The sequence below is a fragment of the Sparus aurata genome, chromosome 6, assembly GCF_900880675.1.
Source record: "Sparus aurata chromosome 6, fSpaAur1.1, whole genome shotgun sequence".
Classification (NCBI taxonomy): Eukaryota; Metazoa; Chordata; class Actinopteri; order Spariformes; family Sparidae; genus Sparus; species Sparus aurata.
The window spans coordinates 10,089,775-10,295,952 of record NC_044192.1 but is presented as its reverse complement, the minus strand read 5'-3'; the positions used below and the strand labels follow the sequence as shown (position 1 = coordinate 10,295,952).

The 206,178-nt window shown below is 41.2% G+C and overlaps 11 protein-coding genes and 3 long non-coding RNA genes across 40 annotated transcripts; 6 read left to right on the top strand and 8 right to left on the bottom strand.

Annotated features, from left to right (window-relative positions):
• Positions 1-33,313: 33,313 nt before the first annotated feature.
• On the bottom strand, positions 33,314-34,655 carry ora2 (olfactory receptor class A related 2). Its single transcript, XM_030420954.1, has 2 exons — positions 34,455-34,655; positions 33,314-34,369 (listed from the first exon to the last, which is right to left on the bottom strand). The coding sequence occupies exon 2, from the start codon at positions 34,365-34,367 to the stop codon at positions 33,408-33,410; it is 960 nt and encodes a 319-aa protein (XP_030276814.1). The 5' UTR covers positions 34,368-34,369; positions 34,455-34,655; the 3' UTR covers positions 33,314-33,407.
• Positions 34,656-40,505: 5,850 nt separating this feature from the next.
• Positions 40,506-41,803, top strand: ora1 (olfactory receptor class A related 1). The gene has a single exon (XM_030419723.1). The coding sequence runs from the start codon at positions 40,527-40,529 to the stop codon at positions 41,466-41,468; it is 942 nt and encodes a 313-aa protein (XP_030275583.1). The 5' UTR covers positions 40,506-40,526; the 3' UTR covers positions 41,469-41,803.
• A 1,157-nt stretch (positions 41,804-42,960) lies between these two features.
• phtf1 (putative homeodomain transcription factor 1) lies at positions 42,961-55,755 on the top strand. The gene is made up of 17 exons (XM_030419718.1): positions 42,961-43,332; positions 43,571-43,696; positions 45,303-45,359; positions 45,457-45,526; positions 45,793-45,951; positions 47,589-47,769; positions 47,977-48,097; positions 48,978-49,175; positions 49,265-49,507; positions 49,765-49,893; positions 50,128-50,397; positions 51,694-51,825; positions 51,938-52,024; positions 52,255-52,410; positions 52,572-52,667; positions 52,961-53,086; positions 53,892-55,755. Exons 2-17 carry the CDS (start codon positions 43,667-43,669, stop codon positions 53,910-53,912), a joined length of 2,076 nt encoding a protein of 691 aa, XP_030275578.1. The 5' UTR covers positions 42,961-43,332; positions 43,571-43,666; the 3' UTR covers positions 53,913-55,755.
• LOC115583187 (uncharacterized) lies at positions 45,874-53,087 on the bottom strand. 2 transcript variants are annotated; one of them, XR_003984316.1, is made up of 5 exons: positions 52,952-53,087; positions 52,156-52,418; positions 51,539-52,054; positions 50,158-50,377; positions 45,874-45,991 (listed from the first exon to the last, which is right to left on the bottom strand). It is a non-coding gene; the product is annotated as an uncharacterized LOC115583187 (long non-coding RNA). The 2 variants fall into 2 exon arrangements; XR_003984315.1 differs by lacking the exon at positions 45,874-45,991 and adding an exon at positions 47,618-47,753.
• A 406-nt stretch (positions 55,756-56,161) lies between the features above and the next one.
• LOC115583188 (uncharacterized) lies at positions 56,162-57,645 on the bottom strand. Its single transcript, XR_003984317.1, has 2 exons — positions 57,532-57,645; positions 56,162-57,358 (listed from the first exon to the last, which is right to left on the bottom strand). It is a non-coding gene; the product is annotated as an uncharacterized LOC115583188 (long non-coding RNA).
• On the top strand, positions 56,338-72,415 carry pfkfb2b (6-phosphofructo-2-kinase/fructose-2,6-biphosphatase 2b). 4 transcript variants are annotated; one of them, XM_030419722.1, is made up of 17 exons: positions 56,338-56,538; positions 56,872-57,000; positions 57,618-57,743; positions 60,035-60,131; positions 61,722-61,788; positions 61,962-62,036; positions 62,962-63,018; positions 63,168-63,292; positions 63,514-63,721; positions 63,979-64,125; positions 65,207-65,311; positions 66,388-66,517; positions 66,609-66,671; positions 66,761-66,825; positions 67,578-67,745; positions 69,637-69,659; positions 70,284-72,415. In XM_030419722.1, the coding sequence occupies exons 2-17, from the start codon at positions 56,916-56,918 to the stop codon at positions 70,351-70,353; spliced, it is 1,611 nt and encodes a 536-aa protein (XP_030275582.1). In that variant the 5' UTR covers positions 56,338-56,538; positions 56,872-56,915; the 3' UTR covers positions 70,354-72,415. The 4 variants fall into 4 exon arrangements, with proteins under 4 accessions (XP_030275582.1, XP_030275579.1, XP_030275580.1 ...); XM_030419719.1 differs by lacking the exon at positions 69,637-69,659; XM_030419720.1 differs by lacking the exon at positions 67,578-67,745 and having other exon boundaries at positions 56,339-56,538.
• A 1,041-nt stretch (positions 72,416-73,456) lies between these two features.
• Positions 73,457-78,662, top strand: yod1 (YOD1 deubiquitinase). Its single transcript, XM_030421268.1, has 3 exons — positions 73,457-73,565; positions 75,070-75,282; positions 75,659-78,662. The coding sequence occupies exons 2-3, from the start codon at positions 75,075-75,077 to the stop codon at positions 76,354-76,356; spliced, it is 906 nt and encodes a 301-aa protein (XP_030277128.1). The 5' UTR covers positions 73,457-73,565; positions 75,070-75,074; the 3' UTR covers positions 76,357-78,662.
• A 1,679-nt stretch (positions 78,663-80,341) lies between these two features.
• On the top strand, positions 80,342-87,747 carry LOC115582621 (specifically androgen-regulated gene protein). The gene is made up of 4 exons (XM_030418681.1): positions 80,342-80,464; positions 84,551-84,697; positions 84,966-85,161; positions 85,272-87,747. Exons 2-4 carry the CDS (start codon positions 84,593-84,595, stop codon positions 86,345-86,347), a joined length of 1,377 nt encoding a protein of 458 aa, XP_030274541.1. The 5' UTR covers positions 80,342-80,464; positions 84,551-84,592; the 3' UTR covers positions 86,348-87,747.
• Positions 87,748-88,898: 1,151 nt separating this feature from the next.
• kif17 (kinesin family member 17) lies at positions 88,899-97,313 on the bottom strand. Of its 4 annotated transcripts, XM_030418941.1 has the most exons (15): positions 97,066-97,313; positions 96,695-96,932; positions 96,297-96,443; positions 95,951-96,052; positions 95,517-95,706; positions 93,870-94,322; positions 93,673-93,767; positions 93,369-93,570; positions 93,153-93,250; positions 92,926-93,041; positions 91,204-91,432; positions 90,592-90,850; positions 90,437-90,498; positions 90,227-90,350; positions 88,899-89,423 (listed from the first exon to the last, which is right to left on the bottom strand). In XM_030418941.1, exons 2-15 carry the CDS (start codon positions 96,923-96,925, stop codon positions 89,248-89,250), a joined length of 2,484 nt encoding a protein of 827 aa, XP_030274801.1. In that variant the 5' UTR covers positions 96,926-96,932; positions 97,066-97,313; the 3' UTR covers positions 88,899-89,247. The 4 variants fall into 4 exon arrangements, with proteins under 4 accessions (XP_030274801.1, XP_030274800.1, XP_030274802.1 ...); XM_030418940.1 differs by having other exon boundaries at positions 96,695-97,313; XM_030418942.1 differs by having other exon boundaries at positions 90,227-90,347; positions 96,695-97,313.
• Positions 97,314-98,580: 1,267 nt separating this feature from the next.
• On the bottom strand, positions 98,581-105,575 carry sh2d5 (SH2 domain containing 5). 2 transcript variants are annotated; one of them, XM_030418714.1, is made up of 10 exons: positions 105,377-105,575; positions 104,746-104,811; positions 104,585-104,665; positions 104,423-104,497; positions 104,189-104,335; positions 101,762-101,962; positions 101,347-101,533; positions 100,835-100,943; positions 100,584-100,743; positions 98,581-99,691 (listed from the first exon to the last, which is right to left on the bottom strand). In XM_030418714.1, exons 2-10 carry the CDS (start codon positions 104,794-104,796, stop codon positions 99,485-99,487), a joined length of 1,218 nt encoding a protein of 405 aa, XP_030274574.1. In that variant the 5' UTR covers positions 104,797-104,811; positions 105,377-105,575; the 3' UTR covers positions 98,581-99,484. The 2 variants fall into 2 exon arrangements, with proteins under 2 accessions (XP_030274574.1, XP_030274575.1); XM_030418715.1 differs by having other exon boundaries at positions 105,245-105,510.
• A 1,880-nt stretch (positions 105,576-107,455) lies between these two features.
• hp1bp3 (heterochromatin protein 1, binding protein 3) lies at positions 107,456-116,428 on the bottom strand. 2 transcript variants are annotated; one of them, XM_030418542.1, is made up of 13 exons: positions 116,276-116,428; positions 115,723-115,803; positions 114,314-114,491; positions 113,528-113,590; positions 113,266-113,422; positions 113,029-113,172; positions 112,535-112,594; positions 112,005-112,144; positions 111,448-111,538; positions 110,844-111,003; positions 110,618-110,729; positions 110,300-110,467; positions 107,456-109,004 (listed from the first exon to the last, which is right to left on the bottom strand). In XM_030418542.1, the coding sequence occupies exons 2-13, from the start codon at positions 115,787-115,789 to the stop codon at positions 108,428-108,430; spliced, it is 1,917 nt and encodes a 638-aa protein (XP_030274402.1). In that variant the 5' UTR covers positions 115,790-115,803; positions 116,276-116,428; the 3' UTR covers positions 107,456-108,427. The 2 variants fall into 2 exon arrangements, with proteins under 2 accessions (XP_030274402.1, XP_030274403.1); XM_030418543.1 differs by lacking the exon at positions 113,528-113,590.
• Positions 116,429-118,097: 1,669 nt separating this feature from the next.
• eif4g3a (eukaryotic translation initiation factor 4 gamma, 3a) lies at positions 118,098-177,113 on the bottom strand. 18 transcript variants are annotated; one of them, XM_030418523.1, is made up of 36 exons: positions 176,471-177,113; positions 166,151-166,223; positions 162,128-162,295; positions 159,102-159,194; positions 157,358-157,390; positions 153,815-153,835; positions 149,646-149,825; positions 148,606-148,717; positions 148,296-148,456; positions 147,202-147,336; positions 145,732-145,966; positions 142,778-143,554; positions 140,666-140,754; positions 138,557-138,845; positions 138,310-138,434; positions 136,753-136,872; positions 136,090-136,116; positions 135,416-135,571; positions 134,733-134,930; positions 133,582-133,728; positions 133,243-133,479; positions 131,015-131,119; positions 128,923-129,061; positions 128,497-128,636; positions 126,671-126,761; positions 125,852-125,972; positions 125,528-125,754; positions 124,829-124,941; positions 124,247-124,419; positions 122,778-122,903; positions 122,233-122,314; positions 121,871-121,969; positions 121,625-121,771; positions 121,030-121,111; positions 120,743-120,889; positions 118,098-119,134 (listed from the first exon to the last, which is right to left on the bottom strand). In XM_030418523.1, exons 1-36 carry the CDS (start codon positions 176,632-176,634, stop codon positions 118,953-118,955), a joined length of 5,514 nt encoding a protein of 1,837 aa, XP_030274383.1. In that variant the 5' UTR covers positions 176,635-177,113; the 3' UTR covers positions 118,098-118,952. The 18 variants fall into 18 exon arrangements, with proteins under 18 accessions (XP_030274383.1, XP_030274384.1, XP_030274389.1 ...); XM_030418524.1 differs by having other exon boundaries at positions 125,528-125,751; XM_030418529.1 differs by having other exon boundaries at positions 145,732-145,912.
• Positions 177,114-178,265: 1,152 nt separating this feature from the next.
• Positions 178,266-196,307, bottom strand: ece1 (endothelin converting enzyme 1). Its single transcript, XM_030419178.1, has 18 exons — positions 196,179-196,307; positions 193,736-193,874; positions 189,972-190,184; positions 189,706-189,830; positions 189,438-189,584; positions 188,768-188,833; positions 188,234-188,422; positions 187,889-188,031; positions 187,657-187,771; positions 183,416-183,526; positions 183,219-183,317; positions 182,977-183,054; positions 182,775-182,878; positions 182,332-182,442; positions 181,414-181,481; positions 181,075-181,265; positions 180,418-180,513; positions 178,266-179,305 (listed from the first exon to the last, which is right to left on the bottom strand). Exons 1-18 carry the CDS (start codon positions 196,305-196,307, stop codon positions 179,129-179,131), a joined length of 2,301 nt encoding a protein of 766 aa, XP_030275038.1. The 3' UTR covers positions 178,266-179,128.
• Positions 196,308-201,371: 5,064 nt separating this feature from the next.
• On the top strand, positions 201,372-204,548 carry LOC115582939 (uncharacterized). Its single transcript, XR_003984279.1, has 3 exons — positions 201,372-201,630; positions 203,628-203,741; positions 204,453-204,548. It is a non-coding gene; the product is annotated as an uncharacterized LOC115582939 (long non-coding RNA).
• Positions 204,549-206,178: the final 1,630 nt, after the last annotated feature.

Below are 206,178 nucleotides of genomic sequence, written 5' to 3'. Positions count from 1 at the left end.
CATTCCCCTTAACAACTGAAGTAGTTGGGGACTTCTGAAACTGAAAAAAGGAACCAGCATGAAATGCAGCTCGTCTGGAAGCCCAGAGATCCCAAATTGATTTGAAAAAGATGTTATTCAAACCGTCGGTGCATGTTCTCCGGGCCCGGCTGCTACCGGTGCAGATTACAGCTTTAAAAAGCTATTTGAAAGTGTCGTGGTTGATCGCTCAGGCTGAGAGCCTCACTTCACCCTCAAAAATCAGAGTAATTTGGTTGCGCAAGTACTTTCAGGATAAATAATGTCAATTGCTACCTGTTTTGCGGCTTCACGCTGAACGGGGTACAGGATGTCACCTGCTTCAGGTGTTCTCTGTAATCGTGCTTATGACCAATTATCCCAAAAAGAACATAAGTGCTTGTACAGGATGCTCCCGATGTGGCACTTGGTTTTACATGACGTCCATTTAACAACTCTGCTAACCTCAGACCCACACTTCCACAGAGACGCTACTGTGGAAAAAATATGTTTTTTTCGCGCCCAGCTTGATTTTGAGGGTTGATAAATTAGGCACCTTCATATAAAAAGAAACGTCAGAAAACTTGTAATAGCCTACAAACATTTTCTCCTGTTCACCTGCAGTTTCTCAGAAAGAAAGAAAGAAAGAAAGAAAGAAAGAAAGAAAGAAAGAAAGAAAGAAAGAGGTGATAATCCTGAACTTAGGTTATGAAAAGTAAAATCACACGCTTCATTTTGCTGTAATGTCACACCGGGGAGGCTCTCCAGCCGGCCGGCGGGGGCACCTGACGGGTTAAAACGCCGCCATCGTTGAGCTCGAGTGCGCCCCTGAAACGAACCCTCAACCTGAGTGACACCCTAACTGTAACCTTGTACGCGGCAGAGATGTGTTCATTATGATTATTGTGCCGTCGCTCCGGGCCTCTCCCACAGACAGGACCCAAGTGGAGCAGCCGGCTAGATGCGATCTACTTCATGAGAATTAGCATAACAACACAACGGCGTGGAAGCAGGCAGAGGGAGGTGCATGCAAATGGAACGGCAATGAAAGAAGACCGCAGGCCCAATCAAGCTGTCATAACACGCAGAATAATAACAACTGAAAGCCATTAAAACCTTTCACTCCGAACCGTTACACCTCACTGTGCAAAGAATAGGATTGAGAGGCCCTCATATCCCTCATTTTTGCCTAAACAGTCACATATCACACACACACACACACTCCGGGTTTTCATCCAACACACATCCATCATCTCCAGATTGTAATGAGACATTCATCAAAAGGAGACTTGCGCTGGAAAACAATTATCTGTCCCTTTGTCATTTGTTCCTGTTGAGACTTTTTTTATAGACATTATTTTCTCCTTCTCAGACGTCAATGGAAATGTTTTCAGATGTTTTCCACCCAAACAGAATAGAAAAAAAAAAAAAAAAACAGGTGTGTTTTTCAAGTTAGGCAGACAGTCCGTGGTCGGGTTAATAACGTCCTTGGTGGCTGTTACGAAAGCCTGATAAAGTCTGTTTCCTGCTTTATTGTCAGCAAACACAACGTTGTGCCACAGAACTGCACTTGATGACATTTTTCTTTTATCTCCATAGAAATGGCCACTGCAGCTCATTTTGATGCCTGGTAACCCACCTTGCTGACGTAAACAGTCTAATTTCGTAAAATGGTGCGTTCCATAAGACGCAGAATTTTGATAAAAACGACCTCTGACATGGAAAAGTGCCCTGAAATGGTCACCCAAGTCGGAAGCCCAGTCAAGATTGGTGGCACATGTAGGGAATAATTACTTCTCACCTCTCCATCACTATTAACTTTACAGGGTGTTTGTTTGTGAAACGTTGTCATTTTCACTTTCATTCACCTGATCCGTGCTCAACAGAAGTCTTTGAGAGTGTGTTAGGAGACTGTAAAATGTTAAATGTTGAATCAGCTACAGTAGTGTCTTGTGAAGTTCCTCTTCTTTCCATTCAAACACCCGTTTGCAGCGAGCGTCCAGTGTTTTTCCAGCAGTTGCTCTAGGACTTTTAGATTCGAAGGCGGGAATGCCAACTCGGAAATCCGACATTCGACTTGCAAGGGGATGCAAAATTTCTCCAGCCTGTAAAAAAAGTTAGAACAATGTTTGCTAATAACTACAGTGAGCAGCTGTCGGAGGAAGTTATTCGGTTCTTGACCTGTTTTGTAAGATTTCTGTCTTCTGTGAGAAACGTGCTCGGGGCTCCAGTGCCACAGCAGCCCACTCACCACGATACAATGTGTCTGCAAACCGCTGATGTGTTCACATTTTGTATGTGTCATCGGCTACGTACCATAATGACATTTCTACAAAACGTATCATGTCACCATCACTTTGCATGTCTATGACCCGACTTTCACAGGATAATGAAGCGACCGGGTCGGAGTTAGAGGGCAGAGCCAAGTCCAAGACTTGGAGTTCCACTGTATTTATAGAAGGAGACCTCAATACATCTCCAGCCTTTATTCTTGCAACCAAAACAGGACACTGAAGCCAAAACGTGATACTCTCCTTAACCTAACCAAGTGGGGTTTGTGCATAAACCTAACTTGATCACAAGTCCAGTGTTGTCACAGGAAACAATTTTAAAATTGAACCTAGAAACATATCTGAAAAAACAAAACAAAAAAAAAACCTAGAAACATATCGGTGGTTTCCCAAACTATATTATGGTTATGTGGTCAACCACTGACAGACTCAGGAAACTCAAAGTATTGAGAGACGGGAACACATTATTCGGTTTGGTCTTTCAAGAGATCTGTTGACGATAACAAAGATTAAAAAAAATATGCCAGCCTTCTCCTTTAGGTGACAAAACTGTTGCTGAACAGATAGATGTTTGAAAGACATTTGTGATCAGAATCGTTCGGCTCGGAAGCAAAACTGCATCACAGCCGAAGCTTTTTCACCTCTGTCTGACTGCACAAACAATATGAATATACGTGTAACATCCATGTAAAACAGACAAAAGGTCCAGGACTCTATTTAAAATGTGCAACTATCGCTGCGTTTTAAAAGCACAATGAGACAACTAACAGTGGCTGAAAAGCTGTAAGCTGAGCTGCAGACGAATGAGCTGCAGAGCCTGCTGTGCTGTATGATGCAACAAGGTAACCTGTCATGATATCTGCCAAACAAGCCCAGCAGTCAAAATCCAACACTCACCAGCAGTCCGAGAAAAGACAGCTAGATGCTGAAGACCCCAAAGGTCCAGAGCCTCAACCTCTCACCTGTCAATACAACACTTCTACGACATGAGTTTCACAAAAAAGCCAGCTACCCGTTTGTAAGCTGCGATTTTTTTGGTACAGCTCATCATTACAAACGGTGTAGAGACTTTTTTTTTCATGATATCATGTTTGTACTTTACAACATTCTTGTTTCACAAAATCAAGAGAACATGTTTGCAGTTAAACCACTGACGCGTCCACAATCTCACCGCTTACGCGCGTTCACCATGTTGAGATTTCTACACGTTTGATGGGATCTTCAGACGTGTTTGAGAGGACCAGCCGGGTGTTTTTAGGCGTAGCAGCAGTCACTCATGGGAGCAGTGCTTGAAATATACATTCAGAGAGAGCCAAGAGATGCCTTTAAACACGGAAAGTGTGTTTAACACTTTAAACTGAGGATCAGTGATGAGCCAGAGCAGTCATGTTGTGTAGGGGGTGGGTCACTGACTCAGATGATCGTGTTGTCGCGGTTTAGTAGGAAGGCAACACTTGGCACTGAGAGCTGCCAACATCTCATGACGCTCCCAAGCTCCAAGATGATGATGTCCTTGTTTACATAAATCTGTAACAGGGAGGTTGTTACCTTGTCATTTATTTCCCACGTGCATTTTGCACTCATTGTTTGAAAATGTTCCCCTGAAACAAACACACACCAGAAATTTGAAAAGTGTGTCCTATACTTGCTAATGAAGCAATTAGTTTAAATCACCGGCTCAGTAATAACTCACATTGAAGATAGAATCATCTGTATTGTAAAATAATTAGTGCTGATTCTACAAATGAAACACTTCGACTTTCATTTATAAGTCTGCGTACCTTGTTTTGTTATTTCCCGTGGGAAATTTGACCCCGAGAATACGAGCCCTGATGCCTCCACTCTGTCTCATCACATCAATTAATTTCCATGTTCAACAACAACGGCTTGATGCGTTCGGATGAACAAATTAATTATTTTAGTCATGCACATTCCTCTGGATTCACTCTCCAGCCATGTGCAAAAAACACACAAGCATCACCTGATTTACACAAATAACAAAAAACGTTTCAAACACACATCAGACTATTAGGATTTTGGCTGGTTTCTTATTTTAAATGTATCTCCGCGCTCACCTCTGTGGTCCGTTGCCAGTGGAAAATGTTCGCAGTTAACATTTCTGCAAAACACAGATATTTGATATTTTGTACGTGTCATAGGAAACCTACCATATTTACATCTCTTCAAAAAGTGTCCACAATTCCATGATGTATTTCAACACCATTGGATATTTATGATGAGATTTGTGTTGAGAAAAACATATCTATTTTGAAGGCTACTGCAGCTGTTTGTGGTGACAAAAACGAGTATTTTAGGCCAAAAATATGATCTGTTTTTAACCGAACAGGTGGTTTTGTGCCTGAACCTAACCAAAGTACAAAAACAGCATAATGAGAAATAAGAAATGTGAAAATTTCAACCTAGTCACAACATAAAGACGTGTTAAGTTTGAACTTATCAGTGGTTTTGCAGAAATGTACATTACCAACATTCTGTAGATGACACTCGTTTCTGTCTTTGTTCAGGATGGTGGCTGTCGCTGCTTTCTTCACGATACGCATATGTGAAATAACTTTTTTTGAAGAATTGCAAAGCGGGAATATTATTTTTACATGTCATTTATTTCACAAATTTTCTGATCTTATATGTGGCTTGTTTTGTCAATCAGTGTACTTTAAATTGTTGTTTGTTACCTTCACCATGAGATGTTGGTTGGTTGGTTGGTTGGTTGGTTGGTTTGTCAGCAGGAGTACACGAAAACTACTGACTGGATTTTGTATAAAACTTGGATGGAGGCTCGGTCTCACCCCAGAACAGATCCCACTAACTTTTGGTCCAGCCGAATCATTTTTTCTCACTTTTATTTAAAATTGGGAGATGCAGTTTTTTGACATTTTGGTTTATTTCTCAGGGGATAATGCATGGATCTTGATGAAAAACATCTGGCGTATTTTTGTGGCTTGTATCGGGTACAAAAGAGGACTGTTAGGCCTTGGCAGAGGCGTCTCTACTGAGTGCCTTTCTAGTTTTCTGGTATTGTTTTATATGTAGACGTGAGGCAACTTTGTGGAGGCTAATGGGGATTCAAATAAAGAATAAATACTTTGCTAAATAATTACACTTTGATATGAGAGCCAGACCTTTTCAACTGGCAGTCCGTGGGCTACATCCCTTTAAAACCCTCGCTCTGGCTCTCTGATCATTTTGTTTTCTGGATAATTAGCCCATTCATTAGTTTTGTCTGTGGCTAATGACAAAATTGCTTTTATTTCATTTAAAAGGTTTTAACCCAGGCTGTGTAGGCAGAGGCAAAAGAAGGCTGACGATCTCCTTCTTTTTGTTTTTCTATGTACTTTTGTAAATATATTTCTTTTCCGCTCTGAAGACTAATAAACAAAGGAGAGAAAAAATTAAAATGGTGTGTTGTCTTAATATGTTTGGATACCAAGCTTTAAATCTGGCCCTTAAAGAGTAGTTGAATCGGCTGTAAAGCATAAGCTACATTAAAGGGTAAGTTCACCCAAAAATAATTCAGTCATCATCCACCCACCACTTCGGCACGATGGAAAGTCAGGAGAAGTTTTTGTGGTAAGCAAAACATTTCTGGGGCTTCACAGCAAAACAGTGTCACGGCATTCACCCAAACAACTGAGGCAGCTGGGGACTTGTTTTAAAGTGTAAAAGAACAACTAAAAGGAAACTAAAATGGCTCCATGCAGCTCGCCCGACATAACCCAAGTTTCCCAAAGCCCATAGGTCCAAAACTGATTCGACAAGATTTATTTACACCCTTTTTTAAAGAACCATTAAAGTGCTCTGCTTATAAAGTGGGAACACAAAGCTCGATGGCGTGTCGAGGGTGTAAACAAAGTATTTTCCAATCCATTTGGGTACTCTGGGCTCCCTGAGGCTTAATAACGCCTGACTACCTGTATGTGTCAGGTGTCAGGCATCCTTTAAGGCATCATGAAAAACAAAACAAAAAAAATAAAAAATGTTGTCGTAACCTTGCAGATTATATCAGACAATAAAAGCATTATTAGGATTGCTGTTAAATATGTGAACCACTTAACTTGTGAAAGCTCTTCTACGGCGAATAAGAAGCGTGAGTCATCGTGTCATTGAAGGCGAAACTAAGCCGTAAAAATCAAAAAGCAAAGTTTCGATCCTCGGAGTCAATTTAAGAGGATGTGTCACGTCCAAGCAGCTCAGGCATCGCACACACTGTTCACATCCAGCTCGCTCGACTCACAAATTGAATTAAGCCGCAAATCATAACCCTACTAACAGAGAGCTCGTTCACAACTTCTTGACAGACCTGAAAAAGATTTCCGCCTCTTTGAGTCTTACAAACAATCCACCTCCCCCGCTGATTGAATTTCGAGTAAATTGACCCTTTCCTCGGCGAAATGAAGTCCCCTGATCTGTTTACGTGAGCACAGTGTTTATCATCAGTTTATTACCCTCGCTGACTCTGGAGGTGTTTTTTTTTTCTTTTCTTTTTTTGCAGGATGCAGCATCCCGTGGCAGGAAGGAGGAGGTGGTGGGGGGAGGCAGACGGTGGGAGCCAATTGTGTGTGAATGCGATATGGAAACACACAGTCCGCCCATCAGTCATGCATTTTCATCAGCTGACATTTGCTGACATTTTGTGTCCTCCTATTTATTCGAGCACTTATAATGCAACAAATCAATACTGTAAATATTGACGATACCGCGCAGACGTGGAATAATGACAGAGTTTTGTCGTGATGATGAGCTGATGTTAATCTAATCCAAACTTCTTGTGCATTCATGTCGAATTAAACGCCTCGAGCCGCATCCATGTTTTCTGATTCCTTTCCAGGCCCCAAAAATGCAATTGATTCGCTTCCTCTCCGATGTATAGCCTCCAATATGCTTCAAATATGGATGAATTGCACATTTTCCTTTTTCAGAATAACCGCAGCTTTTTGAAAGGGAGGAATTGTTTGATGTGAATAATTGCATTCAAGATCAAAACCTTTTATTTATCCGAGGGAAACTGAGAGCCGAGTGCTGAGTGCTCGGTGCCTCGTTTACAGTGATACAACAGGGACAAGCAAGAGTTACACGATTTATAACCCACTGTCACAAAGAGTAAAAAAGAATCAGAATAAATATTTATGTGAAATGGAACATTCACACAAAAACATTAATAGCAATACATATAAAAGATGTTTGTGTCCACTTATCATTGTGTCTAATCACAAAGGCGAACACTGTCTTTTTAAATCGTGATGTATTTTGAGGCACATATAGTAGTTAGAACAGCATCTAAACCAATAGAAATACACAGATTGCAACAAAAAACTGTAACTCAAGTTAAACTATGGCACCAACCTTTCCGACTAATATGGGACAGGATGGACGATAGAAGCATCATAACAAGTAAATAATCCCTTAAAACAGCCTCTTTCCACATTAAAGCCTTGCTGTTAGATAAGATAAGACTTAAAACAAATGTAAGTGCACAGGATACATACTTTGCTGCATCTGTCAAGCTTCCCCTGTTTCCACAGCACATGCAGTTCTGTACATAGTCCACAATAATCATGCTGCCACTGGAGAGTAGCAAAAGATTTTGAACAATGGGTGTTTGATTTCAGACACACTTGGGCAAAAGCAGACTTCTCATTTTTAGCTGTCGACTGTAGACTTAATAGGCTGAATAAAGAGCTGTCGCCGGCAGATTTTATTAGCTCGGGCTCGCTAATGGTAACACTAAAACTCAGCGGGTTGATTGAAAACTCCTCCAGCTCACGTTTTAAACATTTTCCAGAAGACTTGTTTTACATCTAGGAACTCTTGCAGGAGGGTTTTAAACAGGTACAGGAGGTCAACACACGTGATGTCATCCTAAAAGCTGTAATAGCGGCATGGCTCAGGCAGAAAGTCTGCATCCTCAACGACCGAGGATGAGGTGCAGCAGTTAGTATTACATTGTATTACAGCACAATGTTGTCCTTAAAATGTTATTTGTTTCTTATAAAATCATTGAGTGGTTTGTAAAGTGGCCCTGAGGGTAAAAAAAAACAGCATTACAGGAAACACACAATGTGTTCATGTTGCCATAAAAAAAACATACTTGCACAAGCGACACAGTTTTCTCTGTCACTTTAAGAAGAGAAAAGCGTTTAGGGATAAGGACAACCTTGAAACACAAGCATCTTCCCTTCCATGCAGGGAATGTTCCAGTCCTCGACGATATAATCTGTACAAAACAATGATGTGCTTGGATAGAATGATGTTTAATATGACCTCTGTTCATATCAGCCAATCCTGACATGCCTTTTCCTGTTCTCGCTCTATTTCATAGAATATTCAGTTTTGCCCAAAAACACCAGATGGCACCTTGTCTTTCCAACGTTTCGGGGTGTTTTCTCTCCAGCTCACTTCCTGACACGCCTCTGCCTCCAAACTACAGTTTTTGGGTTTGGGTTCGCTCCCCACTTCCACACTGACATTATGGCTTCATCACTCCACTGTGCATTGCCTGCCTGCCTGCCTGCTTGGCTTGAGCATGAACTTACCCTGCTGCGATGTCTACCTGTTTCCTGGAGGTCATTCCCTCTGCGAACAGGTGGACAGAACTTGATCAGCGAGCTCAGCATTTCCCCGCCACATGTACCCCGTGGAGCAGGATGCTCTCTTTACGCCAAATCGCTCTGGTAGCCTGCCCACTGCACACATTTGAGTCCTGCGCATGGCATGACAGGAAATGTCAAGCCAGTTTTTTTTTTTTTCTGAAGTTGATTAGACTGTTTTATCGATTTTAAAGAGAACTTAAGAGATGCTGTATTTTGTTGTCGAGGAGGAACGTCGAAGGCTATTAGGAATGTTTTACAAGCCGGCACTCAGAGCTGCGTGCATCATGTTTTAAAAAAGCACTTCCATATTTAGACCAACATCAGACCTCTTTTTATTAAAGAGGGCTCAGACAATCTTGAATACGTTTGACCTTCTTTACTGGAATTCATTTGCATCTGGCTTATTGGATGAAAGCAAATGTGTGTGTGCCCCGTAAATTGGCATTTTCTTGTCAGAGGAAGATACTGCATGTGTAAATATTCAGCAGGAATAGACTGAAACCTTCCCTGGGGCTGCAAATTAATGTGGTGAAATATGAAATTGGGTTCTTAAGTGTAAGCTGGAGCGAGTCGGTGTGGTCAGAAAGGGGGCAGGGGGGTGCACGGTCGCCGGGCGGAAATAGGAAAAATGAAGAAGTGATGAAAAAAAAATGTCTATCACTGCCATTTAACCACCAGCTCAGCCAGATTTCAGAAGCGCCCCTCTGCAGATGTTCTGGGGGGGGGGGGGTCGCCTAATAAAAACCTCAGCACAAACGACGGAGCTGATTTCGGTTTAATTTGTGCTGTAAGAAATGTATCACAGACCTTGAGTGATGATAATTCTTAAATTGGCTTCTGAAAATGGCCGCTGATGAGCCTGGCTCCGGCATACATTGGACACTGGCTCAGTACAATGTGTGGCTCTGATTAGATCTCGGCAGGGTTTCTCTCACTTTCAGCCTTATTATTGGATTCTTTCACAATACACGGGGAGGATGGAGCCTGCGCTCAGAATAGAGTTTTAATGTGCGGTGCCTCCACCTTGGCACAGGAAATCATTGCACAGTGGTTGAGCAAATAAAAGGAAGCGAGGCAGAGGAAGAGAGTGTGCTTCAGCATCAATCCTCGGGTTTTTGGAGGGGATTTGAGGAATCATGTCGGTTTCGTCGTCAGAATTATTATCTGAAAATGAAGCAGAGCAAAGGTTTCAGGTCTAAACTTCAAATTACCTCATATTTTATCGCGCAGCCAGACTGCAGATTTTATACTGTTTTTGAGAGGCGGAGCTGAGTTTGAAACCTGAAGCCTATTGTTACTGGAGGAAGGAGATCGGAGTCAGCTCAAGATTCAAACAAGGTTTTACTCTTGTACAAGAGGAGCATTCACAGAGCAACACGCAGGACTGTTACAAAGTGAAGACTCAATATCTGAAGAGAAAACCATGGTATATATCCGTCTTTGTGGGTGTGTTTTCACTCAATTAGTTCCTAATTTATGACCTGCTCCACAGAGAAGGAAGTGATAAGGAAGAGTTAAGCTTCAGTGGTCACTCAATACCAGACATAGGTAATAAAATGGCCTAAAACAAGATCACAGGTTACAGGTCATGTTAAACAGTTACATTGAACATTCCTGTGTAAGACTTCAAGACTTCACACCTATTATCTTCCACGCTACGTGCACAACTACCATGTGTTGGGCTCTGAACACAGGCGACCTACACTCAGCACTGTGCCTGAATTCATCCGGTGTAGACACAGATGGAGGACTGAAGCTGCTGCTGACTGAAGAGGCTGCTCACGTTGCACCTCCTGTGTACAAAGGGTGTAAGAGTCCACAACCACGTAAGAAGCTCAGGAGAGCATCTATAAAAAGGGCCTTTCTGTCTGCACAATGAGTGCCTTTACTTTCGATACCATTTTGCATGAAATGTTTTCATATCCGTGCTTCATTAAAATTAATGTTTTATTGTTTTGTTTTGTTTTTTTGCACCAACAGCAACCAATGCCGATATTCAGTCTTTAATATGAAATCCAGTTTTACCGCACGAGCTCGAGATGAAATGAGGTCTAATGAACTTGTTATCTCCGCGCTCGCTTAATCATAATAACAATAAAAGGCTGCGATGTGAGGAAGGCATCACGTCAGATGAATGGAATTTTAATTAGCATCGGGAGCAAAAAAAAAAAAAAAAAAAAACGCAGCACATGATACGAGCAAATGCACCCGAATAACCTGTCGTACAATTCATCAATCTCGCCCCGTCTCCCGCAGGTGAGAGAAGGCATTAGAGAGAAAACAACACTCGAGAAAATTGTGGGAGAAAAAAAATGTCTCATCTTGTGTGCGACTGCACTCAAAAGGCATCTCTGGCTGCTGATGAATCTGAAATGAAAAATGGTTTTATGATAAAAGTAATAAAAGTACATCAAAAGCATGATAGCGGGTGGTTTTTCATCCGCCGTCTGCATGCCTTTAAAAGATGCAGCACTTTTGCCACAAATGCTCTTCAATTTAAAACCCCTCTGATGGAAAACTCTGTTGATCAGGCTTTTATTGGGCTAAATCACCCCTGAATAATTACTTTATTCGATATAATTTAGAGTCTGTCAGTGTCAAACATATAGACAGGGGGGGAAGCAAACACACAAGACTTTTTTGTGTCAATTTCAGCACCACGGACAGCTGCACTCAGTCATCTTCCTTCGCGCTGCGCTTTGAAATTGCCAGTCCAAAGCAATCACAAAAGTTTTGATGAGTATATATCTCCCTCCGCAAAGTTCTGAGGTGACACGTTCACCCGCAGAAACAAGAAAACGCACACCTGAGGCAAAATCCATATTTCCAGTCGGAGTAAAATAATTACCGCTCTGACAGGCGAGTCCAGCCTTCATATCATACTATCATCCCTGCAGTTCCTTATCTGGTTTGACATTTGAATTAGGTGGTGCGATGTGCACATCTTTTCCGAGGTGAGGCGAGCTTGTGTTTGCTGTCACACAGAGTCACCACGGGAGAGATGATGACCCGCTCACCATGCTCCACTGAAAGCCCTAATAAGCGCAGCCCGGCACCCGCACCGGGGAAGATCTGCAATATCAACCAACTGATCAGCGGGTCAGCTGGGATTTGTATCCTGGGCCTTGTCTGATGAATGAATCATTTCCTCTCATCTCTCTCTCAAAACACACTGTGTCCAAAGGCTGGGTTGTGGAGGACATCAAATACAGACAGGGATGTGAAGGGAGGAGAAAATACAGACTCGGTGCTGTCATGAATACAAGAAAACCCTCTTCGGGGAGAAACATGTTGAGAGGAAGAAAATGTATTTGTGTTGGACGTCTTCAAAGATTTTTTTTATCGGGGATGGAAGCGTGTCCACAGGCATTATTCAAGAAAAATGACAATTTAACTTTGTAGCACTGTTCCCTCTTTGTCTCTCCCTCTGTGTCTTTCCCCCTATCACACATTTCGCTTAATTTATTTTAATTAGGACCTTGAGGTAATTGCACCTCGTTCCTTGCGAGCTGAGTGATTTTATTTCTGCGTGTGACGGTGGCTCCCTGTGAGCACGCTGGCTGCAGCTCAATCTGGTTAAGTTGTAGCTCTGCTCAGTGGGACGTATTATTAGACGAGGCCCCCCTCCACTCCCCCACTCCAGCCTGGTTCCTCATTGCTTTAAAATAGTCATGAATGTTCAGGATTTGTTGTTATTGTGGGTGGATTTGAATTTTATGTACTGTTACAACCCAATCACCAGAATTCATTGTCGGCGGAGTGACTTTCTGCAAACCAAGGAAGTCTTGAAACTTTACATTTCTTTATGTTGCAACTTTCTCTTTCTTTATGTTCAGTTCTCTTTATTATGTTGTGACAGTGCTGTGCTTATGGTCTGGTTAGGTTCAGGTACAAAAACACTTGGTTAGGGTTAGGAAAATATCTGGCTTTGGCTTAAAAAACCTGGTTACCTAGCGATGTCCCGACTTCCTGTCAATGATATCTGTTTTTTGTTGAAACATTTTACGCTGGTGACCGAGCTAACTCTTAATATAATACAAATACAACATCTTATTATGATACATATACATCTGCATTCTGCATTTTACTTATTTTCTTGCAAAGGATTAAAATTATAGTTTGATAAGCAATCACACTCATGTCTGTAGAGTAAATATGTAGCTGGAGCACTCAACTGATTATCCTAGCCTAGCACAAAGACTAAAGTAGTAAAAAAGCTAGCCTGACTTTGCCAAAGACAAAGACAGAACTTTTTTTTTTTTTTAATGATTAAACGTAAGAGATATAACATCTTAACAATCTTCACATTAATCATAAAAGCATGAGTGTATGCAACCCTCGTACCCAACAGCCTGAATAAAATGGTGGCAGTAAACATTACCAAGCCTGTGACAGCGGTCCCAGACTGTGTTTCAACTTTTGTAAGTGTGACACCAATTTCCAGCGACAAATGGTGGTGATTGTGATGAGACCTCAGAACATCACAACATGTTTTTGGCAACCAAAACAGTTTTGTTTAACCAAAAGATTGGTCTTTTTCTGACCCTAACCAAGTGTTTTTGGTGTTTTTTTTTGCCGAAACCTAACCAGACTATAAGCACAGAGTTGTAACAACATAACATTGCAACATAAAGAAACGTAAAGCTGTGACATATTTGTGGTTTGCAGAAACCTACATGAACAACATTTTTTCTGACAATTGGGTTGTTACGTAAATTACTGAATAGCCAGTGGATCCCAAAACGTCATGTTCCACGTTTCCAAAACGATATGACCATGTATCAGACCTTCATTCACAGTTTGGTAAGGTTTTGGAAAAAAAATAGCAGTTTGGGTTAAAATAAGAAAGACTAACTTTCTTAGGTATGTACGTTACGTAAGTGACACCCGATGTCAGTTAGATAAAATAACTCAACGTTGACATTTGGTTTGATACGGATCATGAACTGTGTTCTTCTGGGTGGGTTTACCCAACAACTGCACCACCCCCTCCTCCATTTGCAGACTTTGTTGTTCTTTCTGCTACATCACCTGATTTTCTCCTTTCCTGTCTCAAATGGGCAGTTTGTAAGATAGCTGATTGTTGAGTCTCATGCCCAGGTTGTCAAATACTGTCGCTTTGGGTTGGTAGCCGGCACAACCTACCCACCCACAGCATCAACAATACATGTAAATATGGGTCATTATAAGCTTCTTCAACAGTCGACCTCTTTAGTCTTTTTTTCTGCTGAGGACGAACTGAACTCCCTGTGAGAAACCAAATGGGCTTATTCCACAAAATGTTGACCATTACTGCAAAGAAGAAGGTCGCCGTAATTCTGAATTTTTCTTATCTTCATTAAATTCCAATAAAAGACCAAAAATCGACAATCAGTCAATCCAATTAGCGCGAGTATTGTCCTCACAGAAAAAGTCTGAATTAGCTGTAAGTAGGAGTTATTAATCATTTTCCAAAAACAGTTGAATTTCAGCCACTCTGTCGGCATTTTGCTTTTATTTCATTGAACATGGGCACTCTTCCTCACTCTCCTGCTGCCTTAAATACACACCCTAGCAGTAAATAAGTGTTAATCTGCAGCTGAAAATTGGCCCCTAAAAATGCACCATTTAATCCAGTTTGAGGGACCGACAGGCGTGAGTGCCTCACACACGATAAGTTGGTCGTATTTATAATTTCGCTGCTTTCATGCCATTTGTTGACTAAAAGAAAAATATAGAATGTCACCAGACTCATGCTTTAAAGCAAATTTGATATGCCTGGTTGGGAATAGCACGCATGTTCCAGTGAGTGATTCTACAATTAACATAGGATTACATGTCTTAATCACGGGATTTCAAGCTCCGACTGCCTGTATCTTGGGTGAATCCACATTCATATTCCCCCACCTAAACGACGATCAACTTCTGATGCTGCTTTTTCTCCCACAATAGCTTCCACAAGTCGACTAATCCCGGGTTTTCTCTGCTAAGACCTGCCGACATATTATCAAAGGTTAAGCTAGCTCGCAGACACAGAGGGAGCCTGTAGAATTCAAATTTGAGTTCAAGTTCTGTGAGGGAGCTAATGAGAAGTTAGGGATTATTCGAGTTATTGGCCGCGATCGGGTCAATTGGAAGGTAGTCGGGCGGCAGGAGGAGCCGGACCGCGATGTCTGTCCGAGGAAGGATGAGGAGAGAAACGGCAACAGAATCCCCGGACCGTCTCGGTGACAAGCAGGCGTGCTCTGGGTCATGCACGGTGGTAATTCCCAGAAAGGTCACACAAGATGACACCTAGCTGCATTAAACCCAGCTCCTGCTATCTCTCCTTTCTCTCCTCAGACCCATAATCTGTCTGATTCGTCTTCCTAGCACCACTTGTGTCATCTCTCACGCTGCTCTCAGCTCCACTAATGCCACCTCTGACAACGAGAGGGCAAAAGGGCAATCTCTGACACATATCTCAGATGTAATGTCTCTCCAGCCGCACTGACTTAAAGGCACAATCTCCTGCTGTGTGTGTGTGTGTGTGTGTGTGTGTGTGTGTGTGACACGCCGGGGAAATCAATGACAAAAAAGGCGTGTGTTACTTTCTATTATTTTTTTTTTCCATTACCTGAGGAGGAACAGTACGTCAGAGGATTTATTACGGTGTTAGCATCACAATGCTAAGGCAATTTGGTCAACTCCGGCAGTAAATTGGCTTGTCACGTAAGATAGCATTAACGAGATGAACGGAAAATGCCACGGTGCGCGTTAAATTATGAACGATGGGAATTATATTAACATTTAAATGAGACAGTCATGGTCCGGCGGGATTACAAGTTTTCAGTGTTTATGGTGTGGAATGATGTATCGCGCGGGAATCAGAAAATGAATTTTAGTGTGTTATTACATGCCCACGGTTGTTCCTTACACAACGGCGGTTTACTTCTAAATAGCATCCTGATGAAACTGATGTGATAACTAATCATCATGATAGGCCCATTAAGAACCCGGGCCTATCACTGGTGAGGTGAATAAATAAGAGGAGGGCAGCAGCAGCAGCAGAGAGAGAGAAACTCAATAAGTTTACATTTCTGTTTACTCCATATATCTGCTCCTCGTATGAGAAATGTTGTCATCGCATGAGTATTGCCCTCAAATCACAGCTCCTGATTCCCCCCCTGGCTGCAGCTCCAGCAGGCTATAAGCAATCACAGCAAAACATGTCCAGAGGGGACGGGAGAGGAAAATGAAAGCAGCAAGTACAGCCGATGACCTTTGCAGACTCCTAGCATGATAAATGTCAAAGGTTTTCTGTTTTTAATTTGTCAGAGTTTCCAGAGAAGCCTGACCTATGCCTACTTCCAGCCACAGCGTTCCCATCACAGCAGTCGCTGAAGCGGCACCTCAAAACCTATTACTGCCCGCCCTTGCTGAGGCTGGCGCTGTCAAAGCTGCAAATTAGCCCATTTGCAACCTTTCATAATGCACTGTAGCAAGGAACAGCTTGTTTTTCTCCGGGAGGGCTGACGCCGAACAATGTAATGTATTGCAAATGTGACATATTGCAGACAAACCAGAGCATATACATTCAAATTTGGCAGGTGTCACTTTTGTGCTGCTCTGCAATCCATTATGCTTTCTTAGCAGATTTTGACCCGAGGAGCAGCCCCAGTATAGAATCAGGCCGTGGTTTTGGTGTTCTTGAAAGTGCACACATCTTTGAAATTCCTCCGCGCTACATCATCATCGATATGACTTTTAACTCTGATGTGTGACAGGACCCCTGCAATCTCCTCAAATCCGTGCAAAATATCAGTAAGTGCACCTACAAATGTGTTTTCTCCCGGTGTGTCCTTACCTTGATCTTACTCCCGGGAGGAAAATAGCTAAGTAATGTCAATTTTGCAGGTTATTTTCTTGCTTTTTTCGCTTTTTCTTTTTAAAACTGTGAATCATTATTTTCAGAAAAAGAGGCTTGCTAGCAGAACAACAACAAATCCAGAGGTCAAAAATAAGGACACACTGGCAGATAAACACATGGGGAAACATATTTTGGCGCCAGACCTAACAAGACTCCAGCAGACTCATATGTTCCAATCAATAGCTGTCGTGCTTGTGCTGCAGCCTGCATGAGTAAATCTTTGTGAGAGACTTATAGTTATGGCATCCTTGGAAAAATTTGTTTTTCCTTGATGGACTGACGACGTCTGAGATGAGCTTTTTATCCGTACACCCGCCGCTCATAATGTCGAGACAATAACATAATTAAACTTTCAATAAAGTTTTTTGTTTTGTTTTTGTTCTGGAGGGTTAATTAGTAAGTTCGTCATTTACGTTTGTTTATTACTCTTTCGGTCGTTCGCTTTCTGTCTGTGATAGTTACAACCACAACGAGAGACATCACAGTTTAAGAGATATTTCACAGCTGAGTGCTCCTCAAAATTACCATCAATCAAGAACTAAGTACAATAAAATGCAAGCGACGTGCTTATCATAACACAAAGATTTGCTGAACATAGCCACGCTGGAAGATATGAAAGATCTCTGTGCACAGGCAGTCGACAAGGGTGGGGCCCTGTACCTCCGTCCTGATGGAAACAGCTCGTAGGAGAGCCCAGATCAACATTATCTTTAATTTGGAGCTGATGAAGTTGAATTTTGATGGCTTTTAGCTCTGTTTTTGTCTCCACCAACTCCCAACAAAATTATCTGCCTCTAGTCTTTAGCTGTAAAATCCTGCACTATGTTCACCAGCTCGTTGCCGTTTGTATAAAGTCGTTTTTCAACTGCTGCTTCGGACAGAGCTGAGATGAACGGCAGAATCCAGCCAACGTAAACACCTGACAATGAAGTGTCACCTTATCGGATAGCTGCTGCAGTCAGGTTGATAAACGGGAGTGAAGATGAATCCACTTTTTAATCGTAAAAGTTAAAAAAGTAATCTCTGAGCTCTCTCACCATCGGTAAATGGCTCCGGATCAGAGCAGATTCTGATGTGACTCAGGTGTTTATTCCTCCAGAGGGTCCGGCTCTGCAGCTACGCCCACCTCCGCCCACACAAAACACTCTGCAAACGTCTTTTGTTTTGTTTTGACAGAAAGCCCCCTGGCGTCAAAAGTTACATAGGCTATTGTGCGATTAACAGGCAGCCGACATGAATGGTTAAAAAATCATATTCAAATTTAGGAGAAATTGACTACGATTGTGCGGCCGTGCTATCAGCTCTGTGAGGCTGTAGTAAAGTCCAGCGGTGCCTGATTGAATTGTAGTTAGTATAATGTTTATCATGTTAACCATCTTCGTCTAACATGCTTTGTGTCATGCCTACTGATATCTGCTAATTATCATTAAACCCATGGTGCTGATGAATGTTGGGGGATCAGCAAATTCAGCAAGGTTCGTCCTCTGGAGAACATGACCACGTGCTCCTCGTGACATTGAACCTGTTAGTTGCTGGGATATTTCAATCTGGACCAAAAGGCTGACCAACATTACCATCCCAACAGCAACCGCAGTAGAATAAATGACACAATAAATGTCCAATGTACAAACAGTTAAATGCTTTTGGAGATTTTGGAAAAGGACAAGGTAGTGAATCCAGCGTTCGTGGCGGATTATCACATTAAAATTCTACAATATCATTGGCCAAACATTCATACAGCATTATTGATGAGACCTTTGCTTTTTTTTAAAAACCAACAATAGACATCAGAGTCTCAAAGGCTCGATTACTGATGTGTGAAGCAGAGGCAGAGAGTTGGTCCCCCTCAAAGCTCTCTTTGTTCCTTGTCTTGGAGTGCTTGATCAATGAACGGCTAGTAATCATTAAAAGACCCTCTGGTCGATTCCACATTAGACTCCATCTGCCTTATTAATGGACTTTTCTTTTTCTGCCTCCGCCTACTCCGTGTTTCAAGAGAGCAGAAGGATCGTATATCAGATGAAAGCCTCGGTGAATGGTGGTCTTGCTTTATGATCTAAATGTGGGCGCATCTCGAGGGAAAACAATGTCAACGTCCCATTGATGATATCTCATTAACAGGTCGTCAATTACGAACCTGGGCTTGAACCGAAGTCTGAAGATCCGAATGTAAAACATTTGACCTGTCAGTCAGTGTGGATCTGTCCTCAGAGGTCACCTTTCTCTGCCAAAGATGGAGAGAGAGAAAACATTTTTAAAAAAACAAAAACGCATCCTGTCTCAAAAGCAGCAGAGCTCTTCAGCATGCAGCGGGGCTGCAACATGCTGACCTTCATCTCATAACCTGAACCTCTCTCCCCTCCTGAGGACCGACGGGCTGCTGGCTTGGACGTTTTCCAAGGTCAGGTGGAGGGCCTCGGTCCTGTGGGGAGGTGATGAGGTGATGTGTCCAATGCCCTCTACTGTTAATGAGAGTATCTTGAAGGACCGTGGGGGGGTAAGAGGTTCCACGGAGAGCTCGAGGTGAAAGGGTCTCACACCATCCACCGAATATGGGCCAGATGTGTGTGTTTTTATTTTGTGTTTGCGCTGAAGGCTAAAGGGAGGCTGGTGGTGTGGGGGAGGCAGAGGTGGAGGGGTTTTGTATTTTGATCGACTAGAAACATGTCAGCTTACATGAGCATTAGTGTCAAAGATCTCTGCCTTGTAATCATTTGCAGCAAACGATTCCTCGGTTTATTGATTTAAGCTAAGCGGGATGGAGAGGTTCTGTTCTCCTCTGACACCTGTCTCAGCTCCCAGCTATCAACACCGCTATCAATAAAAAGTGAAAGTGGACGGATACAGTGTGGAAAAGTGTGCCAAAAGAACAGGAGTAAGACTCGGCCAAAACAAAAAACTTTTATTTGTTTTTTGTTTTTCCATGTTATCGTACAGTGTTATGGTTACAGGCCTAGTGAGCAGGGTTCAAATTATGGGGATGGTTGTTGGCGTCTGACCCTCCCAATTAAAACTTGGACCCCCCAAAAGAAGTAAAATCAACAGGATGGTTTGGGTTAAATCATTTAGGCGCCATACCCTTCTTCCATGTAATCTTCTACATTTCCTAAATTCAGGCCTTTTAGAATCTTTTAATGCAATTTCAGAAACCCCTAAATTGGACCATACTATATTAATAAACTTTCTTACCTTTATTTAATGTCCTTAAATACCTTGTTGGTGACCCCTGACGACAAAAGTCTTTGTGTGCTACATGTCCCGTGAGCTGGTTTAATGGATTAGATTTGTCATAATCTAAATAAATTAAGAAATTAAGATACTGTAAAGGATTGTCAATGTATAATTTGAACTGTGCCCGTGGGTCTGGAAGGCTTCGGGTCGGGTACCAGCACTCTAAATTCAGACAGCAATTTAGTATTGACATCTGGGTTCAGGTTGGGTTCATTCACATGAATTGACAGCAGTAGTTACTGCCTTGATGTAACTCGAGTTCCATATGATTAGATGGCCGGTGTAAACAGAGGAATAAAAAACTGATACATGTACAGATTTTTTATTTCATGTGCAGAGAACACATGAGTCTCGCCTATTTTCATTTTATTTGTCAGCAACAATAGACCTGAAAGCGCCCTGTAGACTGTAATCAGCTGTAGTACAGCACTGGTATGGTGTTAATATGAATAATCAACATTAAACCACATTTTTATTCCAGTTTTATTGTCTGTATAATTTGTTTCCGGCGCACTCTCTTTCTCTCGCCTTCCCTTTCTTTCCCCCTTCCCTTTTTCTCACTCTTTCAACAGGAGTGAAGAAAAATCATGTCATCATATCTATTGAAATTTTCAAAGGCATACTCCATGTGAACACACACACAGTGAGCAGCAGCAGCTCAGCAACACGGCTACCACGCACCACACGAGCAGCCAGCCCGCAACACCAATCTGTTCGCTACCGGCACAAACCTTAACAACCTAGTAGCTGATTTGAGAAGTTAACGGCAGAAACGCAACAAACTCTTCTGTGTTTGGGAAAACAGTTTGCAACCTCTGCATGGCTCGAGGGATCGTACATCGGCATGGTTAGTTAGTAACGCTGTCCTTCAGACTTTGGTGTACTGGTGTGAACAGACTCCGGGCTGTTTGGAAGAAAAGATACCGACCTTGTCTATTATTCGAAGTGACACAAACACACACACACACACACATTGTCTCCTGTCTAGTTCTGTGATGACGCAGGATATACTGTATAAAGCTGAGCAAATGTAACGTTGCAGATGACTCAATGTTTATGTGTCCATGAAGCTGAGCCAAGGTCTTCTCTGATCTCTGAAGTCAGATTTGTGTTGAAGTTCAACAAGATGTACAAGGTTTTTTTTACATCACATCACATTTATTTTCTAAACATTCATTGGTTTGTTTAGGACCAAATACTTCAGCTCAGCTTTTAGCATTTAGTGCTAATTAGCAAATGTTTTACAAGCTAACTGTGGCAAACGTGTAAGAATTGAGCTGTACCTACTAAACATCAGCGTGTTTACAGTGTCATTGGGTGAAAGTAAGCATGCTAATTTTAGCATTTAGCTCAAAGTACTATTGTATTGTGGTAATTAGTGAGAACAGTATAACAGCATGGCCGTAAATCTTTCAATTTTACCAAATTTCAAAAAGACCTCTCCTTTCCCTTTCTTCAGCTCATATTTGTTTGAGAAATAATTATCATGCCACATTTTGAGATTCCATTTTCATTATCAGATATTTTGCATTGATGCAGTAAATTAAAAAAAACATCTGTGTAGTGTTTTTTTAGATGTTGCTAACCAACTCAACCGCCAGAAAATAAATGTTGACTATATGTATTTCTGCAAACCACAGATATGTTGACACTTTACATTTCTTTGCGTTACAGCCTTTGCAACCTAATATGCGTGAATATTAGGTTAAATTCTGTATTTCATGGTGTGAAAATGCTGTGCTCGGGTAGGTTCAGCCACAAAAACCAGGAAAACGTGTCACAGCAAACACAGCAAGATATTTCCCAACTTTATATCAGAAATAGAATTTTTTGTCAGCACGAAAACAACTGGAAATTGTCTTAATGACACCTTTCAAATATCCGGTGGTTTCACTCTCACATTTGTTGAAACACCGTCTTGAACTTCGGCCACTGGAATCACAGCCCTCTCATCTGTAACTCTTCTACAACTACCGTTACGAAAGTCTTAAACGTGCAATGTGAACGTGTAATGACAGGTATTATACAAACATCAATATGGTAGTGAGCCTGTCATGTACAAATGTGAATGTATCCATGGTTTGCATTTTATCCAAGCAACTGGGCTGCACTAACCTGCAGTGACAGTAAAGCAGTGCACTGTTGTGTTTATCTGGCTGCACTGTGTTCCTGCAGATATAAAGCAGACGTGCCTTTGTGCTGTTAGAAACTGAGAGGGACACCGTCGCTGACCAGCACCTGCCTGCCCATCAACACTCCCTGTAGGCATGAATTCAGAAATTATCATCAGAATAGCCTTCTAATGCTACAACAGACAAGACTGCGCCTGAAATGAAAAAAGAAAACTGGCAGTTCTATAAAGGCTAATTTGGCACTGCTGCTGCGCCATTGATCGCCCAGCTTACTGTGGCGCTCCTCCAGACAAATGAGTCAATACATTATTCAGTGCATTGAGACTTTCCACAAAACCTGTGTCACTACTGGAGAATAGTGGCCTCTGCTGCCTACTTGCCAAAAATATCTTCATTATCACGAGCGCATCCAGAAATCTGCAATCTGCTCTCCTCTTACTTGTATTGATTTTAAAATGGCTTCGGATTCACAGGCGTGTTAGGGTGCAGGAACGGTCTTTAACTATTTATATGTAAGACACCACCGCACTGCAAGCCGGTGTATGCGCATGATTTCAGCACAATCCTGTTTGTGTAGATACAATAATAAAAACAGTATTTTAACATGAGTGTACACTGCTGATTGAGAAGGCAGGGATTATTTGTTCAAATGTGTGGCATAAACATGACTGAGTGATTGTCGTAAAAATGCTCAAACAGCTCTCACATTCCTCAGTCTTATTAATATAAACTTGTTTTTGACTTGACAAGACTGTTACTCAGTCGCCACTGAAGTGTGTCGGTGACACGGCTAAAAAGAAAAAGAACCTTGATTTTGAAGTATTTTAGCATTTGTTTGGTGAGGGAGACCAATTAGGAGTCCAGTCGTGACCGGTTTTAGTCAGCCTGTCAGAAAATGTGGATTTGTGACAAGTGCAACAGCTTAATATGTAAGAATTCTACAAAAGCCTTAACAACTTTGAAGATGTACAATATATTATGGAGAAGAAAAAGTTCTGTCAGGAGGACTTTAACAAGCCGTGAAACTTTTTCTTCAAAATGACAAGAATCCAAGAAATGAATCTTTTTCTTTCGAGCTGCTTTATCCTGCTGGACGTTATTATGAATATATGTAGGTGAAGGCAGAGACAGTTATGTGCAAATCAAACCAATAGTCGACACTAAGGTGAGACTGTTTTATCAAACGGGTGGAACGGGGAACTGCCCCCAGACCTCCAGGGGTCTCCAAAGTCCCAGGTACGCTGTGTGACAGTCGCTTTTTAGGTAGTCTCATCTCTTGATTTTTTTAATATCGGCCCATAACGCAGAATAAATGTTGGCAAAGTGTTTTTTGCAAACAACAGCTACGTTCATACTGCCTTTATTTTGCAATTTTACGTTACTTTAGGTCCAGATCTCATTTTACGACTTAACGCTGTGCTTAAGCTCTGGATAGGTTAAGTCACATAAACCACTTGGATGGTAAAAGATCATGTTCTGGTCACCACCGCAGCAAATTGTCCAGAGGTCTTCTTAAAAGTATCCAGTGGTTTCTTGCTTACAAATGTTAAAACACAGTCCTGAACTGTGGTCACTGGCTTGGCAGCCTCCATTGCCCAACATAAAAGCCCGGTCATCAAGGTGTAATGTGAACAAATGTGAATGCATCAGTGGTTTTCAGGAGCAGTAAATGTAGGAGGATTTCATTCTGGCAGTTGGGCTGTTGTAAAACTAATCTTGCAGACCCTGTAGTCCTAAAACTTTGTCGTTAATATTCTCCTCACATCGTTCATATTACTGTATTAAAATGTGTTTCATCAAATCCCAACAAACCAGCCCACAGAAAACCAGGATGTAGTCCAGTACACGAGCGCTGCCATTCTCGAGATGCAAAATATAATAAAGCTGCCATCTATAGTGTGTTGTGTGCAGTGTACTTGATGGGAACTTGGAGGTCACAGGGGATCAACAGCAATTTCCCCCCCAAATCAAGTTAATTCAAGCATCTGGTGATATCATTTGCTAAAATCGGTGATACAAAGTTCTTGTACAACAAAGTCTTTCGGAGTGTAGCGGATCAAGGACTCCAGATATTCTGCAATATTCTGTTAAATTGCTTGTACTCACTTGGACTAATGGATTAAGATCAGTGAGATTCTGCTTTATTCCATGGTGATAGTAGAGAGAGACAGAAAAGGGTAGTGGAGAGAGAGAGAGGATGACATGTAGCACAGAGCTTTGCACCAGATTTGAACCCCGGCTCCTGCTGTAAGGACGCAGCTTCGATGCTTTTTGTACGAGCATTCTTGCCAACCCCTCACAATTTTCCTGGGAGACTTCCGTCTTTCATTGCGCTCTCTCAGTTTTCTCCCATGGTTACAATTGTCCTGTTTTTTGACAAATGTTCACATCTTTTAGCTGTAACAACCTGTTTTCTGGCACTCTACAGCATGTTTTTCTGCTGTTCTGTTGCACCTGGAGATGGACGGAGAAATGGAAAAGAGAAAGAAATACTCAAATTTCAGACGTCATGGAAAAATTACTGTTTCTTTCAGAAAGTTTCATAGGAAAGGATTGTGCATTTCGTAAAATCTTCCGCGCTGATTTCCTGTCGATCACGGCGGTCGCACCGGTGATCATCGAGAGGCTGATGACACCAAACATCAGACATGGGGTGGCTGACTGCTGATGATTTGAAGGGCAGGGGGGAATTATTTATCATTCCTTCCTGAGAAATAAAAGTCAAATTTAAAGTATTCAACATAAAAATGATGCAGAAGTGCATTCATATTGTTATTCCGTTCCTTAAAGTAATTTTTTGCAGGGGACAAAATCTCTAAAACTCAAATGTGTCCTGACGGCGACCCTGAGACGTGCTTTGGTTTCAAAAATCCTCCCTATTTTTAGAGCCTCAATGTTGGCAAGTACCGTTCTCTACCAGGTGACAAAGCCTTGTGACTAGACTCAAAGTAAGTAACGGAGCGCAGAATTGTTTGGACATTATGGAAACCTCACAAGATGTTTCTGTTTTGCATGTATGAACTTAAGTGTCCTCCCATGAAATGCACAAAATAAAAAGCATCAGTTTAACTTCATGCCTTTGTGACAGTGTGACAGACTACGCGCTGAGGAATCTGCTCTTCAACAACTGCACGGCATTATTTAAAATTGCCCCGTCATTGTAGTAAGATAAAGAACCAACAGGTGGCACTCTCTCCTCCCCCATTTCCAAACACCTAAAGGTTACTTCTGGCACCCAACAGTCACCCAAACTCCCAAAATGTCCTCCCAAAAAAACAGAACAAAACTCCAAACTGAGCTGGCTGGACGTTTTTTCACTTTGAGGCAGCTTCAACCAAACCAGTGAGCTCGTCTTTAATTCCTGCGGCGGTCCAACTCAGCAGACTGTGGAAAGCAAACCGGTGACTGATATAAACTCTGATTTGGCAGCGTGAGTTCTCCACTCTTGTCTTTTGTAATTACTCCGACGGCAGCAGTATGATACGCAGAGGATCCATCAGATCTATTATTCAGCTTTAAGTGGGTGGAGTGACACCACTTATTCTGGGGAAGAAAAAAAAAAAGGCACAAGGAGGCTCATTTTTTCATAGTATGTTGTAACGCTCCTTACTCCAGCATCACTATGCCAACAACTCCCCACCTCCCGGGCAATTTGTCAACTTGTATACATCCCATTAATAGTGTAGGACTGTGCCGTACATGTGCGCAAGTGCTCTGTGAGGCACTGTAACTCTGACTCCGACGAGGCGAGGTGTTCTTGTCGTGTTTCTCCAGGTATTGTTCTGCACCTCCTTCACCTGTGTGAGCGGCGGTGGAGGCAAGATGAAATATGTATGGCTGTTATGTCAGCACATGCCCACGTTGTATAACTTTACAAGGTCTGTTGCTCTGAGGCACAGATAGCAATCTACGATTGTTTAATAGAGCGGTCGTAAATGTCTCCAACAGCTCTGGATTTAGGGGGTTTGTGTGAAAACATCCTGCTGCTTTGAGGGCTTTTTTTTGTGAGCGTTTTTCTTACTGTGGGTGCACGAACATCATCGAGTGATGCGTCGAAGCTACCCAATGCAGCAAAATGCTTAAGCGGAATAAATGATAACGTCTATATAAACTAGTCACTGGAAGAAAAAAAAAAAAATCAGAGGATGTCCTAGGCTGTGTGTCAACTCCCAACACTACGGGACACGGCTACACTTTGAGTAAAAGCTTAACAAACCCCCCGAAGGCAGAGTTAAGGAGGTGGACGTGTTGTGCACAAGGCTAAACACCTCAACATACTGTTACTGCTGAGATCTACAGACTTGCTCCATCTTGCCTGCATTCCGCAGCGCACACAGGGAAGTGGCTCGTGGAAAATTCCAGCTTTGTGGCATTTAGGGGGGTGGGATGATGGGAAAGATAAAGGGCAGGATCCTTGTTACAGCTACAGTGCGGATTTGACACGAAGAAGGTTATGTTACTTGTTGATTAAAGGTCGTCGTTGGGTCCGCTGCCTGATTTATAACCAATTTAAAATCAGTGAGGGATGGAAATGCTCAGGAAGTAAAGGAATGGATTCAAGAAATGTGCCCTATTGCTTTGCTGAGAGCAAAGAGAAAAAGAGCAACGCCTCCCTCGTAGCTTAGCCGACACATGGTAACGGGGGGAAACAGCTTGTCAGGCTCAGTCCAGCCATTACACACATTTTTGTTTTGGGTCCATAATTACAGATGTTTCTTTACAGATGTATAGAAACTCAACATGAGATAGAATCTCATGTCCTCTGTTTTTATATGCACTTGGAGCATTGGCGTTACCCTGCCAGATGTGAAGCCAGCTTCATGAAATCTTGTGTTTAAAGACATTTGGACACTAACATTATGCATGCACTCTATTACCACTTTTACACCAAAATAAGCGTGTGCATGCAGGTTTTTTAAATGCGGGCAGGTCGGCTAAAGAATGGGTGATTGACTCCTTTCCCATCGCCAGGAGTCAAGGTTGCTGTTCGCTGATGAAGTCCAGAACTGATAAAGGGAGCAACAAAGGAGCGAGACATCTCGCCGCTGTCTCATCTCTCCTGAGAGTTGCACGTGTCCGATGTACCGATCAGGACGTCGGCTAGGCTGCCTTAAGTGATACAGAAGCACCCGACGCGAGAGAGCTGGTTACTTTTTTAACATCTTTTACTTCAGTCTCTCCTCAAATTCAGCACTGACTCAGTGATGTGATCCAGTGCTGCTCGAAAAGAGACGGATGGAAAATGATGAATAAACCAGCAGCCTTGACTTCAACAGCCTCCATAGCATCGCACCTGAGAAAGGCGGAATATGAGTGTATTTTCAACACACATGCCCGACTGGAGCCCAGAAGAACTGCAGAACTCCCAAGTTATCATAATTGATCTGTTTTGTTTAATAAATTTAAAAACCAGGGTGTAAAAAAATTTAAAATAAGTCACTTACATTTGATTTTTTTTGAAGAGTAAGGCTAGCTAATGCGTCATATTTACTGTACAGACATGAGAGTAGTTTCGATCCTCCCATGCAACTCTTGGTAAAACAGCAAATACTGGAATCTCCAACTTTAACTGTTGACTTTATTCCAAAGATATTTTACAGGTACAGTTTGTGTGTTATTTCCCTTCAGGTGAGAAGATACGCTCTATATCTGTAACACATGCAGTATTCAACTGAGAGCCAATAACCTCCACAAATATAAAATGCAAAAACAGGAATCTCATATATACGGTACAACTCAAAACCTCAATAATTCAACGTTATTCGTACACATGTTGTAAATATCCCGATCATGTATGTAGAGACCTGGCTGATGTCACAGTGTCAGAGTGTTGCATGATGTTTGAGGATGTCTTTGGGTGAAAACACAGTGAGTTTTGCCCTTTTTTTCTTTTATTTTCAGGCATTCTATTCAAAAATAAAGAAACAAACTGAGCCGGCAGTTGCCAGACACAGCTTCACTATTATTCCTGGAGTTTAATGCAACTTCCAAACCCCCTGTTTGAGCCCCGATGCGTCGGCTGCCTTTTAACTGCTATCATTTAAAGAGATTAAAATCTGGGTCCTGGGTTTATGCATTCACACAGCATTCAGCATGAATCAGTGTCCCTGAGGGACGCTGGATTGGCTCATCAAAGGATAAATCTCTGCAAACTGACGTGCCAATGAAGCCCTTTCCTCCCTGATATACATTTATTTCTCTCTTAAAATGTATCTTTCTCCTTCAAATAAGAGATCTTGATCTCAGCGAGACAACCTGAATAAAGATAAAACAAAAACTCATTCACCCCGGAGTAATAAATTATAAACCACATATTTAGAGTACTGACGAAGCACATACTGATACTTGTTCAGGTCAGGGCAGGTTTCTGGTTTCACATCAGCCAATTCAAGCTGTGGCTCCCATCTTTTTGGTGAAGTATTAATATTCACTTGTTTCTTAGAGGTTCACATGACAACATTTCCATGCCTGTTTATGGAGTTTTTTTTTTTTCTCCCAACTCGGCAGCCTAACCTTGTCTTCTCCACTCCCTCCTCTCTTTTTCCTTTTTTTCTTTTGCTTATGCTGTGATTCACTGCTGGATAGGGAGCAGTGCATCTTGAATGTCTTTCAAGTCTCAGCACAGCAATGCATATCTTACCTGAGAGTGGTGGAGTTGCAGCAGGCTGCTGCCCCGGGGCCTCAGAGCCTTAAACCCCACCCCACCTCCATCCCCCTTCATTGTGTACCATGTCCTCACTGGTACACTGGAAATGGGTGTAAATGGCTAAACAGCCTCGCTGTCATAGATTTATGCAGCCACTGCCATAGTAGATTAGCTTCACCGCTCCTATTTATCTGGACTGTGACCTGCATTTAATATTTTCTCTCCTTGTCTTGTAACCTTTCTATAAACCAAACTGGATCTAGATTACATTTAAAGGAAAAGGTCACAAGCGTATTGGCTTTCTAGCACATATCAACCTTAGCTTAGCTTAGCATAGTTACTGTCAACAGGAGGAAAGAGCTAACCTGGCTCTATCCGAACTAAACTTTCTGTTAACCCCCATCACACATAAATTATCACACTACAGTTTGTTGTACAGATCAAACAAACAAGATACTTTGATTAGTGAAAGGATTTGTTGTTACCCTTTGAACAGAGCAAAGCTAACTCCTTTTGCCACCCGACTCTAGCTTGGGAGTGGTATCGATTTAGTCATCGCATGTCAATCAATATGCTGTATTTCCCAAAATGTCAGATATTTCCTTGTGTTGTAAAATCAGGCTGACAATAAACAGCTTAACCTGCAGATTTATGCAGATATTAAAGTGGCATCTCAGGATTTTCTTCAAAATTTATACGTTGACTGATCACCCAGCAGGTTGCGTCTTCGCTCATGTCCTGTCAGCCACGAAACTTAGATGGAGGACTAAGATAAAGGGACAGGTCTAAGATTTTTTCTCACGTTCTTTAAGATCGTGACATGGGGCATTCTTCGTCATTCTCGTTAACTGTATCTACTCTGGCGTATATTTGATTTAGACCTGATTGAATTAACAGGAACTGTTTGGCTTTGGCGTAGGTGTGCACTCTACCGTGGGCCATTCTGGTTTTGTCTATCTTATCACTGTTTGAGGCACCACATGTTCCACTTATCTCAATAAGATTCTCATAATCCGAGAGACATTTCCTCCTCTTTTCAGAAAATACAAACTTCAGTCATTTCTTTGTGTGGACATTTTTGCCAGACTTGTGTGTTCATGTCTAATTTTGTTCGCCTAACTCGTGATTTGTCTCGTACTTTCCCAGAAGTTTTCCTGAGTCGTTCATTCATATTTCACAAGACTTTCTTCTTGGATGGTGTCTTTAATCAATATTCGCTGTAATGAAGTGGATCATCTCTTTAAAAAACTCTTTCATCACTACAAGTAACATCTACGTTATCTTTATCCAAAAGACATCTGAAAATGACTCTAATCAGAAAAGACTTACACTTTAACAATTCATGGATTTCATTTTAATGCATCTCAACTTGAAAGGATACTAACCTCAAGTGTAAATTGTTCCTTTCAGTCTTGTTTTACTGCTTTATCGTCACTTTTCTTTCTTTTCAGTGTGATTATTGGTATTTATATAAGGAGTTTCCTCATAAGAATTGTATTGCTTCCGACCTCTCCTGCACTCTGTTCTAACGTTTTATATTTGTTCAACTAAACCGAACTATTTATCAAGACAGAACAGGCCAAACTTTCACCTCAATTCTGTGAGACTCCTTCTCACCATCTTGAACTGGGAGCTCCTTGCTGCCGTGCAGCGCAGCATTCCAGGCAAGCTGAGACACGACTGTGTTTGTTCTCTGTCTGAGGGAATCAGTTAAACTGGGTGGATGCATGGAAATGGGTCACACACACACAACCCTGTAACTTAAGAGTGCAAAAAAATGACAAAAAAATCATGTTAGACTTGTGTCACCTCTCGGCAGGTTTTCTGAGGTAGAGTTCAGAACACGTCTCTTTACATAATTCAGGTATTTTCTTTATTTCCGTCCAGTGGAACGCCATAGATGTGAGTTAAACCCACTTCTGGCACTTGTTTTTTACAATCAGTCCTGCACTTAAAAAAAAAAAATATATATATATATATATATATTGAATGAGCTTTACTTAAGAGTACAGTTCTTCTATGGCATTCTCCATCAGTAGCTTCACTCAAACAGGGAATAAATCCTCTAAACAACATGCCTAGAGAAACATCCCTTTGAAGGAAAGGCAAAGACGGTATCAGCAAACATAAAAAAGGGCTTATTACGTCCATCATTTCCATAAAACTGGGGTTTTGAAAGTACCGCAGGATGTGTTTATTACATTTTCACCAAAATAATAAGCCCCAAAGTTTCCACTGGCTATAGTCAGCCAGAACTCTTCTTAACTGGGAAAAAAAACATCAGAGAGAATGTTTATGGAATTAATAACAAGAATAACTTAAGATTTGATAGAAGATTTAGATGCAAACAGGTTAATGACACTTTAAAAGTGATTTTATGTGTCATTATCAGATTATTGAGGGTTGATTCTGAGAGGTTGAATCATGCTTGTTGACACTCTTTGCATGTCGGTTGTCCGTTTGCCCCGTGCATCGCACATTTCTGCACGTTTCACACACAGTGATTGCAGTGATTCAGTTCCTGGTGTTTGTGTAATTGTGTAAAAGTTTTGTGCGGGGGAGGAGAGGGTTAGCATGCAAGCCCCTGAGTGAAAAAGGACGTGATGAGGGTGTGGACTGGCTTCAAGGCAGAAAAAAGGGGCGAGGTTTAACAGTGTTGCTGCGTCGCCATTGGTGGACACGGGGGACAAAAATGCCCGTACCTGGTGCAGGTAAACACACTGACATCAGGAACAGCAGGGGCTGATCGGCTGATCGGCTGGCGGCTGGCGGGATTTACTGCAACCCTTCGACTTCTTTAGCCGACCATTCAGGACAAGTTGACAGCTTTTCTGTGTTTGACTTCTGTGCAGGTTTGTGTCGTGTTCTTTTGTCTAACTCTGGATAAAAAAACAAAACACATCAGCATTTGCAGCTTTATTTCTTTGGTAAACAATGCTTTGTTGTGTTATTTTTCTCCTGAGCAGGTGAGCTGCAGTTGGAGGTTTTAACAGATCACAACAAGGTACATTCATCAGCTTTTGCAAGTTTCTTCTTCTGGCTGCAGATTTATGGTGCGAGCTGAAGGTGATTTGAGAATGAGTCAGTAATAGATGGTTACATCTGCGAGGGTTTGGTCTCTACGTGTTTAACAGCACCCTGCGCTCGCTGGGCTCAAAAGCTTCTAGAGGGACGGAAAGCAGTAAAAACAGGTCCTGTCTTGTGCAGGCGGAGGCCTGCCTGGCACACCCTTCTCTCACACACAGCTCAGAGACGTGAAGATACACACAGATGGAACCTGTTTTTCATGTGTTCGTTCCTTTTAACTAATCAGCCGCTTCTCTTTTTCTCCCGACAGAAAGAAGAAAGGATGACATCACCGAGAGCGTTGAGGGGAATCAGTCGTGTCAACTGTTTTTCGTTCCCAGTGTCTCCTCACCGGGGGCGCCTGCACTCTCGCCGCTCTAATGAAACCATCCATGTATTCTATCCTTCATTCCACCGGAGTCTGTGTAAAGTGCCAATCAGATTTCAGTGGCGTGAAGAGTAAGACACATGGAATTAGTCGTCTGGAGAGAGCTTTCCAAACAACGCGGAGGGTTTTTAATGCAATCATTCTTTACAATAAAAATGCATGTTTGCTTATTGTCAAAACCTGATTGAATGCCCTTTAATATGCATTGATGTTGAATGTAACAGTTCTGCACAAGCACAGACGGAAAGAGGACTTCTCCTCCTCCTCCTCCTCCTCCTCCTCCACACCTGCATTGCGACAGCAGTTGAATAGCGTCACATTGATTGCACTTTAAAGTTATTGCAGGATCACGGAGTGCTGGCAGCCCCACTTTTATGTCTTTTGGACTGTCACTCACAGAGGTTGTTATGTCCTCGCCCTGTCTTCCCGCCCTTGCTTCTCCAAGACATGGCAATTACATAATGACTCCTAAATTCCCACATTGCCACATCTACAGCAAACCTTTTCAGGGCTTGTGCCAAAAAATCTGAGCCTTTGTGTCCCCAAAGTCCCCCGCAGAACTATTACGCACACATAGTCGGCATTGTATTGAGTGATTCAGTATTGAGTAATAGCTTCTTTTTCATCTTTTTTTTTTTTTTCCCTCTGAAGAATATAGTTTTCCCATCAGGTTTTTTAACCAATTCTCTCCGGGACAATTAACCTGCCTCATTAGCACGGGACATTTCCCAGATCCTATTCAAAGCCTTAATTATAGTTAAATGGGCAGCTGGAAGTCATTTGACAGCCACGGAGTCATCCCCGGCTATAATTCTTCCGTCCAATTAAGATGGAGAGAACATAACGAATAAACAAACAAAGCAACAATGGCGGCAGATCGGCCGGGATTTTGTGCAGACCTGTGTCGAGGAACAGGGTTGTTATGACAGTTTTCTTCCTTAATTATGAGAAAAGAGTCATCCTGAGCTGCAGGTGCTAAACCCCTCATCAGTAATTTCACAACATGCATGTCTCATAAATTTTAATAAATATTTGATTATCATGAATTAACATCTGCATCTCCCACCCCGATACGCACAAACACAAGTGGACCCATACATGACCCGGTCCTCGTCATCCTCCTCTGCTGCCCTGTTAATAACCAGCCAGCCCACCAGGCCTCACATAGTCGAGAGGCTCGTGGCTCTCTCCTGAACCGGCTTCTCCTGCACCGTGCACCTCAGCCTGCCGTTCACCTTCCTGTTGGACACGATGATGACCACGGGGCTGAGTGCTGCGTAGAGCGAGGAGAAGAATATGCGCAGGTCAGAGATCAGCGAAGACCTCATGGTCTTCCTCACAGTGAGGGTGTACACCCACAGGCCGTTGTCGACCCCGTAGAGGATCACATACAGGGTCACAAGCGCCACCACGGCCTTGGCAGCTCGTTGCTCCGCCCCTCCGCTTCCCGCGCCACTGCTGCTGCGGAGCCCCTTTACCTGCTGGCTGTGCTTGTAAAGGAAGACCAGGATGATCAGACTGGCGAGAGTCATGAGGGCCATGGGCACCACGTCTCTGCCCACCTGACCTGCCCCGTTTGCATCTCTTGACAGCTTTGACGGAAAGTTAACAAAGCAGAATTGTACATTGATGGCATGGTTTATAAGGGTTGAGTTAGTCTGTGTGCCGAAGGAGAAGAGGACGGCCGCCGAGCTCATGCAGGTGTTGATGAGCCAGAGGAGGAGGAACACAAAGCCCAGATAGTGGGCAACCAGGGCGCGGAAGGAGGCCCAGCGTGAGCCAGGAGGGGCGATGCTCAGGCACTGGTAGGCACTCAGGACAAAGGTGAGCCAGATGGAGAGGGAACGAGACGTTCTGTAGACGAAGATCACAGCCTTGCAGCCCAAGTCTCCGAAAATGCTGGCCAGGCGGAAGGAAGCCAGGGTCTCCAGCAGACAGCGAACGGCCACCACCAGCAGGTTGACGCAGGCCAGGTGCAGGACGATGGCGTCAGCTGGGAGGAGGCGGCTCTCGTGGTAGATCAGGAGGAGGAACGCCAGGATGACCGCAGCGTTACCCGGGACTCCCACAATGGTGAGGGACAGATAGAGCATCCCGCGGATAACCTCGTCGGATGCCATCCCTGCAGAAATAGAACGTTTAAAAAACTAAGTTTTGTTTGTCTCTGCCATTCAAAATGATATCAGGACAGACGTTCACACCCCTACCTGACAAGAGTGAAAACTATCAAGGTCTGAAGTGGACCCTCTCCCTGATCCCTCTCTCCTGAAGCAGTCAGGTTGTTTGTGTTCTTATACTTGCAAGCAGGTAGCAGTTGTTGGATCTGTTTTTCATGGTCCATTGACTTCTCTTCCCATCGGCCTCCAATTACTTGAGATCAATCCAGATGACTGCTTCTGTCCCCTCGCTGGATTTCGACAGGATAACACGGAGAAGGCTGTGTTTGGATTAAGATCCAACAAGCAGATGGAGAAAGTGGAGTTAATGAGTAGATAATATCTATTATACTCGTGTTTATACAAAAAGATTAAAACACTTTCTCAGTGTCATTTTTTGGAGACCGTTGAATACCTTTTTATAATTACCTCTCCTAAATTTAGATTTCCTTATAATACCCATGACATTATTTTTGTATTTTTCATTTCTGCAATCAATTCTGATAAGCCACTACCTATTAAAGAGACCTGTCTCATGTTGGTTAGTCAAACACCAACACCACAGTGTCCTCCAGTGGAGAGAGTTGAAACAAAGTGAGAGCCAGAGGACGTTCCACTCAGCCAGCATGATGGATCACCCCCAGTTCCGTTCGTAGAGGGTGACTTAGCATCCAATTTATGATTGTGTAATTCATGCAATGCAATAAAAAGTTCTTAAAATGGAATTAAACCAAAACTGTGAGGATGTTGTAAGGGCACATCAGTGCAGGCGGGCCGCGTGATTTAACTGTCCGACAGCAGGGACTTGGTAATGAATATTAAGCCTGAGTACATGATGAGACACATCCTCCAGTGAGAAGAGAAAATGCATCAGTATGGCCATTAACGGCATTAGTTACATGTGAAATAACCTCATTAGATTTATATTCAAGGGTGTCAGGTTTTGAAAGTTGGATTATTAATACTTAATTCAGCCATGGATCGCATTAATCACGGTGCAAATTTGAGGTACTTGTTCTCGACTGGAGAGTTTCGATTTTATGCTGATTTATACTTCAACTCTACAACATTTCAGAGGAAATGGTTGTAGTTTCCACTCCACCGCAATTATTTTATGACTTGTCAAATGGTTATAGTTTCTTTACAAAAACGTGTGATTGTATAAGATATGACACTTTGTAGCCAAATTTTATATAAAGCAGTTAGAATTAGCTACACCTTAAAGAAGCAGTGATAACTGAAAATGCTGTCACTATCTACTCACCTGCAGAAGGAAAGATAGGGGAAGATTTGTATTTCACAATAGCAACAACAGAAGTAGACTAGGACTTTTTTTAAAAAATCTGAGTCCCCATCTTATTTGAAAAGACATTATTTACACGCAGTCGAGCTTGTGCAACCACTTCAGACGGATGCACGCTAACACTTTTAACTGAGAGATTTTGTATAAATAATCATCTTAATCAATTTGGGATCTCAGGGCTTCCATTTTATCCTTTGACATTTTAAAACAAGTCTCCATCTACTTGAGTTTTATAGCAGAGTGCTGCAACCCTGTCTTGCTGTGACGCTCCAGAAATGTTCTGTGGACCATGAAACTTCATCCGAGTAGATAACAACTGAATTTTCAGTTTTGTGTGAACTTATCCTTTAAACAGCTGCAACAGTACAATGATACTAACACATTCCAATTATATGATATACACAGTTATAATGTACAAAGTCAATTTTTTAAGCTATGTACATATTTTTACTTTTTTATTGCAGGACATGTACTCATAATGGAATATTTTACCTGGTGATATTGCTAATTTGACTCCAGTATAGACAAGCAAACTCCTTCCTCCACAACTGTACTTTGCCTTCACAGTTTATATCACCTCAAACTGAGCTTAATTGTCCTCGAAGGGAAATTTTGTGAAACGGATGGTAAACAGTCTTGAGGGTAGTCCTGCTTTAAATAAAACAATGAAAAACAACAGTAAAACATGCACTATTAAAAGAGGAAACTGATGGCAGATATCTAAACTGATGAGTGATCTGGTGTGATGGGGAAGGCACAAGTTTGAGTTTTTCAACCGAGCATTATAGACAAACGTAGAAAAAGTAAGTGTGCATCCTGTAGAAATGGAGTGAAAATCTAAGGTGATCCAAGGTCAGATCCACTCCCCTCCCCTTCAATACAAATATAGAGTCGGAGGCCCGTCAATATCAGACAGGAGACTGCTAAGCCAAAAGCCTCTTAAACCACATTTTGCTGTGGGACAGATTAACCGACGCAGTCAGGGGTGCGCTGAATATTCCCTCTTCACCAACCAAAGCTGTTGCCCTCACCAGCATACTTAGAGGTTAAAAGCAAAAGGTTAAAAAGTGACATATCTCTGAACTAACTCAAGTTTATATGCAAGCAGCGAACCTAAACACTTGAGAAATGATCTGATTTCAGATGATACTGCACATTATGTTGCAAGAAAGGCTGGCGGCAGATCAGTCATGTAGCAAACAGAATTGTTTTTGCAAAATCATGAACTGCTGTCAGGCTTCTTTCAATATGACGTGTCACATCTATTCTTGCATGTGCAGAAAAAAAACTCCAAAACACAGTGCATTTAGAACCTAAGTGCGATTTTGATGTATTGATACTTTACTTGAATATTTGAATGTTCTGCCACCTTATATTTCCACTCTATTAAATTTTGGAGGCCAATAATTTACTTTTTATTCCACTCGTTTTATTTGATTACATGCTGTGTGAGAAATATTAAATTCAGTAATCAGCCAGGCTGCTAATCGGTTGACCAGTAGAGTATATACGTATATTTACCCCTAAGAATGCATTCAATATTAAAATACATTTATCATCAGATACCCAAAGGCTTTAACACTTGAGCTTTTTGTGCACTATAGTGACTCTCACTTTTAGAAAAAGACTACTATTATCTTTACCCTTACGATACGATTTGATACGATAAGACACAACACAATACGATACGATACAATGATACGATACGATATGATACGCGGCTCTGATGAAATAGGAAATAATAGGATATGAAAGGATGAGATACCAATCGATACGATATACTTAATTGCCCTGTATGGAAATTCTCTTGGACTCAAACTCTGTACGCAGATTGCCTCCGCAGTGGAGATAAAGGCAGAGGAATCTGAACATTTAAAAACATTAACAGAGCAATAATCTTAACTGGTGTAGGCACAGATTACTTTTGTAAAAGTTATTGAACTTAAGCAAGACTTTGGGGTATTTTACAACACTGCTATTATGGCATATAGATGTAAACTTCAATGATAATTGATTAATGAAATTATTGTAATGGAATTAGTTAATGTAAAAATTAGACTGAATTAATGCAAAAGGGGAAAACAATTTACATCAGCCATAAACAAAAAACTCAATTCTCATGTCAGGGGGAAAAAAAACAGGATTTTTAAACTTGGTATGCAGCACACAGTATATGATGCAGTCCCCAGAGAAGGACGTGCTTGAACTTGCCGTTTTAATTAGCTCTCTGAACATGTAAACATGTAACACACACAGGAAAATAACACATCTGATGATGCTTTATTCCAAAGCCCACTCCCAGGAGAAAACAATCTTCTCCTACAGCTCTGTTTCCAAATGCAGTGTGAATTTTGTAACCCAGAGCAAAAAGGTTAAAGCACTGTTAATTCTAAGTTCACGTGGATACTGTCGAAAAGCGAGTTAAACTCCTGTTGTAGCATATGTCGGTGCTTAGAGTTTAAGAACATAAATGAATATTGGCTGATTGTCCCTCTGCCCCCAATTAGTACAAACATGCATTGTTATACGGCTAATTGTCTTGCTCCTCTGTGTCTTTTAACACGCTCCCAGGACATGAAGGAGGAGAAGAGTGCAGGCGAAAGCACCAGCTGTGCATGTAAAAGCCTCTTGATGGCTCATTCAAGGCATCATCAGGCTTCTTCTGCATCAACAATAACCGCACACTGTTGTCTCCGGGGGGGTTGTTCAACTCTATTTTTTTAACTCCGCCGGGGGAAAAGCATTATAATATTTCAGAAGATTGACTTTCAGTCTTTCTGTCTAAAGAAACTGACAAATGACATGTAGGAATTAGAAAGCCCCTCAAGTTGAGAATCCACAAAAGGTTTCACATGTGTTATTGATGTGAGCTGAGGCGAGCTCGATTACTTTTTATGATGTTGAGCACCATTAAAGCGTAAAAATTTATCCGGAGTGCCGTGTTGATGTTCAGCCTGGAGCACCTTCATTCATATCAAAAGAGAGGGGTTATTTGCAGGCTCATGCCACAAGTGTTTAAAGTTTGATCGCCATGCTTCTGCCTCTGTATCTGACTACAAACCAGAAAGGGTTCTCTAATTCCAAACTGCTCTCACATGTCCTTCTGTCTTTGGCCTTTTTTAATATCCTGTAACTTGCATCTTGGCCAAGTCTCCCTCGGAAAAGAGATTTCAAAAAATAAATGTCTTATTATGACAGATATAAGGATTTCACATTAAAACTTGAAGGACAGACTCACATTTCTAAAGTCTGCCTTTAAACAATAGTCATGATTATGGAGAGAGAATTCACTCCACTATCCAGCCTACTTCTTCATCAGTATAATGTGCTAAATTGCCACTATCACAATCTGTGTCTTCAGAACAAATTTGATTGTTAAGCGCACTGGGTGTCATTTCAAACCCCATGCTCATCCCCTCTGTGGTTGATGTGACATATGACATAAAAAATTTGCCATTCCTATTGCATACCTGTACGGATATTTGCAGCTCAGAAGCTTTACAGCATTTCATTCTGGCTGTTTCCTCTGCTGGCCTACGGTAAAAATCTATGAATTACTTAGGCTGCCTTACCGCGCAGCTTTGGTCTCTTAAAAACAGAAATGGAAAGAAGATATTGGAGAAGAGATATCATTTCTGGGGGTTTTATATGAAACACCTTTTCAAAAATATTTGTATGGTGTGTTGCTCCGTCTATGTCCATGGCGATATTTGGATAAACTCTTCCGGATGTTGACCTAAGCAGAGCCCAGACTGATATTGTTTTAAATTTGCTCGCACCTTGCCAGAAGGGTCATCTTGTGTTTCAGGTATGTCGTTTTGGGGAAGCATGGTTTAAGGCTATTATGTGTTGACAATTGAAGAAGATCCCCTGTTTCATCAAGAGATCATCGTTGGATTCGTTCGCCACCTGGAAACCATTTGACCTTGTAGTGAATTACACTCTGCTTCTCTCCTCGTGTCACGCATGTCAATGAATTCATTTGTATTCTTTAATTATCTCCCTGTCTTTATGTGGTCTTGTATAGTGAGGGGTGGGTGGGGTTGTTAGTACTGGATCTTGGTGCATTGATTACTGCTATGTTAGGGCTTTTCTGCATTGTTAATAAAAAAAAATACCTTCTTCAACAAAAAAAAGCAATATTCAAAGTAATTCCAGTAATCAGCAATTCCCTCTTTGAGTTGTGAACCCTCTGCTGCGGCACAGTAAGGAAAAACATTCCGGGAAACACAAAGAGAATTTCACACTCAAAAGTCTTGAAACTTTAAAGGCCGCATATCTTCAGAATAACTTTGGAATACATCTCTGTACAGAACCGGACTCTGGACTTCTTCGTCCACCTCTTCCCTCGAAAACATTGTGGGAGGTTTATCTCCTCACAGTCAGTCTGGACGTTAAGATGATTACGGCAAGAAAAAGGGATTTTAACGATCAGAAGTGTGCCTGACTGTTGTTTTTAATAGGAACTTGAAAATTTGAGTGTATTCTTCCGAGGTTCTGTGTTTCCTTTGCAGTGCTGCCCTCAGAGACCATCTGAGTCGGATTTAGTTTGTTGCTTTAATTTGCCAAACTGAACTGTGGGCTGAGCGCTGCAGCGTTGGCCAGTGATCTCGAGGGGCATTAAAGACTATAAATTGCAATTACACAGGCTGTTAAACAGCTAATGCACAACGGACTTGTAACTTCAGGTGAGCTTTATATACACTGTTAGGCTGTCTGGTCAAAAGGTTTCACACTTGATGTTTCTTGTGTGCAGTGTTTTTATAACATTTGATTCTCTGTGTTGTTTGAACGTCATCCCAGGTGCGGGCCTCGGTGTCATGGATCTGTGTGTGACCATCAAAGGGGTCTCCTTCCTCTTGCAAACAGGTATGGGCATCTTGGGGAACACCGTGGTGCTGCTGGCGTACGCCCACATCATTTACACCGAGCCAAAGCTCCTTCCTGTGGACATGATCCTGTGCCACCTGGCCTTCGCCAACCTGATGCTGCTTCTGACCCGCTGCGTCCCCCAGACGATGACTGTGTTTGGGCTGAAGGACCTGCTGAACGACCCCGGCTGTAAGGTGGTGATCTACGCCTACCGCATCGGCCGCGCTCTGTCAGTCTGCATCACCTGCATGCTCAGCGTGTTTCAGGCAGTGACCATCGCGCCCGCTGGGCCTCGTTTGTCGAGGTTGAAGCCTGCTCTTCCCTCCCTGGTCCTCCCCACATTTGCAGGGCTGTGGCTTCTCAACATGGCCATATGCATCGCAGCTCCTTTCTTCTCCATGGCTCCAAGAAATGGCACCGTCCCTGCTTTTACTCTCAACCTGGGCTTCTGTCATGTAGACTTCAGAGACAACCTGTCCTATGTGATCAATGGGGTGGCTGTGTCTGGAAGGGACTTTGCTTTCGTGGCTCTGATGTTGGGCTCGAGCGGTTACATCCTGCTGCTTCTCCACCGCCACAGCCGCCAGGTGAGAGGGATCCGTCGCTCTCAGGGCGCCGGGGCCGAGACCAGGGCGGCCAAAACAGTCGTCACCTTGGTGGTTCTGTACGTGGTCTTCTTCGGGATTGATAACGTGATCTGGATCTACATGCTGACGGTGGCGAAGGTGTCACCGGTGGTGGCTGATATGAGGGTGTTCTTCTCCTCCTGCTACGCCTCCCTCAGCCCCTATTTCATCATCTCCTCCAACAAGAAGGTCAAGGCAAAGATCGTGTGTGCAGCCGAGCAAGACCAACCGTCAGCAGACAATCAGGAGTCGAGTGACAAATGAGTCCTTTTCTATCCTGACAGGCTGTCAACTGACCTGCAAGACAGCAGAGTCGTATGAGACTTCATTATTTTGAGCACTGGTGCACAAATCTCTGTCATTTAGCTACGCAATGGACCCTGTAGAAAGTAGTCAGAGACTGTAGAGCCTTGCAATGATGTAACAGGTTTTTCTCTGTATATATTTTATAATATCATGAATGTACATGCATCTGCCATGGGGTTATGGTCATTTGGTATGCAGGCAAAAAATAAAAATCAATCAGTAAATTATCTGAATCTGAATTTTAGAAGTAATATAAGTAATTTTTCCAAACATCTCATCTTTCCAGCTTCTCCATTGTGATAATTTGCTGCTTTTCTAGATCTTTTGTGATCATAAACTGATTATCTTTGGGTTATGGGCTCTTGGAGGCCATGCGAATGCTATTTGAAAAAGGCTGTTGTCATCTTTAAGACCATGAAGGTCATGACCTCAATACTATTTCAGGGAATTTGAAGGTTTATTGTACTGAGAAGATGTTTTTACTGTGCAGTGTTTTCTTTTTTTAAAGACTGGTTCAGATCTTTTCTTAGAGTAAAACTCATTAGATTTGACTGTTTAAGGTCAGAAACATACATTAAAATAATGAGATTTAGATATTTTCTTTAGGGAGCAGTAGCTCCTTGGCTTGTTCTAGTCCCGCGCAGACCAGTCAGAGTGCGGACAGTGAGCTGGAGATGTGCCCTTGAGCAAGGCACATAATCCATAACTGGTGCCTGACTATCTTGCATAACTTTGATATCTCTTTAAAACAACAACATGTCTGTGGGTCATGTGTGTATATTGAAACTGAAACTGTGCGTATATAAAAAAAAATAAAAACGTTGTATTCAAAAAACTGTGATAATTTTTTCTTTTTTCTTCCATCGACCAGAATTGTATTCTTTGCATGGTGGGAGTGCAGCTGTTCAGGAAGCTATACAGGAATATATTTTAGAAGTTTGATTATTATATTAACAGTGCAAAATTAAAAATTAAAAAAAGATTAGAAATAATTTTTAAAAAGATAAAACGTTAATTATGGCACATGGTCAAACATAATGTTGCTTGAGGCTGAAAAAGACGTGTCTAAAACCTTGAGTACAGTCCCAGATTCCAACAGTTAATTGTGAATAATTAATAATTAAAATTATTATTATTTCTAGCCCTAAATCTGAACTGCTTCTCTCGGCCTCTATTGCTGCGCTCTGATTGGCTGAAATGTTGGGAATAACTTCAGGAAAACGTCTTTGGGAATTTTTTGTCCTCATACTTGCCTCTCAGGTAGCGCTTTCTCTTTAACAGTATGTGGCAAGCTCCATCAGTCAAATATTTAAAAAATGTAGATGCAAGTAATGCAAGAATTATCGATTTAAGATACAAGATATTGGTAGTGGTTTATTGTGTGTCAGTTTTACCTCCGGGAAATGACTCTGAACGCAGCCTGAATGAGCGCATCTTCCGCCTGAGAGACAGTGCGTAGGGGAAAAAAACACCCATAACAGCCACAACAAATCCCGGAAAAGGGAAGCGGAAGACTGAGCCAAATGTTAAACAACAGTGAAGTTAGAGGAGTTTAAACCACTTCAATTAAAAGTATCGGCAACTAGACATTAGGGTGAGAAGGTTAAGTTTATAAATGTGGCGTTTAAATGCCGTTAAGCGCTTCGAAAAGCAGCCGTTGACGTAAAGCGCGTAGCTAACGTCTGTTGGGAACTCCGATCAATCTGACAACAAGACGCTGCTGCAACGCCCCTGAAAGTGATGACCGAGTATTTAACGAACAATTTGTGATGATTAATAAAGGTGTCCTGCAGTTTGTGCCAAATCGACTGTTTTATTTCAGGTAAGTTATATTATCCTCTTGCTAACAGGCGGCTATTGTTAGCTAGCCTGTACTCGGCTACATCGGTTTGGTTTACCCGTCAACAGATTTTGTTTAGCATTAGTTGTTTCATGGCTAAATCAGTCCGTAATAATTCGTGTAAAGTCGACTTTATGCTCAGTTAATATTTGTTAATCGTTGTTCTAGTTGTGTGGTTTCTCTGTCAGAGTCAATTTGTCCGTGTCCCTTGTTGTTTTAGTGAACAAATCTGGATTTGTGCCCAGTCCTCTCTCTGCCCTGAGCTCTGTGTGAAATGACCTGAGTCCCACTTCACTGGTTCCAGCATCGGATCACAATGGCCAGAATAGCCTGGTACCAAGAGAAGGTGAGACAAAAATACACACTTGTTTTTATTAGTTTCTAAAGAGATATATTGTGATATTTACACAGGAACAACTAGACGTGTGAAATGCTAAGGGATTGATGTGCCTGTATTCTGAAGGACTGAAGTTAATTCACAGAAAAAACATGTTTAATTTAGTTATAAAAGATACTGATGATGGTCATGTTTTTATTGTTATCGTCATGTTTTAAAATGCGACGTTTCGTAAAGATAAATGCAAATGTGTCAGAGAACAGAAAACATACACCTGTTCAAGATTGAGACGTAATAGTTTACTTTCTTATGCACTTGACCTGCGGAAACCTCCTCCCTGTCATCCTGCAGCCTTTTCCCCTTTTTCCCCTGTTTACCTTTCTTTGATTTGCAAGACTGTGTACAGAGCAAATGAAGTTGGTGAAAACAAAAACGTCCTAACCTGTTCAGAGGGTTAACCAGATGTGTAAACATGCAGCCGGGTATTTAAAAGCCTGTCAGGGCTCAAGACTGTCATTAGAGCGAAACTGTGATTCACCGGCAGTTTTTAATTCATCTTATGAGCCCTGAGGCGTTTCATCTGATTCGCATTTAAGTCATGTGTCGACACGTCTGAAAAGCAGCGTAGCACAAAAGAAGGTGTATCCTGCTGCTGAACTATTACACTACTTAGTCTAATCTTTTGTCAGTTTTGAATACATTCATTTTAATTACCCAGTTTATTTGAAGCAGGTTTTACTGCCATAAAGCTCAATGTAGTGGTCATTGAATACTTGAGATTGTATACTTTATTATCTTATTTTATTGTCTACTTTATTATTTGATTTGATTTGATTTGATTTGATTGTCTACTTTACTTTTTATTTATATCCTTATCTTTATTTCTTATTTCAATTCATGCTGTATTCCTATTTCTACTTTGCACAAAGCATATGGAACAAAAACAATTTCCCCCCGGTGATTAATAAAGTATTCTGATTCTGATTCTGATTCTGATTTATTGAGACACTGGGATAAACAACTTCAGGTTGACTGAGTTTGACCCCCCAAAGTGGTACAGATAGTTGTATTATATTCTTTATGATAAGGTTGGGTGGTCTTCCCTAACAAATATTGATAAAGAAAATAACACGTGATATTCACTGGTATCTTGTTTTTATCTTTAAAGACCTTACTTAGCTGCCACATTATCTGTCAGACATGCTTCATCTCTCAGATGGGCTTTATCAGAACCGCTCTACTGTGTGGCTTATGCTATATGTTCCACAAGTTTGGTCGGAACTTGGAAGGACTGCTTTTGATTTTAGTGCCTCTGGTTCCTTGAACACCATACAGCACATAATTAAAATCAATACTCTTATACCATTGGGTCATTTGACCTATATTTGATCTAAAACTAATAAACCTCCAGCTATAACTGCTAGAAATAACTATTTTATTTGCATTCAGTGATTTAATTGAGACTGTTTGACTATTTTGACTGTATTTTGAATGTTATTTCACATAATTTGAATTGTCAGCATTTTCTACTTGTTATTGTTTTTCCTTTGCTCTGTTAAGTTCAACTCAATGTCATTGTTATTGAGGGTAATTGATTGATTGTGTTTTGTCACAGATCGGGGCCTATGATCAACAAGTCTGGGAGAAATCTCTGGTGCAGACGGATCTAAATGTAAGACACCTACAAACCTCTGTAAAGAAATTAATATTAACTAATTTTTGTTTTGCATCACCGTTCAGTCGAACAATACTACTTTCCATTCATCTAGGGTTTGGACAGCAAACCAAAGAGAACAGGTCACATCAAACCAGACCTCATCGATGTCGACTTAGTAAGAGGTGAGGGCCGATGAAGCGTAGTTTCTCCACCTGTTGTTAGTTTGTTTTCAGAACTATCACATTTACTACACTTGTATACAAACGGTTAGACAATAACAAATACAGAACATACCACACCAGTTTATGTAATTTCTGTCTGTCTTCGGCTTGTGTCCCTGTTTGTATGATCAGTTTCTGTAACTTCTGTTACAAACAGTAGTTATAGATTCATATTTCTATTGATTTTAATGGAGCTGTGTAAGAGACTTTCTCATTCCTCCCCTCAGGATCAACGTTCAGCAAGGCCAAACCACAGAGTCCCTGGACGGCTCTGACTCGGAAGGGTCTGGTCAGGGTGCTGCTGTTCCCCTTCTTCTTCCAGTGGTGGATCCAGGTGACCTCCAAGTCCGTCTCCTCGTGTATCCTCATGCTGTACTTCATGCAAGGTTAGCTTCTGTTCACACTGGGGTTTAGTTTCTCTCTGCCCTTAAAATGAAAATGTAAACATTTGCATAATGACAAGAACCAGGGTACAAGTTACAGGCTGCACGTTGTAAACCAGCCCTTCTTGCGTTGTCTTGAGATCATTCATATTCATGGAAGATTTAGCTCTGCTTATTGTTTGAGCTTTGATAGAATCGGTTCATGAGCTTCTTCTATGTTAGCTGTACCAATCAATCATGTGTTTTTAAATCCACAAAGATGGAGCTGTTATCAGTCTCGAAATCAAACTCAGTGGAAACAGAGCTTCATATATGGTTTTCTTAAGATTAGTGAAAGTAGACTGATCTCAAAATCGCAATTGTCAAGATCGCATATAGGAAGATCTACTGAATTCAAGTTGGCATCTGGCTTGACGTCAATTTACATGTAAATTCCACATCAGTAATCTAGTTGTACATTTTGACAAACAAATACATTTTTCTGTTCTGTTCATGTTCTATAGGAAGAAGTTGTTGAATAATTTTTCTGGCTATTTTGGTTTATGGTGATATAATTTCCAGACATTCAGTCAGATTCTGTCTACAGCTCAGTCCTGAGATGTATTACTGGTGACAGCTACAATACTCAGCACTGCCTCCTCACTGATAAGGTCAGTTAGCCTTCTCGGTCTGAGAGATGTAATAATCACTACTATCCGTTCATCTTTAAAGCCCTGATCGGAAGATTACCCTCTTTTATTACATCTATGTTACAATGGAACCCTGGCCAGTTTTTAATCTCCAGTGACTGGCTGATTTTTCAGGTGCTTCCTTCCAGGATTGATCTCAGAAAGATTGCTTTTACTATTAGTCCTGCTAAACTTACGTACTGTGCTGGCAGCCGGTCGTTATGTTAATGTTGGAGGAGAGTGAGGCACTGAGACAAGGCACTGGAAAAAGTGCATATAGTAACATCCTTTGGACTGTAGTAGAAAATCTGACCCCTCATCTGGTCAACAAATCGTTTACAGGCTTGTGTAGACAACCGATAGACAGGGAAGGTCTCATTTTTCACATTACATTACAATCTGCTCATATATGGTCATTAAAAAAGTGTTGCTACATATTGTTACAAAGATCCCTGTTACATAGGTCCTCAAACAAAGGTTGCATGAATGAATATGGTGCTATAATATATTAACAAACAGGACACGCACACAAAGTCATGGTCTTAAAGCTAACTTGCAAAGTACAAAGAGGGTCTGCACACTTTAAGCACTATGGCTCCTGTTTAAAAGACTTTTATTGCACAGTTATACTCTGAGTGTTTTCTATTAAAACATTACTGCATTCCCAGTAAAAATCCCTCAGATGTATGCTGAAGGGATTTTCTCTTTTGACTTTGCTAACTATTGGAAACAAAATGAAAAAACTCATTAAAAGTCATTAAAATTAATTAACACAGTACATGGTTGTTGATATGTTGTAAATGTAGCATCACTATTGTCACAGTGTACATTCAATTATGTGCAACAATAAACATATAACCAATCACACCTGCTCACCACAGAAAAACCTCATTAGTTAGCATGAATTCTGTTATAATGGCTCCCCTAAGAGACCGTTTTGTTTGCTGTTGGCAAATGTTTTGCTCCCCTCAGTGGCAGCAGTGGTGCTGTACTTGGAGGTCCCTGGGGCGAGTGCCAGCGAGGTGTTTGGACCCATGTGTCTGATGCTGCTGCTGGGTACCGTTCACTGCCAGATTGTGTCGACCGAGTCCAGCCGGTGGCCCTCAGGCAGTCCAGCTGCCAGCTGCACCACCAGCCCTGCGCGCAGGAGGAGGTGGTTGTCTCATTGTTAGGCACTGCACACTCATTTGCCTTCACCAACACACTCTCACCTCTTGGCACATTACATTACAAACACAGATAGACCTTTAATCAACCTATAGTTATTCTCCACACTACAGCCTCTCTGATACTTTCATTTTATAATGCTGTATCTACAGTCTCTCATTATTGAATGTTATTTTTACTCTGTCTCCTTCAGGCCGAGGAAGGGCAGAGGGCTGAAAAAATCCGAAGAAAAGAATGACAGCGGGGACACAGAGCAGCAGGGGTCCTGGCAGTTTGAAGAAAGCCAGCGATTATACAGGAACGAAGAGAGGAGGGTACAGTCACTCAAACTTGTCACTATCAGAATTGTGGTATGAAGCAAAATGGGAACTGTCAGTGAAGACAGTTTGGCTGTTTTGGACAAGTAGTTTAATTTCCATATCAAAAATTTGAGCATTATTTGTCCTAATCTGTTATGTCTTTAAATGTTTTGTTTTGTTTATGTGCTCTTGATATCCGTAGAAAGGCAGATTTATTCTAACTTGAATCAGTGTGAATACAGGAGACAAATGACACCAACATCAATAAAAGCACTTTGTGCATATTGTTGAATACAAAATATTCTGGTTTTTGCCCATATTCTGAAAAAGACAATTTTCCTATAATAAAGCTGTTTACGTGGCTAATGAAAATTAAAAGTCTATTGATATTTTGTATTAATGTGCCCTAACATGTTGTTAATCACAGCAAAATGTAGATGAGTAAAAATAAGTTAATTTTAAGTATTCCGCCACATTCTTTGATTCTTTCAACAACCTGTTTGGAAAGGTCGGCATTGTGATATTTGCTCTTATTCACAAACCTGTTGATTTCCAAGTATTTCATAAATGTTTAAAGGAAACTCACAGAGCAGATCGCTAATAATCAAGAGGCTGTGTGTCGCAAACTGCTGTAAAAACCCAAACTGAGGCACTTATTACATGTACAGAGAATGCTCCTAAAACAAGAATAATCCCATCTTATCCCACATGTCTTAATCGGAAAATTCTACATTCAGAATAAGGACTAATTCGGAATGTCCAAATGCCATATGGGGTTTACATGACCCGCATCAAATTCTGAATATTGTCATATTGTGAATAATATTGGAGAATTCCTGTGCAGGTAAACGTAGCCATTGTTAAGATGTATGTGTGTCTTTATGTTCTCTCACAGAACAAAAGGAAGTCAGGATTTGGGGCATCTGACGAGCTCTCCAGTGAGGAAGAGGAAGGGGTACAACTAGTTGAAGTAACTCATCCGATACCTCATCAGGAGAGACACCCTGCTGCAACCAGGCCAACGACTGGCCCAGTGTCCTCTGTAAGGAAGAGAAACCTTAAGTCTAACCCCAAACCCACAGTAAGACTTCAGGTAAAAAAAATGTTGCAGAGCTGAAATTTACAGTACAGTAATTAAGCTGGAGTTAGATATGTGCTACATAAGTTATTTGATGGAAACAGGAAGGGAGTGGGCCATCCATCAAGGCGAAGCCTCGAGAGGTGGAGCGCCTCAGGCCGAACGTCAACCCTCGTTCTTCCGACACTGACGACACAATGTGGGAGGAGCTTCTCCAAGGGCCTGACACCGCCTCGACGGGGAGCAGCGACAGTGAGGGGAACGGGAGGTACAACGCTGGTATGGCAATCCCACAAACCACCACTCTGAGCAGTGACGATGACAGTCTACAGCAGGGAATCACCGGAGTAAGAAAATCTTAAATGGTCTTTCTCGACTGTTCTTATCTTATGTTGTACTTAAGGATATCCAGAGTCAACATATCAGTAAACTATATTGATCCATTGCCAGTCAGCCTTCATTTTTCCTGTGAGATTTCTGTTCTTGGTGGCAGACAGCAAAAACAGCTGTTGCCAGTTTAAGCCCATTGCAGAAGTCAACGCTGCATTTATTGCACACTGGAAACGACCAGTTAACTGGATGGTATTTATTGTGTCTGTTTCAGAACCAGATGTCTTGGCTTCAGGCATGTCACCCATCCAGGGACCGTGTCAGTGCTATAATATGGGAGCAGGGCGAGTGTAAGAAAGCAGACATGTCAGTATTGGAGATCAGTGGGATCATCCTCACACGGGTACACATTATCCTCTTTATATTGGTCTTATTCTTGTGGGTAAGATTGCTTGGAGTAAGATAACACAGGAGATTAAAGCCAAACTATTGTAGTACTTAGTATAAGTGTCGTATTTACACTTACTTACTCATTTTCTTACATCTTACTATCACTGTATTTCTGCTGTAGCTTTTATCAGCATTAAAATGGTGCATCATAATAACATGTCTCGTGTCTCGTGTGTCTTATTCTCAGGTGAAGTTGGTGGAGCAGGGTATGGGTTACCTTGTGCTTAGTGGGCTGATGACAGCCACCCTGGCGCTGCTTCCCTTTGGTTTCCGCCTGGCTCAGCATCTGGACGTGTTGAGCCTCGGCTCCTTGTCTCTCGCAGAGCTCTTAGAGATGGCGATGGGGCCTCCTGATGCCAGGGCCTATGCCTTTTTCCTCATCACAACGGTGCAAAGAGTCTGCCTCACTGGACTGTTCTTCTTCATGATGTGTGTGGCTGAGAGAACGTACAAACAGGTGAGCTTTGAAATCGTGTTGTACGAATCATTGTCTCGCTCTCTATGTCCTTCCACGCGTGCAGTAAAGTAGGAACAACAAAAAATCTCTTTAACCCATTGAACTTGACTGTTGAACTTTGCGTCAAACAGAGCAGTTTTTCTCCAGAGCCGTAACTTGATACATACTTATAGAGTCATCTTAATTTACAACCCTGATTATTACGAAAAGGTTGGGACACTGTGTAAAACATAAATGAAGCAGAATGTGATGTTGTTTATCCCTTTTCCACAAATACTAATTTGAAATCAGTTCAGTTGAGCAGTTAAAAAGACAGAACCTAACTAAACTAGTAAGTCATATTAGGATTTTTTAGTGTTTGACCTGATTATTCATTCTGTGACATCCAAATTTATATTGTGTGTTTTGTGAATATTTTAGTTGCATATCCATGCACACGCAGATATGCGTCCATATCCCAATATCTCTAACTAACCTCATTAACTTTATTGATTCTTGTAAATATACGCTTTTTCTGAATTTGATGTTAGAAGCATATTTCAAACAAGTTGGGACAAGAGCAACAAAAGACTGGGAAAGTTGTTGAATGCTCCACAAATGCTTGTTTGTTAAATTCCCCAGGTAAACAGGCTCATTTGTATCAGGTGATAGTATCATGATTGTCTATAAAATGTGCTTCTCTGCTTCATAAGCAAGGATGGGGCAAGGTTTACCACTTTGTGAAACAAATGATTGTGTAAAGGATATTACTACATGTGCTCAGAAACACTGTCTGGAAACAGTGAGTTTGCAGGTGATTGCACTCGGGCATTTATGTTTTTTGGAATTGGAGATGCACACCTTCAAATAAAGTCCCTCCTAGAAATTGGCAAAAACGATATATACATTTTCCTCATAACTTCAGCTCTTGACAAAGTTTAATTCACTATAATCTTGGCTTGGTTAATACAGAAAATTTGTGGACATAGTGTCAAAAAAACGTAAACCACTTTTTCTGAAATGAAAAGGACAGTACAGTACAGTTTGGCATGCCTGGCCAGACACAACAAGAACATCTAACATCTAGGGTTAAAGAACATGAATCATTAATTGTAGGGTGTTTTGTTTTTTTTCTGTAAGATGCAGCTTCATCCACACTCACCATTCAGTCACTCAAGCTGGTCTTCCCTCTAGTGGCAGTTGAGAGGTGTTGTCTACAATCTGTACGCGAATCACCCACAAGACACTTTGCAGGACTGTAAAATTCTGTCGTGCTTTGTATCTCTGACAGTGTACGTCCATGTCTCCTCCCCACAGAGACTCTTATTTGCCAAGTTCTTCAGCCACATCACTTCAGCACGCAAGGCTAAGAAATCAGAGATCCCTCATTTCAGGCTGAAGAAAGTCCAGAACATAAAGATGTGGTTGTCACTACGCTCTTTCCTCAGGGTTTGTATTCTACTGCTGTTCTTCAATTACATTGTTTCTCCACTTGGGGGGGTCGTCATTGGCATGTTTTTGTTTGCAGTGGTGCGTCATTAACTTGCTTATTTCTCTGCAGAGACGAGGACCACAGCGCTCCGTTGACGTCATCGTCTCCACTATCTTCCTGTTGGCGCTTTCCTTTTCATTCATCATTTGTGCCCAGGTCAGTCATATCCGCTGGACCAGATCTGATCTGCTTATAGAGCACAAATTTAATATCCTTGTTCAAATAGTGTGAGTGTTGAATAGAGATGAAATAACAGCAGCAAACATGTTAGCATGTAATCATATTACCTGTGCAAGGATAAGCCTGAGAGGTCAGATGAAATATATTTTATCCTCATTTTCAGAGCAACAGAGACTATAAATAGAGTTGCTTGTGCCCTTCCTCAGCTTCTGCACAACCACAAGACATTCCTAGAGCCTCTGATAAACTGGGAGATGATGGTGTGGGCCTCCTCCCTCATTCTCTTTCTGCTGCGGCTGGCTACACTGGGCTCAGAGACCAACTCCAAATACAGCAACTCCTCAGTGCTGCTCACTGAGCAGGTAACCGTCTGCAAAACATGGAGCCGCTGGTTATTTCTCAGTGGGTTCAGCACTGCAGGAAACACCACCAGCTGTTTCATAATCAGTATCATCATTTAATGCAGGTTGAAATGAATTACTGTGTCCTGATTTACAAAGTGTGAAACTGTTCTTTGTTGCAGATTAATTTGTATCTCAAGATGGAGAAAAAGCCCAATAAGAAAGAGGAACTCAACATAGTGAACAACGTTTTGAAACTTGCAACAAAACTGATGAAGGTAAGCCTAAAATGTTGCTTACATTTTAGAGCTACAGCTATTAATTATCCGTCGATTGTTTCCTTGATAAAGCAATTAGTTGTTAAAATTAATTGATTGAATTTGAATTATTTTAATCCAGTCAAAGTACGATACCGGCAGAGTTGTTATGATAATTTTAATTATCTTTTAGTAATGAGAATTCATTGATGCTGTGTCTCAAACCGCTGTTTATACTTGGGTTCATACTCCAGCTACACACAGCATTTAACCAAATGTCATCATAACATTATCTTCTCTCTGACCTCCCACAGGAGCTGGATACTCCATTCAGACTGCTGGGTCTGACTGTGAACCCTCTGATCTACAACATCACCAGGGTGGTCATCCTGTCCGCTGTGTCTGCTGTGGTCAGCGACCTGTTGGGCTTCAACATCAGAGTGAGAGTCTTTCCGCTAAATGTCAAAAGTACAACCCCTTGGTGCAAGAAGACAGAACAACATAGATGAAAAGGACACGTCACTTAATATAAAGCACTGTGAGAGCAGTTGTTTAATGTCATCTGCTGAGCTATAAGTTCTAAAGTTAGATTTAGCTTAGACCTTTTCTATATATTGTTGCATTTTCGGCTCAGCATTTAGCTGTTTGGTTATAAGAACCTGCAGTAATATCTTATAGAATGCTTCTTGCTTTGAGATGGCATTGCGCAAAAAATCCAGGATGTGACTGATGAAGACACTGATCTGAAGAGAGCCTTTAATTACATTTACTTTACACTGGCAAACGTCGAAGTGCCCTTAATTAAGGCAGGAATTGTTTTAAATATTAGTTGGACATTTTGAGAAATGGCCTCATTTGCCTTCTAGATGAGAGTTAGAATATAAGATCTACTTCATGTCTGAAAGAATGTATGTGGCTGGAACGAGGGCGCTGTTAGCCTAGCTTAGCATAAAGACTGGAAGCAGGGGTAAACGGCCGGCGTGGCTGTCTCAAAAGCTCACATACACGCCTACAAGCACCTCTTATTAACCCCGACTTATAGGTTTTTACTTCTCTATTGGGGAATGGATTAAACAAATGAGAAACATTGTTAGTAAGTGGTCATTAGAGCTACTTCTAAGAGTCTCCTGACTCTCGCTCCATATTCACAGACATTAGATTGATATCGATGTGTTTGTGTTGTTCTGCAAGATGACGGTGCAATGAGGGTAAATCTGTTTCTTTTCTCTTTTTCTTAAATTCCAGCTGTGGAAAATCAAGTCTTAATGTGAAAAAAGCAAACCACTAACAGTCGGACACTGGAGACCGGATGCTCCCCTCGTCTGCTGCAGAAAGCCTCCCATCTACAAAAAAAGTGCAAACCTACTGACAGATTAGTCGTTGTCCGTGCCTTCAGACGGAAACTTGTGTTTCTTAAGTTTCAACAGTCATTCACAAGCCTGAGATGCTCTGACAATCGCTCACACAACATTACTGGCCCCTCTGCAGGTGCCCAGTGCCTAACCTTTGACCCCAGAATGTTCCTCGGTATGTGGTTAAATATAGCGGTGAGTTCAGGCCTGAGATCATTTCAGGCTTCTGTGGCATCCAGATTTCCTCATGTGACTTGTACAGATGTGTGGACACAAAGTGAAAGATGTAAATGAGTTAAATGCAGACAATGGTGTAGATAGTTTTTCTTTTAGTTTTATTGGCTGATGTTCCTCATCAGTGCATTAGTACAATTAACTGTAAAACAGGTGATGGGCTATCTGAAGCCAGGAAACAAAGCTCAGTCAAATCAAATGAGCGTCCAGCTGTGTTAAAGGGGCAGTTTGTAAGATATGACCAACATTTTAGATTAAAATGTTCAAAGACTAATATACAAAACTAATATTTCACCCGAATGTGAAGAAACAACAGTGTTAGGTTACTTTAAAGATGTCTTTGGATTGTGTTTCAGAAATGTCAACTGATGTTAGCATGCTAACCTGCTAGCCTTGGACCATCCTGTTAGACGATAATCTAATAGCCCCCCCTAGTTTCAGCTAGGGGTTGTATGCAGAGGAGAGTTCACTACTAATGAGTAAAGAATATAAAATCACAAATTGTTTAGAAAGGACAAGTTTTAACACATTTTCTTTTTTTCAACTTGACAGAAAAATTCAACCGTACACCGTCTGAATGAAGTGCTTCTGCCATACTAAGACTCTTAATCGCCTCGTTAACTCGTCAAACACTTTTCATACAAACTCAACATAAACTGAATGAAAATCACCTAAAATATCTCGGTCCGTCTTCCCACAATCACCTCATGTTTGGTTGAAATGAATTCTCAATTGACTTTGAAGCTGTGAAAATATTTAAGCTCTAGCTGAACACAGTTATCAGCAGTGAACAACTCCCACTATCTGAGGTAGCAGTGCAGGAAGACTCCCGTCAGCGAGGGCGACTTGGCTCTGTGGCTAACTGAGCTACTTGCTAATGACATGCTTATGATACGTACATATTTTGTTCAGCTAGACGATCTTAACATATGAACACCAGTTTTATTAAGTAAAAAATCTAACGTTAGGCTGTACATCAATGTCGTATGACTACAGCATCACCACCACTAAACGTTTTACTATTCCTTCAATACATACTTTTACTATTCAACTATTAATGAATCAGTCAGGTGTTAAGTTAGAGTTACAATAATTTGCAATGAGCCTCAACCTGTACAGACGGACTAGTGATTACATGTGTCTCATTTAGCCACTTGTTAGCACCCGCCTTGTCTGAGACACAACCGCTTTGAAATTCAAACTGTGGTATTCACTGACGCATTTTATGTCGGAGAACAAAACATTAAAAATTCCTAATCATGAAGGAATGCTGACTTCTTACTCAGCGGGCATCAGTTAGCAGTTCTGGTCATTTCTTACAAACTACACCTTTTAAATAAATTGTCGTAAGACTTTGAACCTTTTGTACCGTTTAAGGAGAAAATATTGTGATTGTAAGTGGGCTTTATTTATTTGGGGTTCTGTTTTAGCGCTTCATTTTGTAATGGTACCTGTATGTCATGACCACTATCTGCCTTTTGTATTGAGGACCATATTGTGAATAAAGAAAATATTATGCAAAATGAGTATTGTTGTGCTTAAAGGGACACTATGTAGTTTTCTGGAGAAGAAATTAAAACTCAGAATTGTAATATTTACCATATTTAACACACTCTGAAATATTTGTTTTTTTCCATAAGCAAAAAGATAAAGAAGCTGTTCTTGCACTGTTTAATGTTAGAAAGGTGGCATGGTCCACCAAGTATTAACCAAGTAAAGCAGTATGAAACTGTTTAAGGTCAGTTAATAAACAAACTGACCTTAAAGGACAACAGTTTCATACTGCAGTTAAGTAGAAAAAAGGGGGCTACTTTTTTTATTATTATTATTTTTATTTTTTTAAACTGTTAATAATCCCACAAGGGGAAATTATTTTTTCCACTCACATTACACATTTAGTTTGGTTAAGTGTACATAAATACAAATCAGTCAATGCACATCGTTCTCTTCTGGTGAAAACATAATGCACTTTTCAAAGAAAATAAATGTTTATCATGGATGGCATCAATTTTGCCTCTGTTTTTTTTTGGGGTTTTTTTTTTTACATTCTCCTGATTTTTTAATTAGTGATCTATTCTCAGCATTACGGTAAGTGGGGGTGGACTATGACGTACAGGCACACCTCCAGCTTGGAAGGACACCAGCCGGCCGAGGAGGCACCTCAGCTGCACCAAGGACAGGCCGACCAGACTGGCTCCTCCGCCGGGCGCAGACTCTCGGTCCGGCTGAGCTCCGTGGACCCGACGGTGCGTCCGGAGTAGCTGCTGGTGACTGACTCATCATTTCCCCTCCCGCAAATCGAGCAGGTAATTTTTAATCCATAACCAAGTGAGTGTGATGCTGTCGGGGTAATAACATGCTATAGATGATGTAGTGTCGCATGAACCCAGTCACCCCGGTTGGAGGAGGAAACCGCCGCCTGATCGTCCTATGCGGCTTTTATAAACACAGTGCCGCTCAGCCAACAGATGATGTGGCAGCGCCTTTCATCTCCGTCCTTCCCTCTTGTGGTTGCATCTTGCATGCTGTCACCACGGATACAGAAAAAAAAGCTGCATTCTTAACATAGTGCAAGAAGAAAAAACAAAAAAAAAAGCCATATACTGAAGCTGCAATGTGCCTGATTCCTCTGTTTTCAGACCAGCCTGGACGCCGGTGAGGGAGAGAGAGCACACATTTCAACATGTCAAGCACTCAGATAGACAATGGCTCTGCAAACTCAGCAGAAGCAAAGAAAACAGACGTGAGAATGAATGAGAAGAAATGCTGTAAGTAGAGTCCCAAGTTCCCATCACACTCATTACATTTGGAGCGAGTTAGTTCTTCTGCGTGACTGCTTCAGTTAAGAGTCCACAGGTGCACTTGGAACACAACACCTTGCATTGTTCACTCTGGAACAGTCGTTTTTTTTTCTAAATCATCTCCCTGAAATGGGAAATTGGAAGTATACAGGCATAAAACAGTGGAGAAGAGTGTGTGTGACTCCTTCTGTGGCTTCAAATTAACTTTTTTCACTCTCCCAGGATGTTTCTTCTTCTATTTTCTTCACATCCAGCCTTTGACCCCAGTCCACAGATGACATCTGTGTCTGAAGAGACACTTATTTTTGTCCGGTGCACACATGCCCTAGATTTTAGATTATGAGAGAGTCAAAATAGCATCAAAAAGCAATTTAAGATGCAGTCTCTTCATTCGGTAGCTGTCAGTTATGTAGAGATGAAGCCTCATTCTCGTTCTCATCATCATTTAACTTATTCTCTCTGCCTGATATGCAGAATTGTTTCTTATATTTTTATCACCTTTTATCACAGATGATCAAACGCTATTTCCACACAGCTGTGATTCATATCTATTTGTGCTTCACCAATGTATGTCTGTCCTCTAGCGTGGGCGTCCTACATGACTAACTCTCCAACCGTGATCGTGATGATCGGCCTGCCTGCAAGAGGGAAGACCTACATGTCAAAGAAACTCACACGTTACCTCAACTGGATCGGAGTACCAACCAAAGGTAGCACACGACTGGAGAAACTGTCAACTCTTTTGGTATTCAATCAGACAAACAATCGGACAAACTCCTCAGATTGTTATCTTGACTTTTATTAAACATTAATGAAGTTTAATCTTTCTGATAGATAGCTGAACTCCTGACATCACTGTCCAGTGTGTGTTCCACTCACTTATAAAACATTTATGTTTAATATAAATGGGTCACCTCTTTTCAAAGCAGATTGTGTGTTAAACATCTTTGATGATATTTCTTCCTGCCTGGTTGTCAGATTGAAAACAGCCCTGCAGTTAAAGCAAAACTCTCCCCAAAATGGAACCTAGGCTTTTTTTGTGAATGTATATGAGTTAAACCTTTATGTAAAAGCATGATTATGAGAAAGAGGCGCTTTTAAGGTTTACCGTAGTTTGGTTTTGGGTCAAACTCATTTTCAATGGAGTGCTGGGGCAATCTTAAGCTAGCATCAAAATCACTGTTTTCAAAAAACTAAGAAGGCTCGACACAACATGAAACTTTGCTCGTAGCATCACCAGGGTCTCTACACATGAACACGAGCATTGAGAACATTGTTTTTGTGCACAGAGTTTGCTAAAAAGAAAGTTTTTGAACAACTCACTTTAGCAGTAGCTTGTTGTGCTCCCAGTCGTCATGGCAGCCGAGAAGTATCGATCTCAGAATGCGACATAACATGGAGGAGAGTTAAAGTGAAACTCTCGCCATAAAGCAACTAAGGCTTTATCTGTGATTGAATATGAGTCAAACCTTCATGTAAATGCATAATTACGACGAAAGAGGCCCTTTTAAGATTTACCATAGTTTCGTTTTCGATGATATTTCTTCCTGCCTGGTTGTCAGATTGAAAACAGCCCTGCAGTTAAAGCAAAACTCTCCCCAAAATGGAACCTAGGCTTTTTAGGTGAATGTATATGAGTCAAACCTTCATGTAAATGCATAATTACGACGAAAGAGGCCCTTTTAAGATTTACCATAGTTTCGTTTTCGGGTCAAACTCATTTTTAATGGAGTGCTGGGGCACTCGCACGCTAGCATAAAAATCGCTATTTTTAAACTTCTTGGCTGCCATGACGACTGGGAGCGGAACAAGCTACTGCTAACGTGACCTGTTCAAAAACGTTCTTTTTAGTAAACTCTGTGTACACAAACAACGTTCCCAATGCTCGTGTTCAAATGTAGAGACCCTGGTGATGCTACGAGCAAAGTTTCATGTTGTGTCGAGCCTTCTTTGTGTTTCAAAAATAGCAATTTTGATGCTAGCGTAAGAGTGCCCCAAAAATGGTAACTACAGTAAATCTTAAAAGTGCCTCTTTCGTCGTAATTATGCTTTTACACAAAGGTTTGACTCATATACATTCACAAAAAAAGCCTAGGTTGCATTTTGGCGAGAGTTTTGCTTTAAAGTGATAAAACTTTTTTCCTTTTTCCTAAATGTGAATATTTTCTGGTTTCTTTATTCGTTTGTGACAGTAACTGAATGTTACTGAATTTGGGTTTTGGACAGAAGTAGATTTTTTCAACTTATCCCAACTTTCAAAGAGCACATTTTAACATTTTTATGCAGACAAATCTTTCAATTCAATCATTTAAAAAAATCTGCAGAGCTTGTAGAAAGGAGCAGAATGAACATTATGATTCTGAATTAATAATTTTTAAAAAGTTTGTCAGGTTCAAAATGATCGCGTAACACTGTGGAAAGTTTGTTGAAAAGAAAAGTAAAATTGGCTTTCGCTAACATTAACGATGCTAACAGTAGCAGCTTTAACATTAGCTAGCAAAGATAACATTAGCTAAATGAGTTGGTGCACAAACTGGCAACCACTTGAGGGGACAAATTATTCAAACAACAGCAGCAGCTTGCCTACATTACCCATAATGCAATTTTTCCACAAGTGACATCACTTAAGGCAAATTATCAGATTAGATCTCTGCACAAATTCAAATTTATTATAAATCACTTTCTTATCTTGAACTTATCTTTACCGTACGTGTGCCACATTTAACTTAAATGTTCAGTACGTTTCGGATACAAACTGTAGTCCATGTTATAAAGTTTAAATCAAAATTACAATTTTTATTGTCGTGTGCAGCAGCCACCACCTCCTCACCCTGACTGACCTCTACATTTAAATGTATGTCAGAGAATGAATCTCAGAATAGGAGGCTAAATTTAGCATCAGTTCAACTGCAATAGTTGTAATTGCGTCCAAAACGACCTCCTGGTGGCTTTAAGCAAACACAGCGATGACAGACTGTTAATATCTTTGTTCCATTTGCAGTGTTCAACCTGGGCGTGTACCGCAGAGAGGCCGTCAGAGCTTATAAGTCCTATGATTTCTTCCGCCACGACAATGAAGAGGCCATGAAAATAAGGAAGTGAGTTCCACTTTTACAAATGTTCTCATCATCCTCATTTATTCAGTCATCGCGCAGGACATTCACAGAGCTATCTCACTTTAATGGAAGCTCGAGCATCTCTCCTTCCTGAGTGTAGCATTTCCTCCGGTCAACATGACTCTGTTTGGTATTCTGCAGCCTCCACTGCTGCATCAGTGACTAAGCTGTTTCTGTTTCCGAGCCAGCAGTCGATACACAGACGGGGTCAGCACAGAGTTCGACCTGCCTTCAACTGGCAGTGACCTGAACTCGATGTGCACACTCTAACCACCACAATCTCTGTTAGTTACCATCAGATTTCACCTCGCAGCCTGAAAAAACGAATAATATCACTGTCTCCTCATGGTCTTATCCAGCAGCAGTCACTGAACTGGTTCTTTGCGGCTCACGGCGTTCCTGAAAATGCGACAGGCTGCTGACGGCGTCCCAGCGCTGAATTGTGACCTAGATATTAAACAAGCTGCCGCTGTCACTCTGAAACCGACTTAAGCTCTCCGCGCTGTGTTTCAACCTCGGTCAAACACCAGCTGTAAATAATTCAGAGAGTTTGTCTTTTTTTGCTATTGGAAGTATCAGCTGGGTGGAGGTTAAAGGAACAGACAGGTTCTTTTTTTAATTAAATAAAAAATTAAATAACAATTTCAAAAACATGTCGTGCTAGATCCATTCATGCCACACGAGCAGTAAATGGTCCCCAGACTTTTGCAAACATATCCTGTTTCCCTTTTCATATAAGCATCACTCTTTCTAAATGAAAAGGTATTCGTGTTTACAGAACCCACTGTGGCGAAGCTTAGAGTGAGTCTACTTTGTTCCAGGCTGGATTTTCTTTTCAAGGGAACAAATTAGCGCATGTCCCAAAATGTCAGTCTGCTTCTGTAACTCGATGAGGCAATTTAGTCTTGCTCTGCTGAGTAAATACCATCCACCTGCAGCCCAAGGTGGAATAAATCAACCCCAAATATATGACTTTTATGTCAAAAGAATTATGAAATAATGAAAACTGTGCACAGTGAAGTCTGCGGATTATCAAAGACGTTACCAAGATATTGTTTGTGAAAAATTGCTTTTCAAGGTTTTTCCTCTGTGCTTTGAGGTGCACAGATTGTTTTATAGATATTGTTTGATATACTTTAGTTTTATTGGGTCGCCAGCAGAAATCTCAGAGGTGGATATCTCACAGCCTCGGCACGCAAAACCTAAACTGTCTCAGTGGTTAAAGGACACGAGGGGGAGATGGGAAAATTACTTTTGTCATGTGGGATTGACTCTTAACCAGATACCACGGGCATCTCTTACGCAAAAATGCAACAATTAAGACATTAATCTTTGGGTTTACTGGTCTGTTTGACAGGAAAAGGGTGAGAGTTTTTTTTTTTTTTTAAATGAGAAAAAGCACTCAGATTCACATCCGACATGATATCTACAATATAATACTAATAATAGTTCCTGTTTTCTGACATCTTCCATGTCATTTACACTTCACACATTCCATGTAAACTTGAGTAATTGTGGATTTTAATGTATGGGGCTCTAAACGTGGACATGCTTCCCCGTTCTCCTCGGCAGGCAGTGCGCTCTGGTGGCTCTGCAGGATGTGAAGGCCTACCTGTCGAGGGAGGGAGGTCAGATTGCGGTGAGGCCTCTCTAACCTTTTAATCCATCTGTCTCTGTGTCTGCTGTCTCACTGTTGGATCATTTCAAAAACAGAAATTAATCCCAAACTGTCCTACAAACATTTCAACACAGGGAACCCGAATTAAACATGAGAGATGTTGACTCTTTCCTCCCTCGTGTCGATTTAATCAGGTGTTTGATGCGACGAACACGACAAGAGAACGGCGAGACCTCATTCTAGCTTTTGTGAAGGAAAACGCTTTCAAGGTGAGATCGGCTGAACACCACGGAGCAGTTTATGGAACTTGAAGCAAAACTATGTACTGTGACTTGTGCTGACCAGCGTCCACTGTGGCCACGAGTAGTTACAAGACACTGACACACAAGGCTTCACCTTCAGCTTCCTAGTATATTAAGTGTCTAGACCTGTGAGGATTAGTCGATTAATGGATTAGTCTAATGTCTAGTCTAATGACAAATGTCCAACTATTTCGATTTTCCATCAACATTTTTAGTTATTTTTCAAGCAAAAATGTCAAATATTTGTTGGCTCTAGCTTCTTAAAGGAGCAGTATGTGAGAATTTAAGTTCAAAACATTCAACATTTCAAAGTTTGCTGCTGTGACGCTGAAATATCTTCTGAACCTTTTAAATGTAGCTGCTTGTAATATATGATAGTGAACGAAGAGTCTTTATGTTTTGGACTGTTAGTTGAACAAAAGATGCAATTTGAAGACGTCACTTTGAACTCTCGGAAATTGCAATGAACTGAAAATAATAAGCAGAATCATCAATAATGAAAAATCATTAGAGTCAGATGCTTTTAAGACATCAGCGCTGTAAGAGGAGCAGGAGGAGAAAAGTGCTCACAAGCATCGATCGATTTAGTTTATGAAAGCTTTCGAGCATTAGTGGCACTATGATTTGACTGTATTTCCTCCTCGTTATCACAGATGTTAAACAATATAATGCACCAGGAAATACAGAGAAGAAGACTATCAGCTGGCAAACATGAGCAAAAACAACAGAGGTCTCAAAATATTGTAAAAGTTTCAGTTTTGCACATTTGAACATCATTTTGAACAACATTTGGTGTCAAGATACTGGACACTTTGTAACGTCGCTGTTTCAGTGGAACAGCTTCAAGAAGCTTTTGCGTGTCGACGCTCTGAGCCCGTCCTCTTTCCAACAGGTGTTCTTCGTGGAGTCCGTGTGTGACGACCCAGAGGTCATCGCTGCTAATATTCTGGTATGATCTCACGCCACCAGCCAGACCGTGACTTCTCTTGCCTGGGTCAAACTCGTAATCTATTAATATTCACACTATCTACAGTGTTACGTAAGGGGACTAACGTAGTTCTGCTCACACTGTTTGAATGTGCTGCAAACCTGTGACAGGAAGTGAAAGTGTCCAGTCCCGACTACCCTGAGCGACACAGAGAGAGAGTCATGGATGACTTCCTCAAACGGATCGAGTGCTACAAGGTCACGTACCAACCGTTAGATCCGGATGATTACGACAGGTAAGAGCTGATCAAATCCTCGTGATTGTATTTGCGGAGTTAATACTGTTAAAAAATTATAGATTTTCCCTGTTAAACTAACTTTGGAGTGTTTTTTTATCAAAGCATTTGCATGTTATACATAATTGTGTGGAATTAAAGTTGCAGTTCAGAGAATCGGCACTAGATGGCGACAATTAACAACCGTTTGATTCACCTGCATGACTCTCCGGCACACGCAGGGACCTTTCTTTCATCAAGGTGATGAATGTGGGCCGGCGTTTCCTGGTGAACCGGGTGCAGGACTACATCCAGAGTAAGATCGTCTACTACCTCATGAACATCCACGTGCACTCGCACTCCATCTACCTGTGCCGGCACGGAGAGAGCAACCACAACGTCGAGGGCCGCATCGGAGGAGACGCAGAACTCTCTCCCCGAGGGAAACAGGTGCTGTCGCCTTCGTAATCCTCCTTTTATGAACTGTAAAGCCAGAGTCTCCTGAAAAAACCCAATTACAAGCCTCTCTCAAGGAGCTGGATCAGGTGTACTTAGCTGCAATATTATGAACACCTGAGTCATGACCTTTATCCCACTTAATCCTATCCATCTTCAATTTTATTGTCTCTGTCAGCTGAACATGAATCTAATGAAGCAGAGATGAAAAAAATAAAAAAAAGTCTCTGCACCTTTCTCTCACATCACAGTTCGCCCACGCCCTGCAAAATTTCATCGAGGAGCACAAACTGTCAGATTTGAAGGTGTGGACGAGCCAGCTGAGGAGAACCATCCAGACCGCAGAGGAGCTCGGGGTTCCCTACGAACAATGGAAGATACTCAACGAGATTGACGCTGTCAGTACGACTGTCATCTAACCTCTCACATTTTTTTAACAGATTCAGGGAGCTCCAGTTCAGAGAGACAGAAGCTGTATTGTTCTGAGACACTTTAGATCAGCAGGAGCAAAAAAAGCAAAGAAAAAGAAACAAAAGGCGTGAAGAAAACTAAAGTTTCACTCGATACTGGTTACTGAAAAGAGGAAACAGAGGCGAAGTTATACTGAAGCTTTCTTTTTTATGATCAGGGGTTATTTTATTGTTTTTCTTTGCGAACAGACCAAAACAACACATTAGACACATCATATGGAAATGCAAAACTTGAGAGACAAGAAACAAGGTGACACAGTTATACATCTGGAGGCAAATATTGTAATTTTACTTCACTACATTTGTTTTTAAATAACTTAACTCACTAGTTACTTTGCAGATTACATGCTGCATCGAATTCACAGCAGTGCCTTTATAAATTATTTTTATCAGCAATCAGCAGAAAGAAAAATGCTGAATATCACATCAGATAATCGACCGGACTGATATTTAGTCAACCTAAATAGATTCAGTATTTCCTTAAACTTTCCAAAATCTTTCATAAATAGAACAATTCTATGTGAACGTGGGTCCGAGGCAATGCAGTATGAATTAATAATCCACCCACATACACGGAACAGTTTGTAAACGTTAATATCTTTAAGCTATCTTTATGATAATACATGCAGGTACAATTCCTCGTCAGAGACACGATAAGATACGTTTCAATGTCCAAATAAAAATAGGTCAGATAAATGAATAACATGTATTTAGACTTTATTAACCTTGTTTTTAACTGTACAGAGCAAATGTTTTTATTCAATCATAAATATTTTTGCCATAATTTCATACTAAAAAAAATTGGAAATAAAACTATTTTATCTTTTTTAATGTAAATGACTTCCCACTGCCCACCTGCAGTACCTCTACTGCCCACCAGTGGGCCTCGGTTGCAACTTTGAGTTTATTTATTTCCAGAAATGTACTTTTCTTCAGTGCAGTAAAAGTTTGTCCTGTCACCTGTTTGTGCCTTTGACATAAAGACTATTGTTCTGCTGTCCTTGTCCAGGGTGTGTGTGAGGAGATGACCTATGAGCTGATCCAGAAGACATTCCCAGAGGAGTTTGCTTTGAGGGACCAGGACAAGTACCACTACCGCTACCCAGGAGGAGAGGTGACCCGACACACTGCTTCCACAACACAGTCTAGTTGTGTTTCAGTAAACCGAATGAATCTTAAAAGGTCCTTTTCACGACACGTAGACATGTGGGACAGCACAGGTGTAGATAATCAAATGAATGATGGCTGAGTTCTTATGAGCTGCGTTGGTTTCAGGCTTCTGATCCAGGTGGCAGGTTTTAAAAAGGAAAGGCAATGTCTCTGGTTCTGCTGTATCAAGTTTGGTCATTTTTGTTTTTAAACGGTCCATAATGAGTCCAACAGTGGACTGTATTGCAACATCTTGTGACTACACTACCCAGAATGCAACTTAGCCACTGAGTGTCAAGACAGCCAAAGCCACGCCCCTTCCAGTCAAACTCCATTGGACCTTTTTTTTTGGAAAAACGTTCTATGATAGTGAGCGGAGAGAGGCAAATATTTTCTTGATCCCACTTGAGTTGTGTCATAAATCACACATCTGATGTTTATTCATTTATAAGATAATTTTCCAAGTCAAGAAAGTCGCCGTTTGTCATAAAGAAAGTAAAATATCATCTAGTTTTGTGTCAAACCGCTCAGTTAACTACATGGTCTCACTCAACACACGTCACCTACACCAACATGGCCGCCAACTCGGCACAGAAAAGGTACTAAAAAGAGGAAAATCACAATAAATCTGTCTGCAATATGTGATAGGATGGTTCATAAGTTCTGTGAGCTGCTGATTTACAGGACCGGCTCTACAACGTTTAAGTTACGGGTTTCGGTGACTGTTCAACAAGACGATGTCACTTATGCAACTGTTGACTGTGATATTTTTATAATAACTTGTTTGCACAGACTTATATTTTATTAGTTTTATGATAAACTGCAACTTTCTCAAGATGAGAACTTTCCCTTTTAAACTGAAGAACATCATATGTGTCATGCAGTTTCCTTTGGAACCACAACAAGGCTTGACACTGCTTCTTCACATATGCAACAGTACTCCTCAAAACCTGTGAACACAATTTCATGTGTTAAGTTGATGGAGGTACCCTTTAACCAGACGGTGAGGTTAACACAGCTTCTCCTCTCCTCTTCCTCCAGTCCTACCAGGACCTCGTTCAGCGTCTGGAGCCCGTCATCATGGAGTTAGAGCGACAGGGCAACGTGCTGGTCATCTGTCACCAGGCTGTGATGCGCTGTCTGCTCGCTTACTTCCTGGACAAGAGTGCAGGTCAGATAAACGCAAGCTCCCGACACTTACACACCAACTAGATCACACCGAGCTGATAAGATGTCGTCTACTCTCTCCTTCGATCCTGCAGAGGATCTACCGTACATGAAGTGTCCGCTCCACACAATCCTCAAGCTGACCCCTGTCGCATACGGTAGGTCGGATCTCTCTCAACCATAAGACTGAATTAAGTCTCATGATGTCGTGATTTATGTAAACGTATTTCTATCTATTATCTTCTAGGTTGTAAAGTGGAAATGTTTTATCTTAACGTGGAGGCAGTAAACACGCACCGAGACCGGCCTCTTGTAAGTCGCCCTGAAACCAGCTGAAAAAAAAATAAAATCACGTCTTTGCATAAATGTGCATTCAGCATTGTCGCATTAAAGCCTCAGATGTGATCAGACACCCTGAAAAGAAATATGTGTTCCTGATAATAATTCTACACATATCAGTGAGTCTCAAACGTTTAATCCAAATCTAACGGGCTCCTCGTCTTTGTTGTGTCTGCTAGCTGAATGCAATCCCTCTTCATCCCCTGTGTGTGAGGCTTCGCTCCCTCGACTCCTTCTTCTTCTTACATCCCTGTTTTGTTACGTCCCTCTTACCCTTAATCCTTAATTAATCAGCCTGGCCTGAGCTGCGAGCTGATGAATGTGAAGTCAGTCGTTGATTTGTTATTTTTAGAGGCAATGGCTGATCATGCTCCCTCACTTGGCTGATCTAATCATTACCGTTTGCTCTGGTTGCATCCTGATATATCCTGATTGTGAAAACCTGCTGCTCCCTTGTTTCTGTCTTAATCGAAGCAGTTGTTTGTCGTCATTAACGTCTCGTGTTGTGTGGTGGAATGACATGGTTGAAACATTTCCTGTCACTAAACCAAAAAAAAAAAACGCCTTCAGTCGCCTTCCCTGTTGCTGTGGATCCATTTTGGAGACGACGTCTTGTTTGCTTTGGCAGCGTCTGGTCAGGTGTTCTTCCTCCCCCACCCCGTGGGTGTTTGTGTGTTCCCTCATCTTTTTTTCCTTAACACTTGCGGTGTTTCATCTCCTACCAGGGTAAAATCCCGAAGGACTCTACTCTCATACACCGGCGGAATAGTTACACTCCCTTGTCCAGTCACGACCAGGTCAAGCGTCCCAGGCTCTACAGCGCGGGCAACCAGCCCTGGCTACCGCTCGCCCCCACCCCATCAGCTCTGATGCCCGAGGGACGGCAAAGCCAAGTTAGTGCCAGAGTCACAGGCTCCCCCTCTAAATCAGTCACCGTCAACTGTAATCAGTCACCTCCCACCACAGTTGTAACCCTGTGTTTGGCATCCCCTCGGATCCTCCTCCCGATGATTTAGTGTGTGTGTGTTGAAAATGACGATCATGGAATCCATCTCTCTGTCTGTCTTTCTTTCTATCTCAGGGCATGTTGTGGAACTTGACTGCGTTGCTCCCCTTCTCTTAACACTGTGCCTGTTTCCAAAAGTCAGACGTTTTGTCTTGCATGACCTCCCGCTGCAACACTGGGCTGTTCCCGGCTTGAATATGCAGAACAGCATGACTCAGGAGTTTATAAGATACAAGAGACACACAAACACCAAAGAAACCTTTTAATCTCATGGCTGCAACAAACAGTTAATTTGGTTGTTGATTTATCTGTCAGATCAGTGTTTGCTAAAAACCAAAGATGATGTCCTCAAATGTCTTGTTCCAACCACAACCCAAAGATATTCAGTTTACTGTCTTAAAGGAGGAAAAGTCCAGTGTGTAGGATTTAAGGGGATTTCAGGACTGAAAACTGGTAGAAAGTGGAATATGATTTTGATTATTTCTCATTTTGATTCATGCCGTGTTGCACTGCCCTGTTACTACAGTAGCCCAGAGTGGACAAACCAAACACTGACTCTGGAGAGGGCCTGTCCTGTTTTTTGCAGCTACCAATCAGACCACTAGATGCTGCAAAATCCTACACACTAGACCTTTCTTCAAAAATAAGTCACAAAAATGATTATCTACAGAAGAAGTTAAGATATTGTTTTTAATGGTGAGCAAGTCTTATCTAAATTGTCTTCTGTCCTATGACTTGAGATCTGGTGGAAAAATAGAAAAAAAGTTTTGCTAGGATAATTTGCAGGTTCCTTAATTGGTTTTTTTTTTACATCTGTGAAAATAACATTTTCTTGAGAATTTTTTTTTTTTCACACATAGTAAAATAATTCTCCTTTTTACACGAAAAACAAAAAAATCACTTGGTTTTACACATAAATTTTGAAAATAATTTTAGTTTTACACATGGAAAAAAATATCTTGAATTTTTTTTTTTTTACAGTTTCACACTGTTAATGAGATCACTTGGTTTCACACATGAATTTTTTTTTTCTTCACTTGTTTGAAAAAAATGTTTGCACTCGATTTAGAACATGGATAACACGAAGAAAATCCACTCAGTTTCACAAATTGTATTTAAAAAATCGTTATATATAATAGTATATACATGAAAAAAAGACATTCTCACAGTTTCACACATGGAAAAAATTATCCTGGAATGTTTTTATTTATTTTTTTACAGTTTCACATTGGGCAATAGAATCACTTGGTTAAAAAAGGTTCTGCTGAAAAAAAGATTTTGCACTCCATTTAGCACACGGAAATAACAAAAACAAATCGCTCATTTCCAAAAAAAACATTCTCCTGGAAAGTTTGAAAACAAATGTTTACTGATTTCTTTTCTCTTTTAAAAAAAAATCAAAATACAAAAAAAATGATAAATTTATTTATTTATTAGTTGACAGCTAATCTTTAAATCACTGCAGCCCTGTTTACTATTTTTTGTCACGATGAATAATGATCACAGTATTAGTTAAACATAACCTTTATACATCCACACTGATGATGATTATTATTATTTTTTTAACAGAATCCTATTTAAGAAATTGAAATAACACAAAATGACGAATTTCAAACTTTAAAAAAAACAAACAGTTTAAGTTGAAAAATGCATATTCATATTTGTGGGTGTTGTGTATTTGTTGGCCTTGCCTTGTTGTGGGTTCAGTGCTTCAGTCCTTCTCCACATTTCTATCTCTCTCTCTCTCTTTCTCCACTGTCTTTAACTCTGTCTTACAGCCTCGGATAGGAAGCGGCTGTCTGTGAGTATTTTGGAGACTCGGTACATTTAACCAGCCCCTTCATTTTCTTTCCCATAGTTCAACTCATGTCATTGTAACCCATGTCATTATGTTGTCACGGTGGTGTATTTTTATGGTTTCCAGTCTTTGGGTTCCTCTAACCTTCCATTGCCTTTGCACTTTATTAGAACGACCTTATGTGCTTATCTAGAACACAGTCAGACACTGATTATTTGGTAGTTTAATAAATGCTTCAATAAAACTCTTATAGACGGTATTTGTTGGACAACTCGGTATATATCAAACGGGAAAATATTGAAGCTACCGTACATAAATTAACCTCAGAGAGCTCAGGTTTAGGAGAATGTGTGCTCTTGTTGTTGCATAATATGAAGTGTACTTGATTTTGATTTTATAGCCAGGTGTCAGAATGTGTTTCATTATTATTACTTCTTGAGAGTGTGATAAGATAAGTTTCCAGCTAATGTGGCGGTTTTACCACACTTCACATGATGACCTATATCTTTCAAGTAGGAACTTAAAGACTCCTCTTCTCCCTGGGAGGCTATTAGTACTCAAATAGGATTTTGCTGCTGTGAGGCATTCATTTGTGAAAGTCGTTGACATTTTCTTTTTTCCTTGAAGGAGTCCCTGTGCGAAGGAATCGACTTTGACAGCCCCGAAGAAACTAGTGGCTGTGTCCGCTTCTGAGTGAGGGCGGGCGCGTCTTCCGTTCTTCATGGCACAAAACACATTCTGATGGAAATGAGGGTCAAATTAAATGTCGGATGAAGTCAAATAACAGTCGGTTCATTTTCGTGTTTTGGTCTGTTTTAACTTTACTCTGCATGTTGAGGCTGTGAACTGGAAGCCTTATCATTAAACACGTCTGCATGTGCGCCAAAATCAATCAACCAAAAGAACAAACTGGCAACTAATCCTCAGTGTAAAATGCTGTGATGCCTTACTGAACTTTCAATCTAGCGGTAGATTTAGCTCTGTATGCTCCACTGAATGTAACCACCACAGGTTATACACTATGATTCATTTACACTATTACAAATACAATATGTCATCAAGTAGATGTTCTTAAAATATTTTTATAATACAAGCCAGCTAACGCTTTTTATTTTTATTTTACAAGTCCAGAAAGTTCACAGTAAGAAGGTGATACTTACCAAGTAACATGTTTAAAATGTCTTCAGAATTACCTCAAAATGTGTTAAAATGTATCTCGATAATATTCTGTTATTTTCAGATAAGAAGTTGACAAGTAGCTGGTAATTTCTTCAATACATTTCCAGGAAACTTCTGCTTAAAACTGCTTTACTTCTGCTGATCATGTCATTTTGATTTCAGACTAGTTTCCATCTAACTTCCCCTCAGAGTTAAAAAATTACTTAAGGTAAAAAAAAAAATTTTTTAAAAGTTCTTCAATTTACTGATTTGCACAAGTTGGGCTGAAACTTGTTGGAAATTAAGCTGCAGCAACTCACTTCAGTGAGGGAAAGTTTACAGAAGACCCTGAAAGAATGTTTTTTCTGGTGATCCATTTTCTAAGTCTGTTCTTAAGTGTTTTCTCGCCTGGGTTTATTACTTATGAACTGGTTGAAAAAACATTTTGCCAGAATAATCTTTTAGTCAAAGTAATTTTTTTTTCTTCTGAATGTATTTTTTTTCCACTCGGTTTCACACATGAAAATAATAACTTCTCGAGTTGTTAATATAGGAAATGCCATGAGCAGCAGACGTTAAGCAGAAAGTAGTTAAATAGCAGAATATTATTATTAGATTATGAAAGGGTGATTTTCACAACATATTTTATGTAATTATTTTGGTGATTCGGGGGTAATTTTAAAACAAATTTTTAATGCGTTACTATGTATTTACCACCTTATTACCATGAAAATGACAGGCCTGTGAAATGAAATGTTACCTGAACCCATATCCACAGCACAACTAAGCTACAGTTGTTCACATTAAATAAGCCATTATCTGTTACATCTTATGTTACTGATTTGTTTTGGATTCGAGAGAACGTGTAAATCTTCTGAAGGGAATTAAAATACTGTCTTGAGTTTCTTCCCTCTGTTTTTGAAATGTTATATGTTTTATGTGTTGTTAGAAAAATACACCACATAGCTGGACGTACTTGTAAACCTGCAGCAGATAAAAAAATAAAGATTTTATTTTCTGTGACAAGCTGCCGTTCACATGCCTGCTGTATTAAACCGGTGTAATCTGTCACAACGAGAACAAAATCCTGAATGTTCATCTTTTAGTCCATTTTTCTTCTTGCTTGTGTGTTCTGGAAAGGGATATTGTGCAAAAACAAACAAAAACAAAACATGTTGATAGTATTTGACCTATCTTATTGATTTTCCGTGTTCATGATGTTATTCTGGCCCTGCAAACGTATCTTAACTGCTGAGACTCTCTCTTACATCAGCCATTTTTGACTCGGAAAATCCTTTGATTTAATTTGATAATAAACGGTGGCACAGGTTTCTATGACTATGTACTCTTTGACTGTCGGTATGTTATTGCCCTGCTCAAAGCAGCCTATTGTGCCTTTTTAGCAGACAATAAAGGTGAATTTTGAAGCGAGATCATTTTTGATGACGTAGGAGACGCACAAGGATCTCTGTTGCACATGACGTCTTTTGAACTGAGTGCTCCAAATCTGTTACAAGTTATTTTATTATGTGACCTTCATTGAATTGTTCCTTGTTTAATGCGACATTGTCTCAAACTTATTAAAGAAGTCAATGGAAAAACTCTTTTCGCTTTTCTTGATAGATATTAGGCCTCAGATCAGGAAGACAGATAAGTTCATAGATATTACAGTTTATGATTATGGATGGGTTGGGTGGTCTGGGAACATCCTCCTTTTCACACTTCACCATAGCATAGTCAAACACTAAACACCAAATCAGTATTACTGTTCAAAGAAAATATTTTGATTTTATAATGTGAAAATGCAAAAAAAAAAAAAAAAAAAAAAGACATCTGGAACGTTGTTTTTCAATGTTTACACCTACTGAATTTCTTTTTTTCCAGGAGAATTTTTTTTTTTAAAGGAAAAAAATTATTGATTTTTTTTTTTAAAAAATTTTAAAAGACCGAAAACGACCCAAAAAAAGGAGGGTTTTTTCTCCATGCTTGGAACCAGGATCAAAAAGAAAAAAAATGCAAAAAAACAAGTGATTTTTGGAAAGTGGAAACAAGTGAAAATTATTTTGTGTGAAAATTTGTGGGGGGGTTTTTTATTATTTTTTTTTCTATCCATTTGCTGAATCGAGTACAATAAGCTTTTTTCAGGAGAATTTTTTAAAATTGAAAAGAAAATGTGATTTTATTTGCCAAATGTCATACTGTAAAAGTAAATACAACATCATAGGATGTGTTTTCCATTTGTGAAACTGCGAAAGAAAAATTAAACTAAACTAAAAAAAAGTGTGTGAAACCAAGTGATTTTTTTTTAATCCATATGCTGAATTGCGTGCAAAACGTTTTTTTTTTTGGGAGAATTTATTTAAACAACTGAAAAAAAAAACAGAATAAACAACAAAAAAACAGGAGGTTTTCCATGTGTGAAACTGCCAAAAAAAAAAAAAAAACGTTGTATTCTTTTTTCCCCATGTGTGGAACTAAGTGAATATTTTTCCAGGATAAAAAATAGATAATGATTTGAGAAACCCTGTGATTTTTCTATCGGTGAAAATAAAACTTTATATAAAGACTGTACATATGTTTATACATACTATCTATTAGGGGATATTATCTATTTACTATCTATTAGTGAATGTACGGTACAAGCCGACGGGCAGAGAGCGTGATGCCGTCATATAGACGTAAAGTGACGTTCTACACATCAGTCTCTCACTGGATGTTTATTGTTTGAGGTAGGGCTGCAGTCAACAGCAGGTAAGAAAGCAAAATAACTCCTCGTCATGTCAATAAATGAAACCCTGTCGTGTATAGATATGTTAGCTAACATGTAACAGAATTTATCGAAGTTTAACTACAGTTGAAATGCCCTGAGAAACTGTCCAGTTAACGCCAAGTCAGTGGCCAGGTTAGCATGCTAAAGTTAGCAGATGATAACGTTACATGGTACAGCTAACGCAGCTAACATGAACGTTTGTTGTTGTTTGTTTGTTTGTTCGTTCGGGGAAGTAGCTGTGTTGAATGTACACACTTTAAGGATAACTGTTTGTCGAGAGATATGACAAGTGGCTCCACGTAATGCTGCTTTTTTCTTGTTTGGCAAGGAGTTTCTGGTTAGCTTAGCCTCACTATCTGTCACTATCGTCAACGTTAACTGAAAGAACAAAGACAATAAAACAAAGCATTGTCGCTGTCATGCGCCTCACTCTCGTCCTGCTGATCATCAGCACTTTCATTGTTATGCCGGGTCCATAACAACCAGCATCGTCCTGGTGCTTTCTGTGTTCCATTGGCTAACAAACACATTTAGCCAGTGCTAGCTATTATAGATGAGGAAGCAGCAGGCTAATTTGCGAGCTAACCTAGCTAGCTAAGTTAAATGACCATGACATGAAGGTGCTAATGAAGTAGATTTCATAACCAACTCGAGCAGGCAGTAATCAGGGCTACACGAATACAATTAATTAATGTTCGAGTGATTCCAGAGCCCCTCAGCGATTTGCTAGTGTTTCAGTCAAGGTTACTAGGCAACTTAACTTTTCAAATTGTTTGTACGTCAGAGTTGGCACTTTAACTCTTTGAATGAAAGAGTTATTTCATTTCATTTATTAGGTGGACTATGTAGTTTTGAGGACGAAATTGCAATCAGAAGAGAGATCTTCGTTGACTGAAGAAATGGATGATGCCATGTTCTTGATCAAGTTCATTTGCATTGACTTTAAACTGTAAACAAAACTAAAATAGTTGTTGAATATATTTGAATAACATTAATCTTAACTTTTAATTAAGAAACAAATGTTTTTATTCCATCCACAGATAGGATACTCATCTTTTGAAGTCAAAAACAATTATGAACTTTAAATAAGTAATCATAAATCATAGGAGTCATGTACAAATTAAGGATAAATACATGGTGGCAACCTCATCTCTTCGTTTAATTTGGAATCTGCAGTAATTACACACATCCTATTCAACTTGTTTCAGTGTGTAAGCCATATCTTCAGCCATGCAGACAGGCTCAGGCAATTTGAAATAAATCAGGAAACTAATATAGAACTGTACATCAGTGAATATGTGAGGATATTCACCATTATCTCGATTCATGATTATCTCGTTTGTGAAAATTCACCATGATCAACTTATTGTGTTTTCTATTGTGATATGCATAAATCGTCCCATCCTTACTCCTGATAACAGATACCACGATGCATTTGCAAAGCTCAAAAGAAATACTTACTGTGTTATTAACATGTTGTTGCAGGCAGGATGTTGCGGCTTCGCTGTAAGACCAAAAACGGGAGCCACATAATGCAGGGCTTGACTCATCAGTCATGTGTGCAAGAGCTGAAGACCAAGGTGGAGGAGCTCACTGGTATCCCTTGTGATGTGCAGAAAATCATGGTTGGTTATCCACCTTCCAGTCTTGATCTACGAAATGGAGATGCTCACCTTAAAGACTATCCCATCAAATCAGGTATGTTGTCAAACGTACATACAGATGACATGAACTGAAATCCCTCCATTTATGGTTTGTGAGCGGCCAACTTGTTGAAGTTGGCCACTCAATAAAATGGCTTACAACATATTGATAAGATAAGATAAAGTGTGATGTACTGCAATTCATTTTCAATTCTCTGCCAAGTTACAGAGCACTTTATTTTGAGAGTTATTTAAGTGAGGGTGACAGAAGGTCTTTCTTAAAAGTCAGCGTTTAATGTTGTAGTTCTCGGCCAAGAAACCTGGAATCGTTGCATCTCAATTCACGTATATGCAAAACTCTTTTTATTTCAAAAATTCTTGTTACCAAAGTCTGACCAGGCTGATCTGTGGTGTATTGTCATCCTCTGCAGGAGACACACTCATTGTTGAGGAAGAGAAAAACAAGCCAAAGCCTCAGGCTCATCCCACTGTGACTAAGGTACCACGCCTGGAAGCCTCACCCATGCTGGCGCGTCGAGTGGTCCCAGCTGATAACTCCTGCCTCTTCACCAGTGTGTATTATGTGGTGGAAGGTGGTGTGTACGACCCCGCTTGTGCCCCAGAGATGCGAGGCCTCATCGCCCAGATTGTGTCAAGTGACCCTGCAGCATACTCGGAAGCGGTGCTGGGAAAGACCAACGAGGAGTACTGCACTTGGATAAGACGTGACGACACCTGGGGAGGCGCCATCGAGGTGTCTATCCTGTCCAAGTTTTACCAGTGTGAGATCTGTGTGGTGGACACTCAGACTGTCCGAGTGGATCGCTTTGGGGAGGACGCCGGCTACCACAAACGTGTGCTGCTCATCTACGACGGCATCCACTATGACCCGCTGCAGAAAGAAACACCTGGCTCCGACACCCCGCCCCAGACTATCTTCTCCACAACAGACGACGTAATCCTGGCCCAGGCCCTCGAGTTGGCAGATGAAGCCCGCCGCAAGCGGCAGTTCACAGACGTTAACCGCTTTGCATTGCGCTGCATGGTGTGCCAGACGGGCCTGGTGGGACAAAAGGAAGCTCGTGAGCATGCCAAGGAGACAGGCCACACCAATTTTGGAGAAGTGTGAGCGTCGTTTTGTCTTTCCTCCCTCTCACAAATAAAACCACCACCAACCCTGTGCCCCATGTCTGGCAACTGTTGGTCTATCTGTCAATCTGCTTGTGTGATCCTCTACCTCACATTGTCCAGCGACATCTAAGGAGAATCTGCAGACACTGTGTTCAGCCTCTAACCAGTTCAGTATTACTCTTTAACTGCTGTGAGTTCTCAAAGTCAGAAACACTACTGCAGTGCTCCGATGTCATTAAACCATCGTTTAGTATGTTTGGGATGGTTTCAAATCTGGTTAACTGGGTCAAGTTAAATAAGCAAATTATTCTTAGATTTTGTTTTATTCTGTTTGGAGTACTCGATGGCTGGATTGTACTGATAATAAAACTAATAGTGCAACAAATGCACCAAATTGCCAACACTTTCCTGTGACTGACTTAATTTTTATTTTTTTAAATCCGCCATCTGGCTCTGGACAGAATTTAAAACAACTACTAAGAATTTCTTGCACTACGTATGATGTGATCTGATTCACTGTTGTCTTAAGCGCAGCACACAAAGTTTGACTGTTATTCATCATGTTGGTTATGTAGCATGTTTTTTTTATTTCCCTTGTTGACAGGTGTCAGAAGCTAAATACTAAGAACTGATCATTTGGTTAACATTAGATGTCAGAATTGTTCAGCACAGTTGTTCTGTGTCAATGCTAAGCTGGATTTATCTTGTTACAAACATGCTATTTGTGACATTTTTGAAATTACTGGGTAGTGGCCGTTGAGATTGGGGTTTGAGATTGACGTTATGCATTTGGAAATGCAAATTTAAAAACACAAAATTAGCTTAATTACTTAGACTTCATCCTTCATTTATTTTTTCCTTTTTTGATGTTGCAACATGGTTTACCAGTGAGGCTGTTTTAAAGTAGATTAAAATATGGTGCTGAAAACAACACTTTACAAAATCTGTAGCTCTTTGTTTTTCTTCATGGGTACGTTTTTCAAGAGTGTAATTTTTAATTCTTGTGTGATTTTTCAATTGTCCTCATGCTGTAGGAACTAATCTTTTTTTAAAATACAGTGTTTTTGTTTTATATTGCTGCATATTTTTGATTTTCATTTTAAGATTGATGGGGTGTCGGATGACAGAACACAAATCATGGTGAGAAGGTGGCGTAATGACTAGAAATCTAAAGTGGAAGAAATACTGTATGTCAGAGATCAATCCTCTTCACATAATGCATTTACTGTTCAGGTATAGTCCTTACACTATGTGCTTTGCTAATCAGTATAGGGCTGCAATTAACAGTTATTTTCAGCATTGATTTTATATGCACATCTTTTTTTTGTTATGATTAATCGTTAAGTCTGACATGTTACAACATGAAAAAATGCTATTTGCAATTTCCCAGCCGTCTTAAATTTGCTTCAGCAGGTCAAAATCCAAAGATTCTTCATTTACCATCATAAATGACAAAGAAAAGCAGAAATTCGAACATTTAAGAAGCTATAAAGCAGCAAATATTTAAACTTTTTAAACTCATGAAAATAGATGACGATTAATTTTCTTTCAACCAATTAATTGCGCAGCTGTAATGCATATTAGCCATTTAGCTTTGCAATTTCAGTACTCCTTCTCACATTTGCGGTTGTTAAGTAACTTTTGGAAACTACGAGTAAACTTTGTCCACTTTGGTTTAATATTTAATGCACAATGTTTTCGCACAATTGGAGCATGTTCTCACATTTTCAGCTAAAGTCAGGCATTATCTCTTTTGCTAATTGCTTTGATATTCACTGCGTACAAGGATTAAACACGCACGTAAAAACACAGCTCAGAAATGTTAAATTGGAGGAGGCATAAAGATATTTATTGGATTACTCTTTTTATCTTGTAGCCTGGATTATTGTGTCCTGGTGTTGTTCAGAACCAGTATATGTGAGGGTTATATGGGTACTGAGTTGTTGCCAAAAAGAATAGGATTGAGAGTGATGTCACATTGTTATGGGTTCAGACTCAGAGATAATGTTGGGAACAAATGAAAGGCAAAGCAAAAATGTCAAATTATGTCTGTGTGAATGTGAATTAGTGTTTTTGTTTTCATTTTCAGATACTTTAGGTAGTTTATTTTATCAGTGATTATGGATTTAATAGGCTTGCATAAAAGTGAAACTATGAAATGGCTTTGTTGTATTTTGTATTTACCAAGTTCTCATGACTCTTCAAGGACAATAACCATGAATGTTGCACACAGAGCACTACAGAATAACTGGATTTACTTGATTTTTTTCAATGTGGTGTCACAATTAAAAGTTATAGCCAACATTGTTGTGTATGAGTCGTTTTGTGCCAATTATTCTTTTTTTTTAATGTCTGTAGTCATTGTTATAATTTTTCTCAAACTACTTTTTGAGTCATTACATTTATGTCTATTTCTAACCCCTATTGACAATCTGTTGCCACTGGAAATAAACCCTTGTTGGCTAAACAACACTGATCCTGTGCCATCGTAGTGGGATTACACTACCCACATGTTATTTTAAGAAACATCTAACCAGTCTTAATAGGATCTAACATTTGTTCACGAGCTGGTTGACCAACTGTAGCAGCTACCTGTAGAAAGTCGTACATGATAAGACTTGCAGAGGGGTAATTAATAACTTTAATAACAGCTGTATTCCACCTATGGGTACTAGTTTCAAGGCCCTCTTGGCTGAGTTGGATGTAATTGGTTACGCAAGCGTTTTTTTTCCTATGTTAGCCAATAGTGTCCCAAGCTCAAAGATTTTTTTATGGTCCTCATTTTATCTATTTACTGACTTGTCAAGGTCTCCATTAAACGGTATGACCCGTCAATAGATAATAGATCAACAGTTTTGACAATCAATTCATCATTTTCTCTCCAGTCGTTATGACCTGAGAAGTGGTGGGTTAAAAAAAAATCAAATATTGGTGAAACCAATAAAAAAAATGTTTCACACATGAATACAAAAAATTACCCTCAGAATTACCAAGTAAAGTAGACTATAAAAATAAAGTTGTGCAAGCTCAAATGTTTAAGAAAAGAAAGTATAAAGTAATCAGTTTACTCCATTTTTTTTAAGTGAAGTCAATTTGTCAGATTCTACAGCGCAAGAAATCCACAATCCAGCAGTTTTAAACAACTTAAAGGTGCAATAAGTAAGAATGTCAGTTGAGAATTTTCAAAAATTAAATAAAATTGTCAACATAATGTGAAGAAATAACAATACTGATGTTATTATGTGTACGTATTGTGTTGCAGAGATATCAACTGAAGAACATGGAACATTGTTTCACTCGCGGAACTGGACCCATTCGGTCCTATAAAATTTGGAAAGTCTAGAAGAGCCACAGGATTCAATTATTTGATCCTATTTAAAGTTAGCCGGGTGCTTAACTGGAAGTTAGCCAGCTTGGTCGGTCGAACTTTCTGGTACGCATGCTGTATGAGCCTCGCAACACAGAAATCAAGATTTTTTGGCTTCAAAATGCCACTGAGCAGCTTTTACTGGAGCGAATTGGGCTCCAGATGTGTCCAGATGTAACATAACGACTGCTAGCTCTATGGCTAACTAAGCTAACTAGCCAGAGTGAATTTTACAGGTGGGGAAATTCTTACATAATTAAGAATTTATTGCACCTTTATCTACATTTATTATCAGAAAATGACTTTTGGTACTTGAGTAAAAGTATTTTTCATTAAATTTACTCGAGTACTAATCATGTGGGTGACTCACACACACAAATTTAATTTTCTTACTCAAGTCTATTTGGCAACACTACGGCTAATATGGAAGTAATTATCTCATCCGGAATAAAGTGTACTCAGTAATGTAGGTGTTAGTTACATGTCCCTGTGTGAGCAGAGAGGAGTCTAATACTCGGATACTCATCAGCAGATTACTGCAAGTTGTAGGTACCATGACAACGGGGCTCGTGCGTCTTAAGCAGAACGCTGCCCTCTGATTGGCTGAAGGCTTAGAGCACAAAGTCCTTCCTGCAGGTATCACAGAGCCGCTCACTCACTCTCACACTCACTGACCGCGTCTTCACATGAAGAAGAGGCAGATGATGGATAACTGACCAATGTACGAAGCTTCAAACAGGTATGTGGTTATTTTTTAACCGAAAACTTTCACTTTATGCACAGTTGAATCGATTCAAAGTGAGTTTAAACAACCGTTTGTGTTAGAAAAGTTGAGTTAACGTCGTGTTTGTCTCGTGAATCCATAAAGTTAGCTTACAGAGAGTCAGTGGTGTCAACTTAAGTTTTGGCGGTTTTATCTATTTTTATGTACTGATGAAAGTTTATTTTGCCACAAGATGATGGTCTCCTACTTCTCTGTTTATCTAACGTTAATGTGTAATATAGCCTAGCTGATGTAATTTACGAAATGTTTTAAATGCATATGTGTTTGCAGATTTTAAGCTAGTTTATGTATGTGCACAAGCTGGACCTAACATCCAAAGTTAAATACTGCCTTTTAAAATCTGTTTGGGATCTTTGGGCTTCTGAAGACTTGTTCAGGAGTATCTGTAACAGTATAAAGGTGCTATATGTAAGAAATTTAGTGTCAAGCAAACAATTTTACATTATGCCACATGTATCTCATCAACTAATTACACCACCTGTCAACCTGTATCACTGATAATCGAAAGTTTCTCATAAAAGTTAACTAATTTTATAAACATTTTAAATGTATATGTGTTTGCAGATTTTAAGCTAGTTTATTTATATTTTGCAGGCTAATTTTAGCTGTTTTGGGGAAGCAAAAGTGTAAAACATACCTAACACCTTCTGATCAGTACATGTTTCATAGGCTATATATTTTGTAGAGACTATATTGGGATATGTAATCTTTATTATATGTACCTGAGGTACCTGGAGGTAGAGGGTTGAAGGCCAGGTATTGAGGATTAAAAAAGAACGTGGGAAAAACTGTGATAATTAAAACCAAGTTACATAAGTAAGTATAATAAAACCTTGGCTTGATGCTCTTTTATAGCCACAATCAAAACAAAACTAGAACCAGAGGTTATTGTTTCAAGGAATGTCAAATGGCAGTTAGTTTTATTGCCCCAACCTCTGCGTGATACTGTCTTTTGTGTCTGTTGCCCCTGTGTTGATAGATGTATCTATATGGAGATAACATTAATGATTTTTTTTCACTGGTGACGAAGATGTCCTTTCACTTCAAATGGTCTATGAGGGTTAATGACTAACCACAGTGTAATTCGTCTAAAGTTTTGTTATGACAAAGGAAAAAATCACAAGTGTCACTACAGACCTGACAGTGCAAGAATTATATGATCATTTTGATGAATGTTCTGCAAAGTGTTTTCTTTTTCAGTTGCCTCCAGGCAACGCCAGCTCCTCTTTTTATTTGCATGTGATCAACCCAGATTGTGTCGGGTTAAAACACAATAAACTTTATCTCAGACTTTCCACTGTTTTACAGATTCATATCCTGACCTGCAGACAGCGGGACAGATGGGGGTATTTACATAATGGGATGGTGATAGGGGCTCTAAAATTTTACAGGAATGGGATGACATGGCAAGGCATGAACAGTGAACAGGACTGCTTTTGTGCCTCTCTTGGCCTATCTAGAAGTCCTTCCCTCTCGGGTGATGAAACTTATCCAAAAAGTACATTTCTTTTCACTAGGATCAGACAGAGGTGCCTTTATACTAAACTTCTAACTCTATTTCTAGAATTTCAATAGGAAAGTTCAAGTATTTATTCTCTAAAATGTATTAAATTGATGTTAGACAACTACTGCAATTTCTAGGACGATGCTTTTTTCTAAAGTATGTCACATTGACAGAATAGTGCCTACATTTTAGCATCCACAGGAAACCAAACCCTAATCATTTACATTCTCTTTAATTTTCACCAGCTAAAACTAATACACTCCAAATTAATAGTCTAGACTGTTACAGTAAGACAACGTGGTCAAACTGGATATCATATAGCTTGCAGGAGATCATTGCTGCTGCCCTGCACTCCCTCTGAAACTGATCCGGTTGAGGAAGATTAGGAGTGGCATGTGTGCTGTAATCTGAGTCACATGCAGTAAGAGGACTAGTTCGATATCTGTCAGAAACACACTCCAAGCTATGATACCCTGTCATTCTCTCTCATCAGAAGGCCAGTGTTCGTGTAAAACACACCACAGGGTTGTGTGCTGATGAGATGATATTCAGACAGGTCTGTGTGTGACACTGAGCAATTTAGAAAACTAGAAAAGTATCCTGACAAATCATACATGTCCGTCTTAACACATGCAGCCTCTAAGGATCATTGAGGTTGTTTTGTATGTGTACTTTACATTCTCATTAATCATTTGCCAAGCATACTGTAGTTTTTTAGATGGATTTCAAGGCAGCCACTAAAATAATGCACAAGCAAAGTGTTAAACGTTCATTAAATCCATCATGGTTTAACATTTAGCCACCTCACTAGCCAACCCACTGTTTTCCTCTTTCTCAAAAGGTACGTTACAGCAGTGTAGTTTTGAGCATAATTTGTTTTTATCTCGAAGAATTACGCATAAAAAATTATCAAAAGGTAAAATGTTTCACATCACACTGGAATAAATGAAGCATTATGGCGCTACAGAGATGGCCAGGCCTACAAGTTGTTTGAAAACAGACACCAACAAAAATAATATGATCAATATTTAGATTCTTTCAGTGACAATGAAATACAAAATGTAGCATTCCACTAAACATTATCAGACAATCAGACCTAGAAGAACAATAAAAAAAAGTTTGGTGTAGTTTTGGTTCTAGTTTTCTAAATTGCTCAGTGTCACACACAGACCTGTCCGAATTAAATGCATCAATAACAATACTTTTCTACATCTTTCTTTGAGCAAAGACATTTTTTACTTGTAAGTTCAAGGTACAGCAAGCGAATCTGGAAAAAGATAGACAATCATTGAGTCTCATCAACTGGTCGCCAGATACTGATGACTGAGTTGTTGGCTCCAGCTGGGACAAAACCAGACAGTCGTTATTTGACAACCTGGGGATGATAATCAATCTTTCTCTGTAATGAGTTTCTTGAGTACCTGCATATGATAATCCTGTGCCAACCATTGGACCCATTTGTGGTCATTTAATGGCATGATTAAGTACGAAGTCTACTGTTGTGCACTCTCGTCCAAGTCATGCCGCAGTATTATAAATGTGTTACGAAAGACAGATTATTGGGCAACATGTTATAACTCTGGATATATCTATATAATATATCCAACCACAGTGTTTACTGTAAAGACTTATGACATTAAAGTAACCCATGTCTAATTTGAGTCCTGGGTTGACATAACTCAGGGTTATGTTTAGCCCTACATGTTTGACTGTTTTACATTTAATCCTGATGGTAAACACAGGTCAACCTCAACCGGAGCTGTCCAGTTCTAAGTGGTGCTGATTACAGTTCACACATGCGGCATTTTCCGTCCTCCACTGGAAACAACTTGACTGGAAGCCAGATATTATTAATCAGAGTCGGTGCACATTTTACTGCTATCTGTCTGTTAATTATATAATCAAAGATCAAGCCAAAGTCTAAATTTCTTTACAGCTGTTGTCAATAAATCAGATGTGGTTTAAGTTCTTAAAGTGCCAATTTTGGTTGATACTTTTACAGACAGCGCAGTTTTCTTTACTTGGACATTTTATTTGTTTTTGTAACAGAGATCTGACGTGATGAGTATATCTAGTATGTTTTTGTTGCAAACCTTCATACAGCTCTGAACGTTATAGGAACTAATGTATTGGTGTAGTTCTGTGTACTTGTAAATGCTATTAGCTTCCAACTGTCATCGATGTGTCCAATTAACTCTAAAAAACATTTGGGGTGCAATTTCTAATTCTCTGCACTTTTATGCCGATTACAAAGTGCTACATAAGTTTAGCACTCTGTAACAGAAAAGCTATCATCATAGCGATTCAGTCTATAGGAAAGTATTTTAAAGAAAATTCCCAATGCAGTCCTTTAGACTCTGTACTGCACAAGAAAGAATGCAAACTAATGGCTTCAATAATGTGGTTAAATTATACAAAACAGCAAAAATAACCCCTGAATTCTGTCTTTTATTTTTTAGAATAATGTTGCTCTGTCAAGTTTGTTGATAAACAATTTAAACTGTTATTCAAACGCAACATGTATTCTCTTTCCACAGAGTGAAACACGACAATCTTTAACACTAAAGTAGCACCAAAAGATGCCCAAAAGCGATACCTGGCCAGGTGGCATTGGATTGGAGGCGATGACCAGCATGGACAGCGCTGGCAGCTGTGACAGTGTTGTCAGTGCCAATTCTGGCTATGTAAGTTCCTGACTTTACCCTCTTGAACCTAAAAACATTATTAAATCTGCTTAAAGTCATGATACAAAAACATGAAACATCAAGACAAAACAATCTAGGTAACTGATAGTTGAAACATATTAGCTGAAGGATGGGTGTAAGGCTTAAATATGTCCATCTAAAAAGTCACAGCAATTGTTCTACTGATGTCTGAGAGTTTATGTCACTATTGGAATATCTTACTGTGAAAGGTTTGTCAAAATGAAAGCCCTTCTTCTGTGTATTACAGAGTGACGATAGTCTGGAGCACCTGTCTGCTGAAGAGAAGGCCTGTCTCATGTTTCTGGAGGAGACTATTGAGTCTTTGGACACCGAGGAGGACAGTGGCCTGTCCAATGACGAACCTGACCAACTGCCCTGCCCTGGCAACATTGCTAACAAACTTGCTGACCTGTCAGCCTCCATGTGCAAAAGCAAGCTCAACAGTGAGTTAATCTCTGTGCACAGATGCCTAATTAGTGAGTAGTCAGTGAAAGACTTGTAAGAGAGTTGTTTTGAATCTCTAGTCACGAACATGTGCTTGTTTGTCTTGCAGGTCCAAAGAAACATGCCTCCAAGGAACCCACGAAGGAAAATGTTGACAACAAACTTATGCAGAGCTACCTGATTCCTACACCTCTTGTTGTGGCAAACGGCTCTCCGTGTTCTGTGCCCAGTGCTAAGCCGGGGGTCCCTTCAGACAAAAACCTCAGCTCTCAGCCTCAGAAACCAGCTCATCCTCGAGTACCTATAGAGGTTAATGTTGTGATACCTCCTTCCATCAAACCCAGGGATTACTCAAATAGGTCCCCTGAAGGTCTTCTACCTAGAGGACCTCTATCCTATGATGCACTTGTTCACCTGCGGAGAAGTGCCTCTTCAAAGAAAACACCTCTATGTCCCAAAATTGATCATACTATAGACTCAGACAATCACCGTCCCATTGCAGTCAAAGGCCCAAACCTCAGCAATCCGCCAAGATCTGACAGATACAACTCAGAGGCTCCTCCAGCTGTGGCCCCCAAACCCAAAAGGATTCCTGCCAACATATCTGTGACAGCACAAACCAAAGCATCCATAACCTCAGATCCTTCATACAGTGTCAAGAATGCAAAAGATCCCAAGGTTGTTAGACTGGAAGCTTTGAATAAGCTGGGCCTTCTGACAGACCGGGAGCCAGAAAATGATACAGTAGCCCCACTGGCTCCCCCTAAATCTCACTCCTCTTTGGATCCAACACCAAACAGATATACAAGAGGTCCAACGAATGTTAATCCATCAAGAAGCCCATCATTTTGCTATTCTCAGGTGCCCTCGGAGCCCAAGAACAAGCCTCTGCAGAGCAGTGCCAGTTTCCATCACTACTCCAGACGTGACCAACACCCTGTGTCTGCATCACATCCCGCTCAATCCAGTGGGTTGAAGCCAGCTGGTCTGGAGCGATCTGCTACCCTGGACAGCCACATAAACGGTGGACACATCGCAACCTCCAAGCCAGCGAAAACCACCACTGCCGCTCAACCTGCAGCCAACAAATCCTCAAACTCAGTCGGATACACTGTGATGGTGGTGCCCGGGATGGGAGCCGATCGAAAGGAAGCACTCAGAAAGCTTGGACTGCTCAAAGACTGAAACAGATGAACAGCAGAAGTCTGGCTGCGTGAACGCAGAGCTCGGAAAGAGTTCAAGAGTACCATCAGCTTAGAGACAGTCAGAGCATTAAGCGGGGACTTGGCACTCGGCACTTTGGCAAACACAAGCAGAGGAGGAAGGAAAAAAAACAGAAGAAGGGCTATTCCAGCACTTTTAATGTAGGTCGCAGTTACTTACTTACATGAGGGCAGTTTTTCTTCACCTATTGTTCTACTGTAGGTTTCACGAGTATCTGAAAGGCACCTTACAAACCCCTGAGGCTCTATTGTGTGGTAATTATATGAAATCTAATCAGAATCTCTGTTTGCTCAAACAAATTACAGTCAGATATGACTTGATAGGACACCAGATCAGCCCAAGAGTTTCATATGAAATAAAGAAGCACTTAAAATATCAATATAATCAGTAAGAAGCCTCAGTGTGCACGAAACAAGACATGCTCTGGGTTTCTACTAATCCTGTTCCTTCCTCATTATACTGTACAGAACACGCTGCTCCTCTGTACTCCTACTTAAAGGAAACATCAACACAAATCAGCAGAGTTTTGACGATACTGATCATTTCATAATTCACAGATGTGCCTGTAAGTGGATTGTTGAGTACAGTCCTTGGAGCAATCAGTTAATGCAGCTTGTAATTATTGTAAAACAAAATTCTGAAAGTGTTTTGGGGTGATTTTTCAGTGTTTTCTAATCATTAGTAGCTACCAGCAGTTCATTAGGTAACACTTTATATTGTTGTTCTTGTAATATGCATTAGTTAATGGGTAATATGGCCATAATACATCCTTATACATTTGCTTATTAACATTAATGAGCCTATTTAAGTGTTATTAATAGCATAATAAACACGTTTATATAACATATATAAGCCTAATTAAGGATTCATGAAGGCATTGTTCTTGCTTTAGATCTGGCAGCTGCAGGAAACATCCAGAAACAACAGATAACAGTTAATAAATGTGTAATAAAGTATACATTCAGAAACTAAAATTTGGTTCTAAGCATTCTATAATCAGTTTTTTTTTTATGTTTTTATGAGGGCTTATGATTGTAATTGTATAATCTAACAATGTGTTTATGATGTTATTAGTCCAAGTACTTAAAAGGGCCTGATCACCTGTTAAGTATAATTCTTCACTACAAGGATCTCAATATAAATTGTTTACGCCCATGATTATCGAGATTGGATGTTTCGTTAGCTCACTGATTTGTTTCTACTATTTTATACAGCACATGTAGTTCAGGTGGTTTTGAAAATGTTTGACAAATATGTGGCTGCCTTCACTGTCTAAAACCTGGAGATGTTCATACTGTAATGTGACTATTTTTTCACCCACTCTTTCCCGTTTCTGTGAAAATAAAGACGTTCACATCTGACATACTGCATTCTGTTATATTTTTCCTCAAACCTTTAAATATATTATTAGAACTTACATAATTTTAAGAAGTTTAAATAGAGCCACCATTTTCTATTTAAGACACTCAGTTTCTGAAACAGTTTCAGCTCCATGTAAACGGTTTGACTTGTGATTTGAAATGAAATTCAAGTGAGCTCTTCATGGTTTGCCTTTTCATACAGAGCTGGAAAAAGTGAGGTCGCTCAGTCAAAGCTTCCTGCCTGTTGACCTGCTCCATCCAACACTCCACTCACAGAATAGACTATCAGTCATACTGCTCATCTTACACGCCACTCGAGCAACGAGAAAGCCCGCTCAGCTGTTCTTCCATTATCCGATTATCTTGAGCCCCGCCTCGGTGTGAACTTAGCGGACCGCTCTTTTCCTTTTCTCCCTGTTGTCTCAATATCCCTTCACATGTAAGACTTTTAATTCCCGCCACTGCCTTGTGAGAATGGCTCGGCTTCTGTTACGCAACAGTCTTGAAGCTATTGAATGAGTGTGTAAGAAAGCGATTACAGTTTCCCTCTATTGCGTTATCTCTCAGCGAGGCAAGGGGCTCGCCTAATGGGGCCGGTATCTGTGTCTAGTGTGTCGGCGCGGCGGGCGAATAAAGGGTGTCAAATTTTGAAACTGACACGGCTCTCTGCCGGTCAAGTAATATTAAACAATGGGTGAAGAAATCAGGCCGGAGCCAAAGTTAGACATGTGATACACAGGCAGAGGAGTGAGCTGCAGAAAGGATTGAGGTCATTGTGGAGATACAGATGCAGCATTTTGTGCTTCTGTTGGAACGCCTACACTAGAGATACGGATCGCATCGAGACATTTTCATGAACCACAGATTCCCAAGCAGAAGTTAAGGGTTGTCTTATCTTTATTAGTCTTCTGTAAAGTCACACAAAAAGTCCACTCTGCTGACCCTGGAGGTCAGAGGTAACATGAGATACCTGTGGCTGCTGACTCGACAACAGCTCCCCTGACCCACATGTGAGCCATCAATTTTGTATAACACTACAAACTGGTCTGACATGTTGGTGACCTGGATCCTATTCCTTATAACTGCTCATAAAACTCCACCTAAGCCAAGTTTAAATGGATGTTATAAAGTAGACGACAGTAGCCATGAAGTGTATTTATTATTTTATTGGATATATTCAGAAGCACCGAGAGAGTTTTACATGTTAGGTCAGGAACAGGTTAAAGTTCAGGATTACAAGCAGCAGCATTAAAACACACGAGAGGTTAGATATTAGAGTCTCAGTGCACGAATCACAAGTTTTAAGGTACAGTGCAGGAATTGGAGGGTAGTATCAAACTGTAGGTAGCATTATTTTTTCAGAGCAAGCGTTCAAGTTTCAACTGTACATTTCTAGTCAGCAGTGGTTATCAAAAAAATGTTATTTCATGGTTTACTTTGCACTGTAAGTGATGGATCACAGCGTACACAAACTGTATGTCAGTGATTCACAGTCTTTTTTTAAATCCCCTCAGTGTGGCTGTGAGACTTGCTCTTCCTGCGCTTCACCTTACCGTTGGACACCGGGACGTCCAACGACTCCAGGCGGAAGGGCCGAGAGCTGACGGGCGGGTTCACGGCAGAGGCGCTCACTGTGAGGTGAGCCGGCCCGTTCACCAAGGGAGGAGAGTGGACGTCTGCGGGAGGAGAGCTCCGTCAGGTGGGTCAGATCAGGTGTGACATTGTGATGGCTGCAGGAAGTCGACTCAGCTGTTGCCGTCAGAATTTTTACTTTTAATAAGTTGCATCTTTTGGATAAAATGTGAATATGGATGTTGAGCGAGCGATACATTACTGACTCTTTCAACGTTTTTTCTCTTTTTACTTTCTCCGATCTGAACATGATCGCTTTTGTAACTTTTTTTTTTCATATGAACCCAGTTTGATGAATTGCTCCTTCATCAAAGCCACTTCCTCACCAGTGGCGGTTCTATTCCAGTTTTAATAAGGGGGCCAGTTTGGGGCAGGCTTTTTTGTTAGAGGGGCGCATACAACCCGGGAAAAAAAGACTAATGCCTCATTCACATTCGCCTTTCCCTTCAGTACAAAATCATAGCAAAAAATCTGTCATTTTATTATTGATGCAGACTCTACGTTCGGGGGGCAACAGGGCGGTCTGGACTCAGAGTTACGGGGGCACTGGCCCCTGTTGCCCCCCCCCCCCAGAACCGCCACTGTTCCTCACCAAAGACACCTCAGAATATAAAGTTTGTAAGGTTATTTAACTGTTAATGTAAATGTTTTTATTTTTTGGCAAGTCAGTAGAATCCAGGGAGTTATTAAAAAATATATATATATTTCTCCTGTCAAAAAAAGAGCTTTTTTTAAAGGGTGATTCATGAGTTTGTGTGATCGAAAGTACACTCTTTCAATGATTTGTGGTCTCTAATGTGTTGTGATTGTTGAGTCACTGGTCAGTGGGGACGTGTGCTGGTCTTACTGTATCCCTTGGTGGCGTCACGTCCCAGCAGTTGGCTCGCCCTCTTCGACTTGAAGTAGGTGTTGGCGATGTTCTCGCTGTCGCTGCGGTCCAGCATTTCCTTGTACCTGTCCTCCTCCACCTGCTGAAAAACACACAGGAGTGAGGCTGTGTGATGGTGTTTCGGTGTTTGTGAGGAAAGATGATGCGAGGATGAGTCATAAAACACACCATGGACGGTTCACCAGCGTCAGCTGTGGAACCTCTGCGAGCTGAAAGTTTTGGAGCCACTGCTGTGAGAGAGGAAGACAGCGAGATAATATTTAAAGACAAGCAACATCATTGCTATAAACTGCTTTTATTGTAACTCTGTTTTCCTCTTTGACCTGATGGCAGTGTCGTTTTCTGCACTGTCACGTCGGGCAGCCTCCAGGTGGCGCTGTCCTCGTCCCACACGGCCTCTTTCTTCAGGCGGTCCAGGTTGCTGTAGTTGCAGTCGCGGCGCACCAGGGGCACCATGCGCTCCAGCAGACTGTTCAGCAGCTGACCCTCCCTCTCCAGCCGCCGGATCGTTGCCAGGTAGTCGTTCCTCTCCACCTCAAACTCTGCCTGCAGGTCACGGATCTCCAGTCGGGCTGCTTTCAGCTGTCGCAAACAGGTGGATGAGGTTTAACAGTCGGAGGGCAGAGGGAATACTTCAGCGCTGAGAGCTTTGACAATTTTGATTCCACAGTATGCAGCAGGGATTTCTGTTGTATTTTACACTGCACAGCCTGAACGTTGGTTGTTGAATATGCATCATATTCAGGCATTTTTGTGCAGAAAGCAACAGTCGAACCTCTTAAATCTGTTATTCCAGAAGAAGACAGGTGCTTTCTTATTCTCTACATAAAAGCTGATGACTTTCTTTGAATTTTGGGCCCATTAGGACTGATCAGATGAATAGACTTTAATTCCACAGTGGACAATGACTTCAGCAACACAACACTTTGACCTACCTTTCCCTGGACCTTGACCAGTACTTGGTTTTTGGCGTGGACCTCCTCCTGGATGGAGTTGTAGACGTTCAGCAGCACATTCTCGCTGTCCTCGCCGTTCTCCGACAGAGCGCGGATGAGGTGGACTTTCCTCTGGTCGGCGAGGTTCTTCCTCTGCCGGTGCCTCTGCTGTAACTCTTTGTTCCTGGCCTGCTCTCCTCCCACCACCTCCTGCTCCAGCTGCTGCAGTCTGGGGGAGAGACAGGTGGATGGTTAGGAGCGCTGCACGTGGATCTCAAACTATATGAGAAAAGGCCTTCGAGCCGCCTGCTGAAAACAGATGCTGTCATGTTCATATCATCAGATTACGGAGGCTATCGGAACAAAACTATCACTGGGTTTCTGAGGCTGAAACTGATATAAATATCTAGTGGAAAAGTATCAGCCTTAGTTATTTTGTGTTGTTGTTAAAGGTGGAATATGTAAGAATTGGCCACATGTCGGATTCATACTCCAAACAAATAGCTGCTCTTAGCCAGCTCAGTTATCGTGTTGGTAAACAAGCTGAATTTTATGGGAAAGTTTGGATTATCAGTGATACAGGTTGACAAGCAGTGTAATTAGTTGATGAGATAAATGTGGCATGATGTAAAATTGTTTGTTTGACACTAAGATTCTTACATATCGCACCTTTAAACTGTTCTAGATACTCCCAAACAACTAAAGTAGTGAAAAAGACAACCCAAAGAAACTTATAGTTCTTGCTCTGTCAGGTCTGTAGTGAGACTTGTGATTTTTTCCTTTGTCATAACAAAACCTCAGACGAATTACACTGTGGTTAGTCATTAACCCTCACAGACCATTTGAAGTGAAAGGACATCTTCGTCACCAGTGAAAACAATCATTCATGTTATCTCCATATAGATACATCTATCAACACAGGGGCAACAGACACAAAAGACAGTATGACGCAGAGGTTGTGATGATAAAACTAACTGCCATTTGTCATTCCTTGAAACAATAACCTCTGGTTCCAGTTTTGTTTTGATTGTGGCTATAAAAGAGCATCAAGCCAAGGTTTTATAATAGTTACTTTTGTAACTTGGTTTAATTATCACAGTTTTTTTCCCACATTCCTTCAGGTTCCTCGGGTCATATAATAAATATTACCTATCCTAATATAGTCTCTACAAAACATATAGCCTATAAAACATGCACTGATCAGAAGGTGTTAGGTATGCTTTACACTTTTGCCTCCCTAAAAACATCTAAAATTAGCCTGCAAAATATATATAAACTATCTTAAAATCTGCAAACACATGTAAAATTAAAATGTTTATAAAATTAGGTGAATTTTCTGGGAAAGTTTGGATTATCAGTGATACAGGTTGACAGGTGGTGTAATTAGTTGATTACATGTGGCATGATGTAAAAATGTTTGCTTGACACTAAATTGTTTACATGTCGCACCTTAAAACTATTTAGATACTACCGAACCACTAGGTAGGAGGGGACAACCTAAAACATTTTTTAATTGCTTCTCATTCAAGTCTACAAGAGCCCAGAGATCCCAAATAGATTTTAAAAGGCAATATTTAAACTTTGGATGTTAGGTCCAGCTTATGCACCTGATTCAGAAGAAGTGTGAACTTTCAGCTTAACAGATTTTAGCTTTAAATGGGTGTAAAAAAAAAATCAATTCAGGATCTCAGGGCTTTTGGGGACTTGTGACTTCACACACACCTTTCCAAGACGTGCTGCTGATCCAGAGACCCTGCAGAGTTGATATCAGGTGAGTCTACGAGCCCGCGTCCATCTGGATCTTCATGGACATTGGCTGCTGCACACGTAACCGCAGGCTGGTTCACCAGCATGAGGAGATAAAACCAAATAATGATCCTTCATTGCAGCAAATGTAACATGTTCTGAATGATCAGTGGTTGACGGCGACAGATGTGAGTGAACAGTACCTCAGTCAGGGAAGCGTCTCCACTGAGGCACATGGGATCAGTGTTGTGGTGGAGCTCTTCCTCAGCGACCTGTTTCATGCAGCTGGAGCTCACCGGTGCTGAGAAGCAACACGAGCAGTGTCAGTATAAAGGGGTTGAATTACAAGAACATGAGTGTTTTGTTTTTTGTTTTTTGACAGAATGATGAGCTCCAGAATCACTTTGTATTCCACCTACACGGCTCTTTGTTTTGTGCAGATGGTTTTCTGCTGCTGTTCTTTAGGACGGAGCTCCCCCTGCTGGATCGAGCCTTCTCCAGGTTGGACAGCTTGGATTCGTAGGAGGATCGCAGGGCGGCGATGTCCTCCTGCAGCTTTGCTTTGGACTCCTGCTCTGCATTGTACTCAGCCTGCAGCTTGGCCAGCCTCTCTTCGTACTCCTGTGGAGGGAGCCGAACACAGACACATAAATCACCTGGTTCTTATTCAGTTTGTGTAGAGATGTGAGGTGATGTATTGGTATGGGGAGGGCCTGGAGTTGCCTCTTTAATCTTCTCCTTCTCTGCTTCTGTGGTGCTGGACTGTGGCCTTGAAGGAGCTGCAGGGGGAGCTTCAAACGCCCGAGCAGCCAGCAGAGCTGCAGCACAAACAAAAATACCAACAAAAGGTGTTTCTTTCAAACAAAACTGGTAGTAAAAATCATTCAACGAAGAAGCAAATTAAAGATTTCTAAACTTACAGGCTATGTCAGCAGATCCGAGCTGGCCTGAGATGAGGGCCTTCAAGTTCTTGATCTCCTCCTGATACTCTCGGAGCAGAGCATCCTTGGGGTCCTCGTTGATGCGGGGCCTGTTCTGGATGCTCTTGGCCCGGTTGGCGTAGCGCAGAGTGCTCAGGGTTTCCTCATAGTTGTTGTCAGCAGGGGAGAGACAGGCGATCATCAATGTACGCGTGTTTCCTCCCAGAGAGTCCTGCAGCAGCCTGGTGAGCTTGGAGTCCCGGTAGGGGATGTACTTGGAGCGTCCGTCCACCAGAGCGGAGATGACGTTCCCCAGGGCCGACAGGGAGAGGTTGATCTTCGTGGCCTCACGGAGTCGCTCCCCTGTAGCGCCGGTTTTGGACTGACGCTCACTTCCTGCCAGGTCGACGAGGTTGAGCTTACCTGCTCGTAGGTGATCCTGACCAGCTGCATCTGAGAGATTGAGGTGACAAACGCAAAGGAAGAGAAAATATAAGTTATTATGAGTGTGTTCCATTAAACCCTGTTCCTCAACCATTTAGAAACACGATATAAACTTTTGTTATTATTATTTTTCTGATTTCGTTCCTGTTCTTGTCACGATGATATGGCTCGGCTGTATTGTGATTAATATATTAAGTCATGAATGAACCATGAGATGGTCATTTATTTTTTATTTAGCATTAATGTCTGTTTATTGTTGCAAATTTTGTATTGTTTGTTTACCTGTCTATTAGAGCCTTGATATTCCGTTATGCTATAGTATTGACAGGTAACTTTTTACCTGCAAATCATACAGAAAAAAAAATGATGTTCGGAACAAAAGTATGTTCCATTAAAGGTCCCTTGTGTAGGATTCTTGGGGTTACCAGCAAAAATAAATATAAAAATTATGAATATGTTTAAATCAGTGTGAAATCAACTGAAACTAAGAATCATTGTTTTTTTGTTACCTTCGAAAGAGTCTTATATATCTACAGTCCTCCATGTTGCACCGTCATGTTTCTACAGTAGCCTAGAATGGACAAATTGTACACTTACTCTAAAAAGAGCGTCTTCAGTGTTTTGTTGTGCTTTTTGGGCGACAGTAGGGGAGCGTGAGGCGAGAGGTATTCAGTTGGTTGCAATTTGCACTGCTAAATTAAATTGGAATACAAAAACTGGTCTCTTTGTTAGTATTTAAAAGGTCTTATATACAAACATTTATTTTTGAGTTTCATTCCCAACTCGTCAAATACTGGCGCTTTGAGATTGTAGGTTGAGAGGGCCGCCATCCTAAAGCATCAGCGTGTGACGAATTGTGAATAAGACTTAAAAAAAAATCATCTTTCTGAAAAATGACAGCTTTAATACGGACGATAATTTACAACTCGTGTCCCTAGTTGGACCTTTAAGTTAGTTTTGTTTCTACATTAGTTCCATAATCTTTAATCCTCCCTCTTTTCTTTATTTATTTTGCTTTTTTATCAGATTAGATTAGTAACTTCTCTGTAAAAGGATCAGATCACAAGCTCCTACAAGCACTGTTTATCAAACAGATTACAGATCAGTTTCAACCTGTTGCAGCCGCTCTTATGTCACTTGTGTGTGTGTGTGTGTGTGTGTGTGTGTGTGTGTGTGTGTGTGTGTGTGTGTGTGTTTGTCCACCTGTGCTGCAGATCTCCAGGTGGATGGTGAAGATGGAGTGTGAGCGGGAGGAGTCTTTGTTCATCAGCGTGTAGCCCACTGCCCGGTTCCTCCAGCCCTGCTCTATGATCCTCTCGCACTCGCCGACGCTGTGCACAGTGTGCATGGAGAGGTCCCGCACATACACCCCTCGCTCCGGATGCTCTTTCAGCTGAACATTCATCAGCCGCACAAAGAAACGCAGCATCATCCAAATCTGTCTGCCTGTTCAAACATCTTGACCTTCAGGGAAGTCACGTAAGTACAGTGCTTTAAAGTCACCACGGCAACTTGATGTGCGTAACCACTGAGAGAATAGTCTGAGAAACAGGTTTCGTGAAGAACAATGATCCTGTCGGCTCCTAATGTTTCACAGTGAAGCCTCGATTTGTTTATTTGAAACAACAACAACTCACCTCCAATCTCTGCTTGGTGTCGCTGCCCAAAAGGTCTCGGATTTCTTCGTTGTAAATCTCCAAGTAGGAGGCCCTCACCAGGAATTTTGTATTTTCTGCACACTGGCTTGCACACAGACACACACACACACACACACACACACACACACACACATAAAAAAAAACACACACACCCCACTTGTAAAAATAGTTCTCTGGAAATACAACAAAGCTTCAGCAAGCTCAGACAGAGGCCAGAACCACCAGACTGAAGTGAAGCAAGTTTTAATATTACTGAGTTATGCACACATGTGGTTGTGGCACATGTTGCACATGTTGCACAATTAAAAGCAGGTGTTGAACGTACCTGAATGCTCTCAAAGACGTGCTCAAAGGCTCGCGGGATGACTCCCCTCTGGGCTGCAGGCTCGGGCACTCCCTGCATGGTGAAAGACTTCCCACTTCCAGTTTGTCCGTATGCAAAAATCGTGCCGTTGTATCCCTCAGTGACACCCTGTGGGAAACACAAAAAAATGTGGCATTGATGACATTTTTGCATTCAAGCTTCTTTAAATGATGGACATCCTGCTGACCTCTGTGAGTGACTGACAGCAGACTGTTAAGTAAATAATGAGGTCTACAGTCATTAGCAATAAGATATAGCCTGCTGTTGGCCTGAGGGTGTCCAGTGACCAGTGTGCTGCTTCTGTAATGCACAGATCTCCAACCCAAACACAGAATCACAAGTGTTTTCGAGTAGCCTACCTCCACCAGCGGATAGGCGATCTCATTGTACATCTGCTCGGTGGTCTGATCGATGAAGTAGGTCCCATCGAAGGTGAACTGTTTGGGCGGCTCATCCGCTGCTCCGGGCTTCTCTATGAAGCACTGGCAGCGCTGCAGGTCCATGGACAGCACCATCTTTGAGCTGAGAGCCTTCTCCCTGTCGTTCAGGGGCCTGCACCTGACCACCACCTTCACAGCCTCGGAGCCCATGACTCAGCTTTCACTCCACACAAGTTGGATGAGACACAAAAGCCAATAAAAATTCAATCCAGTTTAGATTTATAAATGCATGTCTACAGCGCTGAGCAGCAGCAGGATCCTCATTAGCTCTGCCGGCTGTGCTCACTCACAGCTCACATCCTGGTTGAGGTCCGCTGAGAGAAGCTGTGAGAGGAAGAAATCAAACAAGAGGACAGAAAATACGCAGAGATTTGTTAGGAATCAGGTTCAGGAGGCGGACGCACTCCCCCGACACGGTGGCGATCGTCCTCGTCAGGTGTCGTTACGGGTCCTCCTGCCATTCAGCTGCTCCTGCCACCGCATTGTGAAGTTGCCTAGCAACCATAAACAACCGCTGAGGGAGAAGAGGCCCCACACCAGCGGCCATTTTGATGAGGAGGGAGTGAGGTCAGAGCTGGCAGGCTCACACAGTAAGTGGAATAGAATACAAACATTTGCTATCTTTACATACGAGTACATGATTTGTATATATAGTTTTGTACTGCTGTTCAAATGTATAGTGAGATTTATTTTACCCTATATAGTCAAAGTATCCCACAATGCACCATGAAATGTAGTGTTCATCTGATGGGTCACTGATCAGGCATTGCATAACATCATGCATTGTGCTGAGGGGAATAAAATAGACCCCAGTGTTTTTTATTTGTTATAATTTGACCAATGAGAACTACATATAAACACTATATAGAGGATTATCTATATAGGACAAAGTCTCCAGAAGCCGTGAGAACCCAAACTGATTTAAAAAAGACATTTACACCTTCAAGGCGCGATTGAGTTTGTGCACCCACTTCAGACGGGGTGCACACTAACACCCTTAGTTTACCAGCTTATGTGAAGATTTCAGCTTTAACAAGGGTGGGAATAGTCTCTCTTCTAATCTATTTTGGATCTCAAGGCTTCTTCAGAGATGGATGAGGTCAGATGAGCTCTATGGAACCACTTGTTTTTTTTATTTTTTTTAGCATTTTACATTTTAAAACAAGTCCTCAACTCTCTCAGTTGTTTAGGAGAATGCTGCAATGATTCGCTGTGACGCTCCAGAAATGTTTTGTATAAAGACTGAATCTTCATTTTGGGTGAACTTCTCTTTTAAACATACACTCAGTTACTTATTTTGTATTCCATGGTAGTCTAGAGTTCTTGCCAACGCATATGTTGTCAGTAGTGTCATTAAACACTTCAATAGTGTAATGATTTACAGCGAGGAGTGGACTATACCCAGTCACAAGTTCATTAGGTGCATCTAACTAAAACTAAAAGAGTCTAACAACGCAGTCCTGCAATAAGTCCTCCAGGAAGGTTACACTTTCGTTTTGGTTGAAACAGGTTTGGAAAGATTTTGAAGCTGACATTTGTAGTGTGGTAGAATAATGACGAGTGATCAACCTCATTTATATCAGTGACGAAAGCCACGTACATGAACTCTGCAGATCAGTTTCAACAGGAACGGAACAATACAACCGCCATGAAAAGGTTGAATTCATTGCCACACTCCTGTTTTAGAATTATTTTTTTTATATCATTAGGTGCACCTAATAAACCTGCAAAAGTCCTGAATATCAAAGCTGCAGGTGACGCTGTGCCACACAGTCATACGTGAAGGAAGACAAAACTTTTGAAGGTCGTGCGTTGAAAACAGAACACCTGTCATTTAATCTCAAACTGAGGCGAACGATATAAAACTTGTTTGTCGGTCTAATGTGGAAAAAAAGACGGTACAAAGTGCCAAAGAACAAATACGTAACACAGCCTCTTAGACCGGAAAACAAATCTTATAAAAAACAAAAAAAATCACAGGGCAGATGTATGTTCATATCACTGTTGAAATCAGTGTGCAAGGAATATATTAATCTGTGCACAACATTACCTGTTACAATTACCAGTAGGACAATCATAACCAGTCCGACTGCACACACAGCCGACCTTTTATCCATTAGTGGCCATGATAGAAGCACACTTGGTGGCAAGATGTAGGCAATCTTTGATTCTAGATTAGATTATCTTTACCGCTTACGTCTCCTTCCAGGTCTTAAGCCCAAACATACAAGGAGTAACGTGTAAACAGGATTAAAATGTTATTAATAACAACAAAATAGGTGCAACAACTTTAGAATGCATGAAAAAAAAAAAAAAAAAAAAGCTTTGCCATCAGGAGACAAGAAGCTACACAAGTGTCAGGTTGTTTGTTTCACGTCTTAAAAACACTAATAAACTCAACTGATATCTTAAAAGGAACACATAAAATATTATTTAAAAGTTATATTGAAAAACATATAAGCAACAGGCACAAAATATTAAAACTTTGACAGAGAAGTACCCTTTGAAGAAATGACTCGTGTACCATAAGTGCCAACATCGTTAATAGGTGCATTGTGTTATATAATTTGTAAAAAACGTCCCCACAACACCTGATGTGATTTAAAGGTAAAAGATACACCGATGTGCAAAAAAGACATAGAGAGAGAAAACGTCATTCATTCTGGATCCTCTGAAGTTGGCAGTCCACAAGTTGCAGCGTCCAGGGGTTTAAACCCATTCCTTTCTGTGGGTACTTTTGGTTTTGGTTTTGGTCGGGCTCTTGCGAGGCTTCACAGCGAGCTGTGTGCTGGTGTGTTCCTCCCACTCGTAACAGTGGTTGACCCGGGCGCAGCTCAGGGAACACGGCAGCTCCTCCTGCGTCTCTGTGTAGTGTTCAATCAGCTCGGCGAGAGAACCGAATTCAGTCTTGCATTTCTGCCACAACGACAAACCAAAGGAAAAGAAATCGGGGTTATACAGAGTCATCAGTTTGTTTTTAAGCAGTTTTAGACTTAATATGATTGCCGCAGTGCTGTTTTATAGGACTTTGTGTGCTAAAGAAGTCCAAATAGTTGTAATATTTTAGCATGAAAAGTGACAATTATTTATCAGCACTGACCATCACACTTGATTTTGGAGATCAACAGACTTTTAAATACTATCCTGGATCCCACAGCTTCTAAATAATTAGTGTTTTCTCTACATTCAGGAAGGAGGGGTGGACACCCAACGTAAGAACACAACCACCACAGCTCGATAAAATTAGAAATTTAACATTATCTAGCCAACAAAACAAAAAAACCCACCAACAAGCCTTGTGCCTAGCGTGTAAGTAGCCCTTTAACCATGATTAATTAACAGTATCAGAGCTTCAAAAAACTTAAAAAGCACTGGATACAAAAGCAAGAGACTTTGAAAACATTGATATTCTAAATAACACTTGAAATGCAGAGAAATTGGAATCCACAAGAGACTTTAACTCCTTAAATGAATATGATTATGCAGCCCTGAAAAAACTGCTTCTTATCGTTTTGATGTTTTACTTGAAAGCAAAGAAAATATTGTGTATACGTATGTTACTGTGCGGAAGACTTTTAATCCAACCAGGATGAAGACTTGAAGGGGTTAATATTCATCTGAAATATAACATACTTTATAAAATAAAATGAAGCAACTAGTTGAAAAGAGGAATAAGTCAAACATACATTTCTGGAGAGTCAACAACTTCCTCTGCAGGTCCGTTTTTTACACTAATCTAAGCAAATACAACCAGGAAGTCCTCACTGTTTGCTGTTAATTATTTATGAAAACTCAACAAAACAGTCACCTCCAGCAGGAACTTCCCTTTACGAGTGTTTTCTATGAGGTGAGTGATCAGGCCGGAGGGGAAGCGGACGATCAGAGAGCCACACTTGGGTTTTTTCGGATGTGGACACAAGAGGTACGATCCTAGAACATCGTCGGCTAGCAGGGAATAGCTGCTGTCACTGAAACAAAGAAGATACGCTATTAGGAAACCACTGACACACTCAAGACATAACGGTCCAAAGGTATGTTAAATACATAAGTCACACTCACGTTGCGATACCGGCCCAGCACCACACTGCCTGAGCAAGTGCTTCTTCGGTTTCGGCCAAACTTGGAGCACGAGATCTCCTCCCCTGCGTCTTGTCTTGGTCCTTTCCAGCTGCACATGTTAGAAGAGAAGTCACTGGGAATGTGGGGACACTTACATTGAAAAGTTTAAAAGGAAGAGAAGAATTGAAGGGAAACATCCAAATGTAATCCCCACCCAGTGAAGGGAATGTAAAGTGGTAATGAAATAACCCATTAAACCAAAACTTGAGTTTCACTGTGTTAAAGCTGATTGTCAAATAAACAACAGTGGGAGAAGTTCAACAATGAAATACTGAGAACATAAATGACCCACGTGAGACAATAAAACAATATCCATCACCTTATCAAATGTGAATCTACCTTCTGACACCACAACAGACAGTGAGTGACTGCCCATCACCCAACACTGAGGGGTTTGCTTTACCTAATCAACTCTTTGACTCTTGAAAGTGCTCTGTGAACACTCGGCCCACCTTGTGACGCACTCAGTCGCTCCTGAACATTTCGCTGTTTGAGTGGTGTGAAAGTGAAGGAGCGGTAGGCCCCGGAGCGCAGCGCTTTGGTGCGGATGGCTTTCTTGCGCACCAGCGAGGGCGAGGATGTGGGGAAGACTTCGTCTTGGCTGCTGGGCGGGTCATCTGAAGACTTTTGACTCTTCTTCTACAGATGGGGGGGGGGGGGGGGGGAGAAAATGCTGTTTAAGTATCAAAAACTGGCCCGGAGGAAGTTCAATCAGCAGGACAGTTTGTCTTCAAACTCAATGACCCTCATGGAAAATTAACTTCGAAGCTACTTAAGAGTAGGCTGCAAACTAAAAGGCCAACTCTGAGGTTGAAGCCATAATATTAGGCTGTAAGAGTGAACAGAAGAAAAGATTCCAGTCCAAACCTTAGTCCCTGGCAACAACCCTCGGAAAGGGGCTCTTCTGAAGGACACCAGGGCACTGACACTGAGAGGGAAGCCGTGGTTCAGCAGGGAGGGGTTGCGACGAGGCAGCGAGCCAACAGAGTCTTCCTGGGCCTCTTCTGGGTGTTTCTCTAAGTAATACAGCTGGAAACAGCGGCAAAGCAGCAGGTTCAGGAACTGAGCCTGCAAGAGAGAAGGTGGGAATAGATAACCTAACAGTTACAACGACAACATCCACAGAGAGCTGTGAGCAACACCTGTAAAGAGTTGATGAAGTCCACCTTAGTCGTTTCTAGCAATGATGCAGTGACTGAATGATGCGACTCTACAGTGGCTGTCGTGCCCATGGAAGAGAAAATCCATTCTTCAAAAGGCTAACAGGTTGATCCAACCTTGAACCAGTACTAAAACCAGCCCAGAACCAGCACTTAGTTTGCTTTGGTCAAAAGGGGTACTTAAAGCTCCTGTTTGTAAGATGGTAAAACTGACGCTTTGGGTTTCCAAACTCGTCAGATACTGACGCTTTAGGATGTAGGTCGGGTCGGCCACCATCTGAAAGCGTCAGTATCTGACGAGTTGGGAAACCCAAAGCATCAGTTTTACCATCTTACAAACAGGAGCTTTAAGCTCCCTGAGGACATTTAAGGGTTTTACTCTTCTACTGGTAAACCAGACTCTTCGCTAAATGATCTGGTAGCCTTATTTGACAGGACTGTCGTTCAGTTTAAAGCTAACAATCTGGCGTGGCTCGTGGCATGGCCCAGGACGAGAGGGCTATACAGCGGATGATTAAAACCGGCCAGAACATCATTGGTACCATCTACCGAGCATCAGTGATGTTGGTGAAGTGCGTCGTCGGCACGGAGCCCGAAGGACACTAAAGGCAGGAACACACTGGCCCAAACGTTGGACATCTGAAACCTTTGGGGAGACTCGGACGAGCTCTGGAACAGATCTGTTTGGTGTGTTCAGATGCGTTGGAAACTTTTGGAACTGCGCAGACGGCGTCTGGTCAGATTCAACTTGCAAAGTCTGAGAGTGTTGGTGGTCGGAGGATTAGACGGCAATCGATACCCTGATTAGTTGTGTGCTAGCTGTTCAATGACCATTCTGATTGGCGGTGTGCTAGCAAATCAGTGCGGTGTGTGGGAGGGGCGGAAGTGACGATGGTCTGCACTCCTTTCCGTCATTTCCTGTTTTCATGTTTTGGATTACTGGACGAGACTAGTGCCACCCGATGTTAACGGAGGCTTATTGCATCGTGCGCAGAGTGTACACACTACTGTGTAGTTGGCAGCCTGTCAAAGCAGTATGTTTCAATGCAACTTTTCTGCCGAACGGGTCAGACGAGAGGCAACGGATTGGTCGGATAAAGGCGGTTGGCCGTTGGTTTGAGTCTGGGCGGTGTGTGTGGCCTTAAAAGACAACAAGCCACAGTGTGTTCACCCTGCTTCCATCTGGCAAAAGATACAGAAGTATCCGATCCTTTCAGCTCCTTTCCTTTACGCTACACTTTTTTTGTGTAGTACAAGTTGTGTAACTTGTGTTTCATCGCACAGCCCTCTGTTGTAAAACGACAATTAAATGAAATCTGAATCTTGAATAACATATAATGCCAAAGCCCTCGCAGCAGGCAGAAACAGTGAAGAGGAAATATCTCAGAGCAGAGCAACTTTATATAGTCATCTGTCATCCCTCAAACTGTCTGTAACAAGTCTCACTTACACTCAAAATGACTGAATGTTGTTTTGGTCACAGAGGCAAACGCTGAAGTATCTGCGCCAAGCAGCCAGTTTCTGATGTTTAAATGTTTAATTTAAGATTAGACGCGGTTGGGGTTGGATCAGAGTTTGAAATGGTTAAGTTTTGGGCTTCTGTCTCTGCCTCTAATTACAAGAGATCGGAGCATATTTACAAGCATGTCACTGCTCCTGAAAGTGTGTGGTCTTACGAGGGTTTCTCTCTTGTGTTAATTGTAGGGTGTCGTGATTGTTGCATTAAAGTCTCTACACACACACACAGTCCACCCAGGCATGTGTTTTCACTCACGATGTTTAAACAGACCTCTTCTGAAAGACTGACATGCTCTTGTTGTACCTGTTAGGGTGTGACAGCTTAACCTAGTAATTTTGAACACCTGTGTGGGAGTGGCTTTTTTAAAATTATAACAATATACCGTAATCATTTCTGTGTGTATTGTGGACGATCTCAGCAGTTTCGTACAAGTTTCAGCGGCTGGGACAAATTCCTGCAGAGGAAAAGTTCAACCAGGTGCAAATTTGTTTTAAATTTCGCCCTTAAAATACGAAACATGTCCTCCATTCTCACTGATGCATCTTGGATGTAGGACTACAGACCTTTTTATTCCCTTTCTTGTCATAAAAGAACAACATTAGCTGTATATCTTACCGCTCTGGCGTGCCTCGCTTGAAAGACATGGCAGTACAGCTGGGCGTCAACGCTGCCGGGGTTGTGGGAGACGAAGGCAAACTGGGCATCGACAGGCCGGGCGGTGGAGAGGGAGACCCTGCGCAGAGCGTGAGCCATCAGGAGCGTCTGCAGACAAAGAGGCGCAAGATCAGTGATCTGAAAACACACTCAAGACAATCAGACGGAGCCGAGAGCATCGACTACCCGACTCACAGTTTCATCCTCATCGTACAGTTTCACCCCCTTGATGGAGAACTTGATGGACACGGGCCTCCTCCTCCTGCACGTCTGATTGAAGACAACATACAGTGAACAGCTTTTTTCCCCTTAGGATAACAGATCATTTTGACTTCCATCATGATGCTCTGGACTCACTTTGAGAGACTTGAGCTGAGTGTGCAGTTGCTCTATCTGGTCGTCCAAACAGCTGTCATCAACAGGAAATGAGCCCACATACTTCACAGAAAGAGAGAGCACAAACATTAAAAAAAAAAGACACTAAAGTAAATAATACACATGGCTTGTTTTGGAGTTACCTCTGCTGATCGTGTCACTGTACCATCCTCTCTGACCGGTGCCTCACCCATGCTGCCTGCTGATCTCTGTAAAAACCAATGAAAAATGTCACATCAGAGCAAAAAGGAAACTAATTAATCTGGAGGAAACACTGCCAAAACATGCACACATGTAGGAAAATGAGTTTGAAGTCATAATAGTATTGATACAGCGGGTTCAATAAAGTTAAATGCACTGTTGAATCAGAGTTTGTGTCGGTGTTGAGCCCACAGGAGCATGATTCACTAACGTGGGGTTTATTCTGGCTTCAGTGGAAGTAGTTTTGTCAGTAAATGCAACATTTTTCAGCGCCGTGAACGCGTCACAGTCAAAGTTAATCCCCGGGGAAACTTGTCCACGTCCAGACTGACAACCGCCGGAGGGACACAACTTTTTCAGGACATTTCCGCAGTTCAACTCAAGTTTCAGCCTGGAGTCACAACATGAGAACATCTTTGAAACTAAATCACAGAAACTCACTTTTCACAGTCGCAGAGCCTCCACACACACACACACAAACAACACCTCCTCCGCCCAGGCGTCGTCTCCTTCTCCTACTCCTTCTTCTTCTACGACTTGACGCCCCGTAATTGACGCCGAGGACCTCCTCACCTTTACCTGCTGCCGCTCCGTGGTCCAGGTGTGCCGCTGCTGCAGCTCGTGGTGGCTCGAGGCGGGGCTCGAGGGAGCGGATTCCTGAGAGGAAGAGGAGGAGGAAGAAGAAGAAGAGCGATATGAACTCTTCTCTTCCTCAGATGTGAAAGTCAGCGGAAGATAAAGCGGTGAATCAGTCCACCCTCCCCCTGCTGTCGTCTCTGTACACACACACACTTTCCTCCAGATCCGCACATTCCTGCTCATTGCGCAATTCATCCCGCTGTGACGTCACGCGTCCAGCGGTGTGGGAAAGGCATTTACGCAAAGTGTCAAAACAACAATGTGATCAGGTGAGGGTTGTCAGTGAAGTATTCATTAGGTTGAAATATCTCCTGTATGTAAATGTTAAAATAAAGATATTGTGTTGAAATATTACTCTGATTAAAGTGAAAGACACACTTACAAGTTGTGCTTTAATAAAAGTCTGAAAGTATCTGATATTAAATGTATTCAAGTATCAAACAAGTAAAAGTAAATCATACATATATTTAGATGTATGTAATGTATAAACGAGGAAAGATGTCAGCAAACTTTTACTGGCTTAAGAGACATTTTTGCCCCCATCCCTTGTAAAAAAAAATAAAATAAAATAAATAAATCTGTCCAGAGCTGCAAAACATATTTGTGTCTTATAATGAAGGTAAAGCAGCCTAAAAAGTCTAAATCAGCCTATCAAGATTATTAATAGGCCTAAATGAACATTCATTAATATTTTCACATGATGCGGCAACTGTGCAAGTCAGCTACTTAACTTTGTAGTTCCATTTCAGTGATGTTGTGTTTTGGTGCATTTATGATATAATAAGAAGTAGCCTTCAATAAACAGAAATAAAGCAGCAATACAGAACTATATATGTACAAATTAAAAAGTAGCCTCTTTTGATAATAAATAAAACTTATCGTGGCAGCCTAGCTTTTGAAACAGTAAAAGTAAAAAATAAATAAATAAAAAACAAAACTTCCAAGTGTGTTAATCCTTCTTTCATCCGCAGCCACATGCAGCAGTCAATCCTCAATCCTGGAGCTTTGAGCATAAAACACACTGATATCAGCTCAGGATCACTCAGTTAATCACAACTTGATGGAACAGAAACCAGTGTGTGTGTGTGTGTAGGGTGCACATGTTTACTGACGGAGAATGAAAGAATCACTGTCGGCTGAACACAGTGACGACATCCATGTAAAATCTCAGAGCCACAGGGAGCCAATGCAGGTCGTCTGACCCTGTACAGGGGGACCACATGTCTACGTTATCCAGGAGCAGTCCCTGTTTTTATCTAACTTTCTACATCGACTCCTAACATATGTTAAACTTTTTACTACAACACATTAACCTGACAGCTTTAGTCACCAGCTACCTTTCAGATTTCACATTTTTTTTTGCCTTCAGGTGTTGAGAGCTTCTTAAACTGAATAAACTCTCGCCTGTTGGATTAGCTGGAAAATGCATCGTCACAAAGCTGAAATCAGGACGTTTTTCTGAGACCATGAAATGTTGACTTTAGGAGGACAGCCACACGTATGATGATCTTATATAAAAAGATGCATTCATGTAGATTAAACTGCCCAACAGCATATTAAGTGATTCAAATGAGCTTAACTTTAAACATGCACCATAGTTTATCACAAAATAATAAAATAGTTATTAGAATTCATCACAGAATGTCTGCGATTGTAAACTTGACTTACTCAAGAAATGAAACAAAGCGTTTTCAGGAAAACATCTCCTTGGTTTTCATTAGTGTTAATAATGAAACTTTAGAGACGTTTAACAATTAAAATCAGGTGAATCATCTATATCGCTCAGTCAATCATTTAAACACCCGGGACCCCTGCCTGTCCCAGAAACCCTGTTAGAAAGCACCGACCCAAAACCTCCATGTACCAAACTAATCACGTATGACTGATAAACACGTCTAAATGAAAAACCTGACACTACTTTAAGTTCTGGAATAAAAAAACCAAATGCGTCATTACGTTTTTTTTCCCAATGCTCTCCCTGTACACAATTAAGAATAATTTAACGAACAAGAGTTTACAAATATAGCCATTTTATTAATGACTTGAAAAAAACAGCTTAACAACACAAGGAATACATGCATGCAGGGTATGTATGAGCTAGTATCCTCCTTTGTCTTATTCACAACACACATTTCTTACAGTTTGGTACTGAATTACAGTTGTGAAGCAATTAAATCGATTTATGTATATGCTTTTTTTTTTCCTTTTACACACACATATCAAAAAGAGACACTTTTTTTTCCCCCTAACGTTTTTAAAATCGATACTGACATAGTGTTTTTATCCTCTGTTAAGTTGTCAACCCGTCACCTGCAGGCCTAATCTTATTCTCAGGGCCTTTTTAAACGTTTTAAATAAACAAAATATCAAATCAGCGTTAATTAATGAGGACACACATGGATATAAATTCAAATTCTGGTGCAGTGCTGCGTGGCCAAAACATTGTAATAACCTTAAAATCTGCATTTTATAAAACATTAATATCATTAGTAACGGTTCAACCTTTTCAACCCATAATTGAACTTAAAAAAAAAAAAGGGGACGTTTTCATTTTTAACCCCCCGGAACACTGATACTTTGCTTCATGTGATATTAGGAACGTGTGCTTCCAACACCTAAAAGATCTGATGAGGAACAGATATAAAAAACGGAAGTCACTACATGGCTCTAGTTACAGTTTGTTGGATCTTGCTATGCTTTCCTGATCTGGCAGCAGGACTCACATCTGTTTTTAAACGGCAACGCTAACTGAGCTTTTCTACACATGGTGAATAAAGAGGTTCAGAAACTCTCAACGTACAGTAAACTTAACCGGTAAGGATAACGTTCTTATTCTACAATAGAAATAAAAAATAAAAATAAACTACTGCCCCGTTAAAAAAGGGAGAAAACAAGGATATAAAGAGAGAGAGAGAGCACTGAAACAAAAGCGGCAGACTGCTGCATATTCAGAGCGGCCCAGTCCGTGGCAGCCGCTCTCTGGGCTCAGTTTTTCCCTCTGTTGGACTTCCGAGTGGACTTCTTGTTGCTCTTTGCCCCCTTTTTGACTACGGCTTCATCACTGGATGACTCTTCACGTTTTGCCTGCCTGGACCTACTTTTGGGCGCTGGCTTTTTAGGTGCAGGCTCGTCCTCATTGGACGACTCTGCAGACTTGGATCGCTTGGACCCCCTCTTTATCGTCTCCTTTGCATCCTTAGACTTCTCCTCCTTCTCCTCCTCCTCCTCCTCCTCCTCGTCGTCCTCCTCCTCCTCCCCCGACGACTCCCTGTACACCGGTCGCTTGGCCCCTCTTTTGGTCATCTTTTTCACTGCCGGCGTTTTGGGCTTTTTTGCAGGAGCTCCTCTCTTGACAGGTGTGGATTTAGATGGCGTTTGTGCGGATTCCTTCTTAGACGCCGTCTTTTTCCTCGCCGACATAATGGCTGAAGTGACTGCTTTCTTGGCCGGAGACTTCTTTGTTGGGCGTCCCCTTCCTCTAGCTTTCGACTGACTGGCGCTCCGAGACTTCTTGGCTGGTGGAGGGCGACGTGCTTTGGGTGGAGGCCTCTTCTGAGATTTCCTAGAAGTAAATAAAACAGGCAGCTGTTACTAAGTGGAAGAAGAATATAATTACATACAAATCATAAATAGGTGCAAGGCTATTTGAAAAACAGCAAAGATGTATTTAGTAACGCCTGCACATGGACTCCAAAGCACAGATTAATTTGAACAGACAACATTACATAACTAATCTTCTTCTCCAAAGACAAGTTGTTTTTTTTTTTTTTTAAAGGAGTCATCACCTGGTTTTTTACATATCCAGTCCCTCTTGGATCAATTCTTAAAACTTATTAGAAATTATTATTTTTTTTTTTTAAAATCAAACATAGAGCTTGTTCTGGCCCTTTTTCATACCGCGACTTTCTCACGTGAGATTATGCGCGAGGTTTTGACTGGTTCGGATGTGCATTGTATTAATATGTAATGAGGCGCGCGTTGATTGGCCGCAGGAAGGACAGAGCCGGAATGGGGGGCGAGCCTGCATGCACACAGACTCCAAAACATAAACAGCCCCGTCATGGCGCACACACTAAATGACGAACCTTACGGAATTCAGGCATTTATGTACGAGCCAGAATCAGGAACCGAGAGTGAAGAGGCAGAGACGGTGGAAGAGACACGTTTACAGCAGGACGTCTCTGAATGGTAAATTCTTTTTTTTCCCCGTCTTACTTTTCACACTCGTGTTTTACATGTAAGACCTGAGTTTTAATGCTGGTGGTGACGATGTATGGCGTGAAAATGAAAGAGAAATAAGCAGATTCGGCGTGCTCACTCTGGCTGAGGACGGCTGTGAGCCGATGCATATGCAAGTAGCCTCCTGTGGTAACGTCACCACAGGAGAAGAGTCAAAATCTCGTGCTTTAGGAACGCGCACTATTGTGCGCTATTCCTGTTCGGAAAAAGAGCCAAAGCGGAAAAAATAACCCACTTTCAAACTCCAGCTTTTCAGGCAAGTTTCAACAGAGGTCCAACACCAATATGCATGATTTAACGAGAGAAATTGCGATTTCCGGGTGATGACTCCTTTAATATCTTTACTCCAAGAGGATTGAAGAAAGAATATATGGTGCAACTTAACTGGCTCTCGATCCAGATTTTTACTTGGGTCCTCATCAAATTAAATTCACTCATAAATACCAGTCACCTCAACAATCATGCATTATTTCCTGGAGAAAAGAAAAAAAAAAAAGAAAGCTAAAAATGATCGATCTAGGTCTACTGTGGGCCGAGACCCTCCACCCAATACTCTTCATCATTTATAACACTTAAGCGACTATAACTGTGGAGAAACTTTAGGCTAAGCACACCCACCTCCTACGTGAGGGTGCATCATCTTCAGACTCCTCTTCCTCCTCCTCTTCTTCCTCTTCCTCCTCTTCTTCCTCATCAGAAGAGTCGGCCGCCCGCCTCCGCTTGGTTGGAGGCGCAGTGGTTTTGTTCTGAAGCTTTTTGAACTTGTCTGGGTACAGGGTGGTAGGGCTGAGGAGAACAACACAAACAAAAAGACGTTTACAAGCTGTGAGTTTGTGAATTAAAAATTAAATTAAAGCCTGGCTTAAAACTGAAATAATATTTAAAAGGTATGAAACAGTTAAATAATTGAACTCTATCCAAAAGCTGTTGTTGTACCTGGGGTAGAAAGGGAACGAGAGCTGGTAGGTGCCTGTGAAGCCGTGACCGGTGATCTGATCCATCCAGCCGAGTACTTTACACTTCGTCAGGGTCCTCCTCAGATTGGCCACTGAAGAAGAGAGTTAAGCTTTCAGTATCGCCATTTTGGGGCGAATAAACCTTGTTGTTCAAAAGGTCATCGTGTATGTGTTCAGAAACTAGCAGCAGAGAGAGGGAATCTTACCTAACTGGTACTCCTTTCTATCCTTGTTGGCGTCTACTAGGTATCTGCGTAGAGTTGTGAAGCTGCAGGTTTTAGGTTCATTCATGGCTGTGATGGCGGCTGTGATGGCGTCCTCCAGGTCGCCGCCCTTCAGCAGGATCTGGTTACCAGTTCGCTTCAGCTGTGAGGGACAGATATTAACATTTTCAGGATATTGGGTCATCTTTTCACAAGACTGAAACTGTAGCTTCTCAACATGAAATCAGTTTTTTAATGCTGCCAATATGACAATAAGACAGTAGACCCAACATAGGCACTTGACAAACATTAATTCCTCCCCGGGTTTAATGTTTTACAGAGAGTATTACCTGGAATCTTTATCTCACAATATCTAATTCTACTGAAGTAGTGTAACACAACAATGATGGCCGAGCTGGCAGTGTGGATCTTTGTCAGGGCTGGAAACAAAGCAGATCCTCACACAAATGCACAGATAATGAAGAGGAGAGTGAGGGTTGCAAATTTCTCTTCCCCAGAGTTGGACATTATGTGCAACCAGGTGAGTCTAAAGACGTGATTCAATCTGGAAGAAAAACGAAAAGGGCAGTGTTACAAAGAGCTTTACCTGAAAAGTCCCTGTGGCTCCTTTCCCGGTGATTTGTCCCAGTTGTCCTCTCTCCACTGCCCTCGCCAGGGCTGACTTCAGGACTTCTGGCCTGAGGACCAACCAGAGTTAATAAATTATTCATATATTCAATGGAGACAACTTTAGACAGCTCTTTTTTGTAAGTCTCTGAGCCACAGACACCCGAGGAACTCATAAAACTATGTGTGACTGTGTCATCTTTGAGGTTACCTTTCTGAAAACTCACTTTAAAACACATTATTGCTGCAGTTTTTACCTTTTTAAAATTGGTTGATACATTTTGAATGATTGCTATTACTGTAGTGATGAAAAACATGTTATACTTCTATTTTATTCCAGTTTTGACCAGGAATTGATTAGTCTGCTATTATCAAGGAAATCTGCCATTTCAGCTTCATTTCATAGCTCCATATTTTGTTTTTTTCTGGAAACTTATGACACTTGATGTAAGACCTGCTAATAAAAATAAGTGGTGAATCAACAATGAAATTCTCAAACAACATTCAATAGGGAAAAAGTAAATGTGATGTCCGTACCTGTTTTCTATGTTGAGGCTGGGGAAGTGCTGCTCAAGGTATTTCTTGATCAAGTAGTAGGACGCCTCTTTGGGCTCACAGAGCCGAGTGATGATGAGTGGAAGAGCGTCTCCCAGAGACTCAGACTTCTGAGCAGCTTTCTAAAACACCATCCATTTACAGACATGACGATTACAACCAAACACATCCCAGTCTCATAGGGGAAAATGGGAAAAGGAAACTGTTGACTATATAACATAAGCTTTAGATCGTTACATAATGTACTGTGATCTCCTACTGTTGAGCACAAATCAACGAAGAAACACTTAAGTCCAAACTAGGATAGACAGGACTGAAACTTCATTCGTGACTTAAAGGAATAGTTTGTTATTTTGGGAAATGCACTTGTGTGCTTTCATGCCGAAAGTTAAATGAGAAGATCAATACCACTCAAAGTGTAGCTTAGCTTATCTCAGAGACTAGAAACAGGGAAGCTGATGCTCCCTGACAGGAAAATACACAACGCACTGCCTCCCTGTGCTGTAACATACCTTAGACGACGTGGACTGCCTCCCAATGGCGAAGGTTCCTGAGAGACCTTTACCCTTCAGCTATGAGAGAGACGGAGAAAAAAACAAGAGTAAACAGACCTCACTCGTTTCCTGGGTTTCTAAACAACATCTGTGACATAGACTGTTCATAAAACCCTCAACCGGACACAGATTGTCCAATCAAAGCTTAGCTATAATATCAAGATTCTGATTACTTGAGATGGTTTCAATACTAATTTTTCACCACATTGATATTTTTCTCTCCTCTACTCTGGAGGAGTAGCCCCACCTCCTCCAGATGTAAATCAACTCAGATGATGTTGTTCTTTACACACAGTTAACAAGCTGTGTTACAAAAAAAAAAATCACAGTTTACAAGTGGAGTGGACCATAAAGACCAGTCAATTACAATTTATATCATGTTCCACTGAAACAAAGCACATGTATTTTACCAGTCCTGTGTTGCCCATATATGATATATTAGAGATGATTACCTGTCTGATGTTGCCCTTCTCCAAATGTTTCTTCATTGCTTTCCTTATGAGAAACTTCTTCTTACTAATCTCCATCCCCGGGTATTTCTTCACAATATATTTCAGGACGGACTTGTACGAAACTCCAGTTCTGTCGTTACAATCCTGCGAAGAAAAGTAAACAAGAATTCGCACCGCTTGCTTTTTAAAACAACGAAACAAAAAAAGGTGGCTGCTGTGTTGAGAGTCTGCACACACCTGAATAGCTTCGATGATGATACTATCCACTCTGTGCTGAGTGCCTGCAAAGTTGGTAACAGGAACTTTTTTGCTGGCAGTGACGCTAGCCCACGCAGGAATCGTCCGTTTCACCTTCTTGGATTTGGACTTCTCGTACTTGTAGCCGTCCTTCAACCTGTCGCCGAAAGGAGCAAGACACAAGTTCAGTGAAGTGGGTCGTTTCTTTAGAAGCGATATTTCACTATGATCGTTACCACCCTTATCTTTATCACATCCTCACCTTAGTAGGAGAACATAGCAGTGTGTTGCACACTGTCCAGCCGCGCAGTCCTTGCATTTGTCACTTTGTCCATTTGTCACCGATGGGAAAGACAAAATGAAGATTTAGAAGGTCTGTCTTAGTGATCACCACGGTCATTTGACCCTGACTGAATTGCTACTGTACTAAACTAGATGCAAAAAAAAGTTAAAGTTTATCAAGGTCTTTGTCAAGGTCTGGGAGAAGGGAAGGAGGAGACATTACAAAGATTACAGAGTTATGGGTCAAAACAAAAGGTTGTTACTTTCTCATGACAAACGTTTGTACATGAGGCTCGTGATGAAGTCCAAACAACTGGATCACCTACATTTAACTGCAGGGGCTTTTTCCTAAAATTTGGTAAAGATTTTGCCTAATTTTATATTTGCATATGTGGGAAAAAAACAAAAAAAGATATTTTAAACATTGTTCTGACTGTCTGTAGCTTGTAGTACATAATGCTGCTCTGTCTTTTCAGATATGAGCTAAGCTGCTAATAAATCATCAGACTTTCATGACGACAACGGCCTCTCCTCCTGGTCTCCCCCAAGACTGCGGACAAAGGGACTGGTCCATCTGTCTGATATCTACCTACTGATTATGACTGTGACAGGTCACATCTTTTGGAAACGCAACACGACAGCCATGGGAGGGGCAGTCTGCCGTTATCCAGCAGAGGTAAGGATAATATAAACAGATAAAAGTGCTATCAGAGTGAAATATCGCAATGTTCTCAGAGTTGCAGACTCGCTCTCTGGTGAGACTCACTCTTTCTTATCCGCCCCCTCTCCTCCCTTCTCCTCTGCGGCTCCTTCAGCTTTCTCTCCATTCTCTGTGGGCTCCGTCTCACCCGTGGCCTCGGCCTCCTCGACCTCGGCTGTCGCGGCTGAAGACGCAGCCTGCTCCTCGTCAGCAGAGGGCGACTCCTCCGAGGAGGCTTCAGGCTCTGAGAGGAGAGAGCCATTGGAATCAAGTTAAATCAGAAACACACAAGGACAGTGCAAATAATGTTTTTTTTCTCCACTACAATTACTTTTTGACTTTATACCTTTATTTATAGACGACAGTGTAGAAGAGAAAACTTTTTTTTTATCTGGGTACCCAGAGCTGAAGAGCAGCCGGCCCTGAGGACCAAAGCTCTTGAATGTGTAATTAAAAACTGTAATATTAACACTGAACTACTTTCAATACAGGAATAGATGTTGACAAGTCAGGTTCACTAGATCATCTCATGTAAGTATTCACTGGCCTGTAGATATTTAAACTACTAAATATACAGTTTATTATATAAGAGAGTAAAACATTACTCAGTTAACACATGAAATGTTCTAATCACAAATCATCGCAAGCATCAATTCCTGCACTGTATTCTTTAAAAACAAGAAGTTTTCACCTCAGCCGATACTGACAACATATGCTCAGATTCTGATCTATTATTGGCCAATATCACCCTGCTGATATATCGGTCGTGCTCATTAAAATACCACGCTGAGAACCATTCATGACTGACTTTTCCACTATGGAAACTGTCTGCTGTTTTCTATTTTTGTTTGTTCTGGTTTGGGGAAAAATGTGAATAATTATATGCAATGTGGCGAACAATTTGGGTCATTATGTTAGAACTCCCAAATAAAGATTCCCCAACATATTTAGGCTCATTTGGAAGTAGTTTGAGACACGCTTGAGAGCTAACATGGGACGCAGAGAGAGCACAACATGCAACAGAAGTCTCCTGCAGGAATCTAACTTGAGGTGCTGCGGTTGCATGATATGCATCTCAGCCACTGAAATAGCAGAATTTATAGGACTTCCCCATCTTCAAGGAGAGCTTAAAGGTCAATGCCAGTTGTTTTCCTATTCCTGCAACTGACTTTAGTTGTGTTGTGTCTGATAACATAGTGACACACTGTTTGGCCCTGTGACTGCTGATATCCTGCTGATTATATTACTCTTTTGATTTGCAAGTGCTCAGGATGTTGCAGTAGTTGATTCTGACAGCGTGTTAAATGTGTTTCTGTGGAGGAGGCATGTAAACACACACTTGGCATGCCCACACATCCATCTCCAGACTCCATAGACAGCCTGGGCTGTGAATGGGTCCTGTGACCACAGTGGAACCTGTGTCAGAGATGATGGTGCGTTCACGGGTCCTTAGTTTAAGGCACCCCTGGCCTAACCTTTCTCTGCTGCAGCGGAGGGGGCCTTCTCCTGGGTTGGAGTCGCTGCTGCTCGGCGAATCGGCATCACACGAGATTTACCTGCATGGAGGAAATAAGACGTATCTGAACACCGGGAAAGCACGTTTTGCAACCTTACCGGTGTGTTGGCCCCAGTCTGTGTACGTGCGTGGTTAGAAATGGCGAGTCTGCCAAACCCACTTCATTCATTGAGGCCCATTATCGTCAGAAAGAAAAAGGTGCACTTGTAACGGGAATTAGCTCAGAACAAACCACATCCTGCGCCGTGCACGCCGCTCTGGCTTAGCCGCCTGCATTCGCCGACAACTCTCGATCATTTTCACAGACGCCAGGACATGAGTTGCCAGAAAATTTCGGCAATTTCGCCATTTTGTCTGTTGGCTTTTACACACAGTGATGGCGTCGCACAAGGCAGATTAAATTCTTTTCAGTTGCATGGAGTACAAACGGCTGGCCCGTGCTCCCCTCCAGCATCGTCACCGTGCAACCACACATTCAGCTCATGGTGGAACATAACGCGAGTGAAACTTACCTTGTACTTGTCCTGAAAAAGTGAGTTACTTTGGGGTAAATTTCAGCACGATCCTTTATTTAGATTTCTCTGTTTACGAGCCCCGCCCCATTAGGACCGTTGGTCACGTCGAGGCGTCACACGGTACGTCGAAGGAATCCCACTGTCATGGCCGCCGACACCAACCGTTCAAACCTTTATTTATTTCCTCATGACGTTGAAGGCATCACATAAACACACACCAGAGCAAATGTACTTCAGTCAAGAGTATCGCTATCGCCGCCATTGTTGAGCTTTGGCGGATAGAGGCTAACGAAGAAGAAGCTAACAAGCAAACTGTTCACCACAAAGACTTCTTCCCATTTCTTCCAATGTCCTCTTTTAAAACGCTCAAACACGATATACTGAGGCTTTCTGTCCACAGTTTTAGTTCATCTCGATGTCTTCTTCCCTACAGCTCAATACAATTTGAGCCCATCAGTATTTTAACCAAGATAAATCAATGTTTACTGTATAAGCATTCATAAACTACAACTCTCAAGATGTTTTGTTTGGGAGTCAATGGCAAAGGCTCATGGGAGCTGTAGTTGACTTGTGCTAGCAAAGTTTGAAGGATGAGGAAAAGCAACTTTTTAGCATTGTTTAAAGGATAAGCACACCCCAAAAAATGAAAATTCAGTCAGCATCCACTCACCTCCATGCTGATGGAAAGTGAGAGACCCTACATTGATTGGAAAAGACATAAGATCCACCTTTTGTTAAACCGGATCTTCACTGTAGTTGCCAATCTACATGTGTTAGCATGGACCCAATCTAAAATTGTGATGTCGGGGCTTCTTGAGACTTTGATTGTGTTTTTAGTTTTTAGAACAAGTCCTCAGCTCTTTCAGTTGTTTGGTTGATGCCGCAAAGTTTTATTTTAGGTGAACTAATCCTTTAACTGAACCGGCATTATAAGCAAATGTTCAAAATTGTGTTTGAATAATAATTTTAGGTTGAACTTATCCTTTTAGTGTAAAATATAGACAGAAATCATCAAATGATCAAATATACACAACTGAAAACTACCCCATGCAAAATGAGCACTCAATATTTACACATAACCATCATAAACATATCCGTGTTCCCACACAAGTGTTTTTTCAGTCTCACGGTTCCCCGTCTTTTCTTAATCACACCCCTGCTGCATTAAGTGTCGTTTAAATTCTGACTATTTCACCACAAGCCACTTTAGCGACATGACTAACAACTATTTTCACTTTTGATTAATCTGTAGTTTGTTTTCTTGATCAAAAGTAAAATAGTTTGGTCTTTAAAATGCATGAAAATAATGCTTTTTTTTTGTCCTACTCAGTTCCAAACTAAAAAAATAAACAATGACATACAACAGAAAATACAAGAAATCCTTATAATTAAAAGGCTGTGTCTAGTCGATTTATCTAATCAGATCCAGGCTCCTTGTCCTTTTTGGGTGAACAGCTGTAAAGACAAGTGAAACATTCACTGAGATCTAATAACACAGGCAACATTTAGTGATCAGATAAGCATGATGTGACCTGGACGACCACATTGACACACAACAGGATCTAGACACAAAAATATAAAATGAACTGCTGCAACAATTTTAAAACCAAGGCATTGATTGTGAGTTAATTCATAATGATTGTTGATGCTCGAGTGGCTCCGGCTGCTCTTCTTGTTCAAATCATACAGCTCTTCTTCATAATAAGAACAAATGGAAACACTGACCCTGTTGAACACACACATCATCAAGTCATAACAGAAAAATAGTCTCACATCTCCATACACCACCCACCAAAAGAACAAATGATGAGAATCAGCATTTTTTAAATACCTTTTTTGTCTTTAATGTATTTACAAGCTTTAATCTGCTCTGTAGGTCTGAAGTATTACAAGCATGTCATGTTCAGCGACCCTGGCCATTTACTTTTTAAAGTTGCATTTTTGCTCATTTCATTTGAATGTATCCTGGTTGTTCGTCTGCGTTTGTTTTGACAGTTCTGTGGACTGACTTGCATCGCTTCTTGAATGCATACCTCTGCCTCTCGTGAGGCGTATGTACATGATCAACGTAGAGCAAGCCAAGGCTGAGGGAAACACTTCCTGGTTATGAAGAGATAACCGTTGACCTCGAACGTCATACGCGGACAACGTTAATAGCTTCTGTGCATCCACTCCTTTTTTATCACTGCTTCCCCTTCATCCCAAAATAGTTTTGTTTACCCTGTTTTAAACCAAACAGTGTGGAATCCAGGGAGGCTATTTATTTCACAATTATTATTTTGTTATTATAATTAATTATATTGTTATTTCTGTCGTCACGTTCTCGTTTGTGAGCATCTGCAAATGTTAAATAACTTTCATATTTGCAGTCCTTAAAAAAATAATAAATTAAAGAGTCCAGAACCTATGTATCTTTTAAGTCTCTTCTTAAAAAGTAACAAAAGAAAAGTAAGTTAAAATTTAAAACAAAAATATTTTCTATGTATAATACAGGTATTTAGTGCTTCCGCCGTTGGAATCCAAACTCAAAATGGCGGCATGTTTCAGAACCGTACCGCAGAAAAAAATTCCAGCCGTAAACATGTCGTCCTGCCCACACATCCATTTTGAATGTTTGGTCTGCCGTAAGAATGCAGTTCTAACTCTACGTCATGTCCCCCGGATGTCTCCCTCGTCAATTGTCTTCCGACTCCTCTTCCGCCTCCCGCAGCCAGGTGAAGAAGGCCGTGACGGACTTGAGGGCCACACCCTTACCATGCTGCTCGGCGGGGTCTTTGCTCGACTCCCACTTGTAGAAAGCGTCCTCCGAGATGACGTCCTCGTCATACAGACAGTCAAAGAACATCCGGAGAAGGTCTGGAAGAGCAAAGAAACATTGAGCAGTTTATTTTTGGCTGTGATATGGAACTGCAAATTGACATTTGGCTTTTGAAGGTTAAATATGAAAAAAAAATGGCCACCTGTCAAAGTCATACTTTACACAGATTGGGGGAGGCATATTACCGGAGTAGACTCATCGTCTACCTTTAAACTTCTTATTTCTAGGACGCACAATGTGAATTTTTTTTGCGCTTGTCGTTCCTCTCTTTCTGAGTTTAGTGCTGGATCACAAACCAACAAACCAACAGATGCATATCGCCACCTATTGCATCAGAGTGTGTAGATGTCACACTTGATAAATCCATGAGAGCAATATGGCTTCATAGTATCAACTATAATTTCACTGATGCTTAATAGACAGGACTGCGAGCTCAGCGCAGCGGGAGTGTGTCAGAGTTTACACAACCAGCACAGAAGCTTTGGATGGCTGGGAGGGGGGACAGCTGTATTTGACATAACATGAACATCTTTAATTCTTCACATTCTGATGATCATTTTTAATGTTTTACAATAAAGTTCTGACAAATTGCACCTTTAAAACTCTATCATATTGTTGATGTTGCAGTTGAAAATTAAGAAAAATATGCACAGGACTAGATTCTCCTTTGAGGTAAAACTGTGACTGACAATAAACCGACACCACTTCCTGTCCTGCTGCAGTAACCCCCGACCAGCTGTACTCCAGATCATTCATGAGCTCCAGTGGAGGTGTCCCAACAGCCCCCACTCTGGAAACACCCTCTGGCGGAGGTGTGAAACATGTTTTAAATCCGGGAGGTTCAAAAGAATAATATATCCTGAGGGTATTTGATTCTAAAAAAAGGTAATCCTCTGGCTTCAAGGAGCATTTTGTTCTGTTTTGTAGTTTTCTTCATTTATGCCATTTGGTCTTTCAAACTTTAATGTGTTATTGTTTTTAGCTTTTGTATTTCTGGTACTTTGTAAATTTGAATAGGATCTTATTAATATGATTAACTGTACTGATTGTTGTAGTATGAGCTCACCAAAGTCCCTAATGTTTGTTTTAATGAACATAAAGTAAACTGGTTCCCTCACTCATTCAAGCTAACTGCTCTCAACACCATGTCCCCAGTTTAATGCCAGCTGATGAACTTCGCTGAGTGTTATGTATTCTTACTCGTAAAGTGTGTTTATTATTTGGTGCCACAGTTTAAATACTACTCATCGAGTAACCACACCGGAATGAAGTTAAAGTTACAGAGTACAGTGATGTTGAGATTGTAAGCTCCTTGTTGACCCTGGGAACATTTACTTTTATAAAGTTTACTTTTATTTTTAATCGTACATGGCAGAGAAGTCTTTTTGAGTGCTCTGAAAAACTTTTCTGTTGATGAAGATCACGTAACATGATTGATAGCTTCAGACCAGCTGCTTAATGGACATCTGTGGTGAGATTATACCATCTCATATAACGCTTCTTAAAAGATTAGTGAAAACACAACATAGGAGCTGCTTGTGACCACAGTTAAATCTTCCCTGATAAAAAATAAAGAAAAAAAAAGAAGTAAAGAAAAATAAATCTTATAGTTCATCAGGAGCAGTACACCATGACACAGCACTTACTTGGAGGCTGATCGAGGGCGACGATCAGTGCCTGAAGTGCATAAAGTGCTTGCAGCTGTCGCTCAGTGTCTGAGTTAAGGTACTTGAGTAATACAGGCAATCTCCTCTGGATGATGGCCGTGTCCACTCGACAGTTGGTGTTATCATCTGTTCAGTAAAGCAGTAGGCAGAGTGAGTGCATGCTGAGCCTCTGCGCTCAGTTTGGCAGAGAGTAAAAACTGCAATCAGAGGTGTGATTTTTTTTAGAAGAATAGAGAAATCTCTCCACCAGGTGGTGGAGTGCTCACCTTTCACTGCTGCCTTACACACAGCTGTCATCAGGGCCCTCAGGAAGGGAGACGAGCTCATCTGAGATTCATCAAGGTTTGCCTGGGAGGTGGAGAACAGAGGAGATTGAGATGCACCATTTGTCAATTTCACTTAATTTCAGGGAACACTTTCAAAAGCATACAAAAAAAACAAAACACGTTAGTAGCATCATGTTTGTATTCAGGGTATGTGAGTGGGAGTGGGTGTTGTTTGCCTGAATTGTGGAGCAGCAAAGAGATGCTCTCTCCTCCAACAGGACAACAGTTTACAACAGTTTCCCTTTGCACCGCGTCGTATTTTTGGATGCTCTCATGTTCCCAAACACTCTGCCACTGTAGCCGGTGGCCACAGTGGCAGAGTGTGAAACACTGAAGCAAGCACACTCTGTCTGTGAGCATATTACAGGGCTCTGTGGAAACGTCCCTTTACTAGACATTTCTGTCAACCATCTTCTGTCATAACATCTTCTCTAATTCAATAACCTGCCTATGTGTCATAATAAATAGACTTCCACACTAGCTAGCAGAGTTTGAGTCTTGGGTTTTTCTCTGAGAAATGTGTCACTGTTCATACCTCAACCCAGTCAAAGATCTGCTCGTCGCTGGCCATGTCCTCCAGGAGGAGTCTCTCCAGCTGCTGGCTCAGCTCCTCAGGAGACAAGATCGTTTTAGACAGATCCGCCTCGGGGCCGGAGCCGTCCGACAGAACGAACTGGAGTTTCTGTTTGTGTCGAGACGAGACAATGTCGATATGATGAGGAAGTGTCAAATTAAGAGGATGGAAGGGGAAAAAAAGAGGATGGTGGCCTTTATTACCAACCTGTTGTGAGATGAAAGCCTGGACGTCCTCTCCCTCTGGCAGGAAGTCCGTCCAGTTGAGGCCAGAGTCCCTCCACAAAGAACCTACAGTCCTATGGCTCTGTACAGACAAGAGGGCAGAATGTCAACACTCTCCGATACATCTCGTTTTTCTGACAAATGAGGCAAAACTAGCTATAAATCAAAAGTGAAATACGTATTATATCTTTGTCCTTACTCTCTCACATTCAAAAATCATCTGACCAAAATATTTCTCACAATGTAACGGAACAAAACAGTATTTCGTCTTTATTATAACAGCAGGAAACATAAATGTACACAAAATAAATTCAAACAACAACTGAAGTAGAGGAGTTTTCTTACCATTTGTTTGCATAGTAAGTGCAGTATTTCAGAAATTAAGATCCCGGCTCTTCCCACAGGAAGCAAAGGTTTCCTTAATTCACTGTGAACAAACAGAGATGGAATTAAATCAATGTCTGTCAAAACGGTTTCACTTCCTAAAGAAGATAAATAACCGAAACAACTTGTATTCTACTTGAGATCTGTTCAGATGAGGAAGTTTACATCAAGTTAACAAATTGCAGCTTCACTATGAGACACTTCAGATAATTTCCTCTGCAGTCAGTAAGTGTGCCTCGACTCTTATAATGTCTGAAATTAATCTTGGAAATGAGAACAGGAAGGAGAAACATTAACTCAATGTGCGGCTCCAAAGGACAGAAACCCTTTGAAAATGCTGATCACAATGGGCCTATTGTGGTGGAAATACAAAGCAGGAGAAGAAGTTCTGACTACTTCTGACACCAGTAATTTTTTCTGAGCAAACACATCAGATGTGACTGTATTTTTAGTGTATGCCCTCCTTGAGTGTCAAGTGAGTGGCTCAGGTGTCGCAGCCTCAGTACCTAAAGAGCTCTCTCATAGAGAAGCCCCCTTCCTTCAGCACAGGGCTGAGCAGCTCGGCCAGGTACAGCCAGATGTGGGGAATGTCGATGGCCATGTCGTCCGCTTGCTCCAGCGTGTCTGCAAACCTGAGAAAACAAAGAGGACACACCTTTAAAATCATTTCATTATACAAAATATTGTTTTACACCCAAATTATTATGCAACTGTTTGGAAACAATTGTATTGTTTATGCTTGAAAGCAGGACGCAGGTGAGGAGCAGTCACATAACTCTTCCCCAACAAAGGACACATGCAATGAAAGAAAACAGTGTATCGAGTCATATCTCACTGAGACAGTTTGCTCTGCTTCATATCTAAAGAATGCACAAGAAAAGGTTTTCAGAAGCAGCCTCAAGTTTTTGGAATAAAAGCCAGAAAACAAACTATACAAAGTATAAAAACAAAGACACATAAACAAAAAGCCTGCAAACATAAAAAAGTGTACTGGCCCAAAATGATAACGATGAAGCCATTTGAAACAATTAAATGTTTTTTTTTCCACCCTAAAAAAAAAGACTGGGACAAAATTGTCAATCCCACAGAGGCAGATACATTCTTGATAAATGTACAACTGGGGAACAATCAAGGAAAAGTAATCTGGACCTTTTATTGGGTGATTTGAATCCAAATTAAAGAAAGAAGTGAGGCTGAGATGTAACATGAGCTTATCAAGGGAGGGAGGGAAGGTGACGTTCTCTGAAGGACACTTGGTAACTAGCTCAAACACTTGGAGGGAATTCACATAGAATGTTACTGCCAGACATTTCTGAATACCACAGATAATGGCAAAGATGGGCCCAACAGATACTTGTGAAGCACAAATAAGACACCATTTTAACATATTCTGGTCACAGAAAACAATCTGGGAAGAGCTATATCGAGCTCTTCCACGTCAACATCGCTCAAGACCCACAGATCGTCTTTTCAGGGCGAAAAACTGAAGGTGCATGGAAGAGCTGGAGAGCTGCACATTATTTATTGCAGATCTTACTAGCCACAGTAATGAAATGTAACACAATTAACAGGTTAAAGCCTGAACCACCCACGTACAATTTGTGGAAGGCTTCCTGAAGGATTTGGAATATCTATGAGATGGAGTAGATGACCTACATTCCAAGATTATAAAAGAACAAGTTCTATAATGAGCTAATAAATGCAGTGATATCCTCAGCTAACATTACAGGCAGATCAATCTTACAATAAACCTGAACACAAATCTCTTCAATCCCTAGAGGGTACAATTTTTTTGTATTATTCATTTAATCCTATTTTAATATTTATCTATTCATGTTTTACTCATACTTATGTTATTATGCCATGATACAAATCTGTAATCGACGATATTATCTCACTAAGAACAAAAATTAGGTTCAAAAAGATCACATTTAGCTCCTAGCTTAGTCAGAGTTCATGTTGCAGGTGAACTGACCCTTTATTGAACTGGGGTTTGGGCAGGAGTCCCTTCTGCACCAGCTGGAACAGGAGCTGGCCCATGTGGTCCCGTGTGATCTGACTGCGCTCCAGAGTCGACTCGACCCCGACACGCACAAAGACGTTCAGCTGAGAGCCCAACTCGAGCTCGTCCACACACTGAACAGCCTCCTGCAGGAAACAGAGACAACAAAACAACACCGAGTGAAGAAGGAGAACTAAAACTAAATTATAACTAAATTATTGTTACATGATAAAGAAGGAAGATTTAGCTACAGTTCTGATCTTTATCAACCCAGTAACTAAAGAGCAGTATCTAAATCTGTATACTTCATTAACTGTATGTATACATATATAATTTGCTAAGAATTGACATGAGCATGTCATCCAGCATCACTTAAGCTACTTAGGCATTTAAATCATAAATTACGTAAAGACAAATGAATTATTCAATGACAAATGAATCAGTGGTGGCAGCAGCAGCAATCATTGATTGATCATCGACACACTTATAAGCTCCTAATCAAGTGTTTGCACCTAAACGGACATCTACTGTTGATTTTCTTGTGAATCTCAGTACCTTGTAGTCATTTATGTGCAGGAACTCGTCGATGATGGACTTGGACTTCCTCTCCACCTCCTCTTCAGACAGAGCGGGTCTGTCTGGGGTCTGGACCACAGGCTCAGGTTTCACTGGCGACATAACAACAACAACAGCGTAAACAACCTCTCCCTGAGAGTAGAACGCCAACAACACTCTCTACATTTACGAGTAAAGGTAACAAACAAGACGTTGTAGCTGCTGCTGGTTTTAAACAATAGTGTTGAGAGTCAAAGTGCAATAAATTCTCATTTTAAATTTGATTCTATAATTTTATACTGTGTAATCAGAGTGGTGCCACTACAGGCAGTTTATATTTAAAGGGTGGATCCATTATTTTTCTGTGTTTGAGGTTTTTATATCATTCTGTAGCTTCCCAGTGGTGTTCCTTTGTAGTAAAATTAGAACATTGTAATTCAATTTTAAGTGTGTATGTTTTAGAGTCAAAATGCTACTTTCCCGGAGCCTTTCCCAAAACCTTTTCCTGTGTGATGTGACATAGGTTTCTGTACGACACTGCAACAAATCTTTCCTCTGTGACTGAGAGCAGTAGGTCTGTGTGTTGGTGTCCTGCAAAGTATGCCTCTAAATTATGGTTTTATAAATAATGCAGTTGAATTCGCTTTCTGAATATCATTTTCCTGTGTGTCCTGTGTTGTGCAGCACCGTCTTCCTCACCAGGCTCCCTGATTCTGCTGCGCTCCGGCTCTGTTTTCTCCTCGGTGACACTCGGTCTTCGAGGCTCGGCTCCCTCTCGCTCCCGGTCTCTTCGGGGCTCATCGGGGCTTTGACTCTCCAGCAGCTCCTTCGAACTGCCTCCCCTGATGAACGTCCCGGGCCGTGACGTTGGAGGGGCAGAGATCAGTGGCTTCTCACTGCGTTCCCTCCCACTACTGCTACGACTGCTGGGAGGAAAAAACAATTTGACCAGGATGTTCCTCTATGTGAGAGATTAAACGATTGAATAAGAGCTCTAAATGTGAGCCAGGTGTTGTTCTTTACCTTCCCAGAGTTCTCCTGGAGTCAAAGGAGTCTGGGTTCTGTGGAGGAGTGGTGGAGGGTTGAGGTGAAGGCGTAGACTGAAGCGCAGAGTAACGATTGAGGCCGGCTGTCCGTGATAGCTCTGTCATGGAGACAAAATATGAGACATGAATATATCTTTTGGTCTATCTGATAACAGCTGTCAAACTGAAGAAGTATCAATCAGATATAATATGTAAGGACTAAAGGAATCCAACATTGATGTCCACTTCACAAAGCAACTGGTCAGGTTGGTTTCAACTTCTCTCTCTGTCTCTTTTTTCATTTTATTATGTAACTATTTCTGTCACTTCAAGGTTTTTCTGAAAGTTTTGCACTGTCATCCCTCAGTTATGAAGTCTTGTCCCTTTCTTTGGCAGACATTTTGTCCCCGCCTTCGAGAGTGGTCGTTTGGAACAGCTATCAACATTTTTGGCATACTGATACTGATACCAGAACTCTGTGACATTTAGACCAGCTGCAGCTACAATCTGACTGTCACACCTGGCCCGTCAAAAAAGCACAGATGATGTAAATGTGTCACGGTTGGACATCTGCTTGGACCTACCAAGATTATTTCAAACAAGTTCATATTTGTTTGAACTCAAATTTTGAGTTTTCAGGGAGGTGAAGGATAAATAAAAAAGTTTGAAAGAATCGTTCTTCACCTCTGAGTCACTCTGATGTTTCCATGAGAAAACACAAGATGAAACGCACTTGGCTGATGAACAATTTTTTCGCTCGTGCAGTGTTTTCGACCCACCGTGGTCACGCTGGGTCAGTTAATATGTGTATTCTTACCTGAATCACTGGCCTTGGCTCCTCCACTGCTGCCCTTCACCCACGTGACTTGAGCCCGAGGGCCCAGCTGGATCTTCTCATCCATCTGAGGCTGCGGAACAAGAAGAATTTAAGAACAAGCTGCAAGAACACGGTGCCAGAACAGAGTACATAACATGTTATATATTGCATGATTAGACCGAGTAAAATAGGCATTCTCCTGGTAGGACTAACACTGAGAACATGGCAGAATTCCTCATGCAAGTGGAGGTCTTCAAAAAATCTAATTCTTTTTTTTCTTCTCAAACAAAGCAGTACCTCATAGATCCAGCAGGTGGACTGTGTACTACTGAACATAAACCACAATAATGTAGATCAGATGAGGGCAGAGACAGCGTAAACATCATGAGCCACAGGATTCCTCTCGGTGATGTGTAAACAATAATCTGCTGTGTACAGAAACTTTTCTACAGAAAGAGCAACGACCGGCAGTGAAGTAAAAGAGTTAGTGACTGACGAGGGAAAAGCACTTAATGACCGTGAGACCAACGTGTAACAACATGAGTAACAACCTCAAACGTTTAACTAAATAACAGTGTAGACCCGACAGACTGGAGAATCATCACAGACTCTAATTGCTGCAACAAAGCCTTTCAGGTTGTTTTTGGTCTAACGTGGATCCTTGGTCAGGTTTCAATCACCACAACTTTGAATTCATCCTCTGAGAATTTGACGTATTATTTAATTTAACCCTTGTAAAGCATCAAAAGCTGCAGCCAGGGTCCATAATCAGTACCAGCCACAACCATCGATAATCAAAATAGTTGGAAACTGATTTTCTTTTGGTTGAATCATCATTAATTGAATTGTTGTAGCTCTGATGGCATTAAAACCTCTTACAGTTTGTTGTTATGCTTTCAAACCTAAACTGCTTGCTAAACGCACACACACACGCACGCACGCACGCACGCACGCACGCACACACGCACACACACACACACACACACACACAAATGAGATTCTGCAATATTGACCAACCAGAGGATTTTACGACAGTTGATTGGAAAGCTTCACTACTGTACAGTCTATCTGCTGATTGTGAACTGCCTAATTAAGAGGCGTGTTGCGTCTTCAGTTCAAAAGCCTGTCAACACATACCAGATCAAAACAACACGTATCATTTTCTTCCCCTTGTGTGGGCCACCTGAACCGACCTACAGGTGTGAAAGCAGCCTTAAGCCCTCTTCACACGCGATTAGTATTACAAGGAGACCTGATGATATTTTCAGATTAACCGCACACATCTGCTTGTTTCATGATTGCATAGCACGAATCGCAAAGTCTGCTTGTTACTTGAGTTTAGTGACACTATCCCTGGGATATGATGTCAAAGCTCTGTGTTATATTGATGTTTCAGAAGTGGACCCTCTGTTACTGATGTTGATTTCTGCATGTGTTACAAGCATAAATTCACATTTGCAGCTCATTTTGATCAAGTATAGGATGCTGTGTTGCTGCACTTAAATGTGCTCCTAACCTTCTCTCTATCTCACTTTGAACATTGATATAAAAGGTTTTTTTAAAAGATACAAGCCAAGATGTTGATTCACATGGGACTAATATCATTACACGGCATCTGTGAAATATGGTAATGGCACATCTGGTAATATAATTTGCAGGAGAAGTTTTACTTTCTAAGCTACAGACATTAACATGTGATTATGATCACAATCTACCTCTGCAATTATAACAATGAATAGACGCCCCAAGGTAACCCCAGCCCTGTGTGAATAAGGCTAAGTTGAAAGAGGAAATTGTGGGTATTTAGCTGTAGCTGCATGTCTCACCTTGGAGATCTTTGGGATCTTGGTGGGGTCGATGGTCCTGCTGTTCTTGGTCATGGGCACAGTGTTCCAGGTCTCTTCTCTCTGCACGCGCTGTTCTCTCTGTTCTCTCTGATCTCTCTGATCTCTCTGATCTCTTGAATCTATGAGGCCAAAGAAACACATCGACGGGTCAAACAAACTGGACATCAAACTATTTTCATGCAGGAGTGACATTTTTGACTGTTTCTGCTTTACATGATGAATTATAATAGGTCAGCTAACAGATGGGAGGGAGTGGGGGGCTTCCTGTCTGCTGTTTGGCACAATAGCGTCTCTGCAGGCTATAGGGACAGGAAGTGTGCCTGTATGCACGCAGGCTTCCTGAGTCACTGTAGCTGTGTCGATGTGTCTCTAAGCCTTAAAGAGGATTTAGACTGCGGGCCTGACCTGGCCGTCTCTTGCTGTCCTTGGAGAGCAGCTGCTGGTGCACTTTTCTCTGCTCCTCCTGCTCTTCAATCTTCGCCTCCTTGTGGATCTGCTCGATGGTCTTTGGGCCCTGGTCGGCTCTCCTGGACACCCAGTTGTGCTGAAGGAATAATAAGAAACACTTCAGATCTAATTGGCTGCCAAGCACAGAGGAAAACGCTGGTGAATTTGCCAATGATCATAACTAAAAGACAGATGTGTTGACAGATTTATCAACCCTTCAGTTGTTTATTCTTGTGTAGCTCTGTGATGCTGAATCTGGAGGTTTTGTTTTTAAACAAAGCAGATCCTTGCTCTGCCTCTGTAGCCTTGCTCATTTTAATTTCAAATTTGATTTTGAGCAGCGCAGCACAGCGGGATGGTTCCAGCATCTTGCAGGAGACGATGACACTGAATCAAACAGCTTGTGTTAGGTAAGAGTTACTGTAGGAGACAATCACACTTTAATCAATGCAGATATCTCTCTATTGATAACGCCTGACATGACACCTGTCATGATAAAGTAATTTGCTTCTTGTTTGTGTATCTTCCTCAAAGTCTTAATGTTTCTTTTTGCAACTGCTATGAGCCCAGGATACATTCATGTGCCCCACACTGTTTTTTTGATGGTTAGTTTATTCAACTGGGCCAATACAGAGAAATATTGTTACGTGAGGAGAAAAAATGCATCATATGTTTTCTACGTCTACCTGAAGCATAAATTGAGCCCCCGGGCCTGGTAAGACTTTAAGCTCAATGGCCAATATATCAGTAGGTGTTGATATATAAGAATGGAACTAGAACTGCCTCAGAACTCATGAAGTCCTTATAATAATGCCATCATGGTTTTCTGACGTTTGCATGTGATAAAACAATGACGTCATGACAGAGAAAAGAGTCATGGTGGAGAACAAGAAACGAGTCTGACAGCGTGGCTTCATTTCAAAGAAAGATGACAGCAGTGCTTGTTGAAATGTCTGTTAAACGATAATTGCAAGTGAAAACACCAGCAGCAATATGCTGAAACATGGGCTTCAATTCAAAGAATGTTATGTATCTGACACTCATTGCAGTGAGTGGCACTGTTTCCCAACAGAGCAACACATTCTGTTACAGAGGTTAAATATCCTAATGTTGTAATTAGGGACATGAAGTGACAACCAGCTCTGATTTAAACAGCGTTTAAGTGCCATTTATTCTGCTTTAGGGTTAATAAAACAGTGGCCTGATGCCAAAAACCTGTGTAGGAGTTATTTTTCCCCACACAGAAAATTGAGCAGGAATCAAAAGGGAATATGTCTTATATTAATATTAATTAATTCAATTAATTTTTGTCTTTTTACAATTTAAATCATTTCCTCAGCATGGTGGAAAAAGGTTGTCTTCAGTCAAAAGAAAATCTTGAGTCATGATGTTAAACTGTGATGTGAAGATCATCAGCGACAGTTTATGGGACTGTCATGTTGTCGAAATGTTGGCGAGCTCATAGTGAATATGCAATCACATTAACAACAGGAAGGCAGTGTGAAATTTCTCTAAACACTCATCTGAGCTTTTTAAATGCAGTAATTAGAGATTGATTAGACTTCTAAGAGGTGAAGCCTGGGGAGAGGACTGATCAGTTTGCAGACTTTTGGTTTGGAGCCCAAAAGATAAGCACACTACTCCAGGCTGGTGTCAAGAAGCACAGACAGTACAAACGGTGCAAAGCTGTAAGGGATAAATCTATACATCTTAAAATGCATAATGGTGACAATTCTGCTGTTAAACATGTTGTAAATGCTTTTACTACAACTTAACTTCTGAGTTCTAGTGCCTCTATGAAAACCTTAATCATGTGTTGCCTCTATTATTCAGTGTATTTTCTCATAGATATTTCACCCAAATGTGTTTAAATTCCATAAAGAGAGCAGTACTAGATCCATTTAGCAGAATATAACCAGAATATCCACTACCTTTTTCCAGAAGGTCATATAGATCTGAAATAAACTCTCTCTGTGGGAGAATTAATCTTGAGACAGAGCCAGCCTGAGCATGAGGAAAGACTTTGGACTTCCTAAGACCAAACACTCACCAATCTCAGGTCTATGACGTCCTGCAACATGAACCGTATCCGAGATGACGTCTTCCTCTCCTTGACGATTTTTTCCATCTGATTGAAATACTGATCCATCCGAGGCTGAGGAAAGAGAGCCAGTGAGAAGGTTAATTTGAGACATGAAGGTTAAATTCTGAGTTGCTCTATTTGATACACTAGGTGTCAGGGATTTCAACATTATTTCAGTTTATTACTTTGAGCAGGAGCTGTTCTGACCGCTAAAAATTAAATAGGAACATCTTTCAGAGAGTGCAGTACAAAAATTGTAATAGCCCAGAAAGAACATATCCAATTCAGTGTAATGGCCCGACATTAAAACGACCATGTTTGGAAAATTACCACATTAAACAAGATGAAACTCATCCGAAAGACAAAATGGATGATTTATGACCACATTCTGTTGGATTTATTGTACAAAAACTGTGTTTATCTGCTGGTTAAGAGTGTGAATATCCCTTAGTAGCAATCGGAAAAGGAAACAAAGTTCAGAGCAGCTTCCCTGCTGGTCAGAGGGCTTTCCATTTGCAGGGTGACTGGTAGTTGATGAGGATCAAACCATGCATCCACAGCACAGCAGAGAGAGATCAGAAAGGCCTCTGGGTCAGTTATGTCTCTCCAAGCATGCGGTGACTCTGGCTGTGTTTAGCTGAGAGTCACTGATGTCGACAGGAGAGCTAGTCGGACAGAACGAAGCTGCGGTCACACTGTGGGGATATTCCTGTTTCACTCATAACCTACATAAACTGTTTCCCCTCCACCTCTGAATGTGTCCCAGCTGGTGTGGGATCAAGTCCAACCAGAAGCTCTGCTTTTATGTCACACAAAACTGTATTGCTGCTGATAAGAATCACCTCCACTAGCAGAAGCATACTGACAAACTGTACTGACGTCAAAGGGCCGTTGACGAACAGTTGGCCTCATGACTTCATCACTGCAGAACACTGTCTGAATCAAGCGTGCACTGATTTATTGGCCAAACATAGTATCAGCTGATATTCACCTTCTGCAAGTGAGATGTTTGTCTTCTGTGTCACATAATCTCACATCAATTTTGTGCAGCACATCCATGAGCTTCTGACTCACGATATCACTAAAAATTCAGATCATTGAGTATGTTGTTGCATACACAATGGTTTTGGAAGTAGTTACTTTTTAGATAAATTATCTTTTTTTAATGTGAAAGAAGGTTAGATCAAAGTTTGTTTCATAAATTTATATGATTAAATGTTTGCTCTTTCAGAAACAGTGTAATGAAGGGCTGAACGACTTTCAAACATTTAAATTATTTCATAATGTCGATATTTTTTTTCCACTGGCACAAAAGTGGAATAAGTAACAGCAATAATGAAATAAAACAACAACAAAAAACACCAGCACCTGCAATTGGCTATAGGCTATATTGCTAAACATCAGTGCCGGCCAGAATTACATGATTCCCTTGTCAAAAAAGTTTTTATTACAGCAAGAGACAAAGAAAATCAATCTCTTCATGGTTTGAGTTCTGGGCCAGGGAGCCTCAAAATGTCTTATGAACAACTAGACTTTGTTTAGCACATCAACCCACCAACAAAGGCAAGTTCCAGTCACATCATCAATTACACTCAATAGTATGTAATAATAATAACATTAATAAACTAATAAACTTTAAGTTCAGTTGCAAAAAACCTGCTAAATCACCAACAGCATTTCAGTTTGCTGAATATATTTCTAGCCTTCACCTGCGATCTGTGATAACACACTGTTTTTGACCCCTTTAAACACACATTAAAAGATTTATGTCCTTAATTAACCAACCTACACAGCTTCAGACGCTCATTCTGAAGGCTGTCTGAGCGACTGCAGTCTCTTTGGAATTAACAACTCTGTAGCCTTTTCCACATGAAGCTACACAAATTAAAGGAATCATTTGATGTTGTGTGAAATACACTTATTGGCTTTCTTGCCGAGACCACTTTTAAATATGTATGGTATACATGAAGCTCCAGTTAGCAGCCAGTTAGCTTAGATTAAGCATAAAGACTGGAAACAGGGACAAATGGTTAGCCTGGCTCTGTCAAAAAGTAACAAATCGAAATACCAACACCTCTAAAGCTCCCAATGAATATGTTCAAATCACAAAAAAACACGAAACCAACAAAAAACAAACCTAGAATGTATTAACCACTCTGGTTCATGTAATAAATCAACGTTCTTCTCCGCCTCACCTTGGCCTTCTCAAAGTCGAGGTCCTTGCCGATGGTGGTGAGCAGCCTGCACAGACACTCCAAAGACTCCTCATCGTGGTTCTTCAGCAGCTTGACGACACAGTCATGCATGATGGCCTCCGTCAACATCTTGAGCTTAAAGAGCTCGCCGATGAACTTGATGTTGCCGATGGAACGCCGCCGGGCCTTGTCCTTGGCTTCCTCCAGCTCTTCCTGCATCCTGTCACGCTCTGTCGTCTGAGGAGAACCAAGAAAACAGGAATCAAATACTTGGCCTTATAAACTTGACGTTGAATTCACCCTGTAATCTGTCGTCACACTAATTCATTGACCACATACCGATGCAGCAGAGTCCAGCTCTTTCTGCTTCCTCTCGAACACCACGTCGTCCACCTTGTCCTTCTCAAACTCCTTCTGACAGCGGTTTAGCAGCAGCTTGCGAAAGTTCACTGTGGTGTTGGGTTTGTCAGTCATGGGCACTTTGAGCTGTACATGAATAGTACACATAGAAGATAAAGTTAAGGAACAGAAGTAAAAAGACAAGTAAAGTGAAGAACCAAACCTTTAGGATATTTAGCGTGACTCAGTTGGGGCCATAAGGCTCAGAAGCGTTAACATTTACATTTCCATGTGTGGATTATCTAAATCACTAAATATGTAATGCATGCTTTACAGACAGCCTTGTTGTCATATCCCACTACTGAAGATATCAGTCGGGTATAAACAGTCTTAGAATTTCTCTTTGCAAGTCAACAAAAAATGAAAGTCTAAACCCATCGATCTGTTTGCAAATTAAACATTTAGCGAGGTGACTGTACATTTAGAGGCAAACACATGCAGTCTGTGGGATTCAGAAAATCTTACCAACACTACATTGAACACAAAATGTATTTGGACTGTTCACAGAGCTGATTCGCAGTGAAAAATATATATATACTTTTTTTACTGGCCGACTGACTGGATGGTTTCATTTTTGGGATTGTGTCTTCAGTTTTTTGGACCCAGCACCGCGCTGAGAAACGTTTCCCCGGGTTTGTGTAAAATGGCTCAGTTACAGACTACAATAAGCTCGATAAAGTTACCAAGCAACCCTCAGCTGTTATAAATGCTGTCAGGATGATGAAGAACCTAAAGTGGAAGCTGCTATTTCAATCTCTCTCGTGAAAATAATAAATAATAATTTAAAGTCTCAAAACCACACTACCAGCCAGGTCATTTCCTGTATAACGGTAGTTTATTTTAACAATTTATTGACACTGTATGTCATGTTTTGTATTAACAGGCTGTGCAGATCTCAGAACAGTCTGTATATGTTTCGTGTTCAATGCAGAACATCAGTTATTGTTGCCATGTCATGTTCAGGCAAATGGTCCATAGTCCAGGCGAGATAATTAATTAATCCCCAATCAAGACCTTGCAGAGCAGTTGAACAATTCAAACAATTAACAACACTACACAAAAAACATGCATCATCAAGTTGATGAACTGACCGTGGCGAGGCAGCGGCACATGTTTCCGTAGGCCACAGAGAAGCTGGGCTCATCGATGGCCTTCTCAAAGACCAGGTCGATGACCCCTTTGAGCCGCTCTTCTGTGTCGATGGTCAGGTCCGTCACCTGCTTCATCAGCTGGTGAAACTTCTGAGGCGTCAGCTTGTTCAGGATGCTGCGGACCTTCCTGAAGAGATCCTGAGGGGAGATAGAATACGTTTTTAATGATATGTCTAATTAAAATGACTGTTATATGGCTGGCTATAACAGGTAGTTTTTGATAAAGATTCAATTTTCTTTTCCCATTTTATATAATGTATATTTTTCCTCATAGCTGCAGGGGGTCAACAGGTATGAGACACGAAGATTTAATGCTTCATAAGATCTTTCAAAGATTATTTCTAACCAAATCTAAGGCAGATTTTTGGGATAAATCATCATTTTCTTTATCAAGCATTGCAGGTAAGTATAAATGTAAGTATGTGGTCCTGTGTAGAGGAAGGCTTTATGTAAGAATATGGTTGTTTGGTGTGTTAGCTTAATCGAAATTTTGTAGTTCAAGTACAAAGTGAAGTTATGTTTATTAGGTTGAGGTCAAATGATTTCCAACATGAGAAAGGTGGACTTTCACACTGAAGAATTTGAGTGCCTGTGTACTTATATATAAGATTACTTGGCCCTACCTGTGTTTTTTGTATCTCGGGATCCTCTGCAGGAACCTCCCTCTTCAAGCCAGGTTTCCAGGCATTCTCAGATTTTTTCAGCTGAATGTCATCATTCACCGACACATTCATGATGATCTTCCTGGGCGGAGGCCGTCGTGCCCCAATGTTCATAAGCTGTGAATATAAAAAGAATATAAGAATATACAGCATGTCAATATTCCTGTTGCAGACTGCACATTTTTTCCTTTAACAAGTTGCAAAAACACATTGACTATTAGAGTTTAAGTGCCTATTTGTAATGAAAACAACAAAATATAATCAAAAACATAAAACAAAGTGGCACTATAATGACTATAATGTACCTAACATCTGCTCTGCTCATTATGTTGTGAAATATGTAATCTATTCTACTTGAGCAGAGACATAACAGTGACTCTGCAGTGTCTACAAGAACAGATACACTTTAATGTGCTGCAGCACTTGAGTAGCTTAATTCTGATCCAACAAATCTCGACTCTGATAATGGTGGAACAGAGGAGCATTGTACTTTAGAATGGTATACTGGAGTTGAATGAGCCACTGAACATTTTAAAGACGTCGCCTGAAACCAACTGGAACCAAGAACCTAAAATGATATCCTATAATCCCCAAACTGTAATGAAGTGTTTGACAGATGTGTAGCGTCAACATACTCTTAAAAGCGGCAAGTTATCAAGCAGCTAGGAGAAGAGGACAAACAAGGCAGTTATAATGGTTGTAAAAATGTCAATTATTCAATATGTACAGCATGCGGAGCCCACATTTTTTTCCTATGAAAGGGCACATGGAAAAATGATTTCTATGTAGATTTCTATAAAATAAATTATTAAATATGATGGTTGTTAAAAAAATGTATACATTTATGGAATTATGTAAAGTGTCACAGTTAATTCAAATATTAATGAAATCACAATATGACCAAGTACAATATGGATATTGAAGAAGCCACAAGACCACAGTGTTAGCTAATGTCAATCAACATCAACGTGCAGCGTTTTTTATCCTGACCGGCCTCACTATGGTAATGTCTGTCAAATAATCACACTTTTTTAATTTTTTTACCATACCGTGCAGGCCTATGATTGATTAACATTGAGTTTTCTCTGCTTATTAACACAGTTGTGCTGTTCCATAGAGGTGCAGGATAATAAACATGCCCACAGTTTCTGGTTTTAGTTCGGGGGGTAAATGTGGGGAACGGTGTTGAACGGAAATGGAAAGTGAGAACAGGAGGACTGTGTATGATTTTATGAATGATTGTGGCAGCTTGAGCGTGCATGTTTGTGTGTGTATGTGTGTGTTCATGTGTGACTCACTGCAGCTCCTCTTCCTCCAGTCATCTGCCTGCCAAAATCTGCAAAAGCAGGTGTGAAATCAGGTCCTCTGGAAATCGCCCTGGTATCCACCACCCGAGATGGCAACTTGTTTTGGTTTATCTGTAAGACACACAACATACACAGCACATTATCGAACACACACCCTCACAAGATGAGGTGAACAGCAGGGGGAGCAGTGATCCCCTAATAATCGTGGCAATGGGGGGAAAGGAATCAGCCTGCTGAGACTGTCTGACTGTGCGTATGTGTGCATTTCGAACCCAGTGGTCCCTTTAAGGTGACCCGTTGTAAATCACAGTCATCCAATGTTAGCAGGTTCTGGTTTATGTATTTTTACTGTTCTGGTGATAAATTGTGCTTGGCGGGTTCAGCGGGCCGCTCAGTCATTCAGTGAGAGAAGTCAGAACCAGATGTGGAAGGAAGGAAGGAAGGAAGGAAGGAAAGGCACGCAGGAGAGAGCGATCGAGTTGTGGGGGAGGAGAGAAGAACAAATCCAGCTCTTTGTCTTTCAGCTGTCCTTGACTTCCTCTAGACTCTTTTCCAGAGAGATTTCACTTTCCCCCTCAGAGAAAATGAGACTAAGGGATTGTACATCAACTGTTCGCCGGTCTGCTTGTTCTTTTTGGTGAGATGGGGGGAGGGGCACGTACTCTCAACACTGCCAAGTGTGACATAATAGCAATGTGATTTTAATCAAAACAGCATTTCGGCCGGACCATATGCTCCACCCATACGTATGTGTGGATCAGAGGAATGAAGCAAACTCTGTGGTTTATCTTTGATCCAGTGTGTGAAACACGCCTGTTGCTGTGAGCTCAGGAAAACCTGTTTCATGAGGAGCTCTCTTCAAAACTAGGGCTTCAACTAATGACTGTTTTCATTAATAATTCATATAATCCATCAATTAATAGCTTTATCAAACAAACAGTCTTTAAAATCTCAGATAAAGATAAATGATTCCCATCACCATGTCTAAGAGCCTGAGGTGAGATTCATATATTGCAAGTAAAATTAAAAAACTCATTGACATTTAATTAACAGCGATATAAAGACAAAAAAAGCAGAAAATCTTTCAATGTAAGAAGCTGAAACCACAGAATGTTTGGCATCTTTGTCTCTGGAGCTGCAATAATTAGTCGATTAATTGAATCAATTGGGAGAAAATTACTTGCGAACTATTTTAATGATCTAATAATCGTTTCAGTCATTTTACAAACAAAAACGCAGAGGTGGAACGTAACGAAATACAAATACTTTGTTAGTGTTAGTGTCTTGTATCTGCAGAGATCCTGCAGCCCTCTGCCTGCATCTTCTCATTTTCCCAGTTTGTTGCTGTGCTCGGGACACTTTACCAACCCAAAATGTTTGTATTTGCTGACCTGGAAATGAAACACTACAATTGCCCGTCTTTGTGGGGCTTTGAGGAACAGCTTGACCAAATTCTACCGATTGTACCTTTAAGTTTAATAATCTTTGAAGTATATTAATATGACGTGAGGTTCAGTTAGCTTTGCAGTTCAAGAATGGCTCACTCACCTTGTCCAGCACCACATCGCTGATGGGCGGCAGCCCCTCAGGCTTCTGTACACAGGCGGGCATGAACTGGAAGCCCAACAGGAAGTCCCTGTCATACTGACGCTTCCCACTGGACTCGGCCAGGTCTGGACCACCAAGCACAATTAGTGAGGGAAGGAAACAAGAAAAAGAGCAATTATAGCGTTGTTATACAGATAAAATATTTACCTTTTTTTCGAAAGTAGCTTTTAACATATATCTCTCTAACCTTCCATGTCCTGTGGAGCACCTGTGGAGTTCTCCTTGTCTCCGGGAGTGGCTCCACTGTCACTGCTCTCAGTCTCCGAAGTGTGGCCTGCCCCGTTCCTCATGGGCTCCATCTCAGCCTCACCATTCTCCTCCGGTGCAGCAGGCTTCCCGTCAACCTCGGGGCTGCTGGCCGGAGGTGGAGCAGAGGTTGAAGTGAAGACTGGTGGTAGGGCCACCGGGCTGCTTCTCAGAGGAGCTGACTGCGGGGCCTGGTCTCCAGCAGGCGGATCCACTGGCCTGGGCTCGTCCTGTGTGAAGGAAAGATTCAGCTTTCAGATCCTTAATATTTGTCAGTAGGCATTATGTGCTGCTTTGCTATCATTTAGCCAAATAACAAATGGCTGCTGTCGTGAGGCTCTCTCTGAGGGGATTTAATGTACAAAAAAAAGAATGATTTGATAATTCATCACATTTAAAAACTAGCAGCATCACCATTTCTCTAGATAACACTGTCTATAATTATTAGTCATGAAGCTGTAAGGATGTAATCTGCAGATGGGGTGAAAGCATGAAGAAAAGGTAAAACTGCATGAGTGGAAAAAAAGGGATGAGGGAATAAAAACATAATGAAGATTTAGGACTCGGGGATGAAAGAGATAATGAAATGCAGAAAGGACAGAAGGTTCAGCGCAAAACAAAAGACAGAAAAGTAGAAAGATAGGAGGCACAATAGGCTTGTGATAGTAGGCTGAGCCATTGGTAGCATAGAGCAGACAAACCTCTATATGATTTTATCTACAGCACTGTTGTCATTAAATCAATATTATGTGAATTATTACCATTGCCACTCAATAAAAGAGGTTATTATCCTTAGATTGTCTTTATTCTGTTATGAAGGACTTTATATGATTTCTTTATTCATTTTAATTTGTTTTCTATGAGGTCTAGTCCAAAAGTACACAGTTATTTTTGGAAACGGTTAAATATATATTTTTTAAATCTCCTTTTATACGGGCATTTTAGCACCATTTCAGGAATAATCTTCATCCACACTAACACACCTTAAAACGCATATCTCATGCATGCAGCAGTATTAACTGTAAGCAGATTTTGTACTCTGGTCGGTTGTTTAGCTACAGAAAAAACAAAATGCGAGGCAGTGAAATGTGACTGCTCTTCATAGAGTCTTCCCGGATAATGCTATTTCGTCAGTAAAACATTCAAAAAACTATTTTTGTCCTTCTTTTCCCTCACTGTATTTTCAATTTCCGTTGAGTTGTGTCTTTCTAAATATAAACATAGCATCCATTCCGTCCACAGTACATTTCAAATACTCCAATATAATTACACATTTGTCAGTGAGGCTACATAAACTGATAAATGCGTATGTCTGCATCTTCCTTCGTAGTTTTCTGCAGTCCAGACGTCAAGAGTTGCTCAATATCTCTAACCTGGAAGGAGTTTTTTAAAGAATGTTTTCTAAAACAACTGTAAAAAAAAGTTGCTGGAAGTTGTTGTAAAAAACTGTATCAATTTGTATAGCTAAATTAGATTTTTATTTATATTCTATTACACACACTATGTAAAAATGGGACTGAAATGTAAGTGGTGAGGTTTGTTTTTAATTGTCTGTATTATTTCATAAGGCTTTGTGTGAATTGTGCCTCTCTGTGTAAAATAACACCAGTATCCGATGGTGTGAAAACTCTCCCACAGCTATAAGCCCCAAACAAAACAATAAAGGAGAGGAAATGAGAGCGGGACCGAGTTGATTTTACATACAGTGGGCTGGGAGAGCAATGAAGATGATGGATAACTCCTCGCTGTCGTTCTCGGACGATAACAACACCCCCAAGTCATTTATGTCTGCTTCCTCCACCTCACATGTGGAAACATTTTCCACTTGAACTATTGCCCACATTGTGCCTTTTCCTCTTCTCTCTCAGCCTCTCTGACCCGATCTTCAATACCTAATAGGCATTTTTAAATGTCTTGTTCCAAAATAAGACACCAAAGGTTTAAAAAATAAAAAAAGGTGACAAGACCTCACTAAACTGTTGAAAAGTAGGTAGGATATTTGTCAACGGATTACAAAAAAATGTCATCAATTTCAGACATCGTTTGTTACCTCTTCCTCCTTTTGAGGTGCGTCTCCAGCAGAGATCCCTTCATTTGGTTTCCTCCAGGTCTTTGGTATAGCAGAAGCAGTCTGATTCACTGCAAGGGAAACACAGGAAAAGGCAATCAGCCTCAGCCAGTCAGCAAACAACACAACCACAATGGATCTAAACAAGAAAAGTGTGTTTTTGTCTGTGTAATAAACCTGCTAGACCACATCTATGTAAACAGTCCTGGAAAATATTAAAATCTTCAAGGCTACAACGGGTTGCAGATGGTTATGCTCAAGATGATGTAAACCAAATAATTCTATAAAATGCATAAAAGTCATTTGAATAGACTCAACAATGAGCTCTATATAGTCCTGACATGTCAGACGTTACAAACCAAAATAAAACAATATTAGTGAATAATATTTGACAGAGTGGAAAAAGATGGATAAATGGTCTGCTATGATAGACACAGCTAACTAAGCTTCTCCGGCTTTAGTTCTTCCAATTCTGTACTTTTGAGCACATCTTAGTCATAAATGTAATCTGCCATTATTCACATAAACCGAGAACATGATGAACTGATAAGATTGAATTCAGCAAAGACTTTAAAGGGCTAATAGAAGTGACATTAGTTAGTCTATAATCTAACATAATAGTCCAATTTTCTGCAATTTTTCATTTCACCCAATTAATTCAATTCAAAGTATTCTACCAGTGATTTAAGCAATTCTTCAATTGTGCAGTTACTCTATCATACGGTTGCACTTATTCTGTAAATTATTGTCAATTATTACCTAATTCAATATTACTAAATATTAAATGCACTGTATTAAGGCTGCACGATACTGGGCAAAACTGACATTAGAATATTTTAATTTTCTGCGATATATATTGAGATATGAAGAAATACAGGACTTTATTTCACCAGATAACTTTAATAGCTCTATCTGGGGTAGAAAAAAATATATATATTGTAGGATTGAGGGGATTTTCTAGAGGAGTGCATTTTATTAAACAACCAAAGAAGGTCTTGCTTTGTTTCATAAATATTTTCAAGGTTCCTCATCGCTCACCAGCAGAGACCTCCCAATATCCCGTTAATCTGATGAAATCAAGCAATATAAGACAGACATCTCTTTTAATATTAGCCGAACATCTCTCTTGTAGATTTGGTAAAGGATAATGAGAACTGTATAAGCTTACTGTGTTCCGTTTGAGTTAATTTGCCTTCCTTGACATTGTACATCCGACGCTGCAATGTAACTGTACTGATGATCTTGAAACAATATATTGTGCAGCCCTTCACTGTATTGTGAAGTAAGAGGCAGATGTCACTATATATTTTTTGTATTTGTAGTAGTACCTCTATGTCAATGTAAATACTGTATATATAGTCGCAATAAATCATAGTTTAGTGCACATATCTTAACTCAAAACTGTGATGTAACTCAGTTTTCCCCTCGAGGACGAATAAAGTATTTCTAATTCTGATTTCTCTGACTCTGACTCAGCAAACCAGTGGTATGTATGTCAACACTCTCTCAATCTGTAGAGGGAAAACATAAAGCACATGAGCTAAAAATGGTTTACTGAATCTGACTATGAATGAAGAAGGAAAACTGCAAAGTTCAGCATGCTTGATGCATCCTTTTTGGTCATGTGTGGGTTCTAAAGGTAGAAAGTCAATACCGATGACTTGTATATCAGGTACTGCTCTGCAGACTGTAAGCACCTCAACTATCTACCTTTTTTCCCCAGCACATAAAAACACCAAAAATGTGAAAAAAGTCTTAAATATATTTAAAACACGTGTCATTAACTCTCAGTGTTTTCTTAAAGAATATAACTCTGACCATGCTGAGCATTTACTCTTTGTGCGGGAACCAACTGTGTCAGCACAGTGCATGATTAGAGATTATTTGTAATGAGTGCTATGTGGGTGTTCATAAAACTCCCTAGTGCACAATAGAGGCACTTAATTTTGCTAATAAGCCATAATACCGTGAAAAAAGTAATGTAGTCAGAAAACAGTGTTTTATTTTTAGCTGGAGTGTCACTGAAAAAAAGGTTGAAACATTTTTTGTCGAGGCTACGATAGATTTTAGAGCTGAAATGAGCAGATTCAGTACCTGTAGTGGGACTCTTCCTGGTGAGTGCTTGTTGCTGGGACTCTGTTTTGCTGTCAGTAATGCCTCCATGTGCCTCCGTCCCTACTCTGGGGGGGTCTTTAGTGTCTAAGGGCTTGCTTAGCTCGTCGGCCTCTGTTGTGGCCTGCACCAGAGGCGGAAGGCCAGGGGGGAGCATAAGTGGCAGAGCTGGGGCGGGGCTTGAGGTCAGGGTGACTGGCACTACAGCCACAGGTGCCATGGGGGCGAGCGCAGCAGCAATGGGCACCTCTGGCCTCACATCAGAGGGCAAAGTTTCAGAGGAGGAGGCCTCTCTATAAGCCGGAGCAGAGGCCTGGGGCTGGAGTGCAGCTGAGGACAGAAGAGAAGGCTCGTGAGCCGGGGCGTCAAGCTCGGTCACAGAGTCTGCAAGGCCGTTCAAAGCCTTCGGAGTCGGTGCTGGCGATGCAGCCAGAGTTCTTGGGGCGTCTGAAAGAGGCTTGTCTGTGTTGGGAGTCTGAGGTGGCGCCAAAGAAGGTTTGGGCTCCCCGACTGAGGGGGAGGGAGACGAGGCTGAAGCAGTGGACTCCCTGGCTGAGGGACGTTCACTCTTGTTGGCCACTGACAGAGGGAGAGTCGCGGGGGCGCTCATCGAGGCAGGTAAGGGAAGCTCTGGTTCAACAGTAGAACAGGGCTCAGTTACAGGAGTGTTGGCCTCGAGTCTCTCCACAGGGGCTTCAGGCTGCACGAGTCCAGGCGAGGAAGACTTCTGGACAACTGGCTCCAGTTTTGGCGTATCATCTGGAAGGATAAAGAGGAGATAAAAAAAATTCAAAATTCAATCATCAAAGGTAACATTATTGTTTGACAGTTTCTTTAAAAGGCTGTAAATGTTTCTCTTAAGCATGTTAATTTTTTGGTCTTCACAATACAATATGTTCAGATAGCAAGTAAAGAAACAGGTCACTATGTAAATATAGTATTTGCATGGAGTTCACTTTAGTTTTACCGCAGAACTGCAGTTCTTCTCTGTGGAACCTGTTCCTGTGTAGAGGTTTTATTACTAAGTACTGTTGGCTAAACTGTTCCAGATAGTTACTGGAAAGCTGCTGACACAACACTCTGACTTGTGAGTGAAACGAAAGTGAAAGCATTCAGTGTGCAGCCTCTTCTTGAAAAAAGAAACAGATACAAAGAGTGTTTGGGAATGGCCTCTTTTTGAAAACTCGCTCAGTATCTTATTATGGGAGGCACCTCCTGGCGTCCCAGCCCATGACTGGACTCTCAAGAACTGTCTGATTCTAACCCCTTACAGAGCAAGCTAGCCCATTGAGGTGTGCCGTGTGTCTGTTACTGCTGCTAGCAAATGAGGATTTTAGCTAGCTATGGCAACCACAGCATCCTCCGAGGGGAACAGTGGTTGCGGCAAGGCTAAATTTGTGGTAACCATCTCAGGGTGGGAGGCATCGCCGGTAGACTTCAAGTCTTTTGAGTACACATGTGCCATGCCAGTAAGGATACTGGACCACCACATCGCCTCAGAAGTTGACCCTTGCCTTTCTGAGAATGCAGTTTTCCCTTGAAAGTGGGAAGGTGATGTTCTGCCCAAGCCCATGCCTAATGTTAGCTAATCTTCTTTTAGCCACCCCGTGCTGGAGATGTCACCCAGCGCCTCTTGCAGGGGAGTGAAAGGCTTCTTAATTCACTCTGTCCTGTAAGAGCCTCATGCATCCATTTGGACAGGACTAATGGATTTAGGAAGAGTGACCAGCATGTTGTATCTTGGCCCCCTTCTCACACAGGGAGAGCTCTGGCTCGCCTTTGCATGTCACAATGGGTGGTGGTTGAGAGTTGTGGTCTGTAGCTCCTGCAGAGCCTGCAGGATTAGGTCACCAGGGGTGCAGCCACAGGAGAATTTCTGTGAATGCCCGCTTCTTGTTGGGCATCCCTTCACACATTTATTCGGTTTTATCACCTGGACATGAGGACTTCATTGGCGCAGTCATTCCTGATTGTGGGTTCATGTCAACTGTACGCTAGCTCAAAAGAGCGCTTGCCTGACGGTGCAAGAGGGTATCGGTTCTGGAGAATGCAATTGGTGAGTGAGTGACATCTCCTAGTGACACAGTGTGAAAGGTTTCAAATGCTGCTTTAGGACAGCAGGCAAATCAGATTTGTTGCTCATATCAGATATTTAAGATGGAGTGTTTATAGTATTATTCACAAGTGATCAGATCATCACCAGCATATCTGCATTTGTTTTGCCGTGCTAGCAATGTAGGCATCACTCACTGTGTACGACAATGTATTGCCACTGAAACAAATCCAGTTGCCACGATAAAGTACTTGTTGTTGGAGAAAATTCTCAGACATCCAGATCATGGTAAATCTCTCTCATCATTACAGTCCATGGACTGTTTTCTTCAACACCGCTCTGCCAGTAGCAGCATGGAGTCTGTTTAGCTGCTCTGATGCACTTCCGTGATTCTGGATTTGATGTCGTCATTGTCTGTCGCGTTGCGGGTGACACAAAGACACTTTGAAATGTGATTATGAGTGGCCAGAACATCCGGACTGAGACGCATCTGTAGAAATTGCATTTAAGTTGTATTTCAAACCATCTTCAAATGTTTTTTTTTTTTTTTTGTGCAGACTTCCTAAAATCAATCTGTAGATATGCCTAATATCTGGTTGGTGTTGGCAGTCGGAGCACAGCGAGAGAAGAGATTTTTTTGTTACCAGGGTAACACCAGTTCTCTGAAAACCAAGTGAGGTATCTCACAACACAGCCCTGCCTGCATTCATGGTCCCTGTTAATTAAAAGTTTTCTCAGTTCAGGGTTACTGCTCCACGTAAGGGGGGCTCTTCCTGCCATAACAGGTAATGACAGAGCAGAGCGGTTAAACTGTTAAGTGTGGGACCCCTGCTTGTTAGGAGTGGCTTTATTCTGAAAAAATGAAGGGGATGTTGGTGCAGACCTGGCCCTGGTTTGGTGTCTGAAGCCCCAGTTGTCAGCGGCTGCTGTGGCTGTTGGGGCTGTGGTGGCTGTGGCGGTTCCAACGTGTAGCCTCCAGGATGGGCCTGTTGTGGCTGAGGAGGCTGCGACTGCTGCGGCTGCTGCTGCTGCTGCTGCTGCTCTGGAGTCTGGCTGCTGCTCAGCTGCTGCGATTTGAGGTAGAAAATGTGAGGATAATGAGGGTGCGGCCATAAAAACTAGCAACACAGAAAACCAGAGAGATAGGCACAGAGATGTAGGCAAGCACGCACACAAAAAACAAAATAAACAAACCCAAATGCAGGATTAAGCAGAAATAAGGAGACCAATGGGGTGTGGTTAGATTAAGAGGACAGCAATGGAGAATGAGACAGGATGAAGATCAATGTGGGAGGAATGGGAGGAGAAGGGGAACGCCTCAGAGCAATGCAGAGGAAAAGGGGGCAGATAGAAAGAAAGAAAACCAAAAGGGGCACAAAGAGACAGAGAAAGAGAGGAAAGACACTGTTAACATCCACAGAAGGACACAGGGAGAAAGAAGTCACGATGTCCTTCTTCAGAATCCAGGAAAGCAGTCTTATTTGGGCTCTGGACGTTTTATTCATTTAAAAAGTGCCAAAGGCGTTAGATCAATTGTTTCAGCTTCAATACCACGACCCAGAGCCCTGCTGCTTTCCATTCTATCCTTAATAAGAGCTGCAATGCCAATAACAGTGACACTCTCATTGTTAACATCTCTGGCAATGCATTTGTGCTAAAATACAGATATTTTTTTTTAAGGACAGAAGGGATAGACAGCATTATTTGTATGGATTCTGGAGAAGGAGAAGGAGAAACACACAGTACATATGCATCTACTGTAGAAGATTGTGAGTGAGTAGAAAGAGTGATAGGAAGGGAGTAAGTATTTAAAACAGCTGTTAAGAAGATTAAGTGCTGTGAGAAAATTAGGCTTCAAGTGGTTAGATGTCATAGACGTTCAAACATGTCGTATTTCATGTCAACAAAAAGGACTAGTTGTTTAATCTTCTGAGGGACTTTCGACTTGCACAGTCTCATGAACATAAGACAAAATCAAGCTTGTGTCGCTAAAAAACACTCAAGATTATTTATCACATTACTACTAACAAAACTTCTTTTCATATGATGTCATTATTCTTTTCTAAATGTAAGTCCTGAGTGATAAACTACAGACATGTTCAGGACAGAGAGCCACCATGAATTTCTTATGAGAGGGTAAGATGGCAGAGTGAATTACCAAGGACACCGAGGCCGTGTCCTGTCTGTCACACATGGTGGAGAAACAGCAAGGATTAAAGCACAGAGCTGCCGAGCAACATGAGACGCTTCTCCTCTACTTGGATGATGCTGTAGTCTAATCAGCTGCTCTTAATGCTACTCTACCTCAAGTGTAACTACTACAGGTGAGCGGCGGGTGTTGAGAGAGCCATACCTGTGGGGGTGTAGGGGTAGAGGAGGGGCGACCGACAGGAGGCGTTGAATTCCTGCTCCCTGAACCCCCTGCCATGATCTCCTCTGTGATATCCCTGCCACCCTGATTGGGGTCACGGATACGGATCTGGGAGGACAATGGCACAAAAAAACAGACCTCACTAAAGCGCCCAAGTCTTAGAGCGACCCAGCCGCAGCCATATTTTGTGTAAGCTGTTCATCAGCAGAGTTAGAGACCAACAGGAGGCAGGTCCAAGTTAGGAATAAAAAGCTTGTATAAATCTGTTGTGCCCTGAAGTGTGTACTCAAGTGAGCACTGTATTCCAAATTGGACAAATAAATTAGACCTTCGGTAAAGTCATATTACTGGTTTTAGGCCACGCCCTTTTGCAACATTTTTAAAAACAGTAAAACTGATGTAGTGTCATCGTTCTGTAATCAATTAATAAATAAACAAACCTCATATTAAATGATTCCATGTTAATGTGCAGTATAATGTCATGCTGAGTATCCTTCCCTGGGTAAGAGAACAAGTGACTATAATTTTATTCCCTAATTTGGCCACAAAAATTAGCTCTAATTAGCAATGACAGTATAGGTCAGGCTCTAGTCCTTTTGAAATATACAATAACTTCTGAAGATTCCTCTAATTATCTGTAGATTTTTATCTATACACTGACAACGGCAGTTTTTAATGATAAAAAAGGGGAAAAAATAGTCACAGCGGGATGTCTAAGTTATTAAATGACCTTTTATATTTATGCTGCAAAATATAACAGTGGTAAGATCCAAAAATATCTGAAGCCTGCAAATGATCAAACTTCTTTTAGAGCTTTGTGGAAAAACAGTGTGAGAATGTGCAGACAGATTACAGTCATTACACGCTTATGCAGGAGAATTTAAAGCTAGATTAAATAAAATACATATTTGCAAACAGCTTCCAAATGAACTTTGAGGTGAGAAAGATCTACATTTCTGTGACAACTGATGAAAGTCGCCACTACACGGGGCGTTAAGGTGAGTTTGTTTTGTCAACAACTATAAAGACATTTACTTTCACTTTGCAAGCTTCCATGAAACTACTAAGATACTCACTGTTTTCTTCTCACGCTTGGCTGGTGGAGGTTGCTGTGGTGTAGGCACTATGATGGGGGGTGAGGGGGGATACACAGTCTGTCCTGGGTAGTAGGGCGGGCCGGCTGTGGGAACGGGAGCAGGAACAGAGGGCGAGACAGGTGGGTGGTACCTGAGGGGGTCTGAAAATAATAAATGAGAAAACACATGTCAGGAAAACACTGATGCACAAGCCGGATAGATTGTGCTACTGTACGGTGAAATCAGATTTTAAATGTGTCTTGGGTGTGGGAACAGTACGACGTGTGTCTGTATTCAATTAATGACTCACGATACGGGGTTGGGTACTCCCCCGGCCCTGGACCAGGATAGAAGGTTCCAGACCCTGGAGGCTGAACAGAATACTGCTGAGGAGGTCCCACGTAGGGCGTACTGTGACGATACTGCGAGTAAAGAGGGCCGAGAGACAGATTAACACATCATCAGTGAGACAAGGCAGTGACTGTAAAAACAATTAAAAACTGCACACAATTAGCGGTGTTTATTTGGAATTCATTGAAGAGATTTTAACTGATCGTCTGTGAGATTTTAGATGCCCACACCAGCGTCTGAGCTGCATTTCTACTAATCTGTCATATCTAACGAGCCACAGCTGCAAACACAGAGCATTTCTTTGAGGTCTTTCAGCGCAGGAAGAAAACAAGACAGAGGTCAAAACCGGGGCTCAATCCCATTTCCAATTTTTATCCCTATACCATGTATTTAAGTGGCCCCTTGCCCCTCAGAACGGAGTTGCAAGGGTAAGTGGTTCAAATCTACCTCTTCAAGACTCTTGTACATCATTAGTTGTCATGGTTTTGATGTAAACAGACGCAAATAGACATTTCCAATATGTCATCGTCAGCTGTGGTGATTTTTCTTGCGTTACTGTGACAATGCTGGCGGTATCACAATTCCATTTGCCATTTATCTGATGGCGATAGTACGAATACTCGCAATTTGTTCACAACTTCAAGCTATTAATCAAGTGGTCAAATACGTGCTTCATATTTCAGCTTGCAGCTTTATATTTAAAAAACACAAAAGTGGCACCAATCTTCTTATCCAAAAAGCAAACGTGCAAAATTCCCCAAATGTTTAATTATTTCATTAATAATTTTCTGAGTATTCTTTTATTACAAGAGAAAAGATCACGACTGCTGAAGAAAGTCTGAAATTAAAATACTTCTGCTGAACTTGAAACAAAGACAAAGCATAATTCAGATTTTCTGAATCAGTGCTCATTTAAATAAATTCAAACTTATGTGCTCACACAACTAAACTGAGGTACAGAAAAACATCTTGAGTTGAGTATGTGTGCGTGTGTGTCACCTGTGGGATGTAGTACTGTGCAGCCTGTGGAGAAGGGAAAGGCATGGGTGCCATGGTCATCATGATTGGTTGGTTAGTTGGGTAGACAGCCGCTGTGGGGGTCTGCGAGCCGGGCCGTATGGAGGGTGTGTTTGTAGGGATGGTGGGCCTCGCAGTCTGCATCTGAGTCCGCTGGAAAAACTGAAAGCGACAACAAAAGACACTGAGTACCATCGCTTTGCAGCATGTCGCCACGCTTGAACTAAAATACAAGTGGCGTTTTTTTTGGATGTCTTCCCCATATGAACAACACATTGTCTCACAGTGAGAAGACAGACAGACAGACAGACAGACAGACAGACGGCCCTGGTTTTTATCAGCAGCTTCAGAAATTGCTGGAGACCATGAAGACCATTACATAAAAAACAATCAGAGGGATGGAAGACGGAATGATTTACAGGCGGACATGCACAATAATACTTCTTTCAAATCCATCTATAATCACCCCACAATCTCCTCCACTGAACACCTCTAATATCTGGATTTTATATTGTAACTGGTGGGCAACATGACGAATCAGATGATTGACATCACTTTTTTTAGACACTTTGGTCCTAAATATTTCCTCCCACAAACATCTAATCAGCAGCTGTAAAAGCATGAGGGAGTAATTTATGTCTGAATAGAAATCCATGGCATGTTATCAGTCTACTAAAGAGTTAACCATCTCAATTCTTCCGGACATTCAAAACCTTCACAGCCAACGGCCTTTACAGGGTACATATACAAATGTATACAAAGTGGTGGATCATTTAGTTTTAGGTTTTGAAAGGTTTCACTGACTGACTGGAGTCTGGGTACAGAACCTTTGTGTGGTTGTGAAGGGATCTTTGTGTTTAAGGTAGCATTCATTAGGATTTTAAATGTCTTTTGAATTTTGATGATTGATAATTTGAGATTTTAAAGTCCCCTTCAGGTAAAAAATGTGTTCTTTCTTCTTGTTCCTACAGTCAAATGCCTGAGCTTCACATTGTAGAATGATGTATGACAGTAAAAGGCTGTTTTGACAAACATTGATGAAAGTGTAAACTTTTGTGTACTCATTAAAAATCTAATTTGAAAGAGGCCGACCTACGAGCATGATTTGTGTCATCACAAATGGTTTGGAAGACAATATTCAGCATGCATATGCCCATTTTTATGCTCCCTTCAGTGCACACACAGTCCACCACTAAGAAGCGAACAGCCTGTGTGCCTGTGAAGTAGTTAAACATTTGAATGAAATATAATTGCATAATCATAGATTCAGGATTCTTTTAATGAGGGAGAAGGAATAGATGCCATTTTAAGGATTTTAATGTGGTAATTATACCTTCTTTCCCGGCAAAACCCATGTTAGAGATGTTTTATTTAAGTGTGGAGGGGGATCTGTTGCCACTTTTAACTAGAAGGAGAATCTCTGTGAGATGATTGTTCATCCATTTTTCCTGTGGTTGGATAAGCAACAACCTTGGAGTGTTTTCAAAAGACAAAGAACAGAGGTTACTGATTACTGTTATGAAGGATTAGCCAAAGTGTAAATTTCATTACTTCTTGTGTTTTATATTTTCCTACATTTGAGCTCTCCTTTTATTATTTTGGCCAGTCTGTCCGCACTGTGAAAAAGCTACACCAGACTCCACAGCTGTAATAAATAAAAACTCTTGGACTGCTGAATGACTTCAAATACTTCTTTTTGTGCCTGAGCAGCCTGGCCAACCTTGTTCTGACTGTGTGACACACAGCATGGCTCTCTTCATCAGGCAGCAATATGGCCCTTTCTCATGCACCGCAGTGCGCACAAAACTTACCCGTAGCCACTGTAGCTACAATGACTTCTATAAAGCCGGCGTCATTATTTGTCCAAAGTTTAATATTGGATGGGTTTTGTGTTTGGACGGGACCTGAAGAAAGACCACTACCAACAGCTGTGACTGACTTCCAAACACCCCGAGCTCAAGCTGGGATACCCAACCACAGTCACAGTGTGCTCCAGTGAAGGAGAGCAGAATAAACAATGCTGTAAAAACCCTCTAAAAATACCCAGGAGGGAAATCACCTTTACCGTAATAAATCAGGTTCGAAGGTTTTTATTGTAAATAGCCCTGTGGAAATCTGGGAAATAACCAGGAAACTGTTCATTACCAGCTACCCGAAGACTGTCTCGGTTTAATTGCTGGCAAAGCAAGAAATATGAGTCAACAGACAAAACAACTTTTAAACCCTGTCCACAAAAAAAGTGCTTGAAACAATCACTGAAAACAATATGTGGTTTCTGCAACAACACTGAAACCACAGGTATGTCCAGTGGGCATCTACAAAATAATATCCAAAATTACACATTTCCAGTGGTGCAATGCAACTGAGTATACTTACTCTACATACTTAAGTTCAATGATAGGTTTACTTTAGTTGAATATCTCCATTTTATGGCACTTTGTATTTCTACATCTCAGTGGCAGTATTGCACTTGTTACTCGACTACATTTGTCTGACAGCTTAAGTGTCAGATTACAATTTTTAACACTGTTTCTGCCTGATGAAAACTATTTCACAGAAAAATTCAAAAGCATCAAATTTAGAGATAAACTGAAGGATTATGTGTTCCTTCATGCGCTGAGAAAATTCTCCCTCTTAAGATAAATAAACTCTTTAAAATCCTCTTTGATTAACTTGAAGATGCATCATCAGAAAGATAAAATCAGACTGGGTTTCTGAAGTTGACTTTTTAGAGATGTGATCACAGGACAGCAACGCAACAAACATATGATGACCTTCTAGAATATGATGCATTGCTAAATAAAACAATAAAACCACCCAACAGTATATAAAGTGGTTAAAATAAGCTCAACCTTAAAAAATCTACAGCAGTAAAATAAAACAACACAGGTGCAATATGTATGAAATGACCACCTGTTGAATTCATATCACCTGAGTGACCGATAACTGTAGCTGCTGCTGGTTAGTTAGCTTGGTTAGCCGTGTAGCTAGCAGTTCAGACTGTGAGCTTGGAGTACCAGGGGAGTGTGGGGACTTTACATCCCTAGCACTAGAGTTTTGGACCTGGACAGGCAGGTTGCTGGTTAGGATGCTAAACACAACTTTTGATGCAGCAGTATTATTAATCCAAAAACATCTGGCATAATATTAAAACTGACAGGAATCATTTGATTATATAATGTGTACTTGTCCATTTGATCATTTCATTACATGTTGCTGATAATATACAGTTTTACTGAAATAAGGTTTTGAAGCAGAATTCTGATTTAAAACATTCAAAAAAGTACCAAAATTATGGGCAGAATATCAAGAAACAATAGTATTGAAATTATGCCAAAGACTTTTGTGGATTGCCTTACAGCGATGTCTATTGACGTTAGTATGCTAACCAGCTAGCCTGACCCATCATGTCTTCTGATATAACTTTGTACGTCAGGAGGCAAAAGTCTGATGGTTCTGCGCCCTGTAGTTTCAGCTGGGACATTTTTGTGAGCTGTAAATTTGCCATGTTCACCAGTACTAGTTTTTTAAGACAAATAAATGTCTCATAAAATGTCAGAGAAGGAAATATTCTTACATCTGTTTTACTTACTGAACAGAAAAAGACAACCAGAAATCTTCTGAACTAGAGTTTCTCTTTTTTACCGAACTAAGATGAAGTTATTTGCCCTGTTAATGCATCGTAAAACACACTTCAATAAACACAACAGGAACAAGGCCAAATCCTACACCTTGCACCTTTAAGTAATGGATCTGAATACGTCTGCCACCAGTGGATATTTCTAACAGGTAGTGGAGTCTTTTCACATGGATAAAAAAAAGGAACTTAAAAACCACTTGTCCTGGGGAGGAATACACAGTATCTTTCATTCTGCATGCTGTTCATTAAAAATTGTGCAAGCTAGCTAAAGATGAGTAATGAATGGAACAAAGAAATGTGAACTACAAACTAAAAAGTCCAGTAATGATCCTTCTTAAGATAAAGAGAGAAGACATGGGGATGCAATGATGATTAATGACCTCTCTACTGAGCATACACTGTCGTGAAAATGAGGGGGTGTGCAGGGGTAAAAGTTAGGAGGGGTGGGATCGTTTCGGGGTGATCCTCATCATGCCATGCAGGTCTGCAGAGACACAGAGGGAAGTGTTACCTGGATGGGCCTGAATCCTCCCTTGAGTATTGAAAGCAGGAAAGAGAGAAAAGCCAATGGGAGACTGAAGCCTCAATACAAGAAACAAGCAGGCAATCGCTCACCCACACAGATCAAGACAGGAAACTACCCAATTATTTCCATATACCTGACACAGTACCTTTTCCTGAGCTGCTTTGATTGACTGAAATAACTCATACAATAGCTAAGAACCTCGGAGTGAGAGCTGATTTATCATTGAGTGGGTGGTAGAGCGGAAAAAAGCTTTAAAGTCACATCAGCATTTTACTTGTGGCACACATTTCCACGTGCAGATGGGACTTTCTCCCCCTAACACGCACTTCAAGAGGTATTTCCTATTTCCAAGTGTGCAGCCTGTGTGCCAGTCTACCTTTGCCAATTTAGCTTTTTCCAGCACCATTGAGAACTGGCTGTCACCTACGACAATGACTTAGCCAAAGGGATGAATGTTGAGGGGCTGAACAGGGAGAGTTACAGACATCCTTCAATCCTAAGGAGCTGATAGGTGTCACTTCACTGCCCTGATAGTCCCACTGAATCATATCGATGAAATAAATCCTTCATGAAATAGTCTTTTTCCCGTGTCTTTCTTCTAGCATCATGATGCAGTTTGAATCTGAGCTGCGAGGATTTGTCAGTTAATTGATTTGTCCAGTGGTTCAAAGGTGGAAAATGCTGACCTAAATGTACAGTATATATTAAGATCTTTCGACTGTGTGACATTTCCACTGTGCTTAGCATCTTAGAGGACACACTCAGGAGTAAAACTCAGATTAATAGAGTTATTTACACTCTGAACAGTTCTCTGGAGGAAACAACAGTTGTTTGTTTAAGCGTCAACTCCATCACCATCGTCATCTCCACTGGTTTTGACCTTTTGGTTCACACACATACACACAAAAGCTGTGTTTCAAACCCAAAGTAGTCCGTTACACTGATAAGTGGAGGAGGAAAACATAATAATGATGATCCTTGTTTGGAGACATACTTATGTTTTTGGCCAAATGAATTCATTTTCTGATCTCTGTGTAGCCTTTGCTGTGCATTGAGTGTGTTTCAGGGGGGACAATGGCTGTTTTCTCCATTGGTATAAAAGGCCAGTGTTCCCCTTCATCTGCTTTCCGACTCCACTTCCGTGGTGGCACAAGAGGATCCCAGCGCCAGTTTGTGACAGCCAGAGCTGCGCTTGTGTGTGTGTGTGTGTGTGTGTGTGTGTGTGCGCGTGTGCATGCGTAGACACTAATGTCGGCAAACACACCCGACACACTTTGACACCATTCTATTAATAGTCTGTTAAAAATGTGTCCACACAGAAGGGTCCAGAAGGTGAGCATGCTAGACAACAAGTTACACAGGGTGATCTGCTAACCCGAGGTGTGAATAAGACATCAGTCTTAAAAGTCGACAGCTGTGTGAATCATCTTAGCATGAAATCAATAAACATAACAGGAAGTCACATGGACTGAATGTCAGGAGCCAGATGTGTCCAAGACTCCACCAGGTAACACACAAACAGCATCAGAAACACTGCACTGCCAGACACAAACACATTAACATGCTCTTCATACTCTAATGACACTGGAGTCAACTGCCGAACAGGATACAGAGTGTAATCTACACAAGTGTCAGCCACAGACACACACACACACACAGTTCCAGTTCCTGACTCTGTCCTGGATCACAGCCTACCTGACAACTGACTACTATCACTTATCACTTGGTCTTGTTTGTCTCTGGAGCACATTTTCCATTTAGAAATTCCTGTCACGAGTGTCACGATTTTGATTCTAAAACGAAAATGAAATGAAATTAGCTTTCAATTTCGATCATTAAAATTTAAAAGGCAGTATCAGCCAGAGATCCTATGTTGATTTGTTTGGGCAGAGGGTTTACTCTGGACAGATTTAAGAAACTAAAAATTGTGGCTGCGGTGGCTGCCTGCTTCAAACGCCATTAATAAAGACACTGCTAGTGTAATCAACTTTATCTTAAAAAAAAGAAAAAATCTTATTTTAGAAAACAGAATAATCAGTGTCTCAAGACTATTTCTAAGAGGCATCTGTGTCCCTGTGGAATTTGGTTTGTAGATCATAAAGTTTCCCCCCTCAAAAACAATGAAACAGCCAATTTAATTAGTAGCAACTTGGTGTAATTACTAGAAACAAATGAGACTATGGTCTCATGAGGTTGTTTTCAATGAAGAAGTCTGACAGACTGAGTCACACAAGCATGGAAATAACTGTCCCTATTTATATAAAGTAATCTTTAATACAGCGAAATATCCTTCAGCGCTCCTGTGATTGTGAAGACCACCTATTAATCTGAGGCCAACAACAGCGATGCTTTAAAAAGTTCAAATTGGGGACATTTAGACAAGTTGCTAAAGGTAGATTCCCCTAATTTTTCATAGATACTGTCAATAAGTATTGAAACATATATCAAATATATAAACAAAGACAAATGTTTTCCTTTTTGTTCAGCTGTAATGAAGACAAAAGTTAAATGTTAAATGTCGTATAATTAAAGGCCAATTATTTTTGAGGCTGATGCCAAAACTGATAGTACTGAGCAAAAACGTGAATTACGATTAAATGTGATTATCAAACTCTTGTAACAGAGATATGTAATGGAGGTGAGACATTTTGCGGTCACGAATGGTACAAACCTAAAACAGCTAGCAGCTCTAACCATTTCTTGTGCATGTATTTAGCCATTTCAATGCCCGGGCTCATCTCCACACATTCAAATGTTCTACCTAAACAAGTCCCCCGTCGACACCATTTTGCAGGACCACCATCACCGCATAGAGTGCTTCCCACTGTTTGCACCGCCCAAGATGACTGTGATTGGTTTAAAGAAATACAAACAGGCCAGAGCGTTTTTTTCCTTCTATAGCAGAACAACAATGGGAGCAGCCAGTCCCTTTCTGTTCCAGCTCTGGAACAGTAATGTGGAGATAGATCTGGCTATGCAAGACTAATCGTTTTATAATTGCATTGTACCCCGCAGCTATTGAAAGGTACCAAGAGATTTCCACCCCAATAATCACTCGGAGAAATACATAAAACTGTTAGGAATCCTGGGAGAGCGACATTAGGATATATCCTGTGCAAAGCATACTTCTTCCAATCAGAGCTGAAGCACGGGACACCCTAGAGCTTCATAGCATCTAAACCTGATAAAGACTATTAAAAACCAATTAGATTCTTGGAATGAACTAAAATCAGTTTCACCATAAAAATAAACATGAATATTGCAAGAACACACCCGACAGGAAACAGCTCCGTGCACCTGGCTGGATATCTTGATTTAATAGCAGCATGCTCAGAAAAAAATCCCACGATAATTAAAACCTCTTTAACTACATCCAAGATACTTGAAGGCTTTTTCGAATCGGAGACTTTTTTAAGGAACGGCAGACGCCCCACAAACAGCCTTTTTGCCAGCAGGTACCAACAAACTGCTTTGATGATGATGATGCAAGAGAGGGAGCAGGAGGGGCGTTCAGCGGGGGTAAATTACCTGATGGTGGGTTGGTCGTGGGCCCGTAGCAAACTGGTGGGGGAGGAAGGAGAGGTCCAGCAAGGAGATTTGAAGCAGTGATGGCAAAGCGGGGAGAAGAAAGAGCATAAGAGAGAGACACAGAGATAAGATGAGCAATGAAGGCAGATGCTTGAAAAATACAGTACAGAACCACAGAGCAACAAAGCTTTAAAAGACACACGGCACACGATGCAGCGCTCAGAACAGGTCGAAGTGTGTGTTTGTAAATAACAGCTGGCTTTAAGTACAACATAGCCGACGTGGGACATTGTAGATATTTTGATGGCTAATTGGCAAACACAGGAAAGAATACAATTTGTAGTGGAATTAGGGCTGCAACTAACCAATAATTTTTTTTGTCAATTAACCTGCTGATTATCATCCCGATCAATCGATTAGTTGTTGGTAGAAACTGTCGGAAAATGGTGAAAAATGTTTATCATTGTTTCCCAAAGCCAAAGCTGACGACCCCAAATGTCTTGAATAATCCACAACACAAAGATATTCAGTTTACCGTCATAGAGGAGAACAGAAACTGATTTTTTTCCCATGAAATATAACTGAAACAGATTAATTGATTATCAAAGTAGTTGAAGATTCATATAATAGTTGACAATGAATCGATTAATCACTGCAGCTTTATGTGGCAACACTCTACACACTGACCATGGTCTCGTTAACCTTTTTCTACTGATGGTGGATGGGCAGGAGCCAGGCATCATTAATAAATAATGTTAACTTGATGTGTGTGTATAGAGAATGCTGGCAAAGTCGATATCATATTAGGATTTTTATTATTAATTTGTTTTTTGCTAGGCTTGCTGGGCTGGGAGATTTTTCACTAAAAGGTGTCAGCTACATTTCAGTGGCCCTTGAAGATAATATAACAGGCATTTAACTTTTATGTTGAACACCTAGCCTTGACAGAAAGAAACTAAGCCTCCATATGCCACTAGTGATACAGAAACACCGACCACAACTACTCTATAAGTAGCCTGTAAGGAGACATCGTTAAGAAAATAAAATCTATGTACCACCATGTCCTACCTGCATGGGACGCAAGTGATTATCAGCAAAAAAACTAGCTTCATTTCATTGTTTCTTAATGTAAATAAATAAAAGCAGCAACAAGCTGTTCTGCTTGCATTGAAATCGCGACATGGACGAGGAACGGTGGATTAATAAAGTCCAGTTGAGGAGTTATTTGTTACCGTCTCCTTTGAAAACAAAACCCTAAACAAGTTGCCAGCAGGTTGGAGGGAGACCGCCGGTGAGCAGTCTAAATATCGCAGTATAAACCATTTGTGGTTTTTTTTTAAAAGTACAAATCAGAAGATCAGATATCTTAGCAAACTCTCCCATCTTTAACTTGAGTGGTTGAGTCACTTAATCTGATCTCTAGCACACAGCTAATAGGCATGGATTTGGTTTACATGATGTAACAGAACGCATATTTAACAGATTCAGTGTCGACAGTGAGAGTCCAACATTGCATTACATCAGGTGTTTAGATGCTGTTAAAAACACAGTGCGAGTTAGATATATTTCCTCACTGCCAGGAACAGATTGAGATCATTCACCATTTTAGGAGCTCTATTGTGTTGCTTCTACACACAACAGCCCTCCATCACTGACTCAATGAAACTTTCACAGTAAAAGCACAAACTGTTTGTGTACTTGAAAGCAGGTGAGCTGTAAATCTACAGACCAGAGGGACACTCACCGGGCGACTTTGTGGCTGTGCATTCATTGGCTGTGTCTGGGGAGAATACACTAAAGGGGCAGAACCAGCATTTTGTCCAGGGTTGTATGGAGACTGTGAAAAGACGAGAGGCAAAGAAACAGAGAGAGAGGGAGAAGGTTCATTACAAACAGACCAGAAACTGTACAGCAAGTCATTTCATTAAGACATTTCACAGTAACAATACACCAGGCATCACAGCATTACTTTGCTTTGGATGTTGCTAGGAGAAAATGTTTTCGATTGGGGTTTATGTTCTGCGCACAGATAATTGGTACCCTCAAGGACTTCAAATCCTGTGTTCCTTTACTCTTCATCTAGTGTGCAGCGGAGCTCGGCAGAGGTGGGTTTAAAAAGATCTGCTTACTCTTCCTCAAGCTGCTGCTGGTGCTGCTGTGATAATTTCAGTTTTAGCTGGCTGACAGGACTATCTATAGAAGGAGAGATGAAAGCTGCTTTCGGGTGAGGCAGTGGGCCATTAGGCTATAGCGGTAAAGAGGAAGAGCAAGATTCCTCGGAAGCAGAGTCACATTCTCCCAGAGAGGCTGAGTCACGCAGTCAACATATTTCTGAGTGAGAGCAGCCAGAGATGGCAGCATCACAGCAGTGTCACAGTCTCACAGTGATTCTGTCCTTCTGATAGGGCTGCAACCAATGATCTCTAGATAAATTGATTCAGCATGTAGGTCAATAAAACCTAAAAAAAAAATGTGAAACATGCTCATTTCAATTTTCAAAAAGGGCAAAAGTGACGTCTTCGAATGGCTTTTGTTGTCCAACCAACACTTCATCTACCGTCATGGCCGACAAGGAGTAGCAGCAGCTCTTTCCATTTAAGAAACTGGAAAAGCAAATATTTGACATTAAATATTTGACATTATCCATCTGTATTTGTATCCATATCTTTAATGCTTTAGTTATGTTATGATGTGTTCTGTATTATGTCACGTGGCTATCGTGGATGTAACTGTGAAATTATTATTTGATGAATATGATTAGTGTCTAATCAGCCCATGAGGGCTGGGCACCAACCATGGTGTTTGACACTTAAATAAACCAATCAATCAATCGAAACAAATTACTTAATTAATGGATTATCAAAATAGTCGGATTTTAATTTTCTTTCAAGCTCTATGTTTAACCCTCAGATACCTAAACAGGCACCAGCAACTAAAAATAACTATTCTTCTAAAATGTTTAATAACTTTGGAAGCACTAATCCCGTCCATATGCTTGAGAACTCATGTAAAGCCAAGTTTCTAAGCTCAATGAAACCCACTGTTTCTTCTTCTGGGCCAACAGGCAATGGTTGTAGCCAAGCTACCTTTGTTGTCCATGTTTAATGGATAATATGATTCCTATATTAAAATAAATGGCTGTAACAAATCTCCTGAATCAGATGATGTACAACACTTGATACTGACTGCTAGAATAGGCCAGGAAAAAAACTAAATAAATGTAGAGAAGTCAGGGTTGGGTGGTTAAGCTATTAGCCTTTTACAGTTATTCTTTCTTCCCTTCAGTCTGGTTTCTATCTGTTGTGTTTTGGTCCTCTGATTTCTTTCATTGCCCTTTATTGTCTCCATCGCATGCGTAGGGATCTCACTGTAGTTCTAAACAGAGAACACAGTCACTGTGAGATTTCTACCATATATTGAATCAAGGCTCAAATTCAGCATCAGCCACCAGCCAAATGCTTGTAAAATATGCAAGCAGCGGGTAGATTTGCCTCACCCACCTGCCAAAGAAACCAATGGTAATCTACTGAGTTGCTGGGAAAATTCATTAGCCATTTGGCTGCTGGACAAATCGTAAATTTTGCACCCTGTATTTAACCCTTACCTAACCGCAACCATCGCAAATCCTAAAAAATAAATAATCTTACTTAAATCCGAGCTAATGACTGTGCCTCTGCCCTTAACCCTGGTAGTATACAGGATTTTATATCCACACCCCGCTTTTAACAAACTCCCAATCCTGATTAATCATTTCCCGCGTTGACTTTTTACAGAGCTTTTACCCAAAGTACCTCAGTCTAAACAGGACAGGCAATGCTTTTAAATGTTTATCTGATGATGTTGAAGCTTTGCAGGGGCCTTTTTTCAGCTGCAGGCTCACAAATCTGACTCGAATATGTAACCATGTGGATAGAACCACAACCTTACAGCGATAGGGTGCTGGGCTCAACCCCTCTGCTCCCCTGAGTTTCTTCCAGGTTCTCTGCTTTCCAACATCACTCTTAATGCATATCAGGTACGACATAAAGAGGATTACAGTACAATAGAGACATGTTTATCTACAGGAACCAGTGCAGAGATTGGTCTATTTGGATTTCATTAAAACAATTCACACATGGCTTACTGCTGTATTATGGAGGTAGTGAAAAAAGGGGAAAACAAGAAAATGAAATGTGTAAAAAGTGATGTAAGCATATAAAAAATAACACAGGTTAGGGGTAGGCGATATTTGCAGAACTAATATACTGTTTGTATTTTCACAGCATTATCTTTAAGCAGTTGTTTTTACTCAAATCTAGATTTAAAGTTAAAAAATTATTTTCTGATATAATTTCCTAAACTCTAATCCCACAGTTAAAAAAAGAGTTCAAAGTCTTGCAAAAAATATTTTTCATTCAGTTTTACAAAGAAAACACAATATTTTGTAACATTCTGCAATGGCGTGATTATACTCAGAAATTATAAATTTCAAGGGTGTCACGATTTCCATTATAATTGCAAAATAGTTCTAAATGGGCTTTCTATTTCAATCAAGACCTCTATCTTTTTAAAGAACCTGAAAATATAGCTAACAGTTGTCAGGGCAGAAAACCATCTGTTGATCTAAGAAATCCAGATGCAATAATGTAACGGTAACATAACCACTGTTCTAATTCATTCTTGTGTTGAACTGTCGCCCAGCCCTAACATAAGTCATAAAGAGCAAGCAGATGAACGGACAGATGGAACATGAATATGCAGAGAGGATGACGGCGGACAGTGACAACTCACCCCTCCACCTGCCTCCCAGCCCTTAGGGTAGCGATATGGGGAAGCTGTGGGTACTGATACCTGAGAGAGCGCCGGGGAGTGGGCATGACCGGGCGGGGTGCCCGCCAAGCTAGGGTGTCCCTTTGTGATGTCGTGAGCAGTGTAAGGAGGGCCAGCGTGCCTGGGTACCTGCATCACAGAGAAGAGAAAGGTTAGAATGAGATATTATGTCAGACTGATGCACACAGACACAGTGATGTAGAGAAGGAACAGCAGAGGCAGGATTCCACAGGTCATTAGTCTACCCTCCTGCTGAGGAATGTAAATTAAGCGCTCAGGCTGGAGGATTAGCCCCTGTATGTGTGCAGAGGTGAAGACTTGTACTGTGCATGGGTGTTGAAGCCTGCTGGGGTTGGCTAAGACTGGCCTCTTCTGTTGTCTGCTGCGCCAAACTACACTGTGCAAGGATGTCCAGGCCTCATATGGCAAGAATGGGTCAAGTAATCATATTATGATCCCACTGATCTGTGACAGATAGAGTGCACCTGGTACAACTGAGTCATGCTGAACAAGCCTCATCGATAAGAAAGGGTTCCAGGTAGGCACCAGCCGTGCAAACAGTAACGGGAAAAGACGAGATTTAACTCGGCTCTCAGCCCGAGTGTGGCAGGATGGGCCTTGGCTGCTGCAGCTGTGGGCTGGCACCACTGCAAGTGCTGCTTGTTGCTGCAGCAGGCCCAAGACACGAGGGAACGAGAGAGGATACTGCAGGAGGAGAGCAGGAGGCAGACACTGAGACAGCCTGCAAAGATGGGCTCTCTCTCTGGAGACCCTTTTTGCTTCCTCTCTACACAACCTGACCATTAAGAGCTGAAAAAGCAGAGCTAACATTTAAAAGCTAACATCTACAAATTGGATTATGTTTAAATCTACCCGGTACAACAGGGACTATTCTGTACAGCTTCTATAGTACCAATCCCCTCTGCATCTCTCCATCTTCTCTGTGTGGCCCACTTCCCTCAGATGACCTCGGATAAGGCAACTAATCTAGCTGCTGTTGCCAGGGGAGGGGCCTGCTCTGCTTCAGGCGAGTGACTGATTCTGAGGACATACAGAGTGATGGGATGGGGGATGGGAGGCAAGCGGCTGTATAGGAGCTGTACATGAGGCGGAGAATAAAAAAAAAAAGAATAAAAAAAAAAAAGAGTACAAACCAAACCGTCCATTGCACAGAACAAATATTTCATGCCATCAGCACGGTTTATTTCCACCAGTGTCATCATTGTTACAGCCTGACGCTTTTCAGAGCTAGGAAATCTCATAAAACCGGCAGTGATTCCAGTTCTGTTGTGTTACAGCAGATAAATAAAGTCACAGCTTCAAACAGTGACTATTCTTGACCCACGTACCTCCACTTTTCAGAAATGTTTTCATCACCTTGAACATCCTCTTTGCGGTGTCAAATAATCAACGAAGCAATTCTAAGGTATACTATAAGGTAGTCTCACTCAGCACCACATTGTTTCCATTTTGTCAGCTTAGTTCATTCAGTGTGAGAAAAATCAATAAAATGTGACACAATAAAGGAAATCAATACTCCTATCTCCTAATTTCTACAGTAAACACTAATTTACAAGATGTGCTACAGTGAACAAAGAGCTATCTGTGCTTTTAATGGGAGGATTGTCACTATCAGTATCTTACAAAGTCTACAAAAAGCCTCTCATAAATCCATGCCCTGCAGGTAAATGCACATTAGGCTTATCAGAGGAGAGACCCAGCACAGTGCAGAAGGGCAGCATGGATCGTTGTACAACATCACGTCCACTTGGAATGGGTGATGGTCAGGACAAGACCCACAGAGGAAGGGAGGATGCCATTTCAGTTTTGTTTTTGTCTTTAGAGAGATGCAGTAGGCGTGGCTGGTCACTGAGAACCAGACAATAAAAGGCCCCCCAAAGTTCAGCCGAGGACAGAAAATAATTTTATTTTAATTTTCTGAGACTAAACATAATTGTCTACTTGAATCTCCTAATTCACGTGTTTTTGTCCCGAGGAGGTTCAAATAAAAACAACAGGAATTATGTGAATATAATAACGACAAATATCTAATACAGGGCATGTTAATTAACTCCTGAAGGACACACTGAATGGTAAAGGTCCCCTGAGGTGACACATTTCCACAGCAGGCTTCTTGTGGTCAGATCTCAGCACAATGACTTAACAAGCGTGCCTTCTCCTTGAGGTGATAGAAATAAAAAAAAGCCACAAACAGATGTTTACTGGGCCTGTAAAAGCTATTCAAACCTCTTGCTGAGATTTATTTACACATTCCAGATAAAATGTTAAGTGAGAAAAACTCCTAGTTACTGTGACGCAATATGTCACTATGTTAAAAAACATAAAATTTATAAAAATGTAAGGAGGTACTTTTATAGGAACAGTTTCCTTGCCTGGTAGCAAACCACTGTGCCATTTTTGAGCTCCACATACATTTAGCTGCCAGTTTATTAGATGGACTTGATGGTTATACTGTTCGTAGGATGAAACAGGTGAATTGTTCCCCTACTGAACTTAAAAACAGCAGGACATTCACTTCTTTTGTTTAGATCTTTGGGGTGAATTATTTTTAAGGAAAAAAGGAATTCTGATTTATAATCAGTAAGCGGACATATTTTGGCACGTAGACCTGATTATAATGGTTATAATGTTCTGCCTGAGGCGTTTCTATTATTTTGTCAACCCTAGTTTTTATCAATGATGACAGACTAAATCTTAGTGACAGAAGTTCAAAAAGCCTCCAAAAAACAACCATAAACCTGAATCAACATCTCTCTACGACACTTTCAACAAAAACAACACTTCATTTTAGCCAGGTTTCCTAATTATCTGGCAACCGATGGCTGAATATTTTCAGCACAGTCATGTTTAAAGTGTATGCAGCTACATCAATGCTTCCTCTCTAATTTTTATGGCTGAGAGGCTTTGTCCACACATAAAGATTTTTTTCTAAATAGATATTTGTCCACACCACAAAATATATCTGTAGTATAGTCTAGGATTTCTCAAGAACACTAGAGAATATTATGAGCATTCATCGTAAACTTATTTCATAAAAAAATCAAACAATCCACTAAGTTGAATAGAAAAGTTGGAATTGGTGCTAGCAGCACAACTCGCACTTCAAATCTGTAGTTTGCTGTTGTTGTTTAAAGTGCTCAGTACATAAAGCAACCATGTGCGTGCTAGAGTTCACGTGACGATGTTATCATTTCCCAAATACCCAGTTTGGCCTCAGACACACCTAACCGACATTACTGAACTAGTAGCAATGAAGGCCGACTGCTGCGTCGCCTAAGGGACACAGGCACCCGGCCAAAACCGCCAGCCGCAAAACCATCAGGTGGCATTAGTCTGCATCCGTCTTTTCGCAAGAGAAACCGGAAGCTATATAAACAGTTGTTATAATAAAGCAGCGTTTGCCTTTCATTTTCACACCACTAATTTAGTCACTTTCTATAGAGCATGTCTGATAAAAAGTTGCAAATGGCACTATCGGTGACGTGGAGGCGAAAAATGGGAAACCACACTGAACGGGTGAAATTGAGGGTACAAAACACTCTTTTTGGTTTTTTTCTTTTCGTGCACTACTTTGCTAATCTCAATAGCCAATCAGTGTGCTTTATCTCTCCGGCAGGCCCTGCCACCAATTCTACTTGCTCAGCCAGGCGAAAAACAACTCATCGGTGACCCGACATTAGTCGTGACTGACCATGAGCCTGGTGCGTCTGGATCCTTACATCCACACAAATACACATAAAACCAGGTTTTTTTTTGTTTGTTTGTTTTTTTATTTTTTTTATGCCATTTAGGAGGAAAAAAAAAAATCTCTTTGTGTGAATGAGAGGCCAAAACAGAATCTTCTTTCTGCAAAATATCTGTATACTTGTGGACAAGGTCTTTTGTGTGTTTTTATCTGGGGTGGGGTTTTTCTGCATATACACTGTGCTATACAGGTGGGTTTATGCATGTGCAGTGACTCACGCTGTATACTGCAGCGATTCCAGGCATTGTGGAGAAGATTCGGTCGTCCAGTGATGGCTGAACCCGTGGGATTCTAAAAGAAGTGTGTTGAGGAAAACTCTAAAGAGACCAGCAGATCAAAGAAGTTTCAAGCTAGATAACAGTTTGTCTGCTCAACAGGTAAGATTCCTGTCATAGTTCAGGTATTTATGTAAGAGACATGGTTAAGTCTAAATATTACTGTCTGAACCACATAAAGAGACTTAATTTAGTATGTGTTTCCTGCATCAGCATACACTGACAGCTCTGCTTAAATTACTTCCTTCAACACTGTTTTTATGTAATACTTTGAGCTGCTTCAGATCTAAAGGGCTTTCCTCAAACCCCACTGGCTCGCATAGTTTGATTTCAAGGATCCCCTTAACCGCTCACCCCTCCCAAAATGCCCCATCTCTGAGAGTACACTATGTACCTTCTGCTTTTTGCAAGTGTTAAAGGGAAAAGCCGAAATGGATTACCGGACCGTTTCAGGCGAGGGGACAGACGGAGCAGATTAGGAGACTGCAGGGAATAATAACAAGCATAAACTTCATTGAATATTACTTCTCCTTTTCTGATGCTTAAGGTAGAAAAATAAGTCCAGCAAAACCCTCCTGTCACAACACTAAAAACAGTCGAGGCTTTAGGAGCGCTTAGCTTTGTTTAAACAGCTGATAACTTTCTTCAAGGCCTCCAAAACATGTAATAATGAGATTCACTCTGGAGACAACACTCAGATGTTCAAGGAGACAAAGAGGGAATGTGTATTCACCACATAAAAGAGGGAAGCCCTGTGGTTAGTAACCTGCTCAGGCAGTTGTCTGTGACAGACACTCACACACTGCTGGTCACATGGTTTATGGGAAACCGAACGTCTGGCTTTCTTCCTTTCACCCAAATCACGCCTCCCTTTCCCCCTTAGGGCTGGGTTATACAAGATAAGAAGTATTTCATTTGGTGCGTTGTCCTACCACGCTGGAAATCAAGAATATTTATAGCGAATGGCAACGCTGTGATTGAGAGAGGAGGTGTTTAAAAAAAATTAAAAAATACAGATAACAGTCTCTCCTGGGAGACATTTATAGTGTTGTCACATGAAAAGTGCCACAAATAGGTTTGTTACAAAGAAGAAAAGAGCTGAGATTTGTGCAAGCAAATCAGCGGACTTTCTCATGGCATGAAGAGAAACAGTCGGAAGCTATCCGACCATCAGACAAGCAATCCTGACCGAGCAACCTGCCCCCTAAAACCCTCTCCCTCCACTCTGCTCTTGCCTGCGGGGGCCCTCATCTCTCTTGGCCCCCTGCCAGCAGCGCTACTCGTAACCGACAAACACGAGAGGGAGATAAGGAAAGAAAAGAATCATTTAAGAAGGGGGCTGCGATTCAAGAAGCAGAAGCGCAGCAGGAAACATCATCGGTTTCATTGTCGGAGAATTTGGAAAAACAACACGCCCTCCACCACACACACATACACACACACAAATTAGAGTAATTAGAGGCTCAGTCTCTTCACACTGACCTGATAGTCTAGGTGAGGAGAGCACAATTAAACTGTGCTCTGGGCAATACAGTATTTACAATTTTTATCTGTTGTTTTGATGCGCCAAGAGTACCAGAAAGACTGAAAAACATCCACTGAAAGAGGATTCGCGAGGATTCAGTGACTCGTAGATTATCTTTCATGATTTGAAAAGTCTTGATGTGGCACATTCAACGCCACAAAGCACGGAATAGGTGTAGAAATTTGTAGTAAAAATAGCTTGCAAATACTTCTTGACCCAGGCCTGATAGGTGCCAGACAGAGAATGATACAGGCAACCTGATCCGTCTGTTCTACATGACCACCGGCTGGCAGGGATGACTGTGTCAGCGACTGTAAACAGAGGGAAGGCAGGCAGCAAGATGTTCATAGGTGACAACAGGGTTCAACCTGCTGGATGACATCTTCCAGGGATTTTGACAGACCTGATCTTCTTACAACTACAAGAGATTTATGTATTGGTTGGCCATGATGTGAACATCAGTCAATTGTGTGGCTATGACAGATGAAAACAGAGTTGTGTTTGAGTCTCTGTCAATTCATTCTGGCAATATGATGCACATTCACCACTGGAATTATATTTCTTTACCGATTTTCTGCAGTTTAAAGATTTACTTTCTGGTAGTAAAGGTATTCCAATGCTCTGACACCAGTATGAACGTTGATGCAGTCATTTTCAGGTGATCACTCTGGGAAAACAAAATGTCCTGAGGTACAACATCATCAATGGGTACATCCCCAGTCTCTTAAACTACCTCCACTTTTACTTGTGTCTCAGTCCCTCCCACAGAGTATGCATGAGAGATGCAAAGAAATCATGCGAAGAGAGAGGAAACAAAGAAATGTGGTTTAAGAGTAATGAGACGTTTACCATCTCATTCAAATGGGCCGCATTTAGGGATGGAGTATTTATATGTCCTGGTGCACAGCTAAAAGTCTTCTGGAAAGGCTGCTTTTGTATATCGTCGTTCATGGCTCTCTCCTCGCTCATCGGAGCAGAAATGAGAGCTTTGGGACGGATTGCAACACGGTGGACCAGAATGACTTCTGAGAGGAATACTCTGGATGTACCCGACGTCGATCCCTCCACATGGGCGGTCAGGTAACCAGATGGTTGCAGATGCTTCTCAGTCAAGCCTTACTGCATGTAAAAGGAACAACCATGAAAGTGGCCGACCGCACTAATTAGCCATTAGTCATTAGCTTTGATCTCCATTAATTTTCTGCTTCAGGAGAGAGCACAATGTCAACTTAGAGACTTACAACAGGGACACTGCTTCAGGGAATAAGAGTGTCAGTGTGGCTGAAATATTACATGCAACATCCAAGTGAACGAAATTTACACCAATGGTGAGTGATTCACATTTGACCTTCACTGAGACTGAGGAGAAATGCAATGGGTGTGCAGATGAGGGAGGATTGAGGGTGCATAATCCTACTTGAACGGTACCTCAAGGATGCCGACTACTGAAACGCAAAGGACATTTGAAGACAGGGATTACAATTTTTTTACAACACGTGAGCACATCAGGGCTGCAATAAAATATCATTTTCATTTTGGCCACATGCACTCAAACATATGTTAAGTCACCCAAAATGTTCATTGGTTGCACCGTTGCACCTGATACTCAACATGTCACAAACGACAAAGAAAAGTAGTAAATCCTTACATTTGACAAACTGGAAAAAGAAAATGTTTGACACATCTTTTGATTAGTCATCTAATTGTTGCAGCTCTAGCGCACATGTCAAAGTTAATGTATACGTTTAGAAAAGCAGCACACATTTCAAACCGGGTTCCCATCTTCTGCCACAGCCTACAAGAGCCAATGCTGATCATTCTTCTTTGTAAAGTCGCTTCAGCCACTGCCTCTTGAACTTTAACCCCAACACTGCCCTGTAAGCCACAATTAGGAGGAAAAGCTTCTGCGGCTCTTGCTTCATCATTAGCTTACTGTAAAGCCATTAAGTGCCAAGTGGGTGAGGAAAGGGAAGGCAGGATGAAATACAGCCTTACAAGTAAAAAGCAGGGGTATGATACAGCTCAATAAACTGCAATCTGAATAAATTAATGAATCACAGCTGTGTGGTTAGCAACCTCACCCTTGAATAAATCACAGGACATACACGAGAAAAACGGAGGCGAGAGAGAGTGAGAGGTGAGATTTGTAGACAAACATCACCTAAATATAATACTAATATCTGATCTTCTGTACGGCCGCAGCAAAATCTTTTGTCACATGACAAACGTGGCCTACGTCTCTTTTGAATGACACAGGCTACCTGTAAATCTCAGTGCAGTGGGTTCAGTGTGGAGGCACAGGAAGTGAGTGGAGACGGTCCAGATGGTGCAGACAGAAACCCTCCTTCTCCCTGCTGGCCCAATGACCACTCTAACACACACATACACACACACACACACATATACACACACGCAGTTGGATAATAGCAGAGCTCACAAAAGCTCTCACTGACTGCCTGCTGTTGCTGCTCTTTCACTACAGTATGAACGATAGGTGACAGGTTAGTGGATTCACCTCAAACGAGCCGAATCTTCAGCAACAATGGTTTCTGGATTTCAACGACAGATTGTGTGTGGCTTTAAAATTTAAGGACATGATCACTACATACACAAATAAGAAGGAAGCAGCTGCATAAATCAAATACCAAATATACTCATCAATTTGTAAATAATATTACCTCTATACTTTCTTTAAAAACTGTATAAATAGTTAACAAAGCTTCCGTGATTAAACCTGCTTTGTCTTTTGTTACTCCATTGGTTTCAAAAAGAAGTCAGACTGTGCCTAAGCTTATGAGAATATTTCTCACATGATTCAACACCTCAATAAATAGTTTCTAAATTAGTTCATGAGCTCAATCTCTAGTCTCAAGTCTACTTCATTACAGAATGACATTCATATTGTAAATGATGATGCCATTGACAGTGATATAGATGATAAAGCAGGGTATGCTTTAGGGTGTGGCTACATTGTGACTGATACTGATCATGGTGGGTGTACGCTGGGCAAATACACATTCAAGTTCTTTTGGTTTAACTTCCTAAAATTAATTTGATCGTGATGAAATGATGACTGTCAGAAGACATATCACTGAAGCCTAAGATGATTACACGTGTTCATTACACATGCCTGTACATTAAAAACGTCCTCTATTTGTCAGAAAGCTGGACTTAATAGTTCATAATCTGCTGGTGTTATTCTGGGAAATTATGGTCCAAATGTACAAACTCTGTATGAGAATTTACAACTGCATGTCTACAGTGTATATTTGTTGGAGGGTGAAACTCCACCAGCAGCCGTAATACTGCAGAGTCTGTTGTGCATCTCTGAAACACTGCCAAGGTGTTTTTAAAAAAAGAAATGAAAATACTTCCTGTTATTTAGTCAGTAACCAGAGTGGATGTAACCCTTGTCCTCATATTGCAGTGACAGCCATCTTCTGTGAAACATTAGACTTAAGAAAACATGAATTAGTCTGATGACTCAAGACTCGTGTTGTTGAATTGTGTGAGTCAGACACAGGTGATAAACTATATAAGCCAAATTGCTCTGACCGAGAACTGAAGCGTTTTCTGGGAGACCCTGCAGCGGAAGCAGAAACACAGGCCAACAGTCAGAAGGAGCAGCCAGGAATACTCTATCATGAGGTCACTGGTTAATGTTTGAAACAGCAGCAGAACTGAACCACTAGTCTTAACAGGGGGAACTGACCCAGCTGACAAATAGAAGCGCGCCAACACTGCCAAGAAATAGCGCCCAATCACTCAAGGCAAAGTTTTACCATGAAATGTTGAGTTTTTTTTTATATCATCCTCTGAATACAAAGACTTCTGATATGCGTGACAACAGATGACTGAAACCAATAACCAACTCCAGGCCTGCCACTATAATTGCGTTATCGACTTATCTTACACGTCTTATCGGCTTATCAATGTATGTACATGACCTCGATGTTGCCCGTTGTGTTAATTTGCGTGTTAATCTACAAGAATGATGATTGTGATTGCGATCGTTATTATGATAAGCATTTGTTTTATTTATTGTTTTGATTGTATCAGTTTGTATATTTATGTTGTTTTTTGTTTGTTTTTTTCTTATAGGATAATTTTCTTTCCAAGTTTGTATCATCACCCTTATTATCAGTGTAAAAGTAATCTCCCTGAGTTTTTCTTTACTAAAACTGCATAGTGCACCTTTAATAAATGTACACATTGCCAATGTCTATCTATTAAGAACTAAAGTCCATGTCCATGCGAAAGGGTGTATTCATATTATGTTTTCATATCATCATTATAACAGCGCCATAATGTGAAAATCATTTTGTTTATTGCAGTTATTTCCTGGTCAATAAATCATCCAACAAAACGTAGTAGCACTAGTTACAGAAAGGATGGGACAATAAATGATTCAATCATAGATCACAATATAAAACACTCACTGAAATGACTGTGGTTAATTTCTTATTGTACAGATAATTGTGAGTATCACATGAATGACTCGAAAAAGCTGTCTAGCTTGCTGCATACAGTCCTATATTGGTAAACTGATTTATTTTGAATAACCTAAGCCTGTTCCCATGGCTGAAGACATGACTTGCACATACATATTTTTGTGTAATTCTACATTTCATTTTTCACCATATTAAGAATATTATGATAATCATTAGGATAATTTTGTGAATCGCAATTATGTTGGACAAGATGATCGTGACATGAAATGTTCACATGTTCCCTGCCTAAGCAGCAGTAAGCAGCCTCACCAACACCAGCAAGAACAAGGGAAGAGGGACAACTGACAGAATTGGTTGCTAAACCATCTCTAACTGAAGTGGCAGGGTGTGTAATAGTGAATTATATATTGCATCTACATTTATAGGGCAATGCATACATATTTGCAAGGTTGTAACATTACTTGCTGACAAGAGTGTGTGAATGTTCTCAACTACACCATCGACTTAAGAGCCTCAGAGCGTGGGCGGGATGGAACTCAAAACACAGAGTTCATTGTAAATATCGAGTATTGTAAGAACAGCTGACAGCAATATGAGCACAAGCAGAAGATGTCAGTTTTCAACAGTTACTGTTAGTATTTGGAAAGCTTTTTCTAGCCTCATTCAACATCGAAAAAAACAAAAACATCCACATTGATGTGACATCAGATAAAGAAACACTGGGAGATCACTGACGGTGTGCCGAATGTCTTCTTCAACAGGCCACTCCCTCTCTGGAAAGAACAGTTCTGCATGCTGGCTCATAACGACTCAGCAGTTTATTTATAACATCCCACAGTGAGTATGCTCATGAGAATATCTTCTCATGCAGGCTGCACACACCTGTCCTGAAATACATGACTACTGTGCTGTATTACCTACCAGCTGGACACATACGATACGTAGCTGTATGTTGTAACCAACACTAGCTGTGACTGCATGTCTTGCTTACAGGTTACGTTAAACTTTGCTGCTCTTTATTGGCAAATGCTGTCATCCTTTCGTCCATACAGAAACATGAGGACAAAGAATTTCTAAAAAACGTGCAAACTTGAGAAGGAGAAAAAAGCAGTTGGCTTCTTCTAAGAGAGATGAAAGTACTGTACCATGAAAGCTAAGGGATTGGAGGGGGGTGCCCGGGGAGATGAGAAGGGGGAAAAAGGGGAGAAGCCCCCTCAGTTTTCTCAGCTGGGCCAGCAGTGGGGTGAGGTGAGCTGTGGGGGGATGGAAGGAAATGAGGGAGGGCTGAGGCAGGCTGGGTGACCTGGGCCTTTGTTGGCAGATGGTGGGAAGCGCCACCTTGGCCTCTCGCTCTGAATGCTAAGCAGCGCTGCCATTGTCTGACAAGTGCAGCAGCAGACGCATGCGCTGGGTGTTTCTCTGGCAACCAGGAACAGAAACAAACTGCCCCCCTCCCTCAGCACTGCACACACACATGCAAACACAGGGGCTCAGAAAAGCAGGGTGGTGAGGACTTGACAAAAGCACACGCCAACATCCTGCAAGTGGGAATTCCCATACAGCAGCAGCCAAGGCCAGACGTCTGTAACATGCTCCCACAGTCCTGACCTCTGAGATCTACAGAGAGTGAGAGGTCAGACAAGTGGCGACACTCAGAGGGTCTGTCGTCATATAGATATGAAAATGCAGTGCAGTGCCGTCTAAAACTGGGTCCAGGGAGCATCAGGGGCGTTCTGGAAATCACTCAGAGGTCCCAGGACAAAGCAAACTGGTGTCATTTTCCTGCAAATTCACTCATTTGATGTCGGAACAATTTATCCTTTCTGTTAACTCCCACCTACTGTGCAGATGGTTATGTAACGCAAGAAAAAAAAAATCATATTTTATTATAGTGCAAGAAGACATTGAAAAATTGAAAAGTCAGTAAAATCCAATTCAATTCGACAGCACCAAACTATAAACTCCACATTACCAGATAGCTGAAACAACTTCTCTTCAACACACCTTCAACAACAAAAATAACGAAAGTAAACTCCATTAAAAGCAGGTGTTAGTGAGCAGCTGCTGCGCTGGACTGAATTAATAAATTAGCATCGGATGAGTGTTTCGTGCCTCATATTCCAGGTCGATCACATACACCTAACTGAAGGTTTTGGATTTAATTTAATTGACCAGGTGTCCATGGTATTATCACCAACCGCCTAAATACACTAGTAACCAACCAGGCTGATTCTATGATCTTTAAAAAAGTGCACCATGTAGTGTTGGGGAAGACATTTTTAATCAGAAGAGAACATTTTTGTATGCCTAAATAAACAAACTATCTTTCTCTCTCTCTCTCTCTCTACATGTTCATGACTAAATAAACTGATTAAACAAATTGACCTTAAAAGGACATCACAACTTAATGCCTTGTTTATATGTGGCGGACCCTGCCACCTTTCTAGCTTCAAACGGACTTTATTTTCCTCTCAGAACAGCTTGCTTGTTCAGTTATGGAAAAGATCAATATTTCTGCGTCCCTATTATTACCTCATTCGAAATTCTGGGTTTGTGGTCCAAAATTACATAGTGCCCCTTTCATAACATCTAAAATGTATAGCAAAAAGAATGTGTCTATGAGGTTACCATCATCTCTTCTCTATTGCTCTCTGCAACAGGCTTGTCACTGTTCATTTAACAGGGACACGTGAACTCCAAAAGAAGTGGATCAATAGCCACAACTTCATCACTTGAGTCAATGTTGAATTTAAGCAAAAGTGATCACAACAAACCCCAAAAAAAAAAAATATATGCCAAATACATGTGATGCCACTCGCCAACTCTAGCCGTTGTTATGTTTACCTATCTCTTGAAGAAAACATCGATTGAGTAAACAGGGAGGGTGTAGTTCTGTGTTCAACATGTTGTCACGATCATACAGCTTAAAGTAGGTTAAGCAAATTCAACAGCCATTTCACAAGCCTGGAGAGTCAAAAGAGGACATGGCACAAGAGATTAAGAGATCACTATCTTTCTTTGCTGCGTTCAATTTACTCATATAACTCTCAGAAACACTCAAAAAAGATTACAACACGCCGCGAGTGGGAGAGGCTTCCACACCGCCACCTGCCATAAGAAGCTACTTACTGCCCCTAACAGATGTCAGAAACACGGGTTGGCTGTGATGATCGTGGGTGGCAGGATATCAGGTTGAGACATCACACCCCAAAGCTGAGCCACAGCGGAGGCTGTCAGATCACAAAAGACACATCTCTGTGCCACTGGCAGACAGTAGATGTCAACTTAATCCTCTGTCTCACAATACTGCCACCATGCTGTAAATAAAACAGGAGGTGACATAACCACTGTGACTTCACTCCACCAAAAGTAGGGTAGAGTAATACTGGCCTGTTCTGTGTTTACTCTGAGGTAAAAAGGTATATTTAGGGCCATGACAGTGCAAGACAAAGACTGATCATAAATATCTGGAGTCACAAAACATAATGATTGCGGTGAAATATGTATATATACAATTTAACATCGTTTATATCAAAACTATAAGTCATGGCTGGCGACTTTCCCACTGCCAGTTTCTGCATGCTGTCATCCTGAGAGCTCACCGGCCCAACCAGGCACTGACAGGCCTGTCAAGGTGCACAGCGACCCCCCCGTTTTCAAAAGCTGGTTAATGTGATGCGAAATGGGACAGGAGGTGCAATTCCCACAGACCAGGCCTTGTAACCGCTAACATTAGCCCCATTATTAAGCCACAGGTCGTAACCCTGAAATGGACGAGGCTTTACTGCTCTGCGACGTCGCACACACCGACTTGTGCACTTGCTAGCTGGCTGGATCAGTAACTAGGCTAATGCACCTTGCTAGCAAGCAAAGATAACTGAACAAAGCCGGTAACCGGTGTGGGGAGCCCGATAGCTCGCCGGTAACGGAGAATTAATACACCAAATAATGTCAGCCCATTTGTCAGTAATATATAACGCCTGCACACTCAAATACCAGCTATGTTTAATCACAAATAGGATTAGAAGCGGGAGTGTACGGCGAACTCTGGAAAATGAGACTGACATTTCCGTTAGCTTTGACAACCGGCTTGATAAGCTAATGTTAGCATACTTAGCTAGCTAATTGTCCCCTCCCCTCCCAGCTCCTTCCAAACGAAACCATCATCCCCGCATCCAACCTATATTATCTATCACCAACACAACAACAACGTGTTCTACTGTCACAATGGAGATTAAAATGCATATTAAAAAAAGAAGAAGGCACGTTACCCAAGTCAAAGGATACTGAGGTTGTGGTACGGCGCCGGGCTGAGGAGCTGTTGGGGCTCCCGGCGGCAGAGACACGGAGGTCAGGGTAGCCCGCAGTTGGCTCGACGGAGAGGGGCCACTTCCAGGTCCGCTAACTGCGACAGTGGCGGGTTTGGGGACCACTTTCGGTGGCAAACTCATCGCAAAAAAATCAACAAATAAAAACAATACCTTAATAAATACTGATACAAACAACGCCTAGCTCGCATGCATCAGAGCAAGCGTAGCAGATTTTTGAAGCAGGCCCCAAATCCCTTTAACGAACTGGGATAACGAAGCTCGAATAGCAACACAAACGTCTTTTTTTTCATGGAAAGTCGCTGTTCGGATCAGCGGTGCTATTCATGGGGACGGTGGGAGGTTAGCCTCCCTCGCCCGTCCGGAACCTCTGCGGATCCGGCTCGGTTCGTTTCTTTCAAAAAAAACGATCGCCTCGATCTTCAGCCTCCCTCGGCGATCTACCTTTTCTTCTCGACAAGTGTGTTTTCTATCATTTTTTCCTCACAGAGATGAGAGACTTCGCCAACATGGCGTTGCGGCCGCTTCCAGCAGTCCGGGCAGGACAGATGATTCGGCAATTCTCGGCCAGTTACGGCTTCGCTCGGCTAATCAACTAACCTACTATCAAACACAGCTACGATGCATGGCTCGTGTTTCCTTGTGCCTACCACACCGTTTAGGTTTTTTTTTTAATCATTTTTTTAATTTTATTTAAATTATGTGGTTTTACAGTCATCAATTTAACCGACGATGTTAAACCAAAATATTTAAAATGATAATAATAATAATAATAATAATAAAACATATTTGCAAAAAATAATATTCTTAATTACAAAAAGCTACACAAATGTTGGTGGTAATTTTCGTTTCTGCACGGCAAAATAATAATAATAATAATAAAAATCTTAACATCCAGTATTCCGCTTTATAAAGCACAGTATCGATGCACCAGCAGCAGAGCTTCAACATGGACTTGTGTGTTATTAGCGCCACCTAGCGTTCACCTGGCTGCCTCGCATCGAACACGCTACTCAAAATGAGTTAGGGCTATTTTAATGTTTCCTTTGATTGTTTATTTATGTGACACATCTGAGTTTTTATTTCCTGTTCTTTTGTGAATATTTTTTTGCTCCCCCCAAAAATAATGTGACACAGTTCATTTGACTTTTATTGCATATTCCATGAAGACATGGACGCAGGAACTGAAAACGAGGGCTGTAACATATGCAGAATTTACAAGCAGGCCCAAGTTATTAAGAATTTGTAAGTAACAGCGCTACACAAAGTTTCTAAAAGTTCCTCCAGATCCAGCAACTCACAAAAAATAGCAATTTTTAAAGGGAGTCTGGGAAATATCTCCCCCCCCAGGCTTCAACTCCTTGCTGCTGCTGTCGCTAGTGCAGATGCTTTGACCTGTGATATGTGGAAGTTTGCCATCTGCTGTAGTGCAAATCAGTTTCAAATAGTTAAAATTATTCAAATTAAAAGCATGTTATGAAACTAACCCTTAAAATGAATAGAAAATACCAACACCAGTGCACGTTTACTGCCTTTATATAGACCGACCCCTCAGCAGCTTCCACTGTGACTGACTTCCCATGTCCCTGCATGTTCTCAACTTCGAATCACCTTTTGGCATCTTTTATCCAAAGATGCTGCCAGAACCATGAAAAAAATAAAAATCCCTTTGAAGCAGCTTTAAGTCATGTTAACATCGAGTGTGTTTCCTTGTATGGGTGTGACTGTAGACAAATTGTGGACATGACACAAACTTGTTTTAAGATTGTTTTTACTATACAAAATAATTTGTGACAGACTCTTATTATAAAAACAGGTATGGCACATCATGGCTTAAGCCTATATAACCAAAATAGATGAAGCTTTATTTTATTGCTGTGAACGTCTTCATTCCTTCATTCTGTTTACTGATTTGTGTACATGCCCCATTACATAAATGAAACACCAGGAATGGGACAGTGCTATTGTGACACTTGGTCTGAAAATAACATTGTTTTTTTAAACACAACAAAATGTGACAGTTTGACCCTAATGTAAATAAAACGTTTCTCAAACATTGCAACGGCTCAAAACTGCTGCTGTAGCTTTAAAACATTTATAATAATTTTCAATAAACCGGTGTATATGACACAACTTCTCCATCAGGTTAAAAATCTCACAGGTCCCATGTTAACTGACATTTATCATTTGTGACCATAAATAAAATACAGTTTAAGTAAACTGGAGCAGATCCAAGCACAATAAAGAGTAAAAGAAACGTCACATTGCTTATTCATCACTTTGTGACGAACAAGCAGCTTACAAAATGTGACAGGGGTTCCCCCGTGTTTTGTAACCATTTGTCAGGTTTCCAGTGTTCAAAAAAAGCGCATTTATAGCTACATTTAAGTTCATAAGTTGGGGAAAGCTGTTTGCAGTCCTTGTGGAGAAGCACTCAAGATAGCAATCCTCCAAACAGAGCAGCCCATTTTGTCCTGATAAGCATTAAGTGGCAAGGCAGTGAAAGTTTCAGTGGTTCTCGCGTTCCCTGTCCGGAGAGACTTTGTCAGCATCTCGAGCCATTTCCCCAAACGTCCATTTCACTCTCTGCTGATAAACAGCACTGAGCAATGAAGCATCACCAAAGATCACACTTGTGTTTAGGGTTCATGGGAGCATCTGCCTTGCAGCCAAAGTGCTTCGAGAACTCCTGTGAATTGGAGATGGTGCCGATGACTCTAAATCTTGACGGGCTGTGAGGATCTGTGATCACACCCTCGTGTGAGCTCTCCGGTGTCCTGACAGAGCACCATACCTGCGACAATAATAAACACAAAGGAAACAAAATGAAGGATTCATTTTTCCACATGGTCTTTTCAAAATGAGTTGAATTAATTAATTAATTAATTAATTAATTAATTAATTAATTTCTTGTCATTAAAGCTCTTATAAGTGTTCTTTTTTTCTTTTTAACCTAAGCCAAAAAGGTTATGTTTTCACCTGTGTCTGTTTGTTTGTTGGCAGGTTTGTCGGCACGATGACACAAAAACAACTGTACAGTTTTCCAGGAAATTATGGGTTTGAGCCCAGAATAGACTACATTAACTTTTGGTGCAGATCCAAATAAAAGGAGGAGTTTGTTTCACTTTCTTTACCTTTGCCAGATTTTCAACATTTTGGTTAATTTCTCAGGGAAAAATGCTCCGATCTTGATGAAAAAAAATCAGGCCTATTAAGTTCGCTGGTATCTATGAGTGGGTACAATTTGATTTGGATACATATCAGAATTTGGACCAAGAGGATTTAAATATGCTTTACTTGATATTGAATGAGGCTTACTTGAATTAAAGGGGCCTGTTGGTCCTTGGTGGAAGTATGAGCTCTACAGAGTGTCATTCTAGTTGAGCTACCTGCGTAGGATATATTTACATTTGGGCTTGTTTTATTCTGAGATTTGTCTTGAAGTTCCCCTCCTGCTGTCAAAAATGTGTTTTTTTCTTCTTGGTCCTTGCAGTGACCTTTAAGCCACACTTTAGAAAATCATTTATGTCCAGGGTTTGACACTAAAGGGCTTCAGGTTCAATCTACTGAAGATGGAAAGCTCCTCTGTGATCACTTTGTATCCGAGCTGTATGAATGTACGGCAGGATTTATTGGCATCACAATTCAGCCCACTTACACAACTTATGCAAGTTTGACAAAACTTGAAACCTCTACTACACATACACTGGCTTTCAATAAAGTAGGAGAAATGTACGAGATTTGCATATTCGTAGATGGAAAATTGTTATTCCAAGAATTTTCAGACGTCTCAAAACATGTCAAGAGGGGATGTGAGATGGAGTAGTATTCGTATATGTAGTACAGTATTAGTGTATTATATGACAGTATGATAAAGTCAGAGGAAAGAACATGAGAGATCCAAACCTGAGCAAATCCAACAAAAAACAGCTGATGGTTGGTCATTCCCAGCGCAGGCAGCGTGGCCTCCTCGCCGTTCTTTTTGACCCAGTTCGCGTAAGCCTGTGAAGGAGCAAATGATCGTATTACACACATGCGTACACTCACGAATCAGTATATAGTGATATACATCAACGGAGACATTTCACCCTGTTTAACATGGGTCACATTATGCAGGCTGCTTACGCTTCTATATGATTTGCTCATCTCCTTCATAGCCCATGACCTTTTCATTACATGGAAAGAATGTGTGCATGTGAAGAAGTAACCAGAGGCTGACAAGGCCACTCGTAACCACCTGTTGCATTTCCAGGCTTCACTGTAAACCTCACAACATGCTTTTTCCAATACAGATGAATGGATGTGACCCACTTGACAATAAACTAATACAGAGGATTAATGTGAGACCCGCGCGATAGTTGCTGACCTTGTCAACGTACAATCTGCCAATGCTGCTCTCGGAAAACACAGCAGCAGAGGTCTGACCTTTCCATGATAATCTAAATGCTCTCTTGGCATTTGATTGCTTGTTTTCATCAGAGACAGAAATCCCATTTCCCCTCGTGGTTTAGCAGCGTACAGAAGATAAATGAGGTTTGTTATGCGTCCTATCTGACATCAGACCTTGTAGGCTGCCTTGAGTCCGCCGTTGTCAGCGATGTTCTCTCCCAGGGTGTGTCGTCCATTCAGCGGCTCCTTGTTGATGCTGTAATTTCCGTACTGCTCCACCATGCACTGGGTCTGCTTCTTAAAGGCCTCCACAGACGAGTTCTTCCACCAGGGACGCAGGTTCCCATCCTTGTCGTATTCCCTCCCTTTAATAAAAGTGTGAAATATGAGTGCCTTCAGTGCCAAATTGTGCTTTTCAATCATTTGGTTTTTAATGATTTACTTTCAGGGTGTTTCGTTTTGATCTTTTTCTGAAATGTAAATGTTTAAAAAACGAATGTATTTGTTCCCAACCTTGGTCATCAAAAGCGTGAGTCAGTTCATGTCCCATGACTACTCCAATTCCACCGAAGTTAAGAGCTCTGAAAGACATGGAAAAAAACACCCACATTTTGAAAATGTACATCTGGCAACACAAGAACTTTTAAACATTTGTGTTTATGGTCCTGAAGTTGGTTAAAGCAATAGCCTTAATTAGATTATCTGAAAAGATCAATACTGCCCACACTGTCCATAAATATGAAGCTGTTGCCATTTAGCTGAGCACAAAGACTGAAAACTGGGAGAAGTAACAATAAAAATCCACCTATCAGCACCACTAAAGGTCTTTATATCCTGATTGTTTAATTTGTTTAAAAGCCCAAGTGTGAGTGACAGTTTGTGTTTTACGGGAGGTTTTGTGCAATGCTATTTTTTGGCCGGCTGCAGTGACATCATGGAATACTGTCACTGTGAGTTAGTTTGTTTATTCAAACTTAATTTACACTCGACAGATCATTAAGGGGTGACCATCATGTGCAATGACATCAAGTCAATTACAAAGAAAATTATGAAAAATCGCAACAATGAGAAATAGTGACAAACTAAAGACAGTCTCTCTCTCAAGTCTCGAGAAATGCCCTCATCTCAGATTTGTTCAGCAATTCACACTGAACGAATCCAAATATAATATTCCAGTAAAATGAATTAATGAGGTGAAACAAAATGGCAGTAAAGTCCCATTATCAGACTACATCTGCAGCACACCAGAGGACTCGTGTAGTTAAAAACAGCAGCTAAATGACCTTTTCTGTGGATAATGTTGAATATTTCTATTGGTGCTGCTTTTCTGCTTTTATGAACGGAAGAAAATGGAAGTTTCTTCATTTTCTGTTCTAATAAAAATCCATCCAACATTATTAATAAACATGATGATCAATGCAGAAGACCTACTTTGGCCATGAACGACTATAGAATGGAGCCTGAAGTATTCCTGCTGGCAGCACCATCTCATTCTTGGTCGGGTTGTAATATGCATTCACGGTCGGCGGGGTCATGCTCCACCTGCAAAAACAGGAGCACAGAGCCACCATGTCAGGCCGACATCAAGGTCACACTGACATCAAATACATCGATTCTGCCCCGCTGTGCCGTGCCGTGCCCGGCTGACTGCAGATCAGTCTGAAAGGCACTGGAACACTGATCTGATATGCCCCCTCCCTCTCATAGCCTAATTAGAGACAAGGATCAGTTTGGCGGAGAGACGCTGGTTGCCTGGGAACATTTGTGGACGGCAGCAGTGTTCTGCTGAGTCAGTCCAACGGGAATGTGTCCCCGCCGGATCGTGTAGCCTCCTCTCTGGAAAGCGGGGAGGTGGGGATGAGGTAGCGACTCACTGGTTTCTGTTGGGAGTTTTCCTCAGCTGGTCCGCAGTCACTCTGGCCGAGAAGTTGTAGTACTGCATGACGTTTTGGAAGTAAAGATCTGATACCACCTCGAACTAAATAGAGGAAGTGATAGAAACATTTTGTGTTTTAGTGAGGCGAAATGAGATGTTTGAGCGGTCAGAACAAATAGCACAGTTCCACATTTACCTACATCATTGAAAACTTTGTCGAGCTTTGTCGAGTTCATAATGAACTCTGGATATCCCACCATGTTGTATATTGCATCTGCCTGTGACAAATACAAAAAAAAAGAGAAAAACTGTAAACCACATATTTTCACACCAGGTGGCAGTGCTGGGTTTCTTAGCACAGAAAACAGCTCAACAGAACTTCTATCAGATGGTAATGTCTCCTGAAAGCAGCAGAAAGAAACACAATGAGTCTTTCTCCCACCTTTTCTTTTGCTGCTTTTTTTGTCTCCGAGTCCATCCAGCCCACATACTTCAGGCTTTCCTCAAAGGCCCATTTAATTTCTCCAACCATATCTTCAGCCTGAAAACACAGAGTTGGCAGACAGAAGGAAGTCAGAGGCACATCATCTCACACAGTAGGAGCAGTTATTATGAGGGGAAGGACTTTGAAGTGCTTACAATGGCCTTGCTGTCCTCAGCAAAGGTGGCTTTGACAAACATGGCCCCGAGGGCGAAGCCCAGGGCGCTGTCGGTGTCGCTGACGCACAGCTTCCAGCGTGGAGTGCAGCTCTGCAACATCAAATCAACACATCCAGACACGTTAAGAAGCAATGCTTCCACACTTTCGTTTGCACCGTTAAATAACATTTAAACAGACCTGTTTCGTCTGATACAATTAGTCACTTCCTACGTTTTCCAGACTGAACATGACTAACCCTCCAGTTCGTGGGTGGAACTTGCTTCATTCAACTGTGGGCTACATGTGTAGGTGTTGACAGAACTGTAGTGATAGTGAAACAGTCAAAGCGAGACAGATAACACAGTCTACTCACAGACGCCTAGTTCCCTTGCAAAGCCATTTGATAATTTGGTGACCTGGCTGCCCTTTTTTTTGAAGAGGGGATTTTTGTTTTAATTAGTCATTAAGAAATTGCTGTTTTTATAGAGCAAATACCCCGACTGTATTCTTACATATGTTATCGTACCTTTGGGAGGACATTGCTATGATTTGCATAATTCTGTTTTCTATTTTTTTCTTGGTTTGTTGATATATATTTTGGAGTGGATATTCATGTTGTTTTTAGTGTTTAATATATTTATTAACGTTTAGACAGAAGTGTGCAAAAAACAGCAATAACAACAATTTTTCAAGAAAGGAAAGACAAAACAAACTCCTTTCCCTCACTGTCAAAAAATCTGTAAAACACATGTATATATAGACCTTCAGTGAGTAAATCAGTCAGAATACTGAATAAAGATTCACTCTTGTACCTTTGTCGATGGTTTGTTGAAAAAAGTAAGAAAAGGCCCCCACATCTGATAAAATCCATTCCATTTCAAGAGGATCAAGCGGCGTGCTAACAGAGTTGAAAAGGCAATGAGCTTCCGACCCCCGACAGGCAGTCCTAACCCCTCACCAGTGACCCCGAATAGCAGTAAAAGAGGATTTAATGTTATATTTACACCAAGTACACAAGAAAGTGCTTCACAAATACCCTCCCAATACTGCTGTATTTCTGGACAAAGCCAAAACATTCATGTTGTTTTTAATGTTTTACCTGCTGAAAAAGGATAAAGAGAGAAGAAAACGTATACAGTATATTGTTCTGTTGATCAAAAATGAGTTAAAAAAAGATATAAACACAAGGTACATCAGCATCGTAGTTGGACTGTCACAGACTTTTGGGATACAGAACATACGCTCTTGCAGCTGAAAACACTTAAACTTCTTCTAAATTAAGTAAAACACTCAGAAATCTACAGGAGTGGTGGTGCATAGAGGATTCATATAACAACTTTTTGAGACTTGATCTTTTTGTAACATCTGGGTTCAGTGTGTTTGAGCTGTTATCACTGTGGGCGAAGACATCATGTTCTCTCTAAAGGACAGAATGCTGGGGGCGTTTTAGTTAAGACAAAATAGCGACATTAGGACACATTCTCACAGATTCTCTTGGTATTTACAGTCAAAACTGAAGACAGACAGCAAACAAGTAAGAAAGAAAGGTCAGTTTAGTTGAGGGCAGTTTCACTTGGTGTAGCTATGTGGCAACTCTACTGGCCTTTGATTTGCTATATTTAGTTTTATAAGCAGTGATATATATTATATACATTTTGTTATGCTTTGCTTTTTTTTAAATGTGTTTTAAAGGAAGTTTTGCAATTTGTTCACTGTTTTTCACTCTTTTATCATGAAAGAATACAAAATGTATACACACACAATACAGAGGTGGCCATATCCTTTTTCAATGCCTTTGTCTGCCTTTCCGACTTGACGCAATCATTTTACATTCTTTTAAATAAACCCAAAAACAGCAAATTCACTGACTGGGGGTAAAAGAAGCCCGTCTGAAAAAGTTATTATCAGGTGAAAGGAAGGACAACGACAAATGGAGCTGCATGTATTCTAAGATAAAGAGGAAACAAGGTCGGAGGGAGGAAATGAGGAGCGTTCTGAGCAAGTTGTAAAAGCTGTGCACATAGGCACGGATGGAAAAAGAGACAGCTGCACTCTCACATAAAGCAGATACACACATTGAGAGTTTTGTGTTTGTTATTACAGCCTGACCCCAGTGGAAAATAAGACCGAGGGAACAGGATCTCGCTCAGATAAGGTCTGGGGGGTCAACGGAGTCTTCACAGTCAGTAACTCACTGTCACAAACCACTGAGAAGGAAGTAAAACTTGCAGCCTAGACAATTTTATACACACGTCTGAATATCTTCACCTATGAGTCTGAGTAAAGACCCAGTTCACCAAGTTTACAAAAAACATCTTCTCTCATTTATCTAAGTTTAAGATTAGTGCATTTAAGATTAAATATTATTCTGATTTGATTAAAGGTGGATTTAAGATAACTGCCTCTATGATTTTTGCTTCAGACCCAGAGACTAGTAACATTTAGAGGAAGTCAGTGCATTTCCAGAAGTACAGGAACTTCAGGGAAGGTCATGCAGCGCTAATTTCCAATTTCCAAGTACTCCCCAACATTTAAAAAAAAAATCTGCAGCCACAAATCAAGTTGCTTTTTTGTTAATTTGCTTCAACACATCAAAATGGAGTTAAAGAAGAAAGCACACAACAGATGGACTTATCACTGCTGTTGTATAGTCTGTGAAAAAAAAAAAAAAAAGACATCATTTTTTCAAATGTCAGCAAATTCATTTGCTTGATCCTCTCAGTCCTTTATGTCGTGGTGGAAACGCAGACAACAACAGACTGAACGAAACTTTAAGTTAATCGAAAAGTAATTCCTGGGACTAAAAGTTGGGTGGTTGAAAATGTGGCTTTTGTTTGTGGTGCATGCAGAAGTGAAAACAGCAACAGGTCAAGTAAATGCAGCAAATGTAAATGTCTTGACTGTCACACATTAGATTCCAATCTCACATCCTGAGCACAAAAAGCCAAAGCCAATATAAATTGGGTGAACTGACCCTTCAGCTTCACTATTATTGAATTAAATACTCTACTTCGATGAGTCAACGTGGTTGAGGTGAGTAGTTAATAACAAAGGATCATACAGCGTATCATTGACAGGATTGAAAAAATGAGAACATTCAGTGATTTGAGTTCCCAGCTGGTGAAGTCAGGAAAGGTCATAACGAACAGAAAACAGATGTGTTTTCAGTCTGGATTTGAAAATGTGAACGGACCTAGCCTCTCCAATGGTTTGTGGCAGGTTATCCAAGAGAACTGGAGCTCTGTGTGCTGAGGCTTTACCACCAAAATAGTTTTTATTGAATAAATGTTTTTATTAATAGCAGGGATTTGCTTTTTATTAGCCTGTTTTTAACCAAAAGCTTATGTTTCCATGTACACGAAAAATAAGCTACTCTGAGATTTTTCCTTTACCTAATGAAATATTTCTGTCTTATATATCTTTGCTGACTGTGATACATGTAATGATGCAGTTTACAGAGTTTACAGAGATCTGTTGAGTAAAATCATAGGTTTAACCTTATTGCAACATAATATAGTTGCAACATAATTACTGCTGCCTATGTGATGACACCATGTGGTGAGTCTTTGGCAAGGACACATGCAAAAATACACAATTTGTTGGGCACCCTGGTACACATGGAAACCAAAAACTATCAGGGTTCACCAGCAGAAAAGTAGTCGCGTTGAGCAAATTCCTCCATTCAATCTCTGATACCAATTAAGGAAACAAGATTGAGGAAATCGGGTTGAAAGTCATTAAGCTTCAAGTGATTATTTACAGTTTGTGTCAAGTCTTGTCGTAACAAAGGGAACATTCTGCTTGGTGCCAATTTCCATTTATCTGCAATTCAGTACAAATGAATCCTCTGCCAACTGTCACACACAAGAACAAGAGGTCAAGTGAAAAGCTCTCTAAACCCAGCTGTTTGGCTTTGGGATATTTCCTCTGCCAGTATGTGCTGGCCTCCTAAAAAAGCCCACATACACTCAGGCTGATGGCACTTTCAAACATTTACTTGATTCATATTGACATTAAACTGTTTTTTAATGCAAAGAGCAGAAAGCTAATGGCAAACAGTGGCTTATATTCTTATATTCAGTACACAATCATGTTAAAAATACATTATTTGGATGAGAGTAGATGAAACATGTACAGTACATTACCGTTTGTCACACTTTTTATCTGCTTTGTTTGACCCTTGTTCTAAGATAAATCTGTGTCATGTCGGATTACAGCGACTACAAAAATGATCTCTTACCTTCTTGGTTCCGTACATGACCTCCAGGAAGCGCTGCTCCGCATCCTGAAACCTTTGGTCTAAAATGGACACCATCTTCCTCACCACCTTCATTATCATATAGTTGTTGAGCAGGCTGAAAAGGAGACGTCAGGAGAGCAGCGTAAATATTTTTATACTTCTATCGTCTTTCTGATTGAACAGTACAATCGTTGTTTGACATGAAATGGAAAAATTATTAGGTGTATCTGACCTTTTGTTTGTTTTAGTTATGAGGTCAGAAACTTTCTGGAGGTATTCTGTGGCATAAACAACCACCGGCTCTGACTCGTTGAGCGGGACAGGAGCAAACACTTCTGTGAGGTATGGCATCCAGTCCACCGCAGGAACCAGACCCTGCAGAGACGCAGATGGAACACACGCACATGAACAAACACTGACAAGCCTGAAGATTTAGATCTAGATTTCCATTTCCACACAGCACAGCAATTCCTTGCTTTTGGTTAGTCGCTGGAGCACTCATGATTTGTGCAAAATTTGTTTCTTAAGCGCTGTATGCTTGTCATCACAAACCAGGAGACGAACAGGAGACACTTACTGCCAGATCCTTGGCCTTCATCTTATGATAAATGAGCTCCTCATCCCTCCTCTCCTCCTGAGGGACAGTGATGTTGGCCAGGGTGGTTTCAAAGTCCACAATCTCCTCCATCAGCGACCGAGACGTCTCCTCGGAGCCGCCCAGGAGAACTCCTAACTCCACCAGGAAGTTGAGGTATGCTGTCAGATACTGCAAAGTCCAAGACGGCAGCACAGTGAGGTGGCGATGGAGGTGGGAGTGGTTGGGAAAGTAAGAGGTGTGTTTATAATTCAATTAGGAGCGTAATCCCAAACCGTACAAATACAAGCTACTATGCAGAGTATTTTCCCTGAAGACGAAATATTTCTCTTTCATTATGTATCAACTTTATTTACAGAAATCTGCAATCAGCCTTCAGCTATTTTCTTTGCTGAATTTCATGAAGTTGTTTGTTCTCATTACAGAAAATGCCAGAAATTGATTGGGTGACCTGACTTGCGCTTTAATATCTTTCGCTTTCACAGTGTAATGCTGTAAATGATCAATCCAGTGTACCTTTTCATTGGCTGTTTTGTTGAGGTAGTAATCCCGTGAAGGTAGACCCAGGCTGGACTGATCCACCTAGAGTTAAGAGAAAACCTCGTGACTTCCACTTCACCCTCCATTTCAACTCACCCACAGACTTTTATTTTCATTCCTGCGTTTCCAGCATGGAGGCTTAAAGCAAGAGCTCGCCAAAGATACCATCAGTGCCGTTTGTTATGGTCTCATGACACCCTACAAAGGAATGGACTCTCATGTCAAACTATCAGTGTGAAACCAAGACCACTGTGATAATGAGTGGATTGTCCCCGTTATATCAGCAGAGATCAAATCTGGCCCCTTAGGGACGTCTGTAAAAGCTGCTTTTGTTGTACTTAAAGGGTTAGTTTGGAGTTTTGGGGCAGTATGAGGTACTTCAACATGTTAGCTCAGATCTGAACTTAAGACAAAAGTTATACAATAACACACTAACCGATCAAGACAGCTGTAGCACAAACTGTGGGTATGCCGATTGAAATCTATTGTAGGTAATAGATTGACTATGGACTGGTTTTAAAAATCCAAACCACCACTTTAAATGTGAATGAAGGTCTTTTTGGGACACGATCTTTCTGAGATGTAAATATATGATCTAAGATTAAATACACTTAATTGTTTAAACTAATCCACAATGACCTCTCACCTGGATGATGTTACTGTTAGAGTTTTTGGAGTCGGTGCTGACAAACACGGTGAAGAAAGGCGAGGTTCGGTAGTTGGCTGACACCATACGCAACACTTCTTGGAAGTTGTCCTTGTCCCAGGACCCGGTCAGGGCCCATCCTCCGATCTGAAACAGACAGAGTTCAGGAAGACACTCAGAGACAGCTGGATGAAAGGAAATTGCTTCTTTTAAATGATTAAATTGACAAAAGTGTTTGATGTTTGATCGCTTTGGGAAAGAGGCATACCTGGCTGATTAGCTCTTGTAGTGGCTTAGCTCCTAATTCCTCAATCTTGGCCTCGTTCATGCAGGCCTGATAATATCGCTGGGCCTTTTCCTCTGCCTTACTCAGACCTTTCATCGTTGTGTTTTCTGCCCAGCAAAGATATAAGATAAATAAACATGAAGGAAAAGTGAGACCAGAAAATGAGTCTGAAAAGGGGCAACGTTACACCTTTGCCTGGGTTAAAGGCAGCTGAGGACACTGAAAAGCACTCAGACAAAGACTCTTACCTAATAAATGCTTCATTACAAGCATATTATGCTCCCAGAGGTTGCTGAAAGGTCCCCAGCGGGACTTGCCCTCGGGGAGAGGGTTGCTCTTCACCCAGCCCCCACAGGCAAAGTCGTAGAAGTCATGGCAGGGGTCTACGGATCGGTCCAGGGCTCCCATGACCGCACTGGCCACGGTAATGCATGGCTCTGTTAGACACAAGCCCGGATGAGCTGCAGGAGAACAGATTTTTAAAAAGAACATGTTTAGTTCACAGATAGTTCACTTTTAGGATCAGCCCTCGACTGCTGGAAACTGTCTCTTGATACAATGTTTTCTTGGAGGATTACCGTGGAATCTGAAAATATTTCACAGGAGGGGATCCAAATATACATGTGGGTCTTCAGACCATCTGGAAACTATTACTTTGTAAAAAAAAGTAACAGCCAAGATATACGACCTGGAGGGAATATTTCTCCTTGTAGAAATCCTTTATAAATATCTGAAACGTGGTTGATGATATTGACTTTGTAGGAGGCAAACGTTAATTTATTTTCAACTAATTAATGACTTGACTTTGTGTTTCAACACTTGATTTTAAGTCGGCCATGTTCCCTTTAACAGGGTGACTAGCATGTTCATGTCATTGCTAGTCAGTGTTATTCCTAGTTTTTCCTGAGAACCGTTATTTTGTGTGTTGTGTTCTCTAGAAGAGTCCTCTGCACAAACACTCCCACACAGGGTTTAAAAGCCTGCAACTCCCCTTCAGTTAGTAAGAACTGAAGAAGCCTCGTGGACGAGAGGTGAAACAGTCTAGTCGCCTACGATACAGCACTCTGAATTACCATGTCCTGGATGACTGAGAGCCTTCATCAACCTCTAGAAAATTGTTAAGCAGAAGTGATCAGTGGCTTTTGGCTGCTCTGTGGAGCTTTTTTCAAAGTCTAAACACAAAAGCTGTTGAACAGGAAGAGCTCTCAAAAGCCAAAGAAAGTGTTTGGAGAAGTCTAAGTGCGAGTACAATTCCAGGGAACAAGTCACCTCTAATGCACGACTTACAGTAAAGAATTTTTTTCCCCATCCATCCATATACGGTATCAAACAGAGACGGATCCACATTTACGAGCAGTGATGAGGTTAGTGCCCCCTGGAGAAATTCATCCTCGCTCCTTTTATTATTTCAAAGTGTGATGTGACATGCAACTATGAATAGGAGGAAGTGGCATTAAGTTTCCCATGGTAATTCTGAGGAAACCAACACAGATGAGACGTCGCCTGGATGTGATGGTAAATCCACAAGCCCTCTTTCCATAATGAACAAGTTCAAGGGAGAGATTTAGAGTTGTTTTTAGGCAGCTTAGCTGAAGGTGGGGGCTTTGGTTTAAAAGAATAACCCACATATACTGTATTAAATCCCACGTCCTGCAGTTTTACAGCCGGATGGATAAATAAATAGATTTGTGCACATTCAGCTTGGAAAGATTGTACGCATCAGCTTTTGACCTGGACACGACAGAACATCCCTCTCCTACACAAGAGGAGGATGAGGATTGCTACGGGCTAAAAATCTAATGCTTAAAGAGAGGAGAAGAATTTTTGTTTTCAAGTTCTTTTTAAATAATATAATGTAAAAATTGATATTTGTCTGATTAGCTCAGCATAAAGAATTTAAATGGTAGGGTCAGTTTGGGTCATCGTACTGTAATATTTATACTTGTGTCATAGGCTACTTAGGGAATTTCATTTTTTTTCTCTGGTTATAATGCTCTCACAAGCCATCATGAACTCTAATATTGTAAAGAAATACTATTTTTATCATTTGTTTCAAGAGAGTAGTTATCCAAGTCAGAGTCCTGCACAGGTGAAAAATAATGTACTGTGTCGGACACAGATGCGGATCGGGTCGGAGGCCTGGAGAGGCGGGTCGGGTTTTACGATTGCCATTCTCAAGGCGTCACTTATCAGTCATTATTAGCGACACAAATGATAAGCATTTATATTTCATATAAGTTCATTCATGTGTGCTTGTGTCCTCCCTGAACTCCCATTACCCACGCTGTCTTACTTTCACTTTTAAAAATTGCGTCGTCCAATTTTCCTTCGGGCGTCGGTATCAATTTATAGCGTGTCGGCTTGGGTACGGACCCGTGCAGGACTCTGCTCTAAGTGACCATTTTAATCCTCTAGCTAATTATCAAGCTACATATCCAACATGCTAGTTAACGTCAAAGACTGCGGTGGAAGATGACGGTAAAACACTGGATTTATTTATGCCTGAATTTTTAAGGTGTGGCAGCTTTTATTTTGCCGTGGCGGTGCGCCACAGCCAATTACATATAGGGGAAACCCTGCATGATATTCTTACCTAAACAATCTCACTCCTCGTGCTTAAACCTGACCCACCCAACCAACAAAGGCAACCTATTCCAAGCAGAGTAGTAGAGCCTGACTAATAGTGATACTGATAGCAAGAAGATACCTAGAAGTAAAAAAACCTTGATGATGATAATCCACCTATTACACATCTTTGCAATGATCCCAGCCTTTGTGGTGATCAAATACTCATGGCAAAGATATGAAAGGGAGGCAGGGTATTTGTGCATTTTAAAAGTAAACCTCTCTGGGAATTTGTACATGCAAGTTTTCATGTTCTTATCAGGCTGCCTATACGCTTATACCGCTTTTTAAATGTTTTTTTCTGTTTTCAAAATGAGCCCATAATACTGGCAAACCAATATATCCCCAGGGCTCCACAGAGTAGGGCTGTCTTAACAAGGGAAGCAGTGGAGTCAAATACAACCTATAATCCACCTATTGTCTGTCCAAGAAACATACATGCAAAGAAACCACAGTAAAACGGCAATTGTTGTTTTTGTGAGTTTTTAGACCAAATGAGGTTGTCTAAAGTTGAAACCTACACAACTTTCGAGGAAACGCTGCCTGGCATCACATTGCTGCGGCCAATCACATAAGCTGGCAATTAAACTTGCTGCAGAAATGCTGGAAACCACAGTAGATTGTAACGTAGTGTGTCACGCATTCACTCAGTCTGGCTTTGTAAAACCGGTCAGTAACAGGGCGTGTTATTTAGCATGGCTGCATGCTACGAAGGGAAGACAACGCACTTTTCTCTGTGCAGCGTGACGTCTCACTTGTGATCACTCAGTTGTGTCTTGCAACCTGGTTTAAAACACACTGTAATGATCCGCCTCACATCCTGGTGGTTTACCGTTAGTTTTAATCCATCATTTTGGACAAACGATCAGAAGTAGGACCAGCATGCTAGTAGCATAACAACACAGCCAACCATGGAGTGACACTCACCACACCTACGGGCAAGCCGCATTTTAACGCACCATCTGATTTTGTCTGAATGTACCCTGCGAGGTGCTGGTAGGTGGCTTTGTTACCGCTATTCGCTCCAAGCTAAGATAACCAGCCGTCTGATTACTCCAGATTTACTGCAATGGACAGACGTCAGAAGGGTGTCACAAGATGGTATCAAACTTCTCATCTATCACTTGGCAAAAAAGTAATTAGGCCTCTTTCCCTGAACTATCCCTTTCACCTCATCTCCTCTTCGTGGGGGTTTTAACTTGAATTACTCCTCTTCTTGGAAAGGCTGCTTTGTTTTTGATTTGACAATATATGAAAAACCTGAGAATAAAGAGGATTAAATAACGGTTTTAATCTGAAGTCTCCTGGTTAGACTACCTCTCAGAGACCGCAGCTGTTTGTTTTCAGCTTATGTCACCGCCGAGTTTAAATAAAACTTTTAACTCACTCTGTTTGTAGAAGATACCGGTCGTGATGAGACACATGAACAGGCCTGCCGACACGACACACAGCAAAAACAGCAGCCTCTTCTCTCTTTGCGTCCTGTCGGGCCAACACGAGGGACCGCGGCCGTGAAGAAGAGTCACCTGCACACACACACACACACACACACACCCACCCACAGTTAAACCTTTAAAGCACTTAATTTAACTCACTCTGATATTGTTTGGGAGTTTTAAAATAGTTAATAGACATAACAACACACTTTAAATCAGCTTTAAACCACATGAAAACACGTTAAAAACGTTGCTGTGTTGAACTGATAGAGCGTGGAAAATGTTGTCTGTAGTCAAACAGCTTCTCAGGGATATGATGACAGGTTTGGTTTCAAAACACAATGGCTTCTCCATTACGGCGCTTTCCACCCTCCTACACAGAAAAGGTTACGCATTCTTCCATTGTTTCCAAATCTCTAGTTCAACTAGTTCACTCATAAAGGACATTTTCCTTCTGGCCCAGATCGGGAAAAGACACAATAATCCAGCTGAACCGTATCTGCTGTTTTTGTGTTTCACCTGTAGACCAAGAGAAAGTCAAGCAAGGACAACATGCAGCACCCAGTTTATAGATATTCTGTGTCCAAAAACTATAAAGCCTCTCAGAAGAGAATTTATGAGCTAAAGAGAAGTCCATACTTTGTGGCTGGTAATCAGTGATTGATGTAGTGGATTTTAAACCAGCATACCGTGCTCGTGCACTTCTTCTACTGAATGTTGCTTTAGTTGAGGCTGCCAAGGGAATTTATTTCCTACAGGAATGATTCCAAGGGTCACTCACAAATCTTTCCCAGGCACATTTAGCACTCTGGCCGCTGTAAATAAATGCCAGATCTCGGACCTCACATATATCCTGTGGAAGTCAATTACCCCTGAATGCATATATATTTATATATAGGGATCCGATTTATAACTATTAGCTTGGTTGGGAGTCCAATAGTCAAACTTAATGTGACCAAATCAAATGCCAAAGCCACAGTGGCTTCTTAATCCCAGGAGCTCAGCGTGTTGGGCTGGTTTGGACCTTAACTGAGTGTATTTAAGAGAAGAATCCCACTGCCAAGCCTGAGCACTTTCCATCTACAGTTTATCACAATCCCTCAAAACCACATTTTACTCGCCTGAAAAATCACAGAAAAATGAAAATGATGTTAAAGTCTTAAAATGACGAACCCTGTCTGAGCTCTGCAAATAAACTTCTGGATACACGTCTGAATTGTGAAAAGAGATATCCACCCAGACGTGTGCAGTAATGCTGTTTAACATAGAGACATAATGAGTGTCAACCTCAAGTTTGTCCGCCAAGATATTATTCTAAAACCTCAAGAACTCGCTAGAAAGGACTTCAGGTTTAACTGACTTAGTCTGTCTGTGTGTGATTAAATTGCCTGGTAAAAATTATCATCAGGTCTTTTTTAGGGAAAGAGAATTTGATCTCACAGGGAATTTTGGGATAAATAAAGTTTAACTACTTACTCAAAGGCTATTAAGGCGTTAGAGTAAAACCACTCAGTTATAGATTTTGGACTTTGTTCAGACACATTGTTTTGGTTTAAAAACCAAAAAGTATGCTGCCGTTAACAGAATCAGACACAGTTCTGCTGAAACGGGAGTTGGACTCCGTGTTAATCCCGTTCTACAAAAAAAACTGAGCTGCAGCATTAGGCTGATTTCAGGGTCCATAAACTGCTCAACAACAAAACAATCATATACCAGATGGGCGGTAAAGAAAAAAAAAATCATATGAGCAAACCCACGAAAGACGTTTCAGTAAAATCAGTGTAAAAGGTTCTGATAAAAAATAACGGCACTAAAAGTAACAGTGTAGTTTTTTGTTGCCGTACAAACGTCTGACCATCTCAGTTCATTTTCTCATCACTCTGTAATCCTGATTTAATTACTGAATTAGCCGTAGAGCTAATATATGATCCTTAAGTTTAATCCCATATTTGCAGCCTCACAGTGCAGCATCTGTTTAACAGGTCGGCTTCTGTTACATATTACGGAGGCTTTCTGAAGTTCTGGCTTAAAAAGAAACATGTTGTGCTTCAGAAGAGACTTTTAATGTTATATCACATCCATTAGGCAACAGATCACATGCACAGGCGTTAAACCAAATTGTATATCTGACGTAAAATACTTCATAATTCTGGATTTATGACGACATGCTGCAGTTAAACCCGTTCAAACCATGTTTCAAATGATGTTCTGAAATCACAGACATTGTTTAAAACATTTTCCTGAAAAGATCTGATTTTTACACGACAGCTGTGCTATTTTCCACGGAGTGTGAAACCCTAGAAGGCCAACATGGTTTTCCTATGAACTGTATAATAATAGCCTACTGACAGTAACGCATTAGTTTATTTTTAGTTTAGGGTCTTGCATGTTTACCTGCATAGGTGATGATGGGTAGATGTCGTCGGAGGTGGAATCCACCAGGTCCTCCTCGTCCAGCGTGGCTCTCTTATACGATGACATCTGAAAAGTTAAATGCAGAAAAGACTCTCTCAGTGATTCCATGTTCCTTCCACCCCGTCTCCTCTCCCACTCACGTGTGTGCGAGAGAGTGTTTGTGTGTGACGTCTATTCGTCAGCGGTCTCTGAGGCTTCAGGGTCGGGTTTCCCTTTAAAATCCATCAGGAGGTATCTAGTTTGTCTCGTTGGAGCTCTTCCACGCGAACACGGGAGTTAACTTTCAGAGAGTGTCAGTCGTCTCCTTTTCAAAAGCTCTTCTCTGCTCCCCAACAACACCTCTCACAGTCCCCATACTGCCTGGCTGATTACCCCAGAGGGCAAACGTCACTGCTGCCACCACCAACAAAAGCCTCCTCACAAAAGTCCTTGGAAGCTCTCCTTGTGGGTCCCTCTCTTCCTCCCTAACAGTGTTGTGGCTCTTCCTGGGCAAAACTTTTTTTCCTGGACTTCCTCCTTCAGTCTATGCAAACATGGCACGAGAGAAGACGGAACTAGTGAAAAACAGGAAGAAGCACTGACTGCAGCGACTTACATGAGACTGGGTGTGTGGAAGTGATTGTACAATTGTGTGTGTGTGTGTGTGTGTGTGTGCACGCATTCCCCAATGTGGTTTCACTTAGGTTTAGGGAGGGAACCCCCCCCCAGTTGTAGATCACACCCAGTGTCTTTTCTATAGGACGTGATGGGCTTGGGGGAGGTGCTTGGACAAAGCAACCTCCTCCCACTACATGCTTGTAGTGGCTGCCCAGGGCAACCGGTTACCTGATAGGCATGACAGTCACTTCCTCTCCAGGTTTAACCCCTCACCCACAGGCCTTCACCGCATGATACAAACACTGCGTTTTGAATTCTTTACGCCTCATTATGGGATTAAAACTCGTGTGATGAGCTTCAAAAGAATGTGAACTAATATGTGAGTCACCTCTGCGCGTGACAACTAACCTGTTAAAATACTGTACACAAAAACACGACAGCCACCCCGGACAAAGGTTAAAATCTATCTTATCTTTATAATTTGCATGGCTGATCTTGTTCAGTACACATCCTGTTCATCTCAAAAATTTCCAACAAACAAGTTTAAAAGTTGAATGTCAATATAATAATATAATTTTATTGCAGATAAGTAAATCAGCAATTTATTTTTCCTAATAAAAGTGCAGGAAATGTGACTTGGTTTTACATAGAAATGATGTCTATACGTTATTTACCCAGTAGAGCGCACTGCGACTCTGCTCTCATTCAGGAGATATTCTCGGTCACGCTCACCTCACGGACCGGAGGTGAGCAGAGCGGAGTTTGCCTCCACGATAAGTTTATAAGTAGTTTGTGAAATAAACACTGACTCCATAAGTTTCCCGATTCAATTCAACCCACTTGTTTATGAGTCAGGATGTGCGTCATTGTGTCCGTCATGATTATCTCTTTGTTATGTTGTAAGCTTTACATTAGTGCTCTAAATAAATGAATAGTGTAACGTAAACATCCCCATCCTTACCTCTTCTGCAACAACCGTCATGTCACTCTTATTGATCATAATTTCTAGGGGTGGGAATCTCTTGGCACCTCACGATTCGATTCGATTCTGATTCAGAGGTCAACGATTCGATTCTAAATCGATTCTCGATGCAGCAAGTTTTTAATGTACATTTCCATGCACAATTTAAAAATGTTTTTTAAATTAAATCTGAGTTTGCTAATCACTTCCTACTTTTTTCTCACTGTGTGACTACTTGGTACTTTCAAAGCAAAGTATTTGTGATGATCCATACTTAATTCACTTCCAATATATTTAATTAATAAAACAAATGAAAGAAATGTGGCAAGTCAACTGGAAGGTTACATTTGCTAGCAAACATCCAGCTTTGCAAAGAACCAAAAGGAAAAGAAAAGTGTTCCTGTAGCAGCATACATGTCGTACATTAATACAGCTGCAGCTGGTCTACGGTCGATACAGGTGTTTGTATCACAGGTTGATCTGGACGTTTCACACTTTCCCACAGCTGACTGACCTCACGCTGAGTTCGGGCTGGATTTCAACATACTGTGCGGGCTGTATGACAGTGTACAGGTTTCACATCGACTTGGATTCAGCTTAATAACGATGTATGCGGCTGGGAACGATGGCTTTAAGTAACCATTTGAACGCACGGCGAAATGACAGAAATACCCGATAGTTAGTTACAGGTGTCACAAGTTAACGTGGACGCTGCGCATTCAACACCACAGCTAACAGCTAACAGCCAACAGCTAACTGCCAACAGCGGTCTCCATGCTGCTCTCGAGCCGCTTGGCGTGAACAAATGCCTCAGACGTTCCACCCATGAGTTGTTTGTGAGTACAGACATTCACGACACATCCCATGTTTTTTGTTGTGTGCACGCCGTCGACTGCCCGGGCGCTGCACTTCCGCACTTCTGAGTCCCGCCTCTTGCGTTTCGCCAACATTACGTTGTCAATTAACATGTAGAAAATTGATTTTTGACATTTGTGAATCGATTCAGAATCATCCACGTCCGAATCGCGATTCATCTAAGAGTCGATTATTTTTCCCACCCCTAATAATTTCACTTTAATTTCAACCTTATGACTGAGCACAATAAGTCTATATTCACAGCAGCGCGCCAGGTTTTTTTGTTTTTTGTGTTCACATCGGATTCATATACGTTACGTCAAGAGGCCCCCCTGCAACCAATAGCCAAGGCCCTGGTCATCTCTTGACTGTTTGAGTCGGTTTAAACACACACTCAAAAAAAGAAATATTGTTCCTGCACTATCTTTTGGCAACAGAAGTATTCTAAAACAGTAAAATGTTCTGCCTGCCGTTCATATGTTTGTCACAAGTGTTTGAGGTTTATTTGATATTTATCTATCACGTGTAATCGGTTATCGGAATTGTTCACTCGCCATCATCCATATCGACATCAACCCCGAAAATATCCATATCGGTCTGGCCTAGTTTATTCAATCGATGGTTGATCGAAATTTTCACACAGTTTCATTTTTACTGTGAATGCATATCTGTTCCAAACTGTTTTCAGTCTCCTTGATCTCTAATAATCCATATCAGCCCTGAAAAAGCCATAAGAGTGGACCCCTACTCTAAAATGAATAAAAAGATCTTTTAATAGTTCGACAACAGCCAAATCTAAGTTATTGATGTGTCGGATGCTTTTGATCAGCTTTTAAAAATCTATAAGTCAACCTTTAATTGTTAATGACACGTCTATGATGTACGTGGTCAAACAAACGACTGTTTTTGGTTACAACATATGAAATGTGAAAAGAAACACAGTAAACACAGGCCCCGTGGTTGAAACGCAAAGCGCTACAGGAGAATGTTTACATCTGAATCCTCTTCTCTACAGTTTCCAGCGCGGTGAAGAGAGCAATGATTAACGTAGGCTGTCTGCCAGCCTGACAGAGACACAGCTCACTCCAGGCCGGTTGCTCAACACAACACAACACGGTGCAGGACTAACTACTCTGTGAGGAAAAATAATCCTGCTATCATTTTTTGCCTTCTGAAACACAATGAACACACAGTCACACTCTCTCTCCTCCTGGACTTAAGACTTCATGCTCCGGCTTGCAACCTTCCCATTTTTAGACAAAGACAAACAAGTGACTCAAGACAAATGTTTATGCAATAACGACAGATTAGATTTTCTGGTAAACATAACCAGAAAAGGGGAACACGGTCGCAAATCCTTGCTTATTTTTTCCCCCCACTTGTTTCACGTAAACACGGCGTAGAAAAAAAAACAAAAAAAAAACATGTTCCCACCACAAGCATTCCAGAGAATTCCAGGCAAAAAACCGAGAGCAGAGTCCTGTTAAATCTTGTTTGCTATCAGACAAGATGGCGCAAATCCACTGCAGTAACGCAAGGAGGAGGGAGATGCCGTTCGCCTTATCCCATGTCCAAAACAACGAGAAATAAAATCATACGGGCTGCACAGGTAGGGCAGGGTGAGGCCCTCTGCTGCACGTCATCCCCTCTCTCTGCCCTGCCTTCTCTGTCTCTCTTCAGCTATCACTATCTAATAAGGCAGAAATGCAAAAAAACAACAAAAAAAAAAACAGTCATAACAAACAATTCCCGTGCTGTTGTGTTTTTAAACTCTGTTAAAGCTCAGCACCCGGCCAGGTGCAGGGCCAGCCAAGTCACATTATCGGCTTACAGAAGGACTGTTGGGAGAGACGATGGAGGTGGGAGGTTAGGAGTCCCGCTTTCAATTACATAAATGGCTTCAAATGGCCTATAGCTCGAAGCAAAAAACAGCCTAATGGGGGATATTGACGTCTGACTTATTTCTCTCTGAACAAACAAATACGCAGCAATTGGTCTCGATCAATAACTAGCCCGGAGCGCGTGAAAAGGATTCCAGCTGTTCCCTTTTAACTAAATAAGTGATGCTCACTGACTTTACTTCAACTGAATTGCATCTCCTGTGGTCTGTTCTGGATCGCACTCCGGAGCAACAAATAGAGCAGCGGTGTAAACTCTCTGGCACAGGCCGTGTTGCTGTCGCACACATATTTTCAGCACTTTCCTGGCATTGAGGTCCGTGCAGATGTGATTGCCACGCAGATTAAATCCCCCCCCCCCCGGAGCCGATCGCTGCTCGGTGACAACGCCGTCTTCCCCTTCCTGTTTAAGATATTTGATGACTAATATGAAGTTTTGTGCCTGATGCAGCGAGCCCAGATTTCCACATCTGTATCCTGCTCCACATAATCCTGAAGATAGATTACACATATATACATTTTTCAAATCTGAGGTCATCGGTCCTTCCACTGTTTTTTTGGAGAGTGGGAGCTGTGTCGAAGAACCTACTGAGGAGCTCCTGCTGATATCTGGAGTCATGCTGAGTGGCAACCTGGAGCCGCGTGAACACACGAAATGATGCTCATAACAATAGTCTGTGGTCAAGGCCCGCTCTGGACAATCTGAAGATAATTTGCCATTGCGTCCCACAGGGCTTGAAGAAGTCCTCCCATAGAAAAGCGCTGACAGTAAGAGGGGTCACGGTCCCACGATTTCTTGGAAGTGACGCGAGGCCACGGCCACTCGAGTGAGGCCGTAAAACCACAAACATGCGTCAGTAATTCGTCACTGATCCTGCAAACCAGACAATTATTTGTAGCGCGAGGGGGGGGGGAAGCATTCCTCCAAGAATAACTGGTGCGTGTTTGTGTTTGGGATTGGGTGCTGCGTTCGCTTGAGGGCGACTAGCGTGTGGCAGTTTGTCTCTGCAGAGGAAAAACACGACAACAGGATGACAATTTATAGAAGAAAAAGGCCAAAAAGAAAGAGGAGCCGGCAAGAAGGAAGGAGGCTTACAGGTGATTTACAGGCGTGTTTGACGTAAGTTGGCAGTAAACACGTTCTGCATCTGAAGAAAGGCGGCTCTGGCCAACCGCCGCGGTTAGCCAGTCAGATGCTCGGCCTAGATGTGGTTTCAGACCACTGAGGAACAGTAATTAAAGACCAGCGTCCCAAAACAAGCTAAGTGACAATCTAATCCTCGTATTCTGTGTGATAAGTGACTTGACCTCCGTGATTGGAAGTCGTGCTTCTCTTAAAAAAACCAAACTTCTGCTTTTCAGTTCTGCTTCTAGCTGATAGCGTTTTTTCTTGTAGACTCTGTGTGTCGTACAGAGATAACGCAGATACCGCAGAGAGAAACAGAACTTCCTCTTCAGACGTAAAAAAAAAATAAAGCAATCCGTTAACTCTTTCTGTGAATCCCAAGGGAGCCCGCTGAGGCTGGGATAAACATTCCAGAAATACCACGACGCCACATGAAAACATGACTGCGCTCCTCACTGCAAGACGTTTCACCCGAATCATCAGAATCTCACGGGAAGGTAAACTGGCGGCACATGCTGTTGGAAGTGTTACGCGTGAGGTTGTTTACTGCGTGCACTGTTCCCCCTTGACTCGAATGCGAGATCTTGACCCTGCGCCACGTACAGCATGTGCTCGTTTTGACTGTATGGTCACATATCAGACGCAGCAAACAAACAAACTCGGGGTGATGACGCAACACTTGGACATTCATAAATAAAGCCGTCAGCCACCTCGGCTCTAACACTTTATCTTTTTTTTCGCGTTGGGCCCCCTGCGTTTCTGCCTGAAGGCCGCAGATAAGACAAAGTTGTCTCAGGCTGTGGCTCATGACCTCGGACGTAGGGACAGCTCACAGAGATGTTTCCGTTGGAGAAAACACCCTGATAATGAAGCGTTAACAACAACAAAAAAAAGAAAAGAGGGGAGAAAAAAAATGAAAAGCTACTTTCCCAGGCAATCGGCTTTCCCCTGCTCCGGAGTAGGATTGTTAAACTAAGCCGAGAGGGACGTTTACTGTAATCATAACACTTTTGGTTTATTTTTAGACATGCAAATAAAGTAAAGAGCTTGCATATTTCCCCACAAGCAGGCTGCAGCTCTGAAATTCTTCAGATTCCTGGTTGCCAGAGTACTCGGGAGTCATTCTTCTGTGCACGTTTCAGGTGCTCTGACGTACGTGAAATGATCAAATATCACCCAGTCAGGTCTGGTGTCAATGCCAAACACTTCATCTACTGCAAGCAGGCAACTTCTTATGTAAAATCAGACCCACTGGGCGACGTATGTTCACATACGATGTTTGTTCATGATGATTTATTTCGAAATGGCTCTAGTTTATGGGATATTCTAGAGCTCCTCCTAGTTTGATTTTTTTTTTTTTCAGCATAAGGTCAGGATTAGAGGAGTGGCACATGGAAGCTCACTTACAATAAGATTCAGCCGAGGCACAGACAGATAACAGGAGATTACCTGTTCCTGCTGTTGTTATGGCGCCCTGCAGCACGTTAATGATCACACCTAGGTAATGAATAACTACAGAGTACACCGAGCTCCCCGAGCGCAACTCACCCAGAGCCGCGTAATGATATTAACACAATCAATCACCCGGGCATCAGCTTGCACAATATGTGATCGAAAGCAGTTCACCGAAGCGAGTAATCGTATAATATTAAACCAAGTTATTTATTGTCTTTGAGTTTGTAGCACCGGTTTGCGGCACTTTAACTGCCTCATGATTTAAAACAACACACAATAAAGCAGAACTGATCCTCGGTTCACAGGGGAAAAAAGGCAACGACAGATTAACAAGATGTGAAATGTCTGCGTGTGTTAACAAGAGACTTCATGTCTCGTTCAGCTGACTTTAAAGTGATGCAATCCACAGTTTGGCAATAAACTGGCTCTAATGCTGCGAGCTAAAGCACCTTCACTCCATCCAAGAGCTGTTTTCTACTTCATTTTGCTCACATTTTCGACTGATTAACAAGATGATCCCTCTTTCTGTGTTTCAGAATCGGCTTGTGTTGCCAAGGATGACAGCTTTACTTTAGGAAAACACACAAAACCAGCAGATGATATTTCACGTCTGCTGCTGATCCTCTGAGCTGGTTTGGTTGCTGTTCAAAGTTAGTGTTTTGCTTGCAAGTAAATTTGATTGACGATCACCAGCATGCGGTTGCTTACAATCCTCCCCCTCTCTCCAAGTCCCCATAAGAGAAATGATTTGTAGACAAACCCGAGCAAACATTTAGGACAGTTAAGAGAAAATATTGATCTGACTCTGTGTGGCTGATGGGTTAATTCAGTGTAAAGGTTCAAATGAATTACATTTTTAGGATGTAGAGGGAGAACTGATGGTTGACTGTATGACTCACTGAAAGTACTCTGAGTACATGTGAAGTTCATATGGGGTAACCTTAACCTTGTCGAAGTTTTCTCTGAGTACCAAAGGAAGTTAGAGAAACAAGATATGAAACAAAAAGCCAAAGATAGCCTGATAAAAAGTTAAACTTTAAGTATATCAGCAAAACCTGAAGTCCTTAAGAGGAATATTTGAGAGAAGATTTAAAAAACAAAGGATCTACTGTAAGGTCACTTCACTCTCCATGTAAGGTCCAATGCACATTAGTCTGTAGTTATGTGAGAAACACAGACACAGAATCACATTAGCTAACTTAGAAACAAAAAAAAAACAGTTAGCTTCATGTAAACAACCACAAACAAGCCTGTAGTCAATCAATCACACGCACGTGACGCTGTCAATCCTCACTCAGATCATTAACCTCGCTTCTTATTGAACGTTTTAATGGTTTGTTTCTCGACATATCTTCGTATAGTGACCGACCAAAGGACGAGTTCTTACCCTGCTGTCAGATGGTCCAACACCCCCGCTGCTGCTGCTGCTGCCGCTGCTGCTGCTCCGTGACTCCGGCGTGCTCTCTCTCTCTCTCTTGCTCTCTCCCTCTCTGTCCGGGGGGGGGGGACACCGCGCGAGCCTCACAACGACCAAAGAGGCTGCGCTTCACTGTCAAGATAGTTCACATCCCACTGGAACTTTCGCCGCTATGACGCTACCCCGGAAATCATCTCGCACCCTCGTAAAAAAAAAAAAAGAAATTATAATAAAAGTTTCTAAAAATAACACTATAAATGAAGATGCAGTGTTGTGATAGAAGAGCTAAGTTGCTGGCTAAACACGTCCTGTAGCGTGAAAAGTGATCAAACGTTATCAAACGAGCAGTCTTGTTTTTAGAGCATATTTTAATGATGAACTCAGCCGTTAGTTGACGTTACTGGTTGACTGATCACATCACATCACTTTGGCATTTGATATTTACAGTGAATTCAGAAATGTACAAAAAACCCCAGTCTCACTTTAAAGCACTGTTAAGTTTACCTTGACAGAACAATCAATATAGGAATATGAACTGATAGATTAACTGACCTGCTAGCTGCTGTTCTGTGTCACATATAGTCGTTTAATGATGCTAAAAAGGGTTCCGGTAGCTACTTTAATTAACTTTTCTGCTTTGGTGACATTTCTGCTGCAGCTATGATCGATTAACGATGGTAGATGTTATAAGTTCAATTTTTACATCCGTTCAATGTATGTTCAAATGTTAATGTAAGAATTAATGAGGAAAACCACTGTCCTAACCACCGAGCTAGCTAAAAGTTAGCTAAATGCTAAAATATCTTTGTATTTGAATATGTGTACAATAAAGGAGTTTAGGGGGGCGGTTGATGGCCAACACTTAGCTGGCTATGTTTCATTTTGCATTTATAAAACCACAATAAAACAAAAATGTGAGTGCAGATGTGCCATGGGTTAGCTAAGCTAGCTTACAACTCACCCTGCGAGAACAGTGATCTTAACTTACTTACTTACTTTGGTTAACGATACTAATATATAAATTATAGTTTATAGTTTTTTTTCATGATAACTTTGTTTGCATTTACGTAGCAGCTACCAACAGTTCATAACAGTTAACGTTATAAACTAGCTAGGCTAACCACCTAGCTAGCTAACAGTTATCTATTAATAAACAAAAAAGCTTTTAAAGTGTTTAAATGAATATAATATGATGCATATAACATCAACTCTGGAATTGTAAAACGTTTTTTTTATTTGTTTTTGGACAAGTGTACAATAAAGAAGTGTAATAAAGAAGTTTCATCTTACATCAAGTGATTTATGTGCTCCTTCACCATCAGCAATTTACAGCACTATCACCTTAAAATACATCCAACCTCCCATTAGAAGAGTTAATGGTAAGGGGGGGAGATGTAGAAGATCATCTGTGCTCAGCGAGAGCTCACTTTGGATATTACTGGATCTGCCTCTGCTCTCTAAATAATGATTTTCCAGGAATAAAGACTATTTAAAATTCTCTGAATGGACATAAGATGAGCTGGGTCTTAAAGCAATTGAAAGTACAGAGGCAGACTTTACTCATACAAAGTCAGTCATGGTTGACTTTAGACTAATAGGAGACGACAGTGAGTTAAAAATATCCCACAAGTTTACAGCTGTGAGGGGCAAGAACAGCCTCACAGTGACAT

Bases quoted from the DNA above. Each gene is read 5' to 3' on its own strand.
- ora2 (XM_030420954.1), bottom strand. From the start codon at position 34,367: ATGGCATCCGACGAGGTTATCCGCGGGATGCTCTATCTGTCCCTCACC.
- ora1 (XM_030419723.1), top strand. From the start codon at position 40,527: ATGGATCTGTGTGTGACCATCAAAGGGGTCTCCTTCCTCTTGCAAACA.
- phtf1 (XM_030419718.1), top strand. From the start codon at position 43,667: ATGGCCAGAATAGCCTGGTACCAAGAGAAG. The intron at 50,398-51,693 runs GTGAGCTTTGAA...TCCTCCCCACAG, and splicing joins CTGAGAGAACGTACAAACAG to AGACTCTTATTTGCCAAGTT. The intron at 53,087-53,891 runs GTGAGAGTCTTT...CTTAAATTCCAG, and splicing joins TGTTGGGCTTCAACATCAGA to CTGTGGAAAATCAAGTCTTA.
- pfkfb2b (XM_030419722.1), top strand. From the start codon at position 56,916: ATGTCAAGCACTCAGATAGACAATGGCTCTGCAAACTCAGCAGAAGCA. The intron at 57,001-57,617 runs GTAAGTAGAGTC...TCTGTCCTCTAG, and splicing joins AATGAATGAGAAGAAATGCT to CGTGGGCGTCCTACATGACT. The intron at 67,746-69,636 runs GTTAGTGCCAGA...TCTGTCTTACAG, and splicing joins CCGAGGGACGGCAAAGCCAA to CCTCGGATAGGAAGCGGCTG.
- yod1 (XM_030421268.1), top strand. From the start codon at position 75,075: ATGTTGCGGCTTCGCTGTAAGACCAAAAACGGGAGCCACATAATGCAG. The intron at 75,283-75,658 runs GTATGTTGTCAA...CATCCTCTGCAG, and splicing joins AGACTATCCCATCAAATCAG to GAGACACACTCATTGTTGAG.
- LOC115582621 (XM_030418681.1), top strand. From the start codon at position 84,593: ATGCCCAAAAGCGATACCTGGCCAGGTGGCATTGGATTGGAGGCGATG. The intron at 84,698-84,965 runs GTAAGTTCCTGA...TGTGTATTACAG, and splicing joins TCAGTGCCAATTCTGGCTAT to AGTGACGATAGTCTGGAGCA. The intron at 85,162-85,271 runs GTGAGTTAATCT...TTTGTCTTGCAG, and splicing joins GTGCAAAAGCAAGCTCAACA to GTCCAAAGAAACATGCCTCC.
- kif17 (XM_030418940.1), bottom strand. From the start codon at position 96,925: ATGGGCTCCGAGGCTGTGAAGGTGGTGGTCAGGTGCAGGCCCCTGAAC. The intron at 93,251-93,368 runs GTAGGTGGAATA...GTTGCTTCTCAG, and splicing joins TGCACAAAACAAAGAGCCGT to CACCGGTGAGCTCCAGCTGC. The intron at 90,499-90,591 runs GTCAAAGAGGAA...CCTCTCTCACAG, and splicing joins GAAAACGACACTGCCATCAG to CAGTGGCTCCAAAACTTTCA.
- sh2d5 (XM_030418714.1), bottom strand. From the start codon at position 104,796: ATGGGTGAGGCACCGGTCAGAGAGGATGGTACAGTGACACGATCAGCA. The intron at 104,336-104,422 runs GTGAGTCGGGTA...CTTTGTCTGCAG, and splicing joins TGTACGATGAGGATGAAACT to ACGCTCCTGATGGCTCACGC. The intron at 100,944-101,346 runs GTGGGCCGAGTG...TAACATGTGCAG, and splicing joins GCGACTGAGTGCGTCACAAG to CTGGAAAGGACCAAGACAAG.
- hp1bp3 (XM_030418542.1), bottom strand. From the start codon at position 115,789: ATGCCGATTCGCCGAGCAGCAGCGACTCCAACCCAGGAGAAGGCCCCC. The intron at 113,591-114,313 runs GTGAGTCTCACC...AAATGGACAAAG, and splicing joins GAGGGGGCGGATAAGAAAGA to TGACAAATGCAAGGACTGCG. The intron at 109,005-110,299 runs GTGGGTGTGCTT...ATTTACTTCTAG, and splicing joins GATGCACCCTCACGTAGGAG to GAAATCTCAGAAGAGGCCTC.
- eif4g3a (XM_030418523.1), bottom strand. From the start codon at position 176,634: ATGAGTTTGCCACCGAAAGTGGTCCCCAAACCCGCCACTGTCGCAGTT. The intron at 145,967-147,201 runs GTATGGCTCTCT...CTGTGTTGCTAG, and splicing joins CTACCCCTACACCCCCACAG to TTTTTATGGCCGCACCCTCA. The intron at 134,931-135,415 runs GTAGGGCCAAGT...ATCTCCCCTCAG, and splicing joins CCGAGATACAAAAAACACAG to GATCTCTTCAGGAAGGTCCG.
- ece1 (XM_030419178.1), bottom strand. From the start codon at position 196,307: ATGGAATCACTGAGAGAGTCTTTTCTGCATTTAACTTTTCAGATGTCA. The intron at 188,423-188,767 runs GTACACTGGATT...TGGACTTTGCAG, and splicing joins ACAAAACAGCCAATGAAAAG to TATCTGACAGCATACCTCAA. The intron at 181,482-182,331 runs GTAGGTCTTCTG...CATGTCTTTCAG, and splicing joins TATAGTCGTTCATGGCCAAA to AGCTCTTAACTTCGGTGGAA.